Source organism: Thunnus albacares, chromosome 9, assembly GCF_914725855.1.
Source record: "Thunnus albacares chromosome 9, fThuAlb1.1, whole genome shotgun sequence".
Lineage (NCBI taxonomy): Eukaryota > Metazoa > Chordata > Actinopteri > Scombriformes > Scombridae > Thunnus > Thunnus albacares.
In genome coordinates this window covers 4,322,956-4,611,313 of record NC_058114.1, presented here as the reverse complement: position 1 = coordinate 4,611,313, position 288,358 = coordinate 4,322,956, and the positions used below count along the sequence as shown (strand labels likewise).

At 40.2% G+C, this 288,358-nt stretch overlaps 11 protein-coding genes and 3 long non-coding RNA genes across 25 annotated transcripts; 9 read left to right on the top strand and 5 right to left on the bottom strand.

Moving 5' to 3' along the window:
• Positions 1-7,794: 7,794 nt before the first annotated feature.
• Positions 7,795-10,867, top strand: igfbp1a (insulin-like growth factor binding protein 1a). The gene is made up of 4 exons (XM_044360694.1): positions 7,795-8,525; positions 8,685-8,854; positions 9,178-9,306; positions 9,723-10,867. The coding sequence occupies exons 1-4, from the start codon at positions 8,144-8,146 to the stop codon at positions 9,831-9,833; spliced, it is 792 nt and encodes a 263-aa protein (XP_044216629.1). The 5' UTR covers positions 7,795-8,143; the 3' UTR covers positions 9,834-10,867.
• A 1,813-nt stretch (positions 10,868-12,680) lies between these two features.
• LOC122988416 (insulin-like growth factor-binding protein 3) lies at positions 12,681-38,935 on the bottom strand. 2 transcript variants are annotated; one of them, XM_044360693.1, is made up of 4 exons: positions 38,187-38,917; positions 35,214-35,464; positions 28,783-28,902; positions 12,681-15,466 (listed from the first exon to the last, which is right to left on the bottom strand). In XM_044360693.1, the coding sequence occupies exons 1-4, from the start codon at positions 38,551-38,553 to the stop codon at positions 15,341-15,343; spliced, it is 864 nt and encodes a 287-aa protein (XP_044216628.1). In that variant the 5' UTR covers positions 38,554-38,917; the 3' UTR covers positions 12,681-15,340. The 2 variants fall into 2 exon arrangements, with proteins under 2 accessions (XP_044216628.1, XP_044216627.1); XM_044360692.1 differs by lacking the exon at positions 12,681-15,466 and adding an exon at positions 22,294-25,404 and having other exon boundaries at positions 38,187-38,935.
• A 45,004-nt stretch (positions 38,936-83,939) lies between these two features.
• Positions 83,940-143,690, bottom strand: LOC122988494 (tensin-3-like). Of its 3 annotated transcripts, none has more exons than XM_044360833.1 (27): positions 143,479-143,690; positions 139,415-139,588; positions 135,783-135,833; positions 135,562-135,684; positions 135,401-135,465; positions 133,522-133,605; positions 133,131-133,243; positions 131,279-131,339; positions 131,119-131,194; positions 130,315-130,444; positions 129,988-130,053; positions 127,405-127,509; positions 122,582-123,493; positions 116,213-116,343; positions 113,906-114,014; positions 113,750-113,818; positions 95,018-95,174; positions 93,063-93,517; positions 91,797-91,880; positions 91,525-91,656; positions 90,540-90,629; positions 89,766-89,843; positions 88,862-88,939; positions 88,479-88,647; positions 88,292-88,360; positions 87,403-87,432; positions 83,940-86,595 (listed from the first exon to the last, which is right to left on the bottom strand). In XM_044360833.1, exons 2-27 carry the CDS (start codon positions 139,562-139,564, stop codon positions 86,454-86,456), a joined length of 3,729 nt encoding a protein of 1,242 aa, XP_044216768.1. In that variant the 5' UTR covers positions 139,565-139,588; positions 143,479-143,690; the 3' UTR covers positions 83,940-86,453. The 3 variants fall into 3 exon arrangements, with proteins under 3 accessions (XP_044216768.1, XP_044216767.1, XP_044216769.1); XM_044360832.1 differs by having other exon boundaries at positions 90,540-90,632; positions 143,479-143,687; XM_044360834.1 differs by lacking the exons at positions 135,562-135,684; positions 135,783-135,833; positions 139,415-139,588; positions 143,479-143,690 and having other exon boundaries at positions 90,540-90,632; positions 133,522-133,600; positions 135,401-135,452.
• Positions 99,899-104,863, top strand: LOC122988495. The gene is made up of 2 exons (XR_006404813.1): positions 99,899-101,776; positions 104,580-104,863. It is a non-coding gene; the product is annotated as an uncharacterized LOC122988495 (long non-coding RNA).
• Positions 143,691-145,260: 1,570 nt separating the features above from the next.
• On the top strand, positions 145,261-168,829 carry LOC122988551 (PH domain leucine-rich repeat-containing protein phosphatase 1-like). The gene is made up of 17 exons (XM_044360928.1): positions 145,261-147,209; positions 153,381-153,577; positions 154,709-154,834; positions 155,070-155,218; positions 157,487-157,633; positions 158,084-158,311; positions 159,384-159,586; positions 159,701-159,761; positions 159,859-159,954; positions 162,017-162,172; positions 162,310-162,510; positions 162,999-163,161; positions 164,440-164,570; positions 164,679-164,795; positions 165,809-166,003; positions 166,099-166,336; positions 166,884-168,829. The coding sequence occupies exons 1-17, from the start codon at positions 145,568-145,570 to the stop codon at positions 168,045-168,047; spliced, it is 5,214 nt and encodes a 1,737-aa protein (XP_044216863.1). The 5' UTR covers positions 145,261-145,567; the 3' UTR covers positions 168,048-168,829.
• Positions 168,830-171,433: 2,604 nt separating this feature from the next.
• Positions 171,434-176,627, bottom strand: si:ch211-191a24.4 (uncharacterized protein LOC100150331 homolog). 4 transcript variants are annotated; one of them, XM_044361558.1, is made up of 4 exons: positions 176,426-176,627; positions 175,692-175,785; positions 173,572-173,690; positions 171,434-172,441 (listed from the first exon to the last, which is right to left on the bottom strand). In XM_044361558.1, the coding sequence occupies exons 2-4, from the start codon at positions 175,781-175,783 to the stop codon at positions 171,795-171,797; spliced, it is 858 nt and encodes a 285-aa protein (XP_044217493.1). In that variant the 5' UTR covers positions 175,784-175,785; positions 176,426-176,627; the 3' UTR covers positions 171,434-171,794. The 4 variants fall into 4 exon arrangements, with proteins under 4 accessions (XP_044217493.1, XP_044217491.1, XP_044217494.1 ...); XM_044361556.1 differs by having other exon boundaries at positions 176,242-176,620; XM_044361559.1 differs by lacking the exon at positions 176,426-176,627 and adding an exon at positions 176,115-176,232.
• Positions 176,628-176,787: 160 nt separating this feature from the next.
• On the top strand, positions 176,788-181,239 carry c9h8orf82 (chromosome 9 C8orf82 homolog). The gene is made up of 4 exons (XM_044361560.1): positions 176,788-176,955; positions 178,963-179,098; positions 179,187-179,235; positions 179,823-181,239. The coding sequence occupies exons 1-4, from the start codon at positions 176,888-176,890 to the stop codon at positions 180,317-180,319; spliced, it is 750 nt and encodes a 249-aa protein (XP_044217495.1). The 5' UTR covers positions 176,788-176,887; the 3' UTR covers positions 180,320-181,239.
• A 533-nt stretch (positions 181,240-181,772) lies between these two features.
• Positions 181,773-195,556, top strand: naprt (nicotinate phosphoribosyltransferase). Of its 2 annotated transcripts, none has more exons than XM_044361555.1 (14): positions 181,773-182,023; positions 182,275-182,611; positions 184,851-184,978; positions 185,139-185,221; positions 188,121-188,251; positions 188,341-188,456; positions 189,134-189,330; positions 191,174-191,314; positions 191,444-191,528; positions 191,616-191,696; positions 191,796-191,898; positions 192,752-192,909; positions 194,406-194,513; positions 194,672-195,556. In XM_044361555.1, the coding sequence occupies exons 2-14, from the start codon at positions 182,365-182,367 to the stop codon at positions 194,756-194,758; spliced, it is 1,665 nt and encodes a 554-aa protein (XP_044217490.1). In that variant the 5' UTR covers positions 181,773-182,023; positions 182,275-182,364; the 3' UTR covers positions 194,759-195,556. The 2 variants fall into 2 exon arrangements, with proteins under 2 accessions (XP_044217490.1, XP_044217489.1); XM_044361554.1 differs by having other exon boundaries at positions 182,263-182,611.
• A 4,674-nt stretch (positions 195,557-200,230) lies between these two features.
• On the top strand, positions 200,231-233,013 carry LOC122988895 (1-phosphatidylinositol 4,5-bisphosphate phosphodiesterase gamma-1-like). 3 transcript variants are annotated; one of them, XM_044361552.1, is made up of 32 exons: positions 200,231-200,355; positions 200,444-200,727; positions 211,780-211,929; positions 212,791-212,884; positions 214,930-214,977; positions 217,518-217,602; positions 218,330-218,410; positions 219,372-219,406; positions 219,829-219,901; positions 219,997-220,092; positions 220,182-220,300; positions 221,404-221,489; positions 221,675-221,795; positions 221,966-222,134; positions 222,615-222,734; positions 222,818-222,925; positions 223,032-223,216; positions 224,481-224,681; positions 224,789-224,908; positions 225,111-225,294; positions 226,348-226,425; positions 226,889-226,992; positions 227,070-227,317; positions 228,376-228,542; positions 228,640-228,736; positions 228,836-229,060; positions 229,597-229,742; positions 229,885-229,999; positions 230,140-230,301; positions 231,461-231,549; positions 231,855-232,039; positions 232,703-233,013. In XM_044361552.1, exons 2-32 carry the CDS (start codon positions 200,457-200,459, stop codon positions 232,761-232,763), a joined length of 4,023 nt encoding a protein of 1,340 aa, XP_044217487.1. In that variant the 5' UTR covers positions 200,231-200,355; positions 200,444-200,456; the 3' UTR covers positions 232,764-233,013. The 3 variants fall into 3 exon arrangements, with proteins under 3 accessions (XP_044217487.1, XP_044217488.1, XP_044217486.1); XM_044361553.1 differs by having other exon boundaries at positions 200,231-200,727; positions 227,070-227,166; positions 227,251-227,317; XM_044361551.1 differs by having other exon boundaries at positions 200,231-200,727.
• Positions 205,657-231,944, bottom strand: LOC122988900. Its single transcript, XR_006404910.1, has 3 exons — positions 231,801-231,944; positions 218,311-218,418; positions 205,657-208,160 (listed from the first exon to the last, which is right to left on the bottom strand). It is a non-coding gene; the product is annotated as an uncharacterized LOC122988900 (long non-coding RNA).
• Positions 233,014-237,157: 4,144 nt separating the features above from the next.
• On the top strand, positions 237,158-238,990 carry LOC122989038 (alanine aminotransferase 2-like). The gene is made up of 7 exons (XM_044361716.1): positions 237,158-237,428; positions 237,517-237,596; positions 237,702-237,838; positions 237,963-238,137; positions 238,270-238,425; positions 238,672-238,784; positions 238,885-238,990. The coding sequence occupies exons 1-7, from the start codon at positions 237,269-237,271 to the stop codon at positions 238,988-238,990; spliced, it is 927 nt and encodes a 308-aa protein (XP_044217651.1). The 5' UTR covers positions 237,158-237,268.
• Positions 238,991-242,248: 3,258 nt separating this feature from the next.
• Positions 242,249-258,712, top strand: LOC122989572 (alanine aminotransferase 2-like). Of its 2 annotated transcripts, XM_044362546.1 has the most exons (12): positions 242,261-242,683; positions 244,068-244,157; positions 244,244-244,352; positions 244,451-244,584; positions 246,044-246,287; positions 246,376-246,455; positions 246,561-246,697; positions 246,822-246,964; positions 255,837-255,868; positions 256,520-256,675; positions 257,001-257,113; positions 258,096-258,712. In XM_044362546.1, the coding sequence occupies exons 1-12, from the start codon at positions 242,579-242,581 to the stop codon at positions 258,175-258,177; spliced, it is 1,425 nt and encodes a 474-aa protein (XP_044218481.1). In that variant the 5' UTR covers positions 242,261-242,578; the 3' UTR covers positions 258,178-258,712. The 2 variants fall into 2 exon arrangements, with proteins under 2 accessions (XP_044218480.1, XP_044218481.1); XM_044362545.1 differs by lacking the exons at positions 255,837-255,868; positions 256,520-256,675; positions 257,001-257,113; positions 258,096-258,712 and adding exons at positions 247,129-247,284; positions 247,531-247,643; positions 247,731-248,685 and having other exon boundaries at positions 242,249-242,683; positions 246,822-246,996.
• On the bottom strand, positions 244,209-245,473 carry LOC122989573. Of its 2 annotated transcripts, none has more exons than XR_006405095.1 (3): positions 245,455-245,473; positions 244,736-244,880; positions 244,209-244,332 (listed from the first exon to the last, which is right to left on the bottom strand). It is a non-coding gene; the product is annotated as an uncharacterized LOC122989573 (long non-coding RNA). The 2 variants fall into 2 exon arrangements; XR_006405096.1 differs by lacking the exon at positions 245,455-245,473 and adding an exon at positions 245,381-245,454.
• Positions 258,713-259,081: 369 nt separating the features above from the next.
• On the top strand, positions 259,082-264,564 carry LOC122988963 (proproteinase E-like). Its single transcript, XM_044361641.1, has 8 exons — positions 259,082-259,186; positions 260,163-260,251; positions 260,763-260,860; positions 260,953-261,078; positions 261,590-261,726; positions 262,077-262,219; positions 262,324-262,476; positions 264,500-264,564. The coding sequence occupies exons 1-8, from the start codon at positions 259,147-259,149 to the stop codon at positions 264,515-264,517; spliced, it is 804 nt and encodes a 267-aa protein (XP_044217576.1). The 5' UTR covers positions 259,082-259,146; the 3' UTR covers positions 264,518-264,564.
• Positions 264,565-288,358: the final 23,794 nt, after the last annotated feature.

Sequence of the window (288,358 nt, the reverse complement as noted above, 5' to 3'; positions counted from 1 at the left end):
GGCAGGCTACAAATCTAGCCATGTCTCAGAACAAAATGGAAATTAGGAGAAAGGTGATGGAAAAAAGGGCAGAATAATTTGAAATATTCTACTCTACAACACTGGTATCCTCAGATAGCACAAAACATGTCTTGGAGCAGGGCTACAAAACCAAGAAACAGCCAATCAAGACTACATTGCATTGTATCCACAAATCCTCATACCTAAATGATGATTTATATCTGATCTATTTATTTTTTGCATGTGTATCTAAAGCCTGATATATCTTATTCCTTTGTGCCGTATACCTCCATTGTTGTCCAGAAAGTACTAAAAACATGTCAGTGAGCCACACCACTGCACTGGGTGACATGTTCCTCTGTTACAAAGAGTTTGGTCACGTTCGCTTAGAAACGACTAATAACAGCGATCATGTTTTCAGTCTCCTGAGAGTAGTTCTGTGTAAGCCACTGAGCATGTGCAGGGATGTGGTCCAATTTATAGAGCTTCTCTGGCTTGTTACATGCTACATATCTAAACTTCTTGACTTTGTATTATATTATAAATAACCTCAAAACAAAGTCAAGAGATTGCAATATGTAGCACAACAAGCTAGCGAAGCTAATATGCCTTCATTAGTAAAGTCATGTACCAACATGTTTTATGGTATAATTGGTACCATAAAACATGTTGGTATAATTATTATACTATTGAGTAGTGACAAAATGCTTTTCCTCCTGCACTACCTGGACGTCTCAGGCTCAAGTGTGCAAAAATCTTCTCCTCCTATACCTGAATTTTGCTTTTAGGAATGCATGTATTTTTATCAACTGTGATACCGTGTTGCATATATTTTTTCACCCCTCTTGGGGACAATGAGGTTGAAAGAGAGAGTCAATACAGCTTCCATTACAAAGGGTGGTGACCAGTGTTTATCCTTGTGTGGCTCTACCTCACAGTATATGATCTTTCAGTCTTTATTTACTGCAGTGAACTGTTTGATCTGGATGTTCTGGACAGAGTGTTCTATTGTGATTGAAGAAAGGATCTTCAGACACACATTTGATGGAAGGAAAGGGGAGGGTGACTAAAACTCCATTTTCTTGCTTGGGGACATAATAATGGCAAATCCTACCAACACAGCTCCCTGACCCATTCATGAGATTGTTTCCAGTTAACTTTGCCAAGTGCAATCCTCTGGCTCGGACTTCCTCCTACTTCTCATTAGAGCCACAACGAGAGAGGGAAGCACTGCAGCTAAACACACACACACACACACACACAAACACACACAGACACAGTCACTCAGAGAGAGTGAGAGAGAGAGAGAGAGGGAGAGAGAGAGAGAGAGAGGAGGAAACTAAACACAATGGATGCTGGCGCATGGGAGCCTGGATTTCCTGGGTTTCCCACACACAAGTGTACAATCACAAGCTAACAAACATATACACTCATTCGGAGGCACACCGAAACACACTGTCACACACAGGCATACACATGTGAACCATCCTGCAACATGCCAAGACACCGGAGTCTAACGGATAAATCCATTTACCCATTCACAACATTAAAGCAGTGAGAGTGTCCCAAGACTCCTTCGCCATGAATGACCCTGGCTCTGTTTCAGTGTTTTTCTCCCAGACCTCAATCTATGATCTGCGCTGCCTGTTTAATAAGACATGGATTATCCGATTAAGGAAATCTTGTGAGAAGGAGAGGAGAAGAAAAAGAACAACTTTGCTGGGGATTAGCGTCATTGTGCCCACTCACATCACATTCCTCACTGCTGATTCTCAGCCCTGGGAGAGGACACTGGTTAACCAGACCACGGACGTGTCCTGGGACCAGAGACAACACTGGGTCATTCACGGAGTCAACTCAGTTGATAAAAGCACATAGACAACACATCATCGCACTTGTTTTAAAGTGTTACATTTTAAAGTAAATCTTCAACATAAGTCCAACCACCTTACCAATCTATAATGATACCTTTTGGGTTGCTGGGTTGCAAAAAATCCCTTTGATTGGCGTTTATTCGCCTCCATCATGACAAATTGCAAATATGTTGCTATGTTGCAACTTTTGCAATGACTCAAGTCTTAAGTCTTAAGTCTTTAAGAGCGACGCACACACCTGACTCCAATAATCTTCGCCCTATGGCGACTGTATATACAGTACCAGTCAAAAGTTTGGACACACTTTCTCATTCAAGTGAATGGGAAGGTGTGTCCAAACTTTTGACTGGTACTGTATGTTAGCATCAGAGAACCTCTGGGCCTGTGTAGTATTCACACAGGTGTGCATTCTTTCTGTGGGTGTGATTTCAAACAAACCTGTTTTTCTGAGCTCATCTCTCTTAGATACCCCCCTTTTGACACCCTAAAAGGCCAAGGTTTAAATCACCATAAATGGAACCTGGAGGGTTTGTATTTGTGTGTATGTGTGTATGTGTGTGTGTGTGTATATATATGTGTGTGTGTGTGTGTGTGTATATGAGGAATTCCTGAGACAACAAAACTGTTTTTCCCGGTGCTCTTGTCAAAGGTAAACATTCCAGTCTTGGGACGTTCAATGCCAAGCACCGTTTGATCTCCATCATGTGACATCTGAAAGAGATGGAAAGCCCCCCCCCCCCCTTATCATCGCTCTTCCAAACACAAACCCTCCAGCAACGATACAGGGGCTTTGGTGGTTTTGCTCGGGTCTTGGGAGCTGTGATGTATCCCACTGTGTACATGTGTTTTTGAAAAAGTAGGTCTGCCCCTGACCTGAGATAACTCCGCTTTGTTTGACCACTCCGCCTCTCTGATCTGACAGCAGCAGAAAAAAAAAGCCCTTGCACAACCACACGTTTTAATCCCTCATGTCTCTCCCGCTTTACATCAACCTGCTAATTACATAAATGATCCCTACGCTACGTTTTGCCTCACCGGCTATGGAGTATATCAGAAAATATCAGAGACAGAAAAAGTTTTTTACGCAGACATGGAGGTCTTTACCAACTATTTTAAGAGTTTTGGGGTTAAGGAGCATCCTCTATAAAAAGTGGAAATAAATGTCAACGCAGCATCCAATTCATGTTCCAGCTCCCAGCGGCCCCGGAGTCCACATTCCCTCGCGAGGACACAGACTGCAGGCGTCATCCTCAAGTCACAGTTCAGCTGAGGACACGCTGAGCCAAACATACTGCATACATCTGGAGACATGTGACTGTACTTGTAAGACTGAAACTTTTAACACCGGAATAACATTATTCAGTTAATAAACTTGCAGAAGTGGAAGATGTATACAGATCCTTTACTTGAGTAAAAGTATCATTACCACAAATGGTAAAAAAAAAATACTTTATTAAAAGTAGAGAATCCTGCATTCAGAATTAGATTATGTAAAAGTAGATAGTGCAGGTATCATTAGCAATGTTAAGTATTAAAATTACTCTATTAAAGTACAGTTTGCTCCAATACATTTATCTAACAGCTATAGATTTTGCCTTGTGATCAATTAATCAACTCTGTATAAGAAGATAAAATGAGCTCCACTTTGTCCACCTACAACATTAAAATGCTGCTCACACATTAAGGCATAATAATACAATAATAACACAATAATTATTATAATAACACATTAATGTCACTCACAATGATGATTCTATTCAACACTTTTACTTTTGATATTTTAAGTATATTCAGATGATAATACCGCTGTAGTTTTTTCTTTAGTTTTTGGGGTTTTCTTTTGTTTTTATTGAACTTTGTGCAAGAAAAAATAGCAAAAAATTGGACAGAAGTCTAGACAGAAGACAAAACATTGACATATGAAACCTGGAGGTATCACTTAGTTACACCCATGTTGTTCTCAGCAATGTGGTAAGAAGATAGTTTTGGGGTTGGGTTGTATAACTTTTATGTTTGGGGTCAAACTATGTGTTTTATAAAAAGTATGTGTATGTTTAAGTATCTGTGTGTGGTAGTTTCATGTCTGTCTGTCATTACAAATTACAAGATTTTGAATGCAGGACTTATTATCTTATTATGGAGTATTTTTACATCGTTGTATTGCTACTTTTACTCTAGCAAGACATCTGAATACTTCCTCCACCACAGTGTTATATTGCATATTGTATATAGTATTGGATCATTAACATGTAGGCAGTATCTTCATGTTGTAGCTGGTTGAGTTGCAGCTAATTTTAATTTATACTGTTGGATATTCTGATCTTTAATCTATAACTCACTAAATCATATATCGTTACTATGTTTCTGGTGGGGTGGAAAATACATTTCCCTCTGAAATTTATTGACCTCAACATCGTACAGCACAATACTTGAGTAAATGGCTTTCTGCTGCTGTAAACTACTGTTTTCATGATGAGGACGGGGCCACTCACTTATGCATTAAAGGACTTCCTGTTCAGTGAGAGTGAGAAAAAACAAACATTTGGACATCCTGTCGGATACAATGTGTACGCACCAGATGAGACACATCACAAGTTTTATTGACAGAATGGACCAGATGTACTTTCTTTTTAAAGGCACAAAATAAACGTGTTGTTTTGACAGGCTTTCCCAAGACACTACTAACACGATTCTAAAAATTGTTGCACAAGCTCTACTTACTGGACTTTTTTTTTTTTTTTTTTGAGCTTTCAGCCTCATCTCATGGTGTCTATGAGCAGATGGAGTGATGATGAAGCTCCACTGATGAGGCCTGAAAGCTCCAGAAAGTAGACCTTGTGCTAAGATGTTTTTTTTTGTCAAAGTTATTAATGTTTTCTGATGTTGTTGACAGTTTGTTACATCAGCAATAAAAGCAGGTTTTGAGCTTATTATCAGCTATGTTCACTTGTTTTTAATGACTTTTTTTTTCAGTACACATATTACTGTAACACTGGACAACAACATAATCTTTAATAACACTTAAATAAAAGTTATTAATGTTTTGATTATCAGCAAAATCTGTAAAGTGGTCTATATTTTCACTGATCTATAAATCACATCTGTAATTGATATAATCAAAAACAATTCAGATTAGCCCTTTAAGCATGTAATAATCTTTATAACCAGTGGTGGAAGAAATACACAGATTCTTTGCTTAAGTAAAAGTATTAATAGCATATCCTGCATTCAAAACCTTACATAAGTAAAAGTAGCAAAGTATTATCAGCAAAATGTACATATGTATCAAAAGTGTTATTAGCTATGTGAGTTAAATGAAACAGAAAATGAAAATCATTTTATTTTGTATTATCTTTTGCATAAAAACTGCAGAAATGTGTTATTCAGTAAAACTAAAACTTATGGAAGATGTTAAACTTATGAAAACACTTTGTGAAAATGAAACTTTTGCTCTGTGTGAGTATTTGGATAATGCCCGGTCATAAGAAATTGCTCTGTACTACATACAGTATGTGGTTTCAACCCAGTATCACGGTGAACCGTGTATTATACCTGTTGGCGTGATACTGGGCTGGTGGTTTGCAGCATTATTTGCTGTTATTATTTGTGGTATTAATGTGTGTCACAAAAATAAACATTCATTCATTCATAAAAGCAGTCATTATGCAGAATGACTCCCTCCTGAGTGTTATATTATTAAATATACTAAATAACTGGAGTATTTTTATTAATGCATTAACATGTAAGCAAAGTGGAGCGAGATTTAACTCCTGTATATAGCCAATATCATATTTCATTCACTTTTAAATGAAAAATCTTAGTCTCTAAAGTGACATAAATACACTAATAAGTACAATATACTTCTGTTAAATGTAGAGGAGTAGAATTATCATCAAGTGAAGTAAAAGTACTGCACAGAAACATGTACACTGAAGTACAAAGTACAGCACTTGAGTAAATGTACTTAATTACTTTAGTTAGTTACCTGCAGCTCAGGTGAGTGTTGGATTTATCACCTGATAAAGATGTCAGCATGTCATAAGAAGCAGCGGCTCTGAAAAACACTCTCATGCCACATCAGATTACTCTAATAGCTTTATTTAGCTCAGGGCTTTGAGGAATACAAATCTGGGCGTCACATGAGAGTGACTGTTAACGTCAGTTGACAGATGATGCAATCCTATAAAGCAATTGCATGGAGCCAATCACACAATGCAGCCCCGCTGCACCAGATGTGGGGGGTTAATTGATTAAAATCTATGACAACAGATGATGAGGAGGGGGTGTAAATGTGGAAATAAAGAGGCAAGAATCCATGAAATTTAGAGTTTTTGGTAAAACTTTATAATAAGGGTACAAATCATATGATTTAATGAAGGATGTATCATGAATTCCTGTTGCTCACCATTAAAAATGATCAAGACACTATGACTTTATGTGATTAGTTCACACTTAATAGATCATCAGTTAAGGAATGTTAATTCAGTTACTCCATGCGTTAATTAGTATGTGACCGAATTAGCTGAATTCCTCTTACATAAAAGTTTATTTCAGGACAGAGCATCTGCTCAGCATCTCTGATTTAAAAAATCATAGCTTCATATTTCTATGAGAATAGATACAGTGGTATTTTTGACACATTTACAACATAGTGAGTGGTCTTTAAAAAAAAATGTATGTGCTGTTGTTGAAAGCAGTGGAGTGCAGCACTGTAGAGGAAGATGCACTACAATCAAAATCATCTATCAGGTACCAACTGACAAATTAGAGGAGAATGATGAGACATGTTTAAGCTCAACAGAAGTCTGATGCAATAAACTGACAACTGAGTGTAAAAGACATGAAATGTTCATTACTTTAGTAATGTACTTTAGTAAGTACATTAGTATCACACGTATAAATCCAGTTTAATGAATGAAGTAACTGTGAATTGACATTCCTTAACTGACGATCTATTGAGTGTGAACTAATCACATAAAGTCATAGTGACTTGATCATTTTTAATAATGAGCAACAGGAATTCAAGGTACATTCTGCGTTAATTATCGCATTAATGAGTCATGTATTAGTTAAGCATATGATTTGTACCGCGTTTTTTTTGGTTTTATTGACATTTTGCAAATGGAGTGAACGTTATCACATACAGGTCTGGGGTCAGCAGTGATAAAGCACCAAATGTCTTGCAGCAAGCCGTGAAAACGTGCATGTTGTCCACCGTGGGACCATCAAATCCCCTGGAGAGTGGCGAGGCGAAGGACGTGTCTATGGCCATGTCAGCGCAGCCCCCATTCAAGCTTTGGTCTATTATTATCCCAGGAAACGGGTAAATACAACGGGACATCTCCTGGACTGAGCCCAAAGCCGGCTTCAGTGCGCGCGCGAGGGACAGAGAGGGATCACACATACCACAGAGTCCCGAGCCCCGGACTCAATGGCGTAAACGGTGACCCTCATTTACGCAGCTATTTCTGGGAGTTCGGTTTATTAACCCTCCGCAATACACAGATGCTTTCTCATGTCAAATTAGAGCCGGTGCTTCGCTCTCAGCGGGCCCACGTTCCCCGCGCGCAGCGTGGGCATGCGTACGCTCCCATGTGCGCGCTCATTATTAGTTTTCCCAAAAGTTGTGTAAGAAGTTTGGGGAGGACAATTAATGGAAAGCCGTCATGAATAGGCAACGTTGTTCCGAAAGAAAAGGGCTCATTTGTGTCAGCCCGGAAAACAAGGAACTGTTTCACATCTGAAATCGATTAAATCAGCTCCAGTTGAATTCTGTGAACTTGTTCTCGCTTCAACTCCTGAAAACACACACACATTAAAAAAAAAGACCTGTCTGATTCACATCCCTTGTGTTGTTACTGTAAGCTGGCAGCGTGGGGTAAAGTAGCCTAGTTTAGTGTAACACCCGGGTGAGAAAAGGGGGGTTCTTGATTGCAACATCAAACACTGGTGTCGTCACTCGGTGGGGATACGTGCAGGCACTGGCGGTTCCAAAATAAACATTGACGTGACTGTTGTATTCAAATGACATAGGCGGGCCAATCAGAGCCCATCGTATCATTACACCTTCTTTTCAGAAATCATTCATAACCCCGATGCGTCAAACACTCCGGCTATAAATACGGCTGCGCGCAACGCACAGTTAGACATTTTCCCAAAATCAAACGAAAGACACAACTGAGCAAGAACCGTGGGAATCCGGCTTACCTTTGATTATTCTCTCTACCTTGCTCTACATTTTATATTCTATATTTAGTATCCAGCTCACTATGTTGGCCATGGGTGGATTATATTTGAAACACGTCGTGGTGGCAGCGGTGTGCTCCGTGCTGGCCACAGGGACGCTGGGGTCCCCGGTTGTGGGGCCAGGGCCGATCCGATGCGCCCCGTGTACTCCGGAGAAGCTGAGCCAGTGTCCAGCGGTGGCGCCCGGATGCACCGAGGTGCTGCGGGAGCCCGGCTGTGGATGCTGCCTCGCCTGCGCCCTGAAGGCTGGGGAGCTGTGCGGAATCTACACGGCGCCGTGCGGCTCCGGTCTGAGGTGCACCCCGAGACCCGGCGACCTCCGGCCGCTGCACTCCCTCACCCGGGGACAAGCCTTGTGCACGGAGAGCACTGAGCCCAAGCCGACCCCCGAGACCCAGACACAAGGTAGGCCTATCACCTCCACATTTACACATCAGTTTCACCACATCCAGCAAATCCTGATGATTGCAATCCCCCCCAAAACACTTGACTTGTCCATTCTGAAGCCATTTCCAGTGGCATTCAGTCACTCCTGATTCACACTCATTCAATTTCTCTCTCCAGATCAGGGAGAGCCAGAGGCTGAGATGGAGAACCAAGCCATCGTCTCGGACCCCGTCTCCAGCCACTACCTCCCCGGTCACAGTAAGCCCTACGACCCGAGGGCTGCTGCCGACGCTCAGGAGAGCATGAAAGCCAAACTCATCGCCAACCGGAAGAGGGTTGTCGAGCAGGTGAGACCCAAACACAAGTATCAGTGTCATTGTGTGAATCCTGTGAAACCCTCAGCGTGCGATATGTTGCTAAAAGTTTTTTGGTAGGTTTGAGGGGGAGATGACTGCTGCGCCACAAGGGGGAGCTCGTGCGCTGTTTTGAAATGATGAGATTGAGGCTGAGGGAGAATGGGGATGCTTGTTATTACAAGTTTAATATGCAGTTTGATGTCAGCCCACGTGCTTGCTGATAATAAAGCGGCGTTGATTATTATTTCTGTGTGTTGGCAGTGTGCAGGTACAGAGCTCAGTTAACCCTTCTCTCACCTGTTTCCTCTGTGCAGGGGCCCTGTCACATCGAGCTGCAGAGAGCCTTGGACAAGATTGCCAAATCCCAGCAGAAATTAGGAGACAAATTAACCAGATTCTACCTCCCCAACTGTGACAAACATGGGCTTTATGAACCCAAACAGGTTGGTACCTCCAGCAAATGTGTGTCAGTGTGTGTGTGTGTGTGTGTTTTGGCTTTTTGGGGATGGATTCATGACTCCACTCAGCATGAAAGAATCTCACCAAGTTGTGTGTGCAAGCGTGTAGCCAAGATTATGTCAACCACAGCTTTAAAATGATTGTGTGTGTGTGTGTGTGTGTGTGTGAGAGAGAGAGAGATAGAGAGAGAGAGAGTGTGTGTGTGTGTGTGTGTGTTGCAGGCAGGGATTTGTTCAGCTTGCTGCACTAGTGTTTGCACCTCGGGAGTGTATTTTGTTTGAGCGTGATGTCATCCAGTTTCGCGCTGCATGACCGTACATGTGTGTGTCACACATGGAATGAAAATAAAAAGCCATTTAAGCTAAAGAAGAGGGATTTCTGTTTATGTTTCTCTCCGCAGTGTGAATCCTCTCTGGACGGGCAGAGGGGTCGTTGCTGGTGTGTGATTTCCTGGAACGGCAAGAAGATTTTAGGTTTGACCGACCTGCCTGCAGATGCCGAGTGCCCTTAAAGAGATCCAACCACTGAAGAAGATCTCGACAATACAAAAAAAAAAAAAAAAGAAGAAGCAAGCCACTGATTTTCCTTTTTGATAGCTGTTTATTTATTGATCTTGTCCATGGTGGTGTTTAATTCAGGTACACTGTCATTGTGGGACTGTAGGTCCCAACCACCCTGAACCCCCCACCCCCACCCCCACCCCCACCCCCCTCCCCCGTCCCCCCTCCCCTTCCTCTTCAAACACCCGTCCCAAAGAGAAAAAAATCTATTTTTGTTTTTCTGAAAGGAGATTTTAATATTGATGCATTCACTTCTACTCTTCAGCCTTATTTATTTCAATTTCATTGCATTGTATTTGTAATTATTTCATGAGTATTTATATCATTTTTGCCTTATTGTTATTATTATTATTTTTATGGGTGTATAAAGTGTATATATGTATCTTTGCCCTGAGTAACTCCATTGCTGAGTTGAGCTCGCTCTAACCCTTAAGGAGTTGTCTGGAGGTTTGGTTTGTGACAAACCAAGCAAGAACAAAAGCACTGAGTGACCAAATGTCATTTAGAAGTATTTCTAAATGTTTTTATGATTCATTTTCACATTGTTGCCATTGTTTATGTCTTCTTTTTTTTTTTTTAAATTTTCCTGATGTGACACATGATCAACTCTTGTCAGTTAATGCAAAACTCTCAGTCGGGAATCCTTAAACAGTCTCAGAAAACATTTCCCATGGTTCCATGGGGCTGCAGATAGCATGACAGGCGGTGCCCCCCCTGCACGTGCCGCCTCTCAGACGGGTATTTCTACATTTACCTACCTCCGATATTTATGTGTCTGCCGTCAGTTGTGTCGATGTATCTGAACCGTCACATGATTCACCGGTGATGGCGCCGCTCTACCTACATGCTGCTGTTGGAGAGAGAATTATTGTTTGTGTGAATTCCAAAGTGACTAACTGCTCACTCGTGTGTATGTACACTTTTGTAATTGAGATGTAATGTAAGAAAAAAAAAGGTGATATATTTAATAAAAACATTAACCTCAGCTATGTGCTCCCGGCCTCTCTTTCACCTCAGGCGGGTTATATGCGGCTTTTCTTGTGCACAAACATCCATAGGTGGCAGAACGTGAGAATCATAACAGCTTCATCAGGACATGATTGTGAAAGTCTCTGTGTAGATGCACTGCTGGACCACATTTTCTATATTCAGTGTGTTTGTGTGTGCGTGTAGTGTTATCACAGTGATCTAAAGTGGAGGTCCTTGTCTAACTTTAGACAGTTCGCCGGAACATGCAGCTCTGCGCTGCCTTTTGACCCGCTCTCTGTTTGCCTTGGTCGGGCACAGGAATTCGCCTCAACCTCTCGTGCCCACTGCCAGCCTGCCTGGCACCACCAGATTTATTTTTATTCTTTACAAATTGAACCTTTGCTTTATCCTTATTGACACATTCCAAGACTGAGGGGAGCCTGATTGCATTCAAGGACTTCAACAGGGGTAAATTTATGTCCTGATTGCCTGCAGAAATTAAGATGAGCGGAGGATCAAATTATAAGCTGCTGATGACAACACACAAGCCAGTTCCTGCTCAGTGATATGAAATGTATGTCACGGAAGAGACGGAAGACAAATATCTGAAACAGCATCTTAAAATGTGTTCACTTTTTTATTTAAAAAAAAGACATTAAATACAAATTATATTTTGAATCAAAATCAGTTCCTTTCTCAGAGAAAATAATAGCTGTGTGATTTCTAGTTTAGTATCATGAAAAGCTTGAATCAAAAAAAAAAAAAAAAAATCTTTGAAGGATAAAGTTGAAACTTGAAAAACAAAACACATTTACCCGTGAACAGAGAGATTCTTAACATGACCAGCAGGGAAAAAAAAAAAAAAATACAAAATAAAAAGTGACATTACAGAAGTGTGACCCTGGCTCTGTACTAACAGACTGAGGCGGGATGGCTGGGTGTGCATGGAGAGAAGTGACTTACTGAGAGGTGAGAGGTTCACTGGCCTTAAGAAGCAGTGAACTAAGATGACCAGAGACCTGAGTGCCTGACTGACACAGATTTGCCCGTGGCTAAAACCCGCCCGCTGGGCACGGAGCTTACAAATGACACTGCTGAGCAACAGAAGGAAACGGTTCATTAAAAAATAAAACATTCATTAGTGATTATATTCCCCAAAATACACTGAATCATATAGACTTTGCTGTGCAATCGGTGAGTCACTGAATTGTTCATAAGAAAACCTAGTTTGGATCAGCTTATAATTCTTTATTAGATAAATAATTTTTATTTTTAAGTACTGTACATGATGTCTAGTCAGACACATAGCTGGCCAGGAAATAATAATAATAATAATATATAAAAAGACACACTTACAAATATTAGGGAGGGAATAGCTTAAACATATTTTTATGTATGTTCCTCCCCTTACATCAAGTCTTTGAATAGATGGGTTATAGCACCAACAGGCTGGTTGTAAGTTGCTGCTGTCTATTAAAGGAAGTGTACAGCCGATTTCATGCTACCAGGCTACTGGGCAAGCATTCTTTGTCGGCACTCTCTCCACTTTTCAAGTCTTTACACAGGATGTGGGAGAGCATCGGGCAGGAAGCTCCTCAGGGAGGACCACGCCTCCTCCCTCAGACCCCCTACCACTTGTGTGAATGCATATTTGGTGCTGTGTCCACCTTGTGGAGATTTGTTGGCATACGATCATACAAGCATTTTTCAAAGAAACAAAAACAACAACAACAAAAAAGAAAATAGTTGCATTGAATGGAAAATTTCTGAGGGGTGTTCGCTAAGTTCACTGTCAGAAGTCCTGGTGTAGCTTCGTTTTTTTTTTTTCTTTTCTTTCTTTTTTTTTTTTTCCTCCCTGGGTTTATTATTGTTTTCTTACAGTATCACACTGTTTCATCTAACATTACCTCTAAGGAAAGGTATGCAGATGCAGATAGGTCCAATTGTCTTTAACTGCATGCATTGACGAGTAGCGGCGCAGCTAAAGTGCTTTAAGTGCTTGTGCTTGGGCTTGAAGCATAGGGGCAGCTGGCACCTGCGGCAGGGCGAGCCGGTCACGGGCTCGCTCATTTCAAACAAGCCTACACCAGGTTGCACCACTGACAGGAAGAGGACCGGAGGTGGTCAGGGTGCTGGATTGGGGGGGGTGAACAAACAGCTCGGATTAGTGGGTTGGACATGGGGACAGGATTAGGCACAGAGACAAGGACAAAAGTTTTGGACAGGAGGGTAAAGACATAAGGGATTGGAGGACCTCAGCACCAGAGCTGCAGGACGGACAAGGGACAAGGATGGACACAGAAAAAAAGGGACGTGGATGTCGACAGAAATAGTGGGTGGTGGGAAAGAGGCAGAGGACAGGCTATTCTAACCAAACTGATCCCTAAGACTGCAGGGTGACCTGTGAACACCTTAAAGAAATACACCACGGAAAGTTTGTCATTTGGGTAGCAAATACTGTCGGCTTTAAAGGCGGCTCAGAAAAGTTTGTAGCTTGTTCCTTCGTGGATGACGACAGCTGAAGTTAGCTTGGATTCACAAAAACATCCATAGAAACGTCTCAAACCACTCCTGCAAAATAATGTACTTCTCCAATGTGCATTCATTTGATTTGCATGTTCCAGACATCCATATTGTCACCAAAATATGTCTAAATATGCTGTTTCCATTAGTTGCTAGCTTAAACGGCCAACAAGCGACAACAATACTTGTTTATTTAGCCATATTTTGGTAGCTTGATAATAGGACTTAATTGCTATTTTATGTTCACTTCATTATTGAAACTGATGTGTTCATGTTAGCTGATTTCTCTTTGGGAGAGGAGGTTATTTTGCACAAACCAACTAATATTCATTCCATGAACGTCATTTTCATTTTGTCGACATAGAGGCTGTGGCAGTGGTTGCTCTGAGCAGTTTTTCACATTCATGAAGAAATGTGTTAATTCCAACTCTGCAAGTTGGAAAAAAGTCCATGAACTCCAATGTCTCCAATCTTGTTCTTCTCTCTGCCTTCAGCTGTTTAATAAAGTCTTAAAAATGCCCCAAAACATACACATTTTAAAAAAAGAGTTCTGAAAGTCAACTTACAACAAAACTGTAGAGCTGCACTTTTTTTACACAAATTTTTCTGCAGCTAGTTTTCATTTAGGAAGATGACCAGAAAAACAGCCATCAATGAAAACAACACCAAACCCATGTGGACATCAATTCAGAGGTCTGGCTAATATTTATATTATGGGCTTAACCACTTCTCCGCTGCTGATTTGTTCCTTGACACTATTCCAGACACTCCTAATTTCTCCAGAACATGGCTAAAAACACGCCTTCCATGTCAAACTATCACCACCTCATAGCTCAGAAGCTCTGATATCAGCAGCAAACAATAAATTATCCTGCAGGAGTGGTTTCTCTTCAAATCTCTTGTAGCTGTTGTGAATCCAAGTTGCGGTCCTCCTTGAAAGAGCAAGCTACAAACTTTTAGAGTATTTGATACTCAAAAGATAGATTTTCAGTGATGTACTCCCTTAACTGAGGACTATGGAGGGTGAAGGGGAGGGGAGGTGTGGAAAGGTCTGTTTTAAGGCACTGTAACTGCACGGTTTTGCCTCCAGTCCTTTCCTCCTGCAGACTGATTGCAGGGTGAAAGAAAGAAGAAAGAAGGCCCTTGACGGCCAACGTGCTGGATAAGAAGTCCAAGCCCTGCCGTCCCATAATCCTTCACTTCAAAATGGACCCTGAGCCAGAGAGCTTTTTTTTTTTTTTTTTTTTTTTTTTTTCTGCATTGTTTAATGGAGCAGGGCCTGGGGATGGGTGTTCTAAGCTTAGTGACATACAGTATTTACACAAATAAACACTTTTGGGAAAGCACACTCACACATCATCTCGCACAGACATGCAGCTGTGCACATGTACGTTATGCAGGACACACACACACACACATACAGACACACACACACACAGAGACTCATGATTACACACTCACACACAGACACACATAGAAACAAAGGGTGGTGCGGTTTTTGGGGTCACAGTCACAAACAAGTCCTCTTTAAAGTGAGTGGAAAAGTCCCTCCTTCCTCTCTCTAACAGAATAGTGCAGATGATAGGATTCTCTCTTTCTTCCCCTTCTGTCTCAGCTTTCAGCTTAATTGTTTTTTGTTTGTTTTTTTTCGTTTTTTTTTTTGTTTGTTTTTTTTTTAAAGAAAGGATAGAGGTTCCCTAAGCACAGGACAGATAGCTGTGATGGACAGGAGGCTCGGCCGGTGCTCCACCTCTTCCCTCTCCCCTCCCCGTGTTCTCTCCCAAAGTCCCTCCCTCTCCCAAAGAAATGGGACCTGAAATCAAAGGTCCAGAGCTCCTTCAAATGTTTACATAAAACTACATGCAAGAGCAAAGGCTCTCTTTCTCTCTCTCTCTCTCTCCCCCCCCCCCTTTATTCTTTATTCTCGGTCTTCCTCTCTCCGTCCACTTGTCGTCCCTCCATCCTCTCATTTGCTCTCCAGGCTGTAGCACTGCGTCTCACCTCGCTCCCTGCCATCGTAGCCGGGCAAAGGCTGCCCGTATTTGTCCACGCACCAGCAGTATCCCCGCCTCCTGCCTTTGGATGGACGGCACTGCAAAAAGACATGTGGAGAGAAAAGAAAAAAAAAATTTTTGTGGTGCAAAGCTGCTTGTTTGCTTTCACTGGACACATTTGAAGACGAACGTGCGCAGACCTTAACGAGAAGGATTGCACAGATACGTGGCACCAGCAGAGCACGGACAAAACCCGACTAGCTCTGACTTCCATCTTTAGTGTAGAGACAGGAGGCAAACAGGAATGAGAGAGACGAGATAAAGGAAAAGACAGTGAAGTAGTGGAGGACTTATCACTTCGAGACACATAGTGAAAACAGATTAGCGTTTCCAAGGTGAGGCATTACCCTGACACAGCTTTATCAACACCAGCTTCACTGTGCATGTGTGTATTATAATAACACTCTCTTTGTTGGCTTTCAGATTTTGGATGCTTGTCAGGAGGCCAAGTCATGCCTCAGCAGAACTCTAATAAGAGAAACATCTCATCGATCATGGAGAGGAATGCCCTGCTGCCTGGAACTGTCTCAGAGTTTTTATGTGCAGAAACTATCAGAGATAAACACACAGATGATGCAGCTGCTCACCTCGTGAAAGACAATAATACATGTATCAAGATCCAACACGTTCTCACTCCCAACTCGTCACATACCAAAGCTTGGACTCCTTGGTTTTCACTTTTTAATACACCTTTAGCATAATTTTTCAACATGCAGTATCATGGCAGTCACTGTTAAAAAATAATTACGTTTTATGGTGTGACAACGCTGTGGTTGAGGTCTGGTTAGGTTTAGGCACAAGAACCATTTGGTTAGGGTTAGGGAAAGATCATGGTTTGGGTTAAAAACTGTCCCAACCTGCGGTTAAAAAGTGCAGTTGGAAACGGGAAGTGAATGGCGGTCTCCTGCAGCAAAGTCCTGTTTTTGCCATCTATTTATCTAGACATCCACCCAAGCCGCCACCTCCAAATATGGAAATTTGTCACCTTATATAGACGTTATCGGTCTCATGGCATCTATTTCAGACGTTGTGGGAGTTCTATAAAAGTCTATTGGACTACGCTGCACGTTGAAAAATTACGCTGAAGGGGTACCCAGTGTATTCAAAAGTGACGCCGAGGGGTATGTGACGAGTTGGGAGTGAAAACGGGGGCTGCAAAAATCAGAACGGGAGAGCCTCGCTCCGGCATCCACGTGCAACGAGCATGAACAACATGCAAAACTGCTATGGAGTTTGTCCCATCTAGGTTTATTTATGTGCTCCTGACCAGTGGGTGTAAACGATGAAAATGCAGATTATTTTTGATGGAGAGGGGCAGGGAATGAGGAACGCACTGAGTGAGTGAGAGTGAAGGAGTGTGAAGGTAAACATGGAGTTGCTAAAATATTTGCCAAGGCCAGTTGGAGGGTTGCAGGGAAACCAGCGCTGCTATTCTGGGAAACTGGCAGACACTCAAAATCATCTGGAGCTGATTATGGCCCGCGAGTGCACGAAGGGCGCGTGCACGTGTGCACATAAACACACATCGGCAAACATGTAGGCGCACACAAACAAGAGACGTATGTACTGCGAGTATACATACCCCCCCACCTGCTTACACACATGTGCGCTCACACACATGTATGCAGTAATATCAGATGTCCCACAGGGGGCCGGGCTTTGTGGAGTGGCAACTTTATGAGCTCCATTTGGGGTGCGCATGAAACGACACAATCAGGCGGGCCAGGCTAAAACTCTGGCTCAGAATAATCCTCCTACCCATCATCTCCCCGCAGGAAGAGTGGTGACAGACCAGTGAGGTGACCAGTGAGGGCCGAGACACACCTGTCTGTCTCTCTGCCTGTCTGTCAGTATACACTGTAAATACAGCCCATTAGTATATTTAAATATATATTTGGCTCTGTACTCCGGCGCACTGGATTATTTTACCAATCACTTTAAGGTCAAAGTGTTTACTCTCATCATTAAAGGACCAACGTGGTTTTGCATGTTTTAGCCCATTTACTACGAACCACTTCCACTGTTCTTCAATTAATTCTGGGTTCAGCCTAACAAAGACTTGTCTGTAGTGTTAGGCTAGTCTTAAAGTGGCTTTAATTGATGTTTTTTTTTATAATGACAGTGTGTAATGTGAGAGGTGTCACTCGTAGTGATGAACCTACAGAGAATTATCAGCGACCCTTCAGCTCCTCTCGGCTTTACAGAGTTTTATAGCAACTTTCAGCTCATTGTTTATCCGTCCGGCTGCAACTTTACTGTTTTGGTTCACTCTCAGCGCTCTCATAGCCTCGTTTTTTGGCCACAGCAGGCAGCTGTTTTCAGAGAAAAAGCTCTTAAAAACCCACTGTACGCTACCTGCTCAGTCCCAAACGGTAAACAGACACAGTTAGCTGTAGACTAGCTGGTGAACATAGTGGAGCATTTAGCAGCTAAAGAGCCAGATTTTTCCCTCAGGAGTTGATTGAGAGCAAAAACAGAGCTAAAAGAGAGTGAATATTGGACTGACATTCACCAGCCGGACAGAAACACGACTCCGAATGAATGATAACATTGTTCCGTAACCGCTGGATGTGGACATAAGCGACGGTTTGCTAACAAGTTCGACGTGTCAACTTAAAAGTCGATGACAAAAACAAAAAAAAGCAAAGTGAAGAAGAGAAGAGACATTGTTTGTACCAATGCAAAAACTCAAACTCATCGTTTCTACCCAGGCTGTGTAGTGAAAGCAGCACAACAGCGGAGCAGATTGAGTCTTTCATCAGTGTCTACACAGGATGTGTTCAGCCACAGTACTGCTGTGTAGGTCGCAAATACATAATCACTGTAGTTACTTGCATAAAAAGGCCTAAAAAGACTCTTCAGTCTGCAGTTACGTGTGTAAAGCGCAATTGAAATGCAGCCTAGATGAATACAGCTGTAGTGATTAAAATAAAGCCTTAAACACTGTCATTTGATACTCAACCCGATGTGCTACAGAGACAAAATTAGTAGTCAAGGTCTAGCAACAGGGATATGCCAAGCCAGGGAGCTAATGTGGTAAAACTGCTGCTTTTCTGGAGAGTTGACGCGCATTGACACTGGCAAAAAAGGACAGTGGTCTAATCTGACGATTGACCTGAGATGCTACCAGTGTGTGGGCTTGCATGGATCACAACAACCTGCTGCTGGTGGTGTGTGTTGCCCTTCAGAGAAGGTAGTCTGGGGTTGTTAGTTGGGTACACAAAGTGTGTGACTTCAACACCAGAAACCCCACGTTGCATTTTTTTTTTTTTTTCCAGCAATCAACATTGGTTTCTTTTTACTATGATCACAACCTTTCTCTAACCTCACGCAAGTAGTTTTAGTTGCCTAGACCGGACCAGACCAGACCTTCGACCTAGATACGGCTCGTTTTTGGAACAGTCATATATGGCACTAACTATTTAAAATCCATTTAAATTCCAACCCCCAGGAGTGCAGAGCCAAAACAAAACTCTCCTAATACTTACAGACTGCATTGTGGGCGGCTGTGCAGCGAGAGGCAGACAGACAGTGAGGCAGACAGACAGACAGGCTTTAGAGTGTGACCAGGTGTCTGTTTCCGGCGTAGTCAACATCCACGTGCAGCCTGAGTGCATGATCAAAGGCAGCTTTATAGAGACAGAGGCCTATTAAAATACCTCACCAACAACTACTGCAGCAGTCTGGGGGCAAGTACGCAGCCCAACACGCCCCATTCTCACACACTAACATCATCGAGGGATTCTTTTCGGTGAACTCAGTTTCCCTCCTACCTTCCTCCTCCTCCTCCTCCTCCTCCTTTTCTGTCTCACTCTGTTTTCTGTCTCTCTCTCTCCTCCCTCCATTCCCCCTCACGGTGCCATCGTCTGAGTCTGCGGCCAGCTTCTATTTTAGCCCTGACCCAGCGACGAGACTGCGGAGAGGAGCTTAACATTGTGTTCCTCTCCTCTGGTTAATGATGATAGAGTCCTGTATGTGCCTGGTGTGCATGTGTGTGTGTGTGTGTGTGTGTGTGTGTGTGTGTGTATAAGGGAGGGTTGAAAAGCCAAAGGAGAGGCAGAAGGGAGAGGAAGAGCAAAATGTGCATGTGTGCATTCCCCTGTTGCTTGGCTACCTTTGAATTTCCGCTCAGTCTCTCTTTCATCTGTGAACTATTAGCAGTCATCTCAAGTGATCCTTTCTTTACTGCTCCAATCAACACACACACATGCACACACACACATGCACACACACACACGCACATGCACAGTAGGACAAAGGTTAAGACAGCCAGACATCCACTAGACTGGATGTCACTTTGCAGTTCCCTAATTAAGACTTAAGGACTAGTAGAAGTAGCATTAAAATAAAAGCCGTCACTTTTTTTCAGTCTTTGCACTGAGTTTGTGCTTTTTGTTATAATTACATGAGCACTGATTTCCTTTAGAGACGATGCAATCAAGTCTGTCTGTTCATTTTCTCATAATCTCTACATTGATAGTGTAAATAACGTCTTACCGTCATCCTGTGAAAACTTAGTTAATGATTTTAACCATTAAATGAAGACAGTGCTTGATGCAGTCACACCTTTTAAATGTAAGGACTTTGCTGGTTACTTCAGGGATAAGATAATCAACATCAGCAGAACACGCACACTGCACTTTTACCTATATCTCTCTTTGTACAGGGTGATGTCAAGTTAGAACGTTTTGACCCGGTTGATGCTGAATCTCTCAGGAAAATAGTAACAGAATTGAAGCCCTTCACGTTTTCCCTTGACCCAAATTCCTACCTCCCTTTTTAAAACTATTTTTAATTCTGTATCTGAAGACATCCTTGCCATAATAAATCACTCTCTGCAGCTATGTGTGTGTCTTCCTCACTGATTTTAAAACTGCTTTAGTAAAACCTCTTTAACAGAAAGGAAACCTGGATATTTTAACACCCATACATTTTAGACCCATTGCAAATCTCCCATTTTTAAGAAAAATCTTAGAGAAAATAGTTTTTAATCAGCCAAGTAACCTTTTAAACTCAAACACTAAATTAGAAATGTGTCAATCAGGTTTTAGGACACATCACACAGAGCACAGAAACAGCCATGATAAAAGTAGTGAACAATATCAGGACAAATCTTGACAGCAACAAGCCTTCAGTTCTGATGCTACTTGACCTGAGTGCTGCCTTTGATACTATGAATGACCAGTTTCTTTTAGATAGATTAAGTGAGCATGTTGGTCTAACTGGAATTGTTTATAACTGGTTTACCTCATATCTTTGTGGAATTTTTTGTATCTATAGATGACCACTCTACCTGTGGGGTACCACAAGGATCAATTTTAGGACCGTTACTTTTTAATGCTGCCCCTAGGCAGTGTCATTAGGAGGCACGACATCTCTTTACACAGCTATGCTGATGACACTCAACTCTATGTTGCTGTGTCTCCTGATGACACCGGGCCGATGGACTCACTTTTGATTGCATATTAGATATCAAGTCCTAGATGTCACAGAATTTTTTACAGCTCAACCTAGATAAAACAGAAGTACTGATCACCGGTTCTGATATCTGTGTTAAACATAGTAACAGTTCCAAAACTTGAGGTGAAGGTATGTAAAAATGCTTCCTGTAAGTCAAAAGCCAGGGCTTCAACCTGCTCTGAACACTTCATTTGCAAAGTCTACTTCCACCTTGTGACGACATCAAATTGTTCATGCGTGCCCACAAACTGTAGCGTTCCATAGCATTCTTTAAGGTTGATCCAGGGGTTGTTCGTGTTGTCCACTTGCATATTTCAGATCTGATTTTGGCTCTTTATTTGACATTTTGAGTAAAGAATGAGAAAAAGTGGTGAAATACTACTACTACTGTTTGTTTACATAATCTCCGGAAGCTGGCCAAGCAGAGCGGACTCATCAGGAGGCGGGCCTTAAAGAGACAGGAGCTAAAACGGCCTGTTTCAGACAGAGGCTGAACTGAGGGGCTGCATAAAGGACCAGTATAAGTTAAATAAAGAGTCATTTTAAAACTGCAAATCATGAAAAGATATTCCAGTAGAGCCCCAGAATAAAACTATAGACCTGGAGATGTGCACGATAAGTCCATTAGCCATATTTTGGTGACAATTTGAATGTTTGGAACTAAAGCTCAACTAATACTGGATTTTTGAGGCGGATTCTGATTTTAATATTTCAGAATTTTAAAAATTAGTGGCTTTTGGGAATTGGGAAAACCTCCTCAGACATTTAGATACTTTTTGTGCGATGAAATTAATTGTATCCATCTGAAGTGCAAGCTGACTTCAGCTGCTCTCCTCAAACTTTTTTGAGCACTTTTAAGTCTAATGAGGTAAGCAGCTTATACTCAAAACATACATTTTTTTTTTAAGAGGATTTCCTTTAAGGTGCTCACTGATCCCAGCATCCTGAACCACAAAGTTCAAACCCAGGTTCGGTGCAGACCTTGTGGCCTATAGTCTGAACCTTACAGCCCCCAGCACAGTGGTCCACATGGCTGTCACTAAAAAAGCACATTTCATCCACTTGTAGGGATCACGCACCATTTTTGTGGGGCATTTAGATTAAATTTGGCTATCAGAAATAATAATCAGAAATAATTATATCAGGCAATAGGATTCAACTGACATTGACTCCACCTCGGGGCACCACCCTTAAAAAGGGAAAGGGTAGCTAATTCACTGATCTGATTCAGTCTCATTAAATATGCTAAACTTTCAATTTGGAACCCAACTGACTAACAACCAAAATTACCATATCGATAGCTAGTAAATGTTGAAGGACTGTGGAGTTCTACAGCAAAGAGTTTAGCAATATTTACTCTCGTGCAACATTAAACAGACCAGCAGGTATATTCAAAAGCATTTATTTCAAAAGAAAACAAAAAGTGAGTAAAAACAGATAATATCTAGTCTAACTAATGAGGCTATATACACAGGTGTGTATGTGTGTGTGTGTGAATTGCACTTGGACTCGAAATGGGACTGCATGGCGTGTAAACAAAGAGAAACTACAAAACAATATGGCTGACAAAGGAAAAACTACAAACGAGATGGCACAATCAAAGATGGCCACTGGAGCTGCATGGTGTGTGTGAGACAGAGGAAGAAAAAGGTGGAACTCAGACCTGAGTGAGATGACGGTGCTCGGTTGGAACAGAAAACAGTTAGTTTGCATGCAAGTCTAACCTGATTGAAACTAACTACAATGAGGGGGAACTACTTCAGAAACTGTGAACAGACATTACAACATTAGGGCTCAATGAATAACATTAAACCAAATCAATACATGTACAATACATTGACGAAATTAAGCAGTTCTGTGATTAGCTGTGCTATGCTATGCTCTATGCTATGTCCAGTTTACCAGTCTTTGAACGGAGAGAGGTGCTTTGGCTTGCTGCTTTGTTGAGCTGGCGATGTTGTCGGTTGTGGGTGAGCCAGGCTGGGGAGGGTTGTGGTTTCGGTGCTGAATGATGCAGAAACTGGTCGCTCCTTTGTTGAGTCCAGCGGACTGCAGGCTTACGCAGCTCTCTGGCTGTGTACAGGCTGGTCTTGCTGCTGGTTTCTGTGTTGCAGATATCAGATGTGCTTGCTGCGCGGCTTCTGAGTCTTAGCCGCTGGCACTAAATAACTTGAATCAGGTAGGCCCTCGTGTCTTCCTCGCATTAAGAATCGAGTTCTGTGTGTGTCTGCTTTGAGCAGGCCACACGTGAGAGCAGAAAGCTGAGCTGCGTCCTCAGCTGCGGTGAGGAGAAGAGAGTTGTCGCTGCCCCTCCAGCAGCAGTAAGGAGAAAGAGAAAGTAACAAAGGCCAGCTGACCCTTTTATTGACCTGGTGATGTCATGGAGGGTCATAGGTCACACTGACCAATGGTGATTGGAGGAGGGTCCATAAGCGTCAGGTTACAGTTACAGGAAGTGACTGGAGAAGAGGTGTAATTTTTTACATTTCAAAATAAAGTTGAGTTCGTCACACAATGAACATATTCATCTGTGGAGCCCTACACACCTTCACATTCATAATGCTACCTTTATGGGGTGTGTATGCGTGTGTGTTGTGCGTATGAATGCGTGCTCTTGTGATGCCGGTCTTTATAGCTAATAGCAGCGCCGCTGGGCTTCATGGACATTAAAAAGAGCCCGGTCTGACCGCAGGATAAACACAAGCTCATAAAATGCAATGTGTGTGTGTGTGTGTATAGGGGCGCACGTATATGTATTTGTGTAAAAGAGGGTGCATCTGTGTGTGTGTTTGCAAGTTCATTGGGAGTAGCTGGCCTGCACATTGCTGCAGGATATTGCTTTTTCTAAAAAAAAAAAAAAAGTTTAATGAGGGTCCCAGTGAATTCAACTTCACTTCAAAATAATTTGTGTTTGTTTTAGAAGAATGGAGCCACACAAACGTTAAAATAGGAGCCTTAATAATAATTGACAAAGTTTGCAACCTACAAGCAACAGATAGTGGTGCAGGGCTGGACTGGACGCGGTGTGATCGATAATAATGAGTGGATGAAAAAAAAAGAGAAGTCCTCTATTGACAGAACAATAAAAAATCAAATCTTTTAGAGGCTGAAAGTTCTTTGTTAAAACATTTAGTAGTTGTCGTGGAGCTTTCAGTTGTATCACACGATCTTCCTCTGCAGATAGAGTTTGCTCAGTTGTCATGCGGATGTTTAAATTTCCATTTTTCTGAGTCCTTTAAGAGCTTCTCATTCATGTTTGCTTGAAAGTTGAGATTGAAAGTGAACTCCATCTGAAATAAATCATGTGATATGATTCAAAGTTCCCTGTGCAGAGATTTTTTTTTTTGTCAACTGCTGTTTCCATCAAGACTGAACTTTGAACCACAACTTTTAACGTGGACATGAAGTTCTTAAAATACACAGAAAAATGTGAATTTGAACATCAACAATTCCGTGACAACTGATCAGAGGAAAGTCCATGCGGTGAGGAAGACTGTGTGACATGATCAAAAGCTCTAGAACAGCTACCACATTACCTCGTCCTTAGCAAATCTGATTACCAGTTAAGTAATTTATTAGCTGAAGCTTCCAAATAATGTTAGAATTTGCCTCTTTTCATGTCTTGTGATGGGACTAAACAGTTTGTGAGACAGAAATCAAAAGATTAATTAAAAAAAACCTCTGGATTTGTATTGAACCTCAATAAATCTTGAGTTCCAACTGAAATGTGTCCTTCGACTCAAGTATCAAAAACTGTCTAGTATTGAAAGTCAGCATCAAATGCTTTGGTAGATGTAGTTAAACCTCTTGTGCAGCTGCTCGTGTTAAGACATTAAACATTGATGCACTGACATGTTGCATATTTTGCAAAATTAAAAAAAGGAATTTGTAGTTTATATTCTCTTTTTTGGTATCAATAAAAGTCAGATATCGTAAAATGTCCAATTATACTCAGCCCTACATTTTATGCAACAGCCAAAAAAATGACTCCATATCCCCCAGAGCAAAGGAACAAGGGGTGAATTAGAAATCCAGGGAGGGAAACAGAACGAGCGAGAGAGACAGAGTGAAAATAGCTGTCTGGGTCCCCGAAGGTTGGCCAGTTATTATAAAGCCATTGTGGTTGGTGTGTACGTTTCCACAGATCCTTCTGAGTCACGCTCAATAAGTCAGCCCTTATGGGCCTGGCACTGGCAGAACCCAGTGGAGGGAGAGAGGGAGGGATAAGGGTATGCAGGCACCTGGCTCGCATCCTTAACCCACTGCCTCTTCCTCCTCCTCTTCCTCTCAATACACACTCTAAACTCTGAAAGAGTACACAGAGAGAGAGAGAGAGAGAGAGACGCAGACACTGTCGTCCCATTCACAACCCTCTGCGGGGTGATTCCTGGCCAAACAAGGAAGGAAAAGCCAGGTGGGCGGAAGGGCAGGATGGACAGAACGATGGAGCGGGCAGGCTGAACAAAAGACGAGTGGATGACTGTATGCAGGACACAATGGGGGTAATGATGAGTGGCTGAAATGAATACGAGGGAGGGAGTGAGAGGAAGAGAGAAAGTGAGAGACGTTGAGGGGTGTAATGAGTGGGTCAGTGTTGGGCATGCATGGCCTCAGCTGGGATACTGAGCCAATTCATATAACTGTTGCTAAAAATAGGTCTCTCTGCAGCCAAGGTAGGGCTAACACCACTCAGACTGCTCCTGGGCCACTCACGTTACCAGCAACATATACACAGAAATACACACACACACACACACACACATGCTTGTGACTACATTTGACCCTTCAAGTCACAATTCACCCCTATACTTTTAGTATCAAAAATTCACTTCCATCACCAACATCAAAGTTTAATGTTTAAATTAAACTTTTAATACTTAAAATAAAAAAAAATTAAGCAATTTCTCCAACCAACTCTCTGATATTCATCTGTACAGCTAATCACATTGACATTGATGCAACATCAAATTCAGTCCTACTCAATGATTTGCAGCATTGCCTGCAAAGGACTTACACAACCAGGGACACTGATTGGATAACTGCATCAGTATAAACAGTATGGCAACATATCTAATTGTTTGCAAAGCTCCTCATCATATCTAAACTTCAACTCAACTTGTGCAGGTTGCAGCTTAACGACCGACCAAAGCAAATGTAGCTGCATGGGATAAATGTAAATAGCTACAAACAGAAGTGGTGATTTAGCCATGTTTTGGTATATATTAAGCATAAAAGTGAGTGTTTGCAACGAAATAAGCTTACAGACAAGCAGATGGTGGGGAGCCAAATTATGTTGCAGGAGGGGTTTCAAAAGTTTCTACGAACATTTTTATATAGTTTCTCTGCTGTAAAATCCTGTCACCGTTGGAATCTGTTGTACTGTAACTGACATTAAATCTGAAACTGACCACCCTGTTGTCCCTTTTCAACTGCACAAACTTTTCAAGGAGCCCAGAAAGCTTTTTAGTGCTCCTGCCCCCCAAAAAGTCCTTGTTCTGCAAGTAGAATTTCATAATGTAGTAAGAACCGGCCGGCACTAGTATCACTATTCAGACGAGGGATGCATGCTGTGGACGTTTAAACTACAGTTATGTAGCTGAATTCCTGATTATAGTCTAAGAATGAGCAAATAATTTAGCGAGCAGGAGAAGCTAATTGTGTAAATGTACGTAGAATAATCAGAAAAGCATTCAGCAGATCATCAGCACTTTGGTAACATCTTAGACATCTTGCTTTTCTGGCATTTCCAACCTCCCTTTTCTGTCTCCTTAATCAGAACATCAGAACTTTGCATCAGAGAGTTAAGACTACAAAGAACAACCTGATGAATGCAAAGTTTACATCTCAAACAAACCTGTTACATTTAATCCATTAACGTAACTTTGAGTCTCCTTTTCACTTCTGCATGTCTAACATGATCTGAACTCTGGGTTGTAAATTCATTGTGTGTGAAAATTGCATCTCAAAAAATTCCTTTCCTTTAGTCAAAAAAACCCCACAAAGAACAGACAAAGTGGACTTACAGGTCCTGGTTTAGGTCCTGTTGCTCCTTCATTCCTGGAACTACTTGGTGGAACAGGCGTGTTAGTTCCTCGTTTAATTCCTGGTACTATTTAGTGTAAAACGCTTATATGAAAGTTGAAACTAGCAGCTTTTATGAGCCACCTTTCAACAGTGAGCTGAGTATTTTGTTATTCACCTGTTAAACGACACTGTCCCACCCATAGGACGCTTTAGCCTCGGTGGTGGTATTTTCAGGATTAATTATATTCATTCAGACTTTTTTGGTTGTAAAATTCGAACAGTTACCTTTCAAATGAAACTAGAGTTATGACTGTTATCAAAAGGGTTGAAGAACAGTAGCTTTTTTTTTTACTTTGGGTACATTATTTTCAGGCTTGTGCACAAACTGGGGTGTGGTAAGAAGTTAAAAGATTTTGGGTGGAGTATCACTTCAAGATATCAAGACAGCTTGCGTATCATGTGTATGGTTATGCCCTTTTTTCCCCCTGCTCTGTCCTTCACCCCTACCACCTACCCCTAAACCCTCCCTCCTTCCCTCCCTCCCTCCCTCCCATCTCCTCCCCCCCCCCGCTCCCTTCTTTTCACAGTATTGTCAACCTAGACGGTTCACACGGTCTCCTCTTCGCTGTGTTTCCGGTCATAAATCTCTGCAACACACCGTGAAGGCACATCCCCTCGGATGGATTTAACACAACACCCTGCACCCCACTGGCCCTCTGAGAAAAGGGCGACAAGGGCTGGCACACTGCTGCACACACACACACATTTACACACACACACTTAGACCAGGACTGACACTTTCCTGGAAGATATTTTGTTGATGAAATCCAAGAAAAGAACAAGAAAGAGTCTAATTTTAATAAAAGTAACAATGAAACCGCACTTTGGAGACTTTGAGGAAAGAGTAAGGTAAGAATCTGAGAGGATGATTTTATTCTGTGTGTGTGTGTGTGTGTGTGTACGTGTGTGTCTGTTATGGCTCAAGTTGGTCTCTGACTCATGGTGCTTGTGGGGCTTTTTTTGGTGACTCATGTGTTTCTCAGAACGGGCTCTCGCTCCGCGGAATCCCTCTGATAAGACTCCCAACCTCAGTAAATGGAATGGTGGCATTTATTTGACATGCTGTGCGTCTCAGCAATGCCCCACAAGTCCTTCCCTCTATCCGCCACCTTCCCTGTCTCGCCAACCCACACCCCCCTCCCCCCTCCATGCCCCTCCTCTCCTCAGATCAGCACGTCACCCAAGGAACCACTGTATGCAAACGAATTTTAGCCTCCTTGTTTTTTTCCCCCCTCGTCTTACAAATGAGCAGGCTATGGGTGGCCCAAGTCTGTACCACGGACAAGAAAAACTAAACCAGTGACAGCCTGTTTGTTTTTTTTACCTCACCAACAGCACCCCACACCTACACCCTCACCAAAACTACCGCCATCAAACAAGCGCCATACATACACTCCCCTGCCGCCACATCTACCGTGCCACACACACTCCCAGACCACATTCTTACATCCCTACCCCCCACACTCTCCCACACCACACACCCACAAACACACCTGACCGACTTCATTTCCTGTGAAGCATGAGTCAGACGGCTGCAGTGCATTTACCGGGGTAATACATGGTCATTAGCCATTCTGATAATATAGTGTTGATGTGGCTGTCAAGACAACCTGAGCTGCAAAAAAAAGGGGGATTGTGCATGTGTGGTTGGGTGGGATGAGTCGTTGAGGATTCTTTGGAAGTGTTCAGACATGTGGTGGGTCTTGCTGCATGTCCGCAGGTGTGTGTGTGTGTGTGTGTGTGTGTGTGTGTGTGTGTGTAAAACAGATAGAGAAAAGAGAAAGATGAAACAGCAGGGAGAGCTATTCACCTGTTTTTTCTTGTAGAAGCCCTTTCTGTCACAGTTGGGTATGCGGAAGCCTCTCGGGTTGAGCACGTTGCTGATTTTAAGACTGTTCAGGATGCTCTCCATCTCCCGCCGGCACGGTCCCTAGCAACACAGCAAACACACCCCAACCACACCAATATTACACACTCAACCTTACACAATCACAGAACATGAAGAACATCAGGCATGTTCATGCAATGTTAGAAGTTTATGGTTCAACAGTCTATAACTGTTAATCTCTTGCACCCTGGATGTCCCATTAACATCCTCATTAGGAAGTTTTTTCAATATTTGCAAAACAAATCCTTCAAGTGATATGATGCTTAAAGTGAAAGAAATACTCAGAATGAGGTTGGCCATAATTTCTATGGCTGCAACATCACATCACAATGGAATCTTAAATGTCTTGTGTATCAGTTTATGGAAAAGCCCCCAAATTACCACCTGACTTATTTGGTATTTTTGGAAACTTTATGATTTTGAAGTTTTTGTAAATTTAAACAATGCTTGTCTAAACAACATTGGGTAGCAGTGATGAATTGACTCTTAGGTCCAGGTTGAAGAGATTAAAATGTCCCAAAATGAGATGAAAAAAAGTGGTACCCTCCCTTAGAAAATGTTTGACAGCTTGTAATCAACACTGGCGTTGTTTAAATGATAGTAGATAACCTAAAGGTACCATGTGGAGGGTTTGACCACAAATTGCACTGTTTTGATGATCAAGTCCTAGTATTGTTTGTATCTAATGCTCTGCATCACAAATGTGGAGATGACACATTTCTGCTACAGGCAGGAGAAGACCACCAGCCGATGTAAACAGTGCAGGTTTCAAAACATTTTTAAAAGGCTTTGCAAGTGTTATGAGGTTAAAAAGGTATACGACATTTGCCTACAACCTTAAACCCTTCAGTATTGTAAGAGCCAAAGTCATCATAGCATACTTCATTATCATTGATACATGATCATTGTTAACTAATTGTACATTTTTTGCTATTAGTTGCTGATGTTTAGTATACTGTGGGTGTATTACTAGGCCTTTAGTGGTAAAGTGCACCTCCTAGTGTCATAAGTCAGATGTAAAAAGCTGATTAGTCAGCAGTTAGTGAGGGAGGGAGGTTGCCTGACAGTTAGTTTGGCAGGATAGAGCTTTTTTGACCGTTAATTTGGAATATTTTGGATTACCTTTCTGTGGAACACAGTTTTTTGGATACATCTTTGGAGTATGATTTTGTTCTACAGAAGGATTTTACTTTGTAAAACGCATTTTTGCTGTGTAAAAAAGGATTATTTATGTCTGCTTGGAGAGACAAGTAAAGTCAACTATAATTCTTACTCTGTGTGGATGTGGATATGAGTAACCCTTCAATTTGAGATGGATGCACAGTAGCTTGTCAACGAGATAAAAATTGCGGCAGCGTACATGGACAAGGCATTCGAGTGGCCTCAGATAAAGCCAGAGGATGGGAAGTCAGAAGAGCAAACCATCAGGGAACGGTGCAAAAGGAGATGGACTCACAAGAAGCAGCTTTGCAACAGACATTACCTGTACAGAGGAGCCTACAGTTCAGACACCTAAAACCAAGAGTAAAAGTGCTCCTCTCATTGTTGCCTTGTCTAAACCTTGTTTGTTCTGTGAAAAGAATCACACATTGTAAATGTGTCGCTTCATCAGAGACAAACCTCACAAAGACAGAGTTGAGTTTTTGCAGAAGTCTGGGCTTTGTTTCAGCTGTCTAGTCAAAGGACATCTCAGCAAGGACTGTAAAAGAAAAATGTCATGTCAAGTTTGTCTCCAAAGACATCCAAGTCTTCTTCATTCCACAAGACCTCAGGACAGTAACACAACAGGAGATCCATCAATGATCAGACAGAACCTCAGGTTTTGTCCAGGGCTCTTGCATGAGTACACAAGGAAAACAGTACATCTACAGGAGCCAGAGGTGGTGGCTGCATCCTCGCCACAGTACCTGTTCAAGTCAAGTCAAATATCCCAAAATGATTGAGACTAAAGACTTCATGGACCCAGGAAGCTCTGAGCAAAACCCAGGAGACTCAGCAGCACAAATTTTCCCGTTCTCTATTTCTCTGTTTAGCATTGGCAAGTTAGGCAAACCCATTGTTGCGAACCCCCTTCACTTTTCCAGCAGTTGCGGACACAATAACTCTTCTTGATCTTGAGAAGCTGCAGCATTTATGAACTCACACACTGTAGTCTATACTGTATATATACTGCCAGATTGACAACTTACTGCTAACCTTTTCCTCTGCTCCACTCACATTCACCGTCTGCTGCTTGCTCTCTCATTCAACCACTCACTTGCTACGCACACACATTATGCACTGCCCTATTCCTTAAAAGGAGTTATGCTACCAAGAGTTTCCCGGGCAACGACGCAGAGGTTAACGCACATTTCGGAACAGCGCTGCACAGAGGCTCCATGGCTCCCATGAGGCAATGTATAACCGGGTCATGGTGCCAGATGAAGATACTGACCTTTTACGTTTTTTATGGTGGCCTCAGGGAGATCTAGAAGAAAGCCTTGAAGAGTACAAGATGGTTGTACATCTTTTTGGAGCCATGTCCTCACCCAGCTGTGCAACGTTTGCACTAAGGAGGACAGCAGAGGACAACCAAAGCAAGTCATCTCCAGAAACAGCAGACACACTGTATTCAAAAATTTCTATGTCGATGACTGCTTGAAGGCTGTGGCAACTGAGAAAGACGCTATCACCATGGTTAAGGCATTAACTGCATTATGTGCCACTGGAGGGTTTCATTTAACCAAGTGGGCAAGTAACAGTCATGAGCTGTTGGCTTCAATCCCAGAAGAGGAGAGGGCTAAGGAATTCAAGGATTTGGACCTAAATCGTGATGCTTTGCCCATGGAAAGGGCTCTTGGAGTCCAGTGGTGCACAGACACCAATTGTTTCATGTTCACTATCAGTGTGAAAAGTAGACCAATAACAAGACGTGGACTTCTGTCAGTGGTGAGTTCAATTTATGATCCACTTGGCTTCCTTCCCAAAGATGACTCTACAGCAGATGTGTAAAAAGAAACTTGGATGGGATGAAGATATACCAGAGGACTTTGCAAAAAAATGGAAAAACTGGCTGAAAGAACCTTTCCTACTCTCAGGTTTCTGTATGAAAATGTGTGTCAAACGACCTGTCTTTGGATTCATTGCTTCAGCAAAACTGCATCACTTTTCTGAGGCAAGTGAGCTAGGATATGTAACGGTGTCATATCTCAGGCTTGTAAATGAGGAAGTAAAATCCCATTGTGCTTTCATCATGGGGAAAAGCACGAGCTGCACCTGTGCAACAGACCACAATACCATGAATGGAACTCACTGTGGCCGTTATAGCTGTATGAATTGACAAAATGATGAGAAAAGAGATGCAACTTGATCTAGTCACAGTTTTGGGCGGACAGCACCATGGTAATGTCATACATTCCAACTGCAACACGGAGATTGCGATCATGATGGAGAGCACAAACCCGTCACAGTTGAGCTATGTCAACACCACACTCAATCCTGCAGACTATGCATCATGAAGGCTAAAAGCAGAAGACTTCTTGAAGAATGACAAGTGGATTAATGGTCCAGTGTTCTTCCAAAGTCCAGAACAAAAGTGGCTTAAAAGCCCTGATTGTAAAAACATGGAACACGATGATGCTGAGGAAGGCAATAACAGTAAATGCTTCACTGTCAACAGAGTACTGGCTGACCAACCACCCTTCAGTAATGTAGGTGTGGACTACTTTGGACCTATTGAAATAAACAGAGGACGCAGTACTGTGAAAAGATGTGTATTCTTCACTTGTCTAGTAGTCAGGGCTGTGCACATAGAAGCGGCACATTCACTGGACACAGACTCATGCATAGACAGAATACAGAGATTCATGTGTCGAAGAGGGCGAGTTACAGTAATCCATTCAGACAACGTCACTAATTTCATAGGTGCTGAGCGAGTGCTGTGTCAGTCAATTAACTGTGGAAAAAAGGGGATTCAATGGATATTCCACCCACCTAGTGGCTCTCATCATGGTGGAGTCTGGGAGAGGCAAATCCACACTGTAAAAAAGGCATTTAACTCTGTGCTGAGGCAACAAACACTTGATGATGAAGGCCTCCAAACAGTACTATGTGAGATTGAGGCCATCATTAACGCCAGACCCATCACAACTGCTTCAGATGACCCCAATCACCTCAAGCCATTAACCCCAAACAACTTGTTGTTGATGAAGAAACAACCCCACTTACCTGCAGGGCTGTTCCAAAGGGCAGATCTGTACACTGGTCAGAGATGGAGGCAGACACAGTACACTGCAGACTTGTTCTGGAAGCACTGGACAAGCAACCTCCCACTTATTCAAGAACAAAAGTGGGTGGTAAAAGTGGTTTCAAACCAAAGAAAACCTTGCAACAAACGATGTTGTCCTCATCGTAGATGAGACTGGACCCCACAATTCATGGGTCATGGGCAGAGTCTTAAAATCTATGCCAGATAAAAAGGGTCTTGTCCACAAGGTTCTAGTCAAGACAAAGACTAACACACTAGAGAGACTGACAAACTTTGCCTCCTGGATAAAAACGGACATTAATGTGAATTTCTTGAGACTATTGTAGGTTTGGCTCGTATGGTTAAATTTGTACTGAATAATTGATATGCTTGCCCCATATGCAATTATAGGTCTGGGAATGTAAGAGCCAAAGTCATCAGAACATCCTTTATTATTGTTGATACATGATAATTGTTGACTAATTGTACATGTTTTTGCTGTTAGTTGCTGATGTTTAGTATACTGTGGGTGTATTACTAGACCTTTAGTGGTAAAGTGTGCCTCCTAGTGTCATAACCGAAAAGTCAGATATAAAAAGCTGATTAGTCGGCAGTTAGTGGAGAAGGGAGTTTGCCTTACAGTTAGTTTGGCTCAATACAACTTTTTTGACCATTCATTTGGAATATTTTGGATTACCTTTCTGTGGAATACAGTTTTTTGGATACTCCTTTGGAGTATAACTTTGCTCTATGGAGGGATTTTACTTAAACGTATTCTTGCTGTGTAAAAAGGAGGATTATTCATGTCTGCTGGAAGAGACAAGTAAAGTCAACTATTCTTCTGACTGTGTGGATTTGTGAATAACCCTTCAATTAGATGAAAAAGTGGAAAGTTAAGAAATAGAAACGTGTCAAAACAACAGACACGTTAAACAGGCAACCTAATGGCTCAAACTGACATGATAAAAATTGCCACTACAAGTATGGTTCATCTTCTAGCATCTGAAACAACTTTTCTGACAGTGGAATCGGTGGGTGGCTGGGTCCAGCAGTTTTTGTTACTCTCAGAAACAGATAATAAAACCTGCCTACTTTATTGATTGATTCCATTTGTAACATTTGTAAAGACTTTGCCCTTAAGAGATGCTTGGATGACAATGACCGTAGTTTGTTCAAGGCATACTAAGACCTTAAAGATACACATTACGATTTGGTATTAAGCACATAAAGCATTGTAAAAAAAAATTGTTTGTTTACAATTAAAACTCCACTGAGCACCTCCATGTAGGTGTTTAAACTACAATAACAAGAAATGGTTAAATTCAGTTGGCAGAGGTTCATAAAGACAAAGAACCATCCCATAGTTCAGTGTGCGAACACATTATCATTAACTCTTGTCACTTCAAAAAGAATCATGTCACCAATACCCAAATTTCCTGACCAGACACACATGGGATCGCCCTACACCAGCCCAGAAACCTGTGGAAATAGGGAGGTGGCTGTGTTTTTTAAATGCCAAAACACTGATACAAAACCAGAACTTCTTCAAAGGTAAACACTATACAAAGTATACGTTAGGCCTACCTAGCAAGCTATTTAGCTCGCAATTAAACAAGCAAGTTAACTAGCTGGCTTGTAGTTTTCAGCCACTCATTGCAAGTTTTCTTCTTTTCAGCCTTCGAAATGTCAGTTTTTCGACAGGCTAATAACATCTGTTCCAAACTGTAATTTGTTCCAAGGTAAATATCGTTGAGCAGTTACAAAACACAAGGTAGCCGGAGAGCTGACTAGCTAGCAAAAAACCTAGCCAGCAAAAAGAACTAACGGTTTTCAGCCATTTGGTGACAGACTCTCTTCTTCTAACTGGTTCAAGCAAGGTTGGCAACAAAAATGACAGCATTTGTTATAGATAGCAAGTCAATTATTTGCTTTTATTATTATTTCATGTACAATATTGAACATAAATGTTACTCTTTGGTGTACGAGAGTGAGCTTAAAGCTAATGTTAATTGCAGTCATAGTGGGGTCACAGTCATCAGCTGCCTTTATGAACCTCTGCCATTTCAGCTTCCCCTTACAAATTAGCACCACTGTCACATTTCTTTCATTGCCTCTGGGTGTGACTTACATACTCAGTCTCCCTCTTGCTCTCCAGGGAGAAGTTGTGCATGTCCATATTGGCTCCTCCTGACACTGATTCCACCTTGTAGCTCTGAGTCTTCCTGTTCAGATCTTTCTGGATCAGTTTGTTGTGCAGCGGAGGCCTGGTGTCCATTGACCCCCGACTGTGCCCGCCCTTCACAGTCGCCACGCCAGGCAACACCGGCATCGTTGCGGTCACGTTGGCACAGCCCTCTTCTACCTGATTTCCAGCGTTCTCTGTGTGGGAAGAGAAATTGTCAAAAAGTGTGTCATACTGACAGAGTTGTTTTAGTTTACAGTTCTTATAAAACACGCCTCTGCACTTAATCCAGCAGAGAGAATTCTTGACTGTCTAAAAGAGGCCTGTTTAAAACTTACAAAAAAAAAAGTTAGCCCATTGCCTTGTGGGCTGTTTGGAGCCAGAGATGAAGCCAAGTAATAAACAGAAACATGATGATTTCATGTCCACAAATTTCCACAGTATGCAGACCAAGAGATAGTGTCAATAAGATGAGCTGACTGTAAACAAGACTATCTAAGGAAACTGTGAAGAAAAATGCTGTTTATATGTGTGTATGGTAGGTGGGGAATAGGGGGTTGGGGTTAAAAGAGGAGGAGGTTAGGGCAGTAAGAGGGAAAGCGGAAGATGAGGGAGCAGATATATTAATAGCCCGTGGTGCTGGCAAAGATTCCTGTCAAATCGTTAAACACAGAACGGTGCAGGGACCATCTGACCGAGAGGAAGAGAGGAGGGGGCTCCAAACACTCCTCCCTAATAGAGGAGAGGACCAAACTTCACACCACCACAAGGCCACAGTCTGAGGAGCTAAGTGAGCTCGGAGCACGTCCCCAAGAAGCAGAGGGACGATGGGAACACACATGCAGTGGCTCACACACTCCCAAACACAGTTTTAAACCGTTAACTCAAAGCAGATTTTGTGTTCGAGAGCTGCGGTGAGGGCGGTGGACGGGCATGTAGGGGTGTAGCTCGTGTGGGCAGGCAGGCTGGCAGCCCACCCTTTCTCTGTGACCACCTGATCAATTAGTGACGTGGTGGGGCTCCACAGTCTCCCAGGCTCACCAGAGCTTAGAATAACAACATGGGATGTCAACAGCAGCATTAACTGCAACAACACAGAGTCAAAAGACAGCAGACCCTCTTCAACCTGATACAGCCTCCGTATAAATGTCCATAACCAAGGACAAAAATATTGAGCCCATGTTTAAGATTCCTGCAAGCATATTTTTTAATTGTCAATATAAACTTTTATATAACCTTTCTAGGAAGTCTGGGGCGTTTAAGATAAACACATTACGCAATTTGTTTGTATAATGGCACAGGGGTAAACAGCACAAACTGCGGTGAGGAGAGCTTGTTAATGTCTGGGAGGAGAGGCTGTTCTGGAGCTGGGGACTGATGGTGGTGGAAACCACCGGGCTGCACTTACACACTCTGACCAACAGAGGCGCTTGGGATCATTTCCCACCTTTTTTTTTTTCTATCTCCAGTAGAGGAGATAGGCTACAGTAGAGAAACATGCACTGATATCTGTCTTTCTGCTGTGACTTATTGTGGGCTGTCTCACAGGCCTGAGAAGTCCAAGAAGAGGAATTATTTTGTTCCACATTGAAATAATATTCGTTTTCTTGAATCAGAGGCTGATAACAGTGACAAGGAGACAAGAACAGACAGAGACTCATATCAGCCAATGACAAAGCAAAAAAAGAGTAAAACAGTTTGGGCAAGTTGATGATGGTGGATGCATACCTATGTGCATTTGTGTGTGTATGACAATGTGACTGCTGAGTGCTTGCACACCACACATGAATGTGGCCAAACCAAATAACCAGGAAGAAGAAAACACACACACACAGAGGCTCCTGGAGGCCTGACGTCAGCAGTGCCTAAACACACAGCAGTGTGTATTCACATGGAGGTGGCATGTGTGCCATTTCACCAGTGTGAGCAGCATGACTCCATTCACACAAAACATGCATATAAGGTCTCTCAATGTCATACTAGCATGCAGTGAGGAAATGTGCAGTTTGGACTTGATTGATAATATGGCTGTGAGTGTGTGTTGGTTGCTTATAGGGAACTCAGAGAAATGATCCCCCCCCCCCCCCCCCCCCCCCCTCTGCAACACACCCGAGATGTTTTGGCCCACATCCTGGACCATGAAAGCTGCAGCACATATTTTCATGCTGTGTACAAAAATCCATGAGCTTTACTTGTAGGAAAATAAGGACATTACAGAAGACAAGGACATGGTCTGCGCTCAGCCACTGTATACTTACAGTATGTATGTGGCATTCCTTAAGTATTGGTTTGAGGGAGCCAGGTTGCGTGTATGAGTGTGTGAGGGAGAAAGAGAGAGGAAGCAGTGTTGTCCTTTTTTTTTTTTTAAACAAACAATCTGCGAATCTCAAACGACAATCTTATAATTTCTTACATTTTATTTTGCATTTTACGCATGATGGTCCAATGTCGTACGCACAAGAAAAAAGTGGAAGCCTGAGGGGGGAAAGCAACGATTAATTGCTGCGTAAACCTCCAACCCCATAGCTGGTGTTATCCACTCAAACTTTCAGGAGCCTATGGGATTAGTTTTACCCAGACGAACACATCACTGTGCAATGTCAAACCTCCCCTCTAAAACCTCACGGACAGGAATGGTGTTTTCTATTGTGGCACGCTGCATAACAGACCAGGCAATCATTTTGCGCATGTTTCAGTGTGCCTTCTATGTTAAGTAGATCAATCTGAGCATCTTTATCTCATCCGCTATCAATAAAACGCACTTAATTGGGTGTTTTCATGAGCAGGGGACTCCCCAGAACTGGTCAGCACAGAGCAACACCTCATGGGGAGAGCGCCTGTCAAAGCCACCAAATAACAAAAAAAGCAACAAGGTATCAGCAAACCATGAAAAGCGCAAATAAAAGCACCGCTGCCTACCTTGTTTTGCTTGCGTCGGTGTGAGTATGCTGTTTAGTTTTTTGGACGCGGCGCTGGAGCACACTCCCCGTCCCTCCAGCAGAGCTTGCAGGGGTCGGCTCTCCCCCGGCTGGTGCTGGCAGGTCAAGCCGGAGCCGCAGCGCGCCGTGTACACTCCACACGCCTGTCCCTCGCCGAGGGCGCACGTCATGCAGCAGCCGCAGCCGGGCTCCCTCACCCGCTCCGCGCAGTCCTTCGGCAGCGGCTTGCACTGGAGAAGTGCCCCGGCGTCGCACGGCTCGCATCGGACCACCGGCCCCACGGTGTCGGCGAGCCGGGTGAACACAGCCAGCGCGGCGGCGAGACAAAGCACACACAGACCGGGCATTCTGCCGATTAAGCTGGTCACAAAGGGACAGTATGTGAGTTGTCACGTAGGCTTAAGGGGACTCTCTGTGACACAGCGAGCCGGCTAGCCTTCTCCATCTGTATTTTCTTTTACGCGAACTTCTCGTTTTATACAGGCGGAAAAAAGAGCCAACAAGTCACACCCTCCTCCGTATGAATAATGTAAACGGAGAGCCCCGATATGAGGAACCGCTACATCCAGTCTGAGGAGAGAGCAGCTCAAACATTCAACTCTTTTAATCTGTTATAACAATTTACTGAGGTCTGTTCATCTGCTGCGCTTTCATGCTCACTCTGTTCTGGAAAAAAAAAGCAAAGGTGTTTGTGTCCATCTGGAAATCTGGCCTCTTGTCTCATGACAGGCAAGTAACATGATTCAGATGGCATGCAGCTTGAAAGTGTTGCATTTCTCCTCACTGTTCAGTAAGGTAAATACTTTTCTTGTCACAGATAAGATGCACATCTGCAGATTTCCACCAGAAGAGCTCAGAGAGTACATAAGTTGCACCAGTTGAAGCTTTCTTCTGTTGACTGTTCCCAAACCTCTGGAGGTTTCCACACCACTGGCCACATCCCCTGCTGGCATCAATGGTATGTGAGTGAATGCCATTGGTGATACCCCCCACATGCAATACTGATAAAACATTCCTCTGGGCAGGTGTGTAGGTGGCCTCCATACTAACCCACTAAAACAATAATTTCTTTGCATATAACTTCTGTGTGTGTGCGACCACATGCTCAGTGGTGGGTGCAGCCAAAGAAGTATTGCTTTACTGTTCTGGGTTGTAGAACCTGCAGCGTTCGGTTGCAGTGCGCACATGTCAGTCAGAACACCAGCCACCAGCGAGCACGTGCAGACCAGACTGCATACTTGACCCTTTTGCCCAAATAGTTTCAGAAGCAGTGCTCACCTTTCACATACCCTGAGCAGACCTGGTGATCTGGCACTTTGCATTGCCCACCCCCCCCCCCCCACCCCCCACCCCCATCTCCTATGAGCCCCATCGGCAAGCATCCAGGCCCCCTGCACCTTCCCTCTCCTGTATGCCCCCCCGACCCCACAGGATTTCAAATTATTAGAAAGAAAATGTTCAGATTCTGCAGGCTCAGCATCGCCCCCCTGTCCAGCATATCCTCCTGTTCTGCAATAACAAACGCGAGAGGGGGGTACACACTGAGAAAATAAAGCAATCAGTATCGGCCATTGTGTGATTTCCACCACAGAAGCAGAAAAAGTGTTGAGACTGCATTATGAAAAACAAGCAGAGAGTAAGGAAACACCCCCGGAATAGCAAGAAAACGTCTCCAGCTAAGATTAGTTTTCTTATTACTTGACTCTTTTTTTTCTCTCTTTCTGCATTTTTTCATGTCTGAAATATTCAGCTTCTGACCTTTGGCTTGTTTATTGTCTGCCCGTCCATCCAGGGTGTGAATTACCAAAAGCGCCCTTTTTTTCTTTCTTACTGTTAAAACTCATTCAGCAAAATCACACTTTTGAGAATATGTGCCCCCTTGGTATGAATTCAGTTTGTTCTGTCGTACCATACAGGTGACAGTGTTCAGCTTGATGTGCCATTATTGTTTCTTTGCCTGAAGATAGCTTCTAAACTGATCCTCAGATGATATATAAGCACCCTAAATGGATGACATTCTCAGGTTTATGACATTTTTGCTCGATTAGATATCATGCAGCACAGGATAGATAAAATGTGGTAAACGCCAACTAATCAGGACATAACATGACATTCACCTTGCCATGAGCATCTATTGGGATCATCCAAATTTCAAGATTCAAGCTTCAGAACTTAATTTCCATAGCAGAGGAGTATGCTGTAATGTGCCTCGTGACAGACAGGGGTATAATAAAAAGATAAAATGAATTCAGATAACTGCTGGCACAAACCTGCATGTCTCATTTCCCAAACCATATGTTCAAACCGTCTGTTGCAGTCTCAGCGAACTGCAATATAAGACACTATTTGTCTTACTCAGCGATCTTGTCTTCATTTTGCGTCTGCATCTTTGTCTTCACCCTCTCTGTCTTCTCCGCCTCAAGGAATCTGATATTCTCTCATTATTAATCTCTCCTTCCTTATAGTGTCTCTGCTCCAGTCAACATTCCTCTGTGTTACATTCCCACAATGCAGCACATTTCAGGCCATAAATCATTAATTGGAAGCACAAAGTCTGTGACGGTCCTCAGTAACACTGGCACAATGCACTTTATAATTTGAGGTTTGTGGGAACGAAAAGATCTCGACAGATTTATTTGTTTCCTTCCTCCACGAGTGATTCGAGCAGCAAATTTTCTCGCTGTCAACATATACTGTCTTCATATGTGAGCTATACCATAGCTACGCGCCGCACTCACTGACCACATTATGACCTGCATATCACTTCATACAAAAAACAGGCATTTTACATGCTACGCTCCATGGATCATGTTGACAGCACTGTTATTTAGTGTTTCGTCAGTTGGACGACTTTCAAGTTCATCGCAATGCTCTATAGACGGTCTACAGTATGCTTTAAGTGGATCTTTGTTGTGGCTGTTGTGGTGTTTTTCATCTGCAGAGTAAATGCTAAACCAATTAGTTGATTGATTAACGATGTGTAAGTCATTTATGTATCAAAAATTTCAAGCATTCACTGGTTCCACTTCCACCCTATCAAATGTGACAATTTCTTGATTTTTTTCTGTTTTGCTTTGTTTTTTTGATAGTTAAAAAAATAACATTTGGCGTCGTGGAGTAGACATGTAAACCACAAGGTCCCAACTTTTATGTATAAATGAGTTATAATTTGTTTAAATGAGAGTCAACAAAGTATTTCAGTGTTTGGAAAGATTTTTGGACGCCTCCCAAACCTTGTAAAACTGTGCAAGCTAGTAACTCGGAGGGTACTAGCAAGACCACTGTAGACGCAAACATGCTACAGGCTTTCTGAGAGATAGTCAAAGAAGATATTCAAGAAGAGAGCAACGGCCTACGAGAAGAAATCAAACAAGCCATCTCTCCAGTAAAAATTGCCTTTGATGAATGTAGTGACAAACTGTGTGATCACGATCAAAGGGCTGAACAATCTTTGGATCTATGGATCTCCGCTTGTTGGCTAGCACAGTTGAGCAGTGATTATAAAAAATAACAGGTCAAAACTGATGATCTTGAAAATAGGGGATGCCAATGTAACTTACATACAGTATCATACTGTAGGAGTACCTGAGTACATTATCTATCCCCAAAGGGAAATTTCAGTGTTACAGCAGCTATCACATAAATGACAAAGAACACAAAAATCACACCTATCTTACAAAACACACAATGAGATGTGTGTGTGAATTACCAATATATATATATATATATACATACAAAAGTACTATACTAAATAAAAATAAGTAGAAGCAGAAAGATAGCATAAAAATAGAATTTTAAATTTTAAGGCATGATATTGCTATCAATGTGCAAATTAAATGTTAAATGTCCATTGTGCATTGTCATTCAGTGGAGGAGTCATTGTTGATGCTATTGCAGTGGGCAGGAATGAACTCCTGTAATGGTCCTTATTGCAGCAGAGCTGATGGAGCCTCCAACTGAACTCTGTTGTCTGACCAGAAGGTTGTCCTTCTCTTCAAGGCCAACTCTAGGGGCTCCAGAGCAGTCCCCAGCTCAGAGCCTGCCTTCTTTATCAGTTTGTTCAGTTTTTCAGAGTCGCTGGTTCTGATGCTGCCGCCCCAACAGATGGCTGCAAAGATAATCACACTTATCACAACAGACTCATAGAAGATATGTAAAATCTTGCTGCAAACACTGAAGAAACTAAGCCTCCTCAAGAAGTACAGCCTCAGTGTTATATTTCCAGTCCAGTCTGTTGCAAGGTGAATGGCCAGGTATCTGTAGCCCTCCACCACCTCCACCTCTTCTCCCAGGATTGAAATAGTGTTTAGTGTAGTCCTGGTCCTCCTAAAATCCACAATCGTCTCCTTCGTCTTGGCCACATTTAAAAGGAGGTGGTTGTTTCCACACCATGGTGTCTTCTACTCCAACCTTGGGGTGGAAGGCAAACTGCAGCTGGTCTAGAGAGGCGCTCACCTGATTTCTGAGATGGGCCAATAACAGTGTCTCCAGGACTTCCATGATGTGTGAGGTTAGGGCAACAGGTCTATAGCCATTGAGGGCAGGTGGAGAAGACTTCTTAGTTCCAAGGAAAGCAGAACCTCATCTTCCCAGATTACAGTGTGGACTCAGGTAGACACAGAGCAGCATTCAATGAGGTGAAAGGACTCCTTTGGAAAGAAGAGGGGACCCAGTATGGTCTTCTATATCCAGCTCAAGGTCTCCTTCAATGGGCAGGTAAAGATGTTCGAAACCCCACAGGCAGCAAAGGATTTCATCATGACCAAGATCTGACCAGCCCCAGTTTAAGGGGGAAAAAAAGATTAAAATGTCCTGTATAATAAGTTGACTAAGGTTACTGATCCCCCCGACAGACTTTTGTTTGACTCTGTTAATGCCTAACCAACTATTTTCTGAGTTCATAAGTTTTGTTCCAGTAATAAAGCTGTCAACATAGGCTGGGTATGTTAGGCTGTTTGGTCAATGAAACAATGATCCATTCGACTGGATTTAACTGTGGGGGGAAGTTTTAATGTTTATAACTGATGTGTGCCTTGGATTTCATTCATATTCTAAAAGGCAGTTCTTTTGTGTTATTGATTATGTGCTTATGGAACTAGTTGTTAAGCTCTCTGGAGCCTTTCGGCCATAGCCTCTACATGGCAAGCGATGAATTTCCTATGATAACAAACTGAAGCCATGGGGTTAAAGGGCAGGTCTCGGTGGGATGTGCTTGTCTTCTTTCTCTTGGCGGGCTGGGCTGGTGATGTTTACCCTACCATTGCACAACTGTCTTGAATTACAATTGACTCCACCCATGCTGTTACTGTAATCAAGACAGGTGCTGTCTTGTACTTTATGACTGTCATTATAAAGTCAATTTGCAGTGTTTTTTCTTCGTGTTGATTCTCTTTATCAGTGAACTGAATCACTTATTGAATATACACATTATAGTTCAGAAAACCTACTTATTAAAGGGACGATGGTTGAGATCAGGAGTGTTTCTTGTGATCTCAGGAGAAGCTAGGAAGCTTTGGGAATCTTCTGTTTTTTTCTTCAGAGGATGACATTGAGGATAATGGGGAGGGTAGGGTTTATGTTTTTGCTTTTTGTGTTTATGTTTTTTATTTATTTTGTCTTGTTTAAATGTATTAAGGTTTACTATATGGTCACAGTTAATTCAAATGTGTGATACCTACACCCTCAACTTCAGAAATTAATGGTTGCCATATTAACTTTATCAGCTGGAATGTTAGGGGGCTTAACCACCAAATCAAATATAATAAGGTATTATATATAGTATAATATAACGCACCTAGAAAATATAGATCGCCCTAAAATTAAGAAAAATTGGGTTGGGCAAATTCTAAATTCAATAGTAAAGCTAAGGGTACTGCAATCCTTATTAAGTAATCTACTCCATTTATTGTTTCTGCTGTAACAGCCTACCCAAATGGTCATGATGTAATTGTGATTGGCTCATTATTTAATACCCCTTTAATTTTAGCAAATGTATAATTGAGATAATAGTAATTTTTTCAGAAATTTTCTTTACTCTTTATCTGGTATTGATACTCACAAATTAATACTTGACTGGAGATATAAATATTATTATGGATCCAGCACTAGACCACACACACCACACTCAAAGTCCCCTTTGGTTTTACAGTCATATCTAAAGATGATGCTTGGCAATTTCTTTTCAACCAGACAATACTCATTTTTCTTTCGGGTGCATGAAACGTGTTAACGTATTGACTACTTCTTTGTTGATAAAGAGCGACTATTCAATGCCAAAGCATGCACATATAATACTATTGTAATATCCAATCATAGTCCTCTTGTTTTAGAGCTCAGCTTCCCAAATCAACATTCAGTTTACTCATGGTGGCTTAACCTTCTCTTACTATCTGATGAAGGATTTTATCTAGTACATTTCAAAATAGTTTGATATTTTTCTGAAAACAAATATAACTACTGATGTAACCATAATACTATTTGGGAAAGTTTAAGGGCATTCCTATGGGGCCATATAATTTCATACTGTTTGTTCACTAATAAACAAAAACAAACGATTGATAGAATTAACATAATGAAGTTGGATTAAGAACACTTAGCCGCTCCTTCTCCAGATCTCCAAAAACAAAGGCTAAATTTACAAACATAATTTAATTTACTCTCAACTAAGCAATCTGAACATATGCTGTTTATGTCTAGACGATCATGGTATGAGCATGGAGAAAAAGCTTCCAAGATTTTCAAGCCCACTAGCTACGTAAATCAGAATCTACCCATATAATCCCTGAAATCAAAACCCAATTGGGATGTATTACCATGGAATCTAACAAGATAAACAAGAGTTTTCAATATTTGTATTCCAATTTTCATAAATCTGACTCGTTAAACAAACCTGAATTATTTGAATTTTTTTTTTGATAAATTGCCAGTTCCAACTTTAGACCCACATGGTACAGATCAACTAGAAGAGCAAATTACCTTAAAAGAAATTAAAATGGCCATCCAATATCCCTTTTAAATGTGGATATTAAAATATTGTCTGAAACTCTGGCCCTTAGACTAGAACAATGTTTGCCCTCCATGATTTCTTCAGATCAAACAGGATTCTTGAAGGGTAGGCAAGGCTTCATCAATTTATGCAGGCTTTTTAATATTATACATACTCCACCACCTCAAATGCCTGAGATTGCTTTATGGCTTGATGCTGAAAAAGCTTTCTACCAGATTGGAGTGGGATTACTTGTGTTACACCCTCTATAAATTCGGTCTAGGTAGAAAATTTATAACATTGATGAAACTCCTATACAGTTTATGGCTCGTGTTATAACAAATATTTCTCAGTCCCCCTGTGTCCCACTCCACTGTGGAACCAGACAGGGATGTCCCCTCTCTCCTCTCCTGTTTGTGATTCTATTGAACCATTAGATATTAAGTTACGAGCAGATAAGAAGGTCAGGGGAATCCAATGGGCAAGCCAAGAACAAAAAGTGTTGCTATATGCCGATGACCTTTTGCTCTACAACCTATTTGGGCATCAAGGTTAAACATTTATATAAAAAGTTATTTGAGGAAAATTTTACCCCCCTTCTTGATCTCACCAAGATAGATTTTCAGACATGGGATAATCTACCGTTATCATTTTTGGACGCAATAATGTCGTAAAAAAGAATACTTTAAATTCTTACATTTATTTCAGTGTATCCACACTGGTATACCAAAAAAGTATTTTAATACACTGGACAAATATATTTGTGCATTTATTTGGAATAGTAAACCCACCAGGATTTGTAAAGATTTTATACAAAGAACAAAACAATCAGGAGGGCTAGCCTTACCCAATTTTCGGTTCTGTTATTGGCTGGCAAATGTATGAAATATGCTTTATTGGCTGAGTGCTCCATCTACAGAGACAACAGCGCAGCTTTATATCGAATCATCACACTGTGGTATGGATGTTTGTATGAATGTATGTGTACATATATTTACATTTTGATCTATTTTTCTGTTTATGTACATTTTTAAGTGTGTGTGTATATATATATATATATATATAATTCATTTATTATTAATATTACTTTATCTATACTGTGTTTTGATGTTATGTTTCTACTTTTCATTTTTATTGTTTTTATTTTATTTATTATTTTTCCATTGTAGTTTGCTATGTTGTTGAAAAAAGGGAAAATAAAATTGTAAAAAAAAAAATATGTGTGTGTGTGTGTGTGTGTGTGTGTGTGTGTGTGTGTGTGTGTATAATATTTTTGGGCTTTGGAGTATTTGTTAGACAAAACCAGCATTTGCCTCAGTTAAATAGTGATGGACATGTTTCATCATGTTGTCGTTTTATAGACCGGGCAAATAAATGACAGTTCCAGTTTGTAACAACTTGTGCCTTATTTTTGTAGTTTTGGGCATGATTTCTATCAGTAACATTGTGCTCACCAAGTTAATTACTGACATGTGAAAATGTGGCGTCATTGGTAACAATGGACAACAAACACGAGCAGTCAGATCAGTGTTTGAATTACACTGCGGGATTGTTGCCCACCGACCGAGTAGCATACACACATTTAAAATGACTGTTGACACGACTTTAGATTTTACATAGATTTGATTTATTTCTAATATCATTCATTGCAGCATTAGAAAAGCTCCTACTTATTTATACATTTTTCAAGACCCCCCAAATTCGAAACGTTGTCGCCTCCAGGGGAGCGCTGGACTCCTTTGGGGGAGCTAAGACCCCACAACTCCTCCGTAATTCAAACACTGAGTCAGATGGTCAGACAGCTTGCAAACAAACACCCCGGGTTAGTCAAAACTTATTTATAAGAGAAAACAAAAGTGAACAGTAAAATTATAACCCAAACTGTCTGTTGTACATATCCATTGTATTGAACTTCCAGGGTCAATTTTTATGTACAGTATTTGCTGTAGTTGTGCGATGTGAGATTATAAGTGACATTTTAGGTGCACTCACTTTAAATTTTAGCTTCAATTTTAATGTACTTCTGAAAATGTGTGGGTCATATTTTGCGTATCAGTGTTGCAAGATTTTAGCCCGAATTTGGAGGTAAAACTGAACATGTGGAGGCGTCCTGGTGGCTTTATGGTATAAAATGCTGACCATGTGATTGCAATGTCCACGGTTCGAGTCCAGATCGGAACTTTTGTGGCATGTCAACCCACCTCTCCCTTCTAATTTTATACAAAATAGGCAAAAAGGTATGAAAAGTACTGAAAGTGCAAGGTAAGGAAAACTGTGTGACAAAAATAAGACCCAGATTGTAGTAAATCACTCAATCATTAAAATAATCAGACAGAATAATTGACAATGAAAATATTTGTCAGTTCTAACCCTACTCAGTTTGGATGGACTTTACATTTTTAATTTGGCCATATATTAGTTTGTAAAAGGAACTCAAATCACAGTGGGAAGCAGAATAAGTCACTGACATGTATCCAAATGTTCCCTGTTACTGTTTCACATTTTGTTTTAAAAAAAAAAAATTCTTACAGGATTCAGCACATTCCAAGTGGCTAACAGAGTCGAAATTAATTAAGCATTCCTTTAAGCAACCAAACGAAGGCCTTTCTTATCAACACAATCCATTCCAACTTGGTAAACATACATATAACGCAACCCAAATGTTTGCTTTGTGTTGTACCGTTTTTTGTTTTGCTGCTCAGCCAACACAGCCACTTTCAATCTTACCTTCTTCTTTGCACACAGTTGGTTTGCTTTCCCATCAGGAGAATGATTAAGATGTAATTTTGTTGAATGATGTTGACTGTGGGTTACAGGGAAAAAGCATAAATAATGTGCACTGCCAACTTCGTGTTGAGGAAAATCATTTGGTGCTCCTTAACTCAGCCGGGGTGCTGACAGCAAAGACAGGCCTCGTCTGTCATGGGGGAACATGAAGATCAGCTAATGAAGTGGGGTTCATTTCTGCAGGCTAATAGTTGCATCTGGGATGTTTTTGGAGGATTTAATAAAAGTTGTACATTATGTGGTAAAATATGGTAAAATCAAAGTACAAAAATGTAGTTGATAGATGTCAAACATATCCATCATAATTAGAAATGACATCTACTGTAGAATTGCCACCTAATGCTGTCAACTGTTTTTTGACTTTAGTGAAGCAAAGTAGATGAGATGTAACAGTGTGTTGGATGTGAACTTGGGTGGTAGACATCTGCCTTTGTTAACCGCCATCCTCAGACCTCATTAATTTTGCAGTTTTGAGGTTAGGACTGACAGTTGAATTGTTTTCCAGAAAGTTCAAGGCCTATAGTTGGTGTTGTAACTGTATCTGAAATAGTTAGAATTTCCATTAAGGTTTTTAAGTGGATAGAAAGCAGGTAAATAACTGTGTCAACATAATCCTGTTGTGTTTTTATGTGTTTTCCTTGGATAATCTCAAAAGTTATCACATTTTCCACATTGGCTGCCAATGTGACTTGGGTATGTACGGTTTTGGAGAGCACTGGGCTGACTTTTGAGTAAATGTTCCAGAAATTATAAGCGTTCTCATTATAACATTTGTGACTTTTATGACACAAGTTGTGCTGCTGTAACACAATGCCACCCTTTTTCTAGAGATAATGGTGCAGCTTTTATTGAAATCTATAAAATGCCACGCATGCTTTTAAAACCATCCGTTACTCATTGATTGCTATAACGGGGGCTGCTCTACAGGAATGAACACTTCCTGTAATATCTGTTTTCAATAAATTGATGGAATGAACATGGCCTGACTGCTCTCTGTCACTGTCTGCCTGAGATGGTTAGAGAAACATCTGGAGGCAAGAGGAGGAATGCGTGGAGCTAGAAAGGTGAAGAGAGAGGAAATTTCACATTCAAACCAAAAAAAGTTAACTAGCTGTAGGTTTTTAATCAAAGCAGCTGCATGTGGGAGAAACACGAGGGCGAAGAGGTTAGGGTTCGAGCATGTGTAATGATGTGTTTGTGGTGAAGTCTGTGCAGTTTGTCTGGGCTGCAGTTAGATATGCCTGGCAGCTCTCAGCAGGAGGTCTGAGTCCTGCCCAGCAGAGGCTCACTCTAATTGGTCAAAGAGGCAGTGTGGCACCTTGGATTGAACTCATGCCTGGAGGCCAGGTACGGCATACTTAGCAGCATACTGAGGAAAGATCACAGTCATGTGCTCGCCGTCACTGGCTGTCTTTAGGTCAGCAGTCCTCCCACGGGCGGCCGGGCAGAGGAGGAGGAGGAGGAGGAGGCTGCTGTGGGAAGAAGATACAAGGCTACACAATCTCGCCTGGCGCTCTCAGGTTGACCAACTCAAGTGACACTTTCCTGAGAGTGGGCCAATTCCAGGCTGCTAAGAGGATCAGTTTCCCCTTCCTGTCCTGATACACATACCCAGCCAGCGCCACTCAGAAGTTTTCAGGCCCGCTGCTCACCAGGCATAGCTGCTTCCAACACTCTTCTATGCTTTCTTAAAAGCCATGCTACCCTGCAGCATGGATGGGATCAGAGAGTGTTTCACTGCAAAGACAAAGCTCTCACTAAGAGGATTGAGATCTTAAACTTAACTCTCACAAAGTCTAACTGTGACCACAGGTAGGCAGCAGGCAAAGGCCAACACATACAGCTCACCAACTCTGTGTTCAAACAGACTAGAATAGTGTAGAAAAGAATAGATTTTTTTTAAAGTGGCTGCACTGGAATTGAGACTGGAAAGACTGAAGGAAGAGAAGCAGACAGAAGAAAAGTATGACACAGTGGGGGAGAGAGACAGAGAGGTGTCTAATCTTGGATCATGGATCTTGGAGTGGCGAAGCTGCACAGAGCGTGTCACATGTAGTGATGTCACCTCCGGAGAGCTGTGCATGTGTTCCAAGTCAATAGATCCTTTTGAAGAATCTGTGAATGGACACTTGGGGGAGTTAAGTTGGATGAAAGAAACAGGGCACAGAGGGAGGGATGAAGCATTTTTCTCAAAGGGATTGGTTCCCCAAAGTAACAAAAAACATATTTGTCACTCCTATTTAGTGGTATCTATACATACAGATAGTTTGGGGTTTTTTATGCCAAGGTTATGACATATTCATACATTGCAGAAAAGAAACATTACTGTGATAATTTTTTTAATGTTTTGAGCATCGGTAGAATTGGTAGAAATCTTACAGACAAACAGATCTGTAGACTTGAGACTGGGACTTGAGTCCAAGTTTTTATACTTGGATCTAACTGTTGAAAGACTTGACCTACTGAGACTTGTCACGCTAAAGACTTAGGCGTGACTTTACACTGTATGATTTTGGGCTGTCTGAGACAAAAGATGACAATCATGAGAGAAATGTGAAATCTTTGGTCGCCAAAACGCTGCTCCTGGATCACAGATCGACTGATTTGGAGCTTTAGCAACCAAAGACAGCCTGAGGCAAACTTCTCACATTGTGACTGCTGCTACGACCCATGTCTACAAACAAACACTGAGAATACAACATTAAATAACACAGAATCTACTGGCCAGCATGACAGTGCAGTTTTTTGAATAAAGCTTAGGGGCAAAACACACTCATTCTTCTTAATACATCCATGACACACAAAAACCAAAATGATGGAAGTGAAACTAAATAGTTGTGTAACTTGCGGCTTTGTGTGACGTGTCTCCGCTCTCATATACTTTTTTCCATTTACATCGTAGCCTATGATTCACCATGCATCCTGCACACAACCTGACATGCCTCAAATTGATATATCATACAGTCTGACACGGATTGTGACCAAGATTTTATTAAAGGCGTCTCGCACAATGTTACATGCAATAAACTTACATGATGGTTGTTGTCGCACAGTCCAAAGGCGCCTTTAGACCTTGAAAAAAAAAAACATTTAAGTCTTAATAATCACCATTCACAAAACCTAAAAGACTTGCATCTCACCAGCATTTAGTATTTAAAGATTTGTGACTTAACTTGGACTCACTTATATGTTTTGTGGGCATTTGGGTGAACTGAAACTTTTAAATGTCATCAACAGTAAAGGCAGCTCTTGGAATTTAAATCAAATAATAAAAGTATGCAGAGAACATTGCAAAGGTCACAGTCCAGCCCATCATGTATGAATGTAACACTCCCGACCCTTGTATATTTGGACACATTTTGGAGCCTGACCTGACACTGAGCAGATGTGTGCCAGAATGGGCTAAAAGGGAACATGTCCTGCATACCAGCTGCAGAGTTGTTCTGGCTGAACCCCGCCGCCTGTTAAACCTGTGCGACTGACGTGCTGTTTGGATTGCGGGTGACTGATTAGGTCGTGATGTGGAGCCCTTCCACCACGACACGTCTTAGCTGCTGCACTCAGGCGGCTAACAGCTGCTCCGAGCAGCACCTAGCTGTGGCCTAATGGATGGCCATAATGTTCGACATGTAAGATGATGTATGGAAGTCCCTCTCAGACTCTAACTTTATCAGATTCTATGCTGCTAAAGGGAATCTACACCTAAAATTGTTTGAGTAGGACTTTATTATCAATTGGTCTATCAATTTTTTTCCAGTAATCATCAAATTTACAAAATGTCAATAGTGGATGGCTGTCCCAGGGCCAAAAATGGAGTCTTCCAATGGCCTGTTTTGTCCAACCACTGGTACAATATTCAATTTACAATTAAAACAGAGAGTAGCAGAAAACTCAGATTTGAGAAGCTGGAACCAGTAAATATTTTGCATTTTTTCTATCAAACACTCACCGTTTATAGGCTTAAAAAAGTGGCTCTGAAATATTTATAGCCTGTTCCTTTATGGAGTAAAGCAGTTTGGATTCACTACAGTAGCAATAGATTCCATCAGTGACACAAAGTTGGAAAATCAGGAAGCAGGAAAATAGCCATAGAAACTTCTCAAATCACTCTGTAGGATTAGACACTTCTCCTCTGTTCATTCATATGCACAGTATATTCCAAACTGTCATATTAGAGCCAAAATATGGCTAAATACACAGCTTAGCAATGTCGCTAATGAAGTTAGCCATAGCCTATATGTCTGTCAATTGCAAATATGCTTGCTTTGGTAACAAAGGTGGATATTTAGCCATATTTGGTAACATATCTTTATATGTTTGATACACTGCTGTTATTCATATTTCAAGTGTATTACTATTATGTTTTTGCTGAAATATGGCTGAATGCACAACTTCTGTTTACCATTAGCATGATTAGCTGTTTAGCTTTTGGCTCACAACTAAGCTAAACAGCCTACCAAGCTAACAATAAATTGGTGCTGTGTCAAAATATACAGTACTAGCCAAAAGTCTGGACACACTTTCCCCTTTCAAATGAATGGGAAAGTGTGTCCAAACTGTGAGTCAACATACTAATCTACAGAGACGCAGTGGTTTGAGTTTTTATTATAATTTGATGCTTTTATTTTCCCATGAAATCGTGATGCCTCATGAATCGGTCGTAATTGCCATCAGCTGCCCTAACTTCTGTCCTACAAACTTTTGGAAGCCACCTTTTGGTGAGTGTTTGATAGTCAAACATAAGCTTTTAGGCTGTTATTTTTTAAGGTGCCTTAGATTTGTACGTGCGCTTACAAATACTGTACTGTATGCGCACATGTAACTGTATTCCTTCCATCAGTGATTCTGTAGAGGACACAATCAGCTCTGCAGATTGTTTAAGTGAAGAGAGAGTGAGGGTGTGCGGGGGGGAAAAATTAATGGTTCCCCCAGCTTATCGCTTAGCAGAGAAGCTGAGTGAGGCGGTGTTGGTGTGTTGAGGTGGGGTGAGTGGCAGTAAAAGGTTGGTAAAGTAAATACACCATACTCCTCTGTCAGCTGTGGAAAAAGAGAGAAGAATGAAAATGTAATCTCACTCCAGCTTTTAAATCTGTCTCCCCTGCGAGACCTTGAGAACAACACGTTTCCCATCAAACGGCAGATTAATCTTCTGTAACTCATGCATGGTCACATCCTGGTCCTCTAACAGTGCTGGGAAGCCTGTGTGGGAGTCTGGCGGGGGAGGGATGACAGAGGAAGACGGGAGGAAGGGCTCTATGCATGCATCATATCATTTGATTTGTGGGGAAGAGTGGGGGGAAGAGCAATAATAAAGATGCCGGGAGTGAAAGCAATATCAGCTTCTGGGCTAACATCTCTCTGAAGAGCTGCCTCCTGTAGGTTGTGTTTCTATGCCACCTGCTCTTCATTACAAGGCTGCAGAGCTGCTGATAGAGGAGCTGTAGGCTGGTGCTCACATAGGCTGAGGAACAAACCTTGTGGGATCAAGAAGAAGAAATGAACAGATAAAAATATACATTGCGTATTGAAGTGCATAGGTCTCAAAATGTTCAAAAGTGCTTGTATTGCAAATCATCAAGTGGGAGAAGATATCCGACCCTACAAAACATCCAGCTTATCCTACTTATGATTGCCAGTAGAAGACTGACATATTATTTTCCCAGTAGGCAGTTTGTAGTTAAATTAATTTTGACGTCTCATTAATGTGACACGCGTGAACTTTTCACTTGCTAACTGCAGTTGAATGCTGCCATTTATCTCCATGCTAACGCGCATCCATCCATGTGACTCAACCGCGGACTGAATATAAAGATGGATGTAGCGAGGTGTGATGTCATCCGTTGGTTTGCAATGGAGCTGGTTTGAAGCCCAGAGTTGCAGCTTGTGGTGAGTGCCATCTTTTCCATTTGGAGCCAAATAAGGAGTGTAAAGTGATGCCTTTCAGACTCTGGAAACAACCTTTTGTGCTGTTGGGAATGAGTTGATATAAGTGATCATTTTTGTGCCAGAGCATGCTGATATTTCACCACTAAGATCAGAGTATATTGATGTCGGCAGTCATTACCAAAAAAAACAATGTTCGCAGGATGAGTTCACTGGAAGTATGATTACAGCAATAACTGGAAGAAGGTTGACAGAAACACAATTTAGTTGAAGTTGTTCTTTTAAAATTAAATATTTAATAATGCTCAAGTTGAAGGTCAAGAGCCAAGAAAAAATTGGAAATCGCTGTGTAAATGAACATCGCAGTGTAAGTAAGTAAGTGTTATTGTTTTGAAAAGTATAGTAGTGACAATCCTCAAGGCCTCAGTATGATGTTTACCATGTTTCTTAAAAAGCGAGGTCAAAGGCCTCCCATCATAACTTTCTCCTGACTGCATCCTACTGCCTCACTGATCTCTCCCCAAGAGTTTGGTGTCTTCTGTCTTTGTTGTCATCGTATCGTACAAATGGAGATAAATGTGCAGTGTGCACACTTTTCAAATAGTCTCTTTTCAAAGGCAGTCATGGTGTTGTGTTCAGTTGTACATAAATAAAGTGGCAGAGGTTGTGTGAATGTAAAAAGAAATTTACTACTTAGTTTCTCATCTCTACACACTTGCCCAGTCGCTGTCTCTTTTGAAAAGTTGCAAAAAATGTCGTTCTACTGTTGGAAAAAAAAGGTTTCAGATGCTGTTAAACGATGCCACAAGCACTTCGGTTTAAACATACTGATGCCTTTACGGCAACACTTGTGGTTACTGGTGGTAAGACCAAGTGCATCATCATTACACATCTCCCGCAGTTTCAGAATGACTTGTGTAGTGACCACCGGGGACAACAAACACGAGCAGAAATCCAACAGAAGAAGAGTAAGTAGTGTATCTGTTTTCAATACACACAAACAAACCGAGCGCTGAGAGGATTTATCACATCACGTTGTTTTAATAAATAAGTTTAAAGAAGATAGTTGCAGAGCCCCCAAAGTCCTTAAACATATTTTATTACACAAATAAAATAATTAATATCTTGTGCACTCAAAATAGTTGTTATTGTTATGTGAAATGCGCACATATAGTACAGCACACTAGCTTTTGCTGTCCTTGCATTTCCTGTGAAGTGATGACAGCCATGAATAGTATTAAAAAATGGGTTTCGATATTATTAAAATCTTGAGGATTATGACTTTAAATTGCTTACTGGTCCTTTCTGTTTGATTATTGATTGAAACCCTTTAAATTGAAGCAATTATATAAGAGTCGAATGGAAAGATATTAAGAAAATAAGGCAGGTGAGGAGTAACTAAGACTATACGTGAGTCTATTAGACTAGTGTGAGTCTTTTGCATTAAAGATTACAGAGTGAATTTTGTGATCACAAATGCACCAAAAGTCGGGGTGAAGCAGGGTCGTCTCGTGTGCAGTCAGAAATCCAGGTTGTTCCTGTGCGCTCTGAACAACTTGTACATGGCAAATTCATATTTCCTGACCATATAGTCTAATGTATTTTTGCCACGACCACCTGTGAAATTCCTCATGTGAACTTTATTTCTGACACAAAATATTTGGGAGCTACTTGACATAATGAAGAAGAGAAAGTGTGTGAGAAAGAAAAAAAACACACTGTCATGCACGCACATGGACTCATCAAGGTTTACACACACACACACACACACACACACACACACACATGCACACATGCACACACACACATACACATATCCTTTCTTGGAAAGCCACAAGTTTCTAATTATAACCTGGGTTTCAAATAAAAAGCGTTTACAGCCAATTCGTTTGCGTAAATGCCATTCCTGTCTGTGTGGAGAGATGTAACCATTTCTACCCCCGAGACAATAAATAGTTTATTGCTTTTATTTGTCATGGCTTTATGTTGTATTGCCAAGCCCTCAAAAGAATAGAAAAAAGCATATTTTCCCACTAATGACTGTGTGTGATTTATAGAGTCTGTCTTTGACATGGGGGTGTCTGTGCTTTCAAACCGAGCATAATTAGACCTCTGGAGCTGCATGCAGCGCAAAACACATTCGACAGAAACGCTGTGCTTCCCAGAGACACTCGGCTGTGCGGTTTGTGTATGATGCTGAACAGTCGGTGCACGAAAAAACGCCTGGAGGTTTCCCTTCCAAACACACGCACCGAGTCATGCACGCACACACAGGTCAATGATATCTGAAACAAACATAATGATCGGCTTTGACACACTTTCAGAATCAGATACAAGGGGAGAAGAAAGAGCATATAGATTGGCTCCGCGGGGATCCAAAGAGTTAGTCAAGCATGGGGCTGTTCCCTGCCGAGCGGAGAAAGAACGGCTTCCCCTCCCCTCCTTCGTCCTCACTGACCCTGAATGCTCACCGAGTGATTTTAACAGGTCACAAAGTAGCAGGAGTTCACACTTTTTTGACACCCCTCACCCCTTTTCACTCCACCTCCTCCTCCTCTCTCCCTCTTCCTGTCTCTTTGCCTTTGTCTGTCTCTCACTCTCTCTCTCTGTGTGGATGAGGAGAAAAAGACAGAGAGATGTTTTCTATTTCTTGTCCCTGTCAAGTGATTTCTAATGACACACTGCTCTTGTCCCCACAACATGTATTTTAGAGTAAATGAACCAGGCAGTACATGGCCTCATTAAGTTGAAAGTGCCGCTTTCTGCCGCAAAAGTACATGGTGCTCTGGATCCAGGCCGTTCACACCAAGAAGCAGGCAGAACTGCAACGCCAACATCACACAAGTGCAAATAAGGGATTGTCTGTGTGTGTTTGGTGATGTAGTCGCTGAAAAAGCAGCAGGATTTTGACGAATTTGTATGCGTGTGAGCGTCGGGGAATAGGGTAGATCAACTGAGAAATAATTTTAGAATTTTTACTTCACTTTCCTTGCATTCAAGAGATCAAACACTTTCCAGATTTTAGATCCCCATAATAACTAAAGCAGCATGTTGCTGTGGAAGTTATATTCTTGAATGTATCCCAGAGTGACTGCTGTTGAAAGTTTGGTAACCCACTGTGTCACTATGCTCAGTATTGTTTATGACCTGATATACCAAGACGACCATCGCGTGTTGCCGTCAGGCCACCGTCGAGCGTTTGATGTCGCCCATCACTTAGAGTTTTTGCGGTATCTCAGATGACATTGGTTGTAGTCAAGCCCTTACCACTCACTATTTGGCTGAGGCCACGGCGAAACCTGTTGCTGAGAGTCTGATTTACTGTTCAGCCGAGCCAATCAGTGATTTTACTCATTTCATGTGGCTTCTATCTTATCCCACTGTCTTTTAATTTCTTTTTCCACAAATACTGAAAATATGAGTACAAAGCAAAGCAAAAAATTTCCACACACATCAGTTGCAGCTTTTTATCAAACATCAAAAAAAAAAAAAAAACATATTCGGAGCATAAAAGTAGACATTTGAAACTGATTCGGTGGTTTAAAATGGTAAGACGAGTTTGTGTCTGAGTGCAGTTTTTCTGGTTTTCTGGCTTTTATTTGACAGACAGTGTAGGGAGACATGAAACATAAAGAGACAGAGAGGGATACGACATGCAACAAAGGTCGCCCAGCTGAGAGTTGAACCGTGGACGTTGCCGTTATGTGGTATGTGCCCCAAACATTTGGCCAACAGGGTGCCCTCAAGTGCAACTTTTGATAGATCACTGAGACATTTGATCAGTCTAATTGTTCAGGGCTGGTTCTTTGAGGTGTCAGGGGTTTAATGATAAAGAAAAAAATGCAGATTTATTGTTTTGTTTTGGTGGATAGCATCAGACAGAACGTGAAGCAAACTGTAGAGGCAGAGCGATTGCATGTAAAGTCAACGGAAAGGCCCGAGTAGATGCTAATTCTCTCAATGGCGCACATTGAAAATGTTTCAGAAGCTGAACTGAACACAAACACAGAGGCACGCTCCCACAAATACAGTCAGTGTGTCTGTTGCTAGTTAGCTTACAGCTAAGCTACTGTCAGTACATTGGCTGCGGGGGAATAAACACAAAAGGTCCAGTGGTCAAACTCGCACAAACGCTCTATCAGAACATATCATTATGTTGGAATTATGGTTCTCAGAATATACATGTTAATGTCTTTGCAATGTGTCGTGCAGACCTGAGTGTCGAGCAAGCTGATTGGTTGAGCCAACTCCTGTCAGGAGGCAGGGATGCTATGGAAAATTTAAAAAAAAAACTCAAAATCTGTACAGGTTTTAAAGTTTGCATGGCGGTAAGAAGTCTAAATGACTGTATGTGTGTTCGTCAAAGAGCTTAACATGTTTAAAACATGTGTGATCTCTCATGTTTTGATGTCCTGTGTGATATGACTAGTGGTGCTGCTCTATCACTACAAAAAGCAGGCAAGTAAATGGTTATCCTAACCAACAGGGATGACGGCCAAAATCACCAAATCCCAAAATAAGAGCCAGGTGGAAAAACATTACTTTCTTTTAATCCGACCAAACTGTGTTGGTGAACTCTCTGCTTAATGTCAAGTAAATAAATAATTTTTTTATTATTGTAGCCTGTACTTTGAACTTTGAGACAAACCTTTGATAATAATAATAAAAAGAATATGAAAACCCTGAGGCCTTGTATCAAATATGAATAGTTTTTTTAGTTTTTATTATACAGTTGATGAGTCATATAATTTGACCATGTTATTGAAGAACTGTTACAGGTTACTCTGCTGTGTGTGTGTGTGTGTGTGTGTGTGTGTGTGTGTGTGTGTGAGTATGGCAGAGCAAAAGGGGATAACCAATACATCAGGTCTGACTAATACAGATGTTTAAATGTGATAAAAACATCCTTCGTGTTGTGCAAGAAACCACCTGGTCTGCAGAGCCAGATTGTGATAAAGGGTGTTTCACATCACACAGACACACATTAATGTCATTTGTATATACAAACCCACACTCGAAACAGGTGGAGAAGTCATTGTCTTATTCACTTAACCTCACGCTGTGTCAAAACAACATTATTTATGAGGCACTTTTTCCTTATTAGGTGATATTTTGCTGACAAAAAAAGAAGAGAGAGAGGAGAAACAGCGTCATATGATGACCTTTGTGAGTCAAACTGAAACAAGAGACGTCACAAACCTGCAGTTTATACGCCAGAAGGGCTTTGAAATGATCATATCTGTCCAAAAATAATCACAAAGATTCACTGTTTATGAGGCGGAGAGTTAAAAAGAAACAGAATCAATTTGTAACAGCTCATAACCCATCCGATCCTCAGACTATCACATAATAAATCAATTCTGTAATAAACCACAAACAAGCTAGAGAAGTTTGAACTGGCTTTTTGTTAAAGGAGAGAAAGAGGAACAATTTATTGCATTGATAAATTTCAGCTCCCCATTAGCGGTGGTCCTGCTGATTGTGAGGACGGATTGATAACATTGATCTTTTGCAGCGTGTCACAGTCACCTGACTGGCGAGGACTGGTGGAGACAAATCAGGAGGTTTCAGAAGCCAATCACAGCCCGGCCGTGTAGTCTGTCAATCATCCCGCCATAACCAATGGCTCACCCCGGCAGCCGGGCTGAAGCCCTGCCTCCTGAGCTGTGCAGTCAAGGGGTTAAAAAGAAATTCACTATGGTCAAATCATCTGGTAGCTTGATCGAAAGCAGCAGAAAACAACCAGGCTTATTTTACTTCTCTGTTCTACCTCTTAAAATGCAATGCAGAGGGCAAACTCTTCACTTCTGTAATGCATCCAAGATAATGTGGCTTAAAATCAAATGTAGCATTTAATTGTTATTTATTTGACATTTATTTAACCAGAATCGTCTCTTGAGATCTACTAAAGTTTTTTTTTTTTTTTTAAAGCGAGTCCTGCCCAGCACAGTTAGCCAGTGTCACATGAACCAATAAGAGCGCTAAATTAAGAAGAGAAAGAACAAAAAGTGGGAAAAACTTTTTAAAAAAACCATTGAATGAAAATGAATGGCTGCCATTTGAATTTCTTGAGAACAGTATCATTTATTTATTTGACTATAACTTTAATGTTCCATGAACCAATAGTGACACTGAGGAAGAAGTAAAGGAGGAATAAAAAAAAAAGAGGAAAAACGGATAAAAGAATTGAATAAAGAGCTATGGTTGCCTCGAATGGTTGGAAACAGTAATTATTTATTTATTTACACATAAATTCAACCGGGTGGGTCTCTCTTTTGAAACAATCACCCAGCACAGCATGTTACATAAATCAATACACACACAAAACACTAAAGGAAGGAAATGAGGAAGGAAAAAATTGGAGAAAAACATAATTTTACATGAAATCACTGGAAAACAATATCTGTTTGGATGGGTTGAAAAAGGATGTAAAAACACAGTTGCAGTGATTAAATTGATGTTTTATTTAAACAGGATGGTGTCTTGATATCTAAATACAGAATAGGATGGAAAGGAAAAACAAAAGAAAACAAAGAAGAAAAAGAGGAGTTGCTTGAATTAATTAGAAACCAATAACTTCCCGGAACGGTAGAAAACAGCTTGAAATTTCTTAAAATAGAAGCATTTATTTCTTTGACCTTATGTTCAATCAAGACAGACTTGATGTCACACTAAAGGAAAAAGAGTAAGGAACAAAACAAAAAGAGGCAGAAAAACAGGAAAAACAGAATTAATGAATATTATGAGATAGAAAATGAGGAAAAACATATAAAAAATGTTACAAATGACTTTCATTGTACCGGCTCAGCACAAATACAGACTCTCTATGCATCTCCTAGTGTGAGGACAGACGAGGACACAGCTGTAAGGGCTGATAAGATGATGCAACTACCCGACGCTCTTACATCAGCGCCTACCTGGGCCGAGGTCATTGAAACCCCTCCAGCCTGAGCATATATATACACAGTAATACATGTCATTAAACACATTAGCCATGCCTGCGTTTACTCCACGTCCCCACTAATCCCTGCAGTCTCAGTCTCTTCTTTACATGTCTTCTTTTTTTAATACCTCCTTCCCCTCTGCTTCTCCCCTCTGCTGCTCCACCACCCCCACCTCTAACCTAAGTGGCAGGTGGGACATAAAATGTTGGGAGGTCTTGAGCACAGGACATCAAAAGGATGCATCATGGGTGAGTCACCCCCACAGGCTCCAGATCGCTGCCCTGCATCATGAAAACAGAGCGGCTGTGCATAAAACACTCGTTGGCGGCGAGGAGAATGGAAAATGGGATAAGACCGGTCACAGAGGAATGTAATCAAAGTGCGTTTTATTATGTTTCGCAGCAGGGCCACAGGACACTGCAGCCCTTACCTCACACGTCATTCCACTCAGTCACTGTATGCGTGATGCATGCCGGCTTTGATTTTGGAGTGTGTGTGTGTGTGTGTGTGAGTGTATGTGTGTGTTAAGATGAGTGTGCGCGCATTCCTCTCATTCGTTACATGAGCATGCTGCATGCCTGCATGCTTTTGAATGTTTGTCTGGGAGAGCCTGGACTGGACTGTCGCTTGTAGGATTTGTCATACTTAAGGGACCATACTGGTGGTTTTTTGCAGTGACTCTTTAACTGCCCAACATGTGTTGAGAGCCAAAGTGAACGCCAAAGAAACCCTAATTTAAAATCCATGTGACTTTTCTAATAACGCAAATTACCAAAAATCTGCAACCTCGCTCAAGATCAATTAATTTGGATTACTTTAAAGAGGAGTGGTGAATATATATATATAAAATACTGTTAGTTGACTTTAAACAGAACACAACACTGACGTATCATCAGCTTTTAAGTTGATATGTTGAACTTATTAGCAAACAGTTGTTTATTTCCACATCCAGCAGTTACGGAGCAACATTATCATTCATTCGGAGTCGTGTTTCTGTTCACCTGGTGAATATAAGTCCAATATTCACTCTCTTTTAGCTCTGTTTTTGCTCTCTACCAATTCCTGATGGAAATAGCTGGCTCTTTAGCTGCTAAATGCACCACTATGTTCACCAGCTGTCTGTTTGCCATTTGGTGCTAGTGTACAGTGGCCTTTTAGACCTTTTTCTCTGAAAATGTGCTGAAACTCGCTATAAAGCTCCATAAAGCAGAGTCATTGATACTTCTTTGTAGATCCATCACCACAAGTCACTCCTGTGACATTACACATTGTCATCTGACACATTTTTATGATAAAAAATTGATTATAGCCACATTAAGGAACACCATTTCCTACAAACCTATGTCTGACAGGTTAAAGGCCAGGGTAAGCTTAAAACAAAGGAGGTCGTACAAAGTGACGTCTAAAGGGAAAAGTGTTTAACTGTTGGCCATGTATGAAGGCAGGGCAAAAAGTCATAGAAAGGGACAAGACAGTCACTCCTCAAAGGTATTCATGATGTTGTACACAATGAAAAAAGACAGCTTTGGAAGTTCAAACCTACCTACTTTCACACCTCCTGGGCAATCATTGAATAAGTGGGTGTGATTGTCTGATTGTCGTTTTCAGTAAGTTACAAAAATGATCAGAGGCAGCCAATTCTGTAGTCAGAAGGGTGTTGGGAAAAGGGTTTTACATGCTGTTGTAGGAGTCGTGGGATTAACAAAACCAGTAAGCTTCTCTTTTTGGCTGCACACCTCTGTGGCTGTTTATTAACACACTCAAACTGCCATACCAAAAAATGGCAAAAATAACAAATGGAGTTGTCAGCACTCATAGGCACTGAAACGCATCCGTTTTTTGCTCCTGTGCACTATTAAAGAAGTGATAAACACTTATCTGTGAGTGCTGACGACTCAATTTGTGATTTTTTTGGGGGGTCGGCACTCATTACTCTCTTAAGACTGTGAGTTTAGTGTGCCAGTTTTCCGTTTAATACCAAAAAATGGCGACATGGTAACATCCGCTTTAACACAAAATGGCGCTGCTGTTAATCATGGAGTGAGTCAACATTAACTGTACACAAGCGGGTAGCTCCCGGTCTTACAAGTAAAACCAATGTGGATATGCTTTAAACCTGCATTCTCTCTAAAGGCCAGCAGGGGGCGACTCCACTAGTTGCAAAAAGAAGTCCGATTGTATGGAAGTCTATGATTTCCTACAATTCCTAATGAGTTTATGGTCTCAATTGCTAGTTTCAAGTCTTCTTTAATAAAGCATGATGTTCATGTTGTGAATTATGGTCCCATTTACAGTAAAATAGACAATAAAGCAATGTATGCTTAAGGGCGTGGGTACCTTGTGATTGACAAGTTGCTACCACTGCAATAACCTTGATAACATAACGATGGTCTAACCCCAGATTCACAGTGTATAGGCGTAGCTGCTGCTATTTCGCAGTGTGTTTTCAGTTCATGAAAGTCAATTGTGACATTTTGGTTGACTAAAAAATTCTTGTCCAGTGTTTGGTTGAACTAAAAGACCCTCTAAGGAATTGTCTATTCCGTTTTTCCAGTAAGTACATTTAGTTTTAATAGCTTTCAGGCCTGTTTTTTGCTAGTGGAAATTAGCATTATCACAGTTAACCATAGACTGTAAATGCACCATGCTAAGTAAGCTAGCAGCTAGCATTAAGGTCAACTCCACCCTCTCGTCCAAATATGGTCACTTCTGGCTCCAAAAATCCAAGATGGTGACAGTCAAATCGCTAAACTCAAGGCTTCAAAAACGACATTCCACAGACCAATGGGTGATGTCACGGTGACTACGTCCATATTTTTTTACAATCTATGACTGTACATAGCGTGAGAGTCTCATAACCCAACATTTCATGCTGCTCAACATCTTGAGCTCAACATCAACAGCTTGAGGATGCTCACAACTCTGCCCGCTGTTGAACTGCTGCATTTGCGGTAATGTCTCTGAGTGTGAATTGCGCCTCTGTCAGAGCAAACAAGGCCGCTGCTTGCGACTCCCAAAACTCTGGCAGCTTGAGCGAGACAGCGTGTGTCGCCATAATCGTTTCTGTAAACGTCCAGCAGAAAACCAGGGTCACAACTTTAGGAGTCATGGGACTAATAAAACCAGCAAGCTTCTCTTTTGACAACTCACCTCTGTGGCTGTTGGTTCACACGCTCCAACTGCCATACCAAAAAATAGCACCATCGTAACATCCGCTTTAACACAAAGTGGTGCTGCTGTTACCATGATTACACGTCTACCTCTTAAAGGGGGTAAGTCAACATTAGCTGTATACAGCGTGAGAACATCACCATACCAGGAGTCCCATAACCCAACATTTCATGCTGAACACAACAAGTCTTGGTCCTTAAGTCCATGCTACACTATAAGCCGATCAGACAGTTCTTTTGAAGCATGTTGATGTCTTTAACGTCACTGTCTTCACAGACTGAGGCCAACTGAGTGGCAAGCTTGACAATTTCGCTGTCATTTAAATCAACTCGTTTGAAGAATTTGTGCATCAGTATCTGAAAAAACGAGGAGACTAATGAAGCTACTGCACGAGAGTAAAGAAAAATGACACTTAAGTAAATTTGACTTTAGTTGTATACAAAAATGACACGGTAAGATGGAGCATTTTGCAGTGTTTCCTACGTGATCCATCACAGTGAACATCATGTCTGCATTCATTATTGTTTCGTGTCAATACAGACAGACTTTAACAAAAATACACTTGCTGAACTTTAAACCATGATGAATCACACAACTCAAGCAAGTTTCAAAAGTCTAAAAAGACTGGAATCAATTGGCTGCCTTAAATGGTTACAAAAATGTCTAAAAAAAACTTTACATCTAAAACATAGCAACAAACAGCAGAAAGTTACTTTCACATCATAGTGGGGTTTATTTGTCAAGTTCAGTCTTTTTTTTAAATTCAGTCTGACTAGTTCTTGGCTAAAACTAAGATCATCCTTCTTTAATTTTTCTTAATCATGTTTGGGATTCAAGTTATGAGCTTTTGAGATAACAGAGGATATGAATCACGAACATGTGACACACCCGTCTCTGATATTCATTAAGCATGGGTAAGCATTTTTTCCACCCTCATTCTCCAAGACGTTAGTGACTCAACAAAAAAGAAGAAAGAGAAAAGAAGGGAAAGGGTGAGAGCTGAGTGATGGCAGGGTAAAAACTGAGGCGACAACCCCGAGTAAGACGAGACGGAGGACGTCTGAAGATTTACCATTGACTGGAATACGCTTCGTATTCGGAGAAGTGTTTCCAGGGAGCATTTCAGGAGCAGGGGGTGACAATTTGCCGGTCATCTTTCACAGCAAGCTGAGGAGGGTGAGGAAGAAAGTGTGACAAGAGGGGGAGGCTGCTATGGTAGGAATCTGATATAGCCCAAAAATCTAAAAGGTCCACCATGGACTGAATGCCTGTACCACCTTGACACAACGCCTCCCTACCTCTGCATATCCACAGTAGACGGACACTTTCAGGCATGCACACACACTACCCTTCCACAAATGCCATGAGCTGCCATGGAGAGTGGAGGAGGGTGACAGAGAGGGAGCGAGCGAGCATAGGGGTTTAGGCAGTGCCATTTATAAAGCATGGCCCTCTGCCTGCCTCATAAACTGTGCATTATTCTGGGAAAGCAGGAAACTGGCTGGACTTCAGGAGAGAGGGAGACAGTGAAAGAAAAAGAAAAAAACACACACACACACATATATATATATATATATATATATATACACATACATACATATATAGCTCTCTCTATATATAGCTATATATATGTGTGTGTATGTATATATATGTGTATATATATATATATATATATATATATATATATATATATATATATATATATATATATATATAGCTCTGTTTCGTCTCATTCCAGTGTTCCCTTTCTCACCTACCTTCAATGCCTTTTGAGTGTTTCACCATCACTTTTCCTCTGGATCTTCACAGGAGACATGTGACAGTAGATGACGCCATGACCTGTGACTGACTTCTGTCAGCAAATGCACACACTACAAAAAATATTGCAAAATCTTGAGACATTTGCTATAGTATGCAAAAAAACAACAAAAAACAAAAAACTGCAGACGAGGTAACCAAAAAGAGTTGATAAGATTTCTTTGAACTGGCATAAAGTTCAATCCACTGACTGGTGAAATGTCTTGATATAAGCAAGAAATTCAATGTAAGCGTTCATCAAAACAGATTATTTGCCCTCAGCCCTACAGAGCTTTTTAGAGTCTTTCAGCTCATTGTTTTGGTTTTATGGTGGATGTGTTAATAAGCAAGTATGCTAACGCATTCACCCCACTGTATGTCAATGTTGGTGCTTGTTGTGCTGCCCCCAAGTGGGCAAAAAAATCAATTAAGGCAGGTTTAACGCCTAAATCAAATGGTGATTGACAAGATTATATATCTTCAATAAGAGAAGTAAGAGTGTATCTTTACCGTTATTATAATTTCTACCATATGATATCATGCAAATCTCTTGATTTACGAATCAATCTACGTTTCAACCCTCACTGGAGCTCAGACATGTGGACGGAAATGTAGAATTGCTGCTCCTTTGTGTCCAAAGGAGCCAGTTTAGTTGTTTTGTTGGATCTTTGTTGGATTATTGAAGAATGTCTAAAACCCAACTCCCCAAGCACACTTGCAACTCTCTGAAAACTACAATCCGACAATCACTGCACACGGCAGTTGTCAGAGGGTGTGGAGGTCTGACGGCGGTCAGGGTTTGAACTTGTCTCCAATGTTCCCTTTTTTTATTCTTCATACAACTCTTTATGTCACTTTTCATGTGTACATCCAAGTACAAGAAGGGAAGACATGACTCTCTATGACAGCAGGATTTTCACCCCACCTGTTAGAGCGGCCATTTGGAAGAGCTAAAACACTTTTGCCTTTAGACTCAGTCACTTTGTACAAAACTAGTTGGTTTCATGGTTGAAATGTTGGTGTATCGATTAAAAGAAAATTTATCATTACTTAAGTTTCTGCTCCATTGGTGACAGAAAAAAACATAAGTGGACTGATGAGGAGACTGTAACATTCCTCAAATGAATACATAACATAAACATAAATGCCATATTTCTATCACATTTGCTGATTCGAGAGTTAATGTTATTAACTGTTTATCTTGATGCGCCCAACTCCTAATATTCACATAACAGTAACGGATTTAAAGGACCAGTGTGTAAAATTAAGTGGCATCTAGCGGTGAGGTTGTAGATTGCAACCCTTCCAAGCATTTTGGAGATCCTACAGTGGCCACAAAACTCGTGGAAAATGTGAAAGACCCTCTCTAGAACCAATGTTTGGTTTGTCTGTTCTGGGCTACTGTAGAAACATGGCAGTGCAACATGGCGGACTCTGTGGAAGGGGCTCCCTATGTAGATATAAAGGGCTCATTCTAAGGTAATGAAAACACAATGATTCTTATTTTCAGGTGATTATACACTGATGAAAACATACTTATGAATATTATATTCCATTTCAGCCGAGTCCATTCAGCTAGATGCCACTAAATTCTACAAACTGCACCTTTAAACAAATTTAATTTAATTTGCATTTTCTTTTGCCAATTTTCTGGAAATTCGGTTAAAATTTGGGATACATTTGGATGGAAACTTGGCTAGTGTCTTGAAAGACGGTGGATTACTGCAGTAGAATAAAAAAAGAAATATTTGTTGATTTATATTGGAAACAGGGCTCACTGAGTTTGCTGACTTTTTTCATTTGTTCATGAAAGTTAAGCTCTTTTTTTTTTTTTAAGGACTTGATCTCATTAAGATTTTGCAGTGCATGGGAAAATTACACCTTACACAAGATTGGTGTTGCAAAAAGCTGAATAAAGCTATGAAATGCACTGTCACAGCCAGATCACTAAGTCAAGTATGATTAGTGACAGCATGGCAGGAAAAGAGAAAGACAGCTGATCTCCTCTTATTCTTTCTTTCTCTTTCTATGCCAGTCTTCTTCGTCTTCCCCCAGTGCACCAGGAGGTCTATGTTTAGACAAGATAGAGTTCTCCAGGGCCAACATGGATAAAGCTCTCTCTCGTCTCTCCGCATGGTGAATGTGTCAGTGGAGAGAGTTATAAGCCCTGCCCTCCCCGCCACCCCCACCTACTCCTTGGCAAGTGGCAGTCAGTCAGCTGATTTGTGCTGCTGAGGGGATTTGGTGTTCCACGTAGGCTATTTAAAAAGCACCAACACCTCTCTCTTGCTCTCTGTCTCTCTTTTCCACTCACTCACTTTTTCACTATCTCGTGCACAGGCTCTCTTACAACCACATAACAAACCCCTCACCCATTCCCCTATATTGCTCTGTGCTCTCCCTTCCCCCATCCCCCCTCTTTTCAATCTTTTTTTTCTGCTCCCTCTTGCCTCGACGTCTGTTGCTGCATTTATTTCCTCTACTGTATCTCTCTGTCAGTCCAGTTCTTCTGTTTCACAACATCTTCTGCTGGGGGGGGGGGGGGGGGGGGGGGGGTGCACAATGTGAAGTGCAAGGTTGAAAGCCAGATTAGTACTTCTCTGTCAAACGAAGGTGTGGGAAGTGATTTTTAGCTTGATGTAGAATTTAGCCCTTTACTTATCCAAGAGGACCTCATGTCTAAATGAGGAGAAATTGGATAATTTGTCAGTGCTCTTCTATACTATCTTGATGGTTAACATCTGATTACTTGTAGGAAACTGTGAGTCAGTCAAGGTTGAGATGATTGCATGCATGGTTAAAAGAAAAACTGATTGTTGGAAACAGGACCTCAATGAACCTCAGTCTTGTGTATCAAAGTCATACATTTCTCCACAATGACCTTCTGCCCGAAGCAACTCACATCCGCCGCATTGCAATAAATGACGTGTCAATTAATGCTCACAAAAAGTGACCTGATTCATTCAACAAAATTACACTGTAAACTGCGGGTTGTATCAAAAAAAAAATGCTGCCACAATCTCTACTGGCGTTGGAAAAATGTAGGAGAAAACACAGGAAGCCAATCAGAGTTCTTGTGGTCTTCATGTAATATCTCCACATCCCCGACATGTACTTATATTTTTTAGGAGGTGCCTGCCAGCTCCTGCAGCGCTATAGAGACCTCACAGCACCGTGGTCCAGAAATATAAAGCCAGTTTAAGATCTTTAGAAGTACACATGCAGAATCCAGATGATGCTTCACAGTATACAGTAATTCTGCGTTCAGAAGTTTTTTTTATGTGAATGTGTTTGCATTTACACAGCACACATACATTCATGACAAACACATAGATACAGATACTGTATCACACACACTGTACTGTAACACATACTCTTTCCAACCAGCGAGTGTAGCCATGCAATACTGCAGGCTTTACATTCTGGGAGTGTCTCCAGAGCCTGGACTCCTCTGTCAGCAGCGGCTGCATTTACCCTATTACATTTACAACGGAAACAAAAACATGGCCTTGGGACTTCATGGCAATATATAACGCGAGAGTGTGTATCAGTGTGTGTGTGTGTGTGTGTGTGTGTCTGTGTGTGTTTGCTTTCTCTGAATGCATGTTTATAGGTTTGTGTGTCTGTGTGAAATTTAAAGAAAAGAAAAAAACAGACCAAGAGTTAAAGCAGATTTCTTAAAGTGAGATATGTATAAAAACTTGGCTGTTGAATAAGAGGAGATACCAAAAATGGACTAAGAAAACAGCAGAGAGAGAAAATGAGTGGAAGAGGGATCCGGTGAAGGAAAAAAAGAGGATATTAACACACATGAACCAGCAGGGAATGAGTGCACAATACATATTGCCCTGTTATTATTCCCCTGAGTTTCAAACATTAGGTGAAAAATACCAAATAAGCTCACTGATAGAGAATAGTTCACTTCTTTCTTTCAACAAAGGAACCTTCTTAAATGCACTGAAAACATGAGGTTATAAACTCTGTGTCCTTATAAGGTACAAACTGGACTGTGTGGAACTGTGCAGGGGTGTGGCAAAGTTTATCAGCTTGTATTTTAGCTACTGACAAAACTGTACAGCCTGAAGTCCCACATTTGATGACTTTAGACTTTACAGAATCAAAAAAAAAAAAAAAAAAAAAAAAGACTTGATTTAAATGACTCATGACTTCACTTGGACTTGATTTCCATGACTTGACAGATGTGAAAAAACCCCCTGAGCCCAAAGAGGAAGAATCTTGGCTGGTGCCAGCAGTATATTGAGAGACTGAGTTAAAACTGTACCATGTACTGGAAGGTCAGTAGTACTTGTTATAATATACTTTATCTATTTATAACTTTGTGTTAGCAAAAGAAATAATTAGTCATCTAGGGTTTTTCAAAGTGACAAACAGATCAGGGAAGAAGGATTACTGTGAGTTAAGAGCTTGTGCTGAGACACAGTTTGTATGAAAACACAAGTTCATTGGAAATACGGTAAATAGCCAGAAACATAAACTCCCTTAATCTTATATCATTAGTAATGGCACCACAGTTTTTGGTTTTTAAGTGTTTACCAGAGTTTTAGTGCTACCATGCTGCACAGTTTAAAACACTTTAAAGTTATATAAACATGTTAAAGCCTCATTGAGCAATATTAACTTGAAATTAGACAATTCGGTGCATGGTTAAGTGTGTTTAAAATTACTTGAAGTACACCCAATGAGAATTATCAACCAAGTGCAGGTCTACAGAGGTTTTAGCAACTTTTAGCTCATTGTGTTTGGTGTTCTGGCTGCACATAGACAGCAGCTAGATGAGACTGTTGAAACTTAAAGGATATGAATGGTGAACAAATCAACAATTTTGCACTGCATTGTAAATTTCTCATAGAACTTCAGTGCAAAGTCAAGAGGTTGTGATATGTAGCACAACAAGCTAGCGAAGCTCTGTAAACAGAACCACATTCCCGCAAATGCTCAGTGGTGTTTTCCTTACACAGAACTACTCTCAAGAGACTGTTGTTATTAGTCTTTGGAGCGTCTCAAAACAAACTGATGTGCCCACTCTTCATAATGAAGTCATCCAGTGCAGCGGTGTGGCTCACCGATGTGTTTTTAATCATTTTTTACAACAACAAAGGTCTACGACACAGAGGAATAAGATATATCATATATAAGATATATTTGGATACCGCCAAATCCTGTAACAATATGAACAATAATGTTGCTGTGTTGTTGCAGGTATTGGTGATAAGATGAAATAGAGTCATTCCATGACTTTTAAGGCTTATCAAATATCAAAAAACTGCACCGCGTTATACTATAAAACAGGATTCTAGAAAATTATCTCTGCGTCTTGACCAGTGGAGGCTGGTCCATAGAGGCAGAGGAGGTTGATCCTCCTCTATTTTTTGAGGGAGATCAAGATATAAAAAAGAATATTTGGTTGAAATAAACCATTACCAAATCTCAGTATTGTTTATAAAATATTTTTTCTCTCTTCTTTGGAAAAAAATCCATCATTGAAATTCTGGTTAAAATGCTTCAACAGCGACACCTGCAGGGCAGGAGGAGAAAGAACAGTGTGTGTGAAGTGGTGGTGGGGGGCAGTGGGGAAGAGTGAGGGGGTAGTCATGGATGTATAATAAGAGCTGGATAGGGCACCGCCACTCAGCCTTGCAGCCAATTTTTCCCAGTGACCACTTGTGGTATTGCAGGGAAAAATCCCCCTGCAGCCCAAAAAGCATTTTCCCCATAGACCACCATTGTAAAAGAGCCGCCTGTAAAACTGTTGACAGGACCCCTCGTATTGCAAACAACGTCAATTATGACTTTCTATTATGAACTTTTGATCCATGGAGGTTTTATGTTTGTAAAACTTTCCTCGAGCCAAGAAAAGCGATTTAAAAATCTGTGACGGCATCACAATGTAAAGTCTTTAAATTAAATAGACTTTAAATAGACTTTAAATTAGCTAAAAAAGGCTAAACACTACTGCGCATATTCAGTTGGCAGCGCAACGCGGAAGCAAACCCGGAAACTAGAAACTTTTTTTGGCATATGTGCCAGACGAGCAATTACTATAGGACTGAATGTGCGCCATTTTTAGTCCGGTATCCAGCTCTTATTATACATCCATGGGGGTAGAGGGGGACAGAGGAGGACGGGTGCCTGCTATCCTCCTCAGGGCGGGATCTCTTTCATCAATTTAATGTACTTCATTTTTTTACATGCTAATCTATGATTGGCCAAGACACGTAAAATGACGCTCCAAGGGAGGACATCCTCCTTAACCAATCAACAAACAGAATACAATATTGACATTGCATTGGTCCAATGATAGTTTCCAGATTTCAGCTCTGAAGGACTCTTTATACATCCATGGAAGGACTGTTAAGGACTGTTGTTAAGCTAACGGGAGAATGGATCTGGACTGTGCAGCGCAGCAGCAGCAGGACGCCACCGGGGAGGCTGGAGAGAGAAACAACCAGGAGAGTTAGCTTGTTTGTCATGGTTGCTAATAATATCAGACTGGTTAACCAGCAGCCATAAAGTTCTGTTAACTAACAAACAAGATGACCAACAGCCACAAATGGACGTTATGACATGAATACTTCATCTCCATGACAGAAGGAAGAAGACATCAGATAACTTGAGTCAGATACAGCTTCTCTCTCTCTGTCTCTTTGGTCGCTAATTTCATCTCTGATGGTTAAATGTCTCTGTGGCTGTTGTGTGAATTTATCTCCTTAACAAGAATGCAGCAGATATATATATGTGTGTATATATATATACTCACTCATTCATGTGGAATTGATCCCGTTTTTAATCGAGTGGTTGTTCAGTCACCAGTTGATGTTGTGTGATTAGTGAATGAGTGTGCAGGAGGTTGGCTGCTTGCTTGTGACAGTTTCTTCAGTTTGTTTTTAAGCTGAGCCGTATATTGAGTAATAAGCTTAAAGTAACTAGAATAACAAGTCATAACATGTCAGCTTTGTAGAATATATTTTGTATGTTGTGCACATAGATAACAGTGTGTAAGTCATGTCTTTGATACATGCATTAATACTTTTTGTGAACCTACACTTTTAGATCTGTGAATGTTTTTAGTGTTCAATCTTTCTTGTATCCAGCACTGATCTGAACTTGTATCAAATTATAAGCTTTGTGGTACTTTATATATTTATGTATACTAAGAAAATACACAGGAAACACATGTAAATCATGTGATATGTTGTCTGTTTTTGATGAGAACATAAATCTGTTGTCACAATAGAACAATACTATAAATCTGAATTTCACTAAAATTACACATTCTGAACCACTCCATGGCTTAAATGAGCTCTTCTTTGTTTAGAAACAATATGTATATGCTAAATGTCTTTAAAGAAGCAGCCTTTTCACCACTCAGGGGCTTTTATTTTTGAAAGCAAATTGTTTTATTGGCATATAAAATTACCCTCCCCACCCCTCCGATTTCATCAGATGGGGGACAATGTTATAGTATGATCTGCTTTGTTGTAAGATTCCATGTTGGTTTTCCTCCTGTCATCCCCAATTTTTTGAGTCACCAGCCGCCACTGGTCTTGACAATTACAAGATAAACAGTAGACTGTGAATGTTACAAAGTACTAAATCAGCAATGTGTGCTTGCTCATATTTGATTGACCAGCACAATGTGTTTCTGAATGACATTGCATTATACTTTTGGCAAAAGTCGAGCCGGGTTCATTTTTTTGTGGAAGTCCTCTCAGTTCGAAACCCTGCTGTGCCAACACAATGGTCTCTTGATTTAAATCAGAGAGCTGCATTTTCTTATGCTAATTAGCTTAAGATAATATGAATACGGCCTAAATGGGCTGTAAAACCAAAACAATTAGCTAAAAAAGGCTAAAAATCTCTGTAGAAATGCAGTTGGATGATAGTTTTCTGTGGTTTCATCACCATAAGTGACACCTTTCACACTATAGAGTTTATGACCACATGGATCATACATGTGATCCACACGTGTGAACACATCTGTGCATGCAGGCGCACAATGTAGTATAAACTTAACTGTGCGCGCGTCCGTTTTGGACGATATCCGGCCTTTAACTGTAACATCTGCGTGATACAAAGACCAAGTGGAAAAGGTGAAAGTTTGGGCCACCACCAACTGTGCTTAACTGTTGTAATTACAATTTATGTGACACAGGTATGTTAATGATGTGTATACAGTCCTGCATGTATGTTGGTATTGTTGGACAGTCGCATTTCTTTGGAAACCTCCTCCCTTCACCCCTTTCCGACATCACATACAGTTCTGTTGAGTTCAAAGGGTTTAAACGTTTTTCATTATTTTTCACAGCTATTTATAGCATTTTGTATACAACTCAGTGCAAAACTCTGAATGTCTTCCAGGAGAAATAGTCTGTTATAAACACAATTATAAACACAGTTGATTTCTGTTGAAGTGACACAACACATCTTCAAGTATCACCCACTCATTAAAGTGTTTTGATTAAATTAATGGCTGCAAAGCTTCAGGTTAAATACCTGTGGTCACATACGTAACTCAACACAAATATTTGTCAAAAATATGCACGTGTAGGCACAGATTACACAAACAAACAAATGTTCGTAGAAAACAATTTCACACAGAGATGCACTCAGACAACACATGCACATTTACACACATACAGGATACACTCATGATACATGAACACATGAAGAGAAAGACAAAAGAGTTCGCCTTTAACTCACTCTTTCTCACACTCCCAACACACACCTGTTTGTAAGTGGGTCATATCTGTGTCCCCCCCCTCTACCTCAGTCAGCTGGACACTTAACTTCTTTCCTCTTCTTCTCTTCTCTTCTCTTTGTTCAACTCTTTTTTTCCACTTTTGGCAGTTTTCCCTCCTTTGACTTCCTTTTTCTTCCACAATTCTCTCATCATTTTCTTCCCATTTCTATACTTCCAATTTCCCTCATTTCTTCTTCCCATTTTCTGCCTCTTCCATTCTCTTCTCCCACTTTCCCCCCCTTCTCTTCTTCTCTTTCCCCCTTTCTTCTACTCCTCTTCTCTTCACTTCTTCCCATCTCTTACCTTTTTTCTTCCACTCTTCCTTTCTTCCCATTTTCACCACTTTCCACTCTTCTTTTTACCCTTTCCTCCCACACTTCTGTTCTTTGTCAGTTTTACCTCCTTTTGCCATTTTCTTTATCCTCTCTTGTTCCCCTTTCACTCTTCTTCTTCTGTCTTTTCACTCTCTTGCCTTTTCCTTTTTTTGTCTTTTTTTCCAAACTCTTTTTCTCCGTCGTCGCTCCCCCCCCTTCTTCCCTTTTCTTTAACTCCTCTTCTTCCCTTTTTCATCCACTTCCACTCTTTTCTTCTTTTTTCTTTCACTTTTCTCTTCTGTTCCTCCCCATCCTCCCCCTTTACTTCTCAGTTATACTCTTCCCTTCTTCTAATTTTTGTCCTTTTCTTCTTCTTTCAGTTTTCTCTTCTCCTCTCCTCCCCTTCTGCTTTTCTTTTCTCACTTCCCTCTCCCACTTTTCTAATTCCCACTCTCCTCTTTTCTGCCACTCTTGTCTTCTCTTCTTCCCTGTTCTTCCACTCCAGTCTTGTCTTGTCTTGTCTTCTTGTTATTGTTGTATGATTTGTGTCTTCACATTTATTGCCTAGAACAATACAGTAATAGTTGCATCACTTTAAGATGTAAAGATGCAGGGCAGCCATTTGTACGACCTCCCTCTTTCTCTCTCTTTTATTTATCTCTGTTTAACTCTGTGTGTGTCTGTGTGTGTGTGTGTGTGTGTGTGTGTGTGTGTGTGTGTGTGTGTGTGTGTGTGTGTGTTGTATGTGTGTGTGTGTGTGTTTGAGTGTGTGTGTGTGTCTGGCTGTCTCTCCAGAGCTGTGGGACAGCCACTGCCTCCGTCCTCCATCGTCCTGCTGGGCAGAGCAGCTGAATAAGCTCATTGTCGGCCTGTGGAGAGTGCAGGTGCACCTCTTCTTTTTCACCTCCGACCCTCGGCCCTCGACCTCACAAAGCCCTTTGTGAACTCTATTTACTGGCGACTCCAATGAAACTGCAGTCCATTACCAACATCTCCTCTCTCCCTTTCTCTCCCCATTTTCTACTCCTCTCAAGAAACCAATTAGCGACAATACAAGTAGGTTAGACTCTCTATTCAGAGTGGGCATTGTTTAACACAATACCAGGAAGCATTGTGAGCTAACAATTAGTGGCAATGGGGCAGTGTAGAGTGTCACTGACATTGTTGGGAGTTGCACAAGGCTGGGTTTGTTCCCAAAGAGGGAGTTAGATTGGGGTGGAGGAAGAGAGCGGAGGGGTTCCCAGGTGCTGAATTAGCCCAAACTCAGCCTATGTGTCCCGGTCACACAAGACGCTTATCTATGGCAGGGCTCAGGATACAGGAATGTGTCCCCAAGAGGGCGTGTTGCTTTCTTTGTGTGTAGATGTTTATGTTAGAGGTAACTCTACCTGGATGGGATTGTGTGTGCATGCATGCATTCCTGTATTTGTATTTGAATGAGTGTATGAGCCGAAGTGTGTGAATGTGCATCGAGTTACCTGTGTTTTTCTGTTTTTCTCTTTCGCTTTGTGGTTTTGAGCAGGAATGCATTTTACTGGGCTCTATATGCAGATGTGAGCACTCAGGGAAGGAGGTGTTGGCTCAGGGTCTTCCCCTGACCTTCTGGCCTCGAGGTCAAGACCCCGGGTCATTAGCCCATGCTAATGCTAACAGTACGCTAGTCGCCACGTGAGGGTCTTCCCCCGCTGCCGCAAAGAGGCTTCACCCGGCCGCTGACTCCTCACCAGAAGGTCACGACCAGAAGGTCAAGGGTTCAGCCATCATTGTTATCCTGCCCCCACGCCTTCCACCCCCAACACCCCAAACACACCCCCGAACACACCCCCGCTGCACCATGACATCATAGCACACACAGCCAGGGAGTCTGGAGGAGGAGGGCCGGGCTGGCAGCGTGGAGACAGAGCCGCTGACAGCTGACACTGCCTGAACTCAGCCTGAATACTCGGCTCTGTTCAGTAATGAGAAAACTAAGACGGCCATGAGATTTCATCAGTCCTGTCTGACACAATTAGCTGTTCCAGGTAAAAACGAGACGTCGGATTCTAAGTAGAGGTCAGAAAGAGAGGAGCTATAATCCAGTAGCCTCGTGTACGATTTTGTGAGACAAATTAGCCATTTCAGGAACACATCTGGTAATTATCATGGTAAACCTCAGTAAACTTGAAGCTCCGGAGCAGCTGACAGCAGAATAAGGACACACTCACGCCTGTAGTTTGTTTTCTTTGATCTGAATCATGCCTGAGGCCTGTCTCACAAGGCAGGATTATTAAGTTAGCTGGATAAACGCAACGAGTAAAACCCAGAGGAGCTATTTATACTTCAGAAGATTTACTTATAGAATCTGAGGGGGTTTTGCAAATTATCCTGATAATTTAGTAATCCTAAATTTGTGAGACAACCTCCCAGTTTACACTGCTTCTTCACAAACCAAGTCATGTGGATGTGGTGTGATTATTTTTGAGGGGGTGTTTCGGTGACCTGTCCTCCTGTAACACCAAATTATACTTTTTTAAGATTTTAGGGGAAACTCTAAACAAATTAAGCGATCATGCTGCGCTTCACTCACACTCCTACACTTTATCTTCTTATGTGCACACATCAGCAAAAACAGCACGAACTGAAAACTGATGATTAGTCAAATAGTTTCATCAACTGAAGCTGCAGCTGGATGTCATCTGTCGGAGATACAAAATAAAAGCTACTGGAACCAGAAGAGTGAGTTTCTTCTGCAATATGATGACAGCCATACCTCTAGATTTAAAACATAACTGGAAATATTGATGATTAATGATGATCTTGACAGGCAGACCAAGGCAGACAAACCGAACCAAAGGCAAAAAATTCTCATGAGCATCTTTTCTTCCACAATCCCCAAAAATATTGAGACGGCAAACTTCTATAACGATGGAACTTATTATAAAATTGGCGCTGGGAAAAGAAGAATTAACAGTTTAAAACAGATTAAAGTAGACATCTCAGAACGTGGAGGCTACGGCTGGATATCAAACCTTAATCAGATAATTCTTGGTTTTAATAAAAAATTTTGGCCATTTGAAATGATTTTATTTAGGCAACATTCATGGGCTTCTGATTGTGTTTAGACAGATTTGACATTTAAGAACTTTGGCTTATTTGCTTAACTGAAAAAAAAGGTTTTTGTTGAAAATGTGTGTTTATATTTCTCAAAAAAGGGATCAGGAAAATGATCATTTTGGTAGCAGAACCAAATCTCAGGTATCTGTGGTAGTTATTCAAAATTTAGAATAGAGCCTGATAGAAAAATTAGTTTCAGTATATTTCAAACGTACTATTTTGCACAATGTATTGTTCGACGATATCAAACATGTTCATACCTGCAAACTCTTTGAGCTCTTGATAGTGTTGCACTTTGTTGTGCACATGAAAAGTGACCCTGCCTACTTCCTCACCTCCACACACCTGTCCACTCGCTGCTTAAAGCGGGCGTGATTGAAAAAACTGCCCCCCATCCGCTGACATGGGAATGATGGGAGACGAAGGGGGGGCCGGTTAGACGCTTTTAGACGTTCGACAAGCACTTCCTTTAAGTCATACTGAGGCCTTTACTAACTGAGAAGAGGAACATCATTCCTCAACATGAACTGCACCCACGTAAGAATGATCCTCGATTGTGGTAGGAGACAGGCAGACAGTAGAGGTTTCTGGGGGCTGTCGGATGCCTTTTGTCCCTTCGTTCTCCCCGGTTACCCCGGGCAACCCCTGGTTAAATTTGAGGGGTGTGTTACGAAAGATGTGGGGCAGCGAGCGCCGAATCCTGGAGACTCTCCACACTGGTGCCCATTGTGCAGCCATCCCAAACGACCCTGTTCTATTTCTGTCTGCCCTTCTCGTTTTATCAGTTGTGCTCACCCTCTTTTTTCCCTCCATTCACAGTTTGTTTGTGGTCTTGTTCTGTTTCTTTCACCAATTAATTAATTCATAGATCTTATTTGTTAATTTGGCTCTAAGTCCCCCCCCCCCCCCCCCTCTGTCCCAACTGCCTTTTTATGCTCTGCTTTCTTTCCTTGACAGCAGATAGAAATCTGGGTCATCCACAAACTCATTGCATTCTTACTCGCTGTCGAGGTAGAAATGCTGAATGAGAATACAGATGATACAAAAAAAAAAAGAAAGATGAACTTAGAACAGGCAGCATGTGTCCTTCTCTATAGGAGACACAAGTACCCCTTCAACACTTTCTCACATTTTGTAAAGTTTCTAAGTGTGTGGGAGAAACCACATAAAATTCAGGAAATAAAAGAGAAAATGAGAAAGAAGGAGGCTGAAACTAAAGATGGAAAAAAAACATAGCTGAAACGTGAACCAGAGATACATCAGGTCTATTAAAACACTGTGGACAGAAGCAGGAAACAGCACAAAGAGGCACATAAAAAACACACTTAAACAGAGTTTTCTCATACAAAAAAACTCCAGAAAATGAAAATTCAAGTTTATTGCAACTCTACTGTTATTTTCCCATAATTTCTGTCAGTTATAATAACATTATGCTCATCAAGTTAATTGATCTGGGAACACGGTGGCAACGTTACCACAAAACGGGAAACATGAGCGGTAAGACAATCTTACAGGTCGTAAACAAACCGACGGCTTATTCGGATTATCTAAACCGCTTTGTTTGGAGGTAAAACTGAAGGTGAGCACACCTGAAATGTTAATAATAACCTTTCACTGCATGGTGATAGGCTGCTGACGGGGAAATAACGGCCCCGTGGGCCAAATTCAACCTCCCAACAAAAGTATTTGGCCTCCTGACAACAGCTGAGGTTTTACTGTATATCAAAACAATGTTGGATGAATAGAAGGCTAATTGCAATAAATCCTCATAACATCTAATACTGCACCCACGTACTGTAATAACTTTGCGTGTAATAATAATTATAACCATACCAGATTAATTGATACAAATACAAATTGATAACATTATCCACTTAATTTAAATAGATCACGTACCAATTCAAGCACAGATTTGATTCCATTTGACCGAATAAATTAGTGTCAACAACATTATTTTTAATTAAATGTTAAATGAAGTCAAGTCAATTTTTATTTATATAACCCAATATCACAAATCAGTTCAGTATATCATTAGACCCTCGATTTGAATAAGGAAAAACACCTCCAAAAACACTTTTTAATGGGAAAAAATGGAAGAAACCTCCTTTTACATAACACATATTGTATTGATTTGATCCACTGTTAATAGAAAAATATTGATTGGTGCAGCTTTAAGGACACTGAATATGTGCTAATATGTGTGTCTGTCCGAGTGCACGTCCGTGCTCGCATAGCTGAACCCTGAATCAGCAAAAGTGAGTCATCGCATCTAATTAGTGATGCAATGGCATGAGAGCCAACACACACACACACACACACACACACACACACACACACACACAGACACACAGTCATGTTTCTATCACTTCAGAGGACATTACATTGACTTACATTCATTTCCTGGAGACTCATCCTAACCTTAACTGTAACCACCACATGCCTAACCCTAACCTTAACATAACCTTAACATAACCCTAAACTAACCTTAACTTTAAGTCTTCACCCTAAAATTACTAATTTACATTAAGGCGACTTGCTTTTTGTCCCCATAAGGGAGGCGATTCACCACAACATGACTGTGTAAACAGATTTACGTCCCCACAATATGAGGAATACCTGGTCCACACACACACACACACACACACACATACACACACACACACACACTGTCACACACACACAGTGACACACACACATAATCCCTCCCTCATTAGGTGTATTGTGGGGATGCTGATGTAATGCAAGTTAATCTGTTGGCCTCTGGTTGGCTCGGTGGCCCAGCGGGAGCTCTTTGTGTGGGACATTACCCCGGCCCCGCCCCCTGGAGACAGGTTCATTAAGACTGACGCTGATATCCAAGTACCCTGGTCTTTTGTGTGTGTGTGTGTGTGTGGGTGTGTGTGTGCATCTGTATGTGTGTGTGTGTGTGTCTGAAACAGTGTGTTTCAGTCAGTTATACTACTGACAATGCAATGAAGAGGCGGGCCATAAAGGCATTGCTTTCTCAGCATGTGCCTGAGAGCACGTAGGCCAGAAATCTTGATTGGCATGCAAATGTGTGTGTGTGTGTGTGTGTGTGTCGTTCATGGAGTATGCTTGAGGCGTATGTATGTGTGAGGGTGTGTGTGTGTGGGAGTCTGTGATGCCTTGGTGTATTAGAAACATATTTCTGCGGTGCGTTCATGTTTCGCTGTTGTTCAAAGTGTCAAAAAGTCCAACACATAAATCTAAAACGAGCTGTTGCTCTGTGATATTGAGTAACACTGATTTCCTGCCCATACAAGTACACATTTGTGTGTTGAGGGAAAAAAGGGGTGAGAGATCAACGGTATGTCAATTGAGACACCGTTTATTTTTGGGTGAAATATCAGAGAAATCAAGATACTTTATCAAATTACACAAAAAAAAAATCCTGTAAATTCAACATTGCAATGAAGCAATCCTGCATCACCTGCATTACATTACCCTCAATGCAACTGTTCATATTAAAGGAGCAGCTACTCTGATGTAAACAGACTAATATCAGATTGGTTGACAAATACTGTATCAGATGGCCCGACCATCATTTCTGCTTTTTTTTTTTTCTCTAATTTTTCCTTTCCTGCATAGCTGACAGATTTTAGATACAGACAGGAAACACAGGCTCAGAGAGAGAGAGAGAGAGAGAGAGAGAGAGAGAGAGAGAGGGGTACAGTAAGTGGAATTGAACCGGGGACGTTGCGGTTATATGATATGCATCTTAACCACTCGACTGCCAGGACACCCCACCCAGCCCTAATAGTAAAACAAGCAGAGATATTAAAGCGGTAGGTGCCTCAGTAGAAACAGCATGGTTAAAAAAATGGAATTAAAAGGGATCAAATAAATGTTTTAAACAATATATATTTTAAAGATTTTTTTTAAAAAAATGCTACAAATTACATGTATACAAACAAAAAAAGGATGATGATCAGAAATTTTAAAATGATGAAGATCTGAAGACTGAAACATCTGTAGTAAAGTGATTGATCAACTGTGTGCAGGTTTTTTTTTTTTTGCTAAATCTCTGTCGATATCTTTCTGTCAACCAACCATAAACGGTGGAGAAAGATGTAAAAGTGACTGTTAAAAAAAAAAAAGCCCTGTACTCAAAACCTTAAATAGATAAAAGTATGAATGTCAGTATTGGAAGTAAAATGATTAAAGTATCAAAATAAAAGCACGATGCAGAAATGCACATTTCAGAATATTTCTTATTATGTAATTTAATTATATTTACTAACGGATTAATATGTAAGCAGTATTTTAATGTTGTTGCTCATCAAGGTGGAGCTGATTTTAACTACAAATGTTTCCCTTTTAATCTATAATAATATAACAATATATCATATTTTATAAACAGTAAAATGTTAATCTGCTATTTAAACACCATTTTTCCTCAGAAATGTATTGGAGTGACATTAGGCTTTAAAATTATACTTAAACACAGAACTAGAGAGACATTCATGATAAACAATGTTCACTGCAAAGCAAAAATCTTTGTGACTATTATTGCAATAACACCCAGTATGATAATGGCCACATTAAATTGTGTTGATGTGTTTTTGGATTTCAGGATTTGATTGTTAGTTTTATGTCAAATGTCTTCTTTATGTTTGTCTTCTAACATCTTGGGACCATGTGGGATATAAATGTTTTCACTTTAACACCAGTTCTCCTCTTGGATGGATTTTGTTTTTTTGTGTCTGCAATCCATAAATAAATCACATCGCATATGTCACATGGTGATAATTACAAAATTTAACCGAATGTGGTGCGATAATAAAGCATCAAAGGAGAAAATCAAAAAGAAAATCTGTGAATTTGTGCGGCTGCTCGCAGTCGGCCCTGCATGCTGCGTCCCTTCAACCCACCGAATTAAAAATAGGAGAGGGATTATTTGTGGGCCGGTGTGGTTTTAGTGTGTGAGATGGAGTGTGTGTTTGCTCCCCTGTGCAGCCAGAGCACCAGCAGCGCACTTAGCATGGGCTTTAAATAGCTAACTCAAATAAAGTGAGAGGAGGCCGGGGATCAGAGGCTGAGAGGGACTCTGTGAGGGAGGCATTCCCAAACGGAAGCCGGCCTTTGGATTTCCAAACACCATTCGGAGCGAGCAATGCCAGGAATGTGATGTCGTCCAGCAGCGGCGGCGGCAGCAGCTGTGGAAACCACTGGGCCACCAGGTGCTGGTGGGCCCGTCTGACAGGAAGTGCAGCAGGAAGTGCAAGCAGAGGTCCAGCTAGGGGACAAAATGGCGGCAGGTGACTCAGCAGAGAGGGGACAGGAGCCAAACTGAGGGCTGCTCCTGTGAGCAGACTCTCTCTCCAGCCTTTCTGAGCAAACTCAGAGCTTCTATCAACCCCGAAAATCTCTGAAGCGCTGAAAAGAGGAGACAACTCCCCCTCCGAAAGAGCCTCTTTCTCATCGACTAACCGCTCTTCCGCACTTTGCCTCCTTTTTTTTTTTTTTTTTTTTTTACACACTGTGTTAAATTTCTATTCTTTCTCATCCTTTTACCTTTTGACGGCCTTCTTTGTGTGCAGGCTGTGGGAAAGTTTCCCGTAATGGTGAGGTCATCCACCACCGACACCCCCCCCCCCCCACCACCACCTCCGTCACCCCCACCCCCCACGCAGACACACACACACACACCATCGCTATACCCCCCACCCTCCACGCTGTCCCTCTTTCTCCTGGCCAGGCCGGGACTGCAGGACTGTGATGCGTCCTCACGTCTCTGTCCCACTTCCAGTTCCTCCGTGCTCTCCGCAGAGACCAGGATCCTGAATAGAGCCTCATTCAAACCTGATATCTGATGATCTGGCCTGTAAAAGTCTCAGCCAGGACACAGAGGACGGAGACAGACAGCCGTCAGCGGATCTACGAGGCACCTGGAGGCTCGTTAAAACCAAAGCGTCCTGTCATGTGTCCACCCTGAGATGTTCTTCCTCTTTCTCAAACACACACACAAGCTCGGACGCACTTTGACATCGTTGAGTTTATTCAAGAGGGTGTTTTCTTGCTTCATGTGTGGACCTGCTCTGATTAATCTGCAACTGTTTCTTCGTATAAAACCAGTGTGTTTACGACAGGAGAGAAAAGCTGAAAAATCAAACAAATATTCCATCCTAAAGGTGAATTTTTTGTCAAATACCATAAAGTTCTGTACACGCTCCACTCATCCATACTGGGATCCAGCACGCAGTGTGAAATTTGGTGGCCGATTACTGCCATCTATTGGCAAACCTGGGAACTATACTTTTGATTTTAAAGGGTCAGTTCACCCAAATTACAAAAGAAAGTCATATTTTCTCACTTAACTCTGGTGGTATCTAGACATGGAGATAGTTTTGGCCTCCATCTAAATATAATGGAGGTAAGTGGAATTTCATTGGTGTACAAAGATACACTGAACATACAGTATAGTATATTTAAAGCAATAATCAGTATTTTTATGTACATAAATGATCAAATGAGTAAATGAGTCACTGGTAGAGGCAAACCTACAGTGAAATAAGTGTGTTTTATTCTATTTTGGATCATTGTTTTGGTTTTTCCAGCCTGCATCTCCACTCTAATCGACCTCTTTTCCAGCTGCAGCAGGCAGCCTTTTAATACAGGCTGTGATAAACCCGCTGTATGCAGCCATCCCAAGCACCAAACAGCAGCCAGACAAAGTTAGGCTCATGACGGGAACGGTGCAGAGGCAAATTAGGTTTACGTGGCCAACATGAAGCCAGAGGGAAGGAAAACACCAAGAGAATATATATAAAAAAACCCTGACACAGCCAGCTCTTTTGACGATAATGTAGTTCGGTTTATCACAAAAGACGGCACTGGCAATTCTTCATGGTTAAAAAAAAACACCAGAAGATGGAAAAGGCTGTGGGTGCAAAAAATCTTGTTGTCCCACACAGAAATGTGAGAATATAATCTGGTCAGAGAGCTGACAGACCATGACGGCCAGTTTCAGCCATTCTGTTGTAAAAGAGTAGACCTCTTATTACCAAAGTGTACATAGGATGTTGGTATTTTAGCTGGTGAAAAAAAAAAAGCGCAGCCAGACATTTTTCCTCAGGAGCTGGTGGAGACCAAACCACAGGCTAAAAGGAGGGTGAATATTGGATTTACAATCATCAAACGGCCAGAAAAATGAACGTTAATGTTACTCTTTGTCTACTGTAAATAGACAACCATTTGCAGATAACTGTCCGCCATAAAAGGTGATAAGGTTTGTTTTCAGCTTGTTCAGCTGCCCCCGAGTGACCCAAAAACATCAGTTAATGCAGTAAATGACATCTTACAGGGGTTTGAGTGTCATTCACCTCCATTGTAGTGGAGTTGAGGCAGAAATCTAAGAGATAGATATTTCAAAACCTGCATAGATACAATCTAAACTGTCTAAACTATAGATACCACTGGAGTTAAGTGAGAAAATGTATTGTTGTGTAAATTGGGTGAACAAAACCTTACAGATGTGGACTATAATTCAGACATAACAGTGTTTTTATCTCTAATTAAATTCAGAGTGACTCTTTTCATGGCACAATAACTGTACAGGAACCTATACTGGTGTTACTGGTAAAGGAACATATTAACAACTATATTAGTAATATAACAAGTATGTAGTATCTTACAACCACGCGAAAAACTATATCAAATTCTTCCCACAATAATACAATATGTGACATAATTGCATAAATTCTGAGGTACACTGACTTTTAACCTTAATGTACAGTATGTGTTAATATACAAAAATATATGACAAGTATATTTAGGGGGGAAAAAAAAACAAAAACTTTTACACATCTGTAAAAAGGGATAAATACTTTGAGCAATATATAAACACATGGGCAGTACAAGGCGACCACATGATTGGCTTTGTCATGTGACAGTATGGTTGGTTTTGACATATATATAAAAATAGGTTTGTGGTCTGATTTACACATTTCAACCAATGTGGAAAAAGAATTCTAATCATACCTTGAAATATATGTTGATCTGCAGAATTATCTCCAGGTTTTTATCAGAAGTAAGTGTGTTATTTTTTGCCAGCTGTGACTGCCAGCAACAAGCGAAGTCAATGTGATACATTTAGAATACGTTTGACAATACAGGTCTGATAAAGTAGTCATAAAGTGAGAAAATCCAATTTACAGACTAGATCCTCTGTGGAAAAAGTGTCAATGATTTTATACATATTTTATAAAAAGCTCCAGAGTAGTTGCAGCCTCCTGTTGATGAGTTGCAGAACTTTATACACGACAGTCTCGACTCCCCCTGGTGGCAGCATCCTGCAGTGCAGTCAGTACAAAATGCACACACGCTTATTTTCTGCAGGATCAACTCAACCAAGGACCAGGTGCTGGAGTGTTTTTAGTTTTTTTGGCTCTTGGTGGTCCACATTCATATTTATATGAAGTCGGGGTTGGAAGCTGATCCCCCCCCACCCCCCTCCAGTCCAGGTTCCTCGCTCAGCAGTGAGTTCTCCTTATTACTTCTTGTGTGACCCGATCATGACCTTTGAGACAAAGTTGACGATAGCGCTCGCCGGCTGCTCGGGGTCGTGCTCAGCAAACAGATGACACATGTTTTCGGTCTCGCTCTGAGACTTCCTGGCTACAAATCCGAAGATCCTGCAGGAAAGGGATGGAGATAAACAGGGATATTTATATGTAGAGGTTGATTCTCTTACTAAATTAAAACGACACCCAAAATCTGTCCTTGAGTCCCTGATTATCAACTACCCCTCCCTCCCTCTGCAGGTTTGAAACGTGGCTGGAAAAAGCTTGTAGACTCTGGTGTACTTGAATTTTCTTAAACTTATCTCAAATACCCAGAAACTACTCCTAATCCACTTCTGTGCTGCCCATCTGTATGCTCAGTATGTTACTAACACTCAAATATAACAAATACCCTTCATTTAAATGCTCAAAATGTTTCCTTCAACAGGGATTTAAAGCTTCCAGGAGGGTTACACCATGTAAGCACTGACATATTTTATAGTGTTTGGTACGCAGGGAGCATACAGATGCACAACAGAGAAGCTGATTCTGTTGTAGAACTGGTTTGAGAGGTTTCTGTGGATGTTTTGATACTTTCTCTACTGTGAAACGTTTTCGGCACTGGAATCTATTGTGACTGACATGATAAACCTTTCAAGCTGATACTCAGAGAAAGATTTTAGGTGATGAGTCACTTTAAGGCCATGCACAGTCTGGTTCATGAAACATATTTGTTGTTCAGACCTTTGTCTCTTTGTCAAATATAAAATGACGATATACCCATTTCCAAACTGTAACATGTGGCAGGTCACAGCCTCTGACGGTCTTATGATCTTCCTGAGACCTCTGACCAGACTCCAGACATTAAATGAATACAAAACATCATCACGAGACAAAAAGAGAAGTAAAGAAACAAAACATGAATAAAAAGGGACTTACTTTGCAGTGGAACTGCTGCCTCTCGTCCATCTGTTTGTGACAGAACGACACGATATCACACTATTACTGTCTGTCACTGCATTCATTAGTATATAATATTATACCTCAATATGTCATTCAATATAAATGTACAAATAACAGCCTCTCTTCTGACTACATTCTGATAATAACACTTAAAACACTACTTAAACCACTTATGTGACTTATCAAATAATAATTTTTGTAATGTTTGTAATATTATGTAATCACCTTATGTAATATGTAAATGCCGTATATACATTATAACCTTTTTGTGGTATGTTTGAAAAGAGACTGCATGAAAACCTCAGAATCTAAAGTTATATGTACTTATAAAAGGAATTTCAGAAACAACAATATGTTTTAGTGAATTTTGCATGAAAGACAAAGCACTGTAACACCATGACTGACAGACAGACATGAATGTTGAGTAGTTTTATTTTTTCATTGATTCCTTGGTTCCAAATTATTTTTTTGTTTTGTTCCCCTCATACAGCAAATATCTTTAGTTTTCAACAATTTTATAGGTCCAAAAATAGTTTTTTATCATATGCAACACCTTTTTTTTCTGTAAATGGTCGCTTGTAGGACTGGCTTATTTTACAGAAAAAGCCAAAACTTTTGAAAGCACAAATCAGCTTTGAGTTGTCCTGCAAAATTTTATGCCTTTAGAAACACAATTTAAATCATAATAGTCATGAGAATGACTCAGAATGCAACCAACCAGGATTTAATTATCGTTCAAAAATGATGGAGCCCTTCAGCCTCTCAGTAAGATTGTTTATTACTGTGTGTGTTTTCATGTGGATTTTTAAAATTAAAATATCAATTAAGAATATTGTGCAGCTGAGGTGGAGACACGTGTACTCACTTCCTGCCCTGTGGGTCCAGAGAACAGAAGATGACTGTATTGACTGCGTAGTGTCTCCTGAAGAACAACCTGCAGGAACAAACAGACATGAAGCTGAAACAGAGTCCGTGTGAACATGAACATGTGGATTCCTGTGAGATCACATCTGGATCTGTGTGTTTGGGCTGCACGTGCAGGGAAAACTCACTTCCTCTGGTTGTCTGTGAGCGTGATGCCCTGCGCCGACACTTTGAAGTGGACGACGGTGGAGGCCGGCGGAGGGTCCATGGCGAGCGTCAGCGTGGTCGCCTTCTGAACCGCCTGGTGTCCCGTCAGAGACTCCAGCGCCACAGAGCCGAGGTACCACACGTTACACGCTACACAGACACAGAAATTAAAGGAGTAGTTAGCCACAAAATCAAGATATTATCAACTGAGATGGAACTGAACAGACTGTTGTGAAATTTGTGTTTTGATACAAACTTCAGTTGAGTTTTTAAGTGATGCAGGTTGTGTGCAGATAAAAACTTAATTACTTTTACACATGCAGGGTTAATTAAGAATCAAACAAATACACAGATTTCGTTGTACCTGCTCCCTGTTTGAGAAGTTCAGCTGCTGAGTTTGTCGCCGTCTGTGCAGAAGAGTCGGTCAGATCCTCCACCGGGTCTGAAAGCAAACACACTTCAGAGTTCACTGATCAAGACGTGTACAAACTGCATCTATGCAGTGTGTAGTTGCAGGCAAACATCCATGCACACACATGCAAGTAAAGCTGGGAAGTGCTAACAAATTCCAGAAGTAGTTCCAATTTAGTTGCAGTTTTTCTCAATATCTTTTTTTTTTATTGAAAATGTGTTCAACTTATTTGAATCTAGTGTATAAAGAAACATCATTGAAGAGAGACTTTGGCCTCTTATTGGTTACAATTGATGAGGTTGACATATAAAAACATACAGGACAAATAGGAAACATATTTTTTACATTAGAAAAATATGTTACTGAAATCCAACATTTTTAAGACCTCTGATTCAGGGTTGGTATTGGTTTAAGTTATTTTATAACAAGGCCAATATTATATTGCTGTTTGGTTAATAAAACTGTGATTACAATTTTTAAAAGTAACTAAGTTATATCTGTTTTTTCTACAAAAACTTAAATAAACTCAAATGCATCAGTCCATAGTGTATAAACACAAGCTACTGCTCAAGAATTTTGCCTTAAAAGAGTATTAAACTAACCTTAAGGGATAATTCAACAGAGTTCAGTGCAAAGAAATGTAAATAATTAAATCTAAACCTCAAGATTTAGTGTCAACTTTCGGTTGCAGTTGCTCCTCAAAAGGTAATAATTAAGGTTTGATACTCTGCTCTACTTCTGTTACTGTTTCAAGCCTTACGCAAAAATTGCCCTGCATCAATATCACACACACACACACACACACACACACACACACACACACACACACACACACACACACACACACACAGCCTACCTTTATCAGGCAGGATGAGTTTACAGGGCAGAGCCAGAGGGGTGATGGAGTGCTGACACACCAGAGCTGTGAGACTCCCTGCAAGAAAAAATAAAAAAATAAATTCATAATGAACATTTTATAAATCGACCCATTAAGACTCATTATACTGTATGTGAGGAATAACAGAGCCAGCTGCACCTCGTCGTTTTGACCAGTAGAGGGCAGCAGAGGAGATACATTTAAACCCTGAGATACAGAGATGTAATAACCTCAATAAGTCCATCCTGGTGGACTATTGACAGATGAAGACGTTCATTTATTCCATATTTTTTTGAGTTAATAGTAATTTAGTTGAGTCCATTTTGCACTACTCTCTACTTAAACTGCACTACAATTTCACTCCACTCCATTTATCTGACTTGTATCTAGACACATGACTTTGCAGATGAAGATTTTACATACAAAACATGAGATAAAAGAGATTATTTTTAAAGTATGCATTGCTGTGGATTAAACTACCCAATAAAGGAGTCTGACCTTACAACCCTGCAGCTGCTATGACTGCTCAAATGAAAATGAACACAATGATTATTTAATTTTAACTACTTTAACATCTTATTATTGTGACTTTTAAGATGTGAATGTTTTCTCTCAGGGTTGCATAGATACACCGCACAAGGTCAGTTAATATCTGATACTATCTGATATAACCACATTTAGATATTAGATAAAACAAAAGCAAACAGGCAGAAAGTATCCAGGAAACACTGAATACAGCAGCAGTATTCTCACCAAAGTAGGGCTCGTTGGGGCAGCCTTTGAGACGAACTCCTTTCTGTGTGCACTCTATCAGGAAGTGTCTCACCAGCTCATTGGACAGATCTACTGCAGACACACAGAGAGCTACTTCAGTACACATAGTTAATAGTTAAGCTGGAAGATAGAACTTTTTGGAACTTTGACACAACAAAAAAAATACGTCTATGTATTAAAAAATCCTGCTAAATGAGCCCTTATATCAGCAGCTGGGAAGTTTAATTAATAACATTGTGTTGCATGAAAATCACCACTGAATGTGATTTATACATTTAGCGAATAAAATGCAGTCTTGAAGGACGGGTTCACAGTTTCAAGTGTGTCTTAAAACATCAGTCAGGAGCCCAAATGAACATTGAAACATGTTTTTCTTGCTGTAATCATTTCTCCTCATTCCTTCCGGACCATTAGAAGACCCCTTCATAATGCACTTACAGTGGAAGTGATGGGGGACAAAATCCACAGTCCTCCTTCTGTGCTAAAATGTATTTAAAAGTTTATCTGAAGCTAATATGAAGCTTCAGCGTTCAAATGAGTCAAATCAAGTAGATATCTTTCAATGTTACAGTCTTTTTAGTGCCAAAGTCCCTTTTTTTGTTACTATACTTTCACCTGCAGCTCAACAGGGAAACACTGTCTGAGGAAACACAAAGAGGGAATTTGATGCTAAAAAGACTGTAAATGTGTCAGATATCCACTTGATATGACTAACTCAGACTGATGAAGCCTCATATAAGCTTCACATCAACTTTTAAATGCATTTTGGCCTCCATCACTTACATTGAAAGCACATTTGAAGGGGATCTTTTAATATCCAGTATGAACAGGAAGAATGATTACAGCGAGGAAAACCTCTTTCACTGTTCATATGAACACTTGACTTGGAAATGTGTGAACCCATCATTTCATATCCAGCAAAAACAGAGCACTTTGTTAAACTCTTTTTGCATTCTGAATGTACCTTTCTTACTCTGCTGCATCACAGATGGAGGGGGTGTGGCCACCTTCATAGCCAATCCGTACGCCCCGCGGAATGAATGACTGTCTCTGACAATGAAAGAACCTGGCTCTTTGTCCTTTAACACTGCGATGGCTGTGCAATAGATGAAGACAAAGATAAGCTAAAGTTAGAATCATCATGTTCATACTGTATATGGAGACAAGCTTTGCACAAGACTGTATTATCTGCTTGGACGTGGCTGTTAGATTCTCCGGTCCAAGACCAATGTTTACCTTGGTCTCTGGAAATGTCGGGCTTGTACCAGAACTTGGAAGTGTCCTGAACAAACTTCACAGTGTCCTGCTTACTGCCAAACTCTGCAAGAAACAGATTAAAGCTCTCTGTTAGGTTTTAGTCTGGCTTCATCCCAAATATGACAAGGCAGCAGAAAGAAAAATAAAGTGAAAAAGAATCGGTTAAAGGGTCAGTGCACCCAAATTACAAAACTATATTTTTCTCACTCAGTACTAATAGTATCTAGACATGCACAGTTTTTGTTTTATTGCTATTTCTGCCTCCTATACAGGAAGTCAATGGATTTTTTTGTGGTGTTCAAAGCAGCGGAATTTAAAAAAACAAAATAAATCAACAGCAGGGGATGTTTCAGCTCCACAGACCTCACAGTGAGCAGTTTTCATATGAAATGTCTCAAAATATTATTGAAATATTAAAACTATTTTTGTCAAAATATTACATAACTTTTCTTATGACTTGAAATATATCAACCTTTCAACTGATTTATTCCTTGGTAGCGGTGGCAAAAGTTTTAGTGTTTGTGATTATTTTGGGCCGAAATGACTGAAGTTGTACCCATCAATCAAAGAAAACGATCCTGTGAAATTTTGGCATGTGTTGCCTGTGCAGCCAGTAAGTTAAAAGTACTTATGTGTTTATGCCTATAAGGTCATGTCTACAAGGTAACCTTAGTGATGAGCAGCGCTGCCAACAAAATCTATGAGCCAAAGTTTAGTTTTATCTTAGAGGTGGTCCAGTTTTGATCAATGGTCAATTGAGGAAGTTTGTGTGGAGTGATACGTTGCAAGTTCCAGGGAAAGAAAGCTTTTTTTATTTGGCTTTTGGCAAAAACATGGTCCAGAACTGGATTATTTTCAAGGTCAAGTTTGCAGATTGGGAAAATTGGGAAGCGTTCTTAAAGTCTTAGTGTACAGTATTTCTGTGAAAAATATTGGGGATTTGAAAAAGTTGCAGCTCTCATAAACATTTCAGGGCTTAGCTGAATTAGCATTAATTGTAATTGCCACCTAACTTGCCCAGGAAATTCAATTTTCTCTAACAATTCTTGTTAAATAAAGGTTAAAAAATGTCTTTATTGTACAAATAGAATAAATCCACAACAACTCCATCTGTATCTTCATGACTATTTCCAATGTCATGAAGAATGGCTGATCGTATATAAGAGGTAGATGGAATAAAGTGAATCTGTAAGTACCACAGAGACATAACGAGACCTCATTCTTGGACTATCTGGGACTGTATACCTGCTCCGGGCGACGAGGCCCCACTGAGTCCTCTGAGGGGGTCAGGGGTCATGGAGTATGTGAATGGGATGCTGAGACTGCTGCCACTGTGAGGGCTGGAAAATCCGCTTAGAGAAGGGGAGCGGGAGCCAAGATCTCCCCCCTCACCCACTCTCCTCTTCTCAGGCAGCAGCGGAGGGAGGCCCCCGTCTCCCCCGAGGCTCAGACCCCCGAGACCTTCCATGGCCTCCAGCAGGCTGTGGTCCAGGCCTCCGTTCCCCAACAACAACGAGGACAAGTCTGTGCTGTCTGTCTCCCTGTGGACCCCTGGACCCCCACCCAGGCTTTTCGGGACCCCCCGGGGAGAACTGTGGGCATTGGGAGTGCTGAGGGAGAGAGGAGGTGAGGGCTGAGGGGGGATCGGGGAGTTCTGGGAGTTTGGAGTCCGGTCGTGCCACGCTGGAGGCGGAGTGGAGCTGCAGAGGAGAAGGAGAGCGGGTTAGAAGTGGAAACAAAGACTTAAGAGTGTCGATTTAATCAGTGTTGTTATCATCAGGTACAGTATGTTTCCAAAAGTTTAAACAAGATAAATGAAGCATTAAAACAAACAGCATGTAGCCAAACAACTGTTTCACTTTGCAGTCAATGCCTGTAGCATTTTATGTTTCAAATTCAAACCACTGCTGCAAAAATGTTTGTGACTGAGTCCTTAAAATCTTATTTCCACAAAACATGTAAAAAAAAAACCAGCAAGAACTTGTTTCTAATGGAAATCAGCAGGTTAAAGATATTTTCTAAAATCATGTTTTATTTTTCAATTCTGGTGCATTAAGCCTCTTTATTCTGTCTTGTTTCAAGACATAGACATTGGAATTAAATATGAAATATGGACAGGAATGACTTGATACTTTCTGTAGTATACAGTAGAATTTGAAGCGCATTTTTTAGTCTCAAAACAGTACAGAATGGTGAGCAAAATATTATTTACTTGTCAAACCACTCAACCACAGGGACAAACTGGAAAAACAAATTGGTTGAAAAACAAACAGGTCTGGTGCACAAACTATGGAACTGGGACGACGTTTCTTAACAACCTAAAACATACAGTGACTTTAGAATTTCTGTCACTTCTTGTTACTTATTGGCCAACAGATATGAAAAAAAAGAGATGTTGTTTCTAATAAAGTTACACAAATAGGGATGATGGTATCTTATGGCATTTGTTAATACTAGCGTCAATATGATATTTGAGCTTTGGTATCGATACCAAAACAATACTCGTTTTGACATGTTAGATTGAGAAATATGAACATGTCTCTCTACAAAAAGAAGCCAAACATCTCAAATATTAAATGTTGGTTTAACACCCTCAGCTGAACAAGAACTTAAATGAATCTAAATAAAACAAAGCTGGCAGTCTGTTTTAAATTCAGAGAATAACCTTTGAATACTTGACAGTTTTCGATACTCGGATACTGCAAAGTGTAAATGTCAGAAAATATTGAAAAATGCCAATGATTATTCCCTGAAGCTCAAGATAACAGATAAAGATGACTTGTTTGTCTGACCAACAGTCAAAAACCCAAAGATGTAGAGTTTACTATCATGGAAAAACTGCGAAAACTAGCAAATATTCACATTTGGGAAACTACTACTAGTGAATTTTGGGCTTTTTTTTTGCTTAAAAGTGACTTAAATGATTAATCAGTTATCAAAATTGTTGCCAATTATTAGTAGTTTGATTAGTTAATTGCAGAAAATGTCTGCAATCAACTAATTAACCAATCATTTCAGGTCTAGAGTACTACCAGGTGGGGGTCAATAGGGGCCCAAAAACAAACTTTTGCCCCGGGGCCCACAGAAGGTTAATCCAACAATGGTAAGAATGCAACATGTGGTGTCTTGGACAGGCCAATACACTGTACGCTACTGGATAGTCACTGAAAACACACCAGGTATGTGTGGGGTGTGGGTACCTGTCTGTGTGTGGGAGGGGGCTGCCTGATGACACGGAGCACATGGAGCCAAAGATCCTTTGACAGGAAGCAGGATTGACTGACACTTCTGATCTGAACAACTCTCCTTCTGTGGAGCCGCTGGCGTGGTTCATGCTGTCCAGGAAACTCCGGGAATCTGCCAGAAAAAAAAACAAACCCATCAGTCAGTCCTCTTTTACTACACATGGCTCTGATATAAAACACTGAAGCACTGTACCGTAAAAATTGGCAGGATGTGTAACAGTTCCATAAACTGTAATAACTGTCTACCTGCTAACTGCTACTCACTGGTGTTCATGTTTGCTGTCGTTGGGACTCTATGTTTGATTGGATTATACAGCTGTCGACATGTAAAAGTAGAGAAGAAACACACCTGTCATGTTTGACAGAAATTAGGTTTGTTTAACTTTTATTTGTCCAGGAAATGATTCCTGCATTAGTGGGCTTTTTGAATTTTTTTGCACTGTAAAACCAGTTTTCTAGCTATATTTTTTGTAATTGTCAACAAATCCATGAAACAACTAAATATATTACATCTTCCCCATCCTGTCTTTGGCCCTCGGATTCTATTTTTAGAAACACATCACAAATATATAGTGTGAATTGTTAAAAAAAAAAAAACAGCTCTATATTTCCTTTTTGGACAACAATGGAGCTCTATGGCACAGAGGAATACGATATTTCAGGTTTTAGATTTGTTTGTATATCAATTCATTATTGGTTTTGTTTTTTTCATGGGATTTGTTGACAATAATACAAATATAGAATATCTCTAAGCGTATCCAAACCATGTTTCTCCTAGGATGAAGCAAGAGAAAAGCTAGCTTAGCTTTGCATAAAACCTGGATCAGGGTGAAACAGATAGCATGGCTCTGTCCAAAAATACACCTACCAGCACCTCTAAAGCTAATAACTAATTCACATGTATCTTGTTTGTTTAAATCAGGTTAGATTTGGTGTATTTTTTAAACTTTAGACTGAGCCACGCTGTTTCCCCCCGTTTCCAGTCTCTATGCTAAGCTAAGCTAACAGCCCCCTGGCCCAAGCTCTGTACTTAAAGGAACAGTTCAACATTTGGGGGAGTAGGTTTATTTGATATCTTGCCAAGAGTTAAATGAGATTGATAACACTCATATTTGTACAGTAAATATGTAACTACTACTGCCAGCACCCAATTAGCTTAGCTTGGCACAAAGACTGGAAGCAGGAGGAAACAGCTAGCATGACTCTGTCCAAAGGTAATGAAATCCGCGTACCAGCACCTCTACAACTCACTAATTGACATGTTATATTTCAGTTCTTTTTAAAGCCTGAGCCACGCTTGTTGTTTCACCATCCTTCCAGTCTTTATGCTAAGCTAAGCTAACAGCCCCCTGGCCCAAGCTCTGTACTTAAAGGAACAGTTCAACATTTGGGGGAGTAGGTTTATTTGATATCTTGCCAAGAGTTAAATGAGATTGATAACACTCATATTTGTACAGTAAATATGTAACTACTACTGCCAGCACCCAATTAGCTTAGCTTGGCACAAAGACTGGAAGCAGGAGGAAACAGCTAGCATGACTCTGTCCAAAGGTAATGAAATCCGCCTACCAGCACCTCTATAACTCACTAATTTACATATTATATTTCATTTCTTTTTCAACCCTAAGCCATGCTAGTTGTTTCATCCTCCTCCTTTATGCTAAGCTAAGCTAACTCGCTACCGGCTGTAGCCCCATATTTACTGCACAAACACAAGAGTGGTATCAATCTTCTCATCTAATTCCCAACAAGAAAGCAAATATGTACATTTCTTAAACTATTTCTTTAATCTAATATTGTAAACTGTACAACCAGCTTTGGCAGAACTCTTACTTCTATATAACCATGCCAGATAAAGTGAGTTTGAACTAAAAATTTGAGTGAAGCAGAGATTGACAGCGTACAAGAGAAGCAGAGGTGTGTGTGTGTGTGTGTGTGTGTATGATGTCGGAGCGAGGGCACTCCAAACATCCCGACATGACATCCTGACATTCTGACAACACAGTGTGTCATTCAGCAAACCGAGGGCAGGCCTCCTCAGGCCACAGACAGGCCTGTGAAGTACGATGAGTCACCGTGAAAAGAGTCAATCATTATAAAGAGCTCCTTGTTCGGCCGGTTGCCCTCCCCTCCCCTCCTTCCTCTCTTCCGCTCCTTCCCTCCATTCAAGGACTCTGAGATGGAGGAATTTGGACTCAACCGCCAGCTTTGTTTGCGCTCATATTGGACAAGCTGCATCATCTCAAGTGGATTATATAACTGACCGCACATGTGTCATTAATGAATTTGAAGAATGCTTGAATGAGTGCATGATGCACCAGCAGCACACACACACACACACACACATATAAAGTGTAAATGTGCACGTAGCCTACTATCCGACAGTTTAAACAGTAACCACAAAGTAATGCCAGCAAACTTAAATGTCCAGTCGGATGTGTGAAAGAAAGTGATGGAAAACACATTTACTCAAGTCTTGTACTACAGTTTTTAGTTACTTGTAATTGTACTTGAGTAAAGTAATTCTTATTATATTCTACTTTACACTTCTACTTCTCTACATTTCAGAAGGAAATATTACTGTATTTATACTGTAAAGTTTGCAGATTCAGAGATTTAAATCACAAAACATATGTTCGTCTTATAAAATATGATGCATTGTAAAAGACTGAACTAGCAAAGAGTAGTAAACAAGTAGTAAAAGTACCATCTACAACATACATACTACATAATGCTGCTTACATGTTAATGTTTCAGTAATAAGAATAATGCAATAACATAAAACATAACAACATAATGCTGCAACATGAGTACTTTTTATTCTGAAATATAAGTATATTGTACTGATAATACTTCTTAACTTATTTCCAGAAAATCTTGAATGTAATGAAGTATTTTTACATTCTTTACACTGTGGTATTCCTACTATTATTTTAGTAAAGTATCTGAATGCTTCTCCCACCACTGGTGACAGGTTTTTGGTTTAACATGACTTTTCCCATGGCAGAAGGTCTCCCCCCCACAAACTGCTATAGTGTCTACATTATGTACGGTGTATCAAATATCCATAAGTGTGAACATAGTGGCAGCTGCTCTGAGCAGAACTCAATTTATTACTGATTGTTAGATTTGTGTGTTCAGTGTCAGTCTGTCTGTTTATACCTGTTTGCATGATACTGACGGATATATTACTGACTGAAAGTATAAAATAAATAGATGCATGAAGTCAGATACTGTACTAAAGAGGAACTTGTACTTCTATTTTGCAAGAATGTCTACTTTTCTTGCACAACATGCTTGTTTCTACCTTATAGATGATTTCATTTCTAAATATATTTTATGCTGTTGCTTTTTGTGTGTGATTGTACTTTGCTGATGTTTTATATATGTGATTGTATGCACTCTGTCTCTCTATCTCATAGCTTGAAATGTGCAAAGAAAATGATTACTACTATGCCAGATTTCACATACAAAACCTACTATAAGCTCATAAAATATGTTGTAAAGGTGTCAAACAGTATCTAAAGATGGACACACCTTCATACAATTCAGAATATATACTTAAATTTTGCTGCTTTGCATAAAAATTTAAATTTTGAAAGCAGGATTTAACTTGTAACGGAGTACTTTTACCTGAATAAAGGATCTTTCACCACTGTGTATCTGTATCAGGCAATAAAACATAAATAATAATGAAAATATACCACGACAGATATCATAATTATACCATGATAATGAAAATTGAGTGTTTTATTTGTCTGTTAGAACTGTCATTTATTTTAGAAATGATCAACTGTAAGTTTTTGTACATTTCTGAACTTTAGCAATGATTTTCTCTCCCTGTTTGACATTTGCACTTGAAACAAAAGACTGATTATCATAATCTTGCAGGGAGGCTTTCAATGATCCACCTGCTGTAAAAATAAACGCTGGAAGAATGATATTAAAGAAATAAATCATCCATCTATTAACCCACTAATCTATTCATACCAGTTATATTCTGTTAAAGGCTGCAAAGGGACTGAAATTATTCTGCCAAAATGCTGCATGTCGACTTGTTGACGTGTCAAACTCGACACTCACCTTGAACTTTTAGGTTAAAAGGTCAAGAGCTTAGAGCGAGTAATGTGGTCCTCTGCTTGTAATTAGACAAACCACTTCTAGTACAAACACATGCACACACACACACGTTACGAAAGATCAGATATTCAAATGTTCTAGTTGTTGATGCTTGAAGGAAACAAACACAAAAACAAACTGAGGGGAATGCACTGAGGGTCGCAGGATTCCTCAAACATTCCCACAGTCACTGTCAGTTTCTTTCTCTCGGGGATGATTCCCGGAGAGCTGGCGACCTTCGTCTCTCCCTTTTCCCACGGCTGTTTCTCCTCACTGTGGTTTGACACATCTGCTGCTACACAGCTCATCCCAGCTTATCCAGATAATTACAGAACAGCCAAAACTGCGGCAATGCTGGCTGACCCCACCCTGACCTCTGACCTTCCGACCGGGCTCTGCTCTGTAGGGCTTCCCCGGTCGTTATTACACCCGAACACACCTTTCACCTCCTGTATCCATGCTACGCGGTATCCATAGCTACTCACTTTCAGCTAGACATGCAGTCTGTGCCCAGTGTGAAGCAGATGCGGTTCATTTCTACACGCCAAAGATCAGACTTGAATTTTTCCCCCATATTTGCTCTAAATTAAAACATTTTTGCACAGAAGGAGGACTGTGGATTTTTGCCCCCATCACTTACATTGACAGTGCATGATAAGGGATCTTCTAATGGCCAGTATAAACAGGAGGAATGATTACAGCAAGAAAAACATGTGTCAGTGTTCATTTGGGCACCTGACTGTTGTTTTAAGACAGATTTGAAACATTGTGAACCGGTCCTTTAATATCTCCATCCTCTCTGATGTTTTCTGCCATACTTGAGATTCTTTCATCCAACTACCGGTTCAGTTGGATCAGATAACAGTGTTTACGTAACTTCAGGAATTCAGAGATGAGCAAAATGAACTCCCTTAATTGTTATCTGCAGGACAATTACTGGCGTCATAACTTCCACCTTGCATCAGCGTCTGAATCCTGTTGGATGAGCTTTTGTTGAGGTTTAATTTAGTTAAACACTTGCTGCACGATCAATTAATTACTCATCAGGGAAGGGCAACTTGTCAAACTTTTGGTGTGAAAGCCCCGTAAGTTTAGTTTAATATATTGTCACTAAAAACATACCCTAACATACAGTCCAAACACTTGACAGACTTTACCATCATGTTGAAACTTTCGGGTGTATCTATATTTTCTGGAATATGTGGAGTTTGTTTTGCTCAACAGTGTCCATTTGTCCATTGTTTTCTCCTCAGTTGCGCAGCTCTCAGTGAGCACAAAGCCTGCTTAGTTTGGGTCGGACCGTGCAAAACCAATTCCAGATGGCACGGACCCATGTGGGCACGACTGCCAACCTCCACCAGCCAACAGCCTACAACACACACACACACACACACACACACAAACACACATTTCCCTGACACAGAGAATGACGGTTATATGGCTTAGACTGAAAATGCGTGCATACCTTCATGCTTGCTATGGAGAGAAATCCCATTAATCAATAAAAAACCACGCTGAGGTTATCTGGAGCTAATATTTCCCTCTCATATTTGCCACCTCAGACCACACTGGCTGTTGCATAAGCAGGTTGGAATGAAAGGGGAGGAGGGACACAGAGAAGAAGAAATGCAGATGAGAGATGAAAAACATACAGCTGTCACATGTTTGGTGCAGATACAGGCGTTCTGTGTTTTATCTGACAAAGAAATGCTTCTCATCTCTCCATTTGAATTCCACTCACGCATGCAAACATTTACTTGCAGAGCAGCATCACAGTAGACAGAAGGGGTGAGCCTACACACACACACACACACATAAACACACACACACACACACACACACAATGATGCACATGCAGCTATGCAGAACAACAGTGGGTTTGAAGACTCCCCGCTGACCACAGGAATGTGTGCACACACACACACATACACACACTCATACACAGACTGACGCTGACAGGTCTTAAGGTCTGTGGCGCGTTACAGCTGTTCACAGTGATCACAGGCTGCAGCCTCTCAGGGGGATGAAGAGGAAAAGGGAGCAAAAGAGCAACTTTGAGAAGAAACAGGAACAAAATGAGGAGGAAGACACCTGCTGTGGCCCTGAGATCCACTGAAGCTCTGTAGTATTCAATGTAAATGATTGTTTTTTTTTAATAGTTTAGTGTAAAAGTTCTTATTCACTAAAATAAATTAAAACTAAGCCCTGATAGGCACAACACTCACAATACTGGATCCTGATGATCTGATACTGTGGTAATATTTAATGTCAGTGCATAACATGATTGATTGACATGTATTTGACCAATAGGAACCAGACTGGGTGCGTTAGGCTGGTTGACATGTTCCACCTGAGCTGCTAAGCTAATAAAAGAGTTTGTCTCAAGTGTATATATTATATTACAAACACAACAGATACTAGCTCCACTACATTAAATGCAGAGCTGAAGCTTAATTTCTGATTAATATTCTGACAACTTGCCTGTTCGGATGATTTAAGCTACTGTTCAGTAAACCTGTTTCCTGTTTACATACAGTCGCGCACAACAGGGGAGGAAGAAACTCAAGCAGCAACTTGCTGGAAACCGGTAAAGAGGTGAATTTATATGCACATACAACTTTTTACAGCACTCTACTGCTAGCTGACACAACATGACAGTATTTAAGTTATAGCTGGCAGCTACTAGCAGTAATAACAGACTCAAACTACACAAAGTTACCTCTACATGTAACGTTAGCATAAAGCAAAAAAGTAACATTACTGCATATGAAATACCTGCTGTTTGTCTATTGCACAAGTTCAGAGCACTGAAATCCCTTCATTCAAGATATTAATTACGTTTGCATGTTTGAAAATCTGTCTGTTTATCATCAAAATACACCAGACACCACATATCTGCCAGGCAAGTATACAGGCAACACTTTGCTCATATTAAACTGTGTTAATACAGGATTTCTCATATTATTCACCTCATAAACTCAACCCAGGTTGTTTATACCCTCTGTTTGCATGCATATTGCAACTATGATGTCAGTTGGAAACCCACATATCACAATAAATCCAGATATTATGAACCGACTGCAAACTGCAACTGGTTTTATTATTGGATTAATCTGCTGTGTCCATTGCAGGGTTGCACTTTCTGTTTTAGCATCTGTAAACTAAGCTCACATTTTGATCAGGACACTCACAAAAAAATATATATACAATCTAAAAGACTATCCTGGCAAAATAAAACTAAAAAAAATGAACCAATAATCTGTAGATTTATCTGTCGAAAGTAGTTTCAAAAGTAGACTACGACCCAGGTCAACATTAAGCATATTTTAGGGTTCTGAGTATTTTTTGGTGACATTGGCAAAGAATATGAAACTTTCCCTTTAGTGAATGTGATCAGTTGTCTGGTTTTTACCCTCCTACACCAGCAAAAATCAGCCAAACTCAATCCCTGCTGTGTCTTCCCTCCTACTCCTATTCAGAACCTCTGATTGTTCAAACAGAGCATTTTTCCGTAACAAACTGGTGGGCGGTCGTCTGTAAATTAGATACTTGTGTCGTCTGTTGGTGTTTGGACAGACAGCTTTATCGAATCAGTGAAGTGGCAGAGGAGAGGCGAGTTACGAGCCAGGCTGAAGAGGGAGGGAAGAATAACAAGTGGTGAGGGAGAAACGGGGTGAAGGGTAACAATAAATGAGGCCGTGTTGAAAGAAAAGGTTATGGGAACGAATGGTGTCATCACAGAGGTGTTTATTGGTGTCTGAAGTATTTGGATAATCGCTTGATAGTTTTATGAACTGCAGTCCGAGCTACTGTAATGTTTTTGACTCACAGGGGAATTTTTGACTCATGATGGACTGGCAATTATAAGAATATTTGTCATATCTCATCTATTATGTAACGTCATGTAGAGAGACTCCTCCGTTTTTCTCGAGAACACGATAAGAATCAATATTTTTCATGTATGAAGGAAGTCTCAGCTGCAAAAATGTCCCAGTTATTTGATCGTGTTTTGCAGCTGGATTGAAAATTCCTGAGCCTCTACCCATCTGGAGAAATGATCACGGTGCACAAATTGTTCTCTTGTTGGGTTCCTACATGATGAATGTTACAATGTGCCACAAGGCCAGCTCCCCTTTTTCTAATTTGTTGTTATGGAAAGATATTGGCACAAACAGCTCAGCGTCACTCTCTCATACTTTTGTCCACAAGGTTTGGTTTTGTTTTCATGGCAGCTTTCTGATTTTAAAAAGAAATCATCAACGTCTGTTTCGGAGCAGCTTGTCGTATTAACTATAGATTTATTTTTTTCTATCGATCCAGTTTAAAACAGGCACATTTTGGGTGAAAAGTGAACTTTTTGGGCTGTCTAGGTTACATATAACAGCTGTTTTAACAGTGTATTTCAACATGTTGTTAGGATCTGTAACAGTTATATGTAACCTCAACATCTTAAGATCACTTTTCAGTTTAACCTGGCTTTAACTAAGAAGAAACCTGAGTCAAATCAATGTTTATAAGTGTCAACTCTGCTTGTCCACAGCAGGATCATATTGACTCCCAACTCTACTGGCCTGGACTTGAACTGTGTTTTTTATTGCTATGTTTTTCAGGAAGTATATCACTTATAAATGTGATCTTCCAAAATCCATAAATGTGTTTGAAGGTTAATTATGAATAACGAGAATCATCTGTGTTCTACCCAAGTTTATCTTGACCCTTCAATCTGTAAGCCTGTGATATCAATACTATCCTTTCAGTCTTCAGACACATGACGGATCTCGCACATCTAATAAGCATTAACCACAGTCGACAGATGAAGGTAGGTCAGTGTGACTGTGGGAGTTATTCAGTCTCAAAGTACTAGTCAGTAATTGGTTATTACACTTTAACAAAAAAATAACATTAATGTAACGCTTTACACCGCTCCACGGTCTGGAGGTTGAAGTGCCGACTGGAATAGCTGATTAAACCCAGCAAGAAATACTTGTTAGCTCATGATTTAAATGATCAAACTCAATTATTTCTTGCATTGGAATCAGAAGAAATGCATCATTTAATAAACAACAGAAACACATGATGCTGAAAGAGTGGAATTTTGGCTAGGAAACGTAGCACCAAGCTAGGAAGAGATATGCAGGGTAGAAGCTCACCATTGACCCCTTGTTAGCAGTTAGCACTGTCTTTAGCATTGGTCCTTTTTCAGCATGCAAATCAGGAAAGCCCAGAAAAAAACATCTAGCTGTCATTTAAACTGGACAACAGTTAATTTTAGTAGATTATAACCTTTATTTTATTGCCTATATTTTCAACATATAACCATCTGTCATGGGTTCACCTTCATAGTGACTATTTTTCATGCTGTTCGCCTGCCTGACCACCAACTTCCCTATCATTGCAGATCCTGCTGCCCTGCAATCTTCTCATTCCTCTCACCTGACTTTCCCCGCCCATCTCCTCACCTGGATCCCGTTATCCTCATCAGTCACTCTTCACATATACTGGCCTAGATTCACTTACACCTTGCCAGATTGTCTAGTGTTCTCATACCTATCTGTGGTCGGCTTGCCTGTTTACCAGTCTGAAGATTTTGCCTGTTCCCCCTTGGATTTGTCTGCCTGCCTGCCTGCCTGGTTTATGACCCCTGCTTGTTTTTCAGGCTTGATTAAAGGATATTGGACTCTGCTACTGCTTCTGGGTTTGTGCTTTTGGGTTCTAAGGTTCTGAGTCATTACACCATCTGTACGGGATCTCCTGGACAGACTTCTTGGAAAAAGTGCTTAAAAAGTGAAATCCTGGCATATCCTGGGAGCTTACTGGTTAAGACACATGCCACATAACCGTTAAATCCGCGGTTTGATTCTGGCAGCGAACCTTTGTTGCATGTCATTCCATGACTCTCTCTCCCCTCGTTTCCTGTCATCTCTCATCTGTCGCTGTCCATTAAAGGCATAAAATGTCCCAAAATATATATATATATATATATGAGGAAATCCTTAACATTCATTAGTGTTTACAAGTGAGGTGCCACTGCAGTAATCCACCTGAAATGTGTATTTCTCTGTACTTGTTTTAATTCATGACTGCTTTCAGCTCCAATAAACTAGAAAACATGAGTCTGTTGCTAGGTTTACATCCAAATTTAGTGCAAATTTTAATTGAAATTAGTGTTTTTCCATCCACTGCTCAATGAGATGATTAATTAGAAGAGCGCCAGTCAAACTTTAAGCTGTGAAAAATAGCGTAGAAATGTCTTTATATGATTTCATGTATTCATTTGAGGAGCGTTACAGTCTCATCGCTCCACACAGATCTGATGTTTTAGTCTGCTGCTATTTTTCATCTCTGCAGCGGACGCTTGAGTGACATTTATGTCATATGCTTCATGTACATCATGATTTAATGGCTGAATCTGTTTCCACTGGACTCTGTCAAATTTTGCTTTTATCGACTCTCCAACTCTCTTTGGGTCCTCTGAGGCTGTTTCTTGTTCTTTTCCACGTGTCCATATGGAGACTGTCCCTGTTCCAACTCAGCTGGGGTACCAACCACGAGTACAAATCTCATCATAGTCATAGTGATGAAGTCCAAGAAGCTCCTAACGTCAGACCAACTGTGTCAAAAAATTGCAGCCTCCTGCAAAAGGGTGCAAGGTACTAGAGTAGTCTAACTAAAAAGATTGGAAAAGTCCAATCTATATCAATCTGACAATGCACTCCATTGTCCAATCAAATACATGCATGCACACATGTAAGTGGCGAGCATCATAAGTCTACTGTTTACCCCACAAACATCAAGGTTGATAACTTTCAAATTGTGTCACCAGCAGGGTCTGGCATCTGATCGACCTTCAAAACTCGACTTCCAATCTCACACTAGATCTTCTCATGTGTACCAGTAGCTCATGGTGTTTTCTGTTTTCAGTCTGGATGATCTTATACTGCATGTTTTCTCAACTGCCAACATTTTATTGCTTCACTGCTCCTTGTACTTGCACTGAAAAGATGCACTATGGACTGCTCATTATATAAATTTCATACTTCCTGCCATTTAGCACGTCTCATCATGCTGTTGTGTTCTGCAGAGTAGATATACCAGACCATTATGTCATGAGAGATAACAGACCTCTTAGATGTCTTGTGAGACCAATGGGACAATTGATGTTCTGCTAAGTCTCACGCAGGCTGGGTTTGTGATACACAATCCGTGTTTCCCCTCATTCCACTTTGGTCTGTGCACCCTGAACTGTGTCCACTGTGTTGTCAACATTTTCCATCCTTGAGGATTTCTGATTTTCTGCCTCTTTGCCCTTAATTTCCTGCAGCCCTGTGAAAGTCAGACCTTTCTCACACAACAGACGTCTGCACAGCATCTCCAAACAGCACTCCTCATTAACTTTTGTCTCACAGAAAGAAATTGTCGACTTTCTCCAAACTTGCATGTGGCAGTTAATATTTTCAACCTGCTCACAAGCCTTTTGCACAAAATTCCTTTTGTGTTTGCTCTCTGTGAAAACCACACGTCTCCTGCGGGGAACATTTTTATGTTGCATGAAGCACAGTTTCAGCTGGGTCAGTCTTTCCCGTTTCATCATACGTGGAAAATTCATGCAGTATTTTCATGGATTTCATGAAACTGCTGCAAAAGTTCGAAACTAGTTAACTTGTGGTTCTTCAGAAGATGTTGATCCGTCGTGCATGACATCTTCAGGAAATGTGGTAAACCTCCACAGCAATAAGCACCCCCAACAAAAACGACGAATCTTCAAAGACTTTTTGGTTCAGTTCGGGTCATTAGTGCAAAAAAAAGGGGGGAAACGGCCCCCTCGGTTAACCACCAATACATCAGCCTTCCATGACTCCATGATATGAGGCCAAAATAGCCTTGAACGGGATGAGATCATGAACGCAGCAGTGGAACAAACCACCTCACCATCTCACCATGTGTGAGATGTCAGAGGCGCTACGGAGACTGCTGTCCAAAACATTAGATCAACAACAACATTAAAAAAATGTCTTTTTAAAACAGAGAAAGGTGAGGTTTTAGAAGGGGGCTATGTTTGGAAAAAGGGAAAAAGGCATCTGACACTGAAAAATTCCAGAAGCTGTTTGCAAATACCAGAGGCCAGGAGGAGAGAGGGGAGTGTTTCTGTGCATGTATGCCCTCCTTAAAATTCCCAGAAGGGACAGAGAGAGAGATAACGCTGTATAAACATGCAGAAAAACAGATCCTGGTGAAAGAAGGAAAAAAGGATTATAAGGAGAAGAAGGAAAAGTGTTAAAAGTTCATAGATTAGTCAGAAACCTGAGAAGATGGAGATGGAAACTTTAGAGTTTTGATGGTTTGCAGCCTGAGAAGAAAATCATTCAATCTTTCTGACACGAGCGTGCATACGTACCGAGAGATGCAGTCATGATGTGACACTCTCAGAAGTATCCCGAAATTCACCGGTTTCCTGTTTACCCCAAACTCTCTGGATCTCTCCTTCACCTTCCTGTTTCAACGTCTCTTTCTCTCTCTCTCTCTCTCTCTCTTTGGATTTGTACGCTCTGCCTCCCAGTGTGAATGAAACTCTCCTTGTTACCAGAATCTCCTCCTCTCTCTTTCACTTCAGCAATCTGATTCGACTGACTTGCCGGAGCTTTTTTTTTTCTTTCTCTGTCTCTCTCTCTCTCTCTCAGGAGCTGGATCGCTGTTTCGCCGCCATGCCCAATTCCTTTCGTCCCCCAGATGGAAAAATAAGCTGCCTGTTTGTTCCTAGCTTGTTGTGACACCGCTCGACTTCTGGGTTTGTATGGAGGGAGGGACAGAAGGGAGGGAGGGAGGGAGAAAGGAGAGAATTTCTTCCCCACCCTCCCCTCCATCCTTGTCTACATACCCTCCCTCACTCCCTCACTCACTCCCTCCCTCCTCTTCCTCTCACTGACCACTGAGCATTGTTCCTGCCGGGCCACTGCGAGTACTTTCCCCCAATCAGGATGGATTCCAGGGGGGTCAGAGGTTACATGTGGCCTTTTATGGACTAGAGAGGGAGAGGAGGTGGTGGTGGTGGTGGTGGTGGTGGTGGTGGTGGGTTGATCTGGGGGTTGGGGGTGGGGGGGTTTCTATGGTCTCTCTGTCAGGGCATGTGTGTCCACTCCCACCATCTGCTTGCCACAAACACAGAGACAATGGCATGCAGACACACACTGACCACATCTCCTGCTATGTGTCTAATCTTAGCACATCATAAATTACACCCTAAAGCTCTTGATTGAATTGTGTTGCGTTTACTTTTGTTTCAGCGGAGGCATGTGCTGCGTGCCTTTATTTTTAAACTCCGTGTCACAGGAAATGAGCTGGAATGGACATCAGCTCTGTCCATCTGTGCTCCTCGTTTATCAGTTTTAAAAGGGCAGTCTGTCATTTTCGAAACGGCGGGCCAGCTTTCAGATGTGACGGATGTAAACAAAAACAGAAAACAGTGATAACTTTGTGTCCCTGTATTAAAGGAACAGTTTGACATTTTGGGGAAACACGCATATAAACTTTCATGCCAACACCACTCTCAAATTTGTCTGTTCAACATGAAGCTGGAGCCAGAAGACGGTTAGCTTAGCTTAGCTTAGCATAAAGACTGGAAATGGGGGGAACCCGTTAACCTGTCTGTCAAAAGTAATAAAATCTTCTTATTAGCATATCTAAAGCTCACCATCTAGCACATTATATCTCATTTGTTCAATCAAATATAAATAACAGGTAGCGGACAGCACCAGGCTAGCTGTTTCTGCTTGTTTCCAGTCTTTATGCTAAGCTAAGCTAACTTCAGCTACATATTTAGCAGACAAATATGTAAGTGGTATCGATCTTCTTGTCTAATTTCCCAAAATTCACCTTTAAAGGAGCTGTCAAAAGACTTCAGCGTGGATTACAGGTTGTAACTTTGTGTAAAAGTTTTTAAGTTTTAAGAGTTTAAAAGCCTAATCTTTAATTTTTCAACCATAAAAATTTGACTTGACTCAAAGGTGTAACTGTGAATGCAGAGCGTCATCCTGTCCGCTGTGGCCTCTCTGGTCTGCGTGTGTGTAATTCAGTTTCGCCTTCAGTCAAACAGACACGCGGATCTGCAGCTCTTTATACATCCATGACACAGAGACACAGAGCGGAGCAGAGGAGAGACGACGGAGACAATGATGTAACCCGGTCGCTATGGTACGAGTCTGACCTCACTCCCTGCGCGCTGTTATTGGCCGGAGGCTACACAACCACCGCCCAAAGGTTGACGCCCAGAAGCGTCCCGAACACAGTAAAATAATAAGAAAGTAAGAAAATACAGGCAAAGTCTCTGTAGATACATACACCGCTACACACTTCTAGTGGGTCATAAGTGATGATTGAGAGGGATTATTCTATACATAATATACCTTTAAATGGCAAACCCTTAATATTTTGACTGTATAATTAATATCTGATCTCTTATCCTCTATTCTACATCCAGACTCCTTCAGACCTGCTGATTAATTAACTGCTTTTCATTCCACACTTTGTTAAATCTAAGGATGATCAAGTATTATTCTTCTTCCTTTTTTAAAAAGTTTATATTAGTTCTTTGGACAACATCCCCATTATATTCTCATGTCTTTATTTATTGATTGATTTACATTGATTTTATTTATCTATTTTAATATTATTTTAAGATTATATTTTCCATCTATCAGCACTTTATAAATGTACTCTAGAGATAAATGACTTTGAACTTAAAGTGTTTGTCTTAATAATGATAAGATCATCATTTTGTGTTTATGTGATCATAATTGAAAATACGGGCCAATTTTCCAGCTTTAGCAATGTAATCAAACATTTAACGATTTTAGAAAACAGTAATAACTTTGAACTTGATTTAGTTGTTGTTGACGTGTATTAAAGATCTGTCCATCAATTTTACGGCGACAGCAGCTTTCTGTGTTAGATCACAGATTGTACTTTAAGGCGTCAACTGCAGAATTGCAGCAATTAGACTATAAAACATCTCCGGGATAAAAAGCAGCACTTGACATTTCTGGGATCCTTCGTGTCTCTCTCATTCATCATCACGGAAAACCAATCCAATCATTTGAAGGAGAAGAGGAGTTTTCCCTCAGTCTGCTGCCCTCTCAGCCACTCCCTGCGGGACTTTCTCCTGACCTTTGACCTCTGAGGTTCAGACAGTCAACTGTTTGTCTGAGCGGACCATCTGCCTCTGCTAAACCTCGGCTCATAACATCTACATTCCTTTGGCTGAAACCTACTTCCGCTGGCAGAGGGCTTCTGTATATATATCACTGTTTATTTTGATACGGCCTCAAGTACACAAAGGAAATGTTATTACGTAACATTTTAGAGCTTTAGAAGAAAGTAAATAACAACTTCAGAGACAGTAGCAGAGTTCATCTTTGGGTTAACGCGAGGCGAAACACTGTCATAACGATATTTTTGCCGTTCAGTGAAAATCTTACATCTATAATTTTGTTGATTTCATAATTTCCTGCTCTTTACTGAGCAATGTCTCGACCGCTCCGGCCTCACGGAAAACAAGCTATAAACAGGCTGCTTCTCAAGTTTTACATTTTTCACTCGACAGCCTGAAAACATTTAGTGTATGTAACTTCTGTGTTTCTGTAAATGTGCCCTGTATGAGCTAATTTGGTGATTTTAAAGGCAAAAACCAGAACCCTAACCCTAACCATGACCCTAAACCAGTAAGATATCAGAGTTATTTTCCATGTTGTTATTTTGAGGTCAATAAACTAACTAACCTCAGCTTTTCTACCCAGTTAAACCCAGTTTTAATCTAATGCTTACCAGTATGCTTCACTTCTGTAAATATCTGCTGACAGCAACACATTGCTCTCAGAAACACCAACACATACAACATACCAGGACCCCGCCAGTGTGATTAGCCTGGTGATAACACGGTGGGAACTCTGCTGGGGGGGCAGGGGGGGGGGGGGGGGGTTGGCATGGCTGACTGAGTGCATCATTGTTGTTTTGGAGCTGTTTGCTTCTGGCCTCAGTAATCGCCCCCCCCCTCTCCCCCCCACATTAAAGCAGCCTCTGGTCAAATTGTGATTAGAGTAATGGCTGTAAACATAAAATAAAAATAATTTAAATGTGGAATCTAACTGTTCTGTCTCGACGTGGAAAATTGTTTCCCAGACTTTGGTCTGTCTTTAACGTGGGAAACAGGAAACTGTTGTCTGCCCCCAAAAATGGGAGCGAGCAAAAAAAATATTCTTTGCCCTTTGTTAATTCTTCTGTCGATGCAGCGGAGAGAAGAATCAGGTGTTTTTCTGTAATAAGAACTCTTTCATCACCACCTTCCCCATCCTGCCTGCCGCCTCTCTGTTCGGACAAACATGTTTACAATAAACAGGCGGACCTGTCCTTTAAAAAGGATGAACTTATATGTGTGCAATACACAGCGAAACACCATCATCAACATCACTTTGGTTTTGTTATCAATAAACAGATGAGAAAGTGCTGAGGTCACAATATGTTCTGCTTATATGCAGCAGATGAAAAACTAAGTAAGATCAGGAAGATACGAGCAGAAACTAGAAATAAAGATATTTAATTAAAAGCAACAGCTCCAGTTTCACACTAAAGACCTGCTTTCATATTCAAATGCATTTATTAGTGCGTGCAGGAAGTAATGAGTATCAGCAGCAGCAAAGGAATGGAAAAGAAAACATTCATCTGTATTTAGTGTTGGCATTGATACTTGCATCCCTAATTGCAACAGACTGTGCATGTTTTTAGAAATATTAAAGTATTATCCTGCAGTTGTTTAAAATTTTTAAAGGTGACAAATCATGCTTTTTGTGATTTTCTGTCATTCATATCCTGTTGTGATGTCAGATGTTTATTTTAAACACGGTTAAAGTTCCACAACTTGAGGTGAACGTTTGTAAAAATGCCGCCTTCAAGTCAAAAGCCAGAGCTTTGGCAAGGTAACCTTTACTTCCTCCTCCAACTGATGCCAGATTGTTTGCACATTCCCACAAACCTCCATTCTGTAGTCTTGTTGCTAAGGTTGTTGCTAAGGTTGTTGCTAAGGTTGTTCTGTGAGGTGTTGACATCGTCCTCTTGCATATTTCAGATCAGATTCAGGCTGGAACATGTATTGATGATGTATTTGAGAAGTTTATATTTCGAGTAAAGAACGGGGAAAAAGAAGTGAAATCCTACTACTACTGTAGTTTACGTAGCCTCCGGAGCCGGAGGAAGCTTCCTGGAGCTGACCAATCAGAATCACTGGAGCTTAAAGAGACAGACACTGAACTGAAGGGCTGCATAAAGGGCCAGTATAAGATAAATAATGACTTTTGAACAGTAAATAATTCAAAGTTATTCCAGTGGAGCCCCAGAATAAAAATATGGATCTGGAAATGTGCATGTTTTCTTTAAAATATATTAAAAATACCCCTTAAAATGACATCTCATCCTGCTCCCTCATTGAAAAATCCAGAATCTATGAATATGCAAATATGTTGGACACGAGATGTCCATTCTCAGTGTGCGTGCAGTGGAGGTTTTATCAGATGAATGTAAAAACAGACTTCTAGTGTCAAACTCTGCACTTTAAAGGCCAAACATCCGAGTGAAGTAACAATAAGCAAAACACATTTTTAAGGGGAGGGGGACTTTAAGATGTTTTGTATAGATACTGGACAAGCTGCCGAAGGAGCAAACATTTTACAGCCAACTTTCAAGGCAATAGAGTCTTCGCAGTATCACTTCCAGCACCTTTATCAGTTCAGGTATTCTTCCATCAGCTTTTTTTATCAGCCCTCATAAAAATTAATCACATACTTTATGCATAACTCTCCTCAGGAACACAAAGTTTTTAACTACCATGGGAACATGACAATCACTCTGATCAGATCAACCACTCAGAGACACTTCTGGGTTTTTCTTCTTTTTCTTCTTTTGACACCACAGTAAATTCCTTCTGCAGCTGTGTGGTACATATCTGTTTAGGCACCGGTCCCTCCGGATGTCCCGGCAACAAAAGACCCTCCTCTCTCCTCCCGTCCCCTCCCAGAACAGGACGTGAGTGGACATCCTGCAAGCAGTGGTCTCTTCCTCTGTTACCGTCAGCTATTATTAGCGGACACCCAGCATCAGCTGTCCTTGCATGGGCCTAATAGGATATCCAAACAGCCCCTTTTTGTATACCTCAAACTGTTTTTTTACCTCAATATGATGTCAAAGATCTAAAAATAATGAACACTAAAACCTCCAGAAACAAGCGCTCCGTCTGTCTCTAACCAGACATGACTTACCAAAAACAGAGCCATGCCCACATTTCCAGCCAATGGCAACAATGAGCAGGCCAGGTGTGTGTGTGCGTGCGTGCGTGCGCGTGTGTATGTGTGTGTGTGTGTGTTTTGATATATTGTGCCAGGAGGACATTCCAGCCGGCTCCTGAACCCTGTCCAGCAACCATCAGGAGCTCCAGTGTTTGGGTTCTAACTTTCTGGCCAGTCAGGCTGAAAAACCCATAGACACACTTATATATAAATGGTCACACACACTCCTGGGAAAGTGTACCTTGAGTCCAGCTGTGTTGCTCCCACTGGCCGCCGGTCCTGTGCTGGGAAAACTCTGAGAAGGTTTTCACTAGAGGGGGGGGAGGAGAAGGAAGCCACTGATAAGATGACAGTCACACCCACGGTACGAAGTGTCCATTTTGGCGTTATCTCTTACCGTAGGGCGTCGGAGGAGTCACTGGGAAGGCCGGAGTGGACGGGACGATGGGAGAGTTATCCGCTTGTCCCCGATAATCCATGCTGTTGGTTTTATAGAGATGCCCATACTTTAAAAAAAAAAAAAAAGAACAACAGGGAGAAATAAGTAAGAAAAGAAAGTCTTATGAGGTGACAAGCCCACACACACACACACACACACACACACACACACACACACACACACACACACACACCAGCAGATATCAGTCTTGTGATCTGTGTGTGGCTACAGACTGTGTTTTGGTGTAAACAGTCGGGCCATTCATGCCACCCAGCCATAAGAACGAGCACAAGAGCAGATTGCTCAACTAAAAAGATAAAGAAAAAAAAAGAGACAGAGACAGACAGAAGGCGGAAGGTAGAAAAGAAACGTTTAAAAAATTGTAGATAAGAATTACACAATGACAATCTCGACAGAGAATCTTCTCGGTAACACGTTTTTACCAAAGAGACGTTTTCCCCTCTAAACTTCTCACGTTTTCATTCTAATAAATATTCAAATGATCCAAAATTTCACCAGAAATCAAAGATTAGAGAAAAAGTCCAAAAACTGAAAACAGGTTTATCTGGTGACCCTTTGGAGGGGCCCGACCCCTAGGTTGGGAACCACTGGACTAAACTAGCTAACTGTATATAAAGTAGTTGAAACTAGCTCCACCTCCAGCAGCTGCAACAGTAACATGCTGCTCTAACACTGATGCTTCACTATTAATAATAGAATTTATTAAATGTAGTATAATATATCAGTCACACTCACCTGATTTTCTGCAAAATTAATACTTTTAATACTTTAGTTATGTTGGATGCTACATTTTCTTAAAGGGTCTATATATATATTTATATTCTGAGGCTCTACTGGAATATCTTTGCATGCTTTACAATTAAAAACTCTTTCTTTATGCAGCCTCTTCAGTTCAGCCTCTGTCTAAAACAGGCTATTTCAGCTTCTGTCTTTTTAAGACCCCCCCCCCCCCTCCTGACGAGTTCACTCTGTTCTGATTGCTCAGCTCCCCCTCAGCAGACATCCAGCGGTTCTCGAGGCTGCGTAAACAAACAGTAGTGGGAGGATTTCTCTTCTTTTTCTCTAAATGGAAACTTCTCAAATCCTAATATCACATCCTAATATGTTCAAGTGGAGCACACGCTACGTTTACCTCAAGTTTTGGAGCTTTGAACATGTTTAATATAAACACCTGACATTATAACAGTGTGTAACTGACAGAAAATCATAAAAAGCATAATATGTCCACTTTAAGTAAAGGATCTGAGATGGGTTCACTATTTTTCAAGTCTGTCTTAAAACAATCATCAGGAGCAAAAGAACAGTGATACATGTTTTTCTTGCTGTAATCATTCCTCCTGTTCATACTGACCTTTAGAAGATCCCTTCATAATGCACTTACAATGGAAGTGATGGGGGACAAAATCCACAGTCCTCCTTCTGTGCAAAAATGTATTTAAAAGTTTATCTGAAGCTAATATGAAGCTTCAGCGTCCAAATGAGTCAAATCAAGTAGATATCTTTCAATGTTACAGTCTTTTTAGTGCCAAAGTCCCTTTTTTTGTTACTATACTTCCACCTGCAGCTCAACAGGGAAATACTGTCCGAGGAAACACAAAGAGGGAATTTGATGCTAAAAAGACTGTAAATGTGTCAGATATCCACTTGATATGACTAACTCAGACTGCTGAAGACTCATATAAGCTTCAGATAAACTTAAATGCTTCTGGCCCGGACAAAATGGATGTGAGCCTGAAATGGCCCCACATGTAAAACAGCAAATATTGCCAAAATATCCCAAATCAAATGTTGGCCTTTTTTGGTAAAGATACGGTGCTCTCGGCTATGTGTATTCTGGATGTGGGCCAGTTCTGGTTTATCTGGTTTGTTCTTGGTTGACGTACAGCTTGCTTGTGGCTCAGATTTGGGAAACAGGAGCGGACCGCCCAAATGTCGTCATTCCACGCAGTACGTGGGCCGGATGAAAGTGCCAAAAGTGTTGGTTTTGCTATCTGGGACTGTGGATTTTGGCCTCCATCACTTACATTGAAAGCACATTTTAAGGGGGATCTTTTAATAGCCGGTATGAACAGGAGGAACGATATCTTTTAATCTTCTGTGTCCATAAATAAGTGACATCACAGATCCATTTTTTTCCTACTATGTTTGAAGGTAACCGTGTTTATTTATTTCCTACTATGAGCGAAGCGTAACCACCAACAGTTGGAGTCGCTGTCAGGTGAGGCGAACAGAGAAACTGATTACCTGAGAAGACGAGAAGGAGGGACTGTGGAGAGGGGAGCCTCTGAAGCTCTGAGGACCAGATGCTCTCCATCCTGGACTGTGGAGACCAGCGCCGTCTATCACATCACTGACCTGTTTCTGCTGCTTCCAACCTGACCAGGAGAAGAGAGATAAAGAGAGGAGTGAGGGAGGGAGGCAGGGAAGGAGAGCCAGACAGCCAGACAGATTTTAATCTGATACATACTCAACCAAAGAATCAAACTCAGTCATGTGCTCTATATGAAATTAAATATCCACAAACAGTCATGTCTATTCTTCTAAACATCCATAACATTAAACGTTATGACACCTTGTTATGACCAGAAGCCAACTTGGCAATAAAAGGTGATGACACCACACCGGTGCGTGCTTGGCGTGTTTGTCTCTGACAAAAGCATCTATCAGTGTGTTTATCAGCGGTGCATGGCTCCTATCATCAAGGCAGAGCCTGTGTGACTAAGCAAGACTTCACTGTGACCAGATGGTGGAACATCATGGCGTCTTGTCGGAAAAAAAACATCTGTTGGAACAATCAGACGTTCCCTTTTCAGATGCGAGTAGATCATCGCCCCCGGGCTGGATCCCATCCAGAAATATTCATCTCTCCATTCATGTTATATAGATTTACTGATTTAACTCTCATATGTGACTCTTGTCTACCTCCATCATCAACAAACAGATAAGCAAAGCATATAACCTGACCAAAACATCAACTAGCTTATCTTAAATAAAAAGTATTGGCGTATATGTCTATCGAAGAGAAGAAAGTTCATAACAGAGGTGCTAAAGTTTGCAGTAATTTAGAAACAGCATCACCATTAAATAGTTTATCCATGACAGAGCACTGTGTAAAATCTGCTCATTAAATATATTGGTCATATTCTGGTAAAAACAAATTTAAGGCATCCTTATCAAAAAGTAAAACACGGGTGATATAAACTCTCAAATATTTATATCAATATCAGCTTCAAAAGTTCAGTGTCCTTCAGGCTCTGCAGACTAATCTGTTAATGATACAAAATATTCACTATTTGCAACTTCAATTTGAAAATGTGGATACTTGCCATGAAAAAAGTCACCTCTATCACGCCACAGTCACCACATGTATTAATGCAAGCTTTGAAGTTTGCACAAAATGCACTTTTTTGAGTAGCAAAATGTGTAAAAATCTGTGACAGGTGTTACCAAAGTACAAGGCAACATCAGCAATGTCGCACCACACTTTCAAAACATGTAAAAACAGAAATCAACTTACAACCACATGGAGAGTTTGAGGTTGTAATTAATCAGGTTACTCTATACAATACACTATTCTGCTGAATAACGTTAGCTTCTGGTTCAAACAGCTCATTGTCTTCATTTCAAATGACTCTTTGGTTGCAATGTTATGAGGTGTGTTTGAGCTAAAATGAGGTGTCGACTGGAAGACTCTTGAGGGACCGTTACGACAGACGGAAACAGCTAAAATTGGCAGTTTGTTGTAGTTTTTTTACTTGTACTATGTCTGAACTGTAAGAAAGTCGTTGAGGGAAGAAGCCTTGAAACATTTGTAAAACACCATGTCATGTCACACCTGCCATGTTTGTTTCAATCTTCCACTTCTATCAGCCAGCAGTAAATATTATTGCTACATTAGCTCAATAGCTGCAATTCATCAAGAGTCTCTCATGTTGCTCTTGGAATGAGACAAGCTGGGTGATATTGACAAAATCAGAGTCACATTTTTTTTACAAAACACTTTGATATTGATAGTTAGTTTGGCAGTGGTAACAAGAACTAGCGCCGCAACTAATGATTATTTTCATTACTGATTAATCTGTCGATTATCTTCTCTCATCTCACCGTCTCAGTTTCCCAGAACTCAAGATGAAGTATTTTAATGTCTTGTTTTCAACTACATAAAAGCATCGACTCCTCACATTGGATCAACTTTTTTTTCTTTAAGAATCGACTAATCGTTGCAGCTCTAATGACAAAATAGACATTTTTAGGTTCATCTAGACCAAAAAAAAAAAACTTTACTGCACTGCAGCCTTTGAAGACCACAGAAACACACTAAAACCAAAACCACACCGTAACACAGAAACCAAAAGCTGACTTGTGTTTCATTATTCTGGACATCTACCATTTATGGGATAAAACTCAATTGTGCATATCACCTATAAACAGCGATAAGGAACTTTTGTGAGCTCAGCTTTCAGTGTGAACATCCATCATGTCGAAATCACATTAAAGGCAAAGTCAGTCCGACTGAAACTAATCCAGTTACCCTGCGACACCGCGGGCCTGCTGGAGGGGGGGGGGGGGGGGGGGGGGGCTTCCACTGAGGTTTTTTTTTTTTTTTTTTACAGTGTCGAGTATCACTGTATACCCGCTGTATTCTTCTCTTTTGAAGAACGCCACTCTGAGATGATGAGAGGGAGAAGGGAGGCATGATGCAAACACATTGGAGAGCAAAGTGTTGTGTCGGGACTTCAAAAGCATTCCTGATCGCTTACAAGTTCCTGCCTCAAAACATCCCCTTGAAACCTACTGGACTCATAAACACTCTTCTGCACACACACACACACACACACACACACACATTGTCACAGTAAATGCAGTGAAATATTAGAGTTACTGCTTCAAATATGCTCTTGGGAAATATCAATCTCCTGCCCTCCGACACACTCGCTGACCTACATACACACAAACACATACACTCCATTTCCTGAGTTCAAATTCCATGATTGGAGGAGAACTTGAAGACCTTTTCATTGACCTGATGCTGTAGAGAAATGCGAGGTCAGAGGTTAAATGTCAGCGGTAACGTGACCCTGCTTGGCAAACGGCCACGGGTCAGCGATAACCACCGCTGCCTCGGAGTGGCAGAGAGACCCTGACAGACATGATTCAGGAGCTGTCACGGCCGTTCTCATCAGCGCTCGACTTGTCGGGGAGCTCCCATATGAACCGTCGGGCCACTCTGAGGTTAGCTTTGATGGAACAGCTGCTCTGTATGCAAACAGCTAGGAAGTGATTACATCACTCGCACACCTATGACCCGCAGTCTTCGAACAGAAAATTAATCAGGGACGGAGGTCACAGCAGAAATGTGCCTCTTCCTTCAGGCTGTGTCCCGGTGGATATGAGCGAGGATAAATCTGTCATATATGCCAGCTGGGTGAGAAGAAAAGAAAGTGCCAAAGAGGCAGCGCTGAGACACACGGGTCAAGAAAATGTTCAGGTTCAAGTTGTACTAGTCCTCGAGTCATATTAGATTTACTGTGTTTCAAAGAACATCAAAGGACGTACAGTAAAAGCAAGAACAACGATCGTGGATAAGTTTATTGCGTGTCACACTGCGCTCTGATCGCAATCTGTGTCGGAATGTACGATATCAATTTGAGGCGTGTCAGATTGTGGATGAATGTGTGGTGAATCGGAGCGCTACGATGTTAACAGAAGAAAAGAATATAAAAGCAAGCACATGCCATCAGCGTAATGTCAGCGTACCAAAACGACCGATATTTACGCTCTAGTGACAGATGCCATCTAGTGGCCGTAGTAATTATGACTGGAGAAAAGGAGGAAATTAGATGATGTCAATATTTAGTGACAAAGACTGCGAAGGGAGGAGGTCGAGGTGGATAGATGAGTGATTCAACAGAACAGAGGACTTTGACACAGGAGGCTGCTGTTCGTTTCCCGTTTCCAACTATGAGTCGAGTCTGTTCTTTAAAAATCCAAACTACAGTCGTCCTTTAACCTTAACCATGTGGTTATTGTTGTAACCATGACCACGAAGGTCGCCTAACTTTAACCCACACCACATGTTTCTTGAATTAAAGGGTTAGAGGGTTAGGGTTAGGATTAACCCTAATCCTAACCCTAACAAACAGATCATTTTAACCCAAACCATGATCTTTCCCTAAACCCAACCAAGTGGTTTTTGTGCCTAAACCTGACCAGACCTTAACCACAGTGTTGTCACATCATAAAACATTATTCTTTAATAGTGATTTCTAATGGTTTTGGAAGACACAGATAAATGATTTCATCCTTCTGATTACTGACAATAGGGTCACCAGATTATAAAACGCTCCTATGTTTCATTCACATGAGTCACATGATCAAACAACGTATTTGGTTGATTCATTTGGAGGATTTGTTCCCGTTTGCACAGCTCTTAAGTTTTCAAAATGCATCAAAGTCATGCAAACTTCTTTCTTTTTCTTCTTCTGCCAGTGTACTGTGTGTCATTTTTAATGATGCATTCAATGTTCATAAATGCATGAAAATGTATCAGGTGTTTGGGTGTGTTAGATCTCATCCAGTGACCAGATTCAGCTAACTTACACAGTAAAGCATGAAGTTCAACTTTAACTTTCGAAAACTCCATTTCTTCATCAGTATTTAAACTATTCTGTTATTCTTCAATCAGAAGTTACACAGCTAAATTATAGATCTAAATCTGCTTTGAGCTCTGTCCAGCTATAGATAAATTATTAATATCCCCTTTCACAGTGTTCCACAAGTGTCGTACATCATTGACCAAAGCTTTGCAGATAAGGAGGAACTCATTTAATCTCTTAACTTTTATCATATTTAACATCTTTAACTGCAAATCTGTACCTTCTGTAATTATATCAGCGGATAATGTTTTTGATCACTTCATATTGAGATTCACTGTGGTCGGAGGTCAAGTGGATCTGTCACTGCACATACTTTAATCATGTAACCTTTTCTGTCAGCTCTGTATATTTCCATTTCTAAATAAGACAGATCGGAGGGTAAACATGTCATTGTGTAGAGACCAGAGGTCCTGATTTTTTTTTTTTTACATTGCTTACATTTCAAGAATATCCACTACCTGTTTAATCAAACGCTTCCACCCTTTCAGCAAACACCACGCACACTTACAAACACACCTCCTGTAACAAACACAGATGCATGTCTCTCTCTCTCTAGTGGAGATTTCCACAATCAGCCAGCGCTTCAGTCCTTCAGTCCTGGTTATAAATGGTCCTCTGTGTGTGCAGGCTGAGCTCAGCTCTACAATATAACAAGTCCGGCCTGGAAGCTTCATCTGCCCGCAAACTTGTTAGCACAGGTGTATTTTTCTTAGTGTGGCTTGTCAACCAGTCGAAATGTCACAGTGGACTGTTGTGTGTCTCTGTGCAAGTAATGATGTGTAAAGGGAACTGTATGCTTTTATAATGCACTAAGTTAAAGGGTCAGTTCACCCAAAATACATACATATTTTATGATAATTATATGTAGCAATGCAGAAAATCTTGGCCTGAAGTGCTGAGGTTTTGTGAAATCTGCCTCTGAAACAACCGCTGACACCCCAGTTCAATTTAAGCGAATGGTATTTTGTTTGTGGTGTTCTCAGCACTGAAAAATTACAAGACTACAAGTCCATGCTAGCAGTTTTGTGAGTCTGTACAATGCTGCTTTGAGCTAAATGCTAACATCAGCTCACAAAGACATTGTTATTATACTGATGTTTAGCAGGTAATGTTTACAATGTTCTCTGTCATAATTAAAGGTGTTAGCATGCTAACATTTGGTAATTCGCACTAAATACAAAGTACAACTGAGGCGGATGGGAATGTCATTGGCTTTGCAGGTATTTGATCATAAACCAGTATTGGACCATTAAATTTATGGCCAGATGATGGTGCTAGATAAAAAGTCAGAGGCTCAACAAAGTTGATTCATCCTGAGATGAACATAAATGTCTGAGCCAAATTTCATAGCAATCCACACCATAGTTGTCGAAACATTCCACTTAAACCCATAGATGTCAACCTCATGGCGGCGCTAGAGGACAAGTCAGGGGATCACCAAAGTCATAGGATTCATCATCTCAGAACCATTGATGTCTGTGCCAAATGTTGTGCCAGTACATTATGTAGATGTGGAGATATTTCACCGCATAAATAAAAAATATCATGGCAATCCATCCAATGGTTGTTGAGATATTTCACTAACCATCACAAAAGTCAACCTCACTGTGGGATTGTGGGAAAAGTCGGAGGATCACCAAAGTCGGTAGGATTCATCCTCTGAGGACCATGAATGTCCGTACAAAATGTAAAGGCAATCGATCCAGTAGTTGTTGAGATATTTTAGTCTGAATCAAAGTGGTGGACCAACCAACCAACCAACCAACCAACCAACCAACTAACTGACATTGTCATCGCTAGAGCCACACTTTCCAAAAACTCAACAGCAATGTGTCTTTTTTTTTGTAATTTGGGTGAACTGAACCTTTAAACTGTCGGTCCTCTCCACTGTAAAAAGACAGGATAGTCTTCAGTATTAGACCACTTTAAACCATTATATTTATTTTATAGGTCTTACCGGTCAAATGGGTATTTCCTTTTTGGCTGAGGCCGTTGGTGTGGAGGGAGGCGGATCGTGACAGCGGGGTCGGAACGGGAACAAATGTGGGATCCAAATCCAGAATCAGCTGGTTCAGCTGCTCTATGGACTCATCAACGTCTGTGGTTAATGACGCCAACTCCTCCTCCTCTTGGCAAGACGAAGCGTGTGCATTGTCGACCGTGTCTTGTGTGACGCTGTGTTTGCAGTCCTCGTCCCCCAGACCTCTCTGCACCGCTTCCCTGCTGCTGAGCCCTCTCAGCGGCGTGTTGGGAGCTACCAGAGGTGGAGGCTTCGCTTTCCTCGCCCTGTTCGACCTCTCTTGCCCGTTTACTGGAATGTAGTTTTCAGTGCGAGCTTCAACCATCTGCTGCTGAACCCAGGAGTGAGTGGAGTACTCAGTTTGGGCTGATGCCTGCACTTCAGGCAGGTTGTCAGACGAGAGGGAGCAAATACTGCTCGAGCTGGGCATGTCTAAAGCAGAAGCTGCCACATCATCCTCATCATCCAATATATCAGTCTCCCTCTCGCTGGACGAAGCCTCTCCATTGATAGTGTGTCCCAAGCCAGACTCATCTCCAGTCATCTCCCCCTCCCCTCTGCTGGATGCAGCAAGCTCAGTCATGACCTCCAGAAGAGACTGAGCAATCTCAAAGTCGACCCCAGGGAGCAGCTTCCCTGCCTGGGCGCACTTGTCCTCTGCAGCCCCTCTCTTCGGCTTGGCCCCGGGCGGCCCCTGTGAGGCAACAGACAGGCCTGAATCACTGCTGGCAGATGGAGTTCGGTCACTGCAGCTCGGGCTGCTGGCGGCCGGTTGGAACGAAGCTCCTTCCTTACTAGTCTTCTTCTTCTTCACTGTGGCATACAAACTGTCCAGGATATGAAGAGGAGCTGTGAAGACAAAACAATGTGTTAAGTAGAAGGTTTACATGTTGACAGAAGAGTGAAGACAGATAAAAACTGACCTACAGAAATGAAACCATGTGGATGTGAAAAATGTACATCACAGAGCACATGCAGACATATTCAAATTGGATATTTTATCCAAAAAATGGTCCAAAACGTAAAGATATTCACTGTACGATAAAGAAAACTATTTACAACTGAGAAAATATTCACATTTAAGAGGCTAGAACCAAATCATTTTTGGCATTTTTGCTTAAAAAAGACAATAATAATGCTTGAATGGTTGCAGATTAATTTTCTGTCAATCCACTAATCATTTAATTAAATAATAATTTCAGCTCCAACATAAATTAACAACATAAGTTCCATCAGTCAAAGGTTTAGGGCAGCCTGAATGTAGCCTGAGAGGTAAAATCCAGGGCAACAATTCACAAAGACATGATGGTAACATTTGAAGGTGATGCAGATGAAAAATCTCTCTAATTAGAAAGATTTTAGCGAGTAAATCAAAGAACAGGGAGTTACACCCTTGTATTCTTGCTATACATGACTCCATACCTGCATCGCTATCGTATATGTGATTCATTATGACACACACATAAACACACCACCTGTTGGACCACAGCCACGACTCCAGACACACTTCATGTAGATAAAACAGAGCCCCTTTGTGCAGGCTGGCGTGTGTATTTATGAATGTGTGTGTGTGTGTCACGCAGAGGACATATCTGTCACAGACGTCTATACCGGAGCTCAAATAGAGCTGATTACACACAAAAAACACACCGTCATACTCAGTTTGTTATACTTTAAATGACCTTAGTAACAAGAGAACACATGTCTAAAAGTTGGAAACATGCTGTAAAATATTAAAAGAAAAAGTTATTTTCTGATAAAGGTTGTTACACTTAGATAAGATAAGCCTCGTACGGTGACTACAACAATACATACAGTGCATACCAGAGCTGTATGAGCACAGCTTCTTAAGTCCAGTGAGGCAATAAAACTAAAATACCAGACATGCATGTTAAAACCTCACAGCTGGTCTAATAGATCCTACACACACACCCACGCACAGATGTATAGACAAGTACACTCACAAACTGATAAACACATTGCACAATACGAGCATCAGAATTAACTGTTTCATTCAAAACTAGCATGCAAACTGTCATTACCAGCATCAAGAAAGCAGCTTACTTTACCAGCAGTCTCTGAGAAGTGAGTGAGTGAGTGAGTGAACTCTCACTATTCCCTCCGCAGACTAGAAACAGGATGGAAATACTTGCTGAAGTCTCCCTTCGGAGTCAGAGAAAGAGGAAAAGAGAAACAGATGACAAGCGCGGAAAGGAAAGAGGGGTGAGAACGAGGACGGAATGAGAAAGGATGAGGAGAAAGATAGAAAGAATAAAAGAGAGACAGACCATTTAAGTTGAAGCCTTCCTCTTCTGCTGCCGTCCTCTCTCTCTCTCTGTGTCTCTCAGGCTGCCACAGGAAAACAAGCAAAGAACATTCTTTCTCTTAAGGTGCTAACAGCCCCCCCTATGTCCCCCCACCACCACCACCCCTACTCTCTCTCTCTCTCTCTCTCATTCTCCTCTCTCATGTCACTCCTGCGCTCCTTCCTCGCCTGCTCCGTCCCTTCACTATGAATCCCCGCCTTCACCGTCACCACCGTTTTTTGAAATTAGCCTCCACTCCCTCCCTCCCCCCCTTTTTTCCTCCCCCTGCATCCTGTCCCGGCTGACACAGGTAGGCAATGCTGCGGAGCGAGTGTGTGTGCTCATGCATTTTTATGTCTTGAGGGGGAGGAAGAAGAGGAAGAAGAAGAAGAAGAAGAAGACGAAGGAGGCTGAGGGGGTGGATCATTCACCAGCCAGCATGCACGCAAGCGTAACTACATATACAGGTGGAAGAGTTTGTGCAACACATGTAATGCACATTTAAGAAAAAAAAAAAAAATAGAAACAGAAAGTACAAGGACCTTGACTTGAGCTGGCCAAATATGGAGAGGGGAATGTAAACATGGGGGGGGGGGGGAGGCGGGCTCTGGAGAGACTTGTGTGCAGAAAGGGGGGATGGGGGAAACATATGAGGAGACAAATTGCAACCTGCAACTTGAACCTGGAGGAAACACGCAGAGGTAGAAAGAGCCTGCAGATAAAGGGAAGAGAAGAAAAGGTGAGAGCGAGGAGAGGTAAAAGAAGACCAAGATGAGGAGATGGAGCGATAGGAAGACGGGGAAAGGGGGGGGGGGGGGTAAAGTAGAACCACCTGTGGTCGAAAACAACATTCTTGCGACTGGCACTCTCATTACGCTCATGTGCGTTACGTGCGTGCTGGCGGTTAAAATAATGTGTGTTCGTGTGTACAGAGTCTGCGTATATGCCGCCTTTACATGCTACTTTTCCGCATTTCTCCCACCAATCAGCGGCCTGTCTAAATTACACGGCAGGCTGGAGCAGATTTAGCAGTGGCATAAAACAGCTGGAACCGAAACCTAAACCAGCCAGTTAAAGTGATTTTTTTTTTCCTGCCGTCTGGATGTATGTTTGTGTGTTGGTGTTTTTTTCTGTGTGCGAACGGTTATTCTAACTAAACGGAAACTCCTGAGAAACAGCCGCCCGTCTAGATGATTGCCGTTACACCCAGTCGCAGGAACTGTCAAAGAGGCCTTTGTAACCACAACAGTTGTAAGCTGTCACACTGATGACCAGACAATTACCCACAAGGCTGACCACAGCGAAGGCCAGAGTCCAAACAGATCCTCTCAGAGACTGGATCTGCACCCACAGAGCCACAGACGTACAGTACATTAATAGGATTGTTTTGGCCGTTCGGGGGGCAGAAAAACCTCACAACAAGCTAAAAAAAACACACATGTTTGACATATTATCAGCTTATAAAGTCAATGGGGCTATCATGTTAGTAAGCTGCCGGTGTTTGTGTCCAGCTGATGAATATAAATCCAGTGTTATCTCCTTTATTCTAGTCTCCACTGAAACATATCTACATGTCTGTATGTACAGTAAAACCAAAACTACAAGCCAGAAGAGGCTAGAAAGACAGATTCATCCCTGAGATCAACACCTTTCACTTTTGATTCCTTCTTAATATAAATCAAATAGTTTAATCATGTTTGTTGTTGTCAATGACTCACAACTCCAAGGAAGAACAGAGATGAAGTAATCTGGTTTACTATCAATCTCCTCTTCATTTTTCATGTTGGAATATTTGGAAATATCTGACCTTCTTAACCAGTCAAAACATGTCTTGATTTAGCTTCCTAATTGTAAATGTTTTTCTCGCCACTTCCTGTTGCTGTCATCAGCAAATGGAGCTTAGAGAATTAATAACTGTGCTCGACGGAAGCTGTTAAACTGTCTTAACAAGTTTCGTAACATGAAAATAATATCTAAACGACAGAAGTTTTAAAAATCCATTAAGTGTTGCAATGTTACATAACACACAACTTTGTTTGCGCTGGATTGCAAACGCAGCAAGTTTCAAGAGTCCGTGAACTTATTTTTTCATATTGTGCAAAAATAAATGGAGGATAAAGGAAGATAAATAATCACCGGAAAGGCAAAAATTAATGATTTGTAGCTAAAAACCTACAAAAACACTTGCTTTAAAAGTCTGAACAAAGCAGGGCTAGTCTGGCAAAGTTTTACTAAGAATGCACAGGACAACTAAAGGTCACTTGTATGTTAGAACAGAGCAGACAACTTTATTTATCTTCTCAAATGTTCCGTGTCTTTAGTCTAGTCTGATAATTGAGTCAGAGACACCGCAGGAATTCCAAATAACAGAAAAAGAAAGTGAGAGAGAAAGAAGAGTGTTTTAAAAAAAAAGGAGGGGAGATGAAGGGGGGGGGGTTTCAAGATGCATCTCACCTGTTTCCAGAGAAGACGCGTCTTGATATGAATCTCTTCTAACCAAAGGATCCATGGTGTTGTAGTCCACCGTCACAGAGCGTCCGTTGTGCCAAAGCTCTCTGCCTGCAGATGGAAACAAACAGTCTGGTTGACAAAAGAGGCAGCCGTGGTCAGGAGTCAGTTAAACAACAACAAGACACACACACACACACACACACACACACACACAGACGGGGACCTATGTACACAATAACATCAGCTGATTCCCAGCTCCAGATCCGGTTTCTAGATTTGATTTAAAAAAATAATGCAGCTTTTTAATGTTGGCGTTGCTTCAATTTCCTGAACGGACGTACCTGTCCATCAGAAACTGTGTGTCTGACTGTGAGCCCTGGTTTTTCCCCGCCTGTGTGTGTGTGTGTGTGTGTGTGTGTGTGTGTGTGTGTGTGTGTGTGTGTGTCCCCCCCCCCCCCCCCCCCCCCCGCGCACAGTATCTACAATCTGAATTCCTGTCAGATGTGTGTGTGTGATAACCTCTCATATTGCTTCCTGCTGAGAAGCGAGGAGTGTGATTGTTCGTTTTGACTGTGGGGGCCACCGTCTCGCCACAAAGCTCTGCAACACTGCCCCCACCTGGGTGACTGCTAGTTGAACTGGATGAGGAACTTTTTTCATTCATGCGTAGTGGGTGTGTGTGTGTGTGTGGGTGTGTGTGTGTGTGTGTGTGTGTGTGTGTGTGTGTGTGGGTGTGTGTGTGTGTGTGTGTGGGTGTCATACTTCAAAATGAGTCATTTCTGTCTCGTCTGCTTGAATTTAGAAACACAACGGTGAAGCTTCTGTTCATCAGCAGCAATTACAGCCAAAGTAATGTGTCTGTGTGCATGAGTGTGTGTGAGTGTGTGTGTGAGTGTGTGTGTGAGTGTGTGTGTGAGTGTGTGTGAGTGTGTGTGTGTGTAGTTCTGGGAGTCCAGCGGTGGTTTCCAATCTACGGGTCTAGACGCCTTCAAACGTCACAAGATGATTAATTAAGAGGAGAGGAAAGTAGAAAAAAAAACGTATTTCTGCAACACAAAGCTCAGCTTTTACTTATTTTTCTTATTTTATTTTACTTCTTCGAGACTAAAAAATAATATAAATCACTCTTTTTTTGAACTGGTCACAACTGGACCGACAGTTTGCATCCAGGGCAGATATTTCTTTATTTTAAGGAGTCTCAAGCCAAAAGAGTCGGGAGTTAGAGAAGGTTTGTTTAAGGTAAATGCACATTTTGGCATCACTTGTCTTTTACAGTGTAAGCTTTAAAGGGACAGTTCACTTAAATTACAAAAAAGAGTGACTGGCCATACAAATAGTTTGAAATTTTGAGATTTCACTGAATTAACTCTAATAAACTCCATGAAAGTGTTTTACAACCTGTCATAGTTTCTTGGAACAAATGACACAACAATGGAACATTTTCCTGTCAAAGCCCTGTTGTTACTAATGCTGGAATCAGACTGGTCACTTTGTCCGATTAGACAATCATAGAGTCATAATTTCATGCTGTGACTTGAGACACAGAAGATAACACATCGGATGCTGACTAAGTCTTTCCAGACTAGTGTGACACATATACAGCAGGAGATCTAAAAAAAAAAAAAAAAGGTGCCAGGAACCGACTGCATCAGGGTTTTATGAATGAAAGTGAACCTGAAGAAAAGTTCACAATAAAACCCTTCAACCAAAGTCAGATGGTTGCAGCTTCCATGAAATGAAATGAAACATTGTTGTAAGTTCCTGTTGGTCAACATCATCAATTCTGTTAGTTTTGTAACATTCTGCTAGGTTTTTTTTTTGTTGTTTTGCAGGATGTTGTGAAGGATACCAGATGCCGGTGTTGGATGTCTTCCACTACGACACACAACATCAGGATAAAACCAGCAGTTTTATCTCATTTCAATTCCTGGTTTCCCACGTCTGTCATGTTGAGCTATTATCGGTTGATATTGTGCAGTCCTTTGCAGCGCTCTGCCCTAATAAATAAATATTTAAGGTGTGCAGCTGTGCAAAGTCTGCTTATTGCATGTTCATTTCCCCCCCAATGTTGCAGCATTTTACCGGGTTAATATTTTCAAGACTTGACATGTTTTTTGCACGTCGAGTCCGGTCTTGTAGCGATCGAGTCGGAGTCAAGTCTCAAGCCTTTATTTTTTAAAATGCAAGTCTCAGTCTTCAAGTGTGCAACAGTTATTGCATCGACAATCGCCAAATTATCAATTTTCAAGATCTGGTGATGTAAAAAAAAACGAAACAAAAAACTCACAGATCTTCTATGAAATGTTTTACATTAAGTTTTTTTTCTTTTCTAAGAATTTACATCTGAATAATAAAAGCAGAAATGTGAAAATATGAGCCAATATATTTTGGATTCTGGGCCCAACGTGAACTATAACATCTGAAACACATTGATACCTACATTCTTATTCTCTGCTGTGTTATCCCGTTCCAACAGCTTACATTGGTAACTTATGTTCATATAAATGCACGCTTCATTTTAAAGTCAAAGAAAAGAAAAAGACATCAATAAAAAAAAAAAATCATTTACTGTGAGAAGGAATCTACCTGTAATCTTGTCAGGGCTGTCAGAAAGTAACAGCTCCACTTTTCCATCTTCTGGGAACCGAGGATCTGGAATATTAACAAAAAGATCAGAAACTGGGCATACTGGTCATGTTTCCATGTGTACTTCACACCTGCGCTCTAGCATAGCTGATATGAGTTCCAAGGTTATGTCAGGTGCACGGTATTTACATTGGAGGAGGGGAAAAGAACAGAGACGCTGATGGATTTATCAGTTACAGATTAAGATTGATAATATGGTGGAGTGAGCGTGATAGTCGCTGAGACAAGCGTTGGCTGTCTATGGCTATGGCAGCGGGTTATAAATACCTTCACTGGCAGAGTCAAGGTCCGCCTTAGAGAAAGTGAGTGCACGTCCGTGCACGAGGCCCGTATGAAACTGGAGACGGAAGATGACCTGACGGCTGGCTGACCGGCTGTTTTTATCATAACAAACCACCTAAAATCAGAAAGAAAACAACACGGTGTACTGTACGTACTGCTGCGCTCTATGAGAGGCTGGATCACAGAAATGAATGCCTAATAATAAATAATAAAAATTGAATTCATATAGCACACGTCACACACAAAAGATGCAACACAGTGAGCTTCATAAAAGAGGAAAAATAAAGCTTATAGTGCAAAAAATACTGAGAGACTAAAATAATCAGTTATTTACAGTCTTTTTAGCATCAAATTGCCTCTTTGTGTTTCCCTGTTGAGCTGCAGTGGAAGTATAGTAACAAAAAGAGGAACTTTGGCACTAAAAAGACTGAAATGTTGAAAAATATCTACTTGATTTGACTAATTTGGACGCTGAAGCTTCATATTATCTTCAGATAAACTTTTTGTATCACATCACTTACACACCTGACTTTTGTTTTAGGACAGACTTGAAAAATGGCGAACTTGTCTTTTAATAAATATATATAGAAAACAAAAAGAAGGAAGTAGAAAAAAGACCTAAGTAAGTTTGTAAAATACACAAACTAAGAGTTGCAGCAAATTTAGCTTCTATCGGCTTCCTCTACAGGGGCTCCATTAGTAAATGTGATAGATTAAGTAATTAATAATAGTAATAATGATCTCTATTTGTCAACATAAAGGATAAAAATCAAGCATATGTGCACAGACCATGATGTCCCCTTTGAGCAGCTGAGCTGGCTGAAGCACAACGTAGAGCCGATCTGTCTGGCCTCCATTAACGTGACTGAGGTGGAAATATAAACACACACGTTAACTGCTGCAACACTATACGATGTTAAAATGTGATTTACGATGATGTTTTTCTTACTAGACTGCAGACGTGCAAACAGCTTGTTGACTCTGGTAGACTCTCAGGAAGAGACAACATCCTAAGAAAATTTTTCCAAAAGATGACATCATTAAAAACAAAATGAATTTGTCCAGAGGACATGTTTAGCTGTTCCAGACACAAGCTGACAATTTCAGGAGAAAAGTGGTTTAAATTATAGTAATTAAATGATGCACCGTGAGACACTTTCCTCCAATAGTAGATTTACAGCTTTTGAAACCAAAGACTGACAAATTCTGACAGTGTTACAATGTGACTGCTGCTAATACCAACGTCTGTAAACCAACTGACCAGAATATGACATGAAATGATGCAGAATACACCCACAGACAACCGGTACAAGTAGATACCACACCTGCATGTGATAAATCATTTAGGAATTTAGCAGTTAGGAAAAGCAGCCAAAGCTTTTTGCATTTTCAAAACATGCATTTCACACATCAACTGACATCTAATGCTTTTCAACTGATATTGTACAGTCTGACTCAGATTGTAAACAAGATTTTATTACTCATTTATGACTCATTTCTCATGCAGTGTGACAGATGCCTTTAAATCATGAAAGTTAGTGTTTGAGACTTGTAATGAGCTAAGACTTAAAATGATACTTCACCAAGTTATGCATTGCATAACACTGTCAGACTCACAATGGACAATTTAAAAAAAAATGCATTCTTATACAGTATGCATTCTTCTTCTTTGTCAACACTCGGCACCTACATTACCCACAATGCAGCTGGACTCATTTCACTCGACTGTAAAGATCCGGGTGTGTCAGGTGTGTTATGAGGAGCAGCTACAGAGGTCTGATAACTCTTCTAACTCCACAACCCCAGATATTTAAAAATTTCCAAACTTGTAGTCTTCAGCCCCAACCAATGTTGACTCAAGTGACATCACTTGAGGCAATTTATTCACACAGCTCCTTCTGGAGATACAAAACTACTTTTTCCTACATATGCAGTAATACTCCCCAACACCTGGAAACACACTTTGATGTGTAAAATCAGTGGAGTTCCCCTTTAAGACTTGAAATCCTTCGAATCTTAAGGTTTTCTTTTACTGCAATAAACACCCAGGAGCAGTATTTAGAGATCTAAAAGACTCACATATTCACTTGCAATTTTCTTAAGACTTTACACATGACGTTTCCTGAGGGAACAACTCACTGATGATAAACAGGAACACATGCTTGACTTGGTTTACCCTCGTCCTCTATCGGTGAACAACACAGGCAATGGGAAATTATATTTAGAGTCTAGTTTATTGACGCCAAATTAGCAAAAAAAAAAAAAATGTAAATAGATGTTATGGGGCTCACCTGTTATCTTTTATGCTGCAAAATGCTTATGGTGCAGAAATGACTCCCAATCAATTTGCAGCAATTCAATTTTTTTTTTGTGTCCCCTATGATGATAATCTGTCTGGTTTGTCCTAAAAAAAAAAAGGTCTTTGCTTTCACTACCTTTGCTGATTAGGTGCCTCATTTTTATTGAATGAAAGCATGTTTCACCCCCTACATTTGAAGACTGGATCAAGGAGGCACTGAATTGTCTCAAGCTGGAGAAAATAATACTCAACAACAATCTGAAAGCTCTTTCTGGATGATATAAAAGCTCTGATACTTGTGCGTGATGCTTTTCCCTTTGTTTTCTTGTTTTTCTCAGTTTTTTCTGTCTTTTTGTGTGTTCTTGTTTTCTGTAAATGTTAAAAATGTTCCTTTCAGGTAACTCAATGAACTAGTGTTCTACTTTAGAAGAAATGGAGCGTAAAACTTCTTCTATTTATCTGATTATTTCCCACAAATTCAGATCAGGCATCAGCTGCTCACCTCCATCTGGTCTTATTTTGGGAAGACCGTGAAGAACAACACAGAGGAGGAATGACGGAGAGGGATACATCCTTAATCCTCCTTTCAACATATTCCCCAGCATCAACACATACCTGAAGAGCAGAGAGAAATGAATGCAGGTTGTTTAGTATCTTTAAAGACGTTATAACCTGAAGAAAGTGCGGTTGTGGTGCGAGTCTCCCTTGTTATGTAATCTCTTCGTAGCTTTATGACGGTGACTGTTTCCCAGCAAGATAAATCAGGTGATTAGCGACATGAGGTCGAAAGTCACAGCAGATACGTCGGTCTCTGTCGAAGATCAGAGACTGAGAGCTGAAATACAGTTGACCTTTGACCTACAGTGATTCTGCTCAATCAAGTGGAATCTTACCGTTTTTGTGAGGGAGTCATCAGAGCGAGGAGCTTGTCGTTGTAGAACCTCCTCATGGCAAAGTGGTCAAGAGAAAGGTCTGCACTGAGAGAGACGTATATATTCAGATGCTGCGTTTTAAAGGATCAGTTCAACCAAATTACAAAAAGAACATATTTTCTGGTGGTGGTATCTAGAGATGCAAACAGTTTTGGTTTTATTTGCCCTGATGGAAGATATCCATGTCTGAAATTTCTGTCTACATCCCAATAAAATAGAGCTGACTGTCAGGGGCCAGATATACTCAAAACAGACATGGACAGCAGACACATATAGAGTTCTGTTTATATGACAGTGGGCTTCTGCATACATGTTTGACGGCATGTCCTTCGGCAGATTACGTCACTCACAACTTTTGCAAATTCAGAAAGAAGAATTTGGGCTCCACTCTGGATAATTCACACACTTTTCTGTTTGCACTCAATATATAGATCTTAATTAGCAAAAAAGCTTAATAAATTAGATCTATTCTTTAACAGACAGAAAAAAACTTGCTTTTCAGTGTGTAGTTTTGTGTGTCAAGCATTTTTTTTTGCATAGTAGGTTGTTTCTTAAAAAAAAAAATTGCAACACCCTTTCTGTAAAATGTCCTACATATGAACTGATAAATATCTGCAAATTACTCCAGGAACATTTCCAGGAAATCTGTAAAAAATTAAAGGACCTGCAGAATAAAGTGTTACCACCCTCCTAACAGAACAGAAATTGGCCAACGTGAACACAATGTCACACTGAGTGAATGAAGTTCATTTAAAGGGTAGTTCAGTCTGATTATAAGGCTACGATTATACCAGGAACAAGAGATGCTGCTGTTGAAATAATCATATTTCAATCCAGTGAACACCACCAACAAAATATCATTTACCTCCCTGGTTTTAAGGTGGAGGAAGAGTTCCTGAGGAATAAATATCCCAGACAAAAATCTGGACAAATAAAACCAAAATTATGTGCATGACTACATACCAGTTATGTAATTTGAAAGAACTGACCCTTTAAGAAACAGGCGTTATCAGATTAACACCCATTCACAAACTTTTTGCATATCTGCACTCACTCACACAAGCAAATATCTCAATCTCTGAGGAACAATGGTCACAGTCAGGGAGTCAGCTGTTCGGCCATGAACAACACACACACACACAAACACAAACACACAACAGAACCAACAGTGTGGAAATCAACTTTCTCTTCTCTGCTTTTCTAGTAAGTCTCAAACTGACCTTTTACATCATCCCATGAGATGTAGCCAAACAGGGATGTGTGTGTATATATATAGATGATATGTAACCGCATAAACGACTGAGGCTGTCGTGTTTGCTTTGAAAATCTTAACTCAACAACGTTCTGTGTCCTCTGCAGGCTCAGACTCTGGCGGCGCAGGTAAATTAAAAGTGCATAAATTCACCGGTGTCTAACAGGAACAAGATCCCTGCCCGAAAATCAAATAAAAGTCTAGTTCAAAGTCTCTTCAACAAACCGCCGTGCCCTTTGCCTGGTGGAGACGTACAGTAGATCAGCCTCTGTTCTATTGTCTGTCTATTGTTCAGACAGCGTTCTTTGATCTGCAAACATGTCCAAGACTGAATGTCAATATTGCGTCATTACTTTACAGTTACTGTTCCCTTTCTTTATATGATATATCTACACAGAATACTGATAATTATTTTATGTTATGGGATATATATTAAGAGAAGAACTTGTCAAGATACAGAAGTAATCAATCAATGAAATCCTAGAGGCTGAAATGTTTGATATATGTAGATGTATTGTTGCTCCCTAATCATTCTTTATCCATATAATACTTGGTTAAATTCCCTGTTGCTTATGGCATCAGTGTTACCTGGCTGACTTGTTGCTTAAGTGGATGTAAGAAGCCACCAGAACTCCGATCAGGCCTTTACCTCCCTGTTGAGGACAACCACAGAAACAGGATGAATGAATATCACACACCTATGATACACAGAAAAAATTAATTGTCGGTGCGTAGAGAGGTTTAGTTACTCTGCAGTGTAACACCAGGACATGCTTCAGGTTGATCTGCAGCCAGCTGTCCATCGTCGTGCACACGTTGAGGATCTGATCCAGGTTTGGAGCTAAAGGATCCACCCAACCTGTGTCCAAAACCTGACACACACACAAACAAACCACACGTATAGACTGTCATAAACCTCACACTTCACCCGCTAACTTCTGAAACACGTCATGTGAAGTGTTGTCATTACCTTGTGGTTCATTCGGGTGAGAGTGTCGCTCTTCTGTGAGAGGTTTATAAGCTGAGGAGAAAAAGTTGTTTGCATGAGAAGAGACGGAGTGAAATGAGGGTAGAGTAGTATGAATACTTTTACAGCATTTTTAGTTTTTGAGATACCACCTTGCAAACATTCCTCCCGTAGACTTTCTGTCCTGGACTCTGTTTTTGGACTTTTTGTGTTTTTGGTTTTGTTTGTTGCAGATGAGAGATTGTAGTGTTGTTTGGGTATTTGAGTTGTATTCATGTTTATTCTGTGGCGGTTCTATGCAGGTCAGTTTATTAAGAAGAGTTTTGTGTTTTCTGGGTTTTGGGTTTTTTGCTGTGTTCCCTCCTATGTTCCTGTGCTTGCTCTGCCCATCATCATAAATAAACCTTTGGAGAACAAAGTATAAATGCATATATTTGGAGAAGGTTGTAGTAGTAGTAGTAGTAGTAGTAACTGCTGCCTTATCCCTTTCCTCTGGGTAGGGGGGTATCCTGGACCAGCTGCAGTGAACTGCTGCCTTCCAGGACCCCCCCGTGCTCATGGGTGCAATTGGGAGTATCTGTCAGGCACCTGGGACCAGCCACAGCTGGCTGCTGCCTTCCCAGCACCCTGGCCACTGTTCCCACACTCACCCGGCTGCTTCCCCAGAAGAAAACCGGGACCAGCTGCTAAACTGCTGCCTTCCAGGACCCCCCCACCCCCACCCCCCCCAAAGTACTACTTACTAAATGCCATTAATTTACTGCAAAACTAACATTGTGTCTTGCTGTTGCTGAAATTAACAGTTTGTTGCTGCTTTTATAAATACAGCATAAAACTGTTATTCTCTACTTTTACAGAAAAATACTGCCAAAAGAATTGCATTGTTTATTACTGTTAATTTGCACTTTTCACAAATGGCATACTTACAGATTTTTACTGTAAAATGCAAAATGTATGATGTACTACTCAACACACTATTGTGTAACTGAGTGTTACACAGTGAGCTTAAATTTTGAATATTTTTTTCCACAAACCTTGTTACTTGACATAATTACTCATTGACAGTATTTACAACAGTGAATAAACAGCGGTTTATAAACAGAATAGAATAAACAGACAAATTACACAACTTCAAGATATTTCTTTCAAACCATGTCTCAATTTATTAACATTTTAAATGAATGATGCTAAACATTTGTACACAATTACAAAGTGATAGAAAAAACAAAGCATGAAACTCATTCAGGTAATTAAACATTCAAAAGTTATTTTTAAAAAAAGTAAATAGTAGTAGTGCAATCTGTCTGAACATTGTACACAAAGACATAAAACAAAAAAAATATCAACATGCTCCTCTAATGGGATTCTTTCCAACAATGGGAAATATATCAGAGAAGTCAGAAGCAAATTTATTTGATACTAAATACTTCATAGATATTATTACACCCCAACAAGACTCAGTAAAATGGGACAGTTTTAGCGGGTGTATGTCTGCAGGGAGCAGCCTCTGATGGTTTGCTACAGTACATCTGTAATTGTTTCCATGAACTAATTAATGCTCATCACATTATTGTAACCAAATAACTGCCTCGTATATCAATGTCTCATTGGTTACCTGCCTGTTTGATTGTTTTTTAATTGGCATTTTCTATAAAATTCACTAAAAAAAAACCTTACATTAAAAAAAACATGCTCCTCTAACCCTATTTATAAGGGTTTGTAGTGAGTGAGTGAAAGACTGAGAAAGTGACGGAGTGAATGACAGTTACTATGAGTGGCTAAGAGACTGATTGTGTGGGTTTGATGACTTAAACAAAGAAGTCCCACTCACAGTTTCTTTAATAGACTTAACACACAAGGGCTGACTGATGTCGTCTTTGTCTGTATGACTTTCTCTGTCTTCAGTGAGTGGACTTTGTCCCGTCCTGCCGGGTTCATCCCTATGAACCGCCTGGAAAACAAAAAAAGTGTGTTCAAAGAGGGTTTTATTTATTAAATTATCATTATTATTATCATTATTATATAGCACATCCATTCTTCAGTAGTTAGCATATAAAACAAAGTAAAATGAAACTCACCGTGTAATTTGGAGCAGCAGATCTTCAGGTCTTCGGGTGATGTTATTTTAAAATTCTGAATACCTGCTTGGATGTTATAATTCTGTTTTTATAACAATTAAGTGGCACATTAGGTTTACTGCAACATTCTCACTCCTTTTTTAACAAAAAGCTGGTCTTAGGTGGATCCAGGTTACCCTCCAGTTATGCAGCTCACATAAATATAACAAAACACCAGAAAGCAGCTATTGTATTGGTATGTCAGATAATTAGTTACATTTTGTATTTAAAAAGTCACTTAAGCATTTAACTGTGAAGTCCTTGTTAACTGTTATAATGAGGAATTAGGACTGTAACACAATCTAGAAAACGCATTTCCTGCAGAAAATGCATGTGAATACTGACGGCTGAAATGAATCGCAAAGCACTGTTGAAAATCCAGAAATCTGAAATGAATTTAATTTTAAAAAGCTGAAAGCTCAAATGCATCGCACGGCGGCACTGCTGAAAAACCTGGAAGCTGAAATGTAAAAATGGCAACATTGGAACTGTATTACTTAAAGAAGCTAAGAGTTGAAATACAAAGGCTGAAAGCTAAACTTTAACACTTTCAAAGATGGAATAAATCGCCTGAAAAGGCTGAAAGATCAAATGCTTTGTATTAATATCATGCAGATGAACTGAATTGCTAAACATTTTGGAACAGAAAAGGCATCAGCCTAAATAACCGAGAGTTGCAAAGTATTAACGAATATGCAGAAATGGGAAATGAATTGCATTATTATTATTATGATTATTATTATTATGCATTATCTAAAGAATCTCTGAGTGCATTGCTGTCGCTATGCAATGCATTGCTAAAATGTTGAAAAAGCTTAATATTTTAAAAAGTATAAAAGCTAGAAAAAAGTTGAATGGCTGTATAAATGTCCACGAAGAACAAGTTTAACATTTGAGCGGTTATGAAGAAGAAGTAGTCAATCAAAATAGATACAGAAGCTACACAAGCAGCTCTATAAGTGATGCTAACAATGACAATCTTAACATGCTAATGACCATACCGATTTAGCACGTTAGCATTGTTAAAGTGTAGTAAACGCAAAGTCCAGCTGAGGCTAATGGGGAAAGATTTGCTGATATATGAGCACAAACCAAAGTTTTGTACAAATTTACAACTTTGGATCACCAAAGTCATTGGGATTCATCCTCACAGGACCATGAATGTTTGTACAAAGTTTCAGTATGGAGTCCACCCGAGTGTTTGAAATATTTCAGTCAGGACAAAGTGGTGGACTGACCAACAGATAAACACTTACATCTATACAGTCACATAATCAGTTTGGAAAAGAAGAAAAAAAAATCAAAAATTGGAATAATAATAAATTTAATGTGATATTTGATTTATTATAAGAAAGATAAGTGTAATAAAGCTGTAGATTCAGTCTGCATCTTTTGTGTTGCATTGTTTTCTGTTGGGATTAATTGCCTTTTCTATTGTTTTGAGTATTTATGGACTGAAATTGACTTCAAATAAAACAAAACCCTCTCCAACATGCGGCTCTACTCGACTCATCTCACCATGTAGTTGTGTCCATGTTTGGACTGCAGCATGGGAATAATTTCTCGCAGGTTCTGCAGGTACGTCTCCTCGGGACATTCAGGAGGACAGAATATGGTGATGATGCGTTCAGTGATGTAGGTGAGATCGATTCTGCGCTGTTTTTCCATGACTTATGTCAATCACATGGATATCTGTAGAGACAGAGGAAGTGAAACGCAGGATGTGAGAATGAAAGTCATGGAAAATATAGAGAAGTGAGCATTTTCACTCCAGATCGGCAGATGTTTGCAGTGCATTTTATCTGGGCGTGTGTGCCGTATCAGCTGGAACTCCAAATAAAAAATAAAAAAGCTGATCTTAGCCTGCACAGCGATATTTGAGTTCAAATGCGGTCAGCCTTAATAATCCCAAAATCCTTTTTACAGGACGTGATGCTAAAACAAAGTAGGGGAAATGCCAAAAAAAAAAAAGAGGAACTGCACTAAAAGCTTAGTCACTGGATCTCCTCATTGAGCTTGTGACCAGAAAAGGGATGATGATGATAATGAGTCACAGAAGAAAGATGCTGCCCAAACACCAGATCATAACCGTGTTACTCATCACCCAAAACCACCAAACTGCAAAACAGCTCTGACAGAAAATGTGTCTGATTGTTCACGCTTTGTGAGTTGAAATGTGAACACTGTGTCTCTTATTTTTCTCTCTTCAGTACAATCTTTAAGCCTGAAGAATGTGACATCCTCCCACATTCTTCCGTAAACCATCGAAAAGATAATTCTGTGCTAGCTGGGTTCTACGTTAGCATCCGGACCGGAGCTGTTACATGCATGTTAGTGCACGTCTACGGGAGCAAGATCAACAAGAGAGTGTGTAAAGAGAGAGCAGTGGTTAACCTCGCTTTCACCCTGACCATGTGACCGCAGCACAGTAAACAGTGATACCACCATTTTCACCAGTAGAGGAGTAACTGGTTGCTTCCCACAGAAATGACATTTACATCAGGTTTAATCCTCTCAGAGCTTCCTGTTTCATCTCAGGAGTTCAAATTTATATTTAGGAACCAAAGTTTTACTTTTAGTCCCCCTATTGAGCATTTATAGGCTATATATAACATTCAATAAATGGTTTATAACACACTGTAATCTAATTATAAGCAGATATAAGTGTCTATTAATATGTTTGTCAATATCTATAACTCCACCTGTAGATAGCCGTGAACGGAGGCTTCTGTATAAACAAAAAGTGAATGTCAATATAATAAAACACCTGTGATAATATAAAATATGTCGTCATAGGAGACAATTACCGACAAATGCTGTACATTAGTAGACACTTAACATGTCCTGATATCTGCTAACATTACAGTAGGTTATAAACCATTTATTAAATATTTGTTCACAGCTTATTAATGCTAAATAAGGGGACATGAAGTAAAGTGTTACCAGATAGTTAAAACATTATTTTTGCTATTTTATTATTTTATCATTTGTGCAGATGCATTTTGCAGACGGATCATTTTGGGAGCAGATAAAGTACCAGTATGAAGTGAAATGATGTGGTTTAGGAGTATTTGTTTTATGCACACACACACAAATTTATGCTTTCCAGACAGTCAGGAGAACCTGATCCATGCATTATTAAATGATGGTGCAGTGTATGTGCTGTAAGGAATAATAAAGGATGACTTATCAGACAATCAGTGTCAAAAATCACAATCAAAATGTTTTAAATTTTAACTATTTTAAATATATTAACTGTCTTGTTTTTATTATTATTTATCAGATTATATTATATTATGTTACCCTGTGCCTGATACTGAATTTATTATTTTAAGTCTAGGTGTGTTTTAGACATGTTTAGATGTGTGTGTGTGTGTGTGTGCGTGTGTGTGTGTGTGTGTGTGTGTGTGTGTTTGGCTGTATCACGAGCTCCCTCTACAATCTAAGTTCCTAATGGACAAATAATCTGAATTGAATTTGACTTTGAATTGTTATTATTTTGTTGATTCATTCGTACAAACTACACTCATAAAAAATAACAGAATTTGGGGGTCCAAAAGGTTGTACTTCTACAATACTTTATGTTGCCCTGTCTTGCAAGTCTAGTTTGTGTCCCTATAATTTCTAGGTATATTTTGCTGATTCAGAGTACAGTACATACTGTATTTGTAACTAGCAGTCTCAGGACAATCAGTGTGTTCCTTTTCTCTTGAATTTTCTCCTTTTCCTTCCTGTTTCAGTAGAAAAAGTACCACAAACACTGCTCGCTGTATGACCTCAACAGCTTCCCATCCCAAACTGAAGGTATTGCTGCCAGGGATTGAATCAGAAATCGGAAAAGATAAATCTGAGGGGTCATGAAAGGATTAACTGGACAGGAAAGCAGAACACGAAATTATGTTATATTATATGTTTTATGACTATTTTTCAAACATTAGCTTCTTGTTTGTGAATCACTTGATAATTTGACATCTTTAGCACCCTAAATGTACTCAAATAACACAGAAAAATCACAGCACAGGTTCACATAATAACCTGTAATAAAGGTTCCCAAGTAGACAAACCTTTGTTCTGAGGAGTCACAAACCAAATCAATCAGTTTACTTTAGTATTTGTACCTTTATGTCATAAAAGGTTTTATTTTGTAAACTACATTGAATGAAAAGCTGTACAATTTGCGCCCCTTATACACTCGTTAAGTTACATAGGTGAAAATCTTTAAGCATGCCTTCCTCCTGTGTCTGTTTTTGAGTGTACTTGCTGAAAAAGTTGACAGGGTTGGGCAAACACAGCAACTCGATCTTAATGAGTGACTAGTCTCCAATTATGTATTTCTGGTATGTTTTTTCATTCAACATTTCTAGACTGCTGCAATCTAAATTTGTCAGCGCTCCGCCTGAGGAACCAAAATAAACGGAAGTGTGTGACTCAACTACACACACACACACACACACACACAGACACACACAGATACATATACACACGTTGCTATAGGCAGAGCTGCTTAGCAGCAGAGGTCCTTGAGCTTAAACGAGCCACATTTAATTATAGTCCTCATTTCCCATTTTAAAGGAGGGCATACCGAAATGGATTATCCATCTTTGTTTCTTTCTTTTGTCTCCTTTTGGCACTGACAAAAATCCAAATGTCACCTTAAACGCAGCAGGAACAGAGCTGTCATTTGATCGTTCATTCACATGACAAACCGTCTGAAATTGAAAGTGTCTGTCCAAAATACCAGAAATGAAATTGACTGCAGAATGTCGCTGTGAATGTCGGTTTGCCTGTAATCCTCCAGTGCCCTACTCCATCTTCTCCATTTAGGTCCCCTTCTTCTCTGTTCTTCTTTTTCCCTGAGTGCTTTTACTTTACACAGTAAACTAATCTCCCTTCAGTCTGTCTGATCCACAAAGAGCCTCCTTATTGAATTATATGATCTTATTTTCTCATGGAAATGTTGAATTAAATCCTCCAGTGACATCAGGTAATTTCATTTTATTCTACTTGTTTCAAGGATATCTCAATCAATTACTGCTCTATCTAATTAGTTTCACGTCACTTCATTGGAGGGAATCTTTACAGCGAGATCTGCATTTGGAAATCAGTGTAATTATCACACCCCCCACCGGTAGAGCGTTTCACTTGTCCCAAGAAAAGTAGGCTTTTAAGACTTAATGCAAGATTAAATGACCTCTTAAGATGCACTGAGTCCCAGTGGAAACACGTCTCCTGGGGGTTCAGTGTCTTAATGTGTCAGTAGATTAATCTCCCTCTCAGCGCATCTGCAGGGAGACATTTTTTCACTGTTAATCCCCCCAAGATTTACCATCCATCACATGTCCCTACCACTTACTGAACAAAAAAATTTGGATTATTGCCACCACCATTAAGATTCAAGGGGAGGAGAAGCTTTATGTCCAGTTTGTCTTACATGAGTGAGCACTGAATTGCTGAAAAAAAGAGGAAGGAACCTCTACTGGGAGCAGATGAACCTTAACTCAAACTTTACTGTAAATCTCAAGGAGTGACTTTTATTCAAACATCACAACTTAAACATGATAACAGATAACAGAAAGGCTTACCTTGGCCGCTGTTTCAGTCAACATGAAGTGAAAAACCACAGCAATATATGAAGCCTGATGAGTGAAAGTCTGTGTGTGTGTGACTGCAGTAGAGAACGAGGTGGAGACTTGACAGAGGGAGGGAAAAAGAGAAAGAGAGCAAGAGTGAGAGCATGATAAACTATACTGTAACTGCCTCTTGCACTTTGCCCTCTGTTGGACTGCAGTATGACAGCAGTTCACCCTCAAATGCTTGTGAAAGTGACAAAGACCAAGACAGCTACAACAATCTGACAGCTCTCTCGACAGCATTCATTAACACAGACAGTAGCTGATTAAAGTCGACTTGATCTTTACTTTATCTGCACTCCAGGGTCTTTAAATTGGGGCAGCAGAAAGAGGCAACGTTTTAATGTCAAGGACACACAAATTGATGTGTTTTTTTTTTTTTTTTTTTATCATAGACTCTCATCTGATAAGGGAGAATAGATAGATAGATAATTTGCAGCAGTGGTGAAATGTAACTAAGTACATTAACCTAAGTACCGTATTTAAGTACAAATTTGAGGTACTTGTATATATATCTTTTATTTCCTTTTTCTGCTACTTTATACTTCTACTCCACTACATTTCAATTTACACTTTTTATTCTTTACTTTATATGCAGATTTTATGCTTTGTTGTGGATTAAAGTACCAAATAAAGTAGTTTAAATTCACCATGACCCACTACACAAGTGCTGCCTACACACTAATGCATCAGCAATGATAAATAATTAAAATAATATATAATAATGTAATGCTCACAGGGGCCATTCTGCTGCATATTGAGTACTTTTACTTTTGATAATACTACTAACATACTCCTGATAATACTTTGACTTACTTTACTTATTTTGAAAGCAGGATTTTTACTTGTACTGGAGTATTTTCATATTATTTTATTGCCACTTTTACTTAAGTAAAATATGTGAATTCTTCAAGCACTGACTCGTAGATGGTGAAAAAGTGCTTTCTTTATTCCACTTCAGGTGGTGCAGTTTTTATCCCACTCGGTGGCGCCAGAAGACGAGTTACTGCTCTTATGTGGTTACTTATTGACAACAACTGTGTGGCTCAAAAATAAATATTCGGATAAGATTGAATGTCATGAATTTACCAGGTAATTTCAGGTCACAAAGTCGGGGAAAACCACTTCCTTTACAGGAAAACTGAGCTAGTTAACTAAGTAACGTAACTGTAGTATGTGTTGCTTTCATATCTCCGTTTAAGCTCGTAATTCGTGGCTTCTATAGTTAGAAGAAATGGGCTCGGTGTTTGTGTTGATCAACATGTATTGTGGTGCATCTTTTCTTTTATTATATTTATGAAATATCAAAATAGCTGACAACACAGATCCACTGTATTAGGGCTGCAACTGACGATTATTTTCATTATCGATTAATGTGCCGATTGTTTTAATAATAATAATAATCATTATACATTTAATTTGTACCGCACTTTCCATTCATGGTGAAACTCAAAGTGCTACAGTATTAATAACAAAGAACACACAACATAAAGAAAATAGTAATGAGTTAAGGTGAAAAAGCCTTAGCCTAAAGAGACTTAATAAAGCCACGTAAACATGTTATAGCGTCAAATGGTAACATTTCAGACTATAATACGTAGCTTTTACCGTCGGCTTTCTTGTTCTCTAGCCCAAACAAAACAAGACTTGGTACTTTCCCAGTTGTTTTAACCACTCATACTCATAGCTTTACAAATTCCGAGCTCTTCGTGGCAGTGAATGCGTCATAATTCATATCCAATGAGACCCCGCCCTGTCCACGATGCACCGCTGACCATCACTCTCATCGGTCTCTACTGTAGCAGTCGCAACGCTTCCATGGCGACTGACTAGAAAATCGTTTTACCAGTTCGACGAGCCGGTTAGCTCCTGTCAGAGAGCTAACGGGCGTATTATGAAATGGGATGATGTAGCGGGACAATTCTTTGGACGAACTGCGCAGTACTTTAGCATGCTAAGCTAACGTGAAGTCTATAGCCGTTAGCCGTTAACGCAGGCTAGCATTCACCTGCTAACTAACTGACGCTGTATAGCTAACAGGATGGACCGTGTGAAGGAAAGCGAGTCTGGAGCGCTTTTAACTTCACAAACACCACAGGGGACACCGGAATCTAACGGTGACGGTAGCTCCGTGAAACCCGGTGGGTTAACGCCGCTGTCTGCTGGAAAGAGACCTTCCATCGGGGAGGATGACGGCAGCGGCGCTGAGGCGAAGCTCTTCGGGAAGGGACTGGCGGCCACCTCCCTTCTCCAGATTGCGATAAGAAATGGGATCTATCAAAACCAAGTTGCCAACGCTATCGGCGGCGCGGCCAAAAATATGAACATACCCGCCGTGAAAACAGCCAACATTTACACTCTCACATCTGTCAACAACACCACTTCTGTCAACTCTTTGCTGGGCAAGAGGCGGCAGCGGCACAAGAGGAATCTGTCGCTGGGGGCTCCGCCGACCAGCAGCTCCTCCGGGTTGTCCTCTGCGGAGGCGCCCAGTCCCGCTCCCTCAGCCTCGCCGCTGAGCACCCTCAGCCTGGATAGGAAGACCTTTCTACGGCAAAAGCAGTCCAAGCAGCTCCAGGCCTCAGATAAATCATGGGTGAGATCGGACCTCCGGCGGGGCTGTATTCACGTCCACGACTGGCTCACGCCCTGTTACCCGCGGCCGGTGTTGTGCACAGCGGACACTACAGCTCAAGAGGTAGCCAGTAAGCTGGAAGGGAGCAAAGCTGGGGCTGTCTTGAGAATTAACTGTAAAACTACTGCTTTAGCTGACCAAAATGATCATTGTAAGGATAATAATGGACAGACTGATGACATCAGAACTCTTAGTGACAGTGTGTATGTCAAAAACCTCAAAGCAGAAGAGAATGAGGCTCTGCAGTACAGCAGCAACACTAAACAGTGTTATCCTGATACCAAACTGTCTTCTAACTTGTTTTTGGATGATAAAACGGCAAGCAACTCTTCATCAGAGGTCTACCTGAATGACATCGGGGTGGATTTGAGCCTCAGTGTGGCAGACTGTTATGGAGTCTACTCGGGGTCAGATATGGAGAGCAGCACCTGTGAGGACTTCAGCCCAAGTGGACCCAGAAGCACAGAGCACCGGGACTCACTGAGTGACGGGCTGGGTTTGGGCACAGACTCCTCAGTGTTGAGCCCCAACTGTGACAGCGCCACAGAGGGACCCGACCCATTTGAGAGCTCCTCAGACGAAGTAGATCTCAATTCTGATCCGGCAAATTCAACCAGCAACTCTGCTGCAGACCTTCCCACCACCACCACCACCACCACCACCACAGACCCCTGTAATGCTTCCAACCAAGTGACAAGCACACAAGACAATGAAGCTGGTGATAGCGCAGATTCCCCAAAATTAATCAGTCCCCCCTCCAAATGCTCCAGCAGCTCTCAGACCCGGCCCCTGACCAGCCAAGCATCTGTCCAGCCTGACCCGGAGCTCCCCGAGGGGAGCAGAGAATGGCCAGAACCCATCAATACTAGTCCGACCCCAGCCCTCTTTCTCCAGCTGCATGGTGGAGCTGTGCGGCGGCTGGGAGATGATGAGAAACCCCTGCAGATATTAAACGAGTACCTCATTAATCTGGGGTTTGAAGACCCATGCAGGGTGCAGGAAGAGGCGATGAATCCAGAAATCGGCTGCCTGATTCGCTTCTATTTCGGTGAGTACAAAACAACTTTTTTTTTTTCTGGATAAGATTCATCATTATTTTCCAATCATAGTGTACCTTAGCTGTCAGAAAGCCACTAGTCGCGAGTCACAGCCGGGCCACTTTAGTCGTGCTCGGCTTGTCTCTGCTCATTCATTGTTCATCCATTCTCAGTGTACCGTGAGTGCTGTCATTGTGTTTGGTCAGTCGAACTGTTAAACAAGTGTATTCAATTGTCGTGCGGGGACAATAACCAGTGTTGTGCCTGTAAACCCAACCCCAACCCCTCTGTTTGTAGGCCCTGTAGGGAGACACATCTGGAGGTAACAGGTGTGATCTTTCGGCAAACGCCAAAGACCCAAACTGTAACCACATTATGGATCCTGTTTCTCTTCTTGTTCTCTTGTTTTTTTTGTTGTTATTGATAATGATCCTGTTTTGCTGACAAAGCAGGATAAGAGGATGGGAAAACAGCCATGATCTCTTATGGGATTAGCACAACTGGATATTGTTTTTGACCTTGTTTTTTTTGTTTTTTTACACCCTCAACAAAGATATTGAGGATAAAGAGTCAGGAGCTGATGGTGTGATGATTTAGGAAGAAACAGAAAATAACATTTTTTAGAATTAACATGCTGGAAGTTTCTCAATCCTATTCGATAAGTGTCATGCTCAAGTCTTCTTTCAAGAGCGTTCAAGAGTGGCTCCTTTTATGTAGACTTTACAAAGCATACGCCCAAAGATATACTATTACTAAACATACATAGTGCAAAAATATGTCTGTCTTTCCTCTGTCTCGTCCCTGGAAATGTTATATGGAGAGCCCCCCCCCCCCCCCCCCCCCCTCCCCTCTCCTCCCCTCTATTGGCTCCCACAGTAACACGACAGAGGAACAAAGCGTGACGTAGAGTTATGCCGCTGGACGCAGGGGCCCTTCCAGCCGCCGCAGACAAACACGCAGCCATGAAAACGAGCAGCGAGAGGCTGGTGTGACAGCGAAGTGGAAGCGCTACCTTCGTGACAGGAACACAGTTACAGTGCGGCGGTGGCGTCATGGAATGAAATAAGCATGACATTGCTGAAATCAGATTTTCAACATAAATAATACAAATAACGATGACTTGTGGAAAAATTGTCATACAGCAAGTCATCTAAGACGCCCGGTCCTGACCTTTTGTGGCCTGTGACCCCTTTAAAAACGAAGCAAAGCCAACTTGTGATTATTTTTTCTGTTCGGATTGTTGTTTTAAAAAGTTTATGAGCCCCAAGAAGTTAAACTCCAGTAATTCACAAGACGATAACAAAGATTAGAGAAAAGTCTGGAAAAAATAAACTGAGGTATTTTGTCATCTTCCCTCGTGAGCCTTCAGATCTGTTTTGCGACTCAGCGCATTCGGCTGAATCTCCATTAATTTTTAATGAAATAATAATAAGTTCACATATTGCCTTTAGTGATTTAATGCCATGTTCAGGAGTATTGACCTAGTATTTAAGTATATTTTGAGGTTTAAAGTTTGACCATGGAAACAGTAGCTCACAAAACATTCTCACCACAAGGTCCATCCAGCAGCTGTTGTGGAGCTTTTGATCGTATCACATGATCGTCACCAGCAGATGGACTTTGCCCAGTTGTTGTGGATTTGTAAATGTTCAAATGTCCATTATCCTAGTTACTTTAAGACTTCTCATTCACATAGACATACTGAAACATGTAAATAAACTGATAAGTTGTTTGTGATTAGACTATTGTGCATTTCTGTAAGTAGGAAAGCTGTTTTAGAAGAAAGAAGGGGGCGGACAAGCAAGTCCACCAATCCCTATAGGCTTGATAGCCTGATGACTAATGCTAAGTAATGAAGTTAACCACATTAACATGCTTTATTTAGCTGTTTTTTTTCTGTTTTTGTGTTGTGAAATGTGTAGTCTCTACATTGGGTAAATAGAGGTAGGTCAAGAGCATATTGAACCTCAGTTATCTCAACTTAAAGGATAAAAGGATATCCTAATACAGACACCTAACAGAGAGAACTGAAGGACGACAGAAGATAAGATTCTGGACCAAATTAGAAACCAGTAATGTCACATTTACATAGCTTGCACCATTGAGCTGTGAGCTATTTTAGATTCATTCGCTTTTGTGCAGAGTCTTGAGACTGCGAGCCTCCCCTCAGACAAAACTTGGAAAAAAGCCCCCACCGGTTTTCCTGCTTAGTTTTGCTCAATTCCTGGATGCCTATGGGATCATGATTGTTATTCGATCCCATAGACACTCAACAATCCAGCCAAGATAGCCTGATATTGCTGTTATATGACATACTTCAGACTACACCAGATACATAAATAAGTCTGTCAGAAGGCATTTATTAGTTTCTGACTCTGGGAAAATGGGAAAAACAGAACAATTCTTCCCAATCTGAGCTATCTCTCTAACCAAAACACACACATTTAGGCTATTCTATCTGATCTCCTTTTGATAACTTCCATTCACGGAGCCTCCCTTGAAACCCGTTCGGAGCCCTCTTCGAAAACCTCTGCGTTAGTGTTTTATGTGTAAAACAGGTTAGTCACCCTCACCTCACACATCATCTTCCTTATGTTACTTTCAAATCCATGAGTCATAAGGCAGCGGATGACTGTCATATTCTCAGCAGAGTCATGTGTAGTCATTTTTACTGCAAGTGCACTTTGATCAGATCACCGCAGACTTTGCTGACTCCAGCTCCAGATCTATAATATTTTGAAGATGTTTTCTTGAGTTTCGACTTCACTAAAAATCAAACTTCTGTCATATTTTTTTTTTTTTTGCTCCACACTGTCCCGTCCTGTCCTCTCAGCATGTGCAGTATAAATTGTTTCTGAATGCTGGTGTTCAGAGTCGAGCCAAAGGAGTTTGACTCAGCATAATCCCTCTGGCTAAATGCACATTGCCAACTATTCTTTCTCTCTTACACACACACACACACACACACACACAAACACAGACACTCAGTGTGCTGACCGTAAGAGAAAAGTGACCTTGATAGAACTCAGATTTCACCTCCTCAGTGTTTCGGATCTCTTTGAGACAGTCGCAACAGCAGACTCCTCTTCAGCCCAGAACTGCAGTACCCAGAGGTCACTTGCTTTACTTTACAAGGTAAAATACTTTACCCAACAAACTCGTCTGACATTTGTGCCCAAAACCGCTTAAATACACGCAAGCTGCGAGAAACAAACTTCTAATTTTGGTCTCAGCGGTGTTGCCATCACACAATACCAGCTAAAATTCAAGATAACCTCAAGCAAAGTCTTTGAAACTGCTGCTAATAAGGAACATGGATGAAGACTTTTGGATTCTGGGGCCGGTCAAGGATAAGATGCACCGAGAACGTCTCACTATGAAATGAGCAGGAAATAACTATTGGTTACTTGATGAGAGACAGGATGTTCCCCATTCAGAGAAATAGACGGAAGGAAAGGGCATGTATGTGTGTATATATTACACCCGCCTACGTCTCGCCTGCACCGCCCAGGGAAGGGTGGACCCACACAGTACACATTCCACGTTATTGTTTAGTTTAAAATGGGGTGTATTTGAAAGAATCAGTTATCAGTTATATAGATTTACGTCACATTTGACGACTCATAAGCTTTCTGCATTCGGGCAGTTGAAATAGAGAAAACCATATAATCACCTATCCGTTGTTCATGTAACATGAAATCACCAATTGGCATAAACAGTAGCTTCAATCATTTTTTGTATTTTTGTTTATATCATCAGGTTTTATACTCTCAGGAGTCTCTGTTCTTATTTGAACTGATGGTACGTTCAGAACTCTAAAAAAGGTGCTTGCATGTGGGCAGATCACTCATCTAGGAATGAACTACAAAAAAACATGAGGCTTAAAGCAAAAAAATTAGTCATCCAAAAGAATTTTAAACATAATCCATGGACATTTTAAGGACTTAGATGGATAAGAAAAGTTGCAGAAACTGTGTGCTATAATGACTTACTTTTACGGTATGTTTTTCCTCTTTTCTTGACCTTTCAGTTTGTTGGAAATCTATCAGTTCGTAACATAATTGTGCTTCTATTTTGGCAAAGAATCTGTTGGAAAAAAGCGATTTTTAATCTCAAGATTAAGGCCCTTAAGACATCAGAGAACCCCCGCCAGACCAAAAAAAATCTTAGTTTTTAATGCCAAAAATAACACCAAATACCCCTTCATTTGGAAATGAATAATAATTTGTGTTTGGGAGTCAACTTGAGTCGACCTCTGTGTCGTTTTCTAGGAAACTCTTGACGCCGTTTGAGTGCCACTGCCATCAGAGTCCCCTTTAAATGACTTGCAGAGTGAGATTACGTGTGTATGGGATGCAGTTTAGCTAACGTAAGCATGGCGCCGCCTAAGAATAGAAGAAGCTCTAACGTGGAGGACAGACAACCAAATACAGTATATTAATGATTTTCTCCAAAACTCTGGAGCCAAGCAGAAATACAGATGGGGAAGAAGGGAGAAATAAAGAAGTGGTAGAAGTGAGAGGGGCGGATGATAGAGAAGTGAGAGGGGTAGATGAGAGGAAAGCTTGAGTTAAGTTAGTTCAAGCATAAACGCTGTTGATGTTGGTCCAACTGAAGCTAAACCAAAAAAATAAAGGCAAACATTGAAAATCTGGCTGGGACCCAGAGTGGTTGAAGAACCCCGAATATAACAAACAAATAGGTTAAAACAAGTTAAATGTGTTAAGCTTACATTTTTGACAGCACCAATATGCCTTCACGACGTCTGTTTAGGGGTTTTTTGGCACGTACCACCAGGCCTGAAAAAAACTCTGTGGGGAAACACTAGACATAAAGAAAATGAACAAGACTGAGTTTACAGCTATGCTAGCAGCTCTGTGATAAATGCTAATGGTAGCTAACCTTGCGAGGCAGCTGGATTCGTGACTCTGATTGGTCCGAACTACCGGTGGTTCGGACCAATCATCCGAACTGACCAATCATCTGTCTATCACCATCTGGTGATACTTGCCAAGTATTCTTTGAAAGTTCCCGCTCTTTTTCAAACAGTTTCCATGGACGACTTCTCAGATGTTTCTATGTAACAAACCAGCGTCAGTTTAATAGCAGCACGCTCACAATGACAATGCTAACTCGCTTAAGGTAAACAAGTAATGTTTACTGGTAACACTTTATTTGAAACATTCCCATTCCACATTTAAATTGGTACATAAACATTTAATTTGTTGTTTTTAATGAACTGTAATGTAGTTAAGCAGCTATAAGGACATTTCTCAGATGTTTATGACGTATTTATCAAACTATAACTCCTCTTGTGAAACATACATGACAATATAGTGAAAAATATTGTCATGTTTAGAGTAAAATGACAGTATAGCAATCATAAAAAATGTCAATAAAATCTCTGAATCTGGTCAAGCATTTGAAGCTGACTTTCAGTACTTGACGGTCTTTGATACACATTTCAGTCGATAACAAATAGTATAGAGGCTCCGTCCTCCATGTTCTTCCATACTAGTTGTTTAGTCCTGGTGTGAAACTGTGGAGAAACTTGAGTGATGTCTTGTTTCAGTCACTAGAGGAGGCGACAGGGAGGATCTAGATGCTGGTGTTATAAGACATTACATAACAAGCTAATCTGATTTCAGGCTTCTTAGTGGCTCAGACTCTCTCGTGTGTTTCTTTTTCTCCGGTGATCACAGTGTAGAGAATGAAACACGCAGAGCAGAAAACACTTTTAAAAGAGAATATACTGTGTCAATGAGTGTATAGTTGCTTTCAACGGGTTCAAACACACACAGAGCAACGCGGCGCTCCGTGACTGCAGCTGAACTCTCGGTGCTTTTTGTGTCAGCGAGGGGTTAATGTAACAAATCACGCCCGAGTGACTGCTCACTCTCTCAGCCCACAGGCTATTAGCTACAATTCACTTACATAACCACACAGCTCTGTGCCTCTCACTCTCTGAAAGAGGAATCCAGTGTGAGGCAGTTAATTCACAAAATCCCACAGAGCTAAAAATAAACTTATTTTATTGTGCAAAAGGCTATTATGAAAAGAAAAGCATCACTGTGTATACCGATCACTAGGCTCATGATTATCAGCAATTAGTTTTACACTCATATAACGAGCTTCTCTCTCTCTCTCTCTCTCTCTCTCTCTCTCTTTCTTTCTTTCTTCAGGAAAGCCTCGGAGCGTGGGAGGTACTGAGCGCGTGCAGCTTTCTGGAGTGTTCAACGTGCGGAAAGGGAAGCTGGCACTGCCGGTGAACCGCTGGTCAAAGCGTCAGGTCACGCTGAGCGGGACCTGCCTCATTGTCTCGTCCGTGAAACACGCCCACACGGGCAAGATGCACATCCTCCCTCTCATCGGAGGAAAGGTACTGAATGAAAGGCTTTCATGCCTTTTACCTGTTAACCAGCCTCCAAGGGACAGAATTCCTCACTGCGGTTTAGACCAAAGATACGAAATATCACCTCTTCTTCAACTGTGCTCTCATCCTGCACTGCCAGATAAATACTGGCCCTCGTTCAGATTCAGGCTGGGCAGCAACACAGTATAATTAGACACACTTCCTCATTCAAGTGAATAGGAAGGTGTGTCCAAACTATTGTTTGCTACTGTACAGTAAATATATAAATATACCGTGAAATATTTCTTAGTTTAAGATTTTTTTTAAATCCTCCACCCATCCACATAAACAAAAAAGACACATTTATATACAGTTTACAGTATTTATATAATCTACTACAGCCTGAGTGATAAATCATCCAGGCTGATATCAGCTCATAGCAGATAGAACAGTATGTGTGTTTATGTCAGCTGATAAAAGACAAGAAAGTGAAGTACAGAAATGCCAAAGATAAGTTTATTTTTCAATCATAAAGCGTCCTACTCTTGTTTGTAGTTGTAAAAAAAATGAAGATAACACTATCAAAAATGTTTTTATGCATGTTATGGGTTGTGTCAAGAAAAATAACATTGGCTGATGTATCATAATGGATTTTTCAAACTCTCAAATACTGGTATCGGCCTCAAATATCCTTTATCAGTCAGACTATATAATATAGGCTAACAAACATATCAGTAATGACGTTATGCTTATTGGTTCATGTTGCCCATCTGATTTGGTTGTGTTGTATTTCCAGTATGATTGTAGAATATAACAATCAGAGTTATTACTGGCTGATGCAGGATTGAGGCTGAAGTCGCTGTCTTGTACAGTCTCCTTTTTATTCTGTTTGGTTATATTTTCCCTCATGACTGTCTACACCCTTACACCTGTACATAAAACAACAAAATTACCTCACAATCTAAATTTGATTTAGATTTAATCTGCAGAAGTATAAGGTGCAATATGAACCAGTTCCAAAGAAGCACTGAATGAAGCAAATAAAACATTCATTTCAACATACTTTTGGAAAACGCACAGTCATACATTAGGCTGGTTAGACAGGTGATTTGTTAAAAGAAAAGATGCAAGGAAGCTAAAATGTGTTCCCTGCTGCAGGTGGAGGAGGTGAGGAGACACAGCCACTGTCTGGCTCTCAGCTCAGCTGGTCCTCAAAGCCAGACCTATTACATCAGCTACGACTCCTACACAGAGCACCTCCGCTGGCACAGGACGGCCTCAAAGGTGTGTGACTATACATACTGTATGTCTATATATATGTGTGTGTGTATGTGTGTGTGTAAGCTCTAGCTCCTTCTTGTTGCCATGTTTGTACCGCTCTTTGCTTCATTTTTACGTCTTTTCATAAATTCAAGTTCAACGTATCAGCATTTTACACAACTTAACTGCCTGCTGTGGACTTGGTCGTTGTCATAAGTCGCTCATCATGTCGTCCTGTCGCTCCCTCCCACTGTGTCAGATTGCATCCCAGAGAGTGAACTCAGTCGACCTGTCGTGCTGCAGCCTAGAGGAATTGCCCGCTCAGCTGTTTTACAGCCAGGACCTCACCCACCTCAATCTCAAAAGCAACTTCATGTCCCCGCACAAAGGTGTTCCAGCACTCACCAGGTGAGTTTTCTATCACCAGCACTCAGACGGGGTCTACACTATCCTTTTTGTGTTTTAGGAAACTAGTCAACAGGAGGAGCCCACAGATGAAAAGCAGTTTTTTTTTTTTCCCTCTTTGTCATTCTTTCCTTTGGACGTGGAATGTCCCTCAGTGGTTTTTACCGTCTTGGGGAGCTACCATATGGTCTAAAGAAGAAGCAGCTTAGATCAAATTACACATGACGTGTGTGTGTGTGTGTGTGTGTGTATGTGGGAGGCTGTGTGGTTTGGATGATTAAAAGCCAGCTACAGTAGAGATGAGAGATTTCACATCCAGCCACCTGACCTCCGGGGCAGAAGGCTCTTCCGTGGTTTCCAGGTCAGCTTGTTGAATTGGTCCCTGCCGTCACGTTCCTCTTATGTAGGAAAGGCCTTCCCCATTGTGAGGGTAGTGAGCTGCAATTAGACAGGCGCTCTGTCCCACACAAAATAGTACAACACTGCAAAATAAAGGGAAATGACACAGATCATCAAACAAGGACTCAGTAGCTCTTTGAACTGGACTAAATCAAGCTGATATGAGATAAACTGCAACTTAACAAAAAGGAATAAAAAAGGAACCAAACTTGAGTGCTATCAGACTTCATAAAATAGCATTGACATAAGGTTGTAATCTGTCATATTTAAAGCTGAAATCTGTAGATTTCACCAAATGAACATCCTCAACAGCGGCTAGAAGTGATTAAAATGATGTTTGAACCTTTAAAAAAAAAAAAAGAACATTCTCATCAAGTTAATCTTTGTCCAAAGCTGCCAAGAGTTTTTAAACACAAAAGACACAAGACTCTTCCGCTACTTTGACAATTAACTCAAGAACAAGATAAACCTCGTCATATTTTCTTGACTTCAGTTGGCTTGACGAGCATCACCTGCTTTGTTTTTTTTCTTTGTTCATTTGGTATTAAACATGTCGTTTTGTGATAATGTGAATTTTGATTTGATTTTCTATGATTCAGATTGATTCAGCTTTAGTTCACTTAACATTTTTATCTCCGTTCATGCTCTGCTACAGTTTGAGAATAACTGAACTAAAGCATCTGACGTCTTTTTCTTCCACCGGCGGAAAATGTATTCATCAGCACAGGGCCTGTATACAGACTATTACTTTATTGCAAGACTTAAAGGTGCAGTGTGTAGAAGTTAGTGGCATCTGGCAGAAACTGAATATAATATTTATAAGTCTGTTTTAATTAGTGTGTAGTCACCTGCAAATAAGAAGTTAATAAGTTGTGTTTTCGTTACCTTTTTAGAATGAGTCCTTTATATCTACAGAGGGAGCAGGTCCTAATCCACGGAGCCCAACATGGTGGACCACCATGTTTTTACAGTAGCCCAGAACGGACAAGCCAAACACCGGCTCTAGAGAGAAGGCCTTTCACGTTTTTTTAACAAGTTTTGCAGCCACCGTACATGCTTGAAAGGGGAGGGTGACAATCTGCAATCTGCAACCTCACCGCTAGACACCACTAAATCCTACACACTGCACCTTTAAAGTCATGTTTAGTGATCTCATACTTGTCAGTCACATGTTGTCAGATTAGACTAAATGGCTGGAGGTCCACCAATCGAACTGCATTATCCATTCACGATACAGTGCAACATGCACACTTACACACTTTCACCTTTCTGTTTCCCCTTTTGGCATCTTTTCCTGCCACTTTTCTTAACATCAGATGAAGACTGTGACATTTTTGTGAAAGAAAAACGAGTATACAGTATATGCAGGCATTGTCCTTCCATAAACACACACTTCCCAGGCAGTGTTTTGAGGAATGTGTTTTTCCTGTGACTTTCCCTCGGAAGGACGTGGGTCCGGCTCAGCTTTTCACCCTGGCCCCTCGGTGAACTGCGTTAGGAAAGCCAGGAAACACACACACACACACACACACACACACTCAGCTCCTACCTGAACCACATGCTGCATTGTTATGGTGAAATCTTTTAGTCGTGTAAACATTTAGTTTTAAATAGCACTTGTACTGTATGTTTTATGCAGAGAGACTTTGTGCAGGCTTCCGTCTTGGTAATTTTCCCTGTTTATCACACAGGTGTTACGCAACTTAAAAAAAAAAAAAAAGTTTTCACAAGTTTGTTTTTGTCAGTGCCTAAATTCAGAAGAAGGCCAGAGTCTGATTATAGCACAGAGAGATTAATATCTTTGTCCCTCTTTGTCTGCCCTTTTTTTTCTTCCTGCCCCTCCCCTCTCTCTCACTCTCTCCCTCTCTTCAGGTTTTGTAAACTGAGAAGCCTCAGTCTGTCAAATAACGCTCTGTCTGAGTTTCCTCTGGCCTTGTGTGACATCACCTCCCTCACAGAGCTAAACTTGTCTGGAAATCGTCTCTCGTCTCTGCCTGCAGAAGTTGGAACCATGCACAAGTAAGTAGGCTGAAAAGAAAATGTCGACCTCTGGGCTTCGGTTATTGATGATGATGATTTTAATGATGACGATAATTTGTCAGGTTATTGGCCAAGAGCAGAATGTATCCTCGGTGACCTTTTTACTTTGCTGACAGAGATATCAGACAGGAGTTTGTCATCATTGTGGTTCCATCAGTGCAGATTAATCCTTCTCTCTGTATTAAAGTGAACAGCAGGCCGAGCACCAGACTCCCGTCCTGATAATACAGAGGTTTTGTCAGGTGAACAAAGCGCAGAATCATGCTGATGCTGTTCCCTGCACGACTGGGAATTCGGGGTCAAATGCTCAGTTATTGTCTACCAGCAGAATGTCTGTTTGTTATTTTTCAAGCGGACGATAAAAGATCTACTGCTTTACTGTGTTCTATATCATTCATGCATCGAATGAATAATGTCGTTTGTGTTCAGCTTGCAGACTCTTCTTCTGGACGGTAACCTTCTGAGCTCTCTGCCTGTGGATCTGGGCTCTCTGGAGGGCCTGACCTACCTGGGCTTGTCCTTCAACTGTTTCAGCTGCGTCCCTCCAATCCTGGAGAAGCTCAGAGGCTTGGAGAGACTCTGTCTGGCAGGGAACCAGCTCTCTGTCCTGAATATGGCGGGGCTGCAGTGGCTGCCTGCTCGCCACATAGATCTCAGGTAAACACATCCGCACTGACGCAGATCTTTTTAGAAGCAATACTGGAACAAAGCTGGTTTGAAATATAAGACCTGTCAAGATGCTGCAGGAAAAAATGTGCTCTGTGTTTCTCTGTGTTGTTTTTTTTTGTCCTGTGGATTTGGAAATCTTACAGCTAAATAATTAAAGTTGAGTTTAGCCTCCGGAGCCATGCTAGCAGCGCGGCTCCAGAGATGATCATGTCAGCCTGGTCCAGACTGAAATAACTCAAAAACTGTTGGATGGATCGCCGTGAAAGTTTGTACAGACATTTGTGGTCCCCAAAGGATGAATTTTGATGACTTTGATGATCCTCTGACTTTCCCGCAAGGGCCACCATGAGGTTGACATGTTTGGTTGTTGAAATATCTAAAGAACCATTGGATGGATTGATGTAAAATTTGGTACAGATATTCAAAGTCCCTAGAGGATGAATTCTAATGACTTTGATTCCCAGACTTTTCCATTTAACCATCATGAGATCAAAATTTTAATTCATCCAATACTTCGGTTTATGACCAGATTCCTGCAAAACTAATGATTTCCATCAGCCTTGGTTGTACTTTGTGTTTAGTGCTAATTAGCAGATGTTAGCATGCTAATGCACTAAGCTAAGATGGTGAACATGGTAAACATTATACCAGTTAAACATCAATATGCTAGAATTGTCATTGTGAGCATGCTAGAGGTTTATTTAACATTACCGTTTAGCTCAAAGCAAAGAGCTGCTAGCATGACTCTTCTTTATTTTTGTGGCCAAAACAATAAGGGTTCAAATTATAGCTGAAATAAATGATTATTTTCTGATTAATCGATTAGTCATTTGGTCTTTAAAATGTCAGAAAATGTCAGTCACTCTTTCCTAAAGCCCAGGATGCTAAAACATATCCACATTTAAGAAGCTGGAATCAGAGAATTTGGACATAGTCTTAAAGAAATGACTAAAAATGATTGATAGATTATCAAAATAGTTGGTGATTAATATAGCTCTAAATTGATTTGTAAATTGACAGACTTACCCTCTTTCGTCATTGTCCATATTCTCTTGTCCAGGCTGAACCGGCTTCAAACGGTGACAGTAGGAGACACGGAGCAGCTGGTCCACATCGTCCAGCTGGACCTGAGGGACACTGGTCTACAGGAGCTGGATGTCAGGCCTCTCTGTAGGCTGGAACTCCTCCGCTGTGACAGAAACACTCTCTCCCTCCTCAGAGTCAGCGGTCACGCCCTCAAGAGCCTGCACGCTGCACACAACGGTACTAGCACTTATTATGTGTTGCATGGATGTAAAACAGATCATGTTTGACACTGTATATCCATTCACACTCACAGTCTATAAAGAGTCAGGAATGTTATGTTTGTGTTTGTAGAGCTGAAACAGCTGGAGGTGCAGCCGGTGCCAGAGAATCTGACTGTTCTCGATTTGTCCTGGTAAGAAGGCGCTTTACTGTCATATTTACAGTGTGGAAGAGAAGGATACGTGCTTTTTCTGAGCTGGATGCTGATGCTGTATTTATTTTCTCTAAAGGAACAAGCTGGACTGTGTCCCTGACTGGGTGTGTGAGAGCAGCAGACTGGAAGTTTTAGACATCAACCACAATTCTGTTACTGAGCTGCCCATACAGTAAGTTTTTCACCAATAAATAGTGCACAAACGGGTTCCTAAAATGCCAGTAATACATTTAGAAATTTGGCGTTTTTGTCTTTGGAATAATTGAAAAAGTCTCTGATCTGAAACTTTGATTTTGATCTGAACACAGTAAACTTTAGATTATGTCAGTGCTGTTGATAGATTCGTATCCTGCATCTGTAACGCATTAAAATCTGAAAGGACGCAGCAAACTCATGCAGGGAACGCACCCCATTTTTTAATTCAAACTGCCAATATGTATATTTTTAAACGTTTTGTCACTACTACAGAAACACCAGGTGACTAATTATCAGCTAATTGTACTCAGTTTCTAACGGCAGCAGGGCTCTACAGTTGCATTTGCCCCTAAAAATAGATATAGATATTTCCTCCCGCTGTTAATCTTTCAAAAACTAGTATTTAATAGTCAGATAATGTATAGTATTTATTAACAGTACATCAGTTTCACAGAAAAGAAACGCTGTCAAGTATAAATATCAGAACACTGCTAACTGTAGCCTCAGTTTGTGCCTCTCACAGAGCTGCTGGTAGCGTTAGCATATCTGATAAGAGACGGCATGCTAATAAACCAAATATGTATTACTTTTCCATGGCAGTAAACACAACACATGGGCCGATAACCGACTATGCTGTGCTATATTCAGAGCTTTACAAGATATTCAGGGCTGATGACAGTAACATTAACATGAGAAACAGCAAGCTGAGCCGCTAACGTTAGCTCAGCTACAACACAGGTGTCACTCAGAAACTTTTACAAAGGGCCACGGATGTGCTTCTAGTGACTGTCAAAGCTCCAGCTCTGTGTTTCCAGCGCGGACACGGAGAGTTATTTTGCTCGCATTTCTTCTCCGTTGTCGCCTACAATCGCCGTCCATCTGACCGTCCGTTCAGCACCTCCATAAGGACGAGAAGGGTAGTGGCGCTCTGGAAGTGGTGAGCCGAAGTAGCTGATCGATTCAGTTACTGTCGATCGTCTAATCGATTAATCAGCCTTTGCAGCTCTAGTTTAAAACACACAATGAATTAACTTCCTGTCTGCGGTCCAACACAAAAACGTGAATGATAGTTCAGTTTCTGTTCTGTAATTGAACAGGAACCCCTTGAGAAGGAAATGATGTTCTCTAATACGGATCTTGCATCAGGCTGCCTTCAGTGTATTTAAATATAAACGCACAGCACATCAGAAACAGCAGCAGGTGGTAGCTGACAATAGGATAAAGACAGTAAGACTTAATGTGCATGTTTCTAAACTACTTTCCTTCGTTAAACATGAAGTGCTCGATGGTGTTATTAATGACTCATGATGAAACTTAAAAGCTCAGCGTTCTCGTTGCCCTTCAGCTTCCGTTTTTATAAGTCACATTAACATAAAAAGCTCATATTTCTCAGTATAATATGACCTCCTGTTCCTGTCAGCTGCAGTGTATATATAGATTTTCATTTGTTTAATTGTCAGATACATTTAAGACTTAACACTACAGTTTGTCAAAATAAAATAACAGTCTTACAAAAGCTGGAAAGATTTCTAGTTGATTTCTAGATATCTAATTATACAAGAAGTAAAAAAGCCTAAAAATTGGACCATATCACTGCCAACTCTTTGATACTCGACGTTCTGATGCTACTGATTTCTTGAAGCAGGACTTTAAGCTCTGCATTGTGAAACTGCTGTGACATTTTTGTGAATGAAACTTGCCTACAAACGGAGCGTAACAGGTCGCCTTATATGGCAGTTTTAGGGGAGTTATTTATACTAATGATCAGATCCCATGAACAGATGACGTTCATCAGGCTGATAAGAACGATTTACAACAAGTTTGTGCAGTTAAGAGTTTGTTGAATCTGACTTTGGACACTTGTACAAGCAAAACTTGTGAACTGTGAGTGAACTCGAATATTCCTCAGTGGAAAATCAGGTGATTGTAGCATCATACGTATCATCAGGGTAAAACAGAGTTAATACTGGCGATGATGTTACTGGTTTACAGTACACACATAGAGAGACTGAGCTGGCGTTGTTGTTTGTGTACTGTAGGCTGCTGTCCAGTGGGAGCCTGAGAAAGCTGCTGGCAGGCTGGAACGATGTGTGTCGGCTGGCTGAGAGGCTGGAGAGATCGCAGCTAGAGGTCCTGGATCTCCAACACAACCATCTGATCGAGCTCCCACACAACCTGTTCATCAAAGCACAGAGGTAAACACAACAAATATCCTTTGTTTTGCTCTCCGTAACGTCTTTTTCACTCCTCTCATCTTTCTGTCTTTGTGTCTTTGATTTATTACGCCACTTGTTAAAGCACTAAATTAATGTTCTTTTTCGTTTCATCACAGCTTGAGATACCTAAATGTGTCGGCCAATAAGCTGGAGAACCTCCCTGCGGCCAGCCTATCGGACGACAGTTTCAGCAGCCTGGAGGAGCTCTATGTGACCAATAACAACTTGACAGATAAGTGTATCCCTCTCCTGACGGGACACGGCCACCTCAGAGTGCTTCACCTCGCCTACAACCAGCTGCAGACCTTCACCGCAAGGTAAAATACTGTACCACACATGATCAGAGCCTGCCAACAACTACACTGCTTATTTACCTTGAATTGTGCTGCATTGAAGGACAAATTTCAAATAAAAAAAACAGAAAACACACATAGACGCAACGTCACCCTACAAGTAGTGGTCTAGTAGAGTTTACAAAAGTCTAGTTAAGAGGTTTAGCTTCCCAAAACACACTGAGTCTGAGATCTGGAGCTCCTCCTGAAGAGCATCATCCAATTTTGTGGACTTAATTGTAGGCTCGAGGGCCACCCAAGCTCACATTTACTCGCATTCCTTTGCTTTTATGAGTTGTCTAAATCCTAAAAATACGGTACACTTTGTTTTATCATCCAGTCTCAAATCACAGCCTCCCTTTCTAGAAAGGTCACAAAAGAGATGAGTTTGATAAATGTGGCTCCAAAATAAAGTTTGCAGTGCCGGCGCTCTGATATAACCGTACCTCCTCCTCCTCCTCCTCCTCCTGCAGTAAACTGGCACAACTGGAGCAGCTGGAGGAGCTGGACCTGAGCGGCAACAGACTGAGAGCCGTACCCACCACCATCCTGAACTGTCAGCGCATGCACACGCTCTCCGCCCACTCCAACTGCATCAACGCCTTCCCCGAGGTCCTCCAGCTGCCTGAGATCAAGGTTGGTCTGATACATGTGGTTATTTAGCCGTAGTGGTCTTCCTCAGCTTAAAATTTTTTGTTGTTGTGGCCACATTGTTTAGTCATAGAACAGCTGTGGAAAGAGATGACATCACCAAGGGGGTAACAGATTAAAAAGTAGTGGCTCTGAACTTGAACCTTGAGGAATCCCACATGTATTTTGAACAAATGATCATCTGTTAATGTCAAAAACCGCAACCAGGTTCATCCTAGTATCATCAACTACTTTTCTAAGGATGTGTGTACTATAATAAGCCAGAAAACCAGAATGAAACTTTTCTAATTCGAGAATAGTCTGGGTGTTGATGGGTGTAGGCTACTTTTTTTTTTTAAGTTAGCTTAACTAGCACTAACTAGGGAAAGCACTATAACTATGACCTTTTCAGACACTTGATTAAAAATGTTTTTAAAAAAAAGGAGGCAGGAATCGGGTGCACAGGTGGAGGATTCCAGTTTTATCACGACTTTCCTGAGCAGTGTCTCTTGTGTAACAGAAAATTAAAGGTAAAAATCAGCGTCCTTCTAGTTTGATGACAAAAAAAAAAAAACAAGCTCCCCTCTGTCCCTTCATCTCTTTGTCTGTCTCTACCTCTGTGTTCGTCTTTATTGGGTTCGGCCAGATCAGGAAATCCTTTGTAATCTCCTGGTAACTCCTTAATCTCTGCCTTTCTCTGAATCCAAATGACAGTTTTCATCAATGTGTGTGTGTGTGTTATGTATGTATGTCTGTGTGTGTGTGTGTGTGTAGTGGAATTGGGGAAAATAAAATAATAATTCAGTAACTACAACGTGAAAGAGAACAACTTAGGAGAAAACAAACTCCTGAAACACGAGCAGTTCACAGAGTAGAGACAGGAGAAGAGAGTCAAACAGTAGCGAAAATATTGGCAATGCAGCTAACATGTGAAATAATGTTTCCACCCAGAGTCGGAGGACAAACAACCTACTGTTAGTGAGGGAAGCCTCGAGAAAGTACCAAAGCTTCCACTTACTTAGAAAGTGCAAAACAGTTTTATAAGTCTGATGCAACATTCCTGAGATCTGCAAAATCTGCACTCTAGTTATTACATTTGTGGATCAATATCCTTGATCATCCTCCTATTATGCTTTATTTAACATGGTCGTACAATAAGAAAAGGTATTGAAGTTTAAAATAGAGGTATATGAAGATTCAATAAAAAGCATCCTGTCATCAAAGTGTGTAAATCATGAGGTCGTTGAGGCTCATCAGCGTATCATCTGTCTCGTTCTCTCTCAGTGCGTGGATCTGAGCTGCAACGAGCTGACCGACATCAATCTGCCGGAGTCGCTTCCTCAGAAGCTCCAGGAGCTGGATCTCACAGGAAATCCCCGTCTCAACCTGGACCACAAGAGCCTGGAGCTCCTCAAGTATGGAAACTGAAATATACTGTCGTAATAATCTCTGAAAATGATTAATTATTTGACTTGCCGACTCATGAAATCATCCTCTTTTCCTCTTCCTCCTCCTCTCTGCAGTAATATCCGATGTTTCAGGGTGGATCCGTCCCCTTCTGCTCCGTGCGTGAGCGAGAGTCACGGGGCTCCTGCGGTCTGGAGTCACGGCTACACAGAAGCCTCCGGAGTCAAAAACAAGTCAGTCGACTCGTCCCCCCCGCTCATCTGTTTCTATATCTGTCTGTCTGCTGATCTCAACACAGTAAACTTTATTTAGATTATTAAGACCTTTTCCAAACTACAGTTATAATACACTGAAAATACACTAAAATACAATACTGTTAGATATAAAATAAAAAGCTCAATCAAAGCAGAAAAACAAATCATAGAAAGGCGATTAATATAAAAATGTTTTTGTAAAAAGAAAGCAGTGACTCAGCTAAACAGTTAAAGTTTGATCCAGAACTTTTAAAAGCTCCTGGTCAGCAGAGCTGAGAGGTGTTTGTGCCCATCTGACAGTCAATAAAACATTTTTAAATGTTGTCAATAAAATGTATTGGTTTTGAACTTTGGACATTATGCAGGATCTTTTTTTTTTTAATCATTTGTCCTCAGAGAATATGGAATTTTAAGATCAGAAATACACAAGAACCAAACTGTTGCAGGTCTCAAATGTAATGAACAGGATCTTATATTTTTTTTAAAATGCAGTAGAAGCAGCTGCATTACAACCAGGACCACAGTAATGTGTTTTTAAGGATCTAGAGTTGGTCGGTAGTCTTAAGGGGCCAGTACACTCCTCCAGACGTGTCTGTCAGATGATCAAATAGCTTCGGAAAACCCCACCATATTTCCAAAGGCTGATGAGATGAGGGGCTTTCTGTCACGTTCACACACACACTTCACACAGCGATCAGCTTGCAAGCTGCGTGGAGGTGAGAGAGAGGAACCAGAGTTTTTTGATTGCGGCTTTTTGGAACAACTATAAACATATTTGGTTCCTGACGTGGTCGGACAGCAAGTCGTAAAAAACGAGCTTTACTGCTGCGTTCTGGACCGGTTGCAGATGTGCAGTCACTGAACCGTTCAGGCGTATAAATAAAGACTAAAGGCAGGTTGAGATGAAGGCAGCGACCGCATGTGTGTTTCTTGGCAGCGTCGTTCTGGTTATTCATTGATAACCGCTGGATTTTCTTGTTTGTTGTTCTCAGGCTGTGTGTGGCTGCTCTGGCCCTGGACAGCTTCTGCGGGATCCGGGAGGCCCTGTACGGAGTTTTCGACGGAGACAAGAACGTCGAGGTGCCTTATCTGCTGCAGTGCACTATGGGAGACGTGCTAGCGGAGGAGCTACACAGGGGCCAGAGGCAGGAAGACTACATGACCAACACTTTCCTCACCATGCAAAGGTAGCGGATCGATTCCCCGAACGACACGCAGAAAGAAAACGATCCGGTTCCACACGCTCGTCTTGAGAACAACGCTCTGTGTTTCTCTCCCGCAGGAAACTCGGTACAGCGGGTCAGAGGATGGGCGGCTCAGCGGCTTTATGTCACATCAGACACGACCCGGTGGCTCCCGGCGAGCACGGCAGCTGCTTCACCCTGAAGGCCGCCAACGTGGGAAGGTGCCAGGCTGTGTTGTGCCGAGATGGAAAAGCTATGCAACTCTCCACCATCCACACTGTCAAAGAGGAGCCGGAGTACCAGAGAGTCCGGCAGCATAATGCCATCATCACCGAGGTAACGGCCAGCATCATTCTCTCATATTCCAAAAAATTTATAAATATTTCAATTTATGAAACAAAAATACAAAACATTTGCTGGTTCCAGCTTCTAAAATGTGAAAAGGTCTGTTTTTCTTTGTTTTGTGAGTGTAAATGAAATATCTTTTGGTTTTGGACTATTGGTTACATAATACAAAACAATTTAAAGATGACTTTTTATCGACTAAATCAATAGTTCCAAACCTTTTTTGGCTTCTGACCCCCTAAAATAAAGATGTCTACTGCAAGCCCTCGTCACAGCTTTAAGATATTATAAGATATGTTATATTAATAACAATAAATACAAGATATCACCAGTTCAAGAAATGCAAAATTCTTCCCTCAGGCTGTTTAATTTGAGTCATTTTTGTGGCCTGAAGATGTAAAATCATCCAGTAATTAACAAGAAAACAGCAACGATCGAGAGAAAATCTGAATAAACAAGTCAATTAAATCACAATACATGAATTAATTACAAAAATAATCATTAGTTACATAAATTACATTCTTCTTCTTCTCTGCAGGATAACAAAGTCAGTGGTGTAACTGACTCCACCAGAATTATGGGATACTCCTTCCTGTGCCCATCTGTGACCCCGCGACCCCACGTCTCCACGGTGACGCTCACCCCGCAGGATGAGTTCTTTCTCCTGGGCAGCCGGGGCTTGTGGGACATGTTGTCTCCCAGCGAGGCGGTGGAGGCCGTCAGGAACGTCCCGGACGCTCTGGCCGCCGCGAAGAAGCTGGTGACTCTGGCTCAGAGCTACGGCTGCTCCGACAGCCTCAGCGCCGTCGTCGTGCAGCTGAGCATCACCGAAGACTGCTGCTGTTTCTGCGAGCCGCCGCCTCCGCCTCCCAGCCCCGGCCCGGGTGCGCACGCACACGCCGGCGCTCACCCTTACTCCTCTGCAAGCGGCGACGGCATACCGCTGCCGCCCGCCTCCTCAGGAACAGTCAGCGAGCTGAGCAGCGAGTTCAGCACGTCCGAAATGAGCAGCGAGGTGGGCTCCACGGCGTCCTCGGAAGAGCCGCCGCCCCAAACCGAACCTCTGACGTCTCACCTGAACCTGCCGGGGCGGGCCGGCGTGCGGAGAGCCGCCTGCGGAGGTGGGAACTTCCAGAGGCAGTTCTCCGGAGCTCTGTCTGACAACGGGCTGGACAGCGAGGACGAGGAGCCCATCGCCGGCGTCTTCTCTAACGGCAGCCGCGTGGAAGTGGAGGCCGACGTCCACTGTCTGCACGGCCGGGACTGCACCGCGCCCCAAACGCACACTCATGCACACTCAAGCACAAGCATTCCTCCATCCGTCGCCTCGAATCACGAGCCTTCGCCTCTCCCCCTCTCCTCCCTGTCTCCCGCCGCCCCTCCGTCCTCTCCTTGCCTCAGCGGGGAGGCTCGGTCAGGGACTCTGGGCCGCAGGGCTCGAGCTAACGGCTCCGTAGCCTGCCAAGGGAGGAGCCAGGACCTCATAGAGGAGGCGGGCGACGTCCCCGTCAGAAAGCAGGGCGGCTACTTCAACGCACCCGCCCAGCCGGACCCCGACGACCAGCTGATCATCCCGCCGGAGCTGGAGGAGGAGGTCCGGCAGATCATCCAGCAGCAGCAGCAGCAGGAACAGATGCAAACACACAACCAGCAAGCACACACCTACCAGAAACCTGCGGACTACTTCGTCACACCTCTCTAACTTCTGTCCCCCTCCTCCACAACAGCTGGTGTCAGTTTCTCATCCAGTATTTCAGAGTTAGTTGAGTTTCAGGGATGGAGAACTGTGGAATCAGGACCGTCAGTCTTGACGCTCTGCACTGCGTTCATTCGTACCGCTTCCTCCAAAAACCTAAGAGTGTTCTGAACATGCTTAAGGACCAGAGAGACTGTGTTTTGTTACGGTTTTTTGTTATTTACTTTATTTTGTACTGTTAACTCTATGCCCCAGGAAACGCAATGCAATTTTTATAACACTTTATGTTGATTAAATCATCAAAACGTTTAATGTAATTGATTTGAATTGATACCATATCTTTAATTTGAAAAAAAAAAAAAAGCATTTTGAATGCTTTTTATTAGACTTTTGAATTCATTCTGTTAAGTGGTACTTTGAATTCTTCTGTTGTAGCAGACATTTCCCCTGTTCGTCATGGTTGTTGGCCTTTGGAGTTAGTGAACTGTCGAACTAACTCCTAGGAGTTTAATACTTTAAAGTGACCTAGTCACTGAAGCGTACTAATATTCTCTGAGAGAAAAGATGATTATTTCAAAAGGCTGTTATTCCAGGTTCGTGTTCTCGGGGGTGTGCAGAGTTCAGAGTGGTGCTGCAGTGGTGAGTAAATGCTGAACAGGAGGGATCCTACAGTTACTACCAGCTCAACGAATGTTCTCAGAACAGTGTTCAGACTGCTTGATGATGGCAAACCGCACAAGAGAGCTACTTTTGCTATATAATAAATTAAAGTTTTCAGATAACTGCAATGTGTCGACTCTTTTCTCTCTTTTTGATTGAGTGATGGGAGGGGGGGGAGGGGGACTCAAAACTCAACTCAAAAATGTGTTTTTCTTCTTCTTCCTTCAGTTGGACGTTTGAGTTTCACTGTGCAGAATGATGCGTGTGCAGTCTGTTTCATTCATCTACTGAGGGGGGGGGGGAAGTACTGACGAGTAACTTTGTGAAACCGCAACTCAATCATGGATTCTGATTTTTTTTTTTTTTTTTTTTTTTTTTTTTTTTAAAGCCATATCAGAAGCAAATGATTATTCAAAGCAGAGTCTTAAACAGTCTTAAAAGGTGTCAGGAGAGGATCTTTGAAGGATCACTTCATTCAAATCACAGAAAAAAATCAGTTTCTCACTCGACTGTTTCATACTTTCATCAAGAAAGTTGAAGTTCTGGACACTACAAATAGATGACAGGTTGTATTCTGAACAGATTACAAGTCGACATAACTACATTTACTCAAGTACTGTACTTAAGTGCAAGTTTGAGGTACTTTTACTTTACTTGAGTATTTCCACGTACTGCTACTTTATACTTCACTTCTTAAATAAAAGTACCAGTACAGCAATGTAAAAATACTCCATTACAAGTTAAAATCCTGCATGAACAATCCTACTTAAGTAAAAGTACATAAGTATTATGAGCTTGATGTAGTTAAAGTATTGCAGTAAAAGTAGTGGTTTGGTCCCTCTGACTGATATATTATTATATATGACATCATTAGATTATTAATAGTAAGTTCTGATACACAAATCAGTTTTCAGTTTTTGGACTTTTTCTCTAATTGATTTTTGCTGAAATATTGGATCATTTGAACATTTATTGAAATGAAAGCATGTGAGAAGTTTAGAGGGAAAAATCACTATTTGGTGGAGCTGTTAACAACTCATAGACGTGTGAAATGTAATCTTCATCTGAAAAGTAACTAAAGCTGTCAAATAAATGTAGTGCAGTAGAAAGAACAATATTTCCCTCTGAAATGTAGTAGATTGGAAGTATAAAGTCGCATCAAATGCTGGAAATACTCAAGTGAAGTACAAGTACCTCAAAATTGTACTTAAGTACAGGCCCTGAGATACTTTCCACCACTAAGAGTGATGAGCTGGTGAGTTGGTTGAGCTAAAAATATACGAGGTTAAAATATAACATGCAGCTGCACAACAACAAGCAACCAACTTTAATTCCCTCCACTAATGTCACGTCGCCTCGGTCGTGCTGTCGTGATACAATCACCACACTGTGTTCTCTGGAATGATAAATTTAGAAGTTGGATAATTACCTCACTCTGGAGAATTTCTTTTGTTAGTAATTATGATTGAACAGTCCAACAGTTACATCACTGGTGTGTCCTCTTGTGTTTGTGTGGTCCATTGTGTGACAGCAGAGAGGGGACACACAGCAGTGATGTCATGGTTGGCAGGAAGCCTCTGAGAGGGACAAAGGGTGATCAAACCAGCAGGACAGGACCAGTACGGAGGTCTGGTGCCCCCTGTAGGCGTTTTTATCACAGTTGCAATAAAAAAAAACAGAAGTCTCAGATAATATCACATTGATGGAGGTTTATTTAAGAAGAAAATCTTCAGAGGAGTCAAACAGTTTAGCTGCAACATCAAAACTTCATTAAAAAGTCAAACTTTGATATAAAAATATTAATTCATTCCAGTACACAAGTTATAAACACTGATATAAATCCATCTCAGTGCACACAGTCATATAATCCAACATACAAACACTTTAAAATTAACTGAATAAAAGCCTGAAGAGCTGCTGTCCTGCTCAAACCACAAGACCTGTTTCATCCCAGACTGTTGTTACGATAACGTGAAGGTGAACAAACTACACAACTCCTCTCAGGTGAAGTTATTCCACTGGGAGAAATCCACGACTGGAGCGAATGATTGTGACATTCGACTAAAACGTGCAGGAAGCCAGCGTGGGGCCGAGTGAAGTTATTCAGGTGCAGATTTGATGCGTTTCGCTCCAGACACACGCGGTGTTTGTATCAAACAAAAGAGCAGACGTAAAAATATCACACGAGATTTACACGAGCCACAAATAAGGTTGTAATGGAGTAAAGAGATCTCATTCCATTTCTACAGAATGACGTCGGACAGAGTGAGCGCACAACACAAATATCTAGAGATCAACGTAGTGAGCTAAAATGAGTAATAACAAATGAATTTAAAACTGATTCTAAAAGGAATATTATTTAATGTCCTTGAACTGATTGTAAAAGGCAACCAGAAGGTTGGGAGTAGCAGTTTGTGTTATGACACTCCTCCTCCTCCTCCTCCTCCTCCTCCTCCTGTTTGCTACAATAAAATAAAACATGTTTGACAGATTGTAGTAGAGTTACAGACAGCTGACGACTACTGGACTACTGTCTTAACACAACAGTCAGGTGCCCTCACGAACACTGACACGTTTTTCTTGCTGTTAATGCAGAACTTTAACTGTAAGTGATGAGGGACAAAATCCATTTAAAAGTTTATTTGAAGATAATATGAAGCTTCAGCGTCCATGTCACTATCTTCCAACCTGCCCTGAATCGTTTTCAGTCTTTTTAATTCAAAATATTCTCCTTTTGTTACGATCCCAACATCACAGCTTTGTGTGGAAACACAAAGAGGGAGTTTTTGTACAAAAAAAATACCCACTTTATCTGATTAACTCACACTTGTGAAGCCTCATATTATCTCCAGACAAGAACTGTGGATTTTGTCCCCAGTATAAGTATCACTTTTACTGGAAGCGAATTAAGAAAGAATCTTCTGATGTCCAGTATGAACAGCAAGAAAAACAGCGGATTGTTTTAAGACAGACTTTACAAATTGTAAACTTCTCCTTTAAGGGTTTTTGTCTCTAAATTTGTGTGTGAAAGGTAAATCATGGTGGCAGTCTTGTAGTCTGAACCATCCTTCAGTCCGTCCTCATCAGTCCTGCTCACACAGAGGTGGTATCAGTCCTCATCGGGGTTCTCTGTGGTTGGGGTCGAGGCTGCTCCCGGTGTTTACGCTCCTTCAGGTAGCGCTTCACCCTTCGGATCGTTTGGATCGTGAGCACCGTCCCGGCGGTGTAAAGGATGGCTGTGATGAGCCCGAACAGAGCCACAGCTGCGTCCGCCCCGCTGACACTGCAGTTCATCCAGGTGTAGCCGTTGCGTAAGTACAGCCGCTCGCGCCGCTTACACACTTCTGTGGCGTTGACCCCGATGACGAAGTGCAGGTAGAGGCCGACGGCCACAACATATCCCACCGCGCCCACCGCCTGAAACGCCAGCGCTCCGAACAGAAGCTTCCGGGACATCCGGTGGGGGGGTTTGTTCCCCGCGACCACGAACAGCAGCGAGACGACCCCGAAGGTCAGGCTGAAGGGGATGCCGCCGTACATGCCCGGCGCTCTCATCTGGCTGTACTGCATGTCCAGTTCTCGCACCTGCTGCAGCTCGGTGCCCTGCAGGTTAAAGTTGGTGTTGATGCTGAAGCCGCCCAACCCGGCCATGGACGACATGCCTGATGTCACCATCTGAGCTGCGACCAAGCAGATCAGGACCAGACCGTTGGTCAGTACGGAGCAGATCAGAACGATGCCTAATGAACACATGACACAGGTTAGGAAGAAAATATCAGTTAATCAGCCGAACCATCCAATTAATCAATAGAAAGATAAATAAAAGAACAAATAATAAAACAAAATTGAAATGTTCTGTACTGGTCAGACACACACAGAGAGAGCTGTGAGACTTAACTAGAGCTGAAATCATCAGTCGATCAACCGAGAAACAGAAAATTGATCAGCAGCTACTTTGAGTAGAGACCAAAACAGCCGGATCAGGAACTGTACAGAGTCCTGGTTTATTTGAAATATCTAAATATTGCATTATAACATCAAACTTTAATATAACAGAACATTTATTCAAACCTGTACACAAGTTATAAACAATTATATAAATCCCTAAAACCCTTAAAGACCAAGAATTTGAAAATCTCAGAACTTGCAGTCCTGCTCAAACCACAAGACCAGTTTCAATAACATTAAATAATAATTATTTGCAGCCCTGGATTTGAAAGCATAAATATTTAAAGATTTGACTCAAGACTTAAAAGCAAAACCTTCCAAGAAAACTTTTTCTGACTTTAATGGTCAACATTCAGAGACATGAGAGTCTTGTGACTCAGCATGGACCTGCCCTGAAGGACTCCAGACTTGGATTTACTCCATGAGATTTCAAAACAGCTCTGGTATAAAATTACAATTAACAGATGAATCATTTAAGTGTCATGAACATGTTCTCGGGGCCAAAGCTCACATCTTAAAAACACTATCAATATCAATTTACATATATATCAAAAAGAAAACCACAAAATACTTAACTGTACTTAACTGGTTATCAGAATTGCTGTCAGTTAACTACTCGCTTCAGCTCTGTACAAAATGTTATTAACATTTCTAGAGGAATCTACTCTTGTTACATGTCATTCCTCTGTTAAACTCAGATATGAGGTGATCAGCTTTCCACCTCATCAAAGGAACAAAGCCTAAACTCTGAAAACAGGCCTGTAAACACAAGAAAACCAGTCTGACCAGTATTCATGGAGGGAAGAAGCTGTGAGCCGCAGAGTGAAACCAAAGCGCGCCCTGTGACGCAGCAGACTCAACCTCCTTCAGAAGAGCTTTCAGTTCATTTGACCTAGAAACCTCCACTCTGATCCTGTCTCACCTCTCCTGGAGCATATATGTGTGCACTTGGACTCATGGTGCTCCACTCGTGGGACGTCCCGCACATGATGTGGATGGTGATCGGTCTCTCTGGGGTAGTACGGAGGTCTAGAGGAAGACCTGGAAGAGAGAAACACAAGAAGAAGTTACTGAAATGACATTTATTTTGCACTGATTTAGATTTTCTTTTAAACAGGAAGTCTCAGTGCTGTTACAGAACTGAATCTTCTCTAAGTTTAGTTTTTGTTTTCAGGTCAATATTGTATTTATATCTCTAACATAACCTACTAGTTGATCATAAAATTGTAATAGACAATAGTTAACTGTCATATTTTAAGTTTATCTAAGTATTCTTACCAGAGCTGCAACTAATTCTTTTCTCAATTAAAACACTTTAATATCTAATGTCTATAACATGTCTGTCACAATTTCCTAAAACCAAAAGTGAAGTTTTCAAATTGTTTGTTTTGTTCCACCAACAGTCTTAAACATAAAGATATTTCATTTATTATCTTAGAAGACTTAAAAATCCAACAAAGAGAAGCTGAACACTGAAAATTCTGTGAATTTTTGCTGCAAAATTGTTGCTGATTAATTTTTTGTCAGTTGACATCAGTTGTTTTTTTGTTTTTTTTTAAATAAGACCCCCAGCAATTTAAATATTTAATTCTCAGCGTGGCTGTGGTGACGTTAGCACACTCATGTAGAGCAGCAATGATCGACATAATTAATCAGCAGCTATTATGATAATCGGATAATCACTGAAGTAATTTTTCAAGCCAAAATGACAAACATTTGCTGGTTCAAGGCTCACAAATTTATTTCTTTTCTTGGTCGTGCATTATTGTAAATTTACTATTGTGGGATTTTGGACAAATAAAGACATATGAGGACGTCGCCTTCGACTCCAAGATGTTGTGATGGACGTTGTGTCTGATGTCTTTTTGACCAAATGATTAATGGATTAATTGTGAAATAATCATCAGATTAATCAATAATAAAAACAATCATTAGTTGCAGCCCTACATCCAGGCACGTTATGGCTTCGCCTTGATGTGAAGAGGTTCTGTTATCAGTGTTAAATGTGCAGATTCATTATTGTTTAGTTGTATGTTTACTTAGGAAACAACAACCTCAAAGAGTGTAAAGCAATGATTTGATAATGAAATAGGCCTAAACTCAGTATTAGTGCAAAAATACCAAACCATACCAGCAACCATTTGCTGGTTGCAGATTCTCAAATGTGATGAGATTAAGCTCTTCTGTGTCACACATGATAGTAAACTTAATATCTTTGAATTTTATGACTGTTGATCAGACAAAACAAGACATTGGAAGACATCACCATAGTCTCTAAAAACTTATAACAAGCATTTATTTCCCAAAAATATTAAACACCTACTTGGTTAATCAAGAAAATAAGCGGCAGATTAAACGATAGTTAAAATAATCGGTAGTTGCAGCCCTAGTATTGTGTGTTGACTGTCATGGTTTGTCACTTATTGTCTGTGGAAATCTGAAAATATAAATTATATTTGAATTTTAAAAAATATATAGCCTATTTAAATGTTTTCAACGAACTCTATCAGAACTGATGTTCTGTCTGGATATTGTATATTTTTCTATAATAAGACCATAAAAACAGAGGTTGGAAAATATTACACACATTTTAAGATGGTAGGTCGCTCGACAGAACTTAAAGAGTCGCGCGACGTTTTCAGTTTATGCTTTAAGTTTCGGTCGTCTCCATGGTAACCGGAATCTGTCCTCCAGCCGGCCTGTTCAGTAACATTATACCATCCCGACCGGGACTAATTAAACAACGATGTTACAAGTTATCTAAAGTTACAAACCAGAAGATCAATAAGTACGTTCAGTTAAAACTACAACCTCCATGGCGGCGTTAGTAACACTATCCAATCACATCGCGCGACAAAATATGACGGTGTCCGCGACATTACAAAATACAGGTGCACGACATGAAAAAAACGTGTCGAGCGACACTTTTTTCTGTCGAAAATTGTCGAATGACACTTATCCAAAGTGTCGAGCGACCAACTACAATTCAGTCGAAAAGGGAACACAATTGAGCTGTTTGAACTTCAACTATATTGACCTCACCTGTCGGGTGATGACCGTCTGTCATCTCGGTATTGGCGGTGGTCTCCGTTTCTCTCCCGGTGTCCCCGGTTTGAACGGGGCGGTTGACTCATACCTGTAGATTGAAAGCGATCCGTTTGAGAAAAAAATGACCTTTGAACAACATATAAACTGCCCAACTTTACATAACAAGACAGCAGACGACCTAATGCTGACCTGAGAAGGTATTTTAGGAATATTTTCTTCCTTTTTTTAACGTTAATGATACAAAACAGGCTCCCCCTCGAGCTGCTGTTAACGTTCGCTAACGTTTAAACGTTAACGTAAGTTATTAACTACCATCAGCAAAGACTATTTAAAATGAAAAACAAACCAAACAGAAACTTTGCTTACAATTCAAGCTTTATAAACTTATTGTTATTCAAACGTGGAGCAGGTTTGTACCTTCAAAAATGGTGAAAAACAACAACCGTCATTAATTTGCTGGTTTAGTTATTTAGCTAAAAAACGTTAGCCTAATGAGTGCGCAGACTCACTTAGACCGTTAACTAACCGTCAATTTTAAACTTACTGTTAAGTCGATATCGATGAAAGCACGATAAAGTCCAACTATACCGCCATTATTGGATCTTAAATCCTGTCTTCTGCCTGTTGTGAGAGTCCAGGTAGAAACAGCTCCACCCTACCTGAAGAGGAGGAGGGGGAGGAAGGCGGAAGAGATACCTAACAGGTATGTGGAAGAGCTCTCTACTAACACACAGCTGGAGCTTCACTGTAAGCGTTTATCTCTTCTGGACGGAGTTCAAGCCGTTACCAGCGCGTCTGAATCAGCCGCTTTGTGTGATGTCAGTCCCATCCGTGGAGCCAAAGAAGCCTCTGTCTGTTGTGGTGTCTGTTTTAGGGGGTGTTCGCCTTTTAGTGTGAGCAGCAGTCTGTCTGTCTGTCGCTGTGTTGTGGAGGAATGTGACTCTTCAGTCAGTCCAGTGATTTACATGAAGCTCCCTGCAGCTCTGAAGAGCCTGTTGTGTTCAACTCAACAGTTTCGCTCTGCACTGGAATCTACTTTCACACAGGCACAATATAATATGTAGGCTGCTTGCTCTGATAATGGCTCATATACTCATGTTTTCTAAACCACTGGCTTATTGAATAAGCTCGTGGCATTCAGTTAAATCAACCAACTACAGCTGCAAAGATTAGTCAAATTCCAAGCAAATATGCTAAATAGTCAGCGGCTGCAGCTTCTCCCATGTGAGGATTTGATGCTTGACTCCAGATGTGGAAAGTTAGTTAACACATTTACTCAAGTACTGTACAATTCTGAGGTTCTTGTACTTTACTTGAATATTTCCATTTGATGCTACTTTATACTTCCACTCTACTACATTTCAGAGGGAAATATTGTACTTTCTACTCCTCTATATTTATTTGACAGCTTTACTTTTCAGATGAAGATTTGACACAGTGGATCAAGCTTTTTGGCTTTTGTCATTTTACAAAAAGCAGTGTGTAGTCGGGGTCACATGTCAGATGTCTATGAGTTGTTAACAGCTCCACCAAATAGTGATTTTTCCCTCGAAACTTCTCACATGCTTTCATTTCAATAAATGTTCAAATGATCCAATATTTCACCAAAAATCAAAGATTAGAGAAAAAGTCCCAAAAGCTGAAAACAGATTTGTGTATCAGAACTTTGTTTTTTCTTCTTTCCTCTCCCATTAATCATCTCACCACCCCTCAGATTTATCTGCTGACCCTTTGGAGGGGCCTGACCCCTAGGTTGGGAACCACTGGACTAAACTAGCTAACTGTATATAAAGTAGTTGAAACTAGCTCCACCTCCAGCAGCTACAACAGTAACATGCTGCTCTAACACTGATGCTTCAGTATTAATAATCTAATGATGTCATATCTCTTTCCAAGATAATATAATTTGCTTCTTGTTGGCTTTCATTTGCTACTTTCACATAAAAAAACCTTACTGTTTTACTCTAGAAAATAATAAGTCTTATACATATGAAGCATTCAACACACACCTAAAAACATGTTTCAGACAGACTTCCAGGACTGTAATAAAGATGTGCAGTGTGGAGTGAGAGTAATGTCATTGATCATAAAACCAAAACAAACCTCCCAAAATAACATGCAGTCTAAATCTAATCTGTTTGACAATCAGAGGAATTTCATATCGTAATACAAACAGTTTAGGATTATCATAAATCCCCGGTTCACCACAAGGACTTCAGTTCTCTGGTTTGAGCAATGGGGCACATTCAGTTAATGAAATGTCACCTTAGTTATACAGGATAAGTTAAAAATGACCCCCTGGAGTTATGTTTAGTTAATCTTTAAATGGCAAACATATAAAAGGTGTAATTCACTCTAAAAATAGACTCAACCCTGCAGGCTAATTCTTTAGGAGTTTTTTTTTCCCCATGGATAAGAAGAAATGTGGATTGCCTACAAATATGCTCCAACAAAGTTAAAAATCCCTTTTAAGGTTCCTCATAATATCCTTGTAAATCTCTATTTATAACCTCTAGTAAAACTGTACTGGCTCACATGGTGTATTTTGTTTAAAAGAGGAAACTGTTTGTCTTTTTAACATTGTCAAAGCTTTTGGGAATGAATGAAGCCATTATGTTTTTGATAGTAGTGACGGTGGCTTAATAGCATTTTCAATTAGTGATATAATATGTGAGATCATAGACAAATTCAAGCTCACTGGTTGAATTTATTATATATTTTTTAATATTTTTGCAAACAATTTTACTCACAAGCAAAAATACCTCAAAGTTCTACTGAAATCTGACTTTTTTAATAGACCTGTATAAATAATTCATTCATTTTATTTCATATGATCATATCAACAACACTAGAAAAAAGAACAACACTATTTCAATCCAGCATGAGGCTTTGATGTAACACAAGCAATATATAATGCATATGACTGTAGAATGACACTGCCATGTTTATATTATTATATTGACTTTATCTTGTGTTAAATAGTGTCATATTTACATTAAAGTGTGATCATTGTCCGCTAGGTGGCAGCAGTTAATAATAAACTCAGATATTTCAGCAGTCAAACTCTTCCGGGTTACATCTTTGAAAACAACATCATGAGGGAAAGTTCTGGGTTATTTAACAACGTCTTTGAGTAGGAACTCGCTTTGAAACACTGGTTGTCATTCGGACACTCCGGTCGCTCTGTTTTCCTGTTTATATCTGAATAATATAACCCTTTGCGGTCCTGCGCGGCCATGTTGTTCCTCCGGACTGCGACTCTCAGCTGGAGGAGTCTGACCGCTCTGCGCTGCCTGCCTGCCGGCTACACCGCCTCCAGGACCGCCGCTACATACATCCAGGGCCAGAGCCCCGAGCCTCGCATCCGAGAATACTTCTACTATATTGACCACCAGGGACAGGTGAGTGTAGAAGCTGACATACAACAAAATCCTTAAAAATACACATTAGATTCTTGTCCTTGCATGACATGTTGATTTGTGCTTCCAGCTGTTCCTGGATGACACTAAAGTGAAGAACTTTGTCACCTGCTTCAAAGGTAAAAATACGTCAATACACACGCACAGTTTTTATTTTACATAGAGTAGATTTAGATTTAAGTGTTGTTAACATGTCATAAACTTGACCTCCACCACATTTAAACGTTTAAAAAGTATTTTATGGAAATCTTAATCATAAAGGAACAGTGCACATTTGGTAGATGTGCTTCTGTAGTATTAACAAAAATAAGACAATTGATTAGTTGATCAGATAATTGATAGACAGCTATTTATATCTGATGCATAGTTTAGTCAGTTTATCAAACAATTTACCAAATGTTCTCTGGTTCCAGCTTCTCTAATGTGAAGACGTGCTTCTTTTCTCTATTTTTATGTCACCTTAAACTGAACATCTTTTGATTTTTGACCGTTTATCTGACAAAACAAGACATTTAAAGACATCACATTGTTCTCTGGGAAACTTAAATGAGCTTTTTTCACTACTTTTGTGGCACTTTGCTGACTAAACCTAATGTTTTTTGGCTTGTGAACCCCTAAAATAAAGAATGTCTACTAACAGGCTCAGAGTTTGAGTGTGAAACTGCTGAAGCCTTCAACTCTTCATCATCTGTTTCTTTATTATCAGATAAGCAGTTCCTGGTCTTCTTCTTCAGCCGTCTGCGTGTAAATCAGAGCGGGCGTTACCAGGAGGACTTCCCCTTCGTGTCCCTGTGTGGCAGAGAGAGGAACTTCATGCGCTGCGATGACCGACCTGTGGTCTTCACCCACCTGCTGCAGAGCCCCGCAGGGCCGCAGGGCATCATGGGAGACCAGGAGCTGCTGTCGTACTGCGGCGGGGCGGAGAAGCTGACTGTCCCCTTCCGTCCGGAGGCGATTTACATGCATCCTGCCAGCGGACGAGTGTACCACCCCTGCTCAGAGCGAACAGGCAGCGTCGGCCTGGTCCGATCGGCTCTGGCCATCGAGCTCAGCCCGTTCTTTGTTTACGCTCCGGAGCAGGGCCAATCAGGACAGCCTACACACTTCCTGTGGGGAGGGAAGCAACACAAACTGACCAATGAGCTCGCAGGAAGCTTCCCCATAGCAGAGGAGGGCAGTGGGCAGGAAGGAGGAGTCGGATAACGTCCCCAACAGGTTAAAGATGCACCTTAATCATTGAATTTTCATCCTGACGGCAGGAAAATACACTACTGATGCTTGTGATCACAGTGTGATTGCTACTGATTGAAACCTGGGCCAGCATGTCCTTGAGTTACATGACGTGTGAGAAGTGGATTTGTCATATTTAACATTTGATGTAGACTGTTGGACTGGATTTAAGTGGCTAAATCTGTTGTTCCCAACCTTGTTTTAGCCTGAGACCTCTCAAACAAAGCAGTGTCTACTTGTGACCCCTCGTTCTCTCTTAACATTCCCTTCATTTGAATCATCTTTAAGGTCCTGCAGAGATTAAACTATTCAGTATGTCACAAGAAAAAAGCAACATCTAATAAACACACTGTAATTGTGTGTAGCAGGAAGGTGTGTTTTTTTCTTTCCTATTCTGTTCATCATCTGAAAACATGTTAGATTTCTGATGCAGGGTTGGGAACTACTGGTGTAAAGCTGCAGGGTTTGAGATAAGAGCTTGAAAGATGTTCTTTTATATTAAAAAGTGTTTTCTGTTTCTTCACATTTAAAGACAAAATTCAAAAACATGAAAATATGTCAGAAGGGTAAAGGGTGTCATAGTAGCAGCAGTGAAAAGATTAAAGAAGAGAGATGTTGTTTGGTACATTGTGTTCATGTGGTTGTACATCAAAATACAAAAATACATAGAATAATACATTTAATACAGAAACATGTTATTTATGATAACAACTACAGTGGCTCCATTGCTTGATTTAAACATTTGACACATGACTGCAGCACATAATAATACAGGTAAGATAGATCAGCTAGTGCAAGAAGTAGCAGTTATGAAATGTTAATATGTTGTGTGTAAGAACAGGAACGTTTCTGGTGACTGAAATATCCGTCTTGAATAAATGAGATATTCTGAAGGTCATGTGTTCTTTTGTTGTGTCACATCATGGACAGGAAATGTTGCAGGTCACATTTCTACTGCAGATCTTGCCACATCACCCTGTTAGTGTACTTAAAGGACAGGGTCACAACTTTAAAACAACAGTCAGGTGTCCATAAGAACAGAGAAAGAGGTTTTCCTTCTGTTCATACTGGCTCTTAAAAGATCCAAATGTGCTTTCAATGTAAATGATGGAGGTCATTACAGTCGTTTTATGCAAAAATGTATTTAAAAGTTTATCTGAAGCTTATATGAGGCTTCAGCAGTCTGAGTTAGTCATATCAAGTGGATATCTGACACATTTACAGTCTTTTTAGCATCAAATTCCCTCTTTGTGTTTCCCTGTTGAGCTGCGGTGGAAGTACAGTAACAAAAAGAGGGACTTTGGCACTAAAAAGACTGTAACATTGAAAGATATCTACTTGATTTGACTCATTTGGACGTTGAAGCTTCAGATGAACTTTTAAATACATTTTTGCACAGAGGCAGGACTGTGGATTTTGTCCTCCATCACTTCCATTGTGTGTGCATTATGAAGGGATCTGTTTCACTGTTCATTTAGCCTCCTGACTGTTGTCTTAACAGACCTGAAGAATTGTGAACCTGACCTTTAATATGCTTAAACTCATCTACTATTCAACGCCCTACAAGGAGCCATTTAATTGGATCACTATTTATGCTGAAGGATCTGAATACTTCCTCCACCACCGGCCCTCTGCCAGGACATCCAGGGACAGCATGGATAATGGTTCTTGGAAAAGGTAATTATTAAATAAATCTCATTCATCTTATTAAAAAAAAAATTAGCCAAATGAATCTGTTAAACGACGCATGACCTGGTCAGGACATTTCTGAATTCTGCTGTCCAGAGAAAGCGAAGGCCGGTTAGATTAGATTATAAATACGCCATCTAAGAAAATATTTGCCAACTGGAGAGCTTCATTTGAAACTGGAACTGCAGAAGGTATCACGCCTGCTCTGCCTTTGGGGCTCCGCTCAGTTTCTGCTGCAGTTCAAGTTGAAGGAGTCAAGTGTGGCTGCGGAGAACTGCAAGTCCCAGAGATCTCGGCATCAGTGAACCTGGAACCAGGGTTTGAATAACATGGCAGCGCCGTCCAGCAACACATGCGGGCTCATAGAGCGGTCGATCCGGGAGCGGGTCCCGCCGCTGCTGACGGACCTGTACCAGTTCACCATGGCCTACGCGTACTGGCGGGCCGGCCGGCACCAGGAGCCCGCCGTGTTCGAGCTCTTCTTCAGGGACAATCCGTTCGGCGGCGGCTTCTCGCTGTTCGCCGGGCTGCACGACTGTCTGCTGTTCCTGCGCAGCTTTCGCTTCACAGACGAAGGTTAGTAAGTCAACTTTACTTCATTATCTCTATTATAAACATTAACACGGTTGCTGTTTACTGAAATTCTTAATGAGTATGTTATTTTTCCTCACATGGACGTGACATTGCGTCCTCCAAACTCCTGTTACGCATACCGCTGTGGTTGCGCAATAGTTCACCGTGCGACCCCCGTGAGGAAAACGTGAACGACGGGTACGGTGGGATATATCGGTGAACTTTGACGTTTAGCGTTGAACTTTAGCACACATCCGTAATCTCTAATGTGCTGTAAGGATCAGTACTACGTGAGCTAAATGGCACATACTGCATACCAAAAAAGTTTGATCTGTGCGAGTAGTTAGTCCGCTCAGACTAGTTAGACAGAGATATAAAACAGGATAGAAGAGAGTTTAACCAGTTTTAAACAGTTATGACTAATGAGAACTCAAACATTTGGCTGTAATAGTTGTGTAATAGTGTGGTAAATTATTATTTTCATTATGGATTGATCTGTGTTTTTTTGATTAGTCGTTTGTTCTATAAAATGTCAGAAAATAGTGAAAAAGCCCAAGATGCAACCTAAAATATCTTGTTTTGTCTCCACCAACAGTCCACAACCCAAATATATTCAGTTTACTGTCATACAGGACTAAAGAAACCAGAAAATATTCACATTTAAGAAGCTGGAATCAGAGAATTTTAGTATTTTTTCTTACAAAAATATACTCAAAATGATTAATTATCATAATAGTCGGTGATTAATTCTGTTGATCGATTAATCAACTAACCGTATTGTAGCTCTTGTAACAGCCAATATTGAAATATATAAAGATTCTTTACTCAAGTAGCTTAATACTTTATTACATATAAATTACCTGCATTCAGAACTTCAGTAAAAGTACATAAAAATATATCAATCTTAGCAATGTGTGTTTTAAATAAACATACTCATTATACACAATAGCCTTTTCAGTGTTACATTATTAAATATATTATATTACCGGGTTATAAATAACATGTAATCAGCATTTATAAATAATAAATTATAAATGCTTCTGCTACTTCTTAGAGTCCAAGGTGACATATTTGTTCATGTTTAGTCCAAAATCCAAACATATTATCATCATGTGTGACACAAAAAAGCTTAAAATCTTCACATTTGACAAACTGCAGTACTTTATAATATGATATGGTTTGTATATAAAACCTTATCAGTAAAGTAACTGTAGCTGTCAGATAAATGTTGTGGAGTAAAAAGCTAATCGTAGTGTAGTAGAAGTACACAGCTGCATAAAATGGAAAAACTCCAGCAAAGTACCAGAAAATCAGAAGTACACTAAAGTTACTTCTCTCAACTTCAAGCAGCCAATAGTGACAGAAATATTCAGATAAGCGTGAAAACCAGTGTAAAAACATTTTATTATGCATGAAGGATCTGCTTTCAAACTATTATTTAAGCTGAAGTACAGAATTCTTTCCAGCAAAATACAATTAGTTTCAAAAGTAAACATACTGATGATGCAGCATGGTCTCTTTGTTACGTTATTATTGTATATTTACTGGATTATTATTACTGCTGATTTAACATGTAAGCGTCATTTTAATGATGTAGTTGAAATTGACTTATTTTGCATACTGTAGGGGACTTTGATTTATAATAATGCATCTCAGTTTGTGAATTTTGCATGTAAAATTAACATGGAAAGGAATTACTTATAAATAAATAAATGAAATAAATGTAGCTGAGTACAAAAAATACAATATTAACCTCTGAAATGTAGTGGAGAGAAATTATAAAGCAGCATAAAATGAAAATACCAGTACTCAGGTAAAGCACAAGCACCTCAAAAGTGTTCTTAGGTACTGGAGTAATTGTACTTTTCACAGTCAATGTTCAGAACAGGAAGATATTACAGTACGTTAATGCCCCACAAACTCTACTGTACTGATGCTGTTGTTGCCATTCATGAGCTGCACATGGCCACACTCAACACATTCATAGTCGAACCGTCATCACAGTCACAACCTTTCAAAAAACCTTACAGATTAGATTAACTGTACAGAAAGTTATTAGATTTAGCTTTATAATTGTAGTTCTGTGTGTGTGGTGAGACAGGACATGTGAGGGAGCGAGGACACATGGAGGACCCATGTGCTTGTATAAGAGCACATGTGTGATGAGTTTTAGGATGAAGGACACCCTCTCGGTTGTCGGTCTACACGGCTGTTGTGTTAAGGTTGTGTTTTGTGGATCCAGATGTGGAGTTCCTGCGCTCCGTCCTGCCCCCGACCACCGACCCGGCCTTCTTCCAGTTCCTGCGAGGCCTTGACTGCTCAGGTGTCACACTCCGCTCCGTCCCAGAAGGCACTGTTGTCTTTGCCAGGGTGAGCTGCAGGGCTGTGAGGGAAAGGGGGGGGGGGGGGGGGAGGGGGGGGGGGGGGGGGGGGGGGGAGGGGGTGAAACTGAGGGTCAAAGGTCACAGTCAGGATCTGTAGGTGGTCAATGGAGGATGTAACTTGTGTTGCATGTGTGCAACATCTGCAGGTGCCTCTGATGGAGGTGGCAGGTCCGCTGGCTGTGGTCCAACTGCTGGAGACCAGTTTATTGTGTCTGGTTAACTATGCAAGGTAACCACACACACACACACACACACACACACACACACACACACACACACACACACACACACACACATACACACACATACACACTGGGAGATATGCGATATACACTGTGAGACAATATAAATTTGTCAACTGTCAGAGATTTACTGCACTGTTTATACTGTTTAGTTTCTCTGATATCTCTGGATGAATTAGGTCATTGAGGCCAATGTTGCAATATTTAACTTTTTTATTATTTTTATATCAATGTGATAAAGTATCTTGACTTGTCAGGTATTTCAGTTTTTGGATTAGCCAAAAAAGAGTTTCTCAATTGATTTTCCAGAAGATTTATTATACTATAATAAATGTCGATATCGTAATATAAACTGTAAGAGAGGATTTTATTCTCAATGCACCAACACAGATTAACCAGCTGGTCCTCTGATTATGATGAATACAAATATATATATTTTAAAGTGTGGACTTGTGTAAGAGGTGACTTTTGGTCACTATTAGGTAGTCACATGTATTTGTAGGGCTGCAACAGATGACTATTTTCATTATTGATTAATCTATTCATTATGTTCTTTGCAATGAATAGTCAAGGAAGAGTGAAAAACGCCCTGTTATAAGTGCCAAGATCCAAAGGTTACTTCTCCAAGTAGCTTGTTCTGTGCAGTCATTGGTCCAAAACCCAAAGATATTAAGTTTACATGTTTGCTTCATTAATGGCAAACAAATTAATCAATTATCAACATTATTGATGAATATTTTTTGTCAGTTTTTCTCTAGACTAATCAGTTAATTGACTAAATATTTCATCACCGTATATTTGGTGTTTTAAGGCTCACTATTACCACCGGGGGGGATACAAAGTTTATTCCATTTTTCAATGTACATTTCTTTGCAATTTATATCCTCTACTCTGTTACACCAACCCATGATTCCTTGTTTTCATGTTGTGCACAAGTGTTTGTAGTCTAATAGTGCTTCATTTGGGAACTAAAGTAGTCCAGAGATGATAAATACATTATGTATGTCAGGCTGAATTATGTGGAAATGTGTACACAGTAAAAAAAAAAACAACCCAATAATCTAGATTATCTGTATTTGATAGAATGGTGCCGGCCTAAGAAATATTTCATTTACTGTATCACAATTTAAATGAAGTATTGAAACAGATTGAAGCAGATACAACAGTTTTAAAGGTTATTTAAGGTGGTGACTGAATGATCAACATTTTCTTATAATTGATCATCTGTGTGCATATATACATTTTACACACATCAATGGACCAAATAAAAGCAAAAAAGTGTATAAACTATTTCAGCTCTGTTGCCCTCAACCTGTATTTTCAGGGTTGTGGTTACACACTTGTCTTTCACGGTGGCTTCTATCAGGCCTCAGCTGCCACAGCACCTGAATCCTGGACCCAAACTGGATCTTCTCACATCACTCCAGTTTTAGCGTCTTTGTACTGGTTACCAGTTTCTTTTAGAATCCATTTTAAAATCATGGCACCAGAGTACATCAGTGAACTCTTTACCCCTTACTGTCCGAAAGGCCTCTTAGATCTGCTGGGTTGGGCCTGCTAGTTGTTCCAGAGTCCAGGTTAAGATCAAAGGGTGATTGAGCTTTTGCTGTACTGGATCTTCAGCTTTTGAACAGTTTTCCAGTTATTATTTGGTCTGCTGACACTGGTTCTGCTTTTAAATCCTGTTGCCTTCTCTCCTGACAACTAGTCTGTTGTGCAACCACCTGATTTTAAGTTTATTTTAATAGTTTCAATTATTTTGGATGATTTATTTTTTAACTTATTTTATACAGTCTTTTAATTGTGAGCTTGTATTTTGCTGTTCTTGTGTTTTACTTGTTATATTTGTGATTGTCTTTTATGCTGTCTATGGAAAGCACTTTTTACTCGGAGTTTGAAAAGTGCTATACAAATAAAATTATTATTATTATTATTTTATAACCATGTTCAGAGGTTTGTGTAATGTAACAGAAGTTTTAACAACAAACAACAGTTTCTTTCCCGCTCCTCTCTGTTCATTTGGACTTGGGAATATTTCTTGACCTGACTGATCACAGTAGATGGTGCTGTTTTCTGCCCTTCCACTGACTCACCAGTCACAAAAAATGACCCACAAGCCACAGAAACTCACCCACATGTGTGTTTTGTGGTTTGTAGGGAATCTGGCATGCAGGGGGTGGAGTCACGGCTGGAGTTGAGCAAGAGAAGAAAAAAATCACTGTTGAAGGGCAGACGCTATGGTGGCCCTGAGAGCTCAATGCACTGCAACTCAAGAAAACACATGCAAATAGACAAAACACGAGCAAATTAAGAAAACATCTTCATCGATCACATCAATTTGACGATAAATCCGCTGCAAATACAGACAACACAATGAGAGTGTTTCCAGAGGACACTTAAAAGTGATGAACACGTCTGGACATGTGATCACAATGTTAAAATAAACCCAAAACACTTCCGCTTTAGCTCAGTTTCCAACACCACCGACGGATAGCTGACTTCAGTAACATCATGAGTCATAAACCAACAACGAGCATGTCCAGACGTGTTCTTCACTGCACATGTGTTGTCAAAGTGATGAAGATGTTTTCTTAATTTGCTTGTGTTTTGTCTATTTGCATGTGTTTTCTTGAGTTGCAGTGCATCGAGCTCTGCCCTTCAAGAGTTTTTTCTTCTCATGTTCAACTCCAGCCATGACTCCACCCCCCTGCATGCCAGATTCCCCACAGACCACAAAACACACATGTGGGTCAGTTTTTGTGACTCGTGGGTCAGTTTTTGTGACTCATGGGTCAATTTTTGTGACTCATGGGTCACTGGAAGGTCAGAGAACAGCACCATCTACTAAATATTCCTAAATCCCTCTCTCTCTCTCTCTGTTGATAGTCTGGTGTGTAGTAACGCTGCCCGCTTCCGCCTGGCGGCCGGCCCCAGGAGGAAGCTGCTGGAGATGGGCCTCAGGAGGGCTCAGGGACCAGATGGAGGGCTCACCGCTTCACGATACACACATATCGGAGGTAAACCCTGTGTGGTCTTTCAAAAATTCATGTTCTTACACTCACTCTGTAAAGACTGCGTACATTTTACTCTTGAATCTGTCTTTCAGGGTTTGATCTCACCAGTAATGTTCAGGCTGGTTTCCTGTTCGGGATCCCCATCGCAGGAACCATGGCACACTCATACGTCACTTCCTTTACCTCCCTAGAGGAGGTGTGGCCACAGGTGAGTATCTGTTCTGTTGTCCAATCATCGTTAAGGACCATAGCAGATTCCTACATCACTTTTGATCATTATCAAATGATCATTATCAATCAAAATCCATCATCTTCTTCATTATCCATCTTATTTCTTCAACAAAGTTATGTTATCTTTGGAGCACTTGTGGCCCAGGAGTAAAACACCTCTGTGTTTGTCATGTTTGTATTCTTTTCAGCTCATTGTTTAGCTTTTAGTTCACTCTCATCGCTCTCTTAGCATTGTTTTCATCAAGTTCAAATTATGTTAAATTGCAGTGCAGTGGCAAGTTATAAAATCTGAGCGATACACTCTGCTTACATGCAAACAAAGTCTCCAGCAGTTCTTCTGGTTATCATGTGTAGAAGGACTTAGATCCCCAATGAAGCTCCACACTTGGAGCTGAAGGGACCGAGTCAACTGGAGGAAGCGTGTAGTTTACAGTGTCGTTAGCTGTGATGACTGCAGTGCAGGGAATCGGTCGGTCTACATTTGGAAGAAAAAGGGGAAAAAAGTAATGTTATCATGTGTAGTGCTGCAGCTGTTAGACTGTTCTTACTTACTTTGCATTCAAAGACACTCTGACATCTGAGATTTTACTGAACAGCTATTACATGTAATATTAAATTTGAATTAATAACATGTCTCTGTTTATTCCCAATCAGACTCTTGTGGCAGTGAACGGGGAGCCTGACCCAGTCGACTTCATCTCGTTGACGAAGGGCTGGCTGAGTCGTGTCTGTGAACTTCTGGGTGCTGAGCCGGGGAAGATCCGCGAGGGCGAGTTGGCAGCCTTCCTGTCCTACGCCATCGCCTACCCTCACAACTTCCTTCCTGTGATTGACAGCTACAGTGTCAGCTGGTAACTACTCTAATACATACGATACATCTGTATCAATGCTTTTATCTTGTGATGAATGACAAACAAGCTCTCACTCATTGTAGAATCATATGATCTTTCCTGTTGACTTTGTGGTTGTTGATGTGTGTCCTCATTTGCATGAGCGTATTTACTGCTCAGCTTAACTCTACACACATGTTAAGAGTAGCGTTGATTTTCTATAACACGTCAGACTCATGATGGACGTGTTTTTAAAAGAAGGATAAAAATTTATACAGCAGAAACAGTGATGTCACCTTTTTTTATTCCATTAATTCTTCTTCATTAATTCCTCCTACATTACCCACAATGCAACTCAACTCGCTTCACTCAACTGTACAGATTAGAGTGTGTTATGCTACTATTGTAGCATGGAGCTGCTAGCCTCCAGCAGAGATGAGGAGCTACAGACGTCTGGTGACCTCACTTCTTTCTAACTCAACATCCCCAGACTTTTGTAGTCTTCAGCCCCAACTGACGCTGACTCAAGTGACATCACTTGAGGCAATTTATCAAACTTCACATACCACAGCTCCCTCTGGAGACACAAAAGGCTTTATACTACTTTTTTTTCACATATGCAGTATAGTATTCCTCCAACACCTGGAAACAGACTTTGATGAGTAAAATCAGTGAAGTTGCCCTTTAATCTTCACATTTTCCTGCAATTTCACTCAAATATAAATAAGTGTATTATTACCCCATATTCACACTTGTTAAATATAAGTAATGTTTGTGCTACAGCAGTGGCACATGATCATGTTTTTGGATTTTGCTGCACTGAATTCTTTTTACCAGAAGGAGTCACTAGTGCAGACTGAATCAATGAGGCCTTGAGAAGTGAACAGTATCTGTTAGTGATACAGTGAGCTGGAAAGCCTCAGTTATTATTATTATTATTATATCAGGACTGGGAATTGTACCAATACACATGTTTTTTTCACAGTTTCCAAGATGGACACAATGAAAGACTGTGTATATATTTATTTATTTTTGCCTTTATTTTACAGTGAGTGTAGAGATCAGGTGTTGCACTGAATTCAGCTCCCTTAAAATAAGTCTTAGAAGTTATTAGGAAGTCTGAAATTTAACTTACAAATGTCTTGAATGTTTCCTCTTTCCTCCTGTAGACAGTAACATTAGTGCCTAATTTTTTTGTGTGTGTTTGTCGGGAGACGTTCTACAACTATAAACTACCAGTGAGACTGGTGCAACAGTGGGTTTTGTTGCAGGAAGCTGTTTACTTGCAAACATTGTCACTACTGCAGCTACATTAGCTACAGGAAACTCATCCACTCATAACAGACAAGTGTCAATTTAAGCAAAAACTTGAATGAACGTAAATGAATTAATCATTTTTTAATTGGTTAATCTGTTCATCCATTTTCTGCCACTTATGAGCGTCCAGGTAACTTTGATTTATTTGAATCATTAGGAGTTATTGTTATATATTGTTATATAAGTAATTCTTTGCCATATCGTCCCTGCTGGTCATACTTTCATACTTTATGATTGTGAAGCAGGTGTTAAACCTGCATTCTTTGTGGTATTAAAAAGGTCTTAAAGTCTTACATTTAACTTGGTAAACACTGCAGAAACCCTGAGAGATAGACAAGAAACATGGACGGAGAGAGAGAGCAACTAATTAATACTTTTGTTTCTCATCATGATTATTCTGTTGATCTTTTAATCAATAACAGTAAATGTTTAATTTATAATTGTTAGAAAATAGTGGGAATTTCAGTTTTCCAGAACTTTTCCCATCAGTCTCAGAGTTGTTTGAGCTCATGTGGTGTAATGTGTGTGTGTGTGTGTCTTATTTCAGCAGTGGTGTGTTGAACTTCTGCGCCGTGGCGTTGGCGCTGTGTGAACTGGGCTACAGGCCGGTGGGAGTTCGTCTGGACAGCGGGGACCTCTGCAGGCAGTCGGTCGACGTCCGTCGTCTCTTCAGACTCTGCAGCGAGCAGTGAGTGAGGTGCAATGCTACATGTGTGCATCAGTATGTCTTTAAAAACCTACAGTGAGAGTTGATTTTGTTCCTCCGGATGTCTGTAGTACACTTTTCACGTCTAATGAGGCTTTTCCGTCTCTACAGTTTCTCCGTCTCCACCTTCGATTCACTGATCATCGTTGGGACTAATAACATCTCAGAGCAAAGCATGGTAGAGCTCAACAAGAAGGTAAAGGGACCAAACATGGAGAATGGTTTATGATGAATCGCTCCGGACTCTTCCTCTTCCATGATGACGTGTGTATCTTTGTTTCAGGAGAATGAGATCGACGTGGTCGGTGTTGGAACACATCTGGTCACCTGCACAAAACAACCCTCACTAGGTTGTGTGTATAAGGTGATTTAATAAACACAAAAAGTGCACAAACAAGAAGAATCACTCAATCCAAATGATCTCACTTCTTCTGTCATGATGTTGTTTTTGTTTGTGCGTTAGCTGGTGGAGGTGAGGGGGAGGCCCAGGATGAAGATCAGTGAGGATCCAGAGAAGAGCACCGTCCCCGGGAGGAAAGCTGTCTACAGACTAGTAGACAGTGAGGGTGAGAATTAATGTGAAGAGTTTTTTAGCTGCACAGCATTGCCATCAAAGAGCTACTGAATGTACTGGATGTATGTTAACTAGAGCTGCAACTAACAATTAATCTGCTGTATTAATAAACACACATCCCAGTTTCCCCGAGTCCAAAGTAACTTTTACAGATGTCCAAATATAAATCCAATATTCATTTTGAATGATATAAAACAGAGAAAAGCAGCAAATTGTCACATTTGAGAAGCTGGAACCAAAACATTTTTGCCATTTTTGCTTGAAAAATGACCAAAAAAATGATTATCAAAACAGCCGCTGATTAATTTTCAGTTCATCTAGTAGGACTGTTGTGGTGATGTCAGCATTCAAACTGAGCCTTCAGATGTTTTCAATGCTGTATTGTTTAGTTTGGTTAAATTGTAGTATGATTCGTTCCCCCTCGGTGCGATTAGTTTGAGCAGATGATTTGCTTGAGTTTTTTCCTGTGTAACAAGAAACAGAACCAAGAGGAACAAGTTTACTAAGTCATCCACTGATTCAGACCAGAGGAAACAAACCAGAGCCTCTCTGGCTGACAAAGTTCAGCTTAGACTCATGACAGATGAGTCAACTCTGACAATGTAGAAATCAGCCTGACAAGCTGAGTCTGAGATGTCCTGAAATAGTCACCACACAGAGTATAAACCCACCGTTCATACAATCTTTCTGTATTATCTTTACTAGGGGTGAAGAAGTAAGACAGCAGTTTTTTTCCCTATTTTTACTCCATCCAGCTATTTTATTTCCTGGTGTTTAAAGAGTGATTACAGCCTCATGGTGGCTATAAACGCATTCACGGTCTCCCACTCTTTCCTCTCCTGCAGGCCATCCTTTTCTGGACCTGGTGAGTCTGGCAGTGGAGTCTCCTCCAGAGGCAGGACTCCCACTGAGCTGCTATCCTCTGGGGTGTGATAACACCTCTGTCTCAGTCACTCCAGCTCAGGTCACCTGTCTGCGCCAGGAAGCGTTTACCAAAGGACAGGTGAGGATGAAGCACGACCGTCCAGAGACTGATATTATCACAGTATAACCTACATTTGTAGACTAGTCGCTGCTTTATGATGCTTGTTGTTTCTTTTCCATCATCACATACATATTGTTGTTAACTTTTGGGTTATCATCTGGAGCAAAGTCTGGTGAAGTGTCCACCAGAAGTGCAGAAGTTCTCCAGTCCTTTACTCAAGTAAAAGTACCAATACTGCAACGTAAAAATACTCCATTACAAGTAGTGCATGAAAATCTTACTACAGTAAAAGTACATAAGTATTATGAGCTTGATGTAGTTAAAGTATTGCAGTTAAAGTAGTGGTTTGGTTCCTCTGACTGATATATTATTATATATGACATCATTAGATTGTTAATAGTGAAGCATCAGTGTTAGAGCAGCATGTTACTGTTGTAGCTGCTGGAGGTGGAGCTAGTTTACACTACTTTATATACAGTTAGCTAGTTTAGTCCAGTGGTTCCCAACCTAGGGGTCGGGCCCCTCCAAAGGGTCAGCAGATAAATCTGAGGGGTGGTGAGATGATTAATGGGAGAGGAAAGAAGAAAAAACAAAGTTCTGATACACAAATCTGTTTTCAGTTTTTGGACTTTTTCTCTAATCTTTGATTTCTGGTGAAATATTGGATCATTTGAACATTTATTGAAATGAAAGCATGTGAGAAGTTTAGAGGGAAAAATCACTATTTGGTGGAGCTGTTAACAACTCATAGACATCTGAAATGTGACCCCGACTACACACTGCTTTTTGTAAGACATCAAAAGCCAAAAAGATTGGAAACCACTGTTTTCATCTTTAACAATGTGTTGTATTTTAAAAGCTTGTTATATTATCCATTGTGTCAAATCTTCATGTGAAAAGTAACTAAAGCTGTCAAATAAATGAAGTGGAGTAGAAAGAACAATATTTCCCTCTGAAATGTAGTAGAGTGGAAGTATAAAGTAGCATCACATGGAAATACTCAAGTAAAGTACAAGTACCTCAAAACTATACTTAAGTACAGTAGTTTCCACCACTGCAGATGTGGACTAGAAGTCTGTATAACGTGTTCATGAGCACTGTTGTGGACAGCAGTATACACTTCATGGAAACACACCCCAAAAGGTCTACAATTTGGATTGAACCACCGTCTGTCTCTCCACCTACAGGCATAAACCACATCTGAAAACAGAGAGTTCAGGGGCATCTTGTGGTGGTTGTAGAAAGGCATTGTGGGAAATGAATGAAATGAAGCATAGGACAGAAGTTAACGGTCGGTAGATTGTGCTCCTTAAAGTTGAAGAAGGCATCAGGAACGAGCGGTGTGGCATTGAGAGACACGATTTGGATAACGACAGCAAAAACATCAATCACGCCTTAAAAGTCATGATACTGATACTGAATGTCCTGGAGGAGATAAAACACAGTCTACATCAGTGCAGGACTCTACTGTGTTGGAGTTAAGTCTTCATGAATGTGTCTCCCACACTTTGTAGGTCACACACCCTCTGTGCAGCGCTGCAGAAACTAGAGCAAAGGTCCAGGGCTCCCTGCAGACTCTGAACCCTCGACACAAGAGACTGCAGGAACCAGACTCTTACACAGTGAGTCCCCCCCCCCCCCCCCCCCCCCCCCCTTCCCTCCCCCAGATCTTTAGCTAAAGCAAAAACAGAACACCTCACACCTTCTCACAGATACAGACATGACTCTGCATTCTTACAAAGATCTCTTTTCCCAGTGTTTTTCCTTCTCTTCCCACCAGGTGGCGTTGTCAGAGAAACTCCACAACCTGGTCACAGAAATCCGAAAAGGCAGCTCCAACAACAGCAACTTTCTCTTAGCCAACTAAAGAAAGAGAGACGCACATTTATGTGTTCTCATCGCCTGGCTTCATGTCTGTTTATTGACACTATTCTCCACAGTGCCTTACAGTAAAAGGAGTGCATACGTTTGTTATGCGTTGCCTTATGAAACCTTCACAGTGTTAACACCATACTCCAAATACAGGAAATGACAGTTGTGTTGTTTCCTTTGTATCTAATGCCTATTAAAAGAGGTTCAGATGAGGACAGACTGGGACAGACTGAAGCAAATGATAACAAATCCTCCTTATAACTAAATGGATTTTTCTTCTGGAGACTGTTGTTTTCAAGGAGCAACTGCTGCAGAAGCATCAGACAAGCAAGACTAATTGAAATGACGGATAATTGAACTGTTGAGTTACTCACACTTGATTTTAACCTTAAAATAAGTTATAAAATGGTGCTGAACTTTGATTTCTTTCTCTCTTTTTTTCTCTCCTTTTTGTTCGTGAGGGTACCTTCTGTCCAAATGTTAAAAAAAAACTAAATAAAGAACAGAAGTCTCACTGCTTTCAATCAAAAAACAAAATTGCAACCAGGTATTATTGTGAAACTCACTGACAGATGTTAACTGAATTCGTTCTAGAGGAGGTGGGGTGATCTTAACATTACCTGCCCTGGTCACTTCATTTTAATCCCGTTAGGAGCTCATATGTAGGTCATTTTTCACCCCACCTCAGTTTTTCGGAGAACTCACCAGAGAGACATCTTTGTATTTTAAAGTAAACATCTGAGTTTTTTTTCTGCAGGAAGAGCTGTTTGTCCTGCTTGACGAGAAATTTGAATTTTGTGTGTAATTTTGTGTAAATCAAGAAAAGTTTTTGCTAATCTGATAGATGGAAACATGCTAACAGCAACATATATTGAGGTCATGGTGGATGGTGTTGTACTGGGGTGCATTATAAGTTGCCCTCCAGTACACCACCACCCACTACGAACTCAATAATAAATGTTAAGTAGAATTATCACCTTTCTGACAACGTCAACAAAAACCTGAAAGTGTATAAGCTTCATAAAAGTAGAGTTTATAGCAGAGCTGTTGTATTGCATTAGATTGCACAGGTGTTCCTAATGAAGTGCTTGGTGAGTGTATATTTAAGACCACATCCTGTTGGTTAAAACGCCGTCCAGAACCATTAGTTAAATAATGTAGGAGAACATTTAATATTTCATTCCCCACCTGTCCCTGTAATCAGTCATAATTTACCAATGTGTTCATCTTTAGCATGTTTCTGATGTTGTATTAAAGCCATCATGTCTCCAACTGAAACTTTCTGACTTTGCTGCCACCGGTGTGACTATCAAAAAAAAAAAAAAAACCCCACTGTAGCAGAGGAATGTAAGCTGCTACAAAGACTGCACCAATTTTCACCTGCATTCATATTTTTCTACAAACCGAAATTTTGAACACATAAACGCATAAAACCTGCACACATAATGATTTTAAATCAATTCTGATTTAGCGCCACGCTGCCAAATGTCACAATCATTCTGTTCTAGTTGTGTTTTTGCTCCTTTTCAGCTCATTTACAGGTTTCATTTAGAGTTTAAAAAGTAAAAGCAGAAGAAGAAACACACTGTAAAACATACAAGAATTTAGTGGAATCAACTAATCTTTTGTCATGAACTTAAATATGTAAGTTTTATTCATTTCAATTCAACTTAAAATGTCTAGTTTTCATCTCTGAACTCAAAAAACATGAGCTAACCTCACATGAATGAACGTACTGCTGGGAGTTCACACAACTTGTTAAAATAAGTTTCAAAAGAAACACGATCAGCGTATTAGTGGAATTCCCAGCATGCATTGTTTGAGAGTTTAAAACTCCCCGGAGACTTTTTCTTTTTTTTTTTTTTTTTTTTTTGTAGTTTAAAGAAAACATATGATGGAAACCAGCTGTGCATGTGTCTTTAATACATGTTAAGATAAGTAATGGTTGTTTCTTTTCATAGTATTGAAAACAATGCAAAACGTGATGGAGGTTAGTGTTGAATTCAGTCCCTGTATTCAATTTAACACTGAGAGAGAAGCCTCGAACGTGAACTCTGATAGAAAAGTGGCTCCAACAACAACAGCAGCAGCAGCTTTAGCTTTAAATCTGTGTGACAAATGAAAAACTGACTTCAAAACTGAGAAAATGTCAAAAGAAACTTGACTGAAGAGGAATCAACAGCTGATTTAACTCCTTGTCCTGTTTAAGTTGGACTTTAAAGAATAAGTAAATCTGGTTTTTAAACTGGTTCAGTGATTGACTGTAGAGTTCTCTCCATCATGATCCCCCTCACTCTCCTGCCTGTTTTTGCTTCAGGACATGTGAGAAGTGTTTCCTTGAATTCTGATTGGCTGCCTGCTGGCCAGTGGTAGTAGCGATGCAGATACACTCGGAGAGGAGACATGTGGAGCTGATTAGACACGGAAGAGGCTGTGATGTCATCGCACCGGACTGACCGGACAACACTCGGTGGTGAATCTCACACTCTTCCACACTCGATACTTCGGTTTGTTTCACAGCCAGAGCGGAGCAGAGCAGATGTGGATTCTTTTTAACGCTCGTTACTGAAGTTTTTCTTCTGCCAACATGACTGTAACTGATACTAACACCGACAGCAGTGCAACAAGTACTGAGAGAAGTTTTACTTGAGTAAAAGTTGCAGTAAAACAATGTAAAACTACTCCATTACTAGTAAAAGTCAAACTTATAAAATAGCACTTAAAATCAAACTTAAGCAAAATATACTTCTTTTTACTGTTGTATTAACATATAAGCAGCAGTTTAATGTAGCTGGTTGATAATTTTAACAATTTTGCGTCGCTTCATTTAATCTTCAGGGATGCATCATATTTTATAAGCTGCATAAAAACATCTCCAAACTAAATATGATTGTCAATAAAGGTAGAAGAATTCAAATTACAATATTTTATGGATGCAGCTAATGATTATTTTCTTTATAGTCAATTTATTGAGTAATTCTATGATTGATGGATTAATTATTCAGTCTATAAGTCTGAAGTAAAGTGTCTCAAAATGATATTTAAGTAAAATACTTGAGGGAATGTATTCAGCAACTTTTAATCAGACTTAAATCGTTTTATTTGGATGATTTGTGACTGTTAGTTCATCCCCAGTTCCCTCATAACACGGCGCAGCAGTGCTGACGCTGGGAGGGATTTGTGCTCCAGGATACTTCAGCAGTGAAGCATGTTTGCAAACAAAAGAGTCTTTTTACTTCTCCGACCACAAGTCGACTCCTTTTACTTCCCAAAGTACGTCACCTTTAACATGAGTTTTATTGTTGCTGGTAACGCTGTTAACATTGGACGTTCTGTCTTTTGTCTGATGAAGACACGCAAAGGTCAAAAGTTGAACAGATATCTCAGGATTAGAACCATTTGTTCTGGACTTGAGAAATATTTATTGAGAATGAGAATCGGTTTTATTGGCCGAGTATGTTTATGCACAAGAGGAATATGACTGCGGTTTCTAGAGGCTCTCAATGTGCTCACACACAAAATGAAAGACACATGCACAACAAGTTGGACAAAGATAATTGAACATTAACATGTCATTATAAAGTACAAGTGGGTGAAAAAACAGATACGAACATATAGAAACAACATATTCTGTCTGTATACAGGTGAAAACCATTTCTGTTAACTGTAAACAGGATACAAATAGTGCAAAGGTGTGAAAGAGTGCTTAAGTAAATATTGAATGGGTAGAAAAGCTGCATATTTTGTATTTTAAACTAAAATAATTACATATATTTTTATTATCAGCTGTAATATTTAACTACCAGCTTCACTTTTTTACTATCTTGCTGTCATTAAATTATCTTTATGTTATGTTTTATTTTATTCTGTTAAAAACATTTATACATTTATGTTCTGGAAATATAAGTTGACACTTTTAACACCTTTAACATGACTGTATTCATACTGTACCTGCATCATCAGTCATGTTGTTTAACTGTATTGTTTGTATGATTTTCATCACAGTGTAGTATGTTTTTAACTATATTATATTATTTTAACTATTCTATGATGCTGAACAACATCAGGCAAAGGTACTGCTGATAAAAACTAGCCTTTTGACTAACTTGGGTATATTAACATTTGTTTGAATGTTGATTAATGATCAAATAAAGTAAATTAATTAATGAAATCTATCACTTCAAAAATAGGATTTACTGTCATTACTGATGTTACATCAAAGTGACCTTTGCAATCTGAACCCCACTTGACCTTTTGACTTGACTTATCGTCTCCCACCCACACACACACACACCTAGACACACACACACACACACACACACACACACACACACATACACACGTTTACTTAGGTCACTTTTGGGGACATTACATATACTTACATTCGTTTCCTGGAACCACTGACCCAAAAAAATCACGTTTTTTACCCAATTAGGGACTCAGCGTTTGGTGTTAAGTCTGAAATATGTCCCTGAAAGTAGGCTAGGTCAGAAACACACACAAGCACACAAATCTCTTTTCTTTTCCTTCCATGGTGAAGCTGCAGATCTCCTGGAGGCCCGCGGAGGTCGCTCTGCTCTCTCCCTCCTCTCCTTCTCCGGCTCTCCGCTACGACTCTCCCTCCACTCCCCTCATCCTCCCTCAGATACACTACAGCACAGAGAAGAAAAAAAAAATCTGATCAAGCTTTTCCGGTCTGCTAGCCCTAATTTCCTCTCAAGACCTCTGGCGTTGGAGCTGAGCGGACGCGCAGGCAGAGAGAGAGAGACAGAGACAGAGACAGAGAGAGAGAGAGAGAGGAGGAAGAAGTGGGGCAGTGGACGCGCAGCTCAACCCCGCACGCCTGTGTACGGTGTCTCCAAACGGGTGACTGCGTCGGATAAATGCATCCTGTCCTGTCGGTGGTGTAATGAAATGAGCCCGGAGAGGAGCGTGTGAGGGGAGAGCAGAATGGTTTGGCGGATGGGAGCGCACACGGTTCTCGCCGCGGCCGCTCCGTGCTCTCCCATCTCCGTGAAGCCGACACACAGCGCCCGCCGATGCACGTCCTCCTCCCGGCCGTCCCGCTGCACCCACCTCCGGGTATTTGTCCGACTCGTCATTACATAACTCGGCGTCTTTGTCGCTCGTACTGACTTCATTTTCCCAAAATCAGAAAGGGGAGATACATCGTGTTTACCGCGCGAGCGGCAGAAGCAGCAGGCGACGACGCGGCGGCGGTACGAGCTGGATTTAAAGCCGGACTCTGCTGCCTGTGCTGTCGTGGACTGGAGGACTAGCAGGAGGACACATTGAGGGTGGAAACCTGAGTCCAGCGGTGATGAGAACTCACTCCGAGCGGATTTCGCTGGTGTGCTGCCAGAAGCATCTGGAAAGGATAACACAGGGATACACTCCCCCTCCAGAGGACCAGAGGATAATTCACATCTCAGACATTTCAGTGTGTCAGCTCTGTAGCTGCTGAGTGATGTCTTTAAGCTTGTGTTTTAATGTGAACTTGCCCTGAGTGGCACAATTTGGGTCCTTAACAAGATTTCCTTCTCGCACCAGTCGGTTTTTTTGGGACATGTCGGATTAACTGTGGTGCTTCCAGTAAGTGATTAAAGGACGAGAGAGCATCCTCAATCAGAGACCACAACAGATCAGTAAATCCTGCAAGGTTTTTTTTCTTCCTTCGTAGCTATGCAGTGAAGATGTGTGCAGCCAGGTTCAGCGGCTGTCTCAATGGCTGTGCCGAGGAGGCCGCCGGTGGTGCCGCGGGGGCTGCTGGTCCGGTCATTGCCTCCAGGATGCTGGACTGGACAGAAGCAGGTCCCCGCATCCTCCACAGCCTGGAGATGGGCACGGTGATGACCATCTTCTACCAGAAGAAGTCCCAGCGTCCTGAGAGGAGAACCTTCCAGATCAAACAGGACACCAGGCAGATAGTGTGGAGTCGAAACCCGGATAAAGTAGAAGGAGAGAGTGAGTATTTACAGAAATGGTGAAGTACTGGTGTTTTTTTTTTTATATTGTGTGCTGTCACAGATACTGAAACATGCTGACAAAGACAGTAACAGAACACCAGGGACACTTTCTTCTTCTGTGTGTGCATGTTTACCAGCACTGGTTTCCAATCTTACTGGTTTGTTCCCCTTTAAAACAAAGTGCTGTGTAGCCTACTGGTCGCCCATCATCACAGGTTAGAACGTATCAGATTGTTTTATTTGAAGGATTTTTAGAAGCCAGAAGAGGTGAACCAGTATTTCACAAAAACAAAAAGCAAAAATCTATAACAGAAGTATCTGGTGACATTTACTCTTCTGCTGTCTCGCTATGCAGGAACTTTTAATGTGCTGAGATTTGTTATTTAGTCTCCTGTAGACGTCCCAGTATAATGGAAGGTGAATGGTGTGTGTTGTTTGTTGTGCTCACAGCATTGAAAACTGACATTTAAATAAAACTGGACTCTCTTTGTGGAAACAGTTTCCTGGTGTCACTGTCAACACTTTTCATTGGGACTATTTCTCCTGTGGAAACTACTTCCAGTGAGAACTGTTAACACTGAAGTCTCAGTGTTGTCCAGAGTAACGGGGACATTGTTTCTAGAAAGACAGGCTCCTCTTTACTTCGTTTTTTTTAATGCGTCCAGCACGACCAACAGAGTTCCATTTACTTGGTTCGTATTTGAAAGAGCAGCTGATGTTTCTGAGGTTTGTACGTCAAAATCTTGGCACAAAACCGAAACCTTCTGCATTACTAGACGGCAAAGTGAGAAAACGTCTTTTGTTATTTGAGTGAACTGAACCTTTAAATCATGCACACACAAGAAGAATCTAGGGTGGGTACAGGATCTCATTATTTTTTATGTACCTACTAAAATGTGTCCACATGAGTAATGAAACTGTCAGATACTAAAAGTTGGTGTTTGTTAACTCATTCTTTGATCAGATTGTTTCCAATTTTAAATCAGAATTTTGCTACGTTGTTATTTAGACAAATTTCTTTTGCAGCTGTTTTGTGTTTAGACATCATAACAACATTTAGAGAACTTTTGCTTCTTTTCTTTTTAAATTTTAGAAAAAGGTTTGTAGGAAAACATTAATATTTTCTCAAAGAACGGCATCAAAAAAGTATCTTGAGGAAATAATAAATAACAAGATCCACTTACTAGCTTTTCTAGGGCTTTCAATCACATTTTCACAGTCTTCATCATTGGAGGGAGTTGGTTTTAGTTGCGATATATGTTACCTAAATATGGAACTTTGGTCACATGCTAACAGCTGGTTGTATGTAGTTTCATATATTATACATGTCGTCATGCTAACTAAGCAAATTCTGTTCACTGAGGACAACCATGAAATGTGGTTGAAAGCTCTGAAAAAAGCTCTTGATTTAAGACTCTGTTTAGAGCTGCGATGATTAGTCGATCAAATAGATCAATCTTTAGCTATTTTGATAATCGTTTTAGTCATTTTTGAATCAAAAAGGCTAAATATTTGCTGGTTTCAGCTCCTCACATGTGATATAATGGTTTTCTTTGTCATACATGACAGTAAACTGATTATATTTGGGTTTTAAACTGTTGGTCAAACAAAAAAACACATATGAAGATGTAACCTTTGATTCTGGGAAATTATAACGGACATTTTTCACTATTTTCTGACATTTTATAGACATATTTGATCAATGGAGAAAATAACTTGCAGATTAATTGATAATGAATGTAATTTTAGTTGCAGCCTTAACAATGTTGTCAAAATACTATTTTAAAGCTCAAGATTTTTAAGGCACCATAGTAGCACTCGAATCGAAGAAATTCAAACGACAGATCAGAGACAGAGATCTCAAACCCTGCACCTTCTAAATCCTAAACTGTCTATATTGATATGGATCTGGATACCATCAGGGCTAAGTAGAAAAACATGTCTTTTTATAATGTTGGTGAACTGGCCCTTTAAAAAAAAAAAAACAGGTTTGTTTTGATCCTTTCTGCGTGTATGTCTGCTGTAAAGGTGCAAGAATGAGAATCGCTGCATGTGACTCATGCATGTGGTAGTTTGATGTCCCTTTACACCCTCCCATCCTGACCCAAACTTGCAGCTGACGCACTGTCACCGACCCCTCAGCGGACAGACAGATCGCGACCCTATGACCCCTTCTTCCTCCATGTCAGCCTCCCAGTAGCTCTCCAGAGAGAGTAGAGTGCGTGCTGCTGTCGCTACATTGATCCTGAGTCCTCGCTCAGCTCTGAGCTTCCTGTCTGTCCTCTTGAGTGACTGACTGACTGACTGATTGTGGTCTGAGGCGGCCTGCTGGAATAGAGTCAAGTGTCAGTGGTAAACTTAAAGCAGTAGGTTGTTGTTGTGCTTTCAAGTCGGCCTGTGGGAGCACCGTTCTGCCTGTCTGGGGTGTGGAGGCTATTGTCTGTGCCCTGGATTTTGTGGCCTGGGGGAGGATTTGTTACAGTGTCTGTTAGCACCGAGAAAACTTATGGCATTCACAACTGGCATGATAGAGTTTCCTTCTGTCTGCCATGTGTTATTCTAACTCTCAGACTTTATGGTAGCATGTTGTAAAAAAAAAAAAAAAAACCTTTAGAGTCCTCCTCTATAAGAGAGAAATAGGTTTATTGAGAAGTCTGGCAGCCGAAGGTGACACTTTCTTTATTCTCCTTCACTTTTGTGTAATTTCTACGGTGGCCCAGAGAGGTCAACACACTGCAAATTAACAAAACGAAAGCAAATAAAGAAAACATCCTCACCAGCTTGACAACACATGTGCAGAATTTATAAGGAAACAAAGAAATGAATCCTGAAAAAATGGAGAAACACATTAACATTCAATTTGACAACATAAGCAAATTACAGTGCATTTACATACTTGGTTGTTTTTTCTGTATTTGCAATGTGTTGCATTATTTGAAGGGTATTTCTGTATTTGCAGGGCGTTTCTGTGTTTTACACTGCGTTTCTGTATTTATAGTACGCTTCTGTTTTTGCAGTACATTTGCAGCTTGTTTCCATATTTGTAGCACATTTACATACTTGGTTGTTTTTTCTGTATTTGCAGGGAATTTTTATATATTTGTAGTGTGTTTCTGTATTTGCAGCGTGTTTCTGCTCTTGGTTCAGTGTGTCTACCTATTTGGTTGTTTTTTCTGTATTTGCAGTGCGTTTCTATATTTGTAGCGCGTTTCTGTATTTGCAGCATGTTTCTGTATTTTCAGCGTGTTTACCTATTTGGTTGTTTTCTTTGTATTTGCAGTGTGTTTCTATATTTGTAGCACGTTTCTGTATTTTCAGTGTGTTTTCTGTATTTGCGGCGCGTTTCTGTAATTTGGTTGTTTTCTGTTTTTGCAGCACATTTCGCAACGAATCCTCCACATTAAACAACTGTTTGACCGTGCACTCCAGAGCGACTAATGAGAGCGTTTTCTAATCAGGCACCTCTGTCAGCAGTAATCGGCAGGACAACATCATTTGTCTGCACTTTTCAAAACCGTTACACATCACTGTTAATAAATAATAATGTGTTATGATGTGACAACACTGTGGTTAAGGTCTGGTTAGGTTTAGGCACTAAAACTACTTGGTTAGGTTTAAGGAAAGATGATGGTTTGGGTTAAAATGATCACTTGAAACGTTGTGTGGGTTAAAGTTACTATTTCCCTTAAAGTTAGGCATTGTTCGTCGTCATGGCAACAATAAACACCATGACAGTCTTAGTTACGTTTTTTTTAAAAAGTGTCCTCACTCGCGGTTGGAAACGGGAAGCAAATGGCGGTCTCCTGCAGCTAAGTCTGCTAAGTCTATCCATCCACCCAACCCCCCACCTCTGAATGAGGTCATACTTATTACAGCCACTAGATGGCGTCTGTCAGTCAAACGTAACTATAGGTCGTTTTTGGCGACTGACATTACGACCAATTGTGTCATTTTTCTTGTGAAGACGTTTGGTCAAATTGGTGAATGTGTTTCTCAATTTGCTTGTATTTTATTTCTTTTAAATGCTGTGTATGTGTTGTCAAACTGAAAAAGACGTTTTCTTCTTTATGATATTTTTATAAGTTGCAGTGTGTTTAACTCTCAGGACCTCCGTAGTTATCTCTTATTTTGCATTTCCAGAAGTCAACCCCTCTTTCCATGAAAGCTCAGAGACTAATGGCTGCTGCACACATGTAGGTGTTGTTCCTTCTCAGGGAGCCCTCATCAATTATTTATCCATAATCATAAATCGTATAAACGGCGCCTTTGCTAATCCACAGGGCAACATCCTCTGTATGAGCCCAAGCGTGCATGTAAACACAGCGAGCACCTACACTGCTAAATCACACCAAATCTACACACCGGTTAAAAACACTGCTTTCACACAAACACACACGCGTTTTCATAACCCACAAACGCCTCTTTACAAACAGCCTCCCTCTGGACAACCCTACTGCTACATTCCTGGAACTCAGCAGGTCTCGCCTTCACTTTATCTCCCACAGCTCTATCTTTCAGCTACCCACCTCTTTTCCCCTCCTCCACTCCCGTCTCACTATTTTCCTCCAGCTGTCCTCTCCCGATTCCCCCCCCCCACCCCACCCCACCCCTCCCACGTCCACCTAAACACCCATCTCCTTTCCAGATTTTCTCTGACCTCCCGTATCACTTTCTCAGTCTGTTTTCTTTCACTTTCTTTTTTGCATTTTCAAGGTCACTCACCTGATGCTTTGGTCTTTTGTTCCCAGAAATCTCGGTCATATTTATCTAACTGACCCCCTCTCTCTGTCTACACTCACCTCCCCCCTTCTCTCCTTTTTTTTTTCCCTTCCTCTGTTTTTGTTGCCTGATACTTTTTTTTTTTTCTACTGTTTGCTTTAAAATAAAGTTTCTCCCTCGGCTTTGCTACACGCACACACACACATCTAATCAGTGTTTTTCTTTGAGATGAGCTCTTTGGCAAACAGTGGAGGTATTAAATCCTGAGGCACAGGAAGTGTGGGGTTATCAGGGAGTGTCTAACTTCCTGTCTCAGATTGAAGGACTGGCTGGCTGCAAGAAAACAAAAGGCCCAGCATCTTCTGCAGGAAGTACAGACAAGGACCTACAAATGAGGCGCTGTGGATGCCTGAGACACTCAGGGTCATTTGCACCAACAAGAAATTGTTTAAACCACAATTAGGTCATCAGGTTTAAACCACTTTGCAAATACGGGGGGCGTCTCAGACCTTTTACTTAACCTGAGAATCCCCCGGTGACCTCAAAATCACAATGTTTGGGGTCTGCAAAATTAAGCTAAACATTTTCAGTTTATGTATGCTGTAAAGTTTATTTGCATGTTGAAAGGTGAGGAGTCGTACTTGAAAATGCAACAGCCAGTGAACAGTCCAAGTACAGTTTATCTCATGGATATCATACCAGACCCACAGGTTATAGTTGTGCAAACTATTTGAAAAAGTAGCCTTTGTTAAGTTTTTAAAGCTCAATAAATATAAAGCAGTCTGTATGCAGATTTAAAGTCCTCAAACAGTCTTAATATCACTAACCAAATAATTAAAAGACAACCATCTGAATTGTAACCCTGCATTGCAAAAAAAACTATACTAAACCCATTTTTTGTGAGATTTGAATGTTTCCATAAATACATTTTTTTTGTTGCATGTTCCAGTTTAGGTGCTCGTTGTTATCACAAGTCTGCACATCATGTTACAACTAAAATGTAACTTTGACAGAAATGAGTACAGACTTGATGTTCACTGTGATTGATTACACAACTCTAGAAGAGTCTGCTAATTGATTGATAGCATAAATGTGTAAATGAATGGAAACCACCGGCTGCCTGGAAAGTAGGAAATAAACACAGAGACAGAACACAATTAAGTTCCACCCAGCCTGGAGGGAAAACAGTTCATCACTCTCCATTTGACTTTGTACTGAGTTGAAGGTTTAAGTTTATTTATTCAAAGTGCAAAATCACACCAGGGTGTCTCAATACACTTAACAGCAGTGAAACAATGGTGTCTTGTCACTTCTGTCTGCTAGTAAACTACAGAAAAACGCCTAAAAGCTGCTGTGTGTTGGGATGCACTTTCAACAGGGTAGAGAACCCAGAACTAAGTTTTCATAAGCTGCCAAACTGAAAAAACTGAGTCTTTAAGAAGGATAAAAGTGATTAAAGTTACAGAGAACACACATGTTGAAAGTAAAAAACAGAACAGCTGTTTAATTGAAAGTTATGTGGTGTTTGTAAAAGACGTTTAAGTCACAGAATAGCTAACCTGCATTCAACTGAAATGCTAACTGTTAAAAGAGCCTTCTATACAGTTATGTTATCTCTACTGTGGATGTGATGTGATGTCAGCCTTTTTGTTTTTTATGTATTGCATCATAACATATAGAATGTAACGTGTTTCAGGATATGCTATAAACTAACTTTTCCTCTCTGGTAGACAAAGGGTGCTGAAATAATCCTTTGACATGCTGAAATCTAATGTTTTTAGCTAGCTTAGCCCTCGGTTGCATAGCTAGCTTAGCCCTCGGTTGCATAGCTAGCTTAGCCCTCCGTTGCATATTATTCTCCTCCGGTGGGTGTGGTTTCCAGAGTGACTTGTTGCATTCTGTCTCTGCAAAAACCTAAAATTATACAGCATGCGTTCAAAAAAATGTCAGCCAAAACACAAAATACACATGATTTGTTGTTATGATTATATTTTTGATACTTTTTATTTATTTTCTTAGCAGAAGCCATTAAATCAGAATGAATCCTTTCAGCCTGCTGTTTTTTTTTTGTCACATTTCTTGCAGCGTAACTGTTCTAGCTGTGTTTGCTGCCCCTAGTGGTCCATACAAACTTTGAACCAGACTCAAACATTTACTAAAACCAGCAGTAACCAGTTATCTCCAAACCAGGACAGAAATGGTGATGATCATAGTTTGATATCATCCTTTAAAGACTAAGAATTTTCATTAAACCTGGTCGGGTTAAACCTCTGTGTAGCCAAAATATGCAGCCACTGTTGAATCTATCAGCTCATCAATAAAGAGTTTAATTGTACTTTAGAAGTTTAGCAGTGGAGTTGACATTAATCCAGGTTTACAGTCAATCCTAACTGCTGAACCCAACCTCCAGACTCTCTAACTCCACCCTGCCTGTTTATTAGCATCTTTTATTTCCTCATCTATCCATTCATTCATCTCCTAACCTTATTTCTTTCTTATTTTTCACTCCTTACTCCCATCTTTATAATGTCAGAGTAGCCTTCTGCCATCTGGCAGGGAGTGATGTCACCAGCTGTACCAGGAACAGTTTGTTTCACTGGAAATAAGCTGCAATTATCAACGGCTGGTGGTTTCAGGTCAGCAGTGCACATAACTTGTGGTGCGTTCAGGAACTCTCATTCAGTCCGAGCGGTGTCTGCGTAGCGCTGACAGCTGGTCGGCCCCCAGGGGGAAAAAAAGAAAGAAAGACGCGGTTTATGAGCTTCTTTGTTGAAATATAAAATGATGTGATGCTTGTTTTCTTTGCAGTTTTATTTCTAGGAGGCTTTTGACAGTTTCTTCTACTCTGATGTATCTCCAGTTGGCCCACCACGTGATTCCCCTCACCTCTCCTTTCCTGTTGCGTTTATCAAAATTTACATCAGAGAGGCGTTCTCCGAAGTATGTGTGTGTCTTTATCACAACCATGTTTACAGCCTGGACCAGGATTAAAGGCCGCAGTGGGAGGAATTATACTATGCGTGCATGTGTGTGTGTGCTTTTTGTACTCTCCTTATCTATCTGTGTCTATGTAGTGTGCAGTGCAGAGGGTGTGTTAAAGCAGTCATGGTGAGCGAAGTGTAACATTTGGCGAGCTGCGTGCCTGTTTGCCTTATTGTCCAACGTCCAGACTAAATGGCAGGAAGTAATAAAGGGAAAGACCAGAGGAAAACAAATACCAGGTTTTGGAGGATATTTTTAATATTCGCTTGGAAAGAAAATCAACTTGGAGTCTAGTTTTCTCTGAGCGTGCAGCTCTTTGTAACTTATGAAAAACGCTGTAGAAAGTAAAGGGAACCGCTTTCTAATAAGGCGCCGTGTATAAAAGATTTGAGAGTTATAATTAATGGTTTTATTAGAGCTGAGTATCATTTGAAATGACCTGATAACCAGCATTAAATATACACGTGGAACACTTAATGATCATTTCCCAGCAGTTATAAATGTTAGCACATTATTAATAAATCATAACGGTTCCAACTTACATCATCAATTCAAGGGCTGCAACTACTGATTATTTCCTTATTGATTAATCTGTCTGTTAATTTCTAGATTAATCAATTACTTGTTTAGAAAATTGAAAAAATGTGGATCAATGTTGAGCCTAAAATGTCTTGTGTAATTTTTCTTTCTTATTATCAACGAATCTCATTCAAAGAGCAATAAAAAAGGCTTAAAAAGGCTCAGTAATTTCCTAAAAGAGGTGGACACTGTAGTTTTTGGTAAATGTTACTTAAAACAGGAGGAAATGGTGCATTTTTTTGGGGGGGGGGGGGGGGACTATTTTCAGCTGTTGATGAATCCATTTGGTGTTTCTATTGAGTATTTCTGGCAGCAGGACAGTGTCTGTGGGATTGAGTGAAACTAAACTACAGTGTGTGTGTGTGTTCGTGGTAATGAAGCAACATGTCACCCAGTGCAGTGATGTGGCTCATTGACGTGTTTTTGGACAATAATGGAGCTCTGTGACACAAAAGAATAAGATTTAGCAGAGATAACACTTGTTAGAAGATCAATTTATTGTTATTTTTGGCCTTTTCATCTGGGTTTGTTGACTTATTTAAAGCTGGCGGAGGATAAACTGCCAAACAGATCCGTGTCAACTCAATGATCAGGTTTCTATCTGATCTGTAAAGTATTAGTAAATGATTAATTGATTATTTATAAAACCACTAGTTGGAACTTCTGTGTTACAAGGTCAGTTATGTGTGCTGCTGCTGCTGCTGCTTCTTCTAACACTGAACCCCCTCTCAGTAAAGTATGGATGGTTTCCATCTGAGGATCGCTGAGTTTTTCTCTTAATCTCATGCCAAGCGTGCTCCCTGTCATCTCCACATGCAGGAGGCTCAGATAGGAACCAGATTTCTCCTCTGAGCCGTTTGATTCAGGATTATATCCAACCTGCTGAGGACGCCTCGCTGTGGCTCAATAAAGAGCAATAACAGGCTTAGATTGTTCCTTTCCTGTGTTTTCTACCTGTTGGACAGATAACTTTATCCTAGTGGGAAGTTTTGATACTAAATGGGGGGGAAAAAAAAGCTGTTTGGATTTCTCTATTCTTTCTACTTTATTCCTGTTTTTCTTTTAGTTGAAGCTCCTCTAAGATGACAAATAGCATCCAAGCTCTGTGTGTGTGTGTGTGTGTGTATTACATAGTAGGTCTGTGTGTTTATGTGTGTTTGCACAAGACATCTGCTATGTCAATGAGCCGGGGTTTTCTTTGTGGGTGTGTCGACGGCTGCAAGTGTCAAAGTGGAGTCCAGAGTTTACATCATACTCTGCGGTCTGGTTGGCCGACTCGTTAACCCTCCTGATGCAACATATTCAGACTGTTCATTCTCTTTATTTTTATGAATTAGAACAGGTACAAATTAGTGCATAAAACCTTCCACGAGTGCAGATTTTAATCTTTTTTTTAAATGTAAAAGTAGAAACAGCTGTTATCTCAAAATGTGTCAATCAAGTTTGGGCATAAAATCTTGTTGCTTGTGTAATTTTAGATATTCTGACTATTGTTTGACATTAGAAAAACAACAACTTGGATTCATATTTCTATAAGTGCAGAATGTAAATGTTCATTTAGCAGACGTGGCTGCGGAGCTTCGGCCAAAACGATAAAGCAAAGTTAGAGCTGAAATTGTGCTGGAAATTAAAAAATGCCGTCATGTATTAGTGATAAACTGTAGACAAACCCAATGAGTCAGAAAAACATTCCTGGAAAAAAAAGATAAAAAGCTTAAATCATCCAATAATCTATACACATACTCCCTAATATTGAGATTTAGGATTAACTTTATTATTTTAATAATCAGTACACAAGTAACTTCCAGTCCCTCAAATATCTGAATTTAATGCCTCAGATTTCCCTTTAATTGCAAGTTTATGACTAATTTATTCAATAAAATTAGTAAAAACAAAAGTGCAGATTCCTGTTTTTAAAAGTTATTTGAGTCTACATGCAGAGCTGTTTGGTTTAAATGTAGAATCTTGACACAAAAAAATATTCTTGCATAATATTCAATATATTATGAGTGTTTGACAAAAAAAAAGAAATTTGGATCTATATTTCTACACATGCAGAATAAGAAAAGTGGCTGTAAACTTCAAACTAACTGATAATGACAGCTAAGAGCTGAATTTGTGCATGAAATCTAGAAATAGTTCCATGTAATGGTGACAAAACCAGTTTTCAAAGAGGTAAACAAATGCCAAACCTAATCAATCAAACAAACATCCCTTAAAAACACCTTAATCATCCCGTAATCTGAACACAAACCCTTCATTTAAACTCCCTGTTCCGCCTCAAATGAGCCTTTATTTTGAAGTTTAAGTGGAAAGCTGGTTATATAAACATTCAATTATGTTAATAAAACTATAAATTATTAAAAAAGCAACATTTAGGGCTTTACTTTGGTCTTTTTAGGGCTTGTTTATCACTGAATGAAAGTTTGAAGTCGCCTTTAAGGCATAAAATTAAAGGTTTGATCGGAATGTGGAGTAAAATTGGAAAAATGACCTTTGGCTGCAGAGTTGACACTGTGTGTTTGTGTGGCTGCTGCAGACATTTAGAGCGTCCTGCTTCCGACAGCTGAAATGTTTGTGCATCTGTTTTGGGGTTTTCTGGACTCTCTCTCACACACACATACACACACACACTACATTTGTTCAACTCTCCAGCAGCAGATTTCTGTGTGTTTGGCACGGAAATGAACAACGTGCCATACTGTGATTTATGGTTGTGCATATTTGTGTTCATGCAACACTATCCTTCCTTCCTCTCTCCCTCCTCCAGTTGACATACGAGAAATCCGGGAGCTGCGGTTGGGAAAGGGCTCCCGCGATTTTGAGCGCTACCCGGAGGAGGCTCGTAAACTGGACTCCGCCCTCTGCTTCATTGTGCTCTACGGCCTGGAGTTTCGCCTCAGGACGCTCAGTGTTGCTGGTCAGTGTGTGTATATATATGTGTGTGTATGTGTGTGTGTGTGCTCACAGTCCTCTGCAGTACTAGAAGTCACACTCAGTTATTATGTGATCAGTTAAAGGTGCCATGTGGAGTTTTCTTGTAAACATAAAAAGCTTTTTCTTCCTCATAAAAACATTTTGTAAATCTCATTTTTAATTAATTTTAAATCCTGCATTGTTTACATGAGTGTTTACAAGATTGCAGTCTTCTTCTTCACTGCCTTTTGTTGGCACATCGCTGCATTTCTTGGTGCGTTACAGCCACCTGTAGATCAGTGGAATAGTGCGAAACCATCGGCAGGACTGTGTATGGCATCACCTGCATCCCTGCTACAAACTAAATGGCGACTCAATCATAGATAAATTGCTCCACAGCACTTCTAGAAGTCAGAAACTTGTTTGATTGAGCCTCTTTTTAGAAACACGCTTTTATTGAAAGTATAAACCTGGTTTATCAGGTCTTATGTTTGCAATTTTGGCCACATCTTGGAACACTTAACCGTCACGGTAACAAGAATAACGAGCAGTCAGACGATCTGACAGGTTGGAAACAAACTTCAAGGTTAGACAAACGTATTTTGAATAACAATGAAATTATAACACAAACTTTAAACTCTGACAACCTGCTTGTGTTTGATGCCCCGTTTGACCAGATCATAACTTATAAAGACGATGGACAAAACTACAAGAATAAGACCAAAGTTATAAGTAATAAACTGCAATTAGCCTTTAAAAGAACTTTTACATAAACATTAATTCAAGCTGCTTTGGAGGACAAGAAGTCTCCAGAGACACTTTCAGATTTTTCTTTGTGTGTGTCGTTCCTTCTGTGTTTTTGCAGCCTTTAGTGAGGAGGAGGTCAACATGTGGATCACTGGTCTCAACTGGCTGATGACTGACACTCAGAGAGCACCTGCACCACAGCAGATAGACAGGTGTGTGCCGATGTTTACGACTGTTCTGTGTATTTATGTCCAAAAATGGCTTGAAATTTATCAAACTCCTACTCGAGTCAGAACAAGGAAAGAGTAAGAAAACTTAAATAAACTAAAAAATGGATTAAAATCTATCTTAAGTAGAGTATTCCTTTATTTATCCATAATGAAATGAAGCTGGACTTTTCAGTTCATGTTGTCAAAATTAAAAGTGTAGTTAGTTTTAAGTCATGTACGTCACTGAAATGTTCACTTGTGTGTTTGTTTTTAATGCTCTTAACACTTTCCTGTGTGTGTGTGTGATGAGGTTATATCTGGTTGCATTAGAAGAAGTAAGAAACTGGATGGGAAAGGGAGTCGCTGGTCGAAAGAGAGGACAAATATTTGTTTTGGGATGAAAATATTTACTCGAGATGAATATGCGGAGGCGGCTTTTGGCTTCTGTGGTGAGCGCAGGAGAACAGAGAGAGGTTGTGAAGATGAGTAGGAGAAAGACAGAGTTTTGTTGTCGACATAATGTGAGCCGGTATATGTTTAGAAACTGTCAGAGGAAATGAAAATTGCTAATTTTGTCTGTTTATGAAGTTGTGTAAACTGTTTGGGGAGTGGATTCATGAGCTGACACCCACAGAAAGGCCCGTTTCAAACTCAGACTCACCACCTGCAACTTTGCTCCTTAAAGCTTCAGTGCAGGACTTTTATATATATGAATGAATGTTTGTAACATTCAAGCTCAACGAGTTCACACAATGCTGATCAAGCCTATCACTACCAGGTAAATCCCTCTGTATTTCACAGTATATGGAGTTTTTAATCTAGTGTCTGTGGTGACATTCCCGCACTGGTGCACCAGTAGTGATGCGTTTTACGTCAACCAGCAATGATTGGTTTGCCAGAGCTGAAGGGCGCCGATAGAGCATGTGCTCCAGAGACTTCCGCTGAACAAGCTAGCTAACTTCAGGTTAGCTCTCCGCTAACTTGAGGGATAAAATAATTTAATCGTGCGGCTCTTCTAGACTTTCCAAATGTTGTCCGACCAAATGGATCAAATTCTGATAGTGAAATAAGTCATTTCTTGGGAGTTGTGATGCTCGAACCAATTTATCCACCATTTCACAGCCGCAACAGTAGTGACGAGGAAGTTACACCCAGGTGACCACTATTTACTCTCACTGCCAGAAGGGAGCAAAATCTGACACTGTTATTGTGAAATGCATGTGCTGAGCGAAAATAGAAAAGCGTGGCAACCATAGCAACAGTAACTAAGGACTTATATGCTATGTGCCACTATGTCAGATTGATGGGAAGGATCGGAAACTCATCGGACAACTCAGGAAGGTTGTACAATAACTGAGTTGGTCGTTTTAGGGTTTAAAATATTGTGCAAAATAATGTTACATCCATTAAATGTGGGTTTGATTACATTTCACAACGGACTTTGGCTGACATGTAGTTTCCATGTTTGCTTGGTTTTCATAACATCTCACATCGCAGCTTTTAGAAAAATCCCAGTTTACCAACTGATGTGATATGTGATATTAGCAACACGTCATCAGTTGGGCCAAAAAATCCAGTAGAGAACATTATTGTATGTTTGCATTGCAGCAAAATAAATGAAACTAAAATTTCTTCTCTTCAGTCCCTCCAGGAAATTGCAATTTAACGATCGCAATAAATCACTCAAATTCAAGAAATCTCAGCAATATTTGCAAGAGAGAACATTTGCAATTTTGCTAAATTACTGCATTTTTTACGCATGAAATGGCCAAAACAGCTGAGTTGGTTCTGTGATATGCAGTATGCTTTTTATTGGAGGAGGTGATTACATATAACTCTTCATTGGTAGTAGTTTAAAAATAATCACATTAATCTCCCATTTCCTGCAATTTTACTGCAATTTAGAAAAGCTGCTGCAAAATCAAGCATTTTTGGCTGCGTTTTTAACCCCTCGAGGGTTTGTGTTTTCTTTTCTCTTCACTTTAATTCTTGTAATATTTGCTCTTTCAGTCTTGTGTTTGTCTTTCTCTCCGTCCCTCCCGCTGTAGGTGGCTGAGGAAACAGTTTGAAGTCATGGACAGGAACCACGAGGGCAGGTAGGTGACCCGCCACAAACACATCAACACCCAATCGTAGCCTTTTACAGGGAGTCTGTGACGGATGCTCATCGGCCAGCGTGTCGCAGCAGGTGGGACTGTGAAGAAGAAGAAACCAGATCCAGATGTCATCAAAGAGCGTGTTACACTCGCTGTGAGGGATCCGCTCTGACCTCAACCTCCACACCCCGAACCTCTAACATATCACACGCTCACACTTTTCTTCATCTTTTATTCTCTCGTGCTCGCGTTAATAAGTCCGGGCTTCTGTTTGGGTGGAAGCCGCTCCAGGACAAACAGCCTGCCACCGCCTGATAAGGAGCAGGAAGTGATGCGATGGGGTGGGAGAGGGCAACTTCCTGTCTCCTGTGAAAATAGTAACAGTAACAGTAGCTAGACAGAGGGAAGTGGGAGGAGAGGCAGGTCAGACGTGCCAACGACAGCGATAGTTGACCTCAAAAGATCCTCTCTGCCTTCATGCGCCGACCTGAGTTTATTTTTTTTTTCCTACTACCTGCTTTTTCTCTTCCTTCCTCATCTGTTACCGAAGGCTGATGGTTCATGTGTTTTATTAATCAGCAGAAGTGATTATCCATGTGGCATCTGCCTCCGGAAAAAAACACAGCTTAAAAAACATCAGCAGCTGCAGCAACTCGTGTGCAAAGATGCTTCTACTGATGCGAATCGAGCTTAACATAATAATTTCAACCACAAGGTCCGTTTATTAGCTGTTTTGGAGCTTTCAATAATATCACATGATCTTCATCAGCAGATTGAGTTTTCCCAGTTTCCCGTAGAGGTTGTAGAGGTTTAAGTTTCCGTTTCTTCAGACCACTTTAAGGACTCTGTGTTGGCTTTAAAATCATATTTGAAATATGAATCCTCTACAGTTTCATGACAACTTGGAAAACTGTCTGATAATGAAGATCAAGGGATATGATCGAAAGCTCTTTAACGGCCACTAAATGCACCTTGTAGTGAGATTCTTTTGTCAATTATTGTTTCCAAGAGCAAGGATGAGCTTTTTTTAAGCACAACATGATATATTTGTCATAACCAAGTCAGAAGCTTTTGAAAAAGCCACCATGTTGTTTTTAAATGCCTCCGCAGCGGCGGCAGGCATAGTCGGAGGTGATGTCATGTCAATCCCATTCTCTCGTGGACGCGATAATTCAGGAACGCCTTCAGGGAATTTCTTCCAATTTGGCACAAACATCCACTTGGACTCGAGGATGAACTGATTAGATTTTGGTTGGTCAAAAGTCAAGGTCACTGTGACTTAACATCCGTCCCATTCTCTCTTGAACACGATATCTCAGGAACGCCTGGAGGGGATTTCAACATCCATATCTGGAGTTTTGTTTAGTGTCATGGCTATAACTTTGTGTTCTATCAGAATCAGGTTAATTGGTCAAACATGTGAACACATACAAGGAAAATACACTTAATACCTTTTATTAAATTCCTTCAAAGTCTTCACTATAAAATGAGTCTGACTGGTTGGCGAGTCAGTATTTCTAGTTTTAGTAATAAAAGAGTGTTTCTGCAGATAACTTGTTGCAGTTGATTCCTGGGAGTTTTATGGAATAATTTTTTTTTTTTTTAATAGATTTGACAAGCACTGCTATCCTGGAAGAGGCAATTTGGTGCACTCATGATTTTACTGTAAAGCTACAATCATTTAAAACACAAAACCAATCAAATGCACAAGTAAAGCAAACATCATGTCAAAATGTTTTCATTTGTCACTCTAAAATGTTTAATATCTTTTAGGGATTATTTAGGGCTACATGCTGTTTCTTCCTTATTTTCAACAAATCTCATGAAAAAACCAAAACCACCAGTGAAACGATCTAAGTAAGTATTGTGTCTATTTAAAGCCTGATTTATCTTATTCTGTGCCGTAGAGCTCCGTTATTGTCCAAAAACTATTAAAAACACATAAATGAGCCACACTGCTGCACTGGGTGACATGTTCCTTTATTACCATGAGCACCAGATCACCGAATGTGGATTAATCCGCTGCTGAAAATAGTCCCCAACAAATGCACTATTCACTCCTGTTTGAGTGATGTTTGCTTAAAACCACAGTGGCCCGCTGATCCCATTATAAAAAATGAAACTAGATATTTGTGAACTGTTGTCAGAGATTTATATCTTTGATGGGAACCAAACACATTGTTGATTTTTGTCTTTTTCATGGGGATGTGTTTACAATAGTTAAATTACAGAATAACAAGAGTAATACTTTCCAGGATGAGACAGAAGAGGCTGTAAATCTGTCTGACTTTAACCTAATCTAACCCAAACATTGTTACTGATCCAAACACATTCAAACCTTTTAAATATCTTCATTCAGTTTGAAAATGCAGAATCTTAACATTGACATCAGCTCTTCAATCAATGCAGCGCCATCTCCTGGTGAAAAGACCAGTGTTTTCATGACTTATTCGAGTCTTATTCACTGAGTGTTCAGGTAAACTCTCCTAAAGTATGTTTAAGGCTTTTAAAGTACTTTTCTTCTCTTTTTTCTTTTCTAGCATCACAGTGAAGGATGTGAAAGCTCTGCTGCCTCAGATCAACTACAGAGTCCCCAACATGCGCTTCCTCAAAGACAAACTACAGGTCAGAATACATAACAAGTCTCATATTGAGTCAAATCAATGTATTTATAGAACAAAAATAACAAACCGTCACTGGTTCCAGTTTCTCAAATGTCAAGGATTTGCAGTTTTTCAGTTGGTAAAGTGAATATAGTTTGCTTTTGCACTGCTGGTTTAACAGTTTCAAAGTTTTTTAACTATTTTCTGACATTTTACAGACATGAATTCATTTGTTGCAGTCTGTCACTGACTCATTCTTTGTACTTACTTTTATCAGCCCTCTTAATATTATTGGCCTTTGCTATTATTATTTCTTTATTTGTATTATTTCAGTATTTTCTTATCTTATTTGAAATTTTGTCTCAGAACCATTGTGTTTGTTTGTTTGTTTATTTATTTTACCCAGTTAAATCCCATCAAGGTTGGAAACCTCATTTCCAAAATGGCAGCATAAAAAGTTTCAGATAAAACAAAATGAAGCAACAGATGAAGTAACACTAACAACTAATGACAACACTAAGAACACAGACAAGTAACATTTTGACACATAATTTACACTTTTGTTTTTCTGCCAGAGATCAGACTCATTAATCCTTTTTGGAGCAGAAAGCGTAAAGGATTTCTTTCCATATTCCCAGGTGTATATCTTGTGATTTTGAGAGTATTTTGAGCCTGTAAAGGCCACCGATTCGCTCTATTTGATATTTGTCAGACAAATAAACTCAATCACCTTCTCCTTGTTTGTACAGGAGGTGGAGGCCAGGTGTGATCTGTCGTATCCCAACTTTGCACAGCTCTACAGGACGCTGATGTTTGACGCACAGAAGAGTGTGAGTATCTATTTTGGGTTTTCACACAAAAACACACAATCTCACAGCGGTGGAAGAAATACTCAAATACTTATTTAAAAATACACCACAATACCACAACGCAAAAAAAAACCAACTCCATTACCATGAACAATTAAATGATTGATGTATTCACTGGTAGTATGAGGGGAGTGTGATATGAATAAAATCTACTCTCACTAAAATGTAACTTAATATCTTTATATATTGAGATTTAGTATATTTCTCCTTATAGATTAAAAAACAAGATAAAAATGTCTGTTTTTGCTTGTCCAGTCAATTAAATATGCAAAAAGTCAAGATACTGCATCACATTAGTGCTAAAATTGTGATGCTGTACATGTTTTTTACACTAATATAGATCAAATATTGCTAGAAAACAGTCTAATTAATTTACAACACTGCCTGCAATGGCCGAATACAACCAGAGATGTTAAAGGGACAACTACCACAAAATAGTTAACACATTTCTAACATCTCACAGTATAGATTGTCATATTACTCTCTCTGCTATGTGTTACAGTTTCAATCACCAAATTAGATATTCAGCTCAGTCGAAGGATTACAAGCTCTTCTGAAAACTGTCTAAATGTCACTTGTTTCCCTTCAAAGTTGACATGTTGGAGATTTAGCCTTATTTTAGAAGAGTTCCTCATAGTGAATATAAAATCTTTATCTGCAATATAACCAGTTACTCCATCCATCAGATAAATATAGTGCAGTAGAAGCAGAAAGTTTCCCAGAAATGGAAATACTCAACTAAAACCCCACCTTTAAAATCACACTTGAGTCCAGTATTTGAGTAAATGTACCAGTGTTTTGTTACTTTCCGCCTCTGTGCTCGCACACAACACACCACGCTCACTTTGTCCTCTACTTTTTATGCTTCACCTGGCTCCCTCCCACCTGTCCGTCACCTGGTTCCTCCCCTTTTGTTCCCCAGATTATTGAGCAGCTGGAGCTCTCCTTCCCTCTGCGGTGAGTCCCTCCACCTTCACCTTCACCGGTTGTCCTCTTCCTCAGTCTCCAGCCTCCCTTTGTCTTCACATTCCTCCTTCGTTCCTTCTACCTGTCCAGTTTCTCTTGAAAACAGACTGTTTATCAGTGTCCCAAGAAAGGTTTTGGCTTTCAGAGAAGAGAAGTTTCTGCCATGTTAATGGTATTTTACTGTTTTTTTTTTCTTGGCTGTAAGAATGTTAAACATTCTCTCAACGTTATGGGACATTAACTTAAAAAATGGCATAATTAGAGCTGGCATAGGTAGAGTAATAAAGGTAAGTTGCCAGAGAGACATTTGTATGTTAATGTATCATATCTCCTTTCTCATTCACTTCACCTGTACTTTTCTAATTTTCACTCACTTGTTCCAATCTTGACATTTTGAAAATTGTTGTTTTCAGGAATGTGGACAGACCGGAGCTTTGTCAGATCTCCCTCTATGACTTCCAGAAGTTTTTACAGATGGACCAAAAGGTACAAAGAAAATTTAGATCTCCTCAGCACGACACAGAAAAGCGTTTGTTCTCCAAACTGCCTTCTGACTCATTTCTTTATCCGACTCGTCTCAGGAGTCCTGGGCGTCAGATTTGAGTCGTGTCAGGGAGTTCCTCATGGGGTACATGAGGGGTGGACCGCAGCCAGAGCCGATGCTGCAACTCGATGAGGTGACGAAATACACAATGATGTGCACAAAGTTGGAAATAGACTGTTCGCTTTCCAACACTTTACATTCTGCTTTTTTTTCACTTTCTAGTTCCTGACCTTCCTGTTCTCTAAAGAGAATTCTGTGTGTGACCCTCGACTCGCACCTGTCGTCTCCGATGACATGAAAAGGCCGTTGTCACAGTACTGGATCTCTTCCTCACACAACACGTACGTCTCTGATGTTCAGACCAAAATAGACGCATTGATCCTCATGTAAAGATGTCAGATCTGTGAGTTGCATATTCATACACATCTTGGAAATCTCGCTCAACCCGAATTTCTTCCAGATCAGTCGTTTGACGTGCAGTTAGACGTCACAATGCCTGATAAACTGCCTAATCAATCAATGATCTGGCTCTCGGATGATCGGTTGGATCTCTGGTGTGTCAGACAGATTTTATTCGGCTGTCTGGAGTCTGAATCTTACATATTGTGGCAAAAACTGTAGTCTTGACTGAAGCTGCTGTGATCTAAAACACTTCAGAACAGACGAATCATCTGACCTCCAGCCCTCCGCGGCTCCATATTTTTCTTCTTTTCTTACACAGAGTAAATGCTGCTTTGCTGTCAAAACTGATTTATCGTCAACATTGTTGAGGTTGCAGTTGTTCAGTTTGAATAAACTTTACTGGAATTATCACTGGATGACAAAACCGAATGAGGTTTCTGTGGTTACTTTCAGTCTGAGCTCCACAACATGTCTAGTAAATTGATTCATACAGTGTGAGAATAAACCTGTAGTGTGAAGTAACACAAAGTACAAGATTCATAAAACCGCTCAGCTTCAGATGAAAAGATTGATTCCAGTTTCCTCTCTGTGCATCAGTATTGACGTGTAGCTCAGCCTAATTTATAAGCCTCATGTTTATAAGTTAAATATTACACAGTTGGCTTAAACATTAATGATCATTAACAGCTGGGCTACTTTAGTAACTCAAAACAAAATCAAGCCAACTCTTATATTATATGACTTACTGCTTTCTTTATGAAAATTAAGTATATAAATAAGACAGTTTTATAGTTGATGAAGGTTTTCTCTTTATATGAGGGCTTTTTCACCCTGTAATGTGTTTAACTGTTTGTATTCAATGTAGTGCTAAAAACGATGAGCAATTATATGATCATATCAATAGAAAATTCAACAATTTCGACCGGACCAATGAATCATTTTAAGTCATTAATTAGCAAAAATAATAAGACAGCAAATAACCTAATAGAAAATATTCCTTTAGATAATTAATGAACTAGTTTTCATGTTCTTGTTCTCTCAGCTACCTGACAGGTGACCAGTTTTCCAGTGAATCATCTCTAGAAGCCTACGCTCGCTGTCTGAGGATGGGCTGCCGCTGCATTGAACGTAAGAGTCTGCGACGTTTCATTTTAACTCACGAGAAATTTTAACGGTGGCTTTGAGCAATTTGTTGGAAATATTACAGTGAAGTTCGACACATACGGAGGTTTCGGTCTGGTGTTTTCTATCTATGACACAGTTCAGAGTGTAAAGGCTTTTAACTGAATCTGTGTTTTGTGATCTGATCGTAGTGGACTGCTGGGACGGACCTGACGACCTGCCGATCATCTACCATGGACACACCTTAACCTCTAAAATCAAATTCCTGGATGTGCTACACACTATTAAAGAACACGCCTTTGTCACATCTGAGTAAGTGAATTATGAGGTTTATTAACTCAAAATCTGTAATTTGTAGTTAACATATGATCTATCTGTATACTTCAGTGTGGTAAGAAGCTAAAATTGATGGATTAAAAAGTAGCAGAAGAGAAGAAAAACTTTACTTAAACGTTCACCGACGCACTCTTGTGTGTGTGCAGGTATCCTGTGATTCTGTCCATCGAGGATCACTGCAGTGTGGTTCAGCAGAGGAACATGGCCACACACTTCAAGAAGGTGTTCGGAGATCTGCTGCTCACCAAGCCGGTCGACAACAACGCAGAGGAGCTTCCCTCGCCGTACCAGCTCCGCAGGAAGATCCTCATCAAGGTAAACAGACGAATGTACTTATGATGCATCACAATTCATATATATGTATATATTCATATTTAATCCTGGTCCAATATTTGACTTATACAAGTGTGATGTGGAAACTTGAAGCTTCCAGTGCTCACCTTTCAGTGAAATAGGAGACATCTTGTGTCCATCAGTTCAACTTTTGAAATAAATAATATTTGCATATTTATAGATTTTATATTATTTTTTAATGAGGGAAAAGGAGGACAATAATTTATAAGATTTTAACAAGATAATTGAACTTTTTGTGGAAAAACACAAATTATTATTCAAAGTATTTTATATACATCTTACAACATGTCTGGAGGGGATCTCTACGTTATATATTGTCTGGTATTAATTAATTTCATAAAATAAAGAAATTTAAATGATGCCTCTATTATCTTGATGATCAAACTGTGAAGCCGTCTGCGTCGTAGAGCGTCGTGTCTCATGTTTCCTCACTTGTCACAGCACAAGAAACTGGTGGAAGGAACTCTGTATGAAGAGGTGACGTCCGCCAGCTACTCTGAAAACGACATCAGCAACTCGCTGAAGAATGGCATCCTTTACCTCGAAGACCCCATCGATCACGTGAGTGTGCGGGTACACGTGTGATTGATAACGCAAAACACTTTGAAACAAAATCACTGAAATGTGTGTGTGTGTGTTTACAGACATGGACTCCACACTATTTTGTCCTGACTAGTAATAAGATCTACTACTCAGAGGAGACTTCTCACTACCAGACGACTGATGAAGAGGAGGACGATGAAGGAAAAGAGGTAGGGAGATGATGATGATGATGATAATCCTGATGATTGTCAAAGGAAAACAAAGGTATTGATCAGGTAAAGGTGACGCTGATCACTCTTCTTGTTAATCCGTCAGGAGTGTAACAACAACGAGCAGCACTGTGCCGAGCGCTGGTTTCACGGGAAGCTGGGCGGAGGTCGCGACGGGCGTCAGGTGGCGGAGAAGCTCCTGCAGGAATACTGCGAGGGCGGAGCTAAAGACGGCACCTTCCTGGTTCGGGAGAGTGAGACATTTGTTGGAGACTACACCCTGTCGTTCTGGTCAGTAATGCTGTGTATTTTCTGTCAGAAGTAGTAAAAAAAAAAAAAAAAAAAATAGGGCAAAATAAGAATTTTATAATTCAGTACAATATCAGAAATTTGGATACATTTAAGAAAAAAGTTCACACTCAAGACAAACTAATACTGGCAGCTCAATTTTGTTTTTAAATTTCTTGACGTAAAATTGTTTTTCATGCATAATCAATAACTGTTTCATTCCCATTAAGAGACAAACAAACTGAAATCTTCACGTCTTGTTCTCCTTTAAGAATGTAATTTAATGATAAAAAACTATTAACAATGAATGAATGTGATTTAAAAATGTGATTTAATGCAACACAAATCATCTAAAACTGTCTGAAAAATTACATTTACAAAGAAAAGGTAAAGACAGTCGTTGTTAAGCTACAAAAGAAACAAAAAAGTACATTTTTGCATGTTAAAGGCTCCAATCAACGCTTTAATTACTTTCAGCAAATTATAAATGAGTTCAGTTTTCATTTGTTTTACAGTCGGGCTGCAACTACTAATTATTTTAATTATTGATTAATCTGTAGATTTTTTTGGATTAATCAATTAATTGTTTGGTCGATAAAATATCAGAAAATGGTGAAAAATGTTGATCATTAAATCCCAAAGCTGCAGGTGATGTTTCAAATATCTTATTTTATCCCGACGAACAGTCCACAACCCAAAGATATTCAGTTTATTATCCTAGAAAACTAAAGAAACCAGAAAATATTCACATTTGAGAAGCTGGAACCAGAGAATTTGGACATTTTTTCTTAAAAAATAACTCCAAATGATTAACCGATTAATCATGTTGCAGCTCTGTTTAACAGATTTTTGGATTTGATCAAATCACTGATGGACTTTCCTCTATCCTACAGTGTTTGTCAGAGTCTCCTCAGGGCTTCACTTTGATACTTGTAGCACTTATGGTTGATTTTTTTTATTTTTACAAAGTGTCAAAGTTTTGAAGTTTCTCAGGCGGTTGCTTTTTTACCATCATTGGGTGAATTCTCCACATATTTGAGTATCTGTGGTTTGGAATCAGACTGGACTGTTGGGTTTTTTTGAACGCTGGAAGGCAAATTTTAATTGGAGAGAAGAAAGATGAACAATAACCCAATAAAAAATCTCTTAAAACAGCTACTGATTTTGTTGACGGCAATCCAACACATGCTGCTCTTCTTTATCTTTCTTACTGCAAACCAACCAACCATCTCCTTCCTCTTCCTCTGACCGTCCCACCTTCCTCTAGGCGTTCCGGACGTGTGCAGCACTGCAGGATCCATTCCCGTCAGGAGTCTGGCTCCACCCGTTTCTACCTGACAGACAACCTGGTGTTCGACAGCCTCTACCGCCTCATCTGCCACTACAGAGACACGCCTCTGCGCTGCAACGAGTTTGAGATGAGGCTGGGCAGCCCCGTCCCTCAACCCAACGCGCACGAGAGCAGAGAGTGAGTTACGCGTGATCTGCAAAGATGATGGAAAAGATGTTTCTCTTTTATGGATTTGAATAATTGAACAGGTGATATTTGTCATGAAATAGTTTTCTGTTGCGCAGGTGGTACCATTCCAGTCTGTCCCGTGTTCAGGCTGAACACATGCTGATGCGTGTGCCCAGAGACGGAGCTTTCTTGGTGCGAAAACGCAGCGAACACAACTCCTACGCCATCTCCTTCAGGTAGAACATCAACGCACGCTACGCAAGAATCACGATGACAAATGTAGCACAAATTTACTGTGTCACATTTAGCTTTTTTCCATTTTTTTGCAATATTTCAAGATTTTTTTTACAACTTTTTGGCGTTTCTATTCAGGCAAATTTAAAATGTGAATCTGTTTTCTGCTCAATTTGAAAAACGTCTTCGTCTCTCCGTCTGTAGGGCGGAGGGGAAGATCAAACACTGTCGTATCCAGCAGGAAGGGCGTCTCTTCATGCTGGGCAGTTCGGCAGAGTTTGAGAGTCTGGTGGATCTGGTGAGCTACTACGAGAAACATCCTCTGTACCGCAAGATGAGGCTCCGCTACCCCATCAACGAGGATACTCTGGACCGGATGGGCACCACGGTCAGTCACACACAGCTCAGTACAAATGGAACATTTTAGTTTTTTTTTTATCTTGTTTTAGTCCATTTTTATTAAGAATCACATATCACTGCTGACAGTTTCCAGAAGCATATCGTAGTGCTTTAGTCACAGTGTGTTGTTCCTTCCAGGCAGCAGATGGTTTCCATTCATTCCAGTACAATATGAAAGTCAACTGGCTGGACTTCAAATCTGCTTTTATCTTTGTCAGAGTTTAGTTGTCATTATTGATTAAACTAAATGTTTTTCCCCTCAATTATCTATTCAGTTTATAAAATGTCAGAAAATGGCTAAAAAAAGAAGTTGTAATTTCCCAAAACTCAGAGCCAGTTGTTGGATCAGTCAATGATAAAAGATGCAAACAATCAAAATTGTCATTTGTTAGTTTTGTGGATTGATTAAATCAATAAATTAACCAGTTATTAGGAGATAAAATATTGTTTCTTGATAATGCAGAGCAGACTTACGATGCAGGAATAAAGTTACAGACATTAAAAGTATAAATGGTTTTCATCAGTCAAGTTTCAGGACTCTGAGTTTGTTTGTTTTTTTTAAATTTCACTGTGAAATTAACAGAATGGAGACAAATGGTGGCCTGAGAAAGTAGGAAAAACACAATTAAGAATTAAAAAATAAAGAAAACTACAGCATGTTTCAAAACAGTCAGCAATAACGTCTGTAGCAGTAAACAGTGATGAATACTCTGACTGCAGAGATATCATGATTTGTAAAGTTCCGTCTTCATATGTACTGCATTTGCTATCAATATTAGATCCACGGGAGAAACAGATAAAATGTATTGTTAAGAAATTTTCACAACTTAACAAGAGCGCTGGTTCATGACCTTTTTTTTTTTTGCTTGTCACCCTTTACAGCCGAGCAGTGTTTACTCGAGTTCAACTAGAACTGCTGCACTTCTTCAGTTTAATAGTTTTAACACTCTTGAAGAGGTTAAACTCTCTGGTATTTCCGCGGAGAAAGTACAAGTCAAAGAAAATAAAACCTAATTTTGTGTTGTGTCTGTTATCGCCTCAGGAGCTCGACTACGGGGCGCTGTATGAAGTCCGCACTCCTCATTTCTACGTGGAGGCCAATAAGATGCCCACAGCTCGGGTGAGTCAGACGAACATTTAGTGTTTCTGGGATTTGTCCCATTATTAGTCAATGATTATCATATGCATTACATAATATAGTAAATGATTAGCACAGTTAATCAAGTTATTAGTACATTCACTTTGCTGAAATCATCAGCAGTTCCCAGAATGTTTACTGAAGTAGCAGTGGCGCAATGGAAAAATACTCCAAGTTGACGTCCTGCATTCACATTTTTACAGACATAAAAGTAAAAAGACTCATAGTGAAGTGAGTAGTTTACTTTTAATGTTGGCTGAAAACATTGCCTCTATAGTTTTATGGATTTTCATACATTCAGATCAACTGTGGAGTCTCCTAAAATGGAAATACTGAAGTAAAGTACCAGTGCTTTAACTTCACATACAGTAAACTTTGAGTAAATGTACTTTTATGTGCTTTAGTTTCCACATGTAAAAGAATAAATGCTGCTGCTTTGTTTCAGTGTACAGTCAAGGCTCTGTATGACTATCGAGCTCAGAGGGAGGACGAGTTGTGTTTCCCCAAACAGGCGCTCATCCTCAACGTGGACAAGCAGGAGGGCGGCTGGTGAGTGTCACATGTGACTTCCTGTGCGTCTCCTACGCCGGAGCGACTTGTCATTAACCCGTGTGTGCTCCCTTCAGGTGGAGAGGTGACTACGGAGGGAAGAAACAGCTGTGGTTTCCTGCGAACTACGTGGAAGAGGTTCCCAGTTCTCCCACCAGAGAGCTCGATGAAGCGGTGAGTTGTGATTCATGCGTGAAGCAGAAAGTCAAACGATCATCGGTTGCGTCTTTACATTGTGTTTCTTTTGTCACGTGTCAGTCCACAGAGAACAGTCCTCTGGGTACGTTCCTCAAGGGCTTCATCGATGTTCCCACCTGCCATGTCGGTGAGTCTGAAGAACTAGTTTTATCAGTGGAGCAGATATATTACCATTATTATTATTGTTGTTGTTGTGAGTAACAGGAACATTTTGGGGGGCAGTTATATTTTTTTGTGTGATCAACCAGTGAGTTACATTTTAATTTGCACTTTCTATGTGCAAATTTGACCAGTTTTCATTATTCCATGAGTTTAATTACAGAATTACACAAAAGCTCAGAGTTATAATTGATGGTTGAGGTGAATCATTTTACCCCAAAATGTTTTTGAAGTTGAGCAGATCTCTTTTAACAGGCTTTTATTTGCTCATCCCAAATTTGTTGTTTCAGCTTGCATGACAGCCGAAATCAGATATCAAATACGTCGATAAGTAAAAACACTTACGATTGCTTAAGCACAATTTTGAGAACAGGCTCATCGTGTCAAAACACACGATTCACACAACCAACCAACCAACCAACCAACCAACCAACCAACCAACCAACCACACACACACACACACACACACACACAGAAGTAGCAGAAAATCTTTGCAAAATTAAATTCAAAACTATACAATAATTTATCAAAACCCAATTTTGTCATCATATGGCAAACACATATGATCTGATTCTGTTTGAACCAGTTACACTCTGCTGTGCTCAAATCTAAAACACTTTCACATTTCTACTTTTCTAATGATATAATCTGGCTTTGATTTTCTTCCAGAGATATTACCAGAGTAAAGTTCATGGATATATTGACCAAACATAACACACAAGACATTGTGTAGTTCAGTATGGACCTACTATACATTTACATGTAAAAGGTTCTGTGTGTAGATTACTTACCTTCACATATTCGTCCCGCAGGTCTTTTACTCTCAGAATTTCTTTCAAATTTTAAAAAAATATTAGATGCAACTTCATAAAACAAGGAGTAAATTACTAAAAATGGTTTAAAATCATTTAAAATAATTAATACCAATTTAAGAAGTAAAGTGCCAGGTACATTATTGACCATATTCTATTCTAACTTCCTGTAACTTCCTCCTTCCTCCCATCATCCCTCCATCTGTGTCTCCAGTGGTGCATAAAGACGGGAAAAATTCTCGGCCCTTCGTGTTCACGATCCAGTCCCAGCAGTTGTCGTCTCACCCGGTCCAGATGTTGGACGTGGCAGCCGACAGCCTGGAGGACCTCACCACGTGGGTCAGCAAGATCCGAGAGGCGACACAGAACGCCGATGCACGGGTCAGAGGGACAGGATACTGCATCCAAGTCTAACTAAATTCCATATTGTTTTCACCTCTGAATTGACACTATGGCTTGTTTATCTCCATGGTAACAGATGCAGGAGGAGAAGCAGATGGAGAGGAGGAAGAAGATTGCGGTGGAGCTGTCGGAGCTCGTGGTTTACTGCCGTCCCGTCCCCTTCAACGAGGACAGTAAGGACTAAACTTGCTCTCGTCTTCTCTTCTCACACTATTTATCTGTTTTTTTTTCTGCATCCTTTAATTTTCTCTCCATCTTGCTTCTGTTTCCAGAAATCGGGACGGAGAGAGCGTGTTACCGGGACATGTCCTCCTTCCCGGAGACAAAGGCGGAGAAGTTTGCGACGCGCGGCCGAGGGAAGCGCTTCCTGCAGTACAACCGCCGGCAGCTTTCCAGAGTTTATCCCCGAGGACAGAGGCTAGACTCGTCCAACTACGACCCGCTGCCCATGTGGCTCTGCGGCTCCCAGCTGGTCGCGCTCAATTTCCAGACCCCAGGTCAGTATGGGAATGTGTGGCCTTTACCTCTAAGATGTAATGAGATGGATCAGATAAGACGTACACAGAAAAAAAGGAGGAAAAACTACCAGCAGTTTTTTAGCTAATGAATAGAAAGTTCATTTGCAACTATTTTGATAATCTAATAATCTTTTCAGTCATTTTTCAAACAAAATATGCTAAAAAAATTCACTGGTTTCAGCTTCTCATCAGAGAATCTTTTGCTTTATTTGTCTTAACAGTAATCTGAATATCTTTAGGTTCTGAACTGTTGATCAGACAAAATAAAGCATCTGATATTATCTTGTCAATAACAGTCAAATTAATCAATAATAAAAATAATTGTCAGTTGCAGCTTTAGGAAAAAACTGCCTATAAAAGATTAGAAAAACTTGAAACCTGGTTTCCTTTGTAAGTAGATTTAACAAGACATTAAGCATCATTTGAATCAGTTTCTTTGTGCAAAATGTAACAAAGTGTGAGATGAAAAAGAATTATGTTCAGTACATATGTAAATAATGTGTGTGTGTTTGTAGATAAACCCATGCAGCTGAACCAGGCGTTATTCATGCTCGGAGGTGGGAGTGGCTACGTTCCTCAGCCAGACATCATGAGGGACGACACCTTTGACCCTTTCGACAAGGACACGCTGCACATGGAGCCGATCACGATCCAGTTACAGGTGAGGTCAGGTTGATCATGGAGAGAACAAAAATACCTCTAACTTTGATTAGATCCATCTTGTTAAAACGGTCTTGTCAAGCTTATCCATGACATTTCCAGTGTTGCATCTGCTTCTCACATTCTTCCACTTCTCCCATCAGGTGGTGGGGGCTCGCCATCTCCCTAAAAACGGCCGCAGCATCGTCTGTCCCTTCGTGGAGGTGGAGATCTGTGGAGCTGATTATGACTGCTGCAAGTGCAAGACAGACGTTGTAGGTAAGACGGCTTCTACCAGGTGGACATGATGGTGTGAAACCTCAGCGGTGCTCCACTGGTTTATGTTGTATGTGCACTGGGAGTCGAGTACTTTCAGTGTGATGAAGGTTTTCACAGGCGCTGTGGTAACTCTCTTCCAGCTGATAACGGTCTGAATCCAGTGTGGGTGCAGAAGCAGTTTGTGTTTGACATCCACAACCCCACCTTCTCCTTCCTGCGCTTCACCGTCTACGAGGAGGACATGTTCAGTGACCCCAACTTCCTGGCCCAGGCCACCTACCCCGTTCGTCTGCTACGAACAGGTTTGGTTTTATTTTGTCATAAAACAACCTCCACATTACACACGACCATATATTCACCAGGAAAATAAAGAAAAGCATGTAGATTCAAACCAACAACAAATATGAACATGTAAACAAAGTCTTTTACCCAGCGCGGCTCGAGGGATGTCGGTTCGGACAGTCAGTCCACCACTTTGGTCCAAACTGAAATATCTCAACTACTATTGGATTGATTGCCATGAAATTTCCAGAGGATGAATCTGCATAACTTTGGTGATCCCTGAACCTTCCTCTTGTGTCACCAGCAGGTCAAGTTTTCACTTATCCAGTGAAATATCTCAACATCTATTTGATGGATTCCCACCAGTTTTGGTAGAGACATGAATGTTTCCCAGATGATGAATCCCAACGATTTTGTTGAACCTCTGACTTGTCCTCTTGTGTCTTTGAGTGAAATATCTCAACAACTTTAGGATGGATTCACATGAAATTTTGTACAGACATTCATGCCTCCCTCAGGATAAACTGTATTCCTTTTGGTGACTCCTTGACTTTTCCTCTAATGCCACCGTGTGGTTAGAATTTCTATTTGTCTTATTCTTTGTTTTATGACCAAATACCTGTAAAACTAATGATATTTCCATCAGCCTCATGTTGTGTTTAGTGCTACTTAGCAAACGTCAGCATGGTAACATGCAAAATTAAAATGATGAACTTGTTAAACATTATACCTAAACATCAGCATGTTAACATGCTAACACAAGCATTTAGTTCAGCCTCACAGAGCTACAAGCATGGCTGTAGACTTTAATTATTCCTACAGTAGAAAGCTCCAGCTCAGAAATTTAAAGTGAGACACAGGCGCATAAGAATGCGTCTTTATCTTTTTGTAAATGTTTGTGATTATATAATGTAGGTCTGCCCCCTAAAAGCTGCTGAGTCGAGGCATCAATCAATATTTACTGAGTCGAAACGCTGCCTTTGTTATTTTTAGCCATGTCATTATACACAGGCTTGATTGAAGAAGAAGAAAGAACAAATAATGTAATGTTGTTTAGTATTTAGGCCTGTAAGAATGAAATATGTGTAACAATATAAATATAAAATACATATATATTAATATGTATAGACAGTAAACATCCTGAGTTAGGAGTGTTGATGGTGTTTTGTGTCTCGTCAGGTTACAGAAGCATCCCTCTGAAGAACAGCTACAGTGAAGAGCTGGAGTTGGCAGCACTTCTGGTTCACATAGAGATCGTCAACGCAAAGGTACACAAGACTTTCCCTCTTCCTCTCTCTTACTGAGAGCCAGTAGACAGGTGATATGGTTGAAATCAATATCAAAATATACAATAATTAAGAGTAATGTTGATTTCATATAACAAACTATATCACAATATAGAATTATGTATTAAATCAGACAATTTCATAAAACTATAACACAATATGATTCTATGACCCACTGAAATTGATAATACTGAATTATGCACATCCATCTATAAGCTGTAATCCACACGTACCTCATCTGTCCGCCTCTGTCCTGCGCTCTACTCTCGTTCACACTGCGGCTGCAGGAGGAAGACGACGAGAACTTGTACACGTCCATCCAGCGGCTGCGGGATCGAACCAGCGAGCTGTCCAACCAGGTTTCCCTCCTGGAGAGGTCGGGCTCCGCCGACCTCAGCTACCAGCAGAGTCTGGAGGAGCTCAGAGCGGCTCAGGACCAGCTGAGCGAGCTGGTGGAGGCTCGCAACCGCAGGTGACTGATGATACAACACACACACACACAGGAAAAAGATGAAAATATGTGTCGATTGAATAGTGTTGACATCATTTAAATTCCATTTTTTCACTATTTATTACATTTATAAAATTTATTATGATTGTTGGAGCCATTAGTTGATTAGTCATGTATATCATTTATTAATCTAAAAGTTAGTACTTTTTTTTATTTTCTTTACTTTAAAAATGTTTCCAGCTTATCAAATGTGTGGATTTGCTGCTTTTCAGTTTTATATTATTGTAAATTTGTATATTTTTGGACTGTTGGCCAGATAAAACCAGCATTTTTAATATTAATTAAAATTTTAACTTATTTAAAACTATAACTTTTAAATATATTATTATTACTGTATTTTACATTAATATATCTAATTTCTATGGTAGAATATCTTATACAAGTATTTTTTAGATTGTATTATTAGATATGCATTTATTTCAGTCAAACTACTTCACATTTTGGCATCTGTAAGCAGACTAGTTGATTTTTTATCTCTCACCTGTTGCAGGTTTGCAGTAGTTTTAAACCTGAGTTTAATAATTGGCCTGTAATGTTTTTTCTTATCTAAAGACTTAACAAAAACATCCACACAAACATGCACACCTTCACACAGAAAATAATGCATTTTATCCACTTTTGCAGGCTGATGGAGAAAAAGAGGAGGGAGAAGCTGAGGCAGCAGGTGGCAGCAAAGCGCAGCTAATCCTCCCGTCCAGCAGAGAGCACTAAACTCCGACATAAACAGTGCCTGACACTCGCTGCCACCAGTGCTGTGCAGCGACAGCCCGAGAGAACAACAGGCTCTTTACAGCAGCGACATGCAATCTTATAACTGGAAATCACAAAATGTGAGATTTTTACATCATCCTGCTGTGCGAACAGCAAAAGGAAAAAGTGTAACAATGAGACAAAACAAAACAGAAGCATCTCATGGACAAATAAACCTCACAAAAGTTAAGCTATAAAAACAATCATGGATTTGTGGCTGAAACGCATTAAGACCAAATTGGAAATGGGCTTTTTTTCTGACATTTCCATAGATCCAGAACAGCCTTGAAGGGGGTCAAGAAACCAGTTTTCTGAGTTTCTCCACCATGCCTGTTTTAAGAGTTTTATTCAGTTAATTTATCGTTAAAAATAGACATTTTAATCACATTCTTTCCATTTTTACACAAAAGATTAATGCCGTCCAATAGATTAAAAATTTAAAAAAGGGGGGAAAAATAATAAAACTGGAACTGTTTGGTGGTAGAATTATGACACAAAACTCAATTAAAAATTTGAAAAGATGCCTTTTAAAATTAAGTCTGAAGCTCATCAAATTTGCTCTTACTGTGTTTCAGGTTTTAATAAGAGAACAGGAAAAAGGGAGAAGAAAACTCAGGTTACACAAATGGATGGAAATAATAAAAAAGAAACTATAAATGATATTTGGATGGGAAAGGGAGCAGTGGGCACGTGTAGCAAAAAGGAAATATCATGTCTGTGCCTTTTGATGTTGTGCTTTTTAGACTGTAGTTACTCTGTGTTTAAGAGAGTAAAAGCAAACTGATATGTGAGGTCAAACTGTTTTTCTCTACAACTGGAATAGTGGCCCTTTAAGGGAAAACTACTAACAGAAACTGGAGGAGGAATCTACTCGTTTGGCTTGGACCACTACTCATGAAATGGGTTTAAAAAGGGATTTTAAGACTAAAGTCTGTTTCTCCCAATCGAGACCAAGTCTTTTTTGGGGTGATCGCATGCACTCTGCGCCCAGACGATGGGGGCTCCTGACGCTGTTCTACCTGGGAGAGCACAAACTGGACGAACTGTGTCGAATAAATCTTCACCAAACCACACCGAGAAGGTCTTTTAATACTTCTTCAAAAGGGCTCTAGTACTACCTTCAAAGAGGAGAACTGAGAACAGTGAACAGGGGAGGAGGAGGAGGAGGAGGAGAGAGGACGACCACATTCCTCACAGCGCTCCCCCTGGATGTCACCTGCACAGGGGCTCAGGTGTGTTCACCTCGGTCGGACACAAATACGACAAACAAGGGCTATCACAGAAAACTAAGCAAAGCACTCTTTTACCTGCCGGCTCCGTGTCACGCAGACACGTTTCACGTCTCGCATCTGAAACCACACGGCCGGGATCGGTTCCCATCATCTGGCTCTAATCAACGGATTTGGGTCAACTGGTCCTGGATCTGCCAAAAGCAGCTCCGATTTGATCCCGTTGCATGGCTTCATATCTAATAACGCCCCGCCTGTGTAGCTACTTCACCCTCCCATCACCCTCTGTGTCTAATTTTCTTATTGTATATAACTTCTTTTATTTATCAGACAGGTGTAGATCCTGTTATAATAGATGAAAGAACATATTAGAAAAATGATAATGGACTTCAGATTGAAGATACTGTAACTTTATGTAGAAATTAATATTGTATACTGGAGCTCCCTTTAAATGTCCCCATAGACACAAACCTCTCTCTCTCTCTCTCTCTCTCTCTCTCTCCCTACGCTGCAGTTGCACTGGGTAGGGACTTCTATGCAAAGGTCGTCTTCTTGGCCTATAGCCATCATGTATTAGGCGATTTGACTTTAAGTTGTGTTTTCCTCTCTGTATCTATGCTAAATGTCCAGTATTAATACTCAATGCATTACAAATCCTGTGCAAGTTTCCATTTAATAAAGCTCTTTCATGTAACCGTGTGCGACTTTTATTTTGAAACAAAAATACAGAAATTACATACATGTAGATTACATAGTACAAATTAAGAATAACTTTATTATTATTATTATTATTATTATTATTATTATTATTATTATTATTATCATTATTATATTTAAAGAAGAGCCTGTTTGGAGAATCTAAGCAGAGCTGCAACAATTAGTTGATTGAAAGAAAATTTATCTGCAACTATTTTGATAATCGACTAATTGTTAAAAGTCATTTTTAAGTGAAAAATCTCTTATTTAAGGTTCTCATATGTGAAAATGTGTTGCTTTTCCTTGAACCATTATAGTAAGTTTAATATTTGGGGTTTTAAGTTGCTGGTTGGACTAAATAATAAATGATCTCTAGGAAACTGCAACAGGCATTTCTTTCACTGTCAGTCACCGTTGTTATATAGACCAAACGATTAAATAGATTAATCGAGAAAATAATTGGCAGATTAATCCTTGATGAAAACAATTGTTAGTAGCAGCCCTAAATTTAAGTGTTAGAAAATTTTATATAAATGTTTATAAGACAGTAAATTGAATATCTTAAAGTTTTAGCCTGTTCGTCAGATAAAACAAGCTAACTGAAGACATCACTCTGTGAAATTGTGAATGTCATTTTTTCACTTTTTTTTTAACACTTCATTGAGTAAGCAATTAATAGAGACAATAATTGCTAGTTGAAGGTGTAACACAAACCAACACACACACTGCACAGAAGAGGCAGATATTTTACAATGTGTTAAGTTTCCACTGTTTCAAAGTTGAGTCCACTTTCTTCTCCAACTGGTTTCTTTTTTAAGTTTTTTTTAAGCATGAGGACGGATTAGAAAAATGCAAGAATTAAAGTTTTTTAAACATTCGAGAGATCAACTCTGTTTTTTTGGTGGTGAAGACACCAGCTTAGTGTGTACTAAACTGTCATGGAAAAAAGATGCATTTTTAAAATTAAAATGCTAAAATGTGGACGTACTCTTAGCTTGTGAAACTATAAAACTGGTATATACTGGTATATAATCAGCTGCAGCATCTGTTGGTCTGAAGGCTTTTTACTGTGTCTGTTGTGAGCTCTTCACATCCAAAAAAGACACACAGTTAAATATTAAAAGACTTTGCGAAGACAGAGAACACTTTGACACTGGATGATGACTGTCTAAGTTACAAGAATCTAACAAAAATAACCTGGGCTGTTTTCAGGTTATAAACAAGGCAGTAATTATTCCAGATTCCCCGAACTGAAGGGCAGCCCTCCCTGGGGGGATTGCTGGAAAACCAGGGGGGAAAATGGTGTGGAGTTGAATTAATTTTGATTCATAAAGGAACAATAAACAAGAGTCTACAGCTATGCTAGTGGCTCTGTAAGGCTGTACTTTGGCATAGTGGTCCTTTGAGCTTCTAACACCATCTTAGTTTAGTGTGTTAGCATGCTAATATTTGTTAATTGGCACCAAACACAAAGTACAGCTGAGGTTGGTGGAAGTGACATTAGTTTTGCAAATATTTGGTCGTAATGTTAAAAATTTGATGATGGCTCTGGATGAAACATTAAAGGATCAACAAAGTAACAGTTCATGGCAATCCATCTGTAGCGCCACCACCTCATATAAAGGGCAGAAGATGTTATTTGGCACTGGAAACTTTTATGTATGTTAAAGAAGCAGGTTGGCAGGTTGGAGTATGTGCAAAAAAGTGATGTCAAAAGCCAAACCAAAGCAAACAAACAAATGAATAAAATCTGCAGTCTTAAAGTGAGCTGCCACCTACTATCTTCCCTACTCCATCTCAACAGACCAGTGACTGGCCTTTTACCTTCTTCGACGCACCTAACTGGAACATACCATCTACTCAGGTTACCACAAGAACAACACTGCCTAGTGGCTCAGTGCAGTTAATGATGCACACCCTTTGTCACTATCACTGATTAAGCAGACGATCTGCCCACCATCACGAAACTCTCAAAAAAAAATCACAACAGGACTGAAGCCCTTCAACAAAATATAACATTATGAAACACAACCTAATCAACCAAACCCATTCCATTATTCGTTACATGACTGATAAATTAAGAGAAACATTGCACTGAAATTAGTAATCTAATACAAAAACTCTAACAATGTTGGGAGCCAGGGCCCTGTGAAAACAGAGAGGAGCAACCTTTTCATACCATCCAATAGTTGTTGAAACATTTCACACAAAACTACAAATATTAACCTCATGGTGGCGCCAGAGAAAAAGTCAGAGTATAACCAAAGTCAGTATGCTTGATCCTCTAGGCACCAATAAGTCCTGTACACAATTTCACAAATTGTAATAAACCAGAATTATCCTTTAAACCCAAAATGTGCAATTATTGAACAATTCAGCACTGACAGAATCAATATACATTAAGTTTTGTATATTGATCCATTGTCTTTAGGTGGTTGTGAAGCTGCTGGCCAGTGGGGAGGGGGAGACTCAGACAGGTGTGTTGACCCCCATTCCCTGCCCACACACCCTACCCATGTTGTTGGATGAGGCCGGTGTGATGCTGGTACCCTACCAGCTGAGAGAGGACCGGGGCTGGGCTGTGGACCTGGAGGAGCTGCACCGAGCTTTGAAGACAGCCAGGGGGCGCTGCAAACCCAGAGCCATTTACATCAGCAACCCAGGAAACCCCACAGGTAAAGATCATACAGTAGCTACGTTACACCCACTTGTTTTAACGTCCTTACTGTCATCACTGTTGTAAGCTGCTGTTGGTCCTCGCAGGTCATGTGCAGGACAGGAAATCAATAGAGGAAGTGATTCAGTTTGCAGCAGCTGAGAGACTCCTCCTGTTGGTTGATGAGGTGATCAAAAAAAACTATCCTCAGATTAGGATTTGACTCAGTTACTGGCAGTTTTTTTTCTCACAGTCTTTCCTAATCCATCAATTGATTCCATCTGCACTCCAGGTACACCAGGACAGCGTGTATGGACAGAGCAAAGAGTTTATTTCCTATAAGAAAGTGCTGTTTGAGATGGGAAAAGAGTACTCAGAGACAGTGGAGTTGGTTTCCTTAAACTCACTATCCAGCGCCTGCATGGGAGAGTGAGTTCCTTCTCTATGTCAACAGCACTGCTTAATCAAAGTTTCATCAATATTATATGTTTTTCAGAGCAGTGGTTACACAGGTTGATCGTTTCTCCAACTGATTTTTGTTTCTCTGTCCCAGATGTGGTCTGAGGGCAGGATACATGGAGGTGGTCAACATGGACCCAGATGTGATGCTGTTTGTTGACAGTGTGCTGTGTGGTGATATCAGTACTCCGGTCACAGGACAGCTTGCTCTGGATCTCATGGTCAACCCACCGAAACCTGGAGACCCTTCCTGCGACATGTACACACAGGTGACACATCTACAAAAGATCCTACATCGAAGCTCATTTCCTACCCCGTTTGTTCAGGTTGTTCCCAGAGCAGCTCCTTTCCTATATCGTATTACTACTTACAACCAATCTCTGTTGTTCTTTTCATCAAAGGAGATTCTCCTCAGGCGGGCCACTCTGTCTCAGAACGCTAAGCGGGCTCAGGAGTTCTTGAACGGTCTACCAGGGGTGAGCTGTCAGCCAGTGATGGGGGGAATCTACCTTTATCCACGTCTGCGTTTGCTGTCTGAGATTACTGAGCAGGCCAAGGTGGGAAAATATTACAACTACTTCCACCAGTTGACTTCCACAACCCTTTTATGTTGTACAGTGTGTACATACATGTGAACCTATCCAGAGAAGGGTGTTGTGGGTAACCATAGGTTGCAGATACTTGCAGAGAAGTCGATACTACACGCTCCATATTTCAACAATGTGTCATATAGACTTTTGTATCAAGCTAATTAACTGGTGGATTCAGTTCCTGTTGGGAGTCGTGTCTGATGCATTTTTCAGGTGCTGGAGGTGGAGGCAGATGTCTTGTACTGCCAGAAGTTACTGGAGGAGGAAGGTGTGTTTGTAGGAGCAGGGTGTCAGCATGGAGGAACAACTGGCAACCACCATCTGAGGTAAGAGACATGAAGTTATAGCCACGTCAATCACATATGTTGCATTTTCTTTTTTTTGCTTTTCAAAAAGTGACCATATATTATGTGTTTTCTCTCTTAGATTCTGCATCCTTGTTCCTCCTCACACCCTGGAGGAGGCCCTGGATCGCCTCAGATCTTTCCATCGTCGCCTTTGGGCAGACAGCCGCACCCTGACAAAGGTGTGAAGGGCAGAGACACAGTGTAAAATACAGCAACCCAACATGTAGTCCCCTGTAGAGAAGGACAGGTCCTCAACTTGAGTGTGGATGTTGGAAAGGAGATTTGTTGAACACGCAGAGAGTGTTCTCAAGCATGTGTGATTTTATGCTAATTCATGTATACACAAGTATGTCTCATATTTCTCATATTGTCTTTTTATTAGTGCTCTGCATGCTTAAAAACAACTCCAGAGTATTTTAAAAGAACATTTTTTATCATATATCATATACAGTATATGTTAAGGAGGCTTGCAGTTCACATGGTTCAGATATAGCAGCCCCCTCAAGTGGATACAAACATGGCAGGAGCCAATCAGCTCCTTTTGGTGGTTAACTGGTATATTAGCTCATTTACTTTGTCTGCTAGTTTGATGAATATGTTTGGGATATACGTGTCTTTCTGGCTATAAAGGTGGTTATGTGCGTAAATGAATATAAATCACATTTACCAAGTGTAAACCTGTACAAAATTTATAATGGTAGTCTATGGGAGGAATGATCCAACTGAGTTCAAACCTTTTTTACTTTGAAACTACAGACCCCATTCAAACTTTAAAATGTTCACAAAACTTTTAACTTTTAACTTTTTCAAAGTTGTGTTCTGTACCTTCTGTACTTTTGGAGCAATTTAAGTCCAAAGTACAGCAGTTTTCAGATCTCATCAGCGTGATGTCATCAGGCAGAGAGGAGAGCAGAGATTTTTTTAGACCAGGAAAAAAAAAGTAGCTAAACATGTCTCCCTCCCACAGTTTTAACTCCTCAAGCACATATCATACCTCAAAATGTTGTCACAAGCCTCCTCTCTCTCAAAATGTAAATGTATTTTCCATATGAGTTATAGTTTTTGAGCTCTAAACCATAATTGATAGGGAGAGCGCTGTCATGCTCTCATTGACTGCAATGCAATCTGCAGGCTCTGTGTCTCCTCACTCTCCCCTTTCTTAAACTTCAAACACTTTGTACTTCCTCATGCTCAGCAAGTCCTGCTGTCACTAATAATGTCCAAACTCTGAGCTAGAAGCTTCATTTTGGGCAAATCAATTTTTCCTCAACAAAATATGAATTTGTGCAGCACATTTCAGGGATTCCCTGCCGGCTCTGTGGCTAAGCCCTGTCAATACTCAGCTTCCCCTGTTAGATTGCAAGCTGGATTCAATACCAGCTCACGGGAGTGCTCCTCATACCTCTGCTCTTATAAACAAACATGTTTATTATGTACCATCATGCTATGCAACTCCAGCTCCCCCTATTATTATAATAATGTCAGAGCTGCAACCCTTTTTATGCAATTTAAAGTCTTAATAAGAAAATCAGATCTTGCTCATTGTTTGCTGTGTCACATGTTAGCTCAGTGCTAAGTATTGCTATCTTACAAACATGAGGTTGTAGGTTTGATCCCACCTGCAGCCAATGTTATTCTTGGTAGAATTTTAATACTATTCAGCTTTCAGCAATGCAAAACCCTCAAATTCAGCTTTCAGCAATCACACAATCACATGTAATTTCTTCGGAAATTGCATTTTCTAGTTAATGATCATTAGGAATTATTGTTATTTAGTGCTTAGAAGTACTGAAAAAAATGTGAAAATGTGGTTTTCCATCAAACTTTCATACTTTGGCTGGTGTGACCCTGAAACAGGTATTAAATTTGCATCAACCCTGTAAGTTAAATAAATAAATAAATAAAATGAAAAATGAAGTTCATTTCATAACTTGGTTGGACTGACATTCTCCAAACACCTTACTTTCAAATTAAAATCAAATCAGAAGCTTTTTGTTCAGAATAACCTAAACAAACATGCAGACAACTAAACCCAACATCCTGTCTGAAAACAAACTGTTATCATCTCATTTATCATGTTTTGTTATTATTGCTAGAACACCCTGAACCATTCGGCATTAGAAGATATAAACCTTTGATGGTTTACTGAAGTTACACTTATTAACACTATTAACAAACCCTAATCAGATGATGTAAGAGAGCTACTGGTAGTATAGTTACATTATAGTTATATAGTGTAACTATATATAATATAGTTACATGACGCTGAGGGTGTTGAAAGGCTTTTATGTTCAATCTTACAAACAGTTTAGGCCCTGTGACATCACATAACGATGTTCTCAATGTTTTCAAACTAATAAATTTCCTGTTATTCAGTTTATTTCAATAACACTCTGCCGTCTGTTTTTAGTGACTATTTCAATATTTTTAGCTCCATTAACAACTATAAAACCAGGAGCCGTCATTAGCTTTGGCTGCATTTTCAGGAACTTGTTCTTTAGAATTTCTAATAGAATCTGGAATTCATTTCCCAGCTACGACATTAAAATGTATTATTGTTAAAATATTATAACACTGACAGGGGGCTTTCTTTTTTACTCAGTGGTGGAAAGTAAGTACATTTACTAAAGTACTGTACTTAAGTACAATCTTGGGGTACTTGCACTATTTTTATTTGATGCTACTTTATACTTCCACTCAACTACATTTCAGAGGGAAATATTGTACTTTCTACTCCACTACATTTATTTGACAGCTTTAGTTACTTTTCAGATGAAGATTTGACACAATGGATAATATAACAAGCTTTTAAAATACAACACATTGTTAAAGATGAAACCAGTGGTTTCCAACCTTTTTGGCTTTTGATGTCTTACAGAAAGCAGTGTGTAGTCGGGGTCACATTTCAGATGTCTATGAGTTGTTAACAGCTCCACCAAATAGTGATTTTTCCCTCTAAACTTCTCACATGCTTTCATTTCAATAAATGTTCAAATGATCCAATATTTCAGCAAAATCAAGGATTAGAGAAAAAGTCCAAAAAGTGAAAACAGATTTGTGTATCAGAACTTTTTTCTTCTTTCCTCTCCCATTAATCATCTCACTCAGTTTTATCTGGTGACCCTTTGGAGGAGCCCGACACCTAGGTTGGGAACCACTGGATTAAACTAGTGAACTGTATATAAAGTAGTTGAAATTAGCTCCACCTCCAGTAGCTACAACAGTAACATGCTGCTCTAACACTGATGCTTCACTATTAATAATCTAATGATGTCATATATAACTAGAAAATGCATTTCCTGCAGGAAATGTATGTGAATGCTGACAGCTGAAATGCTTTCCAGGTAAAGCTGAAAGCTGAAGTGTGATACTGTAAAAGGTGGAGGCTGAAATGAATTGTGTCAAACTGCTGACAGTATAAACAGTATAAAAAGTATAAAACTTAAACTGTGATAATTCAAAAACTGTGAAAGATATCAAAAAACTGAATGGAAATTTAATAGTTCAAAGTCTTATGACTTTTTTAAGGTTTCTGCAGTGCATTGCAGCTGAAAATGAGGTTGAAGGATTACTCAGCAAATAGGAGAGGTACATAATGTATTACCCTGGTTAGCCATTCACTCTCTCCTGTGCATGAGAGAAAGGTATTTTGCAGAAAACATTGTGCAACTTTGACTGAAACCTCTTCAGTGTCCACACTTCTCCGATTATTAGAAAGTAGTTTTAAGTGGATATTTTAGAAATCCAAATCAAACCATTTCAACAAAAACACAATGAGTTCCCTGCAACATGTGAATCCCAGGGTAAGAGAGATGAGAGTCTCACCACACAGCGCACTGCGGAGTCTGGCTGCACGCATCACACAAGAGATCATAACAGTAAGTGCCAATAATTTACTTTTATTCATCAGAAACAGCTGTGGGTAGGCTATTGACACAAGACCAAATCCATTTCCATTGTGATCTTTGATGTAAAAACATTAAACATGAGGAATTCAGGTGTCAAGGTGACGTTATACCTCCAACAAACTAACACAATATCTCTGTTAATTGTTATAAATACCTCCTTGATCATTAACCCTGTCATGCATGAATTATGATAACCTCAGTCAGGATTTTTGTCCTAAGTGTTTTTATTCCTCTTTAGGCATGAAAAAAAAAAAAAAAATTGAACTTAATTTTTTCAAGGAGTTTTTCACATGTCCACTCAGGTGGACAGCATGCATTTGAGTTTTCAACTTTAGGAATATGTATTTAACAAACCAATGAACAAAATTGTATATTATTTGAAAACTATAAAATAATGTATATTTTCAAAACTATTTTTTAACATATTTTAACATAATATCATACTGTTCAATGCAATGCAAAACCATTGAACCTTGTTCCTGACTCCTCAGCCTCTTCCCTCTGTCTTACTGCATTTATTAGCACATGAGCTACAGATGACTTGAAATGCAGAAGATCCTTCTTTTCTAATCCAGACATTCTTTTGAGGTGCCAGGCATTCCCTCAGCATCCTCAGCTGACTCAGTATCCTTAGCCCCCTAAAACTGCAAGTTCCATTCTAATAATATAAATCAATTGATTTACAGCCAAAAAAGTTACTGCAGATGAAGTATTTTCAAGAACAACAAAGTCACAGTAATTGTAATTGTAGTTGAAATATAGCCAGCCATGCATGATGTCAAACTTAGTGGACAGATGATTAATCGTCATTTTCTCCCAACATACAATCAACACTTGGAAATTTTAGCAATTGTATTACTCCTTAGTTGTTACTTGATATTATAAATTTCTTTTTACCTGCAAGGGTCTACTACCATAGAAGGATTGGCAAGATATTCCTGAGCTGCTGAGCGTTTCTGGGCCGGCCGGCGGTCATCGTGGTTTTGAGAAATTTGTGTTGCACTTACAAAGGCTGGCCAATGGATGGCAGTGTATGGAATGACACACTAGAGTCCACTGTGGTGGCTGATGTGCAACTATACCATCAAAACCCATGCATATCTAAGAAAACGGCTTTTGAATAGCTGTCCACTGTAGTGACCACTATGTATGAAAGGGTTAATGTATTCACACCAAATTAAAAAGCAATACATTGAAACTATATACAAATTATGACAAGCAGGCATACACTTACACATTTCCCATTAACCATAGACCTTAGAACCTTTTTTCTTACCATTGAATATTGTGTTTTTTGGCCTATAAGAGGTCTGCATATGATACTTTCTTGTATTAACAAAGTGTTGTCCTGCAGGGGGCACAAAAACCTTTTAAGGACGTGATTGATGTGAGCTCATGTGATCCCCACAAAGCAGGAATGAAACCCATTTCATTTGTTCGACAGGTTAGTTTTGTTATTTGGCTTTTGTATAATGGCCTATCTACATGTCTTTTTTTGTTGTCTGTAATTCGGGCCTCTTTATTTTTAAGGTCTTGGCGGTGTGTCTGTACCCTCAGTTGCTGGAGGACAACAGTCTTCCTCTGGATGTCAAGCTGAGGGCTCAGAGTTTCCTGGAGGTCTGTGATGGAAAAAGTGTGGGTGAGAACTGTACACTCTGTCTGACATTTTAAACATGAATGTTTGGTATTTTAATTAACAAATGTATAGAAATACCCTATTCAATAATTTATCCATAGGGTCCTACACTGCCTCCTCCGGCTCGCTTCATGTCAGGCAGAGCATCGCTGAGTTCATCATGAGACGAGACGCTGGAGTGCCTTCATATGCTAACAACATTTTTATTTCTGCTGGTCTTCAAAGAGCCTTGATGGTATGAAAACACTGCCTTTAATACTGTTTGTTATTTATTTCTCATATAATGAGGTAATACTTACAGGCATATGGATGTTAAAGGATCATTCTGGCAGTAATTTCTAATTTTGGCAAATCATTTCTATCAGTTATGATAAAATAATACTCACCAAGTTAATTGCCGTGATCTGGGAACACAGCAACATCAGTGCAACATATCAGATGAGGCATGAAACAAGAGCAGACAGGTTATAAACAAGGCAGTAATTATTCCAGATTCCCCGAACTGAAGGGTAGCCCTCCCTGGGGGGATTGCTGGAAAACCAGGGGGGAAAATGGTGTGGAGTTGAATTAATTTTGATTCATAAAGGAACAATAAACAAGAGTCTACAGCTATGCTAGTGTCCCTCTAAGGCTGTACTTTGGCATAGTGGTCCTTTGAGCTTCTAACACCATCTTAGTTTGGTATGTTAGCATGCTAATATTTGTTAATTGGCACCAAACACAAAGTACAGCTGAGGTTGGTGGAAGTGACATTAGTTTTGCAAATATTTGGTCGTAATGTTAAAAATTTGATGATGGCTCTGGATGAAACATTAAAGGATCAACAAAGTAACAGTTCATGGCAATCCATCTGTAGCGCCACCACCTCATATAAAGGGCAGAAGATGTTATTTGGCACTGGAAACTTTTATGTATGTTAAAGAAGCAGGTTGGCAGGGTGGAGTATGTGCAAAAAAGTGATGTCAAAAGCCAAACCAAAGCAAACAAACAAATGAATAAAATCTGCAGTCTTAAAGTGAGCTGCCACCTACTATCTTCCCTACTCCATCTCAACAGACCAGTGACTGGCCTTTTACCTTCTTTGATGCACCTAACTGGAACATACCATCTACTCAGGTTACCACAAGATCAACACTGCCTAGTGGCTCAGTGCAGTTAATGATATACACCCTTTGTCACTATCACTGATTAAGCAGACGATCTGCCCACCATCACGAAACTCTCAAAAAAAAATCACAACAGGACTGAAGCCCTTCAACAAAATATAACGTTATGAAACACAACCTAATCAACCAAACCCATTCCATTATTCATATAGATGATGACATGACTGATAAATTAAGAGAAACATTGCACTGAAATTAGCGATCTAATACACAAAAACTCTAACAATGTTGGGAGCCAGGGCCCTGTGAAAACAGAGAGGAGCAACCTTTTCACACCATCCAATAGTTGTTGAAACATTTCACACAAAACTACAAATATTAACCTCATGGTGGCGCCAGAGAAAAAGTCAGAGTATAACCAAAGTCAGTATGCTTGATCCTCTAGGCACCAATAAGTCCTGTACACAATTTCACAAATTGTAATAAACCAGAATTATCCTTTAAACCCAAAATGTGCAATTATTGAACAATTCAGCACTGACAGAATCAATATACATTAAGTTTTGTATATTGATCCATTGTCTTTAGGTGGTTGTGAAGCTGCTGGCCAGTGGGGAGGGGGAGACTCAGACAGGTGTGTTGACCCCCATTCCCTGCCCACACACCCTACCCATGTTGTTGGATGAGGCCGGTGTGATGCTGGTACCCTACCAGCTGAGAGAGGACCGGGGCTGGGTTGTGGACCTGGAGGAGCTGCACCGAGCTTTGAAGACAGCCAGGGGGCGCTGCAAACCCAGAGCCATTTACATCAGCAACCCAGGAAACCCCACAGGTAAAGATCATACAGTAGCTGCGTTACACCCACTTGTTTTAACGTCCTTACTGTCATCACTGTTGTAAGCTGCTGTTGGTCCTTGCAGGTCATGTGCAGGACAGGAAATCAATAGAGGAAGTGATTCAGTTTGCAGCAGCTGAGAGACTCCTCCTGTTGGTTGATGAGGTGATCAAAAAAAACTATCCTCAGATTAGGATTTGACTCAGTTACTGGCAGTTTTTTTTCTCACAGTCTTTCCTAATCCATCAATTGATTCCATCTGCACTCCAGGTACACCAGGACAGCGTGTATGGACAGAGCAAAGAGTTTATTTCCTATAAGAAAGTGCTGTTTGAGATGGGAAAAGAGTACTCAGAGACAGTGGAGTTGGTTTCCTTAAACTCACTATCCAGCGCCTGCATGGGAGAGTGAGTTCCTTCTCTATGTCAACAGCACTGCTTAATCAAAGTTTCATCAATATTATATGTTTTTCAGAGCAGTGGTTACACAGGTTGATCGTTTCTCCAACTGATTTTTGTTTCTCTGTCCCAGATGTGGTCTGAGGGCAGGATACATGGAGGTGGTCAACATGGACCCAGATGTGATGCTGTTTGTTGACAGTGTGCTGTGTGGTGATATCAGTACTCCGGTCACAGGACAGCTTGCTCTGGATCTCATGGTCAACCCACCGAAACCTGGAGACCCTTCCTGCGACACGTACACACAGGTGACACATCTACAAAAGATCCTACATCGAAGCTCATTTCCTACCCCGTTTGTTCAGGTTGTTCCCAGAGCAGCTCCTTTCCTATATCGTATTACTACTTACAACCAATCTCTGTTGTTCTTTTCATCAAAGGAGATTCTCCTCAGGCGGGCCACTCTGTCTCAGAACGCTAAGCGGGCTCAGGAGTTCTTGAACGGTCTACCAGGGGTGAGCTGTCAGCCAGTGATGGGGGGAATCTACCTTTATCCACGTCTGCGTTTGCTGTCTGAGATTACTGAGCAGGCCAAGGTGGGAAAATATTACAACTACTTCCACCAGTTGACCTCCACAACCCTTTTATGTTGTACAGTGTGTACATACATGTGAACCTATCCAGAGAAGGGTGTTGTGGGTAACCATAGGTTGCAGATACTTGCAGAGAAGTCGATACTACACGCTCCATATTTCAACAATGTGTCATATAGACTTTTGTATCAAGCTAATTAACTGGTGGATTCAGTTCCTGTTGGGAGTCGTGTCTGATGCATTTTTCAGGTGCTGGAGGTGGAGGCAGATGTCTTGTACTGCCAGAAGTTACTGGAGGAGGAAGGTGTGTTTGTAGGAGCAGGGTGTCAGCATGGAGGAACAACTGGCAACCACCATCTGAGGTAAGAGACATGAAGTTATAGCCACGTCAATCACATATGTTGCATTTTCTCAAAAGGTGACCATATATTATGTGTTTTCTCTCTTAGATTCTGCATCCTTGTTCCTCCTCACACCCTGGAGGAGGCCCTGGATCGCCTCGGATCTTTCCATCGTCGCCTTTGGGCAGACAGCCGCACCCTGACAAAGGTGTGAAGGGCAGAGACACAGTGTAAAATACAGCGACCCAACATGTAGTCCCCTGTAGAGAAGGACAGGTCCTCAACTTGAGTGTGGATGTTGGAAAGGAGATTTGTTGAACACGCAGAGAGTGTTCTCAAGCATTTGTGATTTTATGCTAATTCATGTATACACAAGTATGTCTCATATTTCTCATATTGTCTTTTTATTAGTGCTCTGCATGCTTAAAAACAACTCCAGAGTATTTTAAAAGAACATTTTTTATCATATATCATACACAGTATATGTTAAGGAGGCTTGCAGTTCACATGGTTCAGATATAGCAGCCCCCTCAAGTGCCCTTTTCTCATTGGACAGCATGGATACAAACATGGCTGGAGCCAATCAGCTCCTTTTGGTGGTTAACTGGTATATTAGCTCATTTACTTTGTCTGCTAGTTTGATGAATATGTTTGGGATATACGTGTCTTTCTGGCTATAAAGGTGGTTATGTGCGTAAATGAATATAAATCACATTTACCAAGTGTAAACCTGTACAAAATTTATAATGGTAGTCTATGGGAGGAATAATCCAACTGAGTTCAAACCTTTGTTACTTTGAAACTACAGACCCCATTCAAACTTTAAAATGTTCACAAAACTTTTAACTTTTAACTTTTTCAAAGTTGTGTTCTGTACCTTCTGTACTTTTGGAGCAATTTAAGTCCAAAGTACAGCAGTTTTCAGATCTCATCAGCGTGATGTCATCAGGCAGAGAGGAGAGCAGAGATTTTTTTAGACCAGGAAAAAAAAAGTAGCTAAACATGTCTCCCTCCCACAGTTTTAACTCCTCAAGCACATATCATACCTCAAAATGTTGTCACAAGCCTCCTCTCTCTCAAAATGTAAATGTATTTTCCATATGAGTTACAGTTTTTGAGCTCTAAACCATAATTGATAGGGAGAGCGCTGTCATGCTCTCATTGACTGCAATGCAATCTGCAGGCTGTGTGTCTCCTCACTCTCCCATTTCTTAAACTTCAAACACTTTGTACTTCCTCATGCTCAGCAAGTCCTACTGTCACTAATAATTTCCAAACTCTGAGCTAGAAGCTTCGTTTTGGGCAAATCAATTTTTCCTCAACAAAATATGAATTTGTGCAGCACATTTCAGGGATTCCCTGCCGGCTCTGTGGCTAAGCCCTGTCAATAGTCAGCTTCCTCTGTTAGATTGCAAGCTGGGTTCAATACCAGCTCACGGGAGTGCTCCTCATACCTCTGCTCTTATAAACAAACATGTTTATTATGTACCATCATGCTATGCAACTCCAGCTCCCCCTATTATTATAATAATGTCAGAGCTGCAACCCTTTTTATGCAATTAAAAGTCTTAATAAGAAAATCAGATCTTGCTCATTGTTTGCTGTGTCACATGTTAGCTCAGTGCTAAGTATTGCTATCTTACAAACATGAGGTTGTAGGTTTGATCCCACCTGCAGCCAATGTTATTCTTGGTAGAATTTTAATACTATTCAGCTTTCAGCAATGCAAAACCCTCAAATTCAGCTTTCAGCAATCACACAATCACATGTAATTTCTTCGGAAATTGCATTTTCTAGTTAATGATCATTAGGAATTATTGTTGTTTACTGCTTAGAAGTACTGAAAGTCCATCAAACTTTCATACTTTGGCTGGTGTGACCCTGAAACAGGTATTAAATTTGCATCAACCCTGTAAGTTAAATAAATAAATAAATAAAATGAAAAATGAAGTTCATTTCATAACTTGGTTGGACTGACATTCTCCAAACACCTTACTTTCAAATTAAAATCAAATCAGAAGCTTTTTGTTCAGAATAACCTAAACAAACATGCAGACAACTAAACCCAACTTCCTGCCTGAAAACAAACTGTTATCATCTCATTTATCATGTTTTGTTATTATTGCTAGAACACCCTGAACCATTCGGCATTAGAAGATATAAACCTTTGATGGTTTACTGAAGTTACACTTATTAACACTATTAACAAACCCTAATCAGATGATGTAAGAGAGCTACTGGTAGTATAGTTACATTATAGTTATATAGTGTAACTATATATAATATAGTTACATGACGCTGAGGGTGTTGAAAGGCTTTAATGTTCAATCTTACAAACAGTTTAGGCCCTGTGACATCATCAGGAACGTAACAATGTTCTTAATGTTTTCAAACTAATAAACTTCCTGTTATTCAGTTTATTTCAATAACACTCTGCCGTCTGTTTTTAATGACTATTTCAATATTTTTAGCTCCATTAACAACTATAAAACCAGGAGCCATCATTAGCTTTGGCTGCATTTTCAGGAACTTGTTCTTTAGAATTTCTAATAGAATCTGGAATTCATTTCCCAGCTACGACATTAAAATGTATTATTGTTAAAATATTATAACACTGACAGGGGGCTTTCTTATGCCTAATGAGTACTTTTACTCAGTGGTGGAAAGTACGTACATTTACTTAAGTATTGTACTGAAGTACACTCTTGAGGTACTTGCACTTGAGTATTTCTATTTGATGCTACTTTGTACTTCCACTCAACTACATTTCAGAGGGAAATATTGTACTTTCTACTCCACTACATTTATTTGACAGCTTTAGTTACTTTTCAGATGAAGATTTGACACAATGGATAATATAACAAGCTTTTAAAATACAACACATTGTTAAAGATGAAACCAGTGGTTTCCAAACTTTTTGGCTTTTGACGTCTTACAAAAAGCAGTGTGTAGTCGGGGTCACATTTCACATGTCTATGAGTTGTTAACAGCTCCACCAAATAGTGATTTTTCCCTCTAAATTTCTCACATGCTTTCATTTCAATAAATGTTCAAATAATCCAATATTTCAGCAAAATCAAAGATTAGAGAAAAAGTCCAAAAAGTGAAAACAGATTTGTGTATCAGAACTTTGTTTTTTCTTCTTTCCTCTCCCATTAATCATCTCATGACCCCTCAGATTTATCTGCTGACCCTTGGGAACCACTGGACTAAACTAGCAGACTAGCTCCACCTCCAGCAGCTACAACAGTAACATGCTGCTCTAACACTGATGCTTCAGTATTAATAATCTAATGATGTCATATATAACTGACAGCATGCTGACAGCTGAAATGCTTTCCAGGTAAAGCTGAGAGCTGAAGTGTGATACTGTAAAAGGTGGAGGCTGAAATGAATTGTGTCAAACTGATGACAGTATAAACACTTTGAATAAAAAGCTGGTAAACTTAAAAAACAGCTGAAAAAGTATACAACTTAAACTATGATAATTCAAAAACTGTGAACGATATCAAAAAACTGAATGGAAATTTAGTAGTTCGAAGTCTTATGACTTGTTTAAGGTTGAAATTACATCTGTAGCTGAAAGTATGTAGAAGAAGTAGACATTTAAAGTGGAACAGGTTTTAAGAAGATTTGAAGATTTCTCTCATTCACTATTAAGACATTTCTGGAAAAAGTTTTATAAAAGTATATTTTCCCCTCTGAAATGCAAGGGTAATACACCTTTAAAGTAAAGAAGAAAGTAGTAGAAAATTGAAGTACTCATGTAAAGTACCTGTACTTCCAAACTGCACTTGAGTAAATCTACTTTGTTTTACTTGGGAAAGTAATATTGTACTTAATTATTGTTAATGATTGGCTACTTTACTTTGTCATTTCCATTTTTTGCAACTTCATGGGTACCTCTACTCTAATACATTTCAGAGGAATTACTACACTTTCAAACTGTATATCCGATGGCTACTTCAGTTATACTTCACAGTATTTTAAAAGTTTATTATTGATATTAAAATTGATGACAAAGGTCCATTACATTGTTACAGTTCATAGAAGCTAGCAGGCTAATTTTTCAGATGTAGATCATTTAAGCATACTTGGCTGCAATCATCAATCCTGGCACTTAATGTTGTTTTTATTAACAATATATAGACCTTGAAATGTGCACGATTTGGCTCCTTTAACAAAGACATGGTTACAGTCTGCTGATGATTGTTTTATGCAGGAACTTTGCTCTCCTTCACATGAGTTTATTAACCAAGATTTAGGAGGAGGTTCAGATTTAGTTTATGAATTACTTTTATGGCTCTTCTTTGCCAAGCTGCAGATTTTATTTCAGTGAGTTTCGCTCACCAACATGTTGACAACCTGTGTTCCTCAGACAGGAAGCTGCTGGCTGTTTCTTTGTCTGCTGTAGATTTAAGATTAGAGAGGATCAGATCTTTGCTGTCAAAGTAAGACTAAAAAAAAAAAAAGTTGTACTATGACTATGTTGACTATGTTGTATTTATGCTTGACATCTTAGAGCTGCAACAGGTAGTTGATTATTTGATCAACAGAAAATGAATCGCCAACTATTTTGATAACTGATTAATCCTTTTGAGTAATTTTGTAAGGAAAAATATCCAGATTCTCTGATTCAAGCTTCTGAAATGTGAATATTTTCTGTTTTTTTTTAGTGCTCTATGATAGTAAACTAAATATTTTGGGGTTGTGAACTGTTTATCAGCATTTTTGGACATTTTAAAGACCAAATGACTAATCAATTAACCAAGAAAATAATTGACAGATTAATCAATAATGAAAATATGAGTTAGTTGCAGCCCTATTATATCATATACACAGCACATTTTAGATTTTTGTAGATTCTGTTTATTGTTGTGTGTAAAGCACTTTGTTTTGCTATACAAATAAACTTTATTATTATTATTATATAAAGTAGTGCCTATTTTCCATTCATCTGTCTTTCACATTTTCTCTTAGTTTTCCTTTAACAAAACTTGTAATATGTTAGATCATAGTTTCTGCTTTCAAATGTTACTTTTGATTTAGTTTTAGTCTTGTTTTCATTGTGGAAAAAAGGTTAACATATCTTTTTTGTCAGTTTTTGTTGATGAAATGAACACTGTTGCTCCAGAATGTTATAGCTATGTAATGTGAAATAAAAGAAGGAAATTGAATGTTAAAGGATGAAAACATGAAGGATAAAACTATACTGTCAGGTAGGGATGTGCAGAGAGCCCAGTATTTGTATTTGAATCTGTATTTGTTGAGGCAGCAAAATTATTTGTATTTGTATTTGTATTTGAATAAAAGTGGACAGAGGCTTAAAAATCCTGTTTTTGTTTTTATTACGCTTTTAATTTTAGAAAATTAAAGTGTTACAATTAGTGTTCATGAAGCGTGTGTCAGTAGCTCAGTGATGTCCAAATTAGGAAATATGCGGACATGTGGATGAGGCTGGTGTGATGCTGGTACCCTACCAGTTGAGAGAGGACCGGGGTTGGGCTGTGGACCTGGAGGAGCTGCACCGAGCTTTGAAGACAGCCAGGGGGCGCTGCAAACCCAGAGCCATTTACATCAGCAACCCAGGAAACCCCACAGGTAAAGATCATACATCCTACATCAGTCACATCTCCCCTCTTTACTCTCTGATACTTACTATTATTTGTCTTTTTAGGTTTTGTGCAAAACAGGAAAACAATAGAAGAAGTGATTCAGTTTGCTGCAGCTGAGAGACTCGTCCTGCTGGCTGATGAGGTGATTACAAACCACACACTGAAACTTTTTCTCTTATCAGTAAGTACATTTACTCAAGTAGTGTTACTGATGCTTCAGTATTAATAATCTAATGATGTCATAATATATCAGTCAGAGGGACCAAACCACTACTTTTACTGCAATACTTTAAAGTAAAACATCTGAATACTTCTTCCACCACTGATTTTCAGTCCAACATAAGCTCAGTTTCTTCATGTTTTCTTGCATTTTCTACTGCAGGTACACCAGGACAGCGTGTATGGACAGGGCAGAGAGTTTATTTCCTATAAGAAAGTGCTGTTTGAGATGGGAAAAGAGTACTCAGAGATAGTGGAGCTGGTCTCTTTCCACTCTATATCCAGTGCCTGCATGGGAGAGTGAGTTTCACTGAACATAATGTCACTTGACTCAAGCTGTAACTTCAAAACTCTGCGTGTTACTTGGTGATTTGACCACATAGACCACAGAGCCTGTTGCTGCCTTCACATGGTGTCTATATTCCAGGAAGATGAATATACAATATTCTTGGCATTAAGAACAATTTTACCAGATGACTCACACAAAAAACTGATGTTGTTATATATCTTTTTCAAGTCATCAACTTCAGTGGCATTTTATTATCATCAACATGTGTCACATCTTACAAGCTCTCCCAAACTTTCCATTTACAAAGTTGCATGCATTATTTGACTGTGTGGGCTGTACGTCACTTCCACTGCTCAGACCAGGCCGAGGTATCTGATGTAACATGCTGTACATCCAGTGAAGAAAAGGAAAAGGAGCAGACACATTTAGCTGTATTACTGGTGCACTCAGCACAGTCTGTGAGAAAAAAACTGGATTTAAGCCCTCATTTCTTCCCAGGAGAACATTTTATCCCTCTGGCCAGTCTGTAAACATCTGTGATTTCATGAACACACCAAAAGTTCCTGAAGGTCGGCATATGTGACTTAATCACAGAGTTACATATGATGTGCTGAGGTCACAGATGGGGCTAAGTTTTTAATATGATGATATAATATACTTAGATAGAAAATATTCAGTCTTAAAGAGCAACTTGCAGGTTGGTGATGCCAGTGAACTAATAGAAAAAAAGTCTATATATCTATATATGCTACAGTGACATCTTAACTCAGTTTTATAAGGCCATATAAGGGAGAGTGGTCAAGATAGGTCCAGTTTAACAATAAGAAATCTGGATCTCAGCACTAGTTTTGATGCTGAGGTTGAAAATATATATATTCATATAAATATGACAAACACATAATTTTGATCCTTCTAGGTGTCCAAATGATCAGAAACAAACAAGGATTAGGATAAATAATGGTCACTGGTGAAAAATTCAGTTATGGTGTGAGAAACAGCGGAGAACAGCACGTGTTGTTTCACCTCACAGTGTTGTAACCGACTCCCTTATGTGACGTAATATGACGCGTTGTTTCAGGCCACTGCTCAAAACGCTCGCTTTTCCGTCTGAATTTCTGCCTTTATGTCTCGTTAAACTAATATAATCATACATTAATACCTCTCACACAACAACTGTCATAATACATAAATAAATTCAGTTAGAAATTCAGCCTGCAAGTTGCTCTTTAAGGTTTATTCAGACTGAATGTGAATTGAATTTTAGTGGCAGCTTGTTTGTATACAAAGTCAATGGAAAGACATGATGTGGTGCCAACAGACATGACATACCCTCTAGACAGCATGAATTAAGGTGAAGATGCAAAGTCCTCAGAGGTGTAAAATAAAATAAAACTAAAAAGTTTTGCACCTATTAGCGCCATGACTCCACCTTACCAACGTACAAAGACAAGACTAAAAGGGAGAGAGTTGTGAAAACCTTGTTTCCTAAAAATTAAGTTTATATACTATCAATTAGAAACAGCAAATACACTTGAAAAGAAAGAATTATCCTATTCACGGCTTTGTTCTGGCCAGTGCAGCTCGCTCAACCACCACCGCTGCTCTCTCTCTCTCGTTACCCGGGGAGGAGGGGCCAACTTTGGAAATCCTGCATAGTATACCTTTAACAAAACCAAGTCCAGTGTGAAAGTCCTGGCTTTGTAATATAAGAACACACAGCAAATTATATTTCCTCCACAATATATTAGTGGTATATAAACATAATTATCATAAAACAGGGAAATAACAGAAAGAACTGAACTGGAATTCTTAATATGGTTGTCTCATATTGCTAACTAGCTAACAGCTGCAGCTAACATATAGTTGATACGTTGAATGTTTGTGGTAAATAAACATGGATTGTAAAAAAAAACTTGCATTCATCTTCATTTTCAGTCTGAACACATTTTCAGCTTAATCAAGGACAAACTGTACTTTTCTATCAGACAGACTGATATAATATAATAATACTGTGGCCCCTCTGTGTTTAGGTGCGGTCTGAGAGGAGGCTATATGGAGATAATTAACATGGACCGTAACAGTATTTAAGTACTGGAGATCCTTCCTATAAAACATACACACAGGTAAAAACAACAAAATTAACATTTCATCTGAAAGACAAATACGGTCTCTTACTTTCAACTGTTGTCAGAAACAAAAATGCACATTTCTCAGTAAGTAATTGTTTCTCTATTGTTACCTGCCAAAGAGGTAAAGTTGTTAATCCTGTTTGTTTGTTAATTAGATGGCAGAATATCTCAAAAACTGGTGAACTTTAAATGGTTAATTTTATTTATTTATCAATTACTAATTATATAGATTGATTCATTTATAGTTTAGATATAGTCTTTGAGCATTTTCACTATTTTTTATGAATTACTACATTCCCAATGCATAAAAAAAATTCTTGCACATTTAATCATTTTCTATTAATATAATATAATATATATTTTGATGCAAATCCTGATTTGGATGTAGATTAGAAATGAACTGAACATTTTCTATAACTAAAAGAAATAATTTAGAAATTTTTATTATATTTTGATAGATGTGGTGGTATAAACAGTTTTTTTTGTTGGTTTTCCAATGTTAGAATGCTTTAGCATCAGTGACCATCCTATTTCTCTTCTAATCGTTCAAGCTGCATAATATTAAGTCATACACTGCACCTATCTATCTATCTATCTATCTATCTATCTATCTATCTATCTATCTATCTATCTATCTATCTATAGGAGATTCTTCTCACTCAGACCACTGTGGCACAAAATGCTCAGCGTGCTTGTGAGGTCCTGAATGATCTACCGGGGATGAGCTGCCAGCCAGCGACAGGAGGGATCTTTCTTTATCCTCGTCTTCATGTACCACCGCTGATGATAGAAGAGGCCAAAGTCAGAAAATCTAACACAAACCTTCTTCACTAAGGACGTTTATAGCTGTGGCATTTAATATTTACTGTTAGTTCAGGACCATATTTTCAGTTATGGTCAGTTAAGAAATGCACAAAATGTTAATTTCCAGAATCATGATTGTGTCTTTAGTGTTTTCTGATATTCTTAAAGCTTTAGCAGTAGTAATATCTGTTAGCAGAAGTAAAAGAGGCTTTTATATTTAGATATGTCCATGTTTTCATCAAATTCACCTGTAATTAATTAGCCCTATGGTGTAATCACTGACTGACGCAGAATTAGACCAACGTGTTCTTGTTAATTTCAGTCGTTAGGAGTGGAGGCGGACGTGCTTTACTGTCAGAGGTTCCTGGAAGAGGAAGGTGTTTGTTTGGGAGCAGGCTGTGAGAACGGACAGGAAGATAAGAAGTATCACATCAGGTAAGAAACACAGCTCCGTGTGTTTTATATTGTTCAGGTAACTTTACTGTATATGTGTGTGTTTTTGAAGCGTGGGGACGTCCTAGAAAGGGTTGGAAAGTGGGGACATTTTGGAAAGTAAGGAGTTTTTTGGACATTGAGGACACGTTTGGAATGTGAGGATGCTTTTGGAAAATATGGACACTTTTAAAAATTGAGGAGCGTTTTGGAAAGTGGAGCATTCCTGGAAAGTTTTGGAAAGCAAGGACATTCCTGAAAGAGGACATTCTGGGAAGTAAGGAATTTTTTTGGACAGTGAGGACACTTTTGGAAAATGTTTTGGACAGTTCTGGAAAATTAGGACATTTTTTAAAGTGAGGTAATATTTAGAAAGTGAAGACTTTAGAAAGGACCTTTTTGAAAAAAAAAAGAGTGAACATTCAGGATGCTTTTGGAAAACAGGACATGTTTGTGAGGAACGCTTTGGAAAGTGGGGACATCCTGAAAAGTTTTGGAAAATAAGGACTTTCTTGAAGAGAGGGGACATTTTTGGACATAGAGGATGCTTTTGGAAAATTAGGACACTTTTGAAAAGTGAGGAATGTTCTGGAAAGTGGGGACATCCTTGAAAGTTTTGGAAAGCAAGGAAATTCTTGGGAAGAGACGACGTTTGGAAAGTGTTGTGAAGTGAGCACACATTTGGGAAACTTTTGGGGAGTGAAGAAGACATTTCGTCCGGTCTTCACCTGGGCTGTTTGAGGGTTATGATGATATGATTTAGGGCTAGCGAGGTTAGCATTAGCTGAATTTAACTGAAAACACCTGTGTGTGTGTGTGTGTGTGTGTGTGTGTGTGTGTGTGTATAGAACCCATTGTATGATATCTGTCAGGCTTTTAAATACTAATTTACATGATGTAATATAATGTTCAGGTGATTTCTTCTGTAAGTACAGGTGTATGTTTGTGCTAACGTTGTAGTTTTTGTGTTTATTTGCACTCTCAGGTTGTGTGTTTTGGCTCCTCCTGTCACCATGGAGGAGGTCTTGGCACGCCTTCGTTCTTTCCACCTGCGCCTGCTGAGCTGATTTCCCTGACAGAAATGTCAAGGACACAGACTTTGGGGAAAAATGATCAAAGCATGTTTTACGTGGTTTTCTCCTACTGATAGTAAGACTGTCCTTTACTGTGAACCGTTTAAATGAACAACTCCTTAATAAGGAGAGTAAATAATTATAAATGTTAAACGAACACTTAAAAAAGGGAAAACATTTTTTTAAATCATGCAAAAGTTAAAAAAAAATGTCAAAGTATACTTCGGTTTCAAGTAAAAAATGTGCATAATTGTCACAGTTTGAGGATAATGTATTTATTCATTTGTTCACTTGTGTGATTTAAATATTGCACCACTATGATAATTAACTTTTTGTTGGTGTGTCTTAATGTTTAAAGTTAATCATTAGATTGTGTTTTTTTTTTTTATCATGTATATTTGATGAATATTTCAGGTTAAACTTTTTTTTTAAATTTTAAAATGTAGTACATTAATTCAGATGAACATGGTTAATTAATTATTATTAAGAGTAATAACTTAATTGAATTGTAATAAACCATCATATCCAGTTTGAAGATTATTTTGGGAAAAACTTTTATAAATGACATTTGTCCAGTTCTGCAATGTGGATTGTTTTTCTCAGCTGTTCTTCTAAATTTATAGTTAATTATTCCCCCTTGTAGTATTTTAAAGTATAAATTACCCCCCAAACTGTTTTGAAATCAAGTATTTGTACACTCCTGTACACATAGTACACATGTGCTGATTTGTTCTGGTTCTGGGGGGGTGATGGGGGTCGGGGAGTCGTGTAAGGACGAGTGAAACAGATGGAGCAGGGAACAAAGATTCCCAGGTCAAAGTTTGGACTGTGTGTGTCACAGGTGTGTGTGTGTGTGTGTGTGTGTGTGTGTGTGTGTGTGTGTGTGTGTGTTATTACTTTTGAATTCTGAGAGTACAAAAGCCAGTTGACGCACTCAGACAGACAGTCCACTCTGAGGAAATCATGATGAAAGTAGCCCTGGTCCTGCTGCTTGCTGCCTACGGTGAGTCACACATGGATCATTACAGCAGTTTGAACAGACTCTATAACGGAGGCACAAACTATCTATCAAACTATCTAGCAGGTTTTAAATTTAAAGGGAAAGTCTGTCATCACTTTATATATTTCTTATTATCAAGAACAACAATATATTAGTCCGTCTTTCAATATTTACTGACTTCTCTACTCAGTTTGTGGCCCTCAGCTAAATCCCATTAGTTCCTACTGAAGAGGTAAAACAATTCACAAATACATATCTTAATTTAAAAAAAAAAAGAGTCAATAATTTCCTCAAGCTGTTGAACTCTGTAGTTTTAAATGAATGTGACTCATACAGGAGGAAAAAGTGCATTAGTTGGGGACTAGTTCCAGCGGTGGATGAATCCACATTTGGTGCTTTAGCGAGTATTTCTGGCAGCAGTTTTAGTTTGAGGGAAAATGAAACAATTCAAGCAAAAAAACAAAAACAAAACAACAACAACAACAAAAGAAAACAGTTGAAAAATAATTGGAAAATGATAATCGTTCGCCAAACTGATCATGAGTGTCATCTAGCCCCATTTGACCTCAGTCAGTAGTGTTCTCTACTCAAACCATTGGGCAAAATCTAAAGGTTATTTTTTAACCGTATTTCTTTTTAACTGTCAGTGAGATGTATCTTTAAAGGCACTTTTGTGAATTTACAGACGTCTACTATCTGCCCAGACTGATAAAATGTTTACATCAATGTTTATTTAAACCAATGTTTAAATCCTATAATGTGCTAACAAAGCTGAGCGGAGCAGAACAATGTGTAACAATTTGGGATTTAAACCTGAGTTTCACCTCAAGTAAACATATTATGAGTTAAAGTTTGCAAAGGAAAAGCAACCTAAACATACAGAGAGCTGAGGTCACAATTATTAACCATGTTAAAGTCTGGGAGCGCTGACAGCTGTTAGTATCAGAGCCTTTAACCTCCAGTTGTTTCTTTGACTCAGCTCACGGGTGCGGTACACCCACCTACGAGCCCTCTGTGAGCCGTGTTGTGAACGGAGTCGACGCTCGGCCCTACAGCTGGCCCTGGCAGGTGAGTTCATATCAATCAGGGTTTCTTTTCTTTCTTTTTTTATTTGTGCAACATGATATAATAGTATATAAAGTATTTGGGAGGGTATGTGAGCATGTATGTATATGTAGGGTTGTACACTGACAGAGGAAGGGAGTGTTTTGGGGAAAATAAATGAATAATAATGATAATAATATGTAAACAAACACTCAAATAAACAAGAAAAGAGGAAAAAAAGGGTGGAAAAAATACAATAATGATGAAAAATCAAGAGGTATAGACAATTTTTATCAAAGTTGTTACAATTATTAAGTAAGTTTTGTGAGCAGGGATAAAATACTACTAATAATAATAATCTTCTTTTTCTTTTAATTGCCTTCTTTTTTTGTTTTGCTTCTTTTAAAATGATATATTTTCTATTTTTCCCTCCTTCTCAGTTTTTGGGATATGAAGATTGAATTACTCACTGTATGTTAGTAGCTCATATTGTAGGTGATGTATGACTTTAAAGCTCGTTCATGTCTTTTCACAGATCTCTCTGCAGTATCTCAGCGGCTCCACGTACCGACACACCTGCGGAGGAACTCTGCTCGCTCCCAACTGGGTCATGACTGCCGGACACTGCATCAGGTGAAACATAGTTTTTACTCTCATTCTGTGCTTGTTTGATCTCATGGTGTGAAATGAAGGTATTATCTAAAGTGTGTGTGTGTGTGTGTCAGTCCTCGTACCTACCGTGTGGTCATGGGGGAGTATGACCTCACCACAGAGGAGAGCTTTGAGCAGATCAGAAGTGTGGAGAAGATTGTGGTTCACCCCAACTGGAATGACAACTGCTTGTCTTGTGGGTAAGGATTAAAACTCCTGCACAGCCATAGTACACTCATACAGATGCTTTCAGATTATTTTCTAAATTTAAAAAAATGACTATAACCTACAATTTGAATCATGCAACAGGGAATAAGTGCATAGAATATAGAGGAAACAGTTTTATGCTAGGAAAGTGACATTTCACAGCTAAGGACTGGCAGAAGGACTTGACAACAAGCTAAAAACATGCACCTGTGATATAGTAAGAACGTATGTGTTGGTTTATTAATGAAAAATTGAGTTTGGTGACCTCACGTAATTTTCTGCAAGCTTAAACCTAAACAACAGTCTAATAACACATAAAATCACTCCATATGAAGAGTGAATGTGGCGTATTTTCCCTCTTCTCTCCAGGAAATAATCTTAGTTGTGGGAAAATGTTTTTGAGTGTGTGATTATATTTGTTAAAACACTTTATAATTCTTTCTTTCCCGGGATGTTTTTGCTTCATATCCTCTCTGATACATCTGTGATTTTCTCCGTGTTCAGTAAAGACATCGCCATGATCAAGCTGTCCTCACCTGTCACTCTGAACGACAAGGTGCAGCCCGCCTGTATGCCACAGAGCGGAGATATCGTTCCTCACGATGACCCCTGCTACATCACCGGCTGGGGTCGAATCTACAGTAAGTGTTTGTAATGTAACAACACATTGATTCTGATCCAAACATGTACCTGTGACTGCACTGATCCAATAAAAACATGACAGGAAATGTCAGAAATATCAGATTTGGGCTCAGATTTATTGGAATAGTTTGAAGTTTTGGAAAATATGGGAGTTAGATAAGAGGATTGATACCACGCTCATGTTTGTTAGCAGTAAATATGAAGCTACAGCCAGCAGCTGTTAGCTTAGCTTAGCATAAAGACTGGAAACAAATGGAAACAGCTAGCGTGTCTCTGTCCAAATGTAAAACAATCCATATAGCAGCAACTCTAAAGCTCACTCTACTTCACATCTATGTCCCTTCTGCAGGTGGTGGTCCCATTGCGTCTAAGCTCCAGCAGGCTCTCCTTCCTGTGGTCGGCAACAGCTTCTGCACCAGAAGCGACTGGTGGGGGAACTCTGTGAAACAGACCATGATCTGTGCTGGTGGTGACATCCGCTCTGGCTGCCATGTAAGCATTGCTGTCTTCATCTGGTCAGCAAAACAAAGAGATATCTGCATATTCATTATGTAATTGTTGGTTTCACCTACCTGCATGTCTGTCTGTCTCTGCAGGGGGATTCAGGTGGCCCTCTGAACTGCAAGGGGAGTGATGGCAGATGGTACGTGCAGGGGGTGACCAGCTTTGTCTCCAGCCGAGGATGCAACACCCTCAAGAAACCGACGGTGTTCACTCGCACTTCCTCCTTCACTCAGTGGATCAGTGACGTGAGTCGCCTTCCCTTCCCATACACTACATAGTCAAAAGGACACTTGAACATTTCTTTCCAAAACCACATGCTTTGAAGGACGAGTTCACAATTTTTCAAGTCTGTCCTAAAACAACAGTCAGGTGCCCAGATAAAGATTGACACATGTTTCTTGCTGTAGTAATTCCATCCTGTTCATAGTGACCATGAAGAGATCCCTTTATAATGCACTTTCAATGTAAGTGCCGGGAGACAAAATCCACAGATGTGTATTTAAAAGTTTATTTGAAAATAATATGAGACTTCAGCTGTCCAAATTAGTCAAATCAAGTAGATATCTTTCAACGTTACAGTCTTTTTAGAGCCAAAGTTCCTCTTTTTGTTACTATACTTCCACCGCAGCTCAACAGGGAAACACTGTCCGAGGAAACACAAAGAGGGAATTTGATGCTAAAAAGACTGTAAATATGGTAGATATCCACTTGATATGACTAACTCAGACTGCTGAAGCTTCATATTATCTTCAGATAGACTTTTAAAATGTTTTTGCTCAAAACTAGGACTGTGGACATCAATTACATTGCAAACACGTTTGGAGGAGATCTAATGGTCAGTATGAACAGGAGGAATGATTACAGCGATCAAAACCTGTTTCAGTGTTCATATGGGCACCTGACTGTTGTTTTAAGACAGACTTGAACATTTTGAACCTACCTTTCATCTACTGCTATGACAGCTTTCACTCTTCTGGGATGATTTTCCACCAGATTTTGGAACGTGGCCATAAGGGCATTATTGAAGTCCAGTACTGATATTGGGTAATGAGGTCTGGCTTAATGGGGTTGGATGGGATTGAGGTCAGGACTCTGTGTTTAAGTTCTTCCACACCAAACTGGGAAAACCATTTCTTTATGGAGCTGACTGTGCATGGGGGCATTGTCATGTTGAAACAGGAAAGAGACAAAAACTGTTGCCACAAAGTTGGAAGATCACTATTTCTTGGCTAATATATTAGGATTTTGGTCTAAAATATTAATATTAAGATAAAAATATTAAGATCTCCCTTCATTCAGGTGTCCTAGTGCAACCCTGTCTCCTAGAAATCATGTACATACGACTACATTGAAACAGTTTAGGTTTTGCATATAGGATGAATTAGGTTTTCTGCCAGCATAAAAATAAAAAATGTCAATTTACAAATTTTGCAAGTTCCAAAAATGTTGATACTATATCAGTAAAAATGTGCAGTGACAATGTATTTCATTTAAAAATTTAAAAAAAGTTGCCTTTGAACATAATTTGGGCAGTGATTACAGTACATTTGATAACGTAATTGGGGAAACCAATTAGTAGTATATAAACATAATATCTAGGAGACAGGGCTGCCTGGTGGCAAAGGTGGTGAGACGTATACCTGGACATATAACCCTAACCCCTACCCCTAACCCTAACCCCTACCCCTAACCCCCTAACCCTAACCCCTACCCCTAACCCCCTAACCCCCTAACCCCCTAACCCTAACCCTAACCCCTACCCCTAACCCCCTACCCCTAACCCTAACCCCTAACCCCCTAACCCCTAACCCTAACCCCTACCCCTAACCCCTAACTCTAACCCCCTAACCCTGACCCCTACCCCTAACCCCTAACTCTAACCCCCTAACCCTGACCCCTACCCTAATCCTAACCCCCTAACCCTACCCCTAACCCTAACCCCCTAACCCTAATCCCATAACCCTAACCCTAACCCCTACCCTAACCCTAACCCCTAACCCTAACCCCTACCCCTAACCCTATCCCTATCCCCTATGAGCAAAATGCCAAAAAATAATCTGAAAACAACAACAAACAAACAAACAAAAAAATCCCTTAATTGGAAATATGGAGCCCAAACCATGAAAAATGTAACACTGGTTACATGACACAGGTTTAGAAATATTGACTCTTATTGAAAGAATTTGGCCTGTGAAGGAAATCTGGAATTGAATGATTGTTTGCTGAGTGTATCTGGATAATCAGTATATGTTGATTTTTATCTTTCAGACTATGCTGCAGTACTGAAGACCTGGAGACTTTTAAATATCAATAAATTCATTTAATCAAGTGAAGAATGTCCCAGTTGTCTTTCAATTTCATCTTTATAGTGTAAGCTATATCACACTACACACTGATTCAACACAGGATTTAAATATATTCAGTAGTGTGTTGATACTGGAAAAGTGACAAAGTGAAGTGTATTTACAACAGTCAGCGTTCAGACTAATAAACACCTGTTTTTTTGAATGTGTCTGAAGTGTTCCTGGAGCTGATTCACCATCATGCACAATTACTTTACATTTTTTCCAGTTATTACATTTTCAGAAAAAGTTTTTTCTGTCTGTTTGTGGAGTTTAATTGACCGTGGCTTTTCAAAGTTGCTGTTTGATTTCATAATTTTCTTTTAATATAAAACAGATTTCTTGTATGCTAACTGCAAAAAACATAGAACAAAAATAAAACAGTATACTAGATTATAGATTATTACACAGCAAATACTGTACACAAAACTTAAAGGATGGGTTCACTTTTTTCAGATCTGTCTTGAAACATCAATCAGGAGCCCAGATGAACATTGCAATAGTTTTTTCTTGCTATAATCATTCCTCCTGTTCTTATTGACCATTAGAAGATCCCTTCATAATGCAAATACAATGTAAAATCCACAAGCCTCCCTCTGAGCAAGAAAGCATTTAAAAGTTTATCTGAAGCTAATATGAAGCTTCAGCATCCAAATGAGTCAAATCAAGTAGATATCTTTCAACATTACAGTCTTTTTGGTGCTAAAGTGCCTTTTTTTGTTACTATACTTCTACCGCAGCTCAACAGGAAAATACATTTTTCATTTTTGCACTAAATGACTGTGGACACACTGTGGATTTTAGCCTCCATCACTTACATTGAAAGCACATTTGAAGGGGATATTTTAATAGCCAGTATGAACAGGAGGAATGATTACAGCGAGGAAAAACCTCTTTCACTGTTCATATGAGCACCTGGCTGACCTGACTTGAATTGTGAACCTGTCCTTTAACTCTGTGTAACATAAAAACTGAACATGGTGTATTTTCAGCAGGTGACCACATGGTGTCAGTGTTGACTCGTGCAATCAATGGGCAGATGTGATTGTAGGCGGCTGGTTGATTCTGCTGATGAGAGAAGATGAGGCTAACTTATAGAAAAAAACCCCATCAAAAGCATTAATTCATTCATTCATTCATTCATGAAAATCAGTCAAATAAAGCTGCACATCCATTCAATATATAAAAGTGTCCTAAACAAGACATGATATACTGTAAGATGTCAAACAATGACAGTGACTGAACCAGTTAATCCTCATTTCATTAAGTCTGGCACACAGATCGATACAGAGATATCCAGCAAAATAAATAAATAGCAGGGAGAGCTGGCTTTGTTTCCTTCTGTGGGGAGGGGAAGGGGGGGGGGGGGGTCCTCCAGCATTTTGCCACCTGGAGTTCAGCCCAGCGAGTGAATAAGTGAGCTTCAGATCACAGGCCTTTGGCTGGCTGCTCATTACTGAACGATGGATTAAATCCTTGGCTGTAAATAATGTGATAACTGCTGTGCATGGCTCAGCATTACTCACAGGAACTGCCGGCCATCTTTTTCTTTTTTTTTTTGTTGTTGTTGCTTCATTTCTCTCTCTTTATCACTCAAACGCTCTCTCTCTCTCTCTCTCTCTCTCTATCCTTTCACACAATGAGTGGAGTTCAATTTTGCACATGCTATGTAATTATTCCACCCCAGTTGCTCCAGGGAGAGAGAGAGCGAGCAGCGAGAGGGCTCATTCCTCAAAAGCAAAAAGCCCCACAATCCCCTCCTCCCTCCTCCCGTCTCCAGCCAGCCTCCACCGCCGTTCAGCTCGGGGGGTGCTCCGCTGCAGGAGGCAGAAGGGAAACCACAGCATCATTTGCAAGGCTCCACAGAAACGCAGAATCAGCAGCTTCACAGGAGGAGAAAAAAAACAAGGCAGGACATGAACACGCATAATGTCCAGCTACAGTCCACACACAGAGCCCACAGATACATGGAAAGAGGGAAATTAAATATATATAAAAAGATTTGATACACGCTGTCTTTTTGCTTGTTTTTGTCTTGAGTGCACTATATGAGTGGAATTTTACATTTGCACACACATAAACTATTACATAATCATCATCTTTTGCAACCAAAGTTTATAGGCTGAAAAAGAACACTAGTAGAAATAATCAAAAGCCTGAAAGGTGCTAGAAACAGGGCTGTACTCAGGATTTAAGAAATACTGAGGTCATAAATCCCCCTAACTCCACTTTTCCCCACCAGATGCTAAAAGCAAAGTCTCACTCGCATGTATTTGACTGCTTCCCTCTTGTTTCTGTACATGTAAAGTACATACGTAAAGCTTCGGGATCTGTGTGAATTTTTTTGCTCAAGTTGAAACATTTTTAACTCACTCTGACGCATCTTTATGTCAATCTGCAGGCCAATTCACATCTCATCGTGTCTTTAAATTGACTTTACATACAATCGAGCTGCATCTGAAATTCCCTTCATGTTCTATCTGAGCACACAGTAACTTTTTTATTGTGGGTTTTTTTTTTCTTTGACTTCTTTGGTAAGTTTTAGGAAATTGCAGACCTGTAAAAATATTTTTCCAACACAATTAAAACTGTAATCTGTTGGGAAAATACTCAATCCTTTACTTATTTTGTGGTAAAATTACACAACTTTTAAAAATACTAGTGTAAAAATAAAAACTGGAATCAGCCCTAAAAAAAACACATCTGTGAGTTTTTAACTGTAGAATGTGAACTTTCTCAAAGGTTGCCCCAAAATACCTGCACAAATACTGAGTGCATTGTCTCAAATTACTAAAACATGGCCCTCAGTGCTAAGAAAAAAACCTTCTTGTACACAAAAAACGGTCCATTATTTGAAAAATACACACAACAACAAAACGTCACACACACAGTGTTTCTTAAAGCTGAAATCTGCAACTTCTTTATCTTCTTTAAGTTAAAATATTGAGCTTGTTTGTCATCTGCATGGTGGTCAGATGTTGACGGGCTGTTTATGTGCTGCTGTAACTTCATTACTTTACATTCTTTTGCCAATAAATTCTTTTCAATCCAGAGCCATATTTACTAGGGATGTGCAGAGGGTCCAGTATTTGTATTTGTATCTGTATTTGTTGAGGAAGCAAAATTATTTGTATTTGTATTTGAATAAAAGTGGAACGAGGCTTGATGAAGATGAAAATTAAAGTGATGTCCAAATTAAGAAATATGCGTTATGTAGCAGGTGGATGTGACTCCCCTCCCACTATTTGTGCTTTGCCGAATAATGTATTTGTATTTGGGCACACCCCTAATATATACATAATATTCATGTTTATGTTGTATTCAGCCTGATGAATCCAGTATTCCTCCTTTTGTGGATGCATAACTTTCCATGCAGACCTTAATTTGTACTGTTGCGCTCAGAATTAGTTTCCTTATCCTTTTAAGTCCTAATTACTGCAATAACCTTCAAAGGAAATGTGTCTTAAAGTTCTCGTTTGTGCCAGTGTTGCTTTGTAGCTGAGCCATCATTTGGATGACACTTTGCATTTTTTCTTGTGCGCTTTCTCTGGTTTCTCAAATGCAATTAGACAGTCATGTTAATCCAATCCCCACCACGTATTGTCTGTCTGTTTGTTTGGCCATCTGCCTGCTGACCTGCCTGCCTGCCTGGATTTCCACTGCAGACATGATGGCAGTAACACACACACACATACACACAGCAGATCTGATGCGCCTCACTGTAAACCCGATGTACAAACAGGAGGTGACATACGAACACAAGACATCGCCGGGGACTGAATCTGCTGTCAATGAGGAGGTGCGTTCCCAATCGTAAGGAGTTCAGCGACAGGAGCTCACGAGCTGTTGTGATGCTCACCATGGCGACAGGACAGGCTGCTTGTTTTCATTCTCCGTATCTTTCTATTCTCCTCTCCACATCTCGTCTTTATTTATATCTGTTGATCTGGTTTTACCTCCCTCTGTTATTCTTTTAGAGTTTTGATACAGAGACACTTTCCTCACAGGTTGTACATGTCTATAAGTTACAACCAGATTACAACCACAAGGTGATTATTCCCTCTCAGGCTGTTTTTATTTACTTTTACTAACTAGAGGCCTAAAGAATTTAAATGATCCAGTAATAAGACAACAATTAAGTAAAAGATGGTGACTCTTACATCATGGAGAGACTGTGCTCTAAAGAACATTTACTGTTTCTCAAATACCTGAAACAATCTATGTTTTCATATATTTGACGAGGATCTCTAGCACGCAGCTGTGTGAATTATGACGGTCAGGAGCAAAGACAGAGGTAGCATAATGTTATTAATGAATTTCTATAAAATGTCATGTTATTGATCCTCCCTCCCTTCCAGATGAGGTGAAATTCATCCTCAGTGAGCGACAGTGTTTTTGCCACTACCAGTTTATCAGGTCTTTTTGTAGCGTTTATCCTTTTGTATGTGTTTTTATTTGTTGGTATACGTTCTGAAGTGCATCACTCTTAATGTTTGTATCATTTTGGGATTTGGAGTGCTTTTCTTTAAAGGATAAACCTGGTGATTTTCAATATTTTATCTTATTAAGAGCCAAACTAACAATGAACTAATCTACTTACATATCTGATAGTATTACCATTAATAACACTGCACCTCAGGGTGGATAAAAAACATGCTTACATACTGTATGTAGGTAATGAGATCAGTTTTATTGAGAGCGGGGACTTTGATCTTACATTTCATATAATTTTAAAACTATCGCTGCAGAGAAAACCACGGATGCATGAAAACAGGCAGAATATTTCATTCTGTATATCATCATATTTTAAAAAAGGGAACATTCAGCCACTTCATGTCTGTCTGTGATCTGATTGGCTTGTTGTGGTTGCGGGGAGGATGATTGGACGGGTGAGGAGAAGGTCTGAAGCGCTACAGGACTTGAGAATCGTCTCGTTGTTGGAAGGGTCCTCAGGTCGAGCACAGCTCACAGCTTCTGAGAGGTGATGCTTGACACCAAGTGTTGCCATGGATACCTTCTCCGAGGGCTTTGCTCCATCTCATCTCGTTCCACAACATATTATTGCGATGAAAGACGTTTAGGGCACACCCATTACGTGTATTTGAGGATATTTATATTTATTTTCTCAGCTTGGCATCAGAACGTGCGAGCGTACGCCTTGGAACAGATGAAATGCACACACACACACACACTGACACACACTCCTCTTTTACCCTTTGCCAGCTCCGTCTGCCCTAAATATCTTGGCTGTGGCTGTTGAATGCCAGCAGGTGGTGGAAGGTGTTGCTGGGGGGTGAGAGGTGCCGGCTGCTGGGCAGCAGGGGGGCTGATGGGGCTTTGGCAGGTACAGCTGCCCCTGTAGGCTCCATGGGGATGAATGATGTGGTGGCACTTTTTGTAATAAAGACTCACATGAGAGAAGATGCCTTTCTGAGCTTTATTCTTAGACTGGCCAGCAGGCACAAAAACCTTCAACAGATACAAGAGCTATCTTAAACAATGAGCAAAGTGTTTACCTTTAGCAACACATTTTATACACCCAGCAGGCAAATCCACCAGTCTAGGCACTTCACTAGCAAACCCTTTAATGTTTGTACAACCCAGTCTTCAGTTCAGTTCAGCATACTTTATACCTCTTATCAATGTCAACATAGAGGTAATATCAGGCTGTCTTTTCATCAAATTGTCTTCTCAGAACATATTAGAATATCAGTTACAATATCTGTATTTTTCCACTACAACTGACAATGACAAAGGAGCACCTTGGAGACTGAGGTCAGGGGTTAGACAGTTAGCATGTTGTTCACAAACCCTGCAGGAATACATAATCTTATTACCGTCAGAGGAAAGAAGAGAAATGCATCTGCAGATGACTGCAGGGTCGCAGCATTGAAATTCTGTCAGAGGTCCAGCAGTGGTTACTGTTTAGAGATTTTTAGTGAGACAGAAAGGTTAGTTTGCAAATGTTTCTTTTATATGTTTTGGATAATAAAATACATGACAAAGAGGATTTAACAGGACCTCTAAACCTCTGATTGTATTGTGAATGGCTCACTCTGCTTCCACACTCTAATCCCACAGACATTTGTGGCTGAGCTTCACTCCAAACCACGAGTCCAAGCTTTCAACTATCACTGAAATGTACATGAATTTTAAAAGCAGCACACCAGCTACACAACTCTATGTTCTTATACAAATAATTTGCAATAGCAAGTATGTTTTGTAGGGAACAATATCTTTTGTAACTTTCTGAAAACACATAATCCAACAATCACAGTCATTTTATACACTGATGTGTTCCTCCCACAACTACAAGTTCAATTCAATTCAGTTTTCTTTATATTGGGCCAATTCACAACAAAAGCCATCTCAGGGGCCTTTTCATATAGAACAGGTCAAGTGCAACACCATGAATGCCGCTGAGGAGACGCTATCTAAAAGTGTGCACCATTATCCCCATTTGTGTCCAATTCATTGCATTGGTGCTACAAAGACACACAAAAGACACACATGTTAGAGACATCACACCTTCAACTGGAATGTCTTAACAATTATTGGATGGATCATTTTATCATCATGAAATTCATGATGAATTGAATTAAATTGAATTGAATTAAAATGAACTGAAATAACTTTAACTTTTCGTACAGCACCATCATCATTTCAAATTTAATTTTTTTCAATATTTTGGTGTAAAAACAACAAAAAACTTACTCCCCTCTGCCTCAGTTGTACTTAATGTTTAGTGCTAATCAGAAAATGCTAACATGCTAACATGCTAAGCTAGGATAGTAAACATTATAGCTGCTAAACATCAACATGTTAACATTGTCAATGTGAGCTGATGCATTTAACTTGCTTTGAGTTACAGCTTCACTGAGCTGCTATCATGACTGTAGACTCTTAGTTTTACTCTATATTGAATCAAAACTACGATGTTTCCCTAATTTTAACTCAGCCTTTTAATATTGTAGTAGCTTAAATGTTAAATCAGTGTTGTATAAAGAAAAAATTCTTCCTGGATTAGAAAAAACAAGCAAGTATGTGAATGTATTTTGTTGAAGACTGAACTGAAGAGTCGAGCTTTGTGACGCAACATTTGCATGTGTGTGTCTGTGTTTTAAAGCGTCAGTGACAATTGACACTATCGCTTGTAGTTTGCATGTAGGGTACGTTCTCAGCTTTCTCTCTCCATAAGTAGCCTCTGTTTGCCTCTCAGCTTTGTTTCTCCTCTTTGTCTCTGTTGGCCCTGAACGGCTTCCCTTCTTAGTGAAATGGTGTCTCTTTCACATAATGTCTCCCTGGGGACGTTTTAGGCTTCATACATTTCCACCTCATTTACTTTGCCAGCCCGGGGACTGCAGACCGCTCATTGTGTGTGTGTGTGTGTGTGTGTGTTTGTGTGTGTGTAGGTGAGTCGATGGTTGTTGTGGTCGAAAAATGATCCTCCTTGGGGCAAAGCAGAGCATTAGATGCGTGTAACTGTGTTGTAGTGACATTGTGTGGTATTAGGAAATGATGTCTGGTGATCACACATCATAGAGAGAGATCATTACAGACGCACAACTAGAGCTGCAACGATTGGTCAAGTAATCGATTAGTTGCCAGCTATTAAATTAACCGCCAACTATTTTGATGTATTCTGGTTCCAGCCTCTAAAAAGTGAATGTTTTCTGTTTTTTTATTCGTTTATGATATTAAACGAAATATCTTTGGGTTGTGGACTGTTGGTTGGGATAAAACAAGACATTTGAAGACGTCACATTGGGCTTTGTGAAACGTTTTTCACCATTTTCTGACATTTTATAGATCAAACAACTAATCAATTAATCGCAAAATTAATCAACAGATAAATCGATAGTGACAATAACCATTACTTGCAGCTCTATGCTTCACACAACATAGAAACAAGGGACACGATTTCTGCAGAGAGCAGCAGACAAATCTGATTCTGGGTCTTTCTGCTGAGCGAAGAGACAAAACAACCTGAGGAAACACTGAGCATCACACCTCCTCATCGCCTTCACATACATGTACAGCGACCGACTTATCAAGTCTTCATCACTCTCAGCCTGGCACCCACTGGGAGGACATACAGCCTTTATTTCCCCACAGCATTCATTTAATCGTTAGTTCACTCCCACAAACTGAGGCAATCCTCTCCTACTGCACTACACTTTATAAGCCTACGGCGCATGAAATTTAAAGAAGAAAGTCCCCATAAATAAAAACAACAAAACAAAAATGAGTTGGGGTAGAAACATTTTACATGATAGAGTTTGTTTTGCTTTGTTCATGTGTATTACAACTTTTTTTTTATGTGAATGTTTTGAGTGATTATCAGTAAAGATGTTCATTTCTAGATTAATTTTTTGTTTTCTTCTGGCAGCTGTGAAGTTTGCTGAATTGGCAAAAAAGCACATTTACTGTTTATTTCAGTGTTTCCCGCAGCAGCAGGCCGCCATCTTCAGCAGTTACTAGCTACTTCACAGATCAAGATTTTACATTAAAAAAAACACATTATGCTTATATAATGAGATACAGTATTACTATTAATCTACCCAGTAGTATAAAGTCTCTAAAATTGGCTCCACATTGACAAACTACAACATTAAGATGCTCTTATGTGTATTTATTAGTGATAAAAACAGAAAATTATACTACACTGTAATACTCCAGTAATTAACCTTTTGTTTGTATGTTTGAGTACTTTTACTTTTGACACTTTAACTGCATTTTCTGATACTTATACTCTACATTTTGAACTCAGGACTTTTACTTGTAATGGAGTATTTTAGACAATATTTTATTTCAGTTACACTTCAATTATAGTAGTTTGCAGGTACGTAACATTTAATTTTTGTGACATTTAAGGCAATTTGATACAAATGATTAGAAAAGTGTAAATGTGGGCTCATATTAATTTGCAAAACACCTTACAATAACTTATATTCAACAGAAAAAAATTACTTCTCGGTGTGTAATTTTGTGTGCTGAACTGCATATTAGCATATTTGAATCTTTCTTAAAAACTGCATAATGACTATATTTCCCATATACTACCAAATTACACAGGCCTTTCAAAGAAATATCAAAGAATGAAATTACACAGCAGCTACATTTAGGAAATTATTGAGAACATTCCTGGAAATGAGTAGGAAACTAAAAGGACCCGTAAAATAAAGTGTTTCTACTTTCATTTAAGTTAAATGATCTGATTCCTTCTTCCACCGCTGATAAAATCACATAGAAAGATATAGTACACTGATGTTCTGCAGCCTTTATCATGCACACTAATTTAAAAATATCTTTTTGTCTTCCCTTTGCATCTGACATGAATCAGTAAACAGACATATGGTGGAAGTTTGGGCTCAGAGGCCCGTCCTTCTTTTTAAAAAGCTCCCTTTTTCAGCTCCTTCTTTAATTGTTTTGAACAGACTCGAGCAGCAGTGAGCAGTTTATTTATATGTACTATTAAAAACAGCTTCACACGTCATTAAGCTTTGTTTTGTCACTCTTCCTGCTGGTTGGTTGATTGCCGCTATGAATAGCTACACTTTGCTGGATCACAGACACGGAGGAGAACAGTGCGACACAAACACCAGGATATCTGGTTTAGGGACGCCGCTACTGTATCCATGTCACAATAAAACGATATTAAAATCTTCTGATATTCCCTCTCAAGAGTAAAAATGTGCAAGTGAGTAACAGAGTGAGAAAGAGTGAGCACATGATGCTGTGAAATTATTGTTATTCTAAACGAGGTGAGGCAGTTGGGAAAGAAAATGTGGACCTAGACGGTTGCCATAGTGATTAGTGAAATGTAGGTGCTGCAGGGGACAGTATGTTCGAGCGTGCGTGTTCGTGTGGAGGAGTGCTCGTGTGTGTTTTGTGGCTCAGATGTAATAGAATTGTTCCCACTGGTCAGATCTCACCGCTGAGCAGAGTTTTGTGTTTTGCATATGGAGCCTCTTTGTTTCTGCCTGACCAGCTTCACTCTTCTGCTCCTGACCTTCATCATTACATATATAATATATATATACACACACACATCATTATATACACTAAATCATACCATTAAAGAGAAAAGTGGTGGATAGATTTACAATACATGTTGATCAAAAAAATCAAATATCTAGGTGTCACTGCTCGGCTATAATCGATCTTTTTAATCACAGTGTATCAAATGACGGTGTGTAATGTGTTGGGCGTCACTAGTGGTGACGAACCTGCAGGCTACGTTCACATTACATGCTGACGTGGCCCAAATCTGATTTGTTTTTGCCTCCTGAGTGACTCAGATCAGTTTTTTTCACAGAAGTGTGAACAAATCAAATCTGATTTTTTTTTCATATCAGATTTGGGCAACCTGCATATGTGATCCTTGATCTGATTCATATTTAATCTGTAAGATGGCGGAGCGAGCGATTGTAGCGGTCCCTCCCACACACACAAAAATCAAATTGCACCACCTCAACAAAATATGGTCTCAGCCAAATATATTTTATATATATACACACTCTGTCAAGCTCTCCAGCTAAATCAGCTCCACTGAAACACAAAGTCATAAGTACTGGTTCAACTAACAGGGAGTTGTTTTTCTACCGCACCCACAAATCATCTCTTCTGCCTCTCATTGCTAAATTAATTCCCTCCCTCTATCTTCCGTCTCCCGGCTCCGTTTATAGCAACGGCGGCTTTATTCCGGGCCCCTGCTTCTCATGCGGGGCCAAACACAAATGGCACAGAGGAAGAGTCAAATATTGCATGACAGTAAACAAATCGCAGCTCAAACCTCATTGTTCTTCCGGACAAAAAGGAACTAAAAGTGTTTCTGCCTGCTTCTCGCATTTGCAGATCAATGGAGGGCATTCAGAGGGGCTCAGAGGGGAGACCCCTGTTTGTTAGCCGCCTGTGACCCAGAAAGAACAAACAAAAACACTCAAACAAGAGCAAGCAGGAGTGGGTGAGGGACGAGAGTATAACAGTATGGATAGGGGGTACAACTGGAAAAGTCTGCCTACACAGTTTGGTATAAACCCCCCAACTCTTTTTCAGCCTCCACAGCTTTGCCTTTTCTCCTGCTCTGTGTGAACACTGGCTGGGGGGGGAACACCTGATCAGACATAATCAGCATCATGTAGCTTTGTTGCATCTGAGACTGAAAGATGAAAAGAGGGATTTTTGAAAGGAGACAACAGAAGAATAGACAACTATGGTACAATGCAGAAGAGTGAGAACATGAAAAGCACAATGACAGGGGACAAACTGTAAAAAAGGTAGAAGAAGTTAGAATTCTGTGTTGCCTTAATATATCTTGGTGTAGGCATATCAAGACACACTTATTTGTATTGGTACCAAATGGCAACTACCATGGCTTGAGGCTGAAGCCAATGTGGACGTATCTTAAAAAGCCGCCGACAGCTGCTAGATGCTCCAACTGACTCTCAGTCAAATAGCCTAAACTACTACAGTCGTAACCTACTACTACCCACACAGTTGTACCGTCTCTTCACTGAAATTGGTACAGCACTGTGGTCCTTGATGCCCAAAACAAATCTTTCGATGAAAATTTTGCCAGTTCTTTTGGGTACTGGACTCCAAAAACAAAATAGAGTGACATTAATGCACTCGTGGCATATGATATATCCATGCTGCTGTCCATAGTCAAAACCTGTATTACCATTCAGGTATAAAGCTATCCTGTGTGCCTTGCAAAGGGTGTCTCTCCCTTGTGTTATGGAGCATGATTGCTGGAGTAGGCAGATTTGGCTGCCATGCAACAAAAACAGATACATATCAGCAATGACATCAGCAATGACATCAGTGTTGGCATACGTTAAGAGTACGGTCTTGACCTGCTCTATGTGAAAGTGCCCTGAGATAACTTTTGTTATGATTTGGCGCTATATAAATAAAATTGAATTGAATTGAACACTGTGGATAACACCTATTCATAGACAACACAGTTAATAAACAAAAGCTCAAATTTTTGAGTTGAAGTGTTTACCTCCCGTATAGTGTACAGAAAGGACGAGTCCTCTCTGAAAATGGAAGGCAGCCGTAAAATTGCTGCATTAAATCCACCATTCACCATAAAAGTCCTTAGCGAGAGTCAACCTTTCTGGAATAAGATATTAGATTTAACTTATCTTGATTCTCTTAAGTTTCTGATCTTCTGTCACTTCTTCTAGTCTCAATTCATACACAGGTGATCACACAATGTGTGCACAGTAATCACTATTTATATGTCACACCTGTTTTGTAGAGAAGGGCAGACCATGTGGTGCAATCTGTAGGGAAACCAGCTCTCAGCTCCCACATACTAACCCCAGCAGGGCAGCCAACCTCGAGGCCCCACATACCAAACCCCAGCCTGTCCCCTGGGAGAACGAGGTTCAACTCCCGGCTCAAACACCCCTCTGCACTGTAGCCCTCCATCCCCCCCAGCCCTACCAGCATCCATGATAAAGGGACAATAGATAAGGAGGGTCAACTGCCTACTCTCCAAAAAAAGAAAATAAATTTGGGGCATTTTTGTGGCTCATGAACTCCTCCCTCCAGAAGTTACAATGGTCAAAACAAAACTAACATGGCGGCTCCATAGGAAAGAGCACAGCAGTGCTATTTTGAAGATTGAGGGTTCAAGACATGAGCTTCCCACCAGAGAGCACATCATGTACCTACATTATATATATATATATGCACTGTATTCTTAGCCACTCTTTATAAAAGCACCAGTTAAGCGATGAACATAATGAATCAGAAATTATCCAAAAAAAAAAACCCCAAACAATATCACAAAAGATCTTCAACAGACGAATGCCTCTCAACTCAATCTTCACCTCTATGGTCTCTCCACAGCCTACAGCACCTGTACACAGTGTATCTCACATTAGAGGGACTAACCTATTAATATAGTGTCTGTTCAATTGAGATATGCAATTAACTATTGTATGGCATGAAATGATTGTAAAGAAAGACTATGGCAGAACACTGTTACGGCCACAAATAAGAAAAACATTTAACTCAACCCTGTGGCCCGCAACATATAAGGAAAATGCCAGACCCGAGGTTCAATGATGCAAGCCATGTTTTATTCACAACAACCTAGGAGTTAAATAAAAAAAAAGAATTAACCAAAAACTATGGGAGGTCGAGAGGTCTGGCCAAACAGAACATAAAGGTGGGGGGAAGTCTGGGCCAACCACACAACGGGCCGTCTGACCCAGGGCTTCCCTTCCCTTACGTATCAAAAAAATGACCATAACTTAACCTACCAAACAAAACCGCGAAAAGATGAAAAAAGAAAATATAAGTAATAAACAAAGAAAAAGCAGTATACTGCTGAGACAAGGACCGGCTGCTGGTCAGGGGAGAACAAAGAGAAAAAAAGGATAACGCCCTCTCCTCCAGCTTCTCTTAAATATAGGGCAGGGCCAATTAGTAGTCAGCTGACACCTGAGAACGAGAGAGAGAAAACAGAGGGAAGAAAACACAAGGGAGGCGGAGCGCATAACAAACACAAGTAAAATGAATTGATTAAGGGGATTCCAGATACATCTACATTTAAAAATACTATTTGAAATAAGGGTAAACATTTGAATATTTGAGGGTGAGGATCTTCGAATACCCATGCAACAGTCCTTGAAAAACTCTTCCAAAAAAGGTTCTTTGGATCGAAAGGGTCCTTACTGGAACCCTTAGTCTTACAAAGAACCCTTGAAGAACCCTTTCTTCAAAAAAGGGTTTTTCATAAGCAGACGGTTCTGGGTAGAACCTCAAACCTTCAAGAAGAACTCCTTTGGATTCAGTGTGTTCAAAGTGTGCAAATAGAATCATGAGGTGCTGCCAACACTTCATCAAGCTCACTTTCATTCCTCCCTTTTTCTCACCTGTTTGTATTAATAATACACTTACCTTCACTCTGTGCAGTGTGTCAAACCTTCTCTCACCACACCACATTATAAAAACCTGATAAGGATGTGTAAGAGGAACTAATGTGTAGAGATACTCCAATGATTTTGGAAAGAGAAGTGAATCTTTTCATTTATTAAAACTGCAAAAAAATGAGTATTTTCATCCAATACAGACAATATTTTGGGCCTTGACCATAATGAGCCTTGTCATTATATTTAATGACAGGGGAATTAGGAGAGACAACTAATTAGACAGCAGTTAGATTATGACTATAATCACGTCGAGGCACCCTCACAATTCCTGTCAGAATACAATTCTCGTGGGACTGTAAACGGAAAGCCAGAAATGCTAATTTGTGCACAAATGGCAAAGAAACTGAGGAAAAAAGGCTAAATTTGCATCAGATTGTAGATGGAAAGATGAGAACATCAAATCTTGTTGGATGTGAGAGACTTTACAAGAGTAAACCAGACTGGCTCTGCGCTAAAAAGTGATGAACTGCATTATAAAATTTCTCTCACTTACTATGTACCAACTTTTTGACCATTTTCTTATTAAAATTTATCTTGCCATGTGATATCAACGGTCCTGATACCTCTTGTAAAAATCCAACTTGTTCAAAATAATCTTAAGAATAATGACAGCGAGAGCGACATCATCAGAAGAAAGACATTTAGGATCATTTATAAGCAACTTAACACCTTTTAGCTTGAACACACCCACTTCACAAATTAAATAATGGCTTGTCACAGTCACACAATGCATTTAAAAACTGTCTTTATATGTCTATAGGGGGATGTGAGATTGTAGTTTGTAGTTTGAGGAAGTGGTGTGCAAGGCAAGATCACAGATTTCGCAATTTTTTTTAATTTCGTCTTATGTATAGAATTATCAGTTTTCCCAGAGAAAAGAGAAAGTCAATAACAAGCTAGGTTAAAAGCAGAGTTAACTGAGCCAAAAAGCCAACCAAGAGGTCGCCATCAGGTCGGTAATCAAAACCAGTAACCAGGTCCAAAGTGGCATAAGCCAATACAAGACAGGCAAAGATCCAAAAACAAGGAGGCACGAAACAGGCAAACAAGGCTGAACGCAGTCACCAGGAAGGCTCAATCGACAATCTGGCGAGCAGTGGGTGGACACTGGCTGTTATATATACTCGGAGACTATTTAGGGAATGGGAAGCAGGTGCGTGGGTGGGTGTGGGAATCAGGTGACTGGAACTGGCGGGAACACACTGAGGACTACTGCTGTTTAGATGGAGAATGACTGGGCAGGGAGAAAAGATGCAAAATTTAGAATTGGTTGATGCTGGTACACAAAGAAGTGCTGTTTGAAAGAGTACTATAGAGATGGACCAGAATCATTTGATTGTACATTAATTTACTCTCTGAAAAACAGTAGATTGTGTTATGGTACTCTAATCCAACAAGTCAAAATTAAACAAACTACTGCAAGGGTTTGCTGATCTGACACCCCTGTCAGCAGGGTTTTCCTTCCAAAACTGTCATAAATCACAGCTGAAAAGTAAGTTTTGTGATATGAACACTATTGTAAAGGTTTGGTTGGGTTTAGGCACATAAACTACTTGGTTAGGTTTAGGGAAACATCATGGTTTGGCGTAAAATAAGTCCATTGTTAAAGGTGCCTTGAAAAATTTCCTCATAAACAATTAAAAGTTATGTTTACATTTCGTGTTAATCACCAAAATGCATTGTGTGTATCCTTGAAGTCTAACAAACGAACAATCTAACAAACAAATTAAAACTGATTATTCATTTTTTTAAAATCCTGCATTGTTTACATCCATGTTTACTAGCTTAGTCTTCTTCCTCCTTGCCTTTGTTGCCGCATTGCTGCGTTTCTTGGCATTTTACAACCACTTGTAGATCAGTGGAATAATGTGAAACCATTGGCAGGATGGTGCACGCTTGTGTGTCCTCGTACATGTGCATAAAAACAGGGACCCACTTGTAAAGAAAGTGGTCTATAACGCTACTAGAGATTAGAAACTACAGAATACCTTTAATGTTAAAATCACCACTGACCTCTTCCCTAGAGGTCGCTATCACTCGTAAATATATGTCGCTTTGGGGCACTTCTTTAAACGACTGATTCTGTCATTTTTCGTGGGAGGACCCAAATCATAACAATCAGTCCTAACAACAGTAATGTGTGTCCCTGCCTCAGGTTTAAAATCAGCGCATCAAAAACTGATCTCATCAGTTGACACTTGATGCATTTGGTTCGTTGACACTAACTTGCGTGGGCTTAAGATTTTACAACCTAATGAGGCCTGGTTTGAATGTTCCAGCTGTGAATATTTAGGAACCCCCCCCCCTTCCCCACAAATCTCAGTTAAATCATGCAGCTGCTGTTATCGTGTCGAGGATTTATTCAGTTTTTACCGTCTGTGGAGAAGCTCCAGCGTTTTGTCTCTAGATGACATCATCACTACAGTGAGTCCCCCTGCTGTAGATGAGAGCTGCTGTGCAGGAGAGACTGATTGAAAGTCGATATTAATGAATTATTATACAAAATATGTGAAGTCAAATTTAACTGAAATGACTCAATATGGATGCTTCATTATGAGAACTCCTCAGTCATGTCATTTCACTGGAAGTCGTCTAATTATGACATTAATGTACATCTCATATGTACATCATACAGGCTCTCAGTTTACCTTTGTCCCTTTCTTACTCCCCCCTCTGATCTCTCCCCCCCCCCCCCTCTGTCTCTCATCCTCTCCCTCCCTGGTGCGCAGCATGGTTTGCAGGCGTGTGTGTGATCTGAATTTCAACATCAGTGTCTGTCTACCAACCAGACTCCTGGGATGTTGCTGCCCAGAATCCTTGTTTTCCCTCCCTTCAACTCCCACCCTGTTGATTTTTTTTTCCTCCCTCGCCTCTAAGCTGGCAGTGCAATCACATCACCGAGGCAAATTATATTCAGTTAATCACCTCAATGATTTGTACGAGCTATGCCCGTCAAACAGAAGCCGGATTTGACGCCCATGCAAATTTCATGAACACGGAAGCTCAACATACTCTATACTCTCATTTTCTTAAGATTATCTTATGTGATGTGTGACACACGTTGTGCTCATCGGTGAAATTTCACTGCAGACTTGCTGCTGCTGTCATGGGAACAAAAGCTCAGTCTGAGGCTAGCCGTTCACTTTGCTCCACTCTTACCTGGCTTTACTGATCACAATCCCTTTTAGCTCAGGAAGTATTTAAAAAAAAAAGGTGCCGTGTCATATAACTGATTTCTTTTGGTGCTACACAAATGCTATTATTGCTGCGGGGAAGTACGAACAGGACGCAACTTAAAACTTGAAAAGAGGTTTAAGCTCATTTCAGTTCCCATGGCACAGATAACAGCAGATTAGTTTAAATAAGTTTAAGCCTCCATATTTGGGAATGCCGTATTTACTGTAGCGCAGGGTAAAGATAAACTTCCGTGTAATATTAGAAGCAATCACTTAATATTATTCTTAACAGCTTTTTCACAGATGTCAGTGAAATGCAGAGGAAATGAAGGGCATTTAAACTATTTTCTCACGAACTACTGCATTTACTCGAATTTTTAAAAAAAATCTGACTAATGCATCCTGTGATTGTATATTTTGAAGCAAACAGTGATTATTTATAGCTGCGTTGGCCTTTTGTTTGTTGATATTCTGTTCTTAATGTCTTTTTTTGGTTCATTTTGTTTATTTTAATGCATGCTGTGTGTGTTAACCCCACATTTGTTACTATAAAGTCCCAAGAAGACGATGGTGCAACAGGATGAGAGCTCATAATTAAAAGAGCACCAGTCAAACCTCAAATGGTGAAAAATAATGTAGGAAACATGATGGAAATGTTATTTTTCATGTCTTTAGAGGAAGTTTAAGCCACATGCTTCATGTCTGTCATGATTTAGTTACAAAGTCTGTTTCCATTGCACTTTTGTCACATCTTTTATCGATACGCCAACATCTGCACCTCAGATTTGATTACATTTTTGGCATCTCCAAACAGGTGGATGGAAACCCAGCACATGTGCATGTTCTCCAGTAAACATAGACATAGATTTGGCATTATATCAATCTAACTGGTATGTTTGTATTTAAATAGAAAAAAAAAAGTCATAATTATCTTGTCACAATGTGCTTCTGTTCGTCAATTTTGTTTAGTTTTTCTTGTTATTGGTTCTATTATTCCATAATGTGATTATATCACTCTATTATATCACAGAAAAAAAGAAGGCAAAGGAAAGAGTTCAGTTTCTGCAAACTGAGTTTTAGCTCCTAACCTTAAACCTTGAATCTTGGATCTTGGACTGAGACAGACGCTGACGGTCTCCTACACAAAATAGTTGCAAAAATAATCATAGAAATACAAAAATATTAACATTTTAATTTTAAAATATTTCTAAGAAGAGGGATACTGCATAGTATGGCAACATTATACAAAATACAATGGACCCACTAACTAGAAAAAAACAAAATTGAAGGTAAAGACAATTTTTAAACAAAAGGGTTTCTATATTATTAAGAAAAAATTACAATAAATAAATAAATTATTTTTTTCAAAGCTAAAGGTTTACACGTTTCATACTGACAATGTTGATAATTATAATCCCATCAATTATCTAAATCTATGATTTTGAATATGATGAGTATTCAAGGTTATTTCCTCAAGGACAAATATGGGCAGCTTAAGGATACAGAGCTTTGAGGGCTCTGTCAGTGAAGGAGATTAACTCTGCTGTTCTGTCCATTATATCAAAACACATCACACACAAAACCAGTCAGTGAAACACCAGAGAATGATGTACTGTAGATGAGTGCTAAGCCCAGATCCATCTAGCAACTGAAATAGACAATTTTATGTTCTACATTTCTTAATTTGTTAAAGGATTTCATCTTTTTCACTGTCACATCTAACAGGACCAATCAGCATGGACTGAAATTCCACCTTATGTTCATATTTCTGTGATAATAGATACCATTAGTCATTGTGAATTACATGCATTTTTTATGTGTAAGAGTCATCCACTAGTTATTTTGTGTCTGGTAACGACTTTATTCTTAAATGTTGTATCGGATGGAGCAGCGGGGGAACACGCGTTGCACGGTACTGGAGAAGTAAAATCTTTAGCTCTTGGTGTGAGAATACATCCTCCTCTGTTCTCATTGAGATGCATCTCAGTGGAGCTCCTGTTTCTGATGCAGTTACAGTCGCCCCTGCAGCGTGAACAAGACCCACACATACAGCAGCAGCAGCAGCAGCAGCAGCAGCATTCGACTACGCGGCACCCCGAGGCTGGACAGACACATCATCATTGGGAATGGGATCATGGAGCATCAGTTACACATCTTCACTCGGCTGTGAAATGAAAGAGATGATTTGACTTGACTGCGTAACACCTTCCCAACGCTGCTCCTTCTATTCAATGGGGGTATATTTGAGTGTGTAATAGATGTGTGTGTGTGTGTGTGTGTGTGTGACTGTAAGACTGACTGAGTTTGTAAAGACAGATTGAAGATGCCTGAAGTGTTATTTTACCAATGAACTACCATTAAAATGGATTACTTTTTGTCTTTGTCTTTATATTTTATATGAATCACATATGGAAATTGTGATGTTTGGGCTTTAGGGCATCAGTTTTTAGATTTAGTATTTAGGTCAATTCATTGTGTAATATGACATTACCAAATTCATTTTATATTTCTGAAACAAGAGTTTGAGAATATACGTACATACAAGCATTTTCTGATCTGATCTAATTGGATAATAGCAAAAGATCATGGTTGTGGTTAAATACAAGACACATTGTGGTTTGGGTTCAAATTACCGCTTCCTTAAGATTACGAAATCTACATCGTCATGATTCCAATGATAACCATGTGGTTAAAGTTCAATCGTCATCATGGTTTTTAAAAAACAGTGTTGAGTCGTGGTTAGTGAACAGGAAACGAACAGTGATGTCCTGTTTTAAAGTCTGATGTTTTGTTGCCTATGTTTAAACTTTGTCACTCTATAATAGTGTCACCTGATTTCTCCTCTGCTCCCATCATACTTACTAGATGGTCACTGTCACTTGAACTACTGTATGTCATTTTGGGGCACTTGCATTAATAACTGATCCTGTTGTTTTTCTTGGGAGGACGGTCATGTTATGTTCTCTTCAGTTTTATTGTGTCAACAAATATTGCAAAAAAAATAATGGAAAGAGAGAACAGCTTTGTCTCAGACTGATGGAAAATGGTCAATGTAATTACTGACTTTACTTACAAAATACAAAATATGAACATGAAATGTTTTTTTTTTTTTTTTTTAATATCTGCAATCAACAGCCAACAACTGTTTCTTTTATCATGAAGGTTAATTGTTCTATTACCAACAGTCAGTCCACAAACCCCAAAGACTATGAGGACACGGAAAGTATAATTTGATCTTAACTTGTGAAAGAAGAAATAACATAATCTCTCTTAACCCATAAGAACCCGGACCCAGTTCTCCTTAAAGGAAAATTATGAGGAATATAAAACAGACCAAATGGACCACAAGGAACACATTTCTGAACTTTTTTTTTTAAATTCTACCCCCCAGTGTCAAAGATCTGCAATGTCACATATATGTCACAATATTTCCCTAACTTGTTTTATATCAATTTGATCAAGAAATGTGGTCAGACCCGGTTAAATGTAATACAGGACGTCTTATTAAAGCATCAGAATTGTTAAATGGTTCGAAACTTACCTTTTAGTAACAAAAAACAAGCTTTTTAAAATTAGCTAGTTCTGTCACATTTGCTGACCAGGCACACTGCCGCCATTTTGGAAGTGATGTCATGGGTACACAGTTTCACATATTGTCACATGACTGCACCAGGATGTTCAATAGATGTCACTTTGGGACTTCATGAGTTAAAGTCAAGGATAAAGCTGAATAAGGAATTTTCCAGAACATTGAAAGGGTTGGTGACACCTGTGTCACCATGGGGTTCTTATGGGTTAAATAATCACTTCTCATGTAATAAAACACACTGTTGTTCAGTTTTATATACTGATGCATTTAGCAGCTACAGCCTGACTTGGTTTGGTATCACCACTAGCTTATGGTGACTAATGTTACAAGCTACAATTAGCAGAATGCAGATAGAGATTGCTGTGTAACTCAGTTAGTTTGGTGACTCTTCTCTTCTTGTGCGACTACATTTTAACACATAACCGCCAAAACATATCAAGTAAAAAAAAAGGAATAAACTTCATGTACCAGAAGAAACATTTATTGTTTCTTTCTTGTGGTCCTGCTCAACATTCTCTCATGTTGCCAAATGAGGATGTCTTCTAAAACAACTCAAGGAAATTTGGGGAAGTTAAGGGAAAATCAAAGTGCCATTAACCTGCGTTTGCCTCTTGCGGCCGGAGTAAATACTATTCAGCAAATGGTAATGGTAAGTGGTAAATGGACTGAATTCATATATTGCTTTTCTAGTCTATCGACCACTCATAATATAGACCACTGTGTGTTTCATGGTTCTTTGCTTTGGCTCTAGTTTCTCCTCACTAATGATTATGCTCACTTCAATGCTTGATTCTTCCATGTCCTTCCATCATCATTACCTCTTGTCTGCTTTCTCTCAACTGTTTGCAAAAGAGGGGATTTGATTACGCTCAGATCATGTGATCAGCCTCTTTAGGCTAATGTCACCCAGATTACAGAAGAAGACCTTCTAAACCCTTCTACGCATTTCTTTTTCTATATCGAAGTTTCTTTTTCCATGACTGATTCCACCTGCGAGGGCCACTTGCAATTTTGTTATTGCTTATGTGTTTTTTTTTTTTTTAAAGATGATTTATGTTCTCTTCACCTCTGTTGTTGAGAGATATGTCATGAAATGTCTGTCACCTCACCGATCCCTTTCCCACCTTATTCTGTTTCAACGAAATGCCTCGTCAATCCAGCATCTTTTTAATTAAATTCCCGCTTGTCCCCGTCGCCTCGGCTTTCTTTCACTCCTCTATATCCTCAGCAAAGTCAGTTTACATTGGAGTTTCATGTCTGCACTCCATGTTCTGAGCCTCGGGGCTTTGATCTTTGTCTGTCAGCGCCGACCGACAGGGTGGCCAATTTAATTAGTCGACAGAAAATTACACCAGCTGAGAGGTGCCTGGTTGAGAGGAGATAGCTCAGTTCCACAGAGGAATCCACCAAACACAAACCGGATTCAACCACCTGACTAGACGAGACGCTGGGTTCTCTTCTCATATAACAATGAAAATTAAACTCATTGTAATTCCGAACCATCTAATTACATAATCATTATTAGTGGATGCTTCGTACTGTCTCATCTACAAATTACACCCTTTGTTTCAATGTATGCTCCCACACATTACAATCATTACAAATATCATTATCAGTGGTTTCACCCAACCTATTAGTGATGTTTTGGAGGATTTCCTAAACGCTGCAATTATAATGATTATATTATTACATACTGTAGCAGTGGTGCAAGGAAGACGGAACCATTTGAGGACACGGAATAGGACGTGCCCTGATCCTCTTCAGACCTGTTGTTTATTGAAATGCCAGCGAGTTAACATGCATAACCTGACATTTCCACTGGCCAGTTCAATAGTCAGAGCGTGCAGGGAGGAGGAGGCGACGGTGGTGTCGTCTTTCACATGAAGTGGCTTCGGTGACACCAGAAGAAAAGATTGTGGATTTACAGCCTCGGATCTGGGAGAGTTCATCCTCCACGTGCATCCGAGCATGACTCTCAAAGTCAACCTTTTCATGCTTATGACAGCGCTGGAGAAACCGGATGCCTCATCAGTTTCCACTCCCTCATTAAACAGTTTCCACATAAACATCACTCAGTGTCGTGTCGAATCAGTTTATCCTGTTACACCTTTTGTACATTTAATCCCATCGATAGTGCTCTGTAACGATAATGGTAACAAATCTCTCTTAACCGTGTTAAAGGGCAAAATGATTGAATAAGCCTTGGGTTGAAAATAGACTGAAAGTATTCTGTACAGTCCATTATCCCAATGAGATTACAGCAAAGACAAAGTCAATATATGACAGTACAGGCAGACTCCGCAACCATGCAGTCTGGGATTGAGTGCATGCTCCAGTGTGCTGCATGTAATTTTAAGAAAACAGCGCTGGGATGTTTGATTCTTATGTTGCCTCCAAATATACCAGGTTGGACCTCTAAATTTATCAACCTTTGTGCACCATTTAGGTCACAAGAACAGGATGTACCAATATTGGATGGACTGTCTATTCCTGTATGCGTCCTTGTGCACAATACAAGCTTGTAAAAACATCGTTCTGTGTTACTAGTGGTTAAATACTCCTACCTTCAACACTAAGATGCTCTACAATTAGTCTCTGTTCCAAACTGCTCCACTGAGTCTCGCCAAACTCAGCCAGGAATAGTATCCACAGGCTAACGAGCGTTGCAAGCCAATCGCCAGAACAAAACGTTGGTATTGTACATTTTTGCAAACCACAGAAACATTGAATATATATGTTTCAACATGTGTAATACGTATCATATTAACATTTCTATCTGTTGAATAATGATGTTTTATGGTGTGACAACGCTGTGGTTAAGGTCTGGTTAGGTTTAGGCACAAAGACCACTTGGTTAGGGTTAGGAAAAGATCATGGTTTGGATTAAAATAAAAATAAAAAATAAAATAAAAACGGCCGATGTCTCACTAAAAACACCCGGTTTTCTCGCCAGAAAAACGGCTGCAAATGTCTTGATGTCTCGCTAAAAACACCCACCCGCTTTTGTTGGTTGAAACAGGAAGCGTGCATTGGTTTCGAGGTGGTCTCGAACCGTACTCTCTGCTGAC

Coding starts and splice junctions, on each gene's coding strand:
- igfbp1a (XM_044360694.1), top strand. CDS start 8,144: ATGTTGGCCATGGGTGGATTATATTTGAAACACGTCGTGGTGGCAGCG. Junction 8,855..9,177: donor GGAAGAGGGTTGTCGAGCAG/GTGAGACCCAAA, acceptor TCCTCTGTGCAG/GGGCCCTGTCACATCGAGCT. Junction 9,307..9,722: donor GGCTTTATGAACCCAAACAG/GTTGGTACCTCC, acceptor TTCTCTCCGCAG/TGTGAATCCTCTCTGGACGG.
- LOC122988416 (XM_044360692.1), bottom strand. CDS start 38,553: ATGCCCGGTCTGTGTGTGCTTTGTCTCGCCGCCGCGCTGGCTGTGTTC. Junction 35,465..38,186: donor ACCGACGCAAGCAAAACAAG/GTAGGCAGCGGT, acceptor CTTCCCACACAG/AGAACGCTGGAAATCAGGTA. Junction 25,405..28,782: donor GCTTCTACAAGAAAAAACAG/GTGAATAGCTCT, acceptor TATTCATTTCAG/CCACTCATCATTACCCCCAT.
- LOC122988494 (XM_044360832.1), bottom strand. CDS start 139,564: ATGGAAAAACAGCGCAGAATCGATCTCACCTACATCACTGAACGCATC. Junction 135,466..135,561: donor TCCTGGTGTTACACTGCAGA/GTAACTAAACCT, acceptor TGTCCTCAACAG/GGAGGTAAAGGCCTGATCGG. Junction 116,344..122,581: donor AGGAAATACCCATTTGACCG/GTAAGACCTATA, acceptor TCTCCTGGTCAG/GTTGGAAGCAGCAGAAACAG.
- LOC122988551 (XM_044360928.1), top strand. CDS start 145,568: ATGGACCGTGTGAAGGAAAGCGAGTCTGGAGCGCTTTTAACTTCACAA. Junction 164,571..164,678: donor AAGAGCCTGGAGCTCCTCAA/GTATGGAAACTG, acceptor TCCTCTCTGCAG/TAATATCCGATGTTTCAGGG. Junction 166,337..166,883: donor ATAATGCCATCATCACCGAG/GTAACGGCCAGC, acceptor TCTTCTCTGCAG/GATAACAAAGTCAGTGGTGT.
- si:ch211-191a24.4 (XM_044361558.1), bottom strand. CDS start 175,783: ATGAGTCAACCGCCCCGTTCAAACCGGGGACACCGGGAGAGAAACGGA. Junction 173,691..175,691: donor AGACGGTCATCACCCGACAG/GTGAGGTCAATA, acceptor TCTCTCTTCCAG/GTCTTCCTCTAGACCTCCGT. Junction 172,442..173,571: donor ACATATATGCTCCAGGAGAG/GTGAGACAGGAT, acceptor TGTGTTCATTAG/GCATCGTTCTGATCTGCTCC.
- c9h8orf82 (XM_044361560.1), top strand. CDS start 176,888: ATGCTAAATAGTCAGCGGCTGCAGCTTCTCCCATGTGAGGATTTGATG. Junction 179,099..179,186: donor ATATTGACCACCAGGGACAG/GTGAGTGTAGAA, acceptor TTGTGCTTCCAG/CTGTTCCTGGATGACACTAA. Junction 179,236..179,822: donor CTTTGTCACCTGCTTCAAAG/GTAAAAATACGT, acceptor CTTTATTATCAG/ATAAGCAGTTCCTGGTCTTC.
- naprt (XM_044361555.1), top strand. CDS start 182,365: ATGGCAGCGCCGTCCAGCAACACATGCGGGCTCATAGAGCGGTCGATC. Junction 184,979..185,138: donor GCACTGTTGTCTTTGCCAGG/GTGAGCTGCAGG, acceptor CAACATCTGCAG/GTGCCTCTGATGGAGGTGGC. Junction 191,529..191,615: donor TGGTAGAGCTCAACAAGAAG/GTAAAGGGACCA, acceptor TCTTTGTTTCAG/GAGAATGAGATCGACGTGGT.
- LOC122988895 (XM_044361552.1), top strand. CDS start 200,457: ATGTGTGCAGCCAGGTTCAGCGGCTGTCTCAATGGCTGTGCCGAGGAG. Junction 225,295..226,347: donor TGGACCGGATGGGCACCACG/GTCAGTCACACA, acceptor TTATCGCCTCAG/GAGCTCGACTACGGGGCGCT. Junction 226,426..226,888: donor ATAAGATGCCCACAGCTCGG/GTGAGTCAGACG, acceptor GCTTTGTTTCAG/TGTACAGTCAAGGCTCTGTA.
- LOC122989038 (XM_044361716.1), top strand. CDS start 237,269: ATGTTGTTGGATGAGGCCGGTGTGATGCTGGTACCCTACCAGCTGAGA. Junction 238,138..238,269: donor CCTGCGACATGTACACACAG/GTGACACATCTA, acceptor TTTTCATCAAAG/GAGATTCTCCTCAGGCGGGC. Junction 238,426..238,671: donor AGATTACTGAGCAGGCCAAG/GTGGGAAAATAT, acceptor TGCATTTTTCAG/GTGCTGGAGGTGGAGGCAGA.
- LOC122989572 (XM_044362545.1), top strand. CDS start 242,579: ATGAGTTCCCTGCAACATGTGAATCCCAGGGTAAGAGAGATGAGAGTC. Junction 244,585..246,043: donor GTCTTCAAAGAGCCTTGATG/GTATGAAAACAC, acceptor CATTGTCTTTAG/GTGGTTGTGAAGCTGCTGGC. Junction 247,285..247,530: donor AGATTACTGAGCAGGCCAAG/GTGGGAAAATAT, acceptor TGCATTTTTCAG/GTGCTGGAGGTGGAGGCAGA.
- LOC122988963 (XM_044361641.1), top strand. CDS start 259,147: ATGATGAAAGTAGCCCTGGTCCTGCTGCTTGCTGCCTACG. Junction 260,252..260,762: donor CCTACAGCTGGCCCTGGCAG/GTGAGTTCATAT, acceptor GTCTTTTCACAG/ATCTCTCTGCAGTATCTCAG. Junction 261,727..262,076: donor CGGCTGGGGTCGAATCTACA/GTAAGTGTTTGT, acceptor TCCCTTCTGCAG/GTGGTGGTCCCATTGCGTCT.